The 288,358-nt window shown below is 47.0% G+C and overlaps 1 protein-coding gene across 2 annotated transcripts; it reads left to right on the top strand.

Moving 5' to 3' along the window:
• Positions 1-54,371: 54,371 nt before the first annotated feature.
• On the top strand, positions 54,372-193,780 carry LOC146802311 (E3 ubiquitin-protein ligase TRIM39-like). 2 transcript variants are annotated; one of them, XM_085621881.1, is made up of 7 exons: positions 54,372-54,863; positions 79,439-79,534; positions 105,239-105,469; positions 108,048-108,070; positions 110,382-110,497; positions 156,032-156,058; positions 192,128-193,780. In XM_085621881.1, exons 1-7 carry the CDS (start codon positions 54,462-54,464, stop codon positions 192,673-192,675), a joined length of 1,443 nt encoding a protein of 480 aa, XP_085478007.1. In that variant the 5' UTR covers positions 54,372-54,461; the 3' UTR covers positions 192,676-193,780. The 2 variants fall into 2 exon arrangements, with proteins under 2 accessions (XP_085478007.1, XP_085478008.1); XM_085621882.1 differs by lacking the exon at positions 156,032-156,058 and having other exon boundaries at positions 54,397-54,863.
• Positions 193,781-288,358: the final 94,578 nt, after the last annotated feature.

Consider the following 288,358-nt stretch of genomic DNA (forward strand, 5'->3'; position numbering starts at 1 on the left):
GTATACTGAAAAAGTTAAAATTACATTTAACTAAGAAATAGTTTTTTTGGTTTGCTTCGTTGAATGTCTAAAAAAGTGATATGTTAGACTGTATACCAGCAAATAATTCTTCCCTTTTTTCCCCCGCACCCCGCATCTTATTTATTATTGAACGCTAACTAATTGGATTTAACCCAACAGAACCAACTGTAGATTGTATTTCTAATACCCAGGTTCTGAGGGATACAGGGTTACCCCATTACCACTAATTATTTAAAAAGCAATCACAGACATGGCGGGCTGCTGTCCCTAGCAGGCCACCATCCCTGTGAGTGCCAGTCATTCCCAATGGGCAACAAATTGTGACCTGGCTCATGAATATTAATGAGGCAGGTCCCTCATGACACATTTGGGGATTACTGAGATACTGTTGTACATTTCATTTTGTGACTCGCAAATTGCGAGTCACTAAAAATCGAAATTTGCGAGTCACAAAATGAAATGGTCGTACATTTGGCCCTTAAAGTTTTAAGTAAGAATAGATCAAACAAGCACAAAGCACCAATGGTAGTCAATGGTCGCGGGAGACTGGGACCCAGGCTCAATTTCATGCTAACCACGATAGAGAACAGGTCAGATACAACAGCCAGGCTCCATCCTGTCGGAGGTTTTAGGCCTCGATTATGTGTCGCCAAGTTTGCACAACGGGTAAATACCCACACCTCAGTGTCAGTAAATACCACACGTGCTAAATAAAACTGTTTATGAATTTTTATTGTGCAACACAGAATTGTTATTTAGCGCATGTGTTAAGTACCGAATGTGTGTTATTTAGAGCCTGTGGTAAATACAGAGGGGGATACTTACTAAGATCTAGAACCGTGTTTGCGCCACAAATCAAAGCAAAATCTTTTTTTATTTATTTACTTTCCAGTGCAAAACTTGTTTTGCACTTGAAAATCACATAGCGCTGCTTTGCATTACTTACTGCCAAGGGGGCATTGCTTGGGTGTTCCCATGCAACCACCAAATGTTTCTGACTTCAAACCCTATCTACTTAAAAAAGTGGACAAGAGTTTTGCATATAAAAATAGTGCCTACTTCAACCAGGCACTATCACTGAGAAATGCTTTTATTTCTCCCTTCTTTTCTGACTTTGTATGTGTGCTGCACTTTACAGCACACACAACGTGGGAAAAGTTTTAAAGTTAATCTAGGCATAGTATTTTGTACTGGAAGGATATCCTTCCAGTACAAAACCTATTCTAGACTCACTCAGACACCCTTGCAGTACTGTACAAAGGTGTGTGGTGGCACAGCGCAGCACATTTCTGCGCTGGTGCTAGGAAGAGGGGAGGAGAGTGTCTTATTTCTGGAACTATGGCACTCTAATGCTATCTCCTTCTCAAGCAGCGCAGCATTTGTGGCTGCTGCACTGTGCTGCGTGATAATTTAGTAAATCTGGGCCTGAATGTGTTATTTAGGGCATATGCTATAGGCCTCACCTGATGAGTAGCACATACGGAAAACAACAGTAAGTGGCCATTTTCAGAAATTGGAATTTTCTGGAGTGTGGAAATTAATCCCTAGAGTACAGGAACAGCCAGAGCAGCACACAGAAGGGCCTTAGGACACTCTGAATGTACACGACCAACTTTTTCCTGTGTAGGAGTTTACAGACATTCATTTTGTGTGGACAAAACACCTTGAAACAATACAGAGTCCACTACCATCTTCAGATATCACTGAGTCATCACAAGTAGAAACCTGTCAAAACCTTTCCATTGTCGACCCAGGCAGGGAAAGGAAGTACAAGTTTACGGATCCTGAGCTGCAGGTCCTGGTCAATGTGTGGTAAGACACCATGACCGTATAAAGTACTATCTCATGCTGAATATACTACCAAAAACAAAGAAAAACATGCTTATGAAAGGAGATAATGGCCAACGTCAATGCTAGATTAACTTATCCACATGAAGTTGACACCATTAAAAATAGAATCTAAACTTTGAAATTCTAGGTACTTAAGTGAGGTGCCAAGCACAAGTACTAATGCATGGAAAGTGGTGGGAGTTTCCCACCTCAATTCTACCTCAAGCTGTGGGAAGAAACATTTATTGTCAGGCCTCGAGGGTGAAGGAAACCAAAGTAACAGTCATGGGAAGTGTAATGGAAGTAGATATAGTTGTTAAAAACTTAGCTTAGCGGAGAATCATCATCATTGTGAGGAGAGGCTGATGTTTTTGTGACACATTTTCACATTGATCCACGTATATGTCATAGTGGCTCTCTAATTGTACTGCTGACCTATTGAATTTGGACTACAACAATCATAATGCGCTCATGAATGTTTGATTTGTATGCCCAGTATCATAAGGATGATGTGATACCACAGTATGACTAATGTTGCTTCTCGTTAGGATCATAACATTGTGGTTTCGTTCAGAGCACCTAACACACCAGTTCAGTATACACAGATCCACATCACACAGCATTTGCACATAAATAGTGTGTTTTTTTAATGGTTTCAGCACGAGTGTTCCTGTCTACCTGGGTCACGACGGGTACATGGGTGCAGTCAATTAACCCTAGGATATCAGGATATCCTCATGTAGCACAGATGTTTGCTTGTCTGACATTAGCTGAGTGGGTGTCCGTGGGGAACTGGTAATGCTTCTCACTCACTCTCTGCAAAGCATCCATCACTGAGCAGTGTACTTTGCTGAAGGTTGACTGAGAAATGCCATGCACCAATTCTACTGTCTCCGGTGTGGTACCTGTTTCAAAGTATTCTAACGCTTCTGGAATTTTTCATGAAGGGGGATAGCACTGGGCTCCTGGGCTCCAGGGTATCCTGATTTCCGTCTGGTGCCCATATTGACCCTGTGTGTAGTCTGGATCTCAAACTGATTTATGTTTATGGGCTTCAGCCTTAATCTGTCAATCCATTGCTCTTATCCTTGTTGCTGAGCCATTGGAGGTCATAGATTGGTGTCCTTATTTCCATCCTCATGCTGCATGGTTTGCTGTAGCAGAACATGGATCTGGCATAGTAATATATAGGTGCCTAACAGTGCTGCATCCATGGTGGTTTACTGCAGAATGGAAATGTGAGCTTCTGCAATCAACCTGTGAGAAATGTACTTGTCCATGGCTGTTAATGTAGGCCTGGTCCTGTGCAAGTGTGCGTGGGATTTTATTATGTTCAGCTCAAGCATTGCATCTACTATGTTTTTTTGTTGCAATTATTGTGTTTGTCCTTGAATCGATCTATTGTTTTACAGCTTTTCTTTCATTCCCTAAACTTTCATTAGTTTTTACCGCAGGCTTTTCACTGGATTTATTTTGGTGGTATTTTCCACTGGTTTTAATTACCTCTCATACTTCTAATTGGGCGTTATTTTCCACATTTTTTTTTTTGGAAGGTGGTAAAAATCACATGTAGTAAATAGCACATGCATTAAATAGCATCCGTGGCCTACATACATGCAATATATCACATGCAGCTCTTAACTCATAATCAGATCATTCAGACTTAATATCATATTTTAGAGTTTGGATCCTTGCACTTGCACTAGCCAAAGAGGGCTCTACAAGGCAGGTGTCATAGAATGCCATATGTAAGCCTGGAGCTAGTTTGTGGGTAGGGGTGGCTCCTGGCCCCTCCCTAACCACTAGGAAAACAGCTCCGTGGGGTCCCTTCTTCCTTTGTCACTCCAAACCAGTTCTGTGGGTTTGGTGCCTGCCTGACTCAGGGGACAAAAAAAGGGTAGGTGCAGATGTGAGCTATATCTGTATGTGACGGGGGTGTACCCTGTAAAGTAAATAAAGTTCATAGTCCCACACCAAATGGACTTCCTTCCAGAGGAATGAAACACCTCCCCACATCCATGCCTTTGTCTCTGCTCTGGGAGCAGTTTTCACACCTCATCAGGGCTATACACCAGCTCTTGCAAACTGTGCTGTGACTCATTTTGTCAATTTGTCATTTGCTAATTGGGATGTACAGTGGAAAGGCACTGTCTTCCTAAAATCACCAAATGTGGAGAAAGTTCAGAGGAAAAGGGGAAGAGGATCGATAAAAATAATTGTGCTAACTTCATCATGACTTAATCATCCTTGCCACAACATAGTGCCACAAGAAAACGAGATTCAACAAAAGTGACAATAATATTGAAACATTTAGTGATTCAATGAACTAGAAGACCAATGAAGGACTGTGTCTGTGGAGCAGCCTAATTTTGATGTCATCATGAGATTCTGTGTGACTAACATTACCAAAAGAAGATGGAGCACCGCATACTTAAAGTTCTTCATGTATAACAGATCAAATTTATATAACGTGTGTTTAAAATGTGACAAATAGAAAAGTTTAACGTGCTAGTTAATTAATACTGTAGAGAAAACCTACATATACAAAATGGTTTATTGTGAGACTGATGAAATGATATGTGCAAATTAATGTTTAGAGAGTCATGTGTAACATGAAAGCATATTCCACTGAAGGTATTTTAATAATATTTCTCAGTAGTCTTTCGTATTATTCATATGCTAAGAAGTTTCAATTGTTAAACAATGATATCGGTGCACGTATTTGTAACCCCGTGCAATGTAAGTTAGCTCTAAATTTGAGGCCTTACGTTTACTTTCAGTGCAAGTTTAACATTTGATTTGTGCTTAACCTTCAATGTGGAATGTTCCCGCTGTATTCTGTTTCCACTGCAGATGCGGACAAAGGCCTCATTAGTCAACATCGAAGAGTTTTTTTGTCCATTAGATAGCAAGGTATGAGAAGACAAAGTTGGCAGAGAAATATCCGGTAACGAGCTGTGAGATGAGTTCTCATGGAGGAGGAGAAGAAAAGCCAAGGACGAATGAAGTTGCAACTTGATGTGGAAAAGGTGGTGCAAGTATCCAGTTGCGCTGGAACTATGGAAAAGTATTGAAAAAGGAAAAATCACGTGGGATGGTCTACATCAGATGCAACTGGTATTATATGCTGCAACATCATGAGGGAAAGGAGACATGTTAGGACATTGTAGGGTGCAGACTTATGCTTTTGCTTTGAGCAGCTTCGTGCTCTGTGACCAATTGTTGGAGTGCTTCTACTGAAGATTCTAACAGCTGACACCTTTTTATTTCTAATCCTAAAATTCTAGATTCTTCCTAGAGTTGGTGGTCCTGTTAAGGTAGAGTAGGGAAAGGTAGGGCAAATGTTCACCACTGAACATCATCTAATGCATTTTAATTCTCAATTCTTTTTCCTCATCGCTTATGTAGATTGGTCTATGTAAATCTATTTTTGAATTTATCATTAAAAACCCACTAACCTCTCATTCAGTTGTGGACTGGTTTATTGTGTGGTCACTATTTGGTTACACTGTATTGAAATTTTAAAAGGTGATGCTGTTGCCCCTCTTAACTCTCTCGCAACAATCAACGATCATCGGGTTGAGAGTAAATTTGTAAATGGGCCCGAGTTCTCTCAGCTGGTAGCAACGGCAATTAGTTTGCTTGCGAAGTAGAGGGAATCAGAGCTTAACCTAGAATTCTCTAGAACAAATCTTAGTGGCCCAAATCCAGAGTCCCTGATTGAGACAAGGAGGATAGACGGAGTTCCAGTGGCATACGGTGAAGCGGCAGAGGACTGAGTATTAATGAGATGTATAAGGATTAGGAACTGGGCACTAATTAGATTACAATATATTGTTACTGTCACTATAGCACTCTAGCATATTCACAGGATCTGCTTCAGAGAGCTAAGCTGCTCTTGGTATAATAGCTCAGCTGTAGACCAATCTTAGAAACATCTATGCAGATATCTGTGCCACACCTGCATGCTATGCTGTTACCAAATTCATTGCCACCAGGGAGAGGCATGATTTGGAGATACCAAGGCCGATGAGGCAGGGGACAGTGATGTAGACGAGGCACCTACCAACAGAACGACCATGGAGAACGACAGACCAGGAGGCAGCGGTACCAATGGTAGAGGATACATCACTTGACACTACCCAAGATATAGCACCTGTCTTCAATCTATCCCAGCACATCTTGTCCACAGGTGAGACTGCTGTTCTCAAAAGAGAATTGGGGGTTGTTCCCACCAACAGCCCTGATCCTTTCCTGGTTAAAATCTTACTACAAAAACAAAATACTGAAAATTCAATTTGGTTCCCGCTGAATTGCTCACATATGAGATGGTCTTAAGTAAGGAAGTGGATAAGCTATAAAACACCAGGAGATACATTCACCACAACATTACCTCCGTAAGAACAAAGCACTGACTACACTTGCACCTAATCATGAGATTGTGATCAAACCAGCTGACAAAGGAGGTGGCATATTCTTGCAAGATAAAGAGGCCTATTCTGCAGAGATATTGAGACAGCTGTCAGCAGAGAAAAAACTAAAACAAAATTTGGAGATCTCTCATTAGAAACATCACCGATGCAGGCCTTGAGTCTGGTTTTCTCTTAAAACAGGAACACCTTTTTAGGTCTCGCCTAGCGCAGCATGCATGCGCTACCCTAGGAGAGGGCTCTTGGAATCACTTCAGACTTCCGAGAGCCTTCTCCGTGTGGGTGTGCCTCCTCCCACACATCCCACTGGCCTTTGCGTGTGGCTTTCAATAATTGAAAGCACACAAATGGCCAAAGACGGGTGCATGTGCCACCTTCCCTCAAAACTTCCACTCCCATGGCCTAGGAGTCTCGGGAGCGAGCAGCGGCGCTCATTGTGCCATCTGCATTCCTCCCTGGATCAGGTTTCTAATTAACTCAGCGTGATTGCTTTCACTTTCGCGACCGCGCTTGTCTGCGCTTGTTTCAATAGCCGAGGAGCGGTAATCCAGACTTGCTGATCTCTCTTGATCACAGCCTGACGGTGCTGGGCTGCGTGAGCCTTTAATTCCCTCTTAGAGGCTGCGTAACGGAGTGCAAAGTAAACAAACATGCATTTGCAACCTTCAACCTGCTAATTTCCTCTGAAGTCTGAATTTTCCAACTAACAGTCGAGGTCTGGGCAATAATTCGATCAAGATCACCTTTAATCGAAGGCTTGTGGGAGAGGCCAGGGCGTGAGGAAGGTTCCACCACGCGACCGGCATTTCAGGGGACACACGCTGTCGGTTTCTCTTTTCAACACCAATGCTTCATTACTCCAACGTGTCCATTTGTGATGACAATGCCTCTTGTGAACGACGGCGCTGCCCCCATTCCAGCCACGCTCCTGATGAGCTCACAGCCTGGACGTTTTCCTTCTTTTGTTGATACGCATTGTAGAAACTGTGGACCACACACACACAAAATATGCACTACTTCTCGTAGCTCCACAGTCGTTTTCCTGTTTTATTTTCAAAACGTCTTTTCCAATCTCCTGCCACCCTATTCAGTGAAACGTTGCTGTTTTCGTCAAACGCACCAACATTATTAATAATGAGGTATTTCCATGTTGACTGGGGTTTCTTTTCTGGCTGTCTTTTATATAAAAACCCCATACCACCTATTTCCAAGCACCGGGCAGAGTCCAACTACGAGTTTACCAGACCAATGGCAAGCTTTTGCAGCTGAATATTTTTTCCTCGCGTGCTGTGTTTGAGGTTAGAGAATTACTAACGGAGGCTTAAAGCCCCCCTGCAGCTTGTCATTTTGTGGCTCGTTTCACCTTTGTTCATTCTCTTGTATACAATGTCTGGCTATAGGATTCTTTTTGTACATTGCAGACAAACATTTTTTTAGGAGACTTGAGGTTTACAACATCCTCATTTGCAACAGAAGAAGTTTATCCGAATATGTTGATTCTTTAAGATGCAATATCTGTCTAGTTGCTAAAATCCAGCATTTACATGCACCCTGGCACTTAATTATAAATGTAGGTTTTAACGCCTGTTTGTATTGTATTAGCAAATATATAATTTACACGTTTATGTATATATTGGCTTATTTCTTTTTTCAAGGACGTCTCTGATGATATTTCCTTTCGCCGTGTAATCAGTGTGCCTTTGAGGTAATATTGCTGTAATAATTAAACTACACATCCCGACTGCCCTGGGTTTGCATAATTTAGTAAAGGCTGTCCCTGTCCTCGCTCCGGTCTCTCTCTCCCGGTCTCTCCATCTGGTGTAGATCACCGCAGCTCCCTCCCGGAGCAGGCAAACCTGCTCAGTCAACTGTAGCCTCCTGCGGACAGCTGTCTCACTGAGCTGATAGGAGGCTGCCCTCCTGCGCTGGATAGATGGGAGAGGAGCCCGGCCAGCAGTGAGGACCAGAGCGCAACAGCAGAGGCAGGAGCAGCAGGAAAGGGATCTATTGTTCCTCGGTGTTAGGCACAGCCTCCTCCCTGGCTGTTATGCACAATAGCAGGAAAAGCGCTTTGCCCCTCTGCCCCTTCAGAAGACGCCCTGCTTGACTGAGGTGTATTTTTGTTTTCTGTCGCGTTGCTGGTGGGCCCTGGAGTTGCCTGCGGAAGGTCCAGGGATGGCTCAGAAACGCACCGCTTTATCCCATCGCTCGTGGGGGGTTGGCATTCCTACCCTGTGCACCGGCGTCGCAGAGAGTTGTAAAAAGGGACATGGCCTCGGACCACCTCTCTGCAACGCAGCCCTGTGGCGCTTACTGGAGGTGCCTGGTGGGCTAGTTAGCTCCCAGTGACCCACAGGATTGAAGAGGATTTAATCCCCCAACTTAAAACGTGCCACGGGGCGTGTTTGCACAGTGGTGAAGGGAGGGGGCAGGGCCTGATGTGACATTTGTGCAAACACGTCCTGTGGCGTGTTTTAAGTTGGGAGATTATGTCCCCTTGACTCCTGAGGGTCTCTGGGGGCCAACTAGCCCACCAGGTACCTCCAGTAAGAGCCACAGAATTGCGCTGCAGAGAGGTGTAAAAAGGGGCATGGCCTCAGACCACCTGTCTGCAACACAGCCCTGTGGTGCTTACTGGAGGTTCCTGGTGGGCTAGTTGGCCCCCAGGAACCCTCAGGGATCAAGTGGACTTAATCCCCTAACTTAATACGAGCCACAGGGTGCATTTGCCCGATTGTCACATCAGGACCCGCACCCTCCCTGCACCACTGTGCAACCGTGCCCTGTGGCGCATTTTAAGTTGGGAAATAATTCCCCTTCAATCCTGAGGGTCCCTGGGAGCCAACTAGCCCACCAGCTACCTTCAGTAACAGAGTTGCGTTGCAGAGTGGTGTAAAAAGGGGCATGGCTTAGGACCACCTCTCTGCAACACAGCTCTGTGGCGCTTACTGGAGGTACCTGGTGGGCTAGTTGGGCCCCAGGGACCCTTAGGATTCAGGGGGACTTCATCCCCCAACTTAAAACATGCCACGGGAAGCGTTTGCACACTTGTAACATCAGGCCCCACCCATTCCCTTCACCACTGTGCAAACGGACCCTCTGGCGTGTTGTAAGTTGGGGGATTAAGTCCCCTGGAATCCTGAGGGTCCCTTGGGTCCAACTAGCCCACCAGGTACCTCCAGTAAGCGCCACAGAGCTGCATTGCAGAGAGGTGTAAAAAGGGGCATGGCCTTGGACCACTTATCTGCAACGCAGCTCTGTGGCGCTTACTGGAGGTACCTGGTGGGCTAGTTGGCCCCCAGGGACCCTCAGGATTCAAGGGGAATTAATCCTCCAACTTAAAACTGCCATGGGGCGCGTTTGCACAGTGGTGAAGGGAGGGGGCGGGGCCTGATGTGACATGTGTGTACTTATCCAATCACTCCGCCAAAACCCAAGCACTTATAAATTCACCATGCACTCTCCTTGCAGCACTCTAATCATCCAGTCACTACCCATGCACTCATGGAATAATCAATGCACTAACTCATGCACTGCTACAATACCCTATGCACTACCCATGCAGTCCAGCCATCGCCCTGTCACTACCCATGCACTCCTCTAATCACCCAGTGAGCACCATGTACTTATCCAATCACTCCTCCAAAACCCAAGCACTTATAAAATCGATCATGCACTCTGCTTGCAGTACTCTAATCTTCCAGTCAGTATCCATGTACTCAAGAATGACCCAGGCACTAACACATGCACTGCTACAATCCCCTGAGCACTACTCATGAAGTCCAGGAATCTCCTTGTCACTACTCATGCACTCCTCCAATCACCCAGCCAGCACCATGTACTTATCCAATCACTCCACAAAAACCCAAGCACTTATTAATTCACCATGCACTCTCCTGACAGTACTCTAATCATCCAGTCAGTACCCATGTACTCATGCAATGACCCGGGCATGAACACATGCACTGCTACAATACCCTGAGCACTACCCATGCAGTCCAGCCATCTCCCCGTCACTGCTCATGCACTCCTCCAATCACCCAGTCAGCACCATGTACTTATCCAATCACTCTGCCAAAATCCAAGCACTTATAAATTCACCATGCCCTCTCCTTGCAGTATTCTCATCATCCAGTCAGTACCCATGTACTTATCCAATCATTCCGCCAAAATCCAAGCACTTATAAATTCACCATACACTCTCTTTGCAGCACTCTAATCATCCTGTCACTACCCATGCACCCATGCAATGACCCAGGCACTAACTCATGCACTGCTACAATCCCCTGAGCACTATCCATGCAGTCCAGCTTTCGCCCTGTCACTAACCATGCACTCCTCCAATCACCCAGCCAGCACCATGTACTTATGCAATGGCCCAGGCACTAACACATGCACTGCTACAATCCCATGAGCACTTCCCAAGCAGACCTCTAACCTCCTACACAATACTGATTCACTCCTCCAATTAACCAGGTAGTTCCTATGCACTCCAGAAATCCCATTGTCACTACCCATGCAGTCCTCCAATCACCCATCCAGCATCATGTACGTATCCAATCACTCAGCCAAGACCCAAGCAGTTACAAAATCTCCATGTACTGTTCTTGCAGCACTCTAATCATCCAGTCACCACCCATTTACTCATGCAATGTCCCAGGCATTAACACATGCACTGATACAATCCCCTGAGCACTACTGATGCAGTCCAGCCATCTCCTTGTCACTACCAGGGGCGGCTCTAGGCTCATGGTGGCCCTGTGTAGGGAGCGCAGGTAGGGGGCCCCGGAAGAGGGGGTCCGGGCGGGGCAGAGCTCAGGAAGGTGTTTTAATAAAACGTCCAGAAAAGGCGTTAGATGACAAGTAACATGGTAACAGAAAAACGACGTTTACTTTTTGAGTGCTCATCACTTGGATACTTTGTTTTAGAATCTGGGTCTCTGGAGGGACCCCTTTCAACAAGAAAAACACGTTGCGTGTCCGTAAGAGAGTTCGGCCACAAAGCAGGATCCCTCCAATCACATAAATCATATTCAGAACACGGGTCTGTAACATGGTCTTGCTCTTTGGCTTCCTTTTCAATACCAGCATCATCCGTCTGTAAACTCTGAACCTCCTTCAGAATGCCAGATGTTGATGGACCGATGAATGATGTTTCAGTTTCTCTGTCTGAGGGTCTTTTGTAATAATCCTCATCCTGAGTTGGTAATTGCTGCATGTTTGTATCAATTTCAGAGTCACCTTGTTCATTTTCATTGGTCTGCTCATGAGTATCATTCTGCTCATGGATATCATCATTGTTTTGTTCTTCTTTATGGTCGTCAGCGCCTGTTTTACCGAGTGCATCAGCAGTACTCTGGCCAGAGGATTCTCCATCTTTAGGTTTCCCTTGGGTGATAAAGTTCAGGATTGCTCCTTCCTGTGACACTACGAAAGCCTGCTGAGACACCTTTCTCTTTCGTTTCAAATAACCAGATTTGTGTACTCTAATTCTCTTCATTTTGCTTGCAATGCAGCGGGCGAGGCTAGCAGTGGGTAAGGAAAAAAAGAAGACAATCAGCAGTGGCGGCTGCTGAAAGATTTTGATGTGTCATTTTTATTTTCTTGCAAAAACAACAGTTGATGGACAGAATGCAGAACAATGTCATACATTCACCCCAGTACAGAGATCTGGGCCTAAATCCATTGTTTTTTTGCTCACCACACCACCCCAGTTCAGACATGGCCATATGCAAATCAGCCTTGACCCTGTGCCTCATGGGATCAGTCCAGTCCAAACTGCCAAGCCATGTCTTCCCTGGACTACACAATGAAGGACCAGCATACCTTAATGAACGAGTGAATTTCCACCAACCTACCAGGAAAATATGTTCCAGAACCATCTCCCTAGCAGCCACCCAATGTAGCCGCTGATAAAACAGTGGAGGCCGCTACTTCTCCCACCTGGCAGTGAAGACCTGAAAACCCTCCCCCTGCACCTTAGAGCCTCACCATCGCTCCAGCAGTTCAGGAAGGGCCACAAGACCTCGCTGTTCAACCAACAAGCAGCATGATCCAGCATCATGAATCCCACACCGCCTCGAGACCCTTATGTGTGAAGCAGCTGGGCTTTACAAACCCTGACTGATTGATAGTAATTACCCTTCCCACTACATGTATGACACATTATGAAGACTAGCCACATATGGAAGGTTTATTTGAAGAGTGTTATAAAACTATAGGGTAGATCAAGTGACTTGGCATACAAGGTCTGTTTTCTCAGTCCACTGAGAACAGTAGAGCCTGGAGAATAGTTCATGTTCTATTTGGGAAGTGACCTTAGCAGGAAGAGAGTAAGCTACCTTGAAATCATGGCACACAGAGACCTGTCTCAGTACGTCACTAACTGATCCTGAAGACAGCCTACAGGTAACCAAAGACTTGTCCACTTTACCACATTGTCAAAAGACAAAATACAATATATTTAATTAAGGTTTCTTGTATAGTGCCATATTCCAGCAACCAGTTCTGCTCGCTTTCAGAGCACCTATTAAACAAGGATTAATTACAGTGAGTCCTAAGGCTATGAAAAGGCACTAGAGGTTCACTGAAGCAAAATTAATGTGCAAGGAACATCCAGTCAGGAGACAACTTTCAAGCAGACGTACGAATCACTAGCACAGCGTACCAACGACCCCATGGGCCGTGGCATAAGCAAGGAAAACGGCCCCTTTGGCTGCTGCTCAGGAAGTAAAATATAGCAATTATCAGGGTTCAATGGGCCCCTGAGGGTTTTGGGTCTCAGTACCACTGTACTTGCTGAACCAATGGTAACTATGCCCCTAGTATGGACAGAGAAGGCTGCTTCACCAATTGCAAACTGAGGACTAGTTAAACTAGTTTTCTCTGCTAGTCACATGACAAGCACTAGAATGTAATTAAAGAAATGATCAAGAAGCCAGTCTCCTACCAAGGTCTCTGCAAAAGGGCATTAGATTGAGTTAACATGGGTAGGCACTGCCATCCTATTCCAGGCGTCCATCCATAGGTGCTTGCATTTCATGTCTGCCTCAACACCATATAAACAGACATAACCAAATGCCAAGTACATTCGAACACTCGATGTTTTAAAAGATTTGTGCAGGCAGATCCACTCATTAGATCACAAGTATCAGCTTCATACTCTGTTTTCATGATTGTTGATAAGTAATTGTAATCATTTGAATGAATCCTTAACATTACGTCCAACACCTCGTACCCTGCTCTCCTCTTCCCCCCAATACGACCGTGCCTCCCAAGTTACACCTCCAAAAGTCACCATGCCTCCCCTCAGCCACAAGTAAACACCGCCCCTGCACTCCTGACTCACTCTTCCCTCAACATACAGCGCCGATCTGTACCACTCCCTACCCCTGGCGCACGGTGACCACCTCTCCGACCCGCGCCCTCTCAGAGATGAATCGTGAGAGAGAGGCTCTCTCTCACGATTCATCATGCCCTCCCTTCCCATGACCACCAGAATACCTCCAGCTTGCCACCTCACATGTCTTACCTCCACCCAGACCCAAAGCACACACCATCTACAATAACATCCTCACGCAACCTTCCCCATGCCCCCGGCTCCTCACCCCCACGGGCTGTGATACATTCCTATGCCTGATCTGCCCTCCTCCCCAGGGCTCCCCACACCCTCGTACAATGGCTCACCTTCCCTCGGGTTCACTCTGCAGTGGCACACGCTGACCTCCTCACTCCCCCTCCCCATGCCCTGACCCTCGGGCTGCTCACCTCGCAGCTGGCACCAAAGGTTGCACACTGGCATGCTATCCTCTGCAAGGCGGCCTTTCTTGCCCAGGGTCTCTAGGCGTGCCGGTGCATGGCCTCGGCCGGTCTCGGTGCTGCTCGCTGCACGCCGGGCATGGGTGCTGCCACCCCTCCTGCCGCCAGTGATGCGTGGTGCTTCTGTAACCCCTTCGCTGCAGGACTCGCGGGCACTGCGCATGCGCGCGCATGCGAGCCTCCAGAGGTGCCAGATCTGGACTATTAAAACAAGCTCAATTCTCCTGGAAAAAAAGTTCTAAACAAGCACAAGACCTACCAGAAGAGCCTGAAACAAGGCCGACCCCACACAAAGACGAGACTGGGTTAGAAAGGAAAAGAGTATAAGAACAACCATTCAGCGTGCATCACATTGGATTTAGCACGCCTCAGTCGTTCATGCGCCAAATCCCTGCCAGGGGCCGCCACGAATATGTATTGTATCTGATTCCTCGTGGTGGCCCCTGGGGTTTGGTGGCCCTGTGCAGGTGCACAGCTCGCACATGCCTAAGGCCGCCCCTGTCACTACCCATGCACTCCTCCAATCACCCAGCCAGCAACATGTACTTATCCAATCACTCTGCCAAAACCCAAGCACTTATAATTTCATCATGCACCCTCCTTGCAGTACTCTAATCATCCAGTCACTACCCATGTACTTATGCTATGGCCCAGGCACTAACAAATGCACTGCTACAATCCCCTGAGCACTACCCATGCAGACTTCTAACCACCTACATACTACTGATTCACTCCTCCAATTACCCAGGTAGTACCCAAGCACTTCAGTAATCCCTCTGTCACTACCCACACACTCCTCCAATCAAACATCCAGCATCGTGTACTTATCCAATCACTCCGTCAAAACCCAAGCAGTTATAAAATCACCATGCACTCTCCTTGCAGTACTCTAATCATGCAGTCAGTGCCCATGTACTCATGCAATGACCCAGGCACTGCTACAATCCCCTGTGCACTACCCATACAGACCGCTAACTACCTACACAGTACTGATTCACTCCTGCAATTACCCAGGTAGTACCCAGGCACTCCAGCAATCCCCGTCACTACCCATGCACTCCTCCAATCACCCATCCAGCATCATGTACTTATCCAATCACTCCACCAAAACCCAAGCACTTATAAAATCACCATGCACTCTCCTTGTAGCATTCTAATCATCCAGTCACTACTTATGTACTCATGCAATGACCCAAGCACTAACTCATGCACTGCTACAATCCCCTGTGCACTACCCATCGCCCTGTCAGTACCCATGCACTCCTTCAATCACCCAGCCAGTACAATGTACTTATCCAATCACTCCGCTAAAATCAAAGCACTTATAAATTCACCATGCTCTCTCCTTGCAGTACTCTAATCATCCAGTCAGTACCCATGTACTCATGAAATGACCCAGGCACTGACATATGCACTGCTACAATCCCCTGTGCACTACCCATGCAGACCTTTAAACTCCTACACACTACTGATTCACTCCTCCAATCACCCAGATAGTACCCATGCACTCCAGCAATTCCTCGGTCACTACCCATGCACTCCTCCAATCACCCATCCAGCATCATACTTATCCAATCACTCCGCCAAAACCCAAGCACTTATAAATTCTTCATGCATTCTCCTTGCAATACTCTAATCATCCAGTCAGTACCCATGTACTGATGCAATGTCCCAGGCACTAACACATGCACTGCTACAATTCCCTGAGCACTACCCATGCAGACGTCTAACCACCTACACACTACTGATTCACTCCTCCAAATACCCAGGTAGTACCCATGCACTCCAGCAATCCTTCTGTCACTACCCATGCACTCCTCCAATCACCCATCAAGCATCATGTACTTATCCAATCACTCCGTCAGAATCCAAGCAGTTATAAAATCACCATACACTGTCCTTGCAGCACTCTAATCATCCAGTCATTACCCATGTACTCATGCAATCACCCAGGCACTAACACATGCACTGCTACAAATACCTGAGCACTACTCATGCAGACTAGCCATCTCCTTGTCACTACCCATGCACTCCTCCAATCACCCATCCAGCATCATGTACTTATCCAATCACTCCACCAAAAATCCAAGCACTTATAAATTCTCCTCGCAGTACTCTAATCATCCAGTCACTACCCATGTACTCATGCAATGACCCAGGCACTAACACATGCACTGCTACAATCCCCTGAGCACTACTGATGCAGTCCAGGCATCTCTTTGTACCTACTTATGCACTCCTCCAATCACCCAGCCAGCACCATGTACTTATTCAATCACTCGGCCAAAACCCAAGCAGTTATAAATTCACCATGCACTCTCCTTGTAGTACTCTCTGCATCCGGTCAGTACCCATGTACTTATGCAATGACCCAGGCACTAACACATGCACTGCTACAATCCCCTGTGCACTACCCTTGCAGACCTCTAACCACCTACACAGTACTGATTCACTCCTGCAATTACCCAGGTAGTACCCATGAAGTCCAGCCATCGCCCTGTCACCAACCATGCACTCCTCCAATCACCCAGCCAGCACCATGTACTTATCCAATCACTCTGCCAAAATCCAAGCACTTATAAAATCACCATGCGCTCTCCTTGTAGCACTCTAATCATCCAGTCACTACTCATGTACTCATGCAATGACCCAGGCACTAATTCATGACAAATACAGAGGAGGTCATGCTAATCACAGGGGTACCCCAAAGCATAGTGTTCCCTAGTGTATGTAGGTGTTTTCACTGTATTCTAAGTGTCTTTTAGCATAGCACTGACTCTAGGCCTGGTTAGTCAGAGTCAGTTACCATCCGTACCCGTCAGCAAAAAGTTGGGTGCACAGGAGGACTTTCTGCTCCTCTGTTGAATCTTTCTGCACATCTCTTGCTTCTTCCTGCACTTTTCTTCGTCTTTCGGGACTTCTGATGCCTCTTTGTGCATTTATCTTGCTTCTTTCTGCGCTTTTGTTCCTCTTTCTTCACATGTCCTACCTTTGTAGGCATAGTTAGAAATTAGCATTTAAAAAACCTTTGAAATTCACTGAAAAAACCATAGGTTTCAGGAACGTTATGGTTAGAAATTAGATTTTTTTTAAACCTTTGAAATTCACTGAAAAAAAACACAGGTTTCAGAGACGTTATAGGTAGTTGGGCATTCCACTCGTACAAAACCAGAGAAATTCGTCCGTTATAGTTAGTTCAGCTAACTATAACTCGCCCCCCGGCAATGCATTGCTGATGACGTCACATATGACATTATTCATGACATGGTCAGTGACATCACTGATGACATCACTAATGACATCTCAAATGACATCACTGATGACATCACTGATGACATCATCCACGTGATAGTATGATGCACCTCCTCATACCCTAATATATCCTCTAATACACCCACTCTAAAATACAGACAACCATTTTCGAAACCATAGACTCACCAATACCAGTTAGCACATACCCCCTCACTAATTCCTAGGTCTACACACACATCTACTCATTCACCCATACAGACACACATATCTATACAGACACTCACACACGCCACTCATCCATAGAGTTACTCACACACCTAGTCAGTCATGCAAAGAATCAATCACACTCCCATTTACTCACCTATACAGTTATACACACACCACCTCACTTATTCAAACATATACTAACACATACTTACACTCGAACAATAATACAAGCACACACTGATCCATACAGCCACTCTCACAATCACTCACTCTCACATATAGTCATTTATACACTCCAACACTCACATATATTGCCTTTCACATATGCAGTTACTCACACATGTACCACTGAGGCATCCATTCACTCACCAACACACCCATACACACACTCACCCACCCATACAGCCCTTCACAGATACACTCTTGAACCCATACACCCAGTGAATCATCCACTCACACATCTATGCACAGTCACACTCCCCCACCCACCTACACAGACACTCAGGCACCCATACAGATACTCAGACAACCAATCAATAACCCATATAGATCCTCATTTAGCTAGTCACCAACTCATGCAACCGCTTACACACCAACTGACAAACTAAACTTTGTGAATGTCTGTATCAGTCACTAACCCGTGCATTCAGTAAGACACATTTAATCACTCACTTATACAGTCAGTCAAGCACCTACTAAATCATCCATACACCCACTCATTCTTCAATACACCTTTGTTTATATATAAAACATATTTAAACTTTATAGAAACACACAGTCACTGGATGAAGTCATCAGTAATGTCATCAGTGATGTCGTTTGAGATGTCATCAGTGATATCATCAGTGATGTCACGGAAAATGCCATGAATGATGTAATATGTGACGTCATCAGCAGTGCATTGCAGGGGCGCGAGTTATAGTTACCTGAACTAACTTTAACGGCTGAATTTCTCTGGTTTTGTACGTGTGAAATGTCCAACTAACTATAACTTTCCTGAAACCTGTGTTTTTTTCAGTGAATATACATATATATATGTATATATGTGTGTGTTTGTAACCAAGTTCTAGTGAAATGAATCACTGAGTAAATGCCTGGTGCTGCTTAGGACCACAAGGGTGGGTCATGAGGTTGATTTGTCCAGCACTGAGATCTGTGTGTGTCCTATGGGTCTTAGTTTGCGCTCACAGGGAGATAGCTCAGTGGGTGTGGCTAAAGGTTTGAGGTAACTATAGTATGCGTCATTGGGGTGCTCCAGTGTTCTGACCATTTTAACATTGTAAAGTGCCCTAATAAAATCTTATTAATAGTTGGCACTAAAGAGGTTGCTGTGCCTTCTATTTTGTGGGTCGCCTTGGGTTCATTCATCTGAGTCCAATCATGACAGACTCATAGCAGGTGGTATTAAGGGGTTAGTTTACGGCCACATTTGTTTTTTAAAACGCATTTGAGCTGCTAAAGTAACACAGCCCCTATTTAAAACCAAATCTTTGTTATTATTAATTATTCCGATATTGGGATGGTCGATGCAATTAAATATTGCATCAATGGGCATGCCAGGCACCCCTCTATAGCGCTTTGCTAGAAGCGTTGGCACTTACATCGAACTGTTCTGCTCAATGGTTCCTAGCTGATAGGCATAAGGTCTCTCGTTGTGAAGACAGTGAACGTTAAACTATATGTCCTTAAATGAACACATACAGTGGATTTTTCCCTGTCCTTATTTTTTTTTTTACTAGTAATAATACTCCTTTATTAGCAGCAACTCAATTAAGAAATTGATAAATCTGGAAATTGAAACCTATTTCTGCCAGCGGGTTTCCTCCTCCTGATAGACAAAGCATTACTGTAAGCTATAACAAACTCCAAACAAACAACTACTGTCCGCTTTTAATATGAATGTGGCATAGGAAATCATGTTCCAGCTGGCTGATACCTTGAAAGCACACAGGCGTACTCCTTTTCTCTTCTCCATGTTTGTTTTCTCTTGTGCCCACTGCCTGGGCATCGCCAGCTCCCATGCTGGGGTGCTTTGCTACGCACGCACAGGTAGTCATGTTCAGATTTAGTCCAGCTGCTAATTATTTTTTCCCTCTCAAGCAGCTGTTGACTACCATGGATATGGCCTTGTTGGTGAGGAGACATCATACCAAGATGAGAGAGAATGTTATTTAAGAATGGGCTATACATAATGTCAAAATATATATAGTCGAACACACACAGCAAATCCGGTGTGTAGCAATAAAGTAGTTTGTAGCGTGCTTCAGAAGTATCACTCACTGATCAAAGAGTGTGAAAACTGAAAAACTGGAGGCGTCACCCAACTTGGGGGGCATCCTTCTGAGCACAGCGAGGATCCACAACCAACACAGTGTGGGATCTAGCTTCTTGTTTTCTTTGTATAATAGCACGTGTGAAGAACATTTGTAGGCATATCCAAGTACTTGTTTATTCAGATTTCGATATTGTATGTTTCATATCAATCTTGAATATATCAGGATAAATCCATAAATGTAAATCAATATCAACGTGTCTCCCGATGCATTTCGGGCATCACAGTGCCCTTCGTCAGGGAAGAGTGTCTAAAGGATAACTGAGCAAGGATAACATGAGTATAACCACTCATAAATTAAAGAAATCATCACCACATTTTAAAACGTGCACCTAAACGTGCTACAAAGCATGTAAAAGTGCGGTGGCACGAGAGGCAATAGATGTCATGCTGGTGTGGTGAATGGCTAAAGTCAAATAAAGTCAATAAAGAACACAATGGTGCAATATGCAACCTGAACAAGATATACGAAAAATAAAAAATGAAGCAACACTTGTAAATGGTGACAAAATCAAACAAAAACCCATGAATATTAAAATATATAAGTTGCATGCATGCTTTAACTTCTGAAGATCGTGAGCCGCAGTGAAATTGACACAGGCCGTCAAAGCGCGTATTACAATGGTTAGAAAGAAAATGTTATTTGCCATCATTGAAAGCCGCCGGTAAAAAAGACCGCACGGCACACCAGTAACGTGAACAAAATTTAATACAGCGTGCAAAGGTAAAAACGAAGTATTAGTGAGCGCAAGTTGTTAACAGCATGAAGTCTCAACGATACAGAGTAAAGTGGACGTGTACTTACTTCTACGTGGATGTGGACGAGACCACGTCTCGACAGAAGTGTATGGAGAGTGTAGAAAGAACCGTGGATTTGAAACAGTGGTGAATGTGACATAGAAAAGAGACTGAACCCAAGTGCACGAAATATAGTGCCATGTTGTGATGTGCTTTAAAATGTAAAAACGATGGGATAATAGGGAGATGAAATGAAAATCATATGAATAAACGACTAAACCAGAAAAGATAATAACGGTTGACAAGAAATGAAAGAAACATCAGGGATATGAGTGAAGCAACCTAACAGAGGAACAAGGTCTTATGGAAAGTGAGTTGCACTGCAGTGACAGACAATCAAAAAGGAATGTAAGATAAACAGAAAAAGCTATGAAAAAGACTATAAAACAACAGGGTAGAACATTAGACAAAAGATAAGTAGTCACGAAGAGAGAACACAGCAAATCCATCCAGTTACAAATCATGAGAAATTTAAAGATAACATGCAAATTCCATCCGATCATTAAGACCCTGTGGTTTCTTTTTTTTTTTTTTTATTTTATTTAAGACTTTTTTCCCCATATAATTTGCACAGGGCACGACACATTGCATAAACAACAGTAATTTATACACACTGTTCATTACTGTTTCCTTGAATCTTTAAACAGTTCATACACCATCATAAATTATATACAGAACATAATATCTGTTAATTATAATCTAACAAAATATACTAACTTGCGTCACATTCTTTCCACTTAGTTATGGGCTCCCAAATTTGTCTGCCTAATCTTCTTCCCTTTTTTCCCTTCCTTGCATAAATTGCCATCTCCAAATTATAAATCTGTGTTAATCTAGCTAACCAACGGTGAAAGGTCGGGGGTAGGGGTGTAAGCCATTCCGCAGCGATACACAGTCTCAGAGTTGCCATGGCGATAAATATAAAACAATCATATTCAGGTTGCCTGACACTATCGTTGACTCCTAACAATATAGTCACTGGTGTTAAACTGCACTCAAATCCTAGTGATCTAGAGAAGAAGACCTCAATGTCTCTCTGTATTTTTTGCATATGCGGGTACGCAGCAAAGATGTGGACAATATCAGCCTCTAAAATTCCGCATCTTGGGCAGTTAATGCCTGTTGTCCCTCCCTTTTGCGCTATTCTAGCAGGGGTATAATATAGTCTATACAAAGTTTTGTAATGTTGTGCCTGGAGGGCCGCAGAACATAATATATTCTGCCCCATTTCTGAGACAAAAAAAGTTTCTTTCCCTACATCCAACTTATGTGCCCAGTTTTCCGCTCCTTTTTCTAAATCATCCTGCTTAGATTCTATCAGTTCCGAATAGATTCTTTTAATTGTACAGTCAGTTCCTCCCTGAATAATCTCCATAATTGAGTTTTTCTTAAATCCTGCCTGCCCTCCCTTCTTTGTTACCATATAGCTTCTGACCTGTAAATATTTAAAAAAGTGTCTTGAGTCCAATCCGAATTTACGTTGTATCTCCAAAAACTGCATTATCCCCTGCCCATCCTAAATATCACCAATCTTATTTATTCCCTTCCTTCCCCATTCTTTAAACACAAGGTCAGAGAAGATATCTTGAGGCAAGAAGGGATTCTGTCCCATTCTTGTATATCGATTATATCTCCCAAGGCCGAATTTCTTTGTAAACGCTTTCCAGATGCAGAATGCTGCCGTGACGGTCTTAAATCTGGTCCTTTTAAAATAACTCTAATCCATCTGCTTCAAAAATACATTTTCTGTTGCTGCTCCTAGTGCTAACCCGTATATAGCAATTGTACTAAGACCCTGTGGTTTCAGTGAATTGAAAAATGTTATCCAATAATTCTCTCTTTGCAAGAGTTGTTTGTGATTGTCTCTGCCATCGATTCTTCTGACAGTTTCCAAAATGAGAAATTGTAGTTGGCTGATGTGATGATGACTGTCCATGAAATGGGCTGCAATTACTGATTTGGAATGCCTGGTACGAATGTTGCTTTTGTGCTCGTGTATCCTTGTTTTTATCTTTCTTTCAGTCTTTCCAACATACACCAAGCCGCATGGGCATTTTAACATATATATGACATTAGTTGTGTCACAAGTACCGTTCACTTTGAGTTTTATGTTGGTGCCTTTCATGGGATGATTGATTGTGGCCCCTTTGATAACATTGTTACAATTGCTGGAATTGTGGCAAGGTACAGTACCCTTGAAGTTGGTGTCCATGTTGTCTATGGATCTTTTCGTTATGATGTCTTTCAAGTTCCTGCCCCTTGTATATGCAAAAATTGGTGTGTCTTTGAAGATGCCTTTGAAGTCAGGTTCTAGAGCGAGTATAGCCCAATGATTCTTGATCGACATTTTGTATTGTTGACTCAGTGTGGAGAATTTAGACACAACCACATTCCTTTTTTCTCTAGTTTTCTTGGAAATGTGAAATAATTCCGAACGAGTTCTTTTGGAGCAACGATTTTTGGCTTGTTCCAAAACATTGTCAGGATAACCTCTCTGTTTAAAACGGTCAAGCATAAGCTGGACTTGTTCTTGGAACACAACAGGGTTAGACACAATCCTTTTAACTCTTAAGAGTTGAGAGTATGGGAGATGATTTTTGAGAGCGTTGTTGTGGAAACTGTGGTAGTGAAGTGTGCTGTTCTTGTCTGTGCTTTTTCTGTATATGTTGGTTTCTAGATGGTTATTAACCTTGCTTATGGATACGTCCAAAAAGGTTATGACCGTGGCATTGATCTCATACGTGAATTGAAATCTATCATGGATTGTTTTCAGAGAAATCAGAGCGTTGTTGAGCATGTCGTATGAGCCCTTCCATATGAGAACAATATCATTGATATACCTGTAAAATTTCACAGCATGATTTTTCCAAACATCGGAGTTGAGTATGTTTTTCTCTTCAAAGTTGTTCATAAAGATATTCGCATACGAAGCGGCGGCAAAATTGCCCATTGAAGTGCTAGTTAATTGTAGGTAACATTGGTCATTCAACTTAAAATACCTCTGGTATAGAGTGAATGGTAAAAGTTCCATGAGAAATAGTTGAAAATTGGGATCCAGTTCTGAATAGAGTAGAATTTCCTCTATAGCTTCAATTCCCAGATTGTGTGGGATAGAGGTGTAAAGGGAATTGACATCCGCTGTGCATAACCATATTTCATCGTCATTATCAAATTTGATGTCTTGAATTTTAAGTAAAAAGTCTGTAGTGTCCCTGATGTACGTGTTCACGTTCATGACAAAAGGTTGTAGGTACTTGTCAAGGAGTTTTCCGACAGCTTCATGTATGCTCCCTCTAGTCGATACTATGGGTCGAAACGGAGGATGTTGTAAGTTCTTGTGAACTTTGGGAAGCATGTAAAGATAAGATGCTCTCGGATGATTCGGTAAAAGGAATTTGTAGGTTTTTTCATTGATAACTCCCTCATGCAACGTTTTTTTGAGTAAGCAAGTAAGCAAATTGTTCAGTTGGGTCATATTCCAAGACGCAATAAGTTTCAATGTCGGAGACATGTCTTTGTACCTGTTCCATATAGAAAGCAGTGTCCATAATCACAAGGGCAGCGCCTTTTTCAGTATTTTGGCAAGTAATATCTGGATTGTCTGCCAGGCGTTTGAGCATATTGAACTCTTTGTGTGTGAGATTGTGGTGTCTAGAATGACGTTTGAAATTGAATTTTTAAATGTCTAATCTGACCAAGTTTTCAAAAGTGTCCACATTTTTGTGGCTTGCAGGAGCCATATAGGTGCTACTGCTATGTAACCCTTTGAGTTGATCAGGTTGATCCGGGGTATGTTCAGTCAAAACGTTGTCAAAACAGTTTCGAAGACGTAAATTGCGCATCAGTTTGAAAAGGCTGATTTCCAGTTCCAAGCTATTGGTGTGGCAGGTGGTTACGAAAGAAGTGCCTTTTTGGAGGATCTTAATCTCCAAGGTATTCAAGTGTATTGATGAAATATTGATGACTAGGTTGTTGGTGACTTCTTCCCCTTGAGACATTTTCTCGTGGTTGGCACGTTCCGTGTTTCTTTCTCTCCTTTTTCCTTTGCCCCTCCTGAGTCGATCTTTTCGGTAGTACCTTCCTCTAAAAAAGGAACATTGGAGATTTGTATGATATCTGTACTACTTGTTGATGGTTGGTTCACATTTGGTGCTGGTTTGCGTCTTGTGTCACTCTCAGATGACGATGTATCAGTTTCACTCTGTTGACTGTAAGGTTTGTTTTGTCTGCGTCTTGCATAGACTTCTGCCCATGAATAAACCTCACCTAATTTGTAATCGATGGCATCGCGTTTGTATTTGCGATTTTTTCTCTCCTTAATTTCCTGACTGTGTTTGTCCAGTTAGACATTGATGTCTTCTAGGGTCTTAGTCAGATTTTCTGGCGTCATCAGGTTTGTCAATTCTGTTTGAGTATGGGCAATCTCTTTAATTAAATCCTCCAGGATTTTAGAAAGTTCTTCAATGATAAGAAGTAGGAGGTCCAGCGAACATTTATTTAAAATCGCGTACCATTTCTCAACAAATCTTGGACTATTTTTACATAGCAAAGGTTTCAAGGGGATATGCAGACCCCTAGGAATTCTTTGTGCACGATGATATTTTATTAATGTGCTTGCGTGCAAGCGTTGATTAATCTCTCTCTTCGTGAGATAAAGAAGTTGTCTAATGCTGCTCTCTTTGTTATGTGAAGTAGAGGAAGGAGTGGTGTCCTCATGTATCAGCGCATAACTCTTATCGGCATCCTCATCTGTGAATGCAAAGGTATCTGCTTTGAGTTCTGTGAGGTTGGATATCTCATCGTAAGCCATGTTGCAATTGAAGATGCAGGCGTGCTGTGTTACAGGATCCCGAGGCAATACTCCATGGGAGTTAACTTTTAAAACAAGCATTAGAAATGCAGTAGGTCTTGCATTTTTTTGAGTTAGAGCTATTGGCATAGCTCAACAGCTACCAGACAGAAATTGCCACTTTGCAGGTGCCGAACAGAGCATTGCTCCTTGAAATGGCCTGAAAGCCTAAAACGATGTTGATAGCCTACAAAATAAAAAAGCAGATCAGGATGACCAGGAGGAACCCACACGTATTGGGATGGCCAAAGCACCAATAAAACCCCCGTATTTCTAAATGGCACAACAACAAACAAATGGCAATTTATGGGCATTCCAAAAACCGATAGAGGAGATAACAACAGGTCTGCCAGACAGTGCATGCGCGCTGCCTAGGCTCGACCTAAAATGTGTTCCCAAAGCAGCACATGACAGTCAAGTGGGCGAGCTGCGATCAGTAGACCCAAATTCTCTTGATCTTACAGTCACTTTTAGTGACTGGTATCTTACCTAGTTGTAGAGCTTGACCAGTGCTATTTTACCACTTAAGACACTGCAAATGGCTGTTTGTTAAAGGAAATTTAAAGGCATGTACTGCTTATGCCTTAAAATGGATCAGCGGTTGTTGACAACAATAATGCAAAAAACATAGCATACCACAACAACATACACAAACACAACACAAAAAAAACATAACAGGGCACAACGCAGCACAAGTCAAAACAGAATGCAAGATAACCACAGTACATAACATCGTATTGCAAAAATGTAGCACAGAATACTACAATACAAAAAAAGCAGAACACTTCATCACAGCAACAAAATGACACACAACTAATATATGCAAATATTTTTGTCAAACATTAGTATCTTTAGAATCCTACTTCCATAATTTGGTGATAAAAGATGCTTCACACTCTGCCTTCACTTTACATAAAATAGGGCCAGCCAAAAATGTTTTCAGCTCCTGCCCTCTGACACGGGACACGGCATGGTTCACTGACACAACATCGATGTAATAAATATCGATGTAAAACATATCGAGTGAAAAATATAGACAACAAAAATATCGACTCCTATACTTAAACAGATAAGTAAAAAAAATTGAATAAAAGATATCAATGTAAAAAATGTAGATGTATAAAATATCGACTTTTATATAAATATAAAATATAATAATATATATCAAATATATTACATTTTATTTTAACAAGATAAAATACATTTTATATACATTTCAATAAAATATAAAAAGAAACTTAATAAAAAATTATAAACACACAAACCTAATTATTTATACATATATGTTTACTTCAAAACAATTAATAAACTATTATTTTTAATTTATGTTAAACGTTTAAAATTATATAAAAAATAAAAATATATATCAATGATTCAAAATATAAAAAAACAAAACTCTATAATAAATTAAACATTAAACTATTAAAAAATATTTAAACCCTCAAATTCACAATACAGTGAGTGCAACAGTAGGGAACGTGTTAGATTGCAGAGGGGTAAAAATATCTATTCCCACTCCAGTGAGTGCAACAGTAGGGTATGTGTTGGATAGCGGAGGGGCAAAAATGACTATTTCCACTCCAAAGAGTGCAACAGTAGGGAAAGTGTTGGATAGCGAAGGTGTACAAATTACTATTCCCACTCCAAAGAGTGCAACAGTAGGGAAAGTGTTGGATAGCGGAGGGGTAAAAATATCTATTCCCACCCCACTGACTGCAACAGTAGGAGCAGTGTTGGATAACAAACGGGTATAGTGTACTATTCCCACTCCATTGAGTGCAACAGTAGGGAAAGTGATGGATAGCGGATGGGTAAAAATGACTATTCCCACTCCAGTGAGTGCAACAGTAAGGAAAGTGTTGGATAGCGGAGGGATAAAAATTACTATTCCAACTCCAGTGAGTGCAACAGTAGGGAAAGTCTTGGATAGCGAAGAGGCAAAAATTACTATTCCTACTCCAGTGAGTGCAACAGTAGGGAAAGTGTTGGATAGTGGAGGGGCAAAAATTATTATTCCCACTACAAAGAGTTCCATAATTAATAATCAATCAAAAACATTATTAATAAAAAAACGAATAAACGTTATTACCTACACACACTTCAACACTACAATGTCCACAACACACACCTAAATTAAACTATAAAATAATACAACACAATTAAAACTTATTTTTAAATTAAAAACTATTACTATTAACACCTAATTATAAAGTAATTAAAATGTATTTAATATCCATACTTTACCCCTTCAGAAGTAAAAATAACACACACAAAAATAAACAATTAACCAAAATAAATATCACAAAATTAACATTAATTAACAACTACATATTAATTAAACACAAATTACTTCCTGTTCATTACCCCTATAAACACCACCTAAAATTAATTACACAATTGCCATATTTTTTTTTACTTTATTTAATTAATATCAATTAACAAATTTAATAAAATCACTACTTAACACTCTTAATCCCTATAATTACACAATTACCATAATGAATTACCAATTAATTAAAATTAATTAACTACCAACTATGAATTCATCAATTAAAAATAAATTACTTCCCACCCTTTACACTTATAAACACCAAAACACACACCTAACATTAATTACAGTTACTAAAATAAATTACCAATGAATTAATTACAATTATTTAAAAAATAATGATTAATTAATCAATTAAAAGTAAATTACTTCCCACCCTTTACACCTATAAACACCAAAACACACACCTAAAATTAATTACACAATTACCATAATTAATTACAAATTAAATAATTATTATTAATTAGCAACAATGTATTATTTAATTAATAATAAATTACACATTTAACACTATAACATCTCAATTAAACAAAAATAATAAATAAAAAAATAATCAATTAATGTAATATAATTAAATTACTTCCCACCCTATTCCCCTATAAACACACAACCCACTATGGAACTAAAAACGCACAATTCAAATAAATGGGTCGATTCCGATCCGTTAAAAAAATTCCCCGTACGAATCGTATCTGGATTTTTTTCCGTACGAATCGTACAAGTCCCGTACAAACTGGCAAGTACGATTTGTATGTGAAAAAGTCCATACGAATCGCATTGGGTAAATTCCCCGACACGTCCTCGGGTCGGGAAAAGCGTCCGACACATCCCCGGACATTTTTACGTACGATTCGGAAAACTGAAGTCCGAGCGCGCAAGTACGATCCGTAACGTCCGTCCGATTGTACAACCGTATGGTAAAAAGACCGTCCGGAGCGAACACCCATAGCAACCATGGAGACGTCCAAACAGGTGCCCGGTACGCGCCGAACACCCCCCCAGCCCCCCGTATGTACGCGCCGTCCCCCCCAGCCCCCCGTATATACGCGCCGTCCCCCTCAGCCCCCCGTATGTACGCGCCGTCCCCCCCCAGCCCCCCGTATGTACGTGCCATCCCCCCCAGCCCCCCCGCGGATGAATGGACGCGCCGTACCCCCACCCCACCCGTGTATGTACGGCGCGTACCCCCACCCGTGTATGTACGGCGCGTACCCCATCCCCATATGTACCGCGCATACCCCCACCCCCGTATGTACGGCGCGTACCCCCACCCCCATATGTACAGCGCATACCCCCACCCCCATATGTACAGCGCGTACCCCCACCCATGTATGTACGGCGCGTACCCCCACCCGTGTATGTACGGTACGTACCCCCACCCCCGTATGTACACCCGTGTATGTACGGTGTGTACCCCCACCCGTGTATGTACGGCACGTACCCCCACCCCCGTATGTACGGCACGTTCCCCCGCCCCCGTATGTATGGCGCGTACCCCCACCCCCGTAAGTACGGCGTGTACCCCCACCCGTGTATGTACGGTGCGTACCCCCACCCGTGTATGTACGGCGCGTACCCCCACCCGTGTATGTACGGTGCGTACCCCCACTCCGATATGTACGGCGCGTACCCCCACTCCGATATGTACGGCGCGTACCCCCACCCCCGCATGTACGGCACATAACCCCACCCGTGTATGTACGGCGCGTACCCCCACCCATGTATGTACATACACGGGTGGGGGTACGCGCCGTACATACACGGGTGGGGTGGGGGTACGGCACGTACATCTGTGGGGGGGCTGGGGGTACGGCGCGTCCATCCGCGTGGGGCTGGGGGGACGGCGCGTACATCCGCGGGGGGCTGGGGGGACGGCGCGTACATCCGCAGGGGGGCTGGGGGGACGGCGCGTACATACGGGGGCTGGGGGGGACGGCGCGTACATACGGGGGGCTGGGGGGGACGGCGCGTACATACGGGGGCCTGGGGGGGGGGGCGGCACGTACCGGGCCCCCTATTCCGCTCGCATCGCGGCGTACTTCGCTTTTCCGGCACTTTTTGGGTGCCGTAAAAATATTGCCATCCGGACTGCTGTCGTAACGGATCGTACTTGCTGGTACGTAAACACATGCCTAACTCCGTCCGGACGTCACGTCCGCGGTGTCCCGGATCACATTCGTATGTATTTTGCAGTCGGTCGGTGTTTTTTCCGACTCGTACGGAAATGGTGTTTCCGTACGAATCGTACTTGCAAGTTTGTATGGTATTTTTACCGGGTACGAGTCGGACGGAGAAAACGCTACGACCGACGGTTCGCACCCGGTTTTTGCAGGATCGGAATCGGCCCCAAAATGTTAACACATATATCAAAAATACAAACAATTCTCATACAAAAAAAACCATACATCTCATACATTTAAAACATATACTAAAATACATAACATTAATTAAAAGATTGATATTTTCAACAATTATATTTTTGCAAACGATATTAAACACTTTGATATTTTTTAAATCAATATTACTTACCTTATGTTGTATTCTTGACCATGATATTTGTGCTGTCGATATTTCTTTTCCCACGATATTTCTGACTCGATATTTGTGCAACTCGATATCTTAACCTCAATATTCTGTCTGCACACCTCCCAGCACCATTATTGGCGATGCAGCTTACATTTTTACTTTTATAATACAGAAGCTAATATAATTGTCGGACATGAAACTTTAGTAAATATCACCTGCCTTAAGACCAGAAAATCAAACTCAAGGAAAGAAGTAAATTATAACTTACTTCACTAGCTCTACAGGCACTAGAGCAAATTCAGTAGCAGATGCCAGGGCCTGCAGGAAATGTCCAGCAAGCTGTATTTTGCACATGTTCCTAAATAAATGAATACTTTGGGCTCCATTAGGATGTTACACCACCGCCCGCATGGCGGTGGCGATCCGCCCTACATCCTTCCCCGCCCGCCACCCATTTCCCCCCGCCATATTAGTATGGTGGGGGGTACCGCGGCGGACAGGAAGACCGTCTGCCGCTTTTCTTCCCGGTCGACGAGTCGACTGGGCGGAAAAGGGTTCAATATGGTGGCGGTGTCTGCTAGACACCGCCATCCATATCAGGATGCAGACGGAAGGCAGCCTTTTGCCACTGAAAGGCATGCGGAGTTTGAAGTTGGGGGCCAGTTGCGGGCCCCCAGGATGTTGGGGGGGCACATGGGGGGTACCTATGGTACCCCCCTGCATTTGCATGCACAAGGTGGCAGGCGACGCGCGGTGCCTGCCACGTTGTGCATGCAAATGCACCAAAAGCATTTCTGACATTGCGGAGGGTGCTGCTGAAAGCACCGCCTGCCGCAATGTCAGGAATGCGGGATGCGCCCTCTAGTATGGCGGGGGCATCCTAATGCCTAATGTGGGACCGCCGCATACATAGCGGGCGGTCCCATTTCCCGGGCCTATTGCGGGCGTTAATGAGCCCCTTTGTGTTAAAATTTACAAGCAAATCTGTATTAATAAATCACGACCCAGTAAGCAGTCATGTTTATTATATTCTTGGCGGTTAATATGCATGGTAGTAATTTATCTTATAGTGCAGTTTTACCACTGTATTCTTCTTCAGTGTTGTAACTTTGTGTCAAGCAAGCTGTATACATGTAATGTCAGGTAGCGCTTCGGAGACAAAAACTGGCGGCTTGCTCAATGAACTAGCAATAGCATAAGCAATAAAAAAAAATGCACGAACAGGGAAAAAGGTGCAGTACTAGAGTTAGTGTGTGCTCTTTGAAGTGTTCACAATTACTTTGCTGACACACTCACATGTTGGTTGCTGTTTTACGGTTTTCTTGTGTAGGATGTGCTTGCTTGATGAGCAGACAACAAAGAGGTCGCGCAGCCTGTCCTCACCTTGGATAGAAACTCTGCACACCGCCTTCAGACTGCTTTCCCCAGATAATCCCTAAACGAGGTGGCCTCAATCACTGTGAGATTTATGTTACAACAAATCTGCTGAGTGGTTTCCTTAAATCAGATGTGATATGTTCGCCCAACAATGAGTGAGCAGAGAGAAAGGGGGGGAGGGGGGAAGGAGTTTTCCACGCGATCGGCAAGTTTTTTCGTTATGAAGCTGGCGATCTGTTGTGCGCTAATCTTTCAAACGTGCACAATGTTAGACTGACTAAATAACCTTTGATGGAATGATGACGGGACACTGTACACTGTCTTTTCTCTCAAAAGGGTACTTTTTATTTGATGGCTAGAAACTGGATTTAACAAACCGCCAAGCTTGCATAACTATTTTATTTACAGAAGCTGCACCTGGCTCTTACAGGAATTTGCAAGCATTTCAACTTTAGCAGTATGCAAACTGACTGGGGTAGGGGAGAGGGGAGGCGGGACGAACGTGGGGGCGATGGGTGAAGCAGAAACACGTCACCGGCCAAAAGAAACCAAAAGAGATTGCTGCCATGAAGAAAGATTAAACGCAAGCGCAAAAGTTGCTTTTTTATAGACTGCACCAAGTAAACAAAACATAAACACATCACTACAATGCACAAGCAGAGGCAAAAAAATAATGGTCTCATAGTAACAGACTTCACAAACAAAAAGTACCTAAATCACAGCGCTTGCAGGGGTGCTCCACATAAGCCACAGGAAGTGATGTATCGCCACTTCTGCCAAATTAGAAGGCAGAGAAAAGGAGAGTGATTACGCTATTGACCAATGGTGAGTGTGGGAGGGGTAAAAGCCCCTTCTGACTCTTTTTTAAAACACAACAAATCGTTGCGCGCTGCCTACAGGCTCAACCTAAAAACAAGCATTTACAATGCAATGGTCTCGGCATTGGTATAGTACCCCCAGGGGCACCCCGCTTTCCCCCCTCCCCCAAATTAGGTTACCCAATGACACACAAGAAACAGTTATAAGTGGGTAACAAATGCTGCAGGTTTATTACATAATTCCAAGATATGTAATGGGTGGGTTATCTTACGGGCGATCCAAGGGCAGGCAACCATCTGGGTCGCCTGCCCGCCTGATGAGCCGGGCAGCGCGGGAGCGATGCCCGCAAGTGCTGCCCTCCAGGTGATTCTTTCTATGATCACGTGCCGTTGGTAATTCTACTCACGCCCCCCCTCTCGGGGCGGAGCGTCGCATAGCAAGCCCCCGGTTGTTCAGGCCCACAACCGCCCGCAGGACTAGCGGGGCGCCGACACGGCTTCCGGGACCTCCCATGAGGCTCCTCGTTTTGGCTCAGGCACCCCCTTGGTGCCGCGCAGAGGTACTCTTTGTACCGGCCTGCTTCCAGATCGCCCTGTAACTCCGCCTGCAACGAAAAAGGAAAACATTACAACGCTCAGAAAACCCCCCCCCCAACCACGCCTACGCCGGGTAAGCGGTAGGGAGGGAAAAGGCGAGGTGGGCGACAAAAGAGGTCGCCAGTGAGGGTGGGGGATGGCTAAATAGCCTTCCTGAAGTAATGAGGCAGGCCAGGTATGATTGGAAAGCGATGTTTATTGGGATAAACAGAGAGCCGTCCCAAGCACCGTCAAGACACTCAGAGCAACTGTCACCCAACAGACTCCAAGCTGGTCAGAAATCACATTCTGAATGACCTCACATAACACGAACATTCCAGAGGCTAGAACACATCACCACACCTCCCCCTTTTTAACAAAATAAGAGAAACATGAGAAGAGAAAAGAAGAAGAACGAAAGAAAGAAGAAAGAGCATAGAATTCAATATAAGCACAAGTTGAATAAACTTTAAACATAATCTTGCAACCTTCGTGGTTTTGCACAAATCCTAGAACTTTTCCTAACACCATCTTTTCCCACATTATCCAGATTGATTTTGATAACCTCGCTAGAAATACAAGGATCTTTTGCAACACGTGAAGTGCTCCACCAATTCCCATTAGACAATTTAACTGCATTTCTACGTATATCAACAATTTGTGATGAATCCAGATATTTAGAATAACCTTTTCTCACTGGGACTGGCTTTTTGATTCTAACCCAGTCTCCTATATTGAGCCTAAGAGAACTTTTAGTGGAGGGTAACTTACAAAACTTTGAAGAAACTTCATCCGAAGTTTTCTTTGCAGAATTCCACATACACCTCATGCCACAACCAAGATGAAATGACTTTACCATCCAAAAAGGATAAACTTGAGAAGGAGCCTTTCTACCTCTCATCATTTCAAAGGGTGAGAAATTAGTAGCCACATGAGGTGAAGTGCGGTAAGACCATACCAGATCCTTAACAGCTTGAAAAACACATGACTTGGCTCTAAAAGCTGCTTGTACACATTCTACTACCACCCTGTTGAACCTTTCAGTCTTCCCATTGCTTTGCGGATGGTAAAGTGGAGTCCTTGTGTGTTTGATGTTACAAGCATCCAGAAATTAAGTCATTTGGGGAGAAACAAATTGGACACCATTATCTGTTAGAATCTCTTCTGGATAACCTTCCCTACGAAAAATAGTATCCAGACAATTGATAACACTTTTAGAGTCCGGTACTGAGATAGATTCAACCTCTACCCACCTGGACAAGTGGTCAATGAGAACCAAAAAATATTTCGAACTGGTAGGAAGAACATGAAAAGGTCCAAGAAAATCCATGCCCAGTTTTTGCCAGGCCCTGCTAGGGGAAGATACAGGAGAGTCAACTGTACCTTCAAGCACTAAAACTTTGTCACTGGAGCTGCATCGGGAACATTGCTTCACAATTTCATCAATTTGTGTGTCCATTCTGGGCCACCAAAAATCATTTCTGATTTTCCTCTTAGTAATAGTTGCACCAAGATGACCTGAGTGTGCAGCTAGAATGATTTTTTCTCGGTAGCAAGAAGGAGGAATGAGTCTATCACCTCTGACAATTTTTCCGTCCTCCACTGAGAGTTCATCATGAACCTTCCAGTACATCTGAAGATCGTAAGAGAGACACTTCTCCTTTGGCCAACCTTTCTCAATCAAAGAGATAACTTCCTTGAGAATAGGGTCTTTGCTAATCTGTGAAGTCCAGTCAACTTCAGCAAAAGATAAATTGTCTTGATTAATTACAGCAATGAAGCACTCTTCTACTTCAGTTTCCCATTCTTGCTCATCTGTGTCCTGAACCGGAAGTCTCGACAGACAATCCGCTCTGCAGTTCTTTCCTCCAGGAATATATTCTACAGTGAAACTAAACTCCAACAGCTTTGTAGACAGGCGTGCCAGACGAGCTGTGGTGCGTTTTATTTTCTTCCCTGAAAGAATGTCAACCAAAGGACGATGATCCGTTCTGAGAATAAAGGATCTACCCCACACATATTGCTTGAACTTTTCAATACTCCATACACAAGCCAGAAGTTCCTTTTCGATTACCGAATATTTTCTCTCAACAGGACGGAGCGTCCTGGATGCAAATCCAACGGTATCCTCTCTTCCATTAGAACGTTGGGAAAGTACAGCCCCCAAACCATACTCAGAAGCATCCACCGTGACAACCGTTGGTTTTCCTTCAACAAAGGCTTGTAAAGCAGGAGCTTGCACAATGTGATTCTTGATGGTTTGGAAACCTTTTTCACATTCATCAGACCACACAAAAGTCGATCCTTTCTTTAGCAACGCCCTAAAACACTCTGTAGTCTTTGCAAAATCCTTCATAAATTTAGAGTAAAACTCACATAGTCCCAGAAAGGACATGAGTTGTTCTTTATTCTGAGGAGGTGGTGCATCGATTATACTTTTTATGAGACCGGGTCTGGGTTTAATGCCATGCTCAGAAATGATATGACCAAGATACTCAATTTCCTTAACTTTTAAAGTACATTTGTTTTTTTGTAAAGTGACTCCTCTATTCTCTAGAACACTGAATACTCGGTCAAGGGCAGAGTCATGCTCAGCTTCGTTTTTGCTGAAAATTAAAATGTCGTCCTGAAACACCACAACATTAGGATTATTTTGGAACATTTCAGTCATCAACCTTTGGAATATAGCAGCAGCTGAAGCAAGTCCAAAAGGAAGCCGACAAAATTGAAAAACTCCGTCTGGAGTAACAAAAGCTGTGAAGTGTCGGGACTGAGGATGTAGTTCGACTTGATGGTAGGCCGCCTTAAGATCAAGTTTGGAGTACCAAGAGGAAGAACCCACTTTACAGATAAGATCTTCAATGCGTGGTAGGGGAAACCCATCAACCCAAATGGCTTCATTAAGGCTCCTCAAGTCCACACACATCCTCAAATCTCCAGACCTCTTCTTAGCTAAAACAATAGGCGAAAGCCAAAGAGTAGATTCAACTTTTTCAATTATGCCTTGGTCGCACAGTGATTCTAGATGTTTTGATAGATCACCTCTAATCGACAAAGGGACATTCCTGAGTTTATGTTTGATGGGAGTAACATTCTCTTTTATTTTGATAAAATGCTGAAAATTTGTGATTTTCCCTAAACGATCTTCAAAAATGTTACTGTATTTTTGTTCCCAGTGAGTAACAGATCGTGAGACAGATAGAGAACTTACACCCTTATCAGAATCAGACTGATTAGAATGAACCTGAGGATCAATGAAAACCGGATTAGCCAAACCTGGTTTAATGGTGAGACCAAACTCAGCTTGGTGAATAAGACCAAGAACATTTATCCCACGTTTGGCTACATATACCTTTCCATTGATTGCTTTTCCAAAAACACTTATATCAGCCCAAAAGTACCCAATTAGATCGATTTTGCTACCTTCAAAGGCTACTGTGAGAATGTCAGGGGGAAGTAGACTCTTAGTAGACCTAAATTTCGAGTACTTTTCCTGAGAAATGATTGTGATACGTGCTCCGGTGTCCACCAAAAGTTGTATGTGGTTGCTATCAATTGTTACATCAACATCCGGATCAGGGATATGTTGCGTGGTACTTTTCTCAGAACAACTTCTGACAACAACCACATATTCTTGGTTAGTGACTTCATCAGAACATTCTTCTACTATTTGTTCACTATAATCATCAAGAACACAACCTACACCTCTTCTGTTTCTACTCATGCAAACTTTTGCGTAATGGCCCATTTTACCACATTGACTACATTGTTGATTCAAGGCAGGACAGTTTCTAAAGGATGAAACATGCATATTGGACCCACATCTATAGCAATTTACACTGTAGTTGTATTGCCTATTAGGCATAAAAGTTCTCCCCCCTCTAAACGGTCTAAAATTCCTCCCCCCCCCTAGACATGACAACCCCTCTTGAAGAATTAGAAGGAAAAGAGGTAGAAGGAGAAAGAGAAGGAGAAGGAGAGGGTTTAGCAGCAGACACAGCACCAGAAACAGAAACATTAGATAAAGCAGATTCAAGTTGTTTAGCATCGTCCATTGATCTTTCGATGCTCTTCGCGATGTCAACAGCTTCATCTAAGGTGGGGTCTTTGCAGGTAAGTAATCTTTGTTGTATCTTTTTGCAATAACATTGTGCAACCAGTTGATCTCGGACAAGTTGAGATGTGAAATTTTCAAATTCACACTTTGCAGCTAGAACTCTTAGCGCAGTGATGAAAGTGTTTATACTCTCATTGGGTTTTTGTGTTCTAGTAAAGAAATTATATCTGTGTACAACAATGTTTTTGGTTTTAGTGAAATACTTGTCTAACTGTAGAACTGCTGTTTCAAATTCGTCCGGATCTTGACCTTCAGGTGGTTCCAAAGGAGGAAGATGATCAAAAACATTCTGTCCTTCAACACCCAAATGATAGTACATCAAATTCTTTTTTCTTTCTGGTCTGTATCTTTGAGCATCGATGGCACCTAAATATGCTTTAAAAGACCTAATCCACAACTTCCATTCGAGTAGTGGTTCTCCAGGATCTTGCAAGAAAGGAGATGGCGGTGTTACACTTTGCATACCTGCGACAAAAGAAGAATCTCGTTGAAAAGAAGAATGAAGCAAAAAAAAAAAAATATGCAGGAAGGTGCAGCACATAAAAGACCAGAATAAATTAAACCACTAGATGGCAGTGTTGGTTTGATTTCCTTCAATCTCATGAAAGTACCAACAAAAAGAAAGAATAAGTAACCAAAACAAACTTCTTGTAACTTATATTTCGAGGACTTGCAAGAATAACACTTAAATTGTTCCCTTTAAATCTTTCCTCCTATTTTTAATTGAGCATACTAATTGTGCAGGCTTACGAATTCTTAATATTCCTTTTTTAAATGTTGATTGACACCCAACAGCTGTGCGTGTCAGCGCAAGACGACTTTCTAAACTGAACACGAAAAAATATGCGGAGCGCTTCTTCTTCGTTGAATTTCGTAGTCATGGAAACTGTAAACACGCCGTCAGCGTAGGACGTGCGAAAGCTGTGCGCGTCAGCGTCATGAACATCGCGCAGGCGTTCCAGCCAGATCCAGAAGATGGATTCCACTCGGCCTCGAGAACAAGTAAGAAGTTCTCTCGCGCTACGTCGCGCGCTTCAAAAGCTGTTGGATTTGTGCTGGTTACTCCCAAGTCCGTCCGTTTTACGTTTTCTTATGAAGAGTGAGTCTCTTTCTTTTTTTTTAAGATACCGGACTCGGGGTAAAATTAATTAATTTAACAATGGGTACGGCTCTCTGTATGTTTGTTCCCTGTACGTTTTGTATGCTGTATTGAATCGCCGAAAGTAGGACATTCCAAAGATGAGGAAAAGAAAAATTACTCACAGTAGGCTGAAGGCAATGGAACAGGACACCTTAACTCACGAAGCATAGCTGGATGTAAAACGATCTCACGAGTTCACAGTTTCATTAGAAGTTCAGCTTCGTGGTAAACTCCAGGTATCCCATCTTCTGTCGCCAGTGAAGTAATGAGGCAGGCCAGGTATGATTGGAAAGCGATGTTTATTGGGATAAACAGAGAGCCGTCCCAAGCACCGTCAAGACACTCAGAGCAACTGTCACCCAACAGACTCCAAGCTGGTCAGAAATCACATTCTGAATGACCTCACATAACACGAACATTCCAGAGGCTAGAACACATCACCACACTTCCCCTCACCCCTGGGCCAGGAAGTGACACGCATTGCGCGTCACTTCCGGCCCTGACAACGGAGGGGGGGCTCCAGTCTGTGTCCCCGCCCCCCCCCGTAGGGAGGGGGTGGGGAGGGGTGACCGGGGCCCCGGGGCCACTAAGGCGCTGACCGCCGAGTGGCCCCCTGCGGGGGCCGCGGTCAGCGACATAGTACCCCCAGGGGCACCCCGCTTTCCCCCCTCCCCCAAATTAGGTTACCCAATGACACACAAGAAACAGTTGTAAGTGGGTAACAAATGCTGCAGGTTTATTACATAATTCCAAGATATGTAATGGGTGGGTTATCTTACGGGCGATCCAAGGGCAGGCAACCATCTGGGTCGCCTGCCCGCCTGATGAGCCGGGCAGCGCGGGAGCGATGCCCGCAAGTGCTGCCCTCCAGGTGATTCTTTCTATGATCATGTGCCGTTGGTAATTCTACTCACGCCCCCCCTCTCGGGGCGGAGCGTCGCATAGCAAGCCCCCGGTTGTTCAGGCCCACAACCGCCCGCAGGACTAGCGGGGCGCCGACACGGCTTCCGGGACCTCCCATGAGGCTCCTCGTTTTGGCTCAGGCACCCCCTTGGTGCCGCGCAGAGGTACTCTTTGTACCGGCCTGCTTCCTGATCGCCCTGTAACTCCGCCTGCAACGAAAAAGGAAAACATTACAACGCTCAGAAACCCCCCCCCCCCCCAACCACGCCTACGCCGGGTAAGCGGTAGGGAGGGAAAAGGCGAGGTGGGCGACAAAAGAGGTCGCCAGTGAGGGTGGGGGATGGCTAAATAGCCTTCCCCTCACCCCTGGGCCAGGAAGTGACACGCATTGCGCGTCACTTCCGGCCCTGACAACGGAGGGGGGGCTCCAGTCTGTGTCCCCGCCCCCCCCGTAGGGAGGGGGTGGGGAGGGGTGACCGGGGCCACTAAGGCGCCGACCGCCGAGTGGCCCCCTGCAGGGGCCGCGGTCAGCGACATAGTACCCCCAGGGGCACCCCGCTTTCCCCCCTCCCCCAAATTAGGTTACCCAATGACACACAAGAAACAGTTGTAAGTGGGTAACAAATGCTGCAGGTTTATTACATAATTCCAAGATATGTAATGGGTGGGTTATCTTACGGGCGATCCAAGGGCAGGCAACCATCTGGGTCGCCTGCCCGCCTGATGAGCCAGGCAGCGCGGGAGCGATGCCCGCAAGTGCTGCCCTCCAGGTGATTCTTTCTATGATCACGTGCCGTTGGTAATTCTACTCACGCTCCCCCTCTCGGGGCAGAGCGTCGCATAGCAAGCCCCCGGTTGTTCAGGCCCACAACCGCCCGCAGGACTAGCGGGGCGCCGACACGGCTTCCGGGACCTCCCATGAGGCTCCTCGTTTTGGCTCAGGCACCCCCTTGGTGCCGCGCAGAGGTACTCTTTGTACCGGCCTGCTTCCAGATCGCCCTGTAACTCCGCCACAGCCCTGGAGGCGGCTCACCGTCGCAGCCAGGGCCCCCCACCAACCCGCTATAGTCTTACCCGCCACCTCTCCTATCTAGGGCTTCCTGCGACTAGCTGGAAGGGAACCATCCTAGCAGAAGGAAGAGTTTGAAATTCTGCCACTTCATGACAGTGTGACAGCGCTAGCGGGACTCAAACCTTGTGGAATTTTGCCAACTTCTGACACTTTGACAGCGTTTGCGGGACTCGAACCCAAGACTTACCAGTGAGCTATAGCTCCTGGTGTTGTAGATGGCCCCATCTAAGCCCCCAAGTCCCGAGACGCTATCCTAATCGGAATAGGGTCTGCTGAAATAAAGGACCCATTGGGCCTGGGGAGATGTGCCAAGAACTATTCGCCCCCCATGCGGGCAGGTTACCCTCTTCACAATTCTGGGCCTGCCCTCTTAGGCTATGAAGGCGAGAAGGGGTTTACTTAACCTTTGGCCAGCCCCTCTGATTGCTAAACCCGGAGCACAGGAGTGCTCCTCGCTGCCAGCGCGTGACCATGGGCAAGGGGCGACTCCTGCCCCTGCCCACCATCCCCTATTCCTTATGGGAATTATGCCCCTACCGATCCCTCAGTGATGTAACCCCCTAGGCATACCAGCTTCGGGAATCTGTCCGGCTTAAACATTGCGCGCTGACAGTAAAGTTCACGCATTGAGGATTGACTAAGTCCTGCTACGCCCTTCCCATCATGCTCCTCAGAAGGAGGGTGGCGGGGGGTGCCCCCCACCACAACCCAGAGCATCCCCAGCGGTGCCAAATTCCTGCTCCGTTGAAGTAGAGATTCAGTGCACCCTGGGCGTGACCAATGTTCTATTACCATAATGTCCCCTTGTGTTTGCCCCGCTGACACCCCAGTTATTGGGACAGCAGCCCCCATATGCTGGCAGGCGGCGCCCCCTGAGAACGGTAAAAGTGTCCGTAACCAGGATCCCAGTCTCCTGCAGCTGCAGTACGCGACCAGTGATTCCGGTGGAGAGTGCCACCCGCCGCAATGGTCCTCTAGGCATTACGAAAAGCACTATTTTACCTGGGCCTATCTCCAAATGATGGTGATTTCACCCAGCTGAAGGCCGGAGGCCCGCCTCTGGAGCCTATTCACTTGTTTTGCTACTCGGGCCCCCTTCTGGGTGGGCCTCAGAGTTAGGGCAACGCGCGTGCTCCCAGGGCACGGTGCTGCTGGAAAGCAGATATCTGATACCCACACGCTGGTACCTTATCTGTTGCTAAATGCCCTACCGCTGGAAGCTTCCCAGGAAACGTAGACTTCGAGGTCCCACCTAAATTGATCCCATCGCCTGGGGGGAACCCAGTGGTGGCAGGACCTGCATGGTAACTCCATCCCGGCGTAGCTATCGCTTATTTGTGCCGCCGAAGCAGGCAATGCCCCCTTAGTCTCAAGTTCTACCCCTAGAGGATAACCTTGGGGGCAGACAAGTCTGTGGGAACCAACCGGAAACTTTGGTGCAAATACCGGCCCTATTCTGAACGTTGCGAATGCTGCACGGTCAAAATGCCCTGACGCCCTGGGGCTCTACGTGGTCTTTACCAAACTTTGAACGACCGCACACTTGCTATATAACAACTATACCACCCACAAGCCGGGTGGAAGGTCTTCATTGAAGCAACCCGAAATCTGTCTTTGTTGCAGGGGAATGCCCCCCAAAGTACATCTGGACCTATTCCTATATGGTTCCTTCAGCTACTCCTCCTGCAGGCCTAACTCTTGGTTATGGTGCCCCGCTCAGTGTTCTGCAGGCTAATCGGCTTAACCATGAACTATCGGTCGATTTGAGACAGAGGTAAACCACGGGTTGCCATCCGCTCGCGAGCGGCGCACCCGCAACCACTTGGACAATCACGCCGGTAACCTTGTGCCGTGATTTAGGCCCTAGTGATGCGCTATGTGGTGACTACTTATTCTTTGCCGCTATGTCAGTGCGTCCCCGTATTCAATGCGATTGGGGCACTGAGCTGCACCCATATCTAACCCATCTAGTGGCTCAAACCAGACTTCCTTTAGCATTAGATAATAACTACCATTCTATCTCGGTTGCGTAGCCCTGCCCGACTAGGCACCCACCCGGGTGTCTAGGTTACAGTTAGATATGTGTGAGTTCCCCACATCAGTGACCGTTGAAGGCGGCCCACATAAGCATGTTGGCGGGGCCGAGTTGCAGGCTTAAGCATACCTCTTTTAGACTGTCGGCAGCGACCCGTGTTTAACTGTCACTAACATGGCAATGACCGTTCTACGTTAGGACTATCTCCCCATGGTCCGCCCTGCCCAAGGACTGATGCACCTGGGAGGGCGAGGCCGTAAGGAATGGGGGGTGGGTGTTGAGACAAAACAACAATGACAAACGACCCAAGCCCCCTTTCAGCAAAAGGTTGGAGACGAGCGACACGTGGTCACGTGTGGTCGGGATCGGACTGCGCGACCCTTGCTGTATGTAGCACTTTTATGACGCGCGAACTCGACCCGAAGGTATGGCAACACTGTGCATGAGCAACATATTTACACACATATTCGGGCACGGGAGTGAGATCATGAGCCGCCAGGTCCACGACCCTCGGGAACCCAGGCATACCAGGTCCAGCAGCTCGCATACATATTCGGGCACGGCGATATTCATTGATTTACCCAGCATCGCAACCCAGCGTGAACTCGATCCGAAGGTAATGGCGCGCCGTTCATGAGCACTGTATATACATGCATCATCGGGCACGTGGATATTAAATTATCTGCCCAGAGTCCCAGCGTGACCCGCCCGAAGGTGTTGGAGTGCAGTACATGAGCCATAGGTATTAACATACCTATTCGGGCACGGTCGATTAGTGATTAGCTCAAACCGTAATGTGCGCGAAATTAATCGAGCGCCGGACACAAGCACCGACTGAATAACCCATTCGGGTGCAGGGGGTGTCGTAATGCCCGTAATCATCTAATGCGCGCGAATGTGGGCACAAGCAATTCTTGTGAATAATACGTGCACTTGTATCATGTGTCTGCATTATAGGAAGCCAGCAATACATGCTGCATATTTATCTAGCGTGAACTCGACCCGAAGGTATCGGAGCAAAACTTGCGAACTATGCCTGCACTTGTATCAAGTATCTGCCTTATAGCAAGCCAGCACATACATGTTGCATATTGTATAGCGCGAACTCGACGCCAAAGGTATTGCACCGCTTCACATGAGTAATGTCTTTACGTTACACATACAGGCACGGGGGGCGTGAGAGATTCGTACCATAGAACACGATCCCCATTCCAGGTCACGCGAGCACCGCACCAGATTAACCCTTGAGGTGCGTGAGGGGATTAGTAATACCCGTAATCGCCTGATGTGAACAGTGCATGTACTGGTATCATGTATCTGCCTCATCGGAAGCCTGGAATTACATGATGCATATTTATATAGTGCGAACTCGACAATAAGGCATTTGGAGCACTTTACATGAGCACCGTATTTACATTACATCCTCACGCAGGGGGTGCTTAAGAAATTCGTATCATATTACCCGATCCCCAAAACCGGATCACGCGAGCACCGCACCAGATTTTCCATTGAGGTGCGGGGGTTTATTAATGCCCATGATCGCAAATGTGAACAGTGCACGCACTTGTGTCATTTATCTGCCATATAGGAAGTCAGCAATACATGTTGCAGAATTATATAGCGCGAACTGACCTGAAGGTGTTGGAGCGCTTTACCTGAGCACCTTATTTACATTACACATTCAAGCACGGGGAGCTTACAAGATTCGTATCATACTAAACGATCCCCGTGCCAGGTCCATTGCGCCAGCCGCACGCAGCCCACTGCATGCCCCCCCACCCTCAACGGCAGCGTAGCCGACGGGGGGCGATAACCTTAACCAGGGAGCGCCACAGGTGTTGCACCTCCCGCGATCAGCGGGGACCCAGGCAGCTCCCAGCCGTGCAGTGCTGGTGTATTGGGGCCGTGAACCCACGCTAATCTCCAACCGGCTCCCACGGCACAGGGTATGCGGCTTCTTAGCCGGCCGCCCCCCCCTTAATTTACTCTGCTCGCGAAGCCGGACCGAATACGAACTATTCCCCCCTTATGGGTCTCAAGGCGCCGGGGGCCACTGTGGAATTGGAGGCCTTGTCCAAAGTCACATGGGGCTGAGGGTGTCACCGGGGATCGAACCGTGAGCTTTGTGCTCCAAAGTCGGGTGCCAAGGCCACCGCACCACACCGCTCCACATTAGGCCACAGTGACTGTTGGCATCACGCTGCTGCGACGCTTGGGCAGGGGATAGTCTAATCGATGCCGAAAATAGATTTTCCACAGCTTGCCTCTTTATAGACGGGGCCTCAACAACGCTGACTCATGGTCAAACGGGCTCCCGATACAGGAATCAGGACATCATGACCCACACCTCGCCCATGGCCAGAACCGAAAGATATGGTGCTTTGCTGGACATCCCCACAGTAACTGAAAGACGCAGCGAATTAATTTAACTGGAAATGGTGCCTGGCAGCTGCCGCCTGCATCGCGCCAGAGGCCCAGCCAGGTAGAACATATCGCGAGGGAGAGGGTTGTCTCGCGCAGCACTGGAATCGAGCTGCAGAGAACCGCGGTGCGGGCCGCCACCGCGACCCTGGAATCAACCCTGGCGCAGATCCCTATCCCAAAGAGGCCTGCAGCCAGCAAATCCTGCCCTTTTCTTTGACAAGGTGACAGGAGGGTTCTTATTGTACATGCTTAAAAAGCGCGAAATGGACCCGAAGATATTGGAGCGCTCTACTGAGGACCTCTCTCCGCAAAGTAGGGGTTATCCTGTTACCTTGGAGTGGAGTGGGGTCGGGGGCAGTGGCGCACCGGAGACGGATTAGGAGCAGCGCGGGAGCCGCTGTGCACCTCACTGCTTCCCGCCACGGGGGGTCTGGTCTGGGCGCTGTGGGGGCAGTGGACGCGGCCCCGAGACTCTAAAACACCAACCAGATTGAGATCGAGGACCTCAGCCTCGGTCCTTGACTACATGTAGCTCTTTATGCATATCTTCTTTATCTAGCACGAACTCGACCCGAAGGTATTGGAGCGCGTAGCACCGTATTTACATACATATTTAGGCACGGGGAGATTAAGTGATTTGGCCCGAATCACAGAATGCGGCCGCGGCCCCGAGAAGCGAAACACCAACCAGATTGAGGACCTGAGCCTCGGTCCTTGTATACGTTTCGCTCTTTATGCATATATTCTTTATCCAGCGTGAACTCGACCCGATGGTATTGGAGCCCGTATCACCGTATTTACATACACATTTAGGCACGGGGAGATTAAGTGATTTGCCCCGAATCACAGAATGTGGACGCGACCTCGCGGCACGCCCCCTGTATTCCTGCACCAGAGAACGGGGCAGCCAGAACCCATGCGCGACTGTACACTAGGGGGGGGGGGGGGAGAGCACAGAGACGGGAGCCCAACGGGCGGTCATACATATCACTTCTTACAATATACCGCCTCGCCCGCCTCTACCCCCACGACCCCCCAGCCGCGGCACCTGGTACGGCACTGCGGCCTTGGAGGATGCTAATTTAGCCGGCGCCACCCGCCTAGATGTAGCGGCGCCAATTCTCGACCATGCAGCCCCTGCACTAGAAGCGCCTCCCTATGTAGCATTGGACCAACCCGAAGGTAATGGGAGTGCTTAACGTGAGCGCTGGTTAAAGCGCTGTTGTAATTGTGAGGAGGGGGGGGAGCAGGAGTGCCTATCCCCCCCCAATATTATTTATTTCATGTACGTTTGAATAGCGCGAAGGTATGACGGCGCTTTACATGAGCATCAGTTACAAGCTTACATGAGCAGCCATCAAAATATTTATTTCATGTAGGTTTGTACTGCGCGAAGGTATGACGGAGCTTTACATGAGCATCGGTTATCATATTCATTCAATGCAGGTTTGTACAGCGCGAAGTAAATGAGCACCGGTTACATTATCAGACCACAATCGCTCTCCTACAAGGCACGATGCGGCCGCGGGCCCGAGCTCGAAAAACCCCGCCCCCCGGATTGAGGACATAAGCCAGGCCCTTGTGAAGGTTTGCTCTCTAAGTCTGTATTCGTTATCGAGCAACCGCGCGACCCGAAGACATTGTAGCGCGCAGCACCGTCATTAAATTAATATTTAGGCACGGGATTAATCCCCGTATCACAGACTGCGGACGCGGGCCCAGGATTCAAACGCACCACGCCGCTTGAGATCGCTAACCTGGGCATGCCTGTATTCGTTATGTAGCGGGAAAACAGGCCGCAGTTATGGGCGCGAAGTAGCGGCGTAACGTATATTACATACATCTTTAAACATGGGGAGATTAAGTGATTTACCCCGAAATCCAAGATTGCGGACACGGCCCCGCGACTCGAAAACCCCGACCGGATTGTGTTTGAGGACCTGCGCCTCAGTCCTTGCAATCAGATTCCTTATCATTGTTCCTTATCCAGCGGGCACTCGACCCGAAGGAATTGTCGCAGCGCCCAGGAGCAGGCAGGCCGCAGGGCCCAACCATCGACACCAGGGGCCGGGGCCGCAACTCAATGGCATCAGCCATGCTTGGCCCGCACTCCCCAACCTCCGCAACGGTCCGGGCGAAATCAAAACAGCGTGCTCTTTAGCCCAACCCCGCCTCCCCAACCCCCCATGCCCCCATCTTGCGTCCCCTCCGCCCGTGGCGATCCTCGCCACAGGGCCCCGTCGACCTGGTACTGCCCAGGGACAGGGCCGGGGCGGAGGGGGTACAGCAAGACTCACCAGAACAAGAAGCGTGGAGGCGACGACAATCAGCAGTGCCACGGGGGCCGGAGGCGCACGAGGACGGAGCGGACGACGGACCGATGCAGCGAGGTAAGGCGAGGTGGGCGACAAAAGAGGTCGCCAGTGAGGGTGGGGGATGGTTAAATAGCCTTCCCCTCACCCCTGGGCCAGGAAGTGACACGCATTGCGCGTCACTTCCGGCCCTGACAACGGAGGGGGGGCTCCAGTCTGTGTCCCCGCCCCCCCCCCGTAGGGAGGGGGTGGGGAGGGGTGACCGGGGCCCCGGGGCCACTAAGGCGCTGACCCCCGAGTGGCCCCCTGCGGGGGCCGCGGTCAGCGACAAAGTTAGAGCTATTGGCATTGCTCATGACATTATTTTAGTTTATGTGTTTGTTTTTAAAACATTTAAAGAAACGGCATTGTCATGAGCAATGCCAATAGCTCTAACTTTAACAATGCCGAGACCGTTGCATTGTAAATGTTTGTTCTGTGAATTCTGGGACTTGCAGCCCTGGTTGTATAATGGCATAATAAACAAGACTACACATCGCGGAACGTAAACAAAACACCTGGACTTGAGAAGTAAGTTACACATGAAGATGGTGCACATTTACATGAGAAACTTGGCAGGGCTGTGTACTGGGCCAGACCCCTCTTTTCCGAGTGCGGCTGCTGCAGAAGGCTTCAGTGCTCTCCAGTCTCTCTCATTTTCAGGCGCAGTATCTGGTTATATAATTTTTGATATCTTTATCCTAACCTGGCTTTTTAGCCAACACGGTGTATTCTGGGAAATGTAGTTATACAGGTCTCTCTCTTGTGTGAGGCTACATATTAACCGAAGCGAAGTGTTGTTTACTGAAAAGTCATGAATGGCTGCCATTGTCGGTTGTCATAGGACCACTGGGTAGCTCTGCTTGCATAAGTCGCCGAGAGCTGAACGACAAATACCAGAGTTCACAGGAGAAATTAACAACGGGATATACATGCACACGTGACGCAGGTCAACCCGAGAGTTTCAGAAATCAGACAGGTGGAGGTGGTTCCAGATTAAGGCGGGGGTACCCAAAGGTGTCGCAGCACAGGGCAGTTCATACCATGAATAATGTTTGTGCCAGGTCTTCAAACGTCCTGTTCCGTGAAATATTAAATTTAGTGAAGAAAACATGGCCGATTTTACATTGTGCAGCGAGAAACGGACATTGTTTAATAAGCGCGTACGTGGGATTTGAGAAAAGCGTCCATTTCTGCGAGGTTACTACAGACTGTGTACGGGTAATCTCTGGTCGGTTGCTGAATACAAGCACACGCACAGCTAGCGCCTGAAAGGTGCGGCGGGGGGGTGGTTCATTTTATTGGTATGAACGTGCACAGAGGCGCAACTAGAGCCAAATTTCGGGGGCGGGGCTAAGACAAAATTTGGAGGGGGGGGCTGGATCTTTAAGCAATAGGCAGAGTGGATCTGCAGGGGCTCTTATGTGGAAATTTAGTTCGTAACTGAACATTATCTGCGCCATCTTGTCTCTCCCCAAACGCCACACGCAGAAAACGCGCGACGGCCATTTTTAGGCACCATGACCTCATTGCCGATCGCCAGCGCGTCCCTCTGGCGCTGCGAACACCCCCCTGCACGCTGACTACCCCCGCTCTCTCATACATGGGCCATAAACCCTCTCCTTCTGCGCGACCCTGCCATGGAACCACATCCCACGCCTGACCGACACCTTCTTTCATCCCATACATGGCCATACATCCCTTTGATAACCCCCTTCCTCTGCGCCCGATTGTCCGAACCGATCCCAGGCCATCACCTAGCCCTGCGGATGCAGTTTATTGCCCCTACTGTAAGGGAAACACCCCACATCAAAGGGATTACAGTAGATCAAGGCCCCCCACCCCCTGAGACCCAACCAGTCGCACACACCCCCGGGAATCGGCGGAATGTCCAGCTGTGTGATAGCCATCTCCTACTGTGGGTGGGGTGGGGACTTCCACTGTAGATATGTGTGGGAACGAGCCTGAAGTGGGGATTTCAAGGATGTCTTTCCATACATCAAAGTCTCAACAAGAATGTGTAACATGTAATAAAGCAATAAACCTGTGTATAAGAGGCCAGGCCTCAGAGATGTGGTTAGAGCACCTCGTGACGATACCTTGCTGTCTGATCTGATGTGTTCTGCTCCGACGGAATAAAACTTTGTTTCCTGCCTTCCAGTCTCCGGCGCCTGCCTCTTTTGTTGGTTAATTATCGAATGGTATAAGAGGCGATTACCGCCGGGCAATACTTGAAGGTTATCGACTGCAACTGCCACTACCATTTAACACTTAGAAGGGGTGAAACAACAGCAAGGCCTCATTAACATGCAAACAGTCTTTTAAAGACCCGTGAAGTGCTCCGGTGCAGCTGTGTGGATGCCCGGGAAGCTGTCTCATCCCGGCTGCCACACACGACGGGGTGGCTGAAGCCCTTTGAGTCCAATGGGTGTTGCGCGCCTGAACGTGCATATTAGCACTCAGTATATTGAATGTGACAATAAGTCGTCCTGTCGCTTCTTGAAAATATCTACCTGCTTAATTCTTTTATTTTAGAACGTAGATACATCAGTGGACGTTGGAGGGCTAATTGTGTGGTGTATGCCCGCTGCAGACATTTTCTAATGCCAGAAAGTCTTATGTTTGATTCAGTATTTTAAGAGGTAGGTGCCACGAGATTCCCTGGGCTGGATAAAACTTACGTCCGTTAATTACAAACCTATATAATCAGAGATTTGTTGCAAACTTTGTAGGAAAAAAATATAATTAAGAAAACAATGTGATTTGGGGCTGGGGTTTGTGATATATATTTAAAGCCCCCCTCTAATGTAATGAATCTATTTTTGTAGTAGCACCTGCTGATCGAGAGTAGCTGCATATATTGGTATTGTTAATTTGATTTTTCCATCCGTAACGTATTTTAATAAACATGAATAATGTCAGTGCCTAACGCATGAAAACCTAGCCCTTCGCCCTCAAAATGTAACATGCGGACCCGGTTTGCCGTCATCTGCGAGCGCGCGGCGTTTCTCCGCTGCCGCTCCTGCCCTCTGGGTCTGCGGCTCTCCGCGCGCGCAGGGCTTGTTCCGAATGTCATACCCTTTAAAGCTCTGGCTGTTTCCTTCCCCTCCAGCCAGAGGCAGTTGCAATGTCAACGGGGAAGCGGTAGTGCAAAGAAACTAGGGGATAATCAGATTTAGGACTGGCTCCCCGTACAGCAGCCTCCCCCCAATTCAAGAAGCTAGTTTTAGTAAAATTGCGTGCACTGCTCTGACAAAGAGCTAACCAGGTCTTTTCTCTCTCTCTTTAAAAAAAAGATCAGATAATCTTTCGATGGCTTTTCTCCCAGACACCCTTCAGCTTAAATAAATTGTGACGTAAAACAAGCTTTTAGTGAATTATTGCTACTCCCGCCTTCTCTCCATCTTTTCCAAGAGGCAGGAGGAGGTTGATATCTGACAGAAAACGAACAATAGCTCGAACAGAAGGGAGGCGCCTGGGAGCGCGGTGCTGCATGCCATGTCCACATTACAGCCTCTGCAGGGAGAGAGGTGGGACAAACAGTTAGACCCTCCTGTGGCACGAGCACATCTGCTCACTGCAGCAGGCTGCCCCCCTTGACAACAGTTTCTAGGAAAGCAGCATGGGGGAGGGGCGGGGGAGTGCATAGAGGCAACGTTAAACACCTCCACCACTAAAGCCTGATCCCAATAAACACCACATGGCGCCCTTGACAGCCAGGGCTCCTAATGCAACAGCACTCTGCAAAATTACAAAATTATCATTCTGCAGGGAAGGCTAAGGAGACAGATTTCGCCATCGGTGTGAGGGAGCCAGGCTGTGTCTGAGAACAGGAAGCTCGACGCTCACCCTGCTATTAGAGAGCCATATATAGAACTGTGGATTTAACATGCACGGGCAGAGCGTAGACGCGATGTCACCCTGTCGACCTCTGAACGGGAAGCTAGCCAGCATCAGTCACATTCATAAAATGCAGTCAAGGAGACAATAAAATTTCATCCTACCAGAATGAATAAAAAACCATTTCTCTCACGACCTGGCTTTACTACTCCCCTCTCTGCAGCCCCCTTCTCTCAATGCGCCTGTGTCCCTCGCCATTTTTGTCCTTGCACTGTCCCACACGTGCCCGCCCTCTTTGAGCCGAGACGCTGCAGGAGCTGCCTCGTGCCGACACAGCCCGCAATACGGGGTTTAGCGACTAGCCTGTCTATTCTAGCTTGTGTCCCGGATTTAATGATTTATTCGTAATTATGTTCTGCATTTTTTCGTTAGAAAAAGTGCTTGCTGATAAAAGAAGGGCTTATGGTGAGTAAATACGTAATTGTTGCGCTTTATCTCAACTGCTAACTCTGTGGAAGGCTGAAGGTGATGAAACGCCACAAACAGATGAAACATGTAATGAAAGTGTAAATGTACTTTCTAGGTAGACCGAGATAGACGGTCGACCGTCGGAAGCGTGGGGTGTTTTAGTCATATATAACGCACGAGTGGGAAATACACACATAACCAAGTGTAAGAGGTGTGGCGCAGCGGCCAGGACAGGGTGAGGAGAGGTGAGGAGACCAGAGCAGCAGCCGGACGCAGGGGGAGCAGACGAGCACACCACTGCCTTTCTCCGAGGCAGAGCAGAAATGCCTCGGAGAAAGGCAGCGTCGTTTTCGGAATCGGGGGCGTGTTTTGCTGTTGTCTCCTCCCTGAGACTTCTCGCAAAAAACACGCCCCCCGATCCGAAAAGGACGGGGCCTAATCGGAGTGACTGACCTCTTCTCCAGTGGCTGGCCAGCATTTACGAGGCCAGCCAATGGAGAACAGGGGAGAAGAGGGCGGGTTCAAGCCCCTTTTCTCCAAGTCATTAAATCTCGGAGCGAGACTGCGCAAGCGCAGCCTTCGTAGCCGAGACCTAAAGAGCGATCTTCAAGCTCTTTTGCTTGACTCTTTAGGCCCTTTATCTGTCTCAGCCCGATTATCTCTGTTCAAAACTGAGTTATTACTCGTCTTCCGAACAGTTAAGATCTTCTGATCAAGCCTTTCTGCAGGTTCCACATATTCGTCCTGCCAGATTTAGCGGTAGAGCTTTCTCATATCTGGCTCCGCATCACTGAAACAACCTTCCTCTCCATATCCGCACCTGCCGCAATTGAATGAATTTCAGGAAGATGCTCCAAACACGGTGGTTGTAGACAGTTTTTACCTGTCCGCTCAGCCCAAGTGCAGAGATACGGGATTGAGTTGTGCGCGATACTAAGTACATATAACAATAACAATAGAAATACTGAAGTCGTGGCACAATCAGTGCTGTGGGCCTGCTAGTAGCATTTCATACACAAGCCCTGGGCACATGTAGTGCACTTTACTAGGGACTTGTAAATTAAATATGCCAATTGTGGATAAGTCAATGTTACCAGAAGCCACGGATTGGCATGTCGGGGGCAATCGGCCATCTGCGGATTTGCCTGCGGCTGAGGCCAGTTGGTGGGCTGCTTTCTCGATCTATTCAGGAGTCCAACCTGCTTGGATTGTCTCAGACGCCATCACAAGTGCACAAAGTGAAAGGCTGTTGTTACAGCCTTGGCACACATATGCTGAGCCTGGCCCACTGAATGTGAAGACAGGCCAGCCTGCTGATTGTCAGAGGCAGAATGACAATGGGATCCTCCAGCTGTTACAGCATGAGGTGTGCCTGCCCCCTCTGGCTCCCACCAGGTACAACGGAGGCCTCAAGGAGCTTCTGATGGGAATCCATTAGCAGTAGCTTAGCAAAGGACTGGGGCAGGGAAAAGGACTGGAGGGTCAGAGTGCTGGGGGGTTGGGAAGAGACAGGGGGGGGGGGAACTCCTCAGTTTATTCTTGGCCCGGTTTCCTCCATGGAACAGGGGGATGAAAGTCTCCGCTTTTCTCCTCTGCCTGCCAGATATCAATTCATGCATCCAACAGGGAGACTTTGAAACAGCGAAACCATGTTCGAGTCCTAGCATCAGCTCAACATCCTGTGACTCTGGCAAATCACTTAATGCACCTGAGCCTAGAAAGAAATGAGTCCGACCTACTGGGATGTTATCTGGTGCTCATGGAAAGTGCTCCCACACCCTAGGCCACGTATGTGCTGTATACAACTGTATGTATGTAGGGAAAGTGACACCATTTTTGTTTTCTTTTTGTATTTACCCACTAGCATCATTCCATTTGTCAGAACTTACCTGTTATGCTAGCAGCAAGTAAAACAAAAATAGCAATCACCTTTCACCAGTCTCATAAGTACTGTAAAAAATACTGTGAGTATCTAAAAATCCCACGGGGGGGGGGTGTAAAAGGCCAAAGAAGGAAGAGGGCTATCACGGGACCTTAGGGTGAGAAATGTACCCCAAACTGGTCCCTGAGGGTGTAGAGGAGTCTCAGACCCAAGAGTGTGGATGGTCCTCTGGGGACCTGCGGGTCTATGGGATGTAAGTACCTCTTAAGGATGGACAGAAGCCTGAGGGGCTGGTGGCAGACAGGACATTCAGGGAGCTAAGACTGCGCTTGGGCAGCGTGGTCTAAGGTTGAGAAGCAAATTCGTGGCCCTCAGGGTGAGAACGAGATTTACAGCCTTGAAGCTGCACGCCAGAAATATCTGTGGGTGTGTTGCAGTGGAATCTTTTTGTTTACAGTCTTGACAAAGGTTACTCTGCCTATAAACTTTAAAATACTTTTATTATTGCAAATGTTTACCAACATTAGCGCTATGATTATACACAACGTTTTGCGTACGGTTGCAAACTACGAATGTGGCCCACTTTTTGGGGGGCTGCCTGGGCCGAATTGTGGCCCCACTCCAACCCTGGTTAACGTGTTTTAGGGAAAGAGCACAGGTACTTCAGCACGGGTCTGTAAAGTGAACAGAATCCTAAACCCAGCAAAAACAGGAGGGTGGGAGGGAAAAAGTCTGAGGAAACCGCGCCAAGGATGCCAGGTGTAACAGCTATAAACATAGAAAATTTGAAAAATTGAATGGTTGAGCATTCTTCTGAGCTAAGTTCTTGAGCAAATGTAGCTGATCCTTTGAGCGAACATGGAATTAACATTGATGCCATGCAAATTCTCCACCATTTTAAACTGCACTGCTATCTAGCTGAATCAGTCTGAATAATGCGCAGGTTAAAGTACCATCCGAGATAAGACATCGTTTGTATAGCAGTGCCACTCCCGCACCCTTGGCAGGCTCAGCAAACAGAGGAGGTGAGCTCACCCTCTCACAGGGCTGCTCCTGGTCTGCACCATGGCGGCCGCCCACCTCCATGAAGGTGCCACCTGCTCCATCTGCCTGGATTTCTTCACGGAGCCGGTGACCACGGGCTGCGGCCACAACTTCTGCCATCCACGTATCTCCAAACACGTGGCGGACCCGTCCGCGAACTTCTCGTGCCCGCAGTGCCAGCGGACCTCCGCCCAGGCGACGCTGCGGACCAACGTGCAGCTGGGCACCATGGCGGAGCGGCTGAAGCGCCTCAGCCTGCAGCGGGGCCCGGAGGGTGGCCACTTCCGGTGCCCCAAGCACGACGAGCGGCTGAAGGTGTTCTGCAGGGACGACCAGCGGGCGATCTGCGTGGTGTGCAGCCTGTCTCGCGAGCACAGCTCCCACGCGGCGGTGCCCGTGGAGGAGGCGGCGCAGGAGTTCAAGGTACACCGCGGTGCACTCGTATAGTGTCCGCAAGCGGAAAATGAGCCCCGGGCGTGCCCTGGACACTTCCTTCACACGTTTACATTAAAACAAGTAGTCATTTATAATTTGGTTGGGATGCAGGGCATATCTGCTGTATTACTTACTGAACCTAGCATGTGTTAGGCTCTTGCACTCCTAACTTAAATTTTTAAATTATCCATCCATTCATCCATCCATCTACATTTTTTATACATTTTTACTGCAAGTCACAGACTAACATGCAACCTGCAGGCAGAGTAAAACGTCTCTTTCTCGGTCTCAGTCTTTGTGTAGCGCTGTTCTTATCACCATGTTTACCGGCGAACACACCTTCCGGTAAGTGCACTTTCACATGAGTCATCTGCTGCACTGCATTCCTGTAGTGTCGCTTGAAGTAATAGCTTCCCACTGTACACTGTAACATCGCTGGTAGCTGACACTTCCAGGCGCAGGTGTCGGAACCGTTCCAAGAGGCTTTGAGGGGCAGGGTGGCGCAGGGCCGCTGACTTTATGATAGGGGCAAGGCCCAAGTAGTCGGTAGGGCTTGTGCTATCCCTAGCTATTTCTGTCTGAAAGCAAACACTAGCAAGCGCTAGGAAGCACTAGCAAACACTAGCAAGCACTGGCTTTATGTCCATAATCTCAATAGAAAGCGGCACTGACCAATAAACCTATGTGAGACCGCTGCCTAGGAAATGAGGATCTGAGCAAATGTTCCAGCCAAAAATTGAGATTGCAGCCACTGAACCCATGTTTTAAGTAGGCCTGGGCGGTAAATCCCGTTCCACTCGCGGAATTTGGGTAATTTTGCGTTCCTCGGAGAACGCGGAATTGCCAAAAATTCCGCGAGCTGCGGCTTCGTGGAACTTTTTTCTTGTTCGCGCTTTCAAAATGCGTGTTCGCGAGATATTTCTCCCGAGCCTGCAAACAGCGTTCGCGAACAGGAAAAAAGCATTGCGAACGGGCGGAACAAGCAATTCCACGTGTTCGCAGAACTTTTGCATGCTCGTGGATATTTCTTACAGTTTTGCGGAGCTTTGCGTAGCGTGACTACGCAAAATGCCCACCCCTAGTTTGAACCCTTTCGCTGCTAGGCCTTTTCCCCCCCGTGCTAAGCCTTTTTTTTGGCTATTTGGGGTAGTTCTTGCTTAGGCCCCTATAACTTTTTGACCATATAAGGTATCCACGCCAAATTTGCGTCCTTTTTTTCCAACATCATGGGGATTCTAAAGGTACCCAGGGTTTGTGGATTCCCCTGGAGCGGACCCAGAAATTAGCCAAAATACAGCTAAATTTTGTTTTTTTGGGGGAAAAATGCGAAAATACAGCTACAGATGAAAGCGACTGTTTTTTTCCCTGCAAATAGTATCAAAAAATGGGTTGTGGTGCTGAAATCACCATCTTCCCAGCTTTCAGGGACAAGCAGACTATGTCAGAAAACCAACATTTTTTACACAGTTTTGGCATTTTTCTGGGACATTGTCTATTTTTGCTATTTTTTGTGCTTTCAACCTCCTTCCAGTTAATGGTAGAAATGGGTATGAAAGCAATAATGGATCCAGGAAAGCTATACATTTTGGGAAAGTAGACAAAATTCTGAATTCAGCAAGTGGTCATTTGTGTAGATCCTTCAAGGTTTCTTTATAGAAACTAACAGTTAAATATAGGAAAACTTGAAAATTTGTTGAAAAAACAGCCTTTTCTGTCAATGTTTTCACATGTAACTCCTTCTAATTATGACAACTCTTTGAAAGCAATATACCGTTACATCCACTGGACCTTACTGGTTGTGGGATACATAGGACTTGTAGGTTCACCAGGAACCCGACGAACCCAGAGCCAAAAACTGAGCAGCGACTTGCAATTGTTTTTTATTATGTATATAGCAATTATTCTGGGAAAATGTATACATGGAAAAATCGGTATGAAAGACACCTATGTATTTCTGAAATGGTAACAAAATATAGAGTTTAGAAACAGTAGATATTTGCACATTTCCAAAATTGGGAATACTCATGCTAGCATGAGAATTATCGATCATTTTTCAAAATTACTTTTTTTTTTACACATTGTCTTTCATTTGGAAGGCAGAAATGCATCGAAAGTCAATAGGTAATAACAGTTGCTTTACAGATCTGAATTACCCTTAGTCTCCCGATAAAAATGGCACCTCACTTGTGTGGGTAGGCTTAGTGCCCACCACAGGAAACAGCTCACAACGCAACGTGAACACACCACATTTTCACAATGAAAAATCACCCTTTTTTTGCAAACTGCCTAGCTGTCGTTTTTTAACCCTAGCTCTGCTGGCACCTAGGGAAACCTAGCAAACCTATACATTTTTGAAAACTAGACACACAGGGGATGACTTGACTGGGTCACAACAGGTTCTGTCATCCAGAATTCCTTGCAAACTTAAACAATTGTAAAAAAATAAATAAATTTTCCTCACATTTCTGTGGTGGAAAGTTCTGGAATCTGCATGGATACACAAATTTCCACCCACCCCGCGTTCCCCAAAGTCTTCTGAGAAAAATGGTACCTCACTTGTGTGGGTAGGCCTAGTGGCCGTGACAGGAAACGGCGCAAAACGCAACGTGGACACACCACAATTTCACAGTGAAAAATGACCCTTTTTTGGCAAAGTGCCTAGCTGTAGTTTTTGAACCCTAGCTCTGCCGGCATCTAGGGAAACCTAGCAAACCTATACATTTTGGAAAACTAGACACCCAGGGGAATACAGGATGGGGTGACTTGTACAGGTTTGCTAGGTTTTTCTATGTGCCCGCTGCGCTAGGGCCCAAAATCCACAGGAAGGCATATTGCTAAAAACAACTCCGTGCTTAGTCGGCTTTCTGCCGCATTGGGGGTATATCGGGGGGGGGTTGCCCCGATATGCCCCCAAGGGGGGCAGAAACACTGTGGCTATTTTTTTGGGGGGTAGGGCACTGGTATGCCCATTCTGGGCAGCCCCCACCCCAATGCATAAAAAAAACCAGCGTATTCGTTGGCGTCTAGTGGGCTCTTTGCCCCCCTGGGGGGGGGCAGATTGGGGGCTACTGCCCCATCTTCCCCCCAGGGGGGCAGGAAGACTGTAATTTTTGCAGGGGAGGGGGTGGGGGCATGGGCATGACGGTTTTGGGAGCCCCCACCCTAATTCAAATTTGCCCAAAAAAACTCCCTGGCATTTAGTGGGCTTTTTGCCCCCCGGTGGGGCAGATTGGGGGCTAATGCCCCCATCTGCCCCACAGGGGGGGCAGAAATCCCACTATACGTCAGGGAGTTTTGGGGGCAAATTTTAATTAGGGTGGGGCTGCCCAAAACAGGCATGCCAATGCCCCCACCCTAATTAAAATTTGCCCCAAAAATCCTGGGCGTCTACTGGGCTTTTTGCCCCCCCAGGGGGCAGATTTGGGACTAATGCCCCCATCTGCGCAGAAAGGCTGTCATTTTTGTGGGTGGGCGGGGGCATGGGCATGCCCATATTGGGCAGCCCCCACCACAAATTATAATAAAAAAAAAAATCCCTGGCGTATAGTGGGGGGGCAGATTGGGGGTAAAGTTTGCGGGGGTGGGGGCATGGATATGCCCTTTATGGGCAGCCCCCACCCTAATAAATTATGCGCCAAAAAAAAGAAATCCCTGGCGTCTAGTGGGCTTTTGCCCCCCCCGGGGAGGCAGAGGGGGGGCAAAAAGACTAAATCACACAAAATGTATTTGGGGGGAGCAAAAGCCCTTGCCCAAGGGGCCGCTCTTCTCTCCCTGGTGTCTAGTGGGTGGATCCCTGCTTGGGGATCGCCCTCCTGGGGCAATCCCCAAGCAGGGATCCACTGGGCAGGGATACCATTGGAAAGGGGAGATTCTCCCCTTTCCAATGATACCTCTCCCATCTTTCTACGTGCCCAGGGGGCTGAGATAGTCCCCTGAGCACATAGAAAGTGAAACTGAAATGAGCCTAAAGGCTCATTTCAGTTTCGGTTTCTGTGCAATGACGTCAGCGTGACCAAGGTAGGGGGCATGGGGAGCTGGGGAAGCTCTTCCCCAGCTCCCGAAGTTTTGGAGGAGAGAAGGAAAACCCTCTGCTGTCTGCAGCAGAGGGATTTCCTGCCCCTGTCCTCATAACGGAATGGTTCTGTCATGAGCATCGAAGGGGTTAAGCCATTTTGATGCACGAATTTGTTTAAACGCTTCCAATTTCATTCACTGAAGTCCTGCTAAAGGATATCTGTTGTCATGTGCAGGGGTAAACCCAACTACTATACTCCAATTAGTAGGTTTGAGGGTACATTTTTGTGTCAGCAATGAGCCATGATTGCAGCACCCCTTTTTATTTATTTCCATATTTATAAAGCTAATAGCAGTTATCACAACAGCCAAAAAGGAAACGAGACAGCACTAAGCAAAAAGCCAGGTTTTCTGATGTTTTGTTAAAATTCAGATGATTTGAGTAGAGGGGCAGAGAAAGGGGCAGAGCATTCCACCATTTGGGACCCACGGGTCTTCCACACACACATGTGTTTAATTCGCAGAGCAATCTTCAAGGGGACCTCTGATAATCTTGAGGGCTCTGCCAGGAATATTCCTGTCTAACTTTGCTTCCATCAGTCGAGGCCCCTACTTGCGTAAAACTTTATATACAATACACAGCGTCTTAAATTTGATGCAGGGTAGAATTACTCATGTTTTTCATGACTTCAGAATCAACAGCAACATGCTTATGTGGAGTTATTTGCCCGCATAGCCCCTATTACTGAGTGGGTGAAAGTGCCAGCTGTCACCATGGCCGTACTCGAAATCACAAACAGCCGAGGCACACAGTTTCAAACCAGCCCCATGCAGAAAGAGGCTGCTACTGCAATGGGACCATCGGGCATGGTTGGGTCATAGCGGCCCATTCAGGTCTGAAAGTAGTCTCCAGAGCCAGGATCCTACCATTTAAAAACCAACATACCAACATGGCCTGTATGTCCAGTTCAGACATAGCTGTCCCATTCCTCCTTTTGGCTCCTTCAGAGGGAACTAGGTGTTGTCAACAGTCTCTTGGAACCAATCAATCAGAATTTGTAGAGTATACACTGCCACCCCTAGGAATATCTGGGCGCTGAGGTGCCGCCTCTGTCGCAAAATCAGTTCCTGAGCTTCTTTCTGAACTTCGCCATGGACAGGACTGCACGGAGGTGGAGGGGTAGGGTATTCCAGATCTTGGTGGCGATGTAGGAGAAGGAGCGGCCCCCGATGCTGCTGCGATGGATGTGGAGTTTGTGTGCGAGTGCGGCAGAGTGTAGGTGACTTGCAGGCAGGTGGACGTTCAGTTGATGGTTCATGCAGGCTGGTCCTTTGCAGGCATGCTTGAGGTTCTTGAACTGGCATCTCTTCTGGATGGGGAGCCAGTGGAGGTCTCTGAGGTGGGGGTGATCTGGGACCATTTGGGGAGGTCCAGAATGAGTCTGGCTGCGGCTTCTGTATGGTCTGGAGTCTTGAGGAGTTGGGTAGAGATTCCACTGTAGAGAGAGTTGCCATAGTCTAAGCGGCTGGTGACAAGGGCCTGCTTGACGGTCTTTCTGGAGTTGATGGTGATCCATCTGAAGATTGTGCGGAGCATGCAGAGGGCGAGGAAACATGAGGAGGTGACTCCAACGACTTATCGATCCACTGTTAGCTGGCATGCGTGGTCTGTTGGTGTCATCTATATGAAACCGGAGATAGAGCCGAGAGACTCCTGGTGGGGTTAGGCAGGAAAGAGAGGGAAACGAGATTGGAGGCATAAAAAAGGTAGACATCACACTGACCAAAGACCAGGCGATAACCGATATCTTACGAATTACCATGCAGACTTGTACAAGGCCAGGAATTTGGCAAACAACTCACAGATTCAAAGCTACCTCAACGCTCTTGATCATCACACCCTGTCACCAGAGGATAGGGACGCACTCGAAACAGAGTTAACACTAGAGGAAGCCACAATGGCAATTGGTAGACAGGCGGTAGGGAAGACCCTGGAACCAACAGAATACCGGCAGAGTTCTACAAAGATAACTCCGGCCTGCTGAGTCCACACCTAATGAGGATGTACCAGGAAGCCCAAACGGAGGGCACACTCTTCCCTGATCTCCGCACTGCCACAGTGGCAGTCATTCACAAAGATGGGAAGCCCACAACAGAGTGTGGATCATACCGACCAATTTCACTGTTAAATGTAGAAACCAAAGTCTTGGCCACTATCCTAGCGATGAGATTGATACCAGTTATTACTTCCCTTATCTATGCAGACCAGTCAGGCTTCATGCCTAAAAGATTGCCAAGGTTTAACCTTCGCCAATTATCTATCTGCTTTGATAGGATCAAAGACAGAACCGACCCACATATACTCCTAGCCCTGAGGCAGAGAAGGCGTTTGATGCCATATATTTGCCCTTCATGAAACAGGCGCCAAAGAGGTGTGGGTTTGACCCCGTATTTCTGACATGGATTGACCTGCTACACACCTCACCGAGGGCAAGAGTGCGGGTTAATGGAGTGGTGTCTGCTGAGTTCCCAGTGGAAAGGGGGACTAGACAGGGTTGCCTATGGACCCACTGATATTTGCACACATACTGGAACCACTAGCATGCCTGGTCAGGGCCCAACCAGACATAAGAGAGTTTGCAGCCGATGGAGAGACGAGTCGAGATCAAAGGTTCTCGTTATACGCAGATGACATCCTTTTATATATAACCAATCCCATAACGACTCTCACAACCCTCTTACATTTATTTGAAGAATGACACGCAGGATATAACATTAATTGTTTATGGCGTGAAAGGGGTGTGCAATCGGTGTTATTGTGAGTGTTCCACCGCAACACCTATTGCTTTTTGACGCTCCCCAGATTTACAAGGATCTGTAAATCTGAGATAGCGCCATCAACGAACGCAACTGAATAGCAGGCATTAAATCGGTTAGTTTCTCCTCATTGTTTACTCTTTCAATGTGTGCTGCTGCAGCACCCGCAGAAGGAGCAAATTACCATTAATGATTGTTTATGTGCAGGAGGAAGTGTCCCTTCCTGCACTTAAACAATCATCCCTGCAATACAGGCACCCTTGGTACGCCATATTCCTGTAAATACGGCGCACCAAGCATTTTTTAAATGCTGCAGCACAGCACTGCTAAATTGCTCGCAGCGCTGCTGCATTTCCTTGTACATTTGCCCCTTTGTATCAGATGCTATTAAGCAAAACACCTACAAAGTAGCAGAAATTCGAACAGAGTCATGAAAGCACAAGTTAAAGACAGAAGAGGTGTGCGACATGGACCAAAGTATCGCTACTCTCTTCTCACTCTCTATTCTCAGAGGAGAGGCCTTAGGTCCTCAGATGCACTTCTCATTCAGGTGACCAGAATTAAGAAAGCTCGCGCTGGTGGAAGATCCTTATGCTAGCTTGCCACTAAACTCTGGCATTCCCTTCCACTGCAGCTGACGCAATCTCCATCTGAGCCTCAGTTTCACAAGAATCTCAAGACTTGTCACTTTTAAAAATGTCTCTATTCCTTCTGCCGTTCAGTCTGCTTCTGATCCCCAGTGCTGGGACACTCCTATGGAGAGTTGCTACGCACTTTATAAATGGCGTATTCATTTATTCATTCATAAATTTTGTCCCCTAAATAAAATGTGCAAAATTTCATCCCAACAGGTGTGAATTTGCTATTATTAGCTTCAATGAGGTGAAACCAAAACTCTAATTCTAGTCAATGCTAATATGCAATTATATCGATTACAATAATTTAAAATTTCTTATAGTCGCTAACCATGATACTATCGATTACGGGTCATTTAAATTAAATGTATTTGATTTATGCACTCTTTTCCTATCCTTGTACCCAACTTTAGCCCTAACCCTAACCGTAAATTCAATTACCTAATTAAGTTTAGTAGTAGTAACATTAGATGTTACTGCTGTAACCCTAATTCCAGTCCTGACCCTAATATTAGCCACTGCTTCTTGTTTAAATATGGATCACTGACAGGATATCGGAATCAAAAATATTGTGTGGACAGAATATTGTGCCCAAAATATCAAGGAACAAAATATAGAGAAAGTAAGTGCAAATAGGTAAGTATAGATTTACTATTCTTCACCCCATATCTGCCTACTTGAAGATATATATATATATATCGTCAAGGTACATATATGTGGAGTCAGTGTGGCTCAATGATTAGAGCGGCAGACCCTGATGCAGAGGTCTAGCCCGGTACCAGGGTTCAATTCCCTGCCTCGCGGGTCTTGGGCTAAATAATTCCACAGACCTGATAATTCTTGCCTCAGTGCCATTCCAATCATGGAGTTCCACTCTGCAACTCTGGGCAATAGCTTGCTTAATCTCCACAATGGCCCCCACAACACTAAGGATGCCTGGCCTTCACCTTGGGGGTGCCCAGGAGTGGACCCCTCACAGGGAAAGCCAGGATGGGTCCCACAGCGGTATTCGTACAAGCGCCTTAAGACCCTTACGGGTGAGTAGTGCGCTATACAAGTATCAATTTACAATTTACATTTACTGTAATGGGCCTTCAAGGACTGACGCGAGACGAGATCGATGTAGTTTAGGTTATATTGATATGTATTTCCGTTTAGCCCGGCTTGTCAGTCTCTCTAGCAAAGGCGGCGGGATCCGTGGTGCTCCTGAACCCCCGCTCGTAAGTTCCACCCGGCTCTTGTAGGTCCACCGCCCTTCCGGTCACGTTGTCAGCTCGTAGGTGGCCCACAAATGCAAAGAAAAGACAAGGGATGCTATTAGCCACACAGAATAGGCGAGAATATCCTATTACCAGGGCCCGGGAGTGAGGAAACACCTTAACAGTGCAGAACAGTACTCTCGTGTGTTGGCTTTAAAAATGGTGAGGGGTCGGGACGCAACAACAAAAAAAAAGATGAACGAACAAAATGTGGGACTGGTTTCTTAACGCGGTCACTCCCGCCGTCCTACCCAACCCGCTACCCGGTCCCGTACCTGTCAAAGCCACGCTCCTCCCCTGGGAGCGTGGCAGGGCGCTTCGCCGGATCCGGAGCCTCCTGGCCTCTCCGCTCTCTGACTTCTTTTCTCTCCTCGAGCTCTCTCCCGTGCGTCTCTCTCGTCCTCGTCTAACCCGCCACGCCACTCGCCTCCTTCTCCTCCCCAGGGATCGCCGTCCATCTTCTTCCTGTTTCCGACCTCCTTTGACGCTCCCAACGCTGTGACGTCCTGTAGGGGCAGGGTCTGTTTCCCCAGGTCTTGCCAGTTAAAGGGCACTACTTCTGTTATTGTATCCCGGAGGATTCCTTCTGTCTCGGACGCCCATTCATCCTGTTGAGAGGGGACAACATTAGGTAAACGCGATATCGGTTCCCACCAGTCCGTACTTCCTTCCTCTTCCTGGTCTGCATGTTCTGTCCCGTCACATACCATCCCCCTGGCTGCTCCCGCTCGGGGAGAGGCATGGACCTAGATAGAAAGTCAGCATTACTGTTGTTCTTTCCTCGGCGATGGAGAACTGTGAACGTGAATGGCTGCAACGACAAAAACCATCTCAACACCCTGGGATTATTGCTCTTATTTTGATACATCCACTTTAATGGGGCATGGTCCGTGTACAGGATGAATGGCTTCCCCTCTAGGTAATATCGAAGCTTTTTGACCGCCCACTTGATAGCTAAACATTCCCGTTCTATCGTAGGATATTTACCTTCTCTGGGGAACAATTTACGACTGATGTATAGGACAGGATGTTCGTGCCCATCTCCTCTTATTTGGGACAGCACCGCCCCTATCCCTGTGTCTGAAGCGTCTGTGGCTAGTATAAACTGTTTCTGGAAATTGGGGGAAATGAGTACTGGAGCAGACGTGATGGCTCTTTTTAGGTCCCTGAAGGCCCTCAACATCTCATTAGTGGGATGTCTTAGCGTATATGTAGAACAGTCCTTTCTTAAGAGATCAGTTAAGGGGGTGGCTATCTCGGCGAAGGTAGGGATGAAGCGCCTGTAATATCCTATTAAGCCTAAAAAGCCCCTAAGCTCCCTTTTAGAGGAAGGAAAAGGGGAGTCGGCTATAGCTGTAACTTTTTTTTCTTGTGGTGAGATAACCCCGTCCCCTAGGACATACCCCAGATATTGTACTCGATGGAAAGCTGCTCTTGATTTTCTTGCATTAATATGTAAACCGGCTTGGCGGAGGGCGTTGAGGATTATCCGGAGGTGTCGGAGATGTTCTCCCCAGGACCGGCTGAACACCACGATGTCGTCCAAATAGGCGGAGCTGAAGGTGTTGTAGGGTAACAACACAGTGTTCATTAGCCGCTGAAATGTTGCTGGGGTGCCGTGGAGCCCAAAAGGCAGGACCGTAAACTCAAACAGCCCTAGGTCCGTAGAAAAGGCGGTTTTCTTCCGGTCCTCTTCCCTGAGGGGCACCTGCTAGTACCCCTTCGTGAGGTCGAACGTCGTTATGTAAGCTGCCTCTCCGATCTTCTCTATCAGTTCATCCACTCGTGGTATCGGGTAGGCATCGAAGGTGGAGATGTTGTTCAAAGCCCTGAAATCCATACAGAAACGGGATGACCCGTCGGGCTTTGGTATCATTACGATAGGGGATGCCCACGGACTCGTGGAGGGTCGGATGACCCCCAACCAGAGCATGTCTTCCACCTCCTTCCTAATCGCTTCTCTTTTCGCGGTGGGAATCCGGTAAGACTTCTGTCTCATGATTTTTCCAGGTAAGGTCTCGATGGCGTGCTCGGCCAGGTGTGTTTTCCCTGGTGAATCTGAAAAGATGTCTTCAAAGGGACTGAGCGCCTCCCGTAGGTGGTCTTTCTGTGCTTCGGGTAGGTCGGCGTTCACCACCAAGGAGCCTATTGTGGAGGCCATAGGGGTATTTGTTGGAATCATTAAATGAGCCGACCTCGGAGGGGGTCCCAGCTACTACTTGAGGAGGTTTATGTGGTAACTGAGTTCTGGAGGGGGACATTTGTATCTTATACGTCGTGTTTCCTATGGCTTCCCTCACCTGGTATGGCCCTTGCCATTCACTCTTGAACTTACTGGTAGTGGACGGCAGTAGTACCAGCGCCCACTCACCGACTTGTAGTTTCCTGAGTCTCTTTCCGTGGTCGTAATACTTCTTTTGCTTGGCTTGACTTCTTTCCATGTTCGTGTACGCAAGGTCCCTCAATTTTCTGATCTTGGACTTCAGTTGGGAGGTGTAGTCCAGTAAGGTACAGTGGTCTTGTCTGTCTTCGCTTTCCCAAGCATCCCTAGTCATCTCCAATAGGGATCTGGGTTGTCGTTCATACAGTAATTCGAAAGCTGAGCACCCCGTACTGCTTTGCACTTGTGACCGTAATACATATAGGGCAAGGGGAAGGATCCTGTCCCATTCTGGTCCTTCTACCGTAAGCATTTTCTTCAGGCTGGTCTTTAAGGTGCGGTTGTATCTTTCTACTAGTCCATCCGTCTGGGGATGGTAAACGGACATACGTAAATGACGGATGTCTAGTGTTTTGCAAACCTCTCTCATCAGGCATGATGTAAAAGGGGTGCCTTGGTCCGTCACCACCTCTTTCGGATATCCTACTCTGGAAAACAGCTCAACTAATTTTTCTGCCAAATTCTTGGTGGTGGGGGACGTGAGAGGAAAAGCCTCTACAAATCGGGTGGCGTAGTCCACAATAACGAGGGCATGGAGGTGTCCTTTCTTAGTTCGGTGAAGGGGACCTATCAAATCCATACCCACCCTCTCGAATGGAACTCCTATGATGGGCATTGGTTGTAAGGGGGCAGCTATGGGTTTGTAGGAGGACTTCCTTTGGCAGGTTTCGCACGTTTTGCAATAGGAGTCTATATCCCTATATATACCCGGCCAATAAAAAAAACGCAGTACACTACTCGTAGTCTTCTCTTTTCCTGAATGTCCAGCTGTGAGGTGTGCGTGTGAGAAGAACAGGACCTGTTCTCTGAAGGGCTGTGGTACTAAAAGTTGTGGGTCCTCTCCTTTCTTTCCTTCTCTATACAATAGCTCGTTCCTTATCACAAAGCGAGGGTATACGTCTTTAGTACTCGTCTGGTTTAAGTGAGCGTTTTCCCATGCATGAAACAAGGTTCTGTCATTGATCTGCGCAAAGCGGAAACTCCGATCTATGATCCAAGGTTCAGCAGTGACGAGACCCGGGGTGGATGTGTCTAATCCCCGGTTTTCTACCCCCAATTTTTTTTTAAACAGGGATAGAAACTCTGGGTTGTCCACCCCTAAGATGACTTCCTCAGGCAACGTATCCACCACCCCCACCCTCACTGTACAGGCGGTGCTATTTAAGGGTGTCATGGGGATGAGGGCCAACGGATAGGGTCTAACATCCCCGTGTATGCATCTTATGTGTACTAGTTTTTGTGGTAGATACTGGTGTGGCAGCACTAATGTTTTCCTTACTACCGACTGTCGGCACCCTGAATCTAAGAGAGCTTTAACTATGATGCCATTCATCCCCACATGTACATAAAAAGAGGCACCCATCTCAGCGGAGTTCAGGACGCTTCTCGGAAGGTACCCCACTTCCATGGGCTCCTCGGTCCGTTTCCTGGGGCAAAGTCTGGCGATGTGTCCCCACTCGCCACACTCAAAACACTATGGGCCCCTAGGGAGGGGGTGCTCGGTGCGTTGGTTCTTGGGTCGCGGTACCGCTGGCTGGAGGACCATCTTTCTTTCGCTCTTGCCCCCTATAGGGTTTTTATTGTTTTTCTCCGTGTCCGAGGGGAACGAGCGGGGTTGTGCCCTCGCGAAATTCGTGGCCATGTCCACCGCTTGTTCGGGCGTTAATTTGGGATGTTGCTTCAACCACCTTTGGGTCCCATACGGTAATGCGTCCAGAAATTGCTCCATATAGATTTTCGACATTATCTCCTCTTTGGTGCTGTTCTCTGACTTGATCCATTTGTCGGCAGCCATTTTCAAACGAAAATACAGGGTTTTGGGATTCTCCCCCGGCAGTCCCCTTTCCTTTCGAAATCTTACTCGATATGCTTCGGCATCCAACCCAAGGTGTTCTAGGATGACCTCCTTAATTATCGGATAACCAGTGGTGCCGCTGGGGTTTGCCACCTGATACGCGAACTGGGCTTCTCCTGAGAGGAGCGGAGCCAGAAAAAAAGGCCATTTTTCTTCTGGCCATCCACATGCTCGAGCCGCTCGCTCGAAGTTGGTCAGGAATGCATCTGGGTCATTTCCACTGACATATTTCTGTAGGGCCACGCCCGCAGTACTGGAATATGGTAGACGTCGTTCTAGGGGCACCGGGACTCCCGGCGTGGCCTTTTGTAGGGTCTCTAATTGGGCTTTCATGGTGTCCTGGAAGAGCTCCCTATCCGCTTGCGCGGACGTCATTTGCCTTTCCACGGCCCAGCCGAGCTTTTCCTGGCCTTGGATCAGGTGTTGAATGAGGGCCTCCATCTTTTGACTACAGACGGAGTGAGATGGTAATCCCACTTCTGACACCAGTTGTAATGGGCCTTCAAGGAATGACGCGAGACGAGATCGATGTAGTTTAGGTTTTATTGATATGTATTTCCGTTTAGCCCGGCTTGTCAGTCTTTCTCTAGCAAAGACGGCGGGATCCGTGGTGCTCCTGAACCCCCGCTCGTAAGTTCCACCCGGCTCTTGTAGGTCCACCGCCCTTCCGGTCACGTTGTCAGCTCGTAGGTGGCCCACAAATGCAAAGAAAAGACAAGGGATGCTATTAGCCACACAGAATAGGCGAGAATATCCTATTACCAGGGCCCGGGAGTGAGGAAACACCTTAACAGTGCAGAACAATACTCTCGTGTGTTGGCTTTAAAAATGGTGAGGGGTCGGGGATGCAACAACTAAAAAAAAAGATGAATGAACAAAACGTGGGACTGGTTTCTTAACGCGGGCGCTCCCGCCGTCCTACCCAACCCGCTACCTGGTCCCGTACCTGTCCAAGCCACGGTCCTTCCCTGGGAGCGTGGCAGGGTGCTTCGCCGGATCCGGAGCCTCCTGGCCTCTCCGCTCTCTGACTTCTTTTCTCTCCTCGAGCTCTCTCCCGTGCGTCTCTCTCGTCCTCGTCTAACCCGCCACACCACTCGTCTCCTTCTCCTCTCCAGGGATCGCCGTCCATCTTCTTCCTGTTTCCGACCTCCTTTGACGCTCCCAACGCTGCGACGTCCTGTAGGGGCGGGGTCTGTTTCCCCAGGTCTTCCCAGTTAAAGGGCACCACTCCTGTTATTGTATCCCGGAGGATTCCTTCTGTCTCGGACGCCCATTCATCCTGTTGAGAGGGGACAACATTAGGTAAACGCGATATCGGTTCCCACCAGTCCGTACTTCCTTCCTCTTCCTGGTCTGCATGTTCTGTCCCGTCACACTTACCAATAGAAACTTACCTTCACAATATTTTTGTCCTCGATATTTCTGTTTCTGATATTCTGTCTAACTACCTCTAAATAGATTATTTAAATTAAATATGCACCAAAAAGTACCTTTAACTGCATTCCAATGTGAACTGTGTTTTAAATACCTACTGTAGCCCTATACAAAACCAACAATGAAAAATAATATACTAATTTTAATACAATGAATTAATTTCAATGCTTAAAAAATATGAAGATGGAGAATGAAGCCCATTGTAATGGAAAATGTGGCATGTTGGATGAGATGCTGCTCTGAAAGTGGAGATAATATAGACGGGGTACTTGCATGTGTCACGTAAAGATTAGTAGGAGGCATCTGAGAAGAAATTGCAGCCCTAAAAAGCCAATGGCACTCCTGGGAGTGTTCATGCTGTATATCACAAGTTGTCCATTATGGCATTAGGGATTTTGATGAGAAAGCCTTCAGATAATGCAGAGTGTGATGATTTTTATAGTTAAATCAGTGTGAAGCTTTGTTTATGGTCTGTCCACTGGTATGTTGAATGTAGCATGATAGTCTACTATGCCATGTGGACCATGACAAAGCGTCATTGGTTAGTGTTGCCCTGCAGATGCATCGCAGTGAAGGGCATAGCTTATGTGCTCTGTTGGTATGCTTGCTTTGTAAAAATGAGTATTTTGTTGACAGTACTACCTGTTTCTTGTGAGAAAGTGTATTGTTAGTTGGGGTGGATGGTTATAGGATCTCTGTTCTTGTTAGGTCCAGTAAAAGTTGCAATAATTTAATCCAGAGCTCAATAAATGGTTTCAATGTCACAGAGCAGACAGGCTAAGGCAAAGCATTTAGAAGTACTAAAGCAGATAAAAAGTAAAAAATGTGACATAATCAAAAATGCCACTCCAATATAGAAAATGGAGAATTATTTAATTAACAAAATGATACTAAAATAACGAACATCCAACAAGAGGAACCAGAGATAATTTTTGTTTACATTTAATTGTAAAAATAGAACCAAAAAGCATTAAACACCAACTGCAGTCACCTGGTTGCACTTGACTAAAATCTAGTTGAGATTTAAGGCCAATGGAGCGCAGGTCAGATACAGAAACCAGGTTTGTCATGGTCAGAATTTTTAATTTCTAACTTAGGGGTCGATTCGGATGTCGTTCGGAAGGGCTCCAAATCAGATTTGTTGTTTGCCGTATCCGTTCCGGAACCCCCGTTTCCGACCGAATCAGCTGGACACCGTTAGGGCTGTCTGAATCAGTCCCAAAATCCATTCGGACAGGTCGCGTCATTTGGAGCGGAATTGTACAGCTCAATTGGACTCAGTTTCCGAGGGAGCGAGCACGGTGACGATTTGGACAGCCATTGTGATTTGGTTTCTCCATAAGAAATTGGCTGGCAGAATCGGTCTTTGGGGGGCACTATAGCAGGCCCCCCTTCACCTGGGGCTCTCCGAATCAGGCCTGTGGGTGTACCGCCACAGGGTGCCTGCTTTTCCTCAGCCACCTCTTTCTTCAGTGGGAGCCTGTGTTCTCGTTCGGAACACAGGCCCCTATAGAAGTTAATGGGAGTCCGACCGACTTGTATCCAGAAGCATCACTCGTTCGGACTCCCCCGATCGGAGTTGTTCGGAAAGTATTCCGGGAACCGATTCGGTCAGAATGCTTTCCGAACATCATCGGAATTGGCTACTTAGTCTCTGAAATGGAAGTGAAGAATCCTTAGTGTGTCAAAGCAGCAGTCTGTGGCCAAGAAGGGCTCCATGAGGCCGGGTAGCCATCAGATGAGGACTCTGTATTGCTGTTGACTTTTGACAGGAAGCTCTGAGAAGGAGAAATTCCAGATTTGCACCTAAGGATGGTCCCTCAACGGCTAGATTCTTTTGGCGTCTTCACCCAGTAAAGATACCTTTGTTCTGACTTTCGTCAAGTATAATGGGGTAACCTAGTGCCCTCAGAACCTGGGTGAGAAGTTTAGAAATAATGTTGGTTCTGTCGGGAAAGGAATTGCTTTCTTTCTTTGAATAAAGAGCAACATGTATATATAAAAACAGAACAACTTATTTCAACATTTATAACGTTCACAGTTAGTGGAAAGAAGAAACAAAAGGCACACACAAATCATGAGTAAATCATGGATTGTATTGAAAGAGAAAAACACTTTTTTGTTTTTACATTTTGCAGTGTATAGGTGACACTGTTAGGCGGTCACAGGCAAAAATGACAAAACGGCGCAAGTGCTGAGGTGACAAGGTGCAAAAAAGTGCTGGGTGTGAAACAATTATATACAGTGATGCATTGCTGGTTAAAAGCAATCATTTAAATGACATCCATCCCTGGGTACATAAATCTCAGGGGATTTGATTTTCCTTTTTCAGTAGAGCTGAGAATAGGGGTGAGATTGTCACAGGTTCATTGATGTTTCGATCCTGATGTAAGTGCAGATTGTGCGTAACGGCAGGTATTCTTCAGGAATGGGAAAGCGAATATGGACAGCCTATAAAATAATTGGATACATTTAGGTGTGTTACAAAGGTGGCGGGTGATCTTAGAGAACACCGCTGAGTGAAGGGATTAGCTTGCCGCTGGGCGCACAAATGCGTCAGCCGCAGATTCTCAAAACCATGCAAGAAAAGAGACCAGCCCAACAGTCAAAAAGGATGGTAAGGGTCTAAGGGGCATATCAACAAGCAGGCGATAACAAATTATCGCCGCTTTTGCAGCCTTTTTCGGCCGAAAAGCGGTGATAATTTTATCGCCTAATCAGCAAGGCCTCGCTAATGCGTGAAAACTTGCTTTAGCGTCAGGATTCCTAACGCCCAGCTTTGCATCTCTAATGAGATGCAAAGTGGGCGTTCCTGACCTGGCATGACAGGAGAAATGTCGCTAAGTGACATTTCTCCTATCAGCAAGCCTAACGCTATGAAGCATAGCGTCAGGAAAAGTAGCGATAACCCCTGTTATCGCTACTTTCCTTACGCCTGCTTCAGGACTGACTTAGCCATGATATCCTATGGAAGGTGGATATCATGGCTGAGTTTGAGACCCTATCAGCAAGCTAACGTGAGATTATCGCTGGGTTTCCAGTGATAATCTCACGTTAGCCAGTTAGCGCTAGGATTTTTATCGCTGATGAGATAAGCGTTGCTAATAGCACACAATCTCAGCGATAAAATTCGGCGCTAGCCGGCGATAATTATCCGAGCGCTAAGTGCGCTCAGCGATAATTATCGCCGGTTGTTGTTGATATGCCCCCAGGTGTGTGAGAAATAGGAAACAACCCATCCAATGATTTTTACAAAAAGGACGAATAAGTGTCTGTGGACCCAGGATAGAAAGGCTTAATGAAAAAAGGCGGTAAAATCATGCGATTGTAGCCCAAAAGAAATGAAATGATAGGGCACAAAGTGCGATTTAAACAGTGTGGAGGCCCGTCGGAGGGAATTCCTCAGATGGGCCTACCTGGTATAACAGCAATAGTATGAGGGCAAAGATCCACCATCCGGTTCGGATCTAAAATTGAAAAAAATATATATCTGGCCCTAATTGGTATATGAAAAATCGTGTCCCTCTTACCTTGCATAACAGTAATTATCTGAATGATTCGATACCTTTGTAGAGGGAGTCTAAAAAGGAAAGGAAAGCAAACCTCTAGTTACAGTGATTCTACATAGTATGAACGTTGACAGGAGTAAAGTTGTGTGCCGCAGCGCCTCCACCTCAATTAATGAAGCAAAGATCCCCCATCCGGTAGTAATCTTGTACGAAAATAAATTCCAATGATTTATAGTTTGTCACAAGGGGAAAGGAAAAATCAATGTAAAATTGGGTTCTATTCAATAGTATTTGGTAAACACGAGCGCAGCAGCGTAGAGCTGCCTCTCACCTTAACTGGGGCCGCGAGTGTGCTGTCAATTACGAGCGCGGTGAAAAAATGCCGCTGTAATAAAGGAACTGACGTGGCAGGAATCCTGACTCACCAGGCGCCTACGTGCAAGCTGGTGTGCAGCCGCTAGGTGATGTCGGGGCTGACGTGCGGGTTAAAACCATTGGAGCCCTTGAAAGATAATGTGACACAGAACTCTATGGGTTCGTAATGATTAGAGCGCTAAACATGATGTGCACTGTAAGGTGTGTCAGCAGATATTTTCACAGTTTAAACAATGTAGAACTTATTGAATTAAACAGCGAAATAAAAATAAAAACTATAGGTACAGTTTAGAGCGTCAAGTCAATGGTGGAAACAAAATATTTTAAGCAGTATCTAGTGACCAGCAGAATAGCAAGCTGTAACATTTTTGATTAGGGTTTAAAACATCAGGTCAGGAGTGAATAACAATGAGCATATTACTTGGATTAGTCAAACAATTGCATGAGATCTTATTTTTTAAAAAAACCAAAATTATTAAACTTAGGAACACAATAGATATTTGTGACCACAATGATAAAATATTTAAACTGTGGTAAAGGAGAGGACATGTTATTTGATGGATGGAACAAAAACCGCTGTGGTTAATTGTAAAGATACTCCACGCCGGTGTGTAGAATATGTAGGTTTATTGGGAGCAAGCAGAATGCATCTACTCAACAGCAAGCATACTCTCTCACTGCCGCAGCATCACTCTAGAACACGCAGAGAGGCATTCAGCGTCAGTCACCATAGCAATAGTTACTAAGATGCAGTGGTGCCACATCTCCTCTCTTTAATCAAACCAAAATAACTAGAACAAATACTTATATAGAAAAATACTTTTCTAAAGATATACAGCAGAAATTAAGAATGATGCTATGAAAGTGCCAAGACTTAAAATGCGAGGAAAACAATTAGAAAAAGATACATTGGATACTAAGTGGAGGCCTATCCCCTTCATTTGCAAAAAAAAAAAGAAAGAAATAGTTACATAGCATAACTTCTGTATCTCGTCGGTAATTTTATCTCTCTACCAGCACGTGTCATCTTCCCTGAATTACATGAAGGTTGTACAGCATCACTGGGAACAACTCTGACAGATTGAGAATGGGAACTTTTTTGATTAGCAACAGTAGGGTCAGTGACTTCATCCCACATCCAACTCATTGAGGAAGAAGGTTTTTCTGCTCTTTTATTGTGGCTAAAATCATCACACTTAGATAGTCTGTTGTAATGCCAAATTTTCCAATCACTCAACTTGGCGGATTTGGAATATGACTTGACTACTTGCAATGGTGACGAGTATTTACTTTAGAAGGGAGTTTCACTTTGACCCAATCACCTTCCTTCAGGTGCAAGTTTCATGCTTTTTTCTTAAATTAGATCTGACCACAGCTGGTGACCATTTTCCACATGTCTTCATGGTGTTCCAAGCAACATTGTCTTTGGTAAAAGGTTCTCTGCCACTTAATATTCTGAAAGGGCTATACCCAGTACCTGTAGGTGTGATCCTGTAAGCCCAAAGTGTGCTTAAAAGTTCCCTTTCCCAATAATTGGCTGCATTCAATGATGCTTGTACACTACCCATTATGACTCTGTTAAATCTTTCCACAATACCATTTCCTGCTGGATGATATACAGGTGTTTTCTTTCTACAAATACCATTTCTTTCCCAAAATTGTATATATTTTTCAGATGAGAATTGTGGACCGTTATCGCTTAGGATGTTCTTGGGAATCCCTTCATGCAGAAACACACTCTCCAAAAATGTTATGACTTGTTTTATGTCAAAGTTTTCAGTGATCTCAATCACTGGCCACTTTGAGTAATCATCAATGACTACCAGAATGTGCTTGTGTTGACCTTCCTCGTCATCAATGGGACCTAACCAATCACTACTGACATTTTCCCAAGGTCGATCCGGAAGGAGTTTAGAACCAAGAGTGGGTCTGAGTACCCGTTGGGTTTTATCAGCATCTTGACAAATAGAACACTGTTTAACACATTTTTCTGTATCTCTGTCCATACCTGGCCACCAATATGACATTTTGATCCTGGCTTTTAACTTAAGGATGCCAAGATGACCTTCATGATTTAATTCTAAGACTTTGGATCGTAATTTTGCGGGAACAACAATTCTCTCTCCTCTGCAAATATAACCAGAATTGTCAATACATAGTTCATTTTGTATTCCCCACATAGCTCTTAATTCTCTTTGACTTTCGATTTTGCTGGGCCATCCTTGGTGATGAAGGATCCTGCTTTACACATTACCTCATCTTGAGAATATTCAATGTTCCATTCTTCCTTAGTAATAGCATTAGTATTGTCATATACTACAGCTACGTTGAAGTCATCCCACTCAGTTTGTTTAGAAATGTCATACGGTAAGGGAGACCTACTGAGGTAGTCCACTACCTGATTTCTTTTCCCAGTTAGGTATTCAATATCGTAAATGAAATCCAAGAGTTTCAAATTTATGTTTGCTATTCTTGGAGTGGCCTTGAATATACCTTCTTAAGTTTATACTTTAAGTAATGGTTTATGGTCGGTACGGAGAATGAATTTAGTGCCCCACACAAACTGCCTAAATTTTTCCATTGACCATACTGTGGCTAGCATTTCTTTCTCTATCACTGAGTATTTTTCTTCTGTTGGAGATAGTGATCGAGAAGCAAAAGCGATAGTCACTTGTTCACCTCTGTCATTGATTTGTGATAGTACTGCTCCTAAGCCTTTGCCACTTGTATCAGTGGTGATAATGCTTTGTGCAAAATTGTCAAAAGCTTGTAGAGGGAAGGCAGAAATAAGATCACTTTTTATTTTTATAAAGTCATCTTCAAGTTCCTTATTCCAGACAAACTCATGTTTTACCTGAAGTAATTGTCTTTAATTGTAAGTTTTGGATGCAAAATTCTGTACAAATTCGGAGTAGAATTCAGCCATGCCAAGAAATGACCTTATTTCATCTTACGCCTTTGGTGCAGGAGCCTATCTGATTGCTTCAATTAACGCCTTTTTAGGAGAGGTTCCATCACCACTTACTTCATGGCCCAGGTATTAACTGACTTCATCCTAAATTTACATTTCATTATTTCAGCAGTTAATCCTTTTTCAGATAAAATGTGGAGAACAGTTTTTAATCTTTCATCATGTTCATTCTTGTCGCGACCCATGATTAATATATCATCCTTGAAGTAGGTTATGCCATTTAACCCTTTAAATAATTTGTGCATTAACCTATGGAACACGGCAGCAGCAGTAGCAAGGCCGAAAGGCATTCACACAAAGCGGTAACATCCAAATTAAGTTATAAAGGCTGTTAGGCCTCTGCTGCTGTCGTGTAACTGGATTTGATGATATGTAGATGTTAAATCTATGGTCGAAACCCACTTAATTCCATTAGTCTGTGCTAGTAACTCATCAATTCTGGGTAAGAGGAATTTATCTATTATGATGTTTTTGTTAAGATCTCTCAAATCAATGCATAGGCGCAAACGGCCATCAGGTTTGCATGCTATGACTAAGCGAGCGAGCCATTCTGCGCTTTCTACGGGCTCTATTATCCCTTTTTTTCTAAAATGTCTAATTCAGCCATGACACCTTCTCTTATACTAATGGGTATGTTTCTGGCTTTATGACAGACTGGTACAGCATTGTCTTTGAGTATGATCTTGTGTACAAAACCACACAGTTTTCCTACCTTTCCAGAAAAGACATTAGGAAATTGTTTAACAATGTCAGGCTTCCACAAAATCAACTAGATTTTTGTCTGTTTCTTCTAAAAGCATAACTTGGTCCTCCATTTTGGGATTGAGAAAGATCCCTAGTTCTCCCTGATCGATCCATCCTAGTACAGATGGTCCTTTTTCTGCAACATATAATTTGCACATAGTTCTTCTGTCTTTGAACACAAAGAGAACCCCCACATAACCAACCATGGGAATCTATTCACCAGTGAAGGTTACAGGCTGGATGTCAGGAGGTTCCAATTTTTGCTCAAGAACATTTGCAAATTTACTCTCCCATACATCACGTTGAATGATGGTGTTCGGTGAGCCTGAGTCAGGTACTATTTTAATTTACACATCCTATATTCACTTCATAAATCGTTTTCTTTTTTCCTGAGGAACATACATTCAATACAACATTATCAGCATCATTTATGTAGTTTATGCATAGTATACTATCATCACTAGAGGAATTTCCATCTTCAATATGTTCTTCATTTTTGACTTCAATGCATCCTACTACCTTCTTGTTGCTTTTCTTAATTTTTCTTCTACAAACTTTTGTGAAATGGCCCATAATACCACAAAAACTACATCTGGATTTTAATGCAGGACACCATTTTTCACTCGCATTATGGTCTTTGTACCTACATCTGTAACATGTCAGTTGTTTCTCGTCCTGATTTTTTTTTTAAAGTTAATACTTTTCTTGTTGACTTCTTTATTAGTGCGTTTGTCAAATTCCTTTCCCTCATTTGTGTTACTGGATACTTTGCTAACTACATTACCTTCTTCATTGTTTTTATTTGCAACTTGTGCACACCTTTTTGACATTTCTCCTTTTTTAACTATAGCTATAATTTCATTCAAAGGAGCATCTCCACAGACCCACAATTTTTCCTGAATAGCAGCATTATTGGAGTGCACGACAAGTTGGTCTCTAATGAAACTATGATTGAGATTGCCAAAATCACAATTAATAGACAATTTTTTCAAAGATGACACATAATCTTCAACAGATTCTGATTTATGTTGTTCCCTTTGAAAAAACTAATATCTTTCTGGTGGCAGGTTTAATATAGTGATGTCTACCCAATTTCCCACACACCTGGGTTTACTGCTGGCACCTCCACCCGAGCCTGTTAGATCATGCTGCCTAGTTGTTGGTGGCCCCCAGGTTAGAATTTGTGATTAGTTGATCCACGGGCTTTTGGTGTGGGCATTCCGTATGCCCCATATGGCAGTTGTCACTTCACTCACCGGCTGCAATGGGCCATGCTCTTGAGCTTATTTTTCTTTTGCACCCACTATCACCTTTAGGTGGGTTTGTTTCATCTGGGCTTGTATTATCATTTGCCTTAACATTGAAATTAGACTTTGGTGACATTTTTATGTGGCATTCAATGTAGTGAGGGGCTTCTTGATAGGTTTTAATTGTGTCTCCAAAATCATTGTGAATCTACTATAGATCTCCTCAATGTTGACATCATCTGTAATTAATTGATTACAAGCACTTTCAATGGATCCCTGGTCCGGTCCCACTTTGGCTCCAGAAGGTCTGATGCTTATCCGCTTATGCTTTGTGGCAGGTTCAGCTGGAGAATTAGAACTAATTTGCTTCGATAGGGTGCAAAGCATACTGGCGTTGGTTGTGTTGGCTTCAACCATCGGAGGACTATCAGTGGTATTAGGGCTGGGAACAATCGCTGATTCCCCCACAGTTATAATGATTTCTACCTCAACTACGCTATCATTTAAGGTGGTAAAAGTGTCACTCTCAGTAGTGTTAGCATTCATCAGGCCACCAAGATTGCAACTGCGATCCAGAGACATCCTAGTCTCTGTTTGGGAGAATTCATTTGACACAACCCCTATCAATGAAGAAGTTTAACATATGTGTTTCTGTTTGATGTTACATTCTTCATTTCCACTCTGCTATTGTATTTCCATGTCTTAACATTCCTATTGAAAGGCAGACTCCTCATGCAAGCTTCCAATGAGTCTCAGTTTGAATAGTATCTCTCTGTAATGAGTGAAATAGTGTTTGGTGGCATTATTGGTAGAGATGGTGAAGAATACTTGCTGGTACAAACTAGCTGAATGGGATGAAGTTAATTAAAAAGGGTTACATGAGGTCTGACTGGGTAGTGTGGAAGTGGGGAGATTGCTGGAAGAACATAGACCCTTGTCCACATCATGCATCATACGGTCACCTATCCTTAGGATTAGAACAATGAGATGTTTCCATTGTTGCTCCGTACAATGGTCCATATCTGCTCAGTGAGATCACTGTGTACTCACACCTCCAGCACACAGACCTCTATGGATAATGATGCCCACTCTTGCTGCCAGTAAGCAGACTAGGTCCTATAACTATCATCACTCATCTCAATTTGCAAACTCCTTTATATTCACTGAGTCTTTAAAGTGTTGTGTTACTCAATGGCAAATATGTCTTCTGAGCGAGAGCCCTATAAAGCGTTACCCTTAAGTGCTATCTTTTTTTTCTAACAGAGAACCCTCCAGAGCTGGCAAACATTTTTGGACAAAGAGTTGGACGAACTCAAACTGTTTACATCAAATCAACGAAAGAAAGCAGCTAGGATGGAGGCAAGTGGCTGCTGTTTTGGCAAGAGTGGCTGTCATTCATTTTGCTCTTTATATGGTTTTTGAAAAGCAAGAGACAAAACAGTAATGACGTTGATAAGGTTAATCGAAATTGAATAGCTGATTCAAAAGGGTAGTCACAAAAAAGGTAGCAACGGTTTGCAGAATTATTTTACTATGACAGCAGTATGAGTGTTGTTAAACTTTATGTGTGCTTCAAACCCTCTACTTTGATCCTCCTATACTTTCAAATTTTACTTCCTAATTCTTGTGGCAACTCATCATTCATGTCTCTCATTTTGATTCAAATCCACTAACACGCTTATATAAACTTCCTAACGATCAAAGGCAGCTCCTCCGCTAAGCAGGCACGCCTCACTGCCTTCAAGCAGGAAAAGAAAGGAAAAAAATATATAATAACATAATGTTATTATTTTTTTTTTTCCCTCCTGCTTTAGCAGTTTGAGGGGGCGGGGCTGGAAAGCAGGGGAGGAGAGTACAACCCTCCTATGTGCGCAATGACTAATTGGTCAGCCCTCTCGGGGCCCCCAAAAACAGTCATGCGAACATCCCTGTTCTCCATGCAGGTTACATTGCAGCCTGCATGGATAACATGCCCACCACTCCGGTGCTCAGACCAATCACAACGATGCATTGCAGCATTATGATTGGTTTAGGGGTGGGAGCCTGGCGGCCTGCTTCCTGTTCCGACCTGGAATCGGACACAGGAGAGCAGGAGCAGAGAAACTGGACCTGGCGGCGGCAAGGTAAGTGTCCTTATTATTTATTGCCGACCGCCCCTGCTAACAATGTTTGTATGTATGTGGTATTTATATAACACAAACCTACCCAAATGCAGAATGATGTACATGATGAAAGGAAAGGATACAGTTGACCAGTGATTTGAGAGGTAGGTGGTTTGTTGTCTGTTACTGCATCAAGATGCAGTGTTCTTTAAAGCGGTGCGTCTTCAACTCTTCATAGATTGGACTGGCTTAGGAAGGTCCTGTTCGATACTGGGATATTCCAGTCCTGGGGACCTAGATTGAAATGGCCTGCTGCCTTGTCTGATGGTGTCCTGACTGCGGGAGTGCTGCGAGCCACTAAAGATGGTGAGCGTATGTCATGTTTGAATGGACCCGAGAAACCACACTTGCCAGGCAGATTGGTGGGGGTTCAGGTTGTGGTAGGTGTAAATGATTTAGCTGATTCTGAAGATGGCTCTGACTGGCAAGGGGAGCCACTGGAGTAAAATCAGAATGGCAGTGAAGTGATCATAATTCTTTACGCTCTGTGATGGGACATGCTGCAGCATGCAGGAAGCCCCTGCGGAGGGCAAGAGTGTCATCTAGGAGCCTATGGTGCGGGATGTTTTCACCACCCAGATGCGAAGGTACAAGGGCTTAGACGCCGTTCGAAACTCCCTTTTTGAGAGAAACAGCTTAACTTTTTTATTAGTAGAGTGTTGATATGAGGCCGTCTTTTTTTTATGGCAATGTGTTCCTTGAGTGTGAAGGTGGTGACAGGGTGAATCCAAGTGACAAGGTGATGCTGAAATTTAGAAGTTTATGGCTTGAAGATGAGCTACAATATCATAGGGTTCCACTGTCTGCTAGAAAACTAAAGGTCCAGGGAGATAGGAGAGTCATTGCATATTGTCCCATCACACATAAAGGTACAAAGGCTTTATTTGAGATGCTTCGATTATCAAGAGAACAGTGGCTGACCGTGAGGAGTTCTATCACTGCAACAATACTTAATTTGAGCTGGTGGTTTTCGGTACTCGGCACTGGCACTTAACCTTCAACACCAGTGCTTAAAGTGCAAAATCAACCCAAAGGTTTCATGAGTACCTGTAAAGGACACATTCATTTTTGGTAGGCAGGGGGAGATTAAGTGATATGCCCAGAATCACAGAATGTTGAGTCTACGCCGAGACTCAAACCTGGTTCCCCAACTCCAAAGTCAGCAGCTCTGGACGTTACGCCACATCCTTTCCCCACTTGTAGGGTTTCAAGGTGTAGTTGGTTCTGATATGGGCGGCGCAAATTGGAGCAATGGACTGGTGTAAGCTGCCTCCTGACGAGAGCCCCTGCACTTATTTTTTCACAAATTAACCACTGGCCAGCAGTGAGTCCATGTTTATTCTGGCTGCCACCACCAACAACCCCAATTCTCCTAACTAAAAAGCAATCTTTGCCATGTTGCACGGCAGATGGGGGGAAAACTAGTGGCTCAAAATAAGGACCCTTAAGATTAGTACATATCATGGGACGATTCCATGAAGGGAAAGGTGTAGGAACAAACCCTTTCACTTTCAATATATAATAGCGACCAGAGGATTGAGGCAGGAACAGTCTGCACCTGTCAATACAATATATGGGAAGTAAATACTGGTGCAAGAATGCAAGGAGTACACCCCTCTCTACTCCAAAATTGGAAAAAGCTCCAAACCAACATAAAGCACAAAATGGTTCCGCACTCAACGATAAAGTATGTAGAATTCAAATGGAGGACATTCTTTGTATGCACATCGAAGAACTTCCAATTCAATATTGTTTATTTTTTCAAAAAGTTCTTTATTAAACTTTCTTTCATATAAAGACAAGTCGGTCAGATAAAATCCAGTAGCCGACGCGTTTCATCCCAGAGGGAGGGCTCCACATTGTAAAAACGTTCATCCAATCCCAAGCTTTCTTTTGATATGGCTTAAGTCCTGGGGTCACACATTTAATATATTGTGTGTGTCTATTCACGCGGCTGGGTCCGTCAGTGCGTCTACTTCAACTAACTTCGAAGTGAAAACAATTCTTTTTATTCCAGGTGATCAAGGAGACACACCAAGAACCCTAAATGGACTGCAGTATCTCTGGAACATCACCACCTTTATAATCCGACTCCAAGTTGGGAGGAGGAATGGGGCACCAAACACCGGTTAGAGGAGCACATAGGACCAGCAGCGGTGAGGTCAAAAAAAGCCATGACAATCAATATCTCTACCTCAGCCTAAATATTCTCCAGTGGCATTCAGAAGAGGAGAATGTGAGGGGAGATATGGAGAAAGCAGGGAAGCCAATGAAAAGACAGGGCATCCACCCATGAGTTTTCAGACATAACCTCCCTTACCGCTCTATGAAAAACTGGGGAAGAAGGACACTGTCTGTAGATGACAAAAGATCCATCTATGGAAGGCCAAAATAGGTTGAATGCTCCTGAAGCACCACCGGGGAGTGGGTGTACGTGTGGGGACTGAAACCTCCTCCCGAGAGTTGATCTGCCCCAGGACATACGAGGTCCATCAGGAAAACAAACAGATTGTCACTGTGAAAATCACTCGGCGCCTGCAAGTGAATTGCAAATGCTCAAAAGTCTTAGAGAATGACTAAAAGATCCCACAAGTAAAAGAATTGATTAGCTGCTACATTTGACCAATGGCCCTGCAACTGACCATCAATGAGACACCCCCACCCTAGATGTTGATGGCCATAGTCACCCAGTAGAGGAGGCGACAGAAGAACTCTGACTATGTGCAAGACGTTCAGAGACAAACATTGAAATGGGATCCCGCAAACGCCTTGATCTTTTAATCCAGGCTTTCTGGTTTCCAGTAACGAGAAGTGTAGCACAAATAGCCTGAGGTGAAACCAAGCCCAGGTGCCCATTAACATGGTAGCTTCCTTGAAGCCCTGAATCCAGAGCCACTTCCTGGCTGAGGCAGAAGTAGCCCTGAACATCAACATTAGACTCTCTTGCAGACTGCACCTCCACTCTGCCGATAGAAAGAAGATAGTCCCAAGTCTGTTTGGAAAAAGCAGTGGTGGCTGGCATTGGCTCGCGGTTGGCAGGGAGGATGCGGGTGCACGGGGGACGTGATGTGGTTAGGGGAGGGAAACAGTGCATGGTGTAAAAAATAAATAAATAAACCCTTATCGGGTCCCGCGTCTCTGCTAATGCTCTCCCCGTCAGACTTGAGGCACAGGAAGCACAGCCAGGCTCCCCTGACTAATCATAATACTGTAATGCAGCATTGTGATTGGTCTGAGCGTCCTGGTTCGACGCTCAGCCAGGGAATGGGGACCTGAGCATGTTCTCCACGTAAGCTGTATTACAGCCTGCATGGAGAACAGGTAAAGTGCGCGTGACTGTTTTGGGCGGCCCGAGAGGGCCGGCCAAATAGTCATGTGCACTTAGGAGTGGGCAAACCACTCCTCCTCTGCCCTGCTCCAAGAGGAGAGCAGCCCCGTTCATCCGCCCGCGCGCAAAGCAGCAGGAAACTCAAAGCTATTATCATTTTATGTTTCCTTTACTTTGCACTGCTTAAAAGCAGTGGGACGACGCTCCTCTGCAGAGGAGCCGGCCTGGGGAACAAAGCCTCTCTTGAACAAAGATTATATTGAATTTCTACAGCTTCAACAAGAACATTGCCCCTCCAAGTAAGTGCAGACTTCTTGGTGTCAGTCTGTTTAAAAAAAATAAAAAATAAAATGACTGACTGTTCAGGTGGTCTGGGACATGAATGGAAGCATCTTGCAGGCCGGGCATCCACCAAGTGGAAGGTGATCATGTTGAAGGGTAATGCGCTGGAGGAAGGTATTTTCTTTATTCAGGTCAATGAAGGGGCGAAAGTCCCCAGAAGGTTTCAAAGCCAGGGACGAAAGAGAGTCACTTCCTGGCCCTTGCAGAAGCAGAGGCGCAGGAACATTGACACCTCAGGACAGAAGCGACCGGATCCCAGCCCCGCACGGCGCTTGGTGGTGGCACCAACATCCTGGGCATTGGGGTCAGGAAACTCAATAGAATATCAATATCAAAAATAGAAGAAACAACATAGTCCTGCCGATGCCTGAGGGGCACGCAAATCCAATCTTGCATGCTTAATAAAGACATATGTATGGAAAAGACCTGCATGGTAAAGGCACTGTGTGGTAAATGCATTGCGTGGTAAACCCACTGTGTGGTAAAGGATGCGTGTTAAAGGCATTGCGTGGTAATTGCCGCCTTGTTAAGCAAATCAGCAGTATCACTGCTTTGTGGGAGGCAGTCCAAGAGAGTGCTGCGTCAGTAGCGCGAGCGCTGCGTATGTGCCGTAAGTCCCACAAAAGATGGCACCACAACTCACTTCCAGTTGCTTCCTGATCAAGTTGACCTTTGGTCCCCACCTGCGTCACCCTTTCCATGGGCCATTAAATGAGTGCAGATTAGGAATTCAAATGAGGGGACATTTCACCACAAATGCGCCTCATAAAACACTTAGCCGCCGGGCTATTCTTGGTCCCCAATGACGTGTATCCTACATTACTTTATGGCAGGCACTCGAGAGATATAATCTCTTGCAAAATAAGAAGAATGCTTTCTGGTTGTGTTGCTGGGTTTTGAAGCATTTAAAATTGTTTGCTGTGAATACAGGACCGTGAATGATGGAAATCTCTGCCTCAGTAGGAGTCAAAGGTCAATAGCTGAACTGAGCAGCTCCATTCCATTGTCTCAGTTCATTTGTAAATTCACAGAGGCCAGTCACGTGCAAATCGGTGTTATCGACGACCTCTTCAGCTCAAAGTCAGTACTGCAGGGAACAAGTAGTTCTCTTTCTTCGAAATGTATCATCGGCTACGAATAAGCAAAGAACAAGCATTTGCAATGCAATAGGTCTCGCATTATTAAACTTTGAGCTATTGGCATTGCTAAATAATGCAATACCAATAGCTCAAACTTTAATAATGTGAGACCTATTGCATGTACAGTAAATATTAAAGGTTGATCTCACTGATTCTCACTGGTGCTTTAGGAGGCCAGGTAAGCAGTGTCTAATAAGTGAGATACAAGTCTCTTTGGCGTAGGTTTGGGCTCCCGTCACCATCGCTCCCACAGGAACTGCCATTGGTCGCAGTATGCAGTAGTTAGACTGAACTTTGATCTAAGGTTCTGTGATCTGCAGTTCACATCCTTAGGGAAGCCAATCCTAGTCAAACAGCTGTCCTCAGCTGGACAGGTGGAGCTGGGGATGGGCCTTGGGGAGTGAGTGTGCTGGCATACCACTCCTGTGCGAATAGGACTCTCTGCAGTACATAGGTTGTTTGGGACGGTGCCTCTCCCCAGAAGATCACTACACACATTTTATTACTTATATCTCTCTCCACAGTATATGGGTTATCAGGATCGGCGCATCCCCCTCCCTAGACAAACCACACAGGAGTGGGTAGAATAAAAATCACAAGTTACAGAGTGGAACCAACCACCCGCATAGGCCTCATCATGTTGTCAAAGGGTAAAATATTTGTTTCACGTGGTCACACCTCCCAAGAAAGTTTCCAAAACGTACCAATGTGGCCGTTTGGGAGCAGATTTCCATTTCTCACAGCCTAAGTGATGGCAAGTTTAGATCTGCAGAATGCTGAACTTGAAATCTGAGGAAATCTGTGGTTGCTACGTGCGACACCTTCAGCCAATCCTGTTATGTTGGCCACAGGCCTTGTGCATTTTTGGAAACGTACGGCCTGACCTAGTACAGGAAAAGTGAGATTAGAAGTCAGAATGTAATATGTTGCTGGCTAAAAGTCCAGGACAGGCTTAAAGTGTCACCTTTGCTACAGATGCAAGTGTCAGCCAGCGCTGTATCGAGGATGCCAGGGCACTTCATGACAACTTCAAAAAGATCTCCCCTGCCCACCCCTCGTCCCCTGATTGTGTAATAAAAGGTCGTAATCACTGATTTTAAGTGCGCCTGTGCACAGCTCGCCCGACACCTGTTGCACCAATTACAGCCACACCTTCGGGGCAGTTTTGCTTACGTATTGAACTGCTAACATTTCATCCGCTCCCATTGGTGATTCGGCCAATCATTGGCACATTTTTCAAGAGAAGTTGATTCAAAGTTCCTGGCTGAAAAGCCAGCTTGCAACAGCATGCACGCGACGTGACTATTCCTGTAGGAAGGGGGCCCTCGAGAGGTGTGTATGTGGTCGTGTGATGTAGATGGATGCACTTGTACAGCACTGCACAGCACTCTTTTTATGGTTCATAGAAATTACGTTCCGCTCGCCCTGCCTTCCAGCCTTGCCTTGTTATAATCATCCCTCTGCACCCAGCCAGCGCTCCGCAATCAGCGCACTCAATCAACGTTATGAAACTTTTACATGTGCTCGCGCTTACCTGTTGTTTTGAGAGGACGACGTCCTTCGCCTCGTATAAGATCACCGTGCTCGTCTAATTAAGGCTTGGGAGGGAGGGGTGGGGGGGGAAGCAGGCCACTGACAACCGGCTTTGTGTGAAAAAGGCCGCTTTATTGGAACAGGTGCACATTACAATTTTAAAACCTTGGCAAACGCCTTCCAAAACTAAACCTCACTAAATACAACATATACCTAACCCCACACCCCTCCCCTAAATTTTCTTCAAACCCGCCCCCGCCCGTACATTACATCAATATCAACATTACATTCCTGTATAACCCATCAACAATCTCTAAATCCAAACCTTCCGATAACCAAACTCCCCTGCCTGCCCCTTTACAGCTATCGATCAACCAAACTGTGGAACCGAGCTAAACTTACCCAACCTATCCTTTCCCTGCCGATAACCCAACTCAACAAATAAATCAACCAACCTCCGGCAAAAATGTCAAAATTCGCATAACCCCCGCCACCCAGAAAGACGGGGTGGTATATCCCCTAACCACCCCATCTTTCTGCCCCCCAACAAAGAAAACTTTTAGACCCCTAAAACCATGACTCTGCACCTGCACGCACCAAGACAGAACCTCCCTAATTGCAAGCAAATAAAGGACCATGCCCAACCTAGACAAATGTACACCATCACCCCCAAAAAACTCCACCGCCTGAAAACGAATATCCCTGTGAGTCACTCTCCCACCACCCAGATTGCGGCAAAATCTGGAAATCTCTGCCTACAACTTCTTCCGAGACCTGTCAATGGCTCCGGGGTTCAACGCCCCACTCCAAACCCTCCGCGGGACCAATTCCGTCCAAAGTACAAGACAACCCGACCAATGCTCCTACAGCAGAACCAAATCCCTCTGCATTGCCCGCAACAAGACCACCCCTTAACGCCACAAATATCATTCTCGCCCTAGTGTATCCACAGAATATCCGAACATTGACCTCTCACCATGGCATTGTTCAAACACGGGATAAACTCCCTCCAAAGCATTCCCCCTTTACCTTTCCCCATCATCCTGAAAAAGGCGCTCATTAAATCCCAACATTCCCCCAAAATAACTTTTGCACGCTTGTACATGTGCCCATTTGATGAAGGAATGCCCCACTGTCCACACCGTCAATTCCCTCGCGTGGGGCCCAGCCACAGAACCTGAAAAGAGAAACAAGAATGAGACTCACAAAAAAGGGGGTTGACGCATGCTCTTCCGCTGCCTTAGCTCTCACATATTTATGGAAACAGTCTGATGACCAACGCCCTAGCCGCATGGCGTCACCCTGGGACCCACCCCGGATATGCGCTGCAGATGCCGCCCTGATCCTAAAAGAATGAAACCCAAACCGAGCCCCATCCAAACCAATCCTCAGCAATCCTTTGCGAAAAACCATACGCAGCTGATAATCCGTGACACGAGCCATTCATATGCTTGAAAACCCGATCCCTCCCATCCCCCCCCACCGCTAGGAACTTCCATTGCTTTGCCAAACGCAGCGGACAAGTACAACTGGGGGTTCCTGCCTCTAACCACACCCCCTTACCAACACCCCACTGATCCGTTTTCGCACCGGACAACCAAAAGTTCAAACCTGTGTCCATAAAGAACACCTCCTGCCAACAAAGCCCCGCTTTACTTGGGTCCCGAGGAGCTCTAAAACCCGGAAAGGCCCAAAAACATGAAAACCATAAAGGTAGCAAACACGATGCCTCAAAATCATCCCTGCAGACTACAGGCAAAACTTCCAACAACATGTTAACGTCTGCCAAGAACTAGGTGAACGAGACATACGAGCCCCTCCCCGCTCCCTAGCCCCGCCCTCAAGCATCTTCCTTCCTAATTCCCCAGCAGAAAAGGAATATCCCCAAAACAACTTACCCATAAAGGAAATACCCGCCAACTTCCCAGCAATAGTAAATCTAGACCAACCTCTCTAAATGAGGTCCAAGATAAACTGCACAACATCTTCTGAACTGCACCAAAAATCACCCCTCTTATAAGCTCCCGACGCCAAAAATTCCCTCCACGCCAAAGAATAACCAACACGAGTGGAAACAGACAGAGAACCTACCACCAGTTGAAATACCCTGCGTTGCTGACATGCCAAAGGTGCTCCTGCGTCGTGGTCGGTGACTTGTCCGCCCCCTCGGCCAGCCCATGGAATTTCCCCCACTGTAAACGCGACAAAGTATCCACACTGTCATTGTCCACACCTGGTACGTGCAAAGCCCCGTAAGAAATGTCGTAGCACAAACGGCCCAGCACAAACACTCTCAGCAATTTCAAAATCTGCTCATCCCTTGCTGACTGCCTGTTGACTATATGCACCACTGCCATATTGTCTACACGGAAAAGCACCTTCTCGTGCTCCAGCTCTGTGCCCCCAAATGGTCAATGCCACCAAGAGCGGAAAAAGCTCCAAAAAAGTAATGCTCCGCCCTCCATTCTTCCAATTCTGCGGCCGCTTCTCTGCACACCACCGCCCTAGCCAATAAATACCAAAACCAAACCTGCCTGCCGCATCCGAAAACTTTTGCACATCCCACCGTACACCCTCGTCCCTAGCCAGTGATACTCCGTTAAGGGAGTGCAAGAAAACAGACCACCTGCGCAGGTCCTACTTCACCCCTGCTGACAAACGCACGTGATGGTGAGGCAAATGCTGACCCACCAAAGCCCGGCCCAGGAGCCTGCAGAACATCCTACCTGCCCCGACCACCCTACAGGCAAAATTCAGATGACCTAACCACACTTGAATGTCTTGCACTGTCACTTTCCGCTTAGATAACATCCCGACCAATAAAACCAACATTCTGCATTTTCCATCCTCAGGCAGACTGGCCTGCATTGCCACTGAGTCAAGCTCAATACCCAAAAAAGGATATAACAGTATCGAGCCCTCTTGTCTTTTCCGGTGCTAGCGGCACCCCAGGCTCTTCCATAAGCTCATGAAAAGTGTCCAGCGCATGCTGGCACTCCGAGGAGCCCGGGAAACCCACAAAAAGAAATCATCCAAGTAGTGCCCATTGGTAAAGCCTTGTCCACATACCATTTGCCTTCAAAATGCATCCCCAGCAAATGCCCATCATCCAGATGAACCGGGAGCAGCTTAAAAGCCGACTTGATATCACACTTTTGCCATGCCTGCAGCTGCGCCCGCGGTCACTACAAGTGACATGGGTACATCAACTAAGGAATATGACACCGATGCAGCACCGTCATCAATAAAATCGTTGACTGATGACCCTTCAGGCCATGACAAATGTATCAGCCGAAAATGCCCTTCCTCCTTTTTAGGCACCACACCAATATGTGAAAAGATTAAATTGCGAACTGGCCACACATCAAAAGGGGGCCTGCCATCCTCCCCTCCCGCACTTCCTTATTCGATTTCTCACGCACAACCAATTTATGCTCTGATGCAGATTTCAAATTATCCGCCAACTTCCAGAGCGGAGGCCCGTGGTACCCCAAATGAAAACCCCCACCGAGAACATCCAAAGCGTCTGTCTTGCCTCCACATTCCCGTAACTGCTGCCCTTGCTGTCCGCCGGACGGTCTGATGCCCCAACAGTTAACGAGAGGATATCTTTCGTGCCCTAGAGCACTCGTGTCGGTATTTGCAAAACTCCTGTGTGCATAAACCCTTATAAAAATCCCAAATTGCCCCAAATCCAGTTTGTGACGCGGCTGAGCCTCCCCCCCCACCCTGGGTGGGCTTTCCCTGAAAGGGCCGATAAACTAGAGGTAGCCCACTAGCTGTAAAGAAGGTCTTACCCCCTGGCGCCGCCCCCATGGTATGTTGCCACAAATCCTTATCCAACTCACCCCATTTTGCCTCTGAGTCCCAAGCCATCTGAGCCCTGAACTCTCCGGCATACTGTGCCCATGCAAGACACTACCTGTAATTTGGGCCTTCCATATAACATCCATATACTTAAATATAGCCACGCAGCGCCCAGGGAACTTCTCGCAGTAAACACTGGCAGAAAATAAAATTGCCGCTGTCCAATTCTCAATTGCCAACGGTACTTTAGGGCGCTCGGCCAATTCATATTCCTCCTCTTTAGGGCCCTCTTAAATCTCACCTCCCTGTGCAGACGCTTCAAAATCTCAACATATTCCCCTTACCATATGCGCTCCTTTGTTGCGAGCCTTAGGTGTGCGCCTAAGGGCTTAGTCACCCCCATATAAAGGAGCTTTTTTAATTGTCAATTCTTTACTTACCAACGGCTCCTTGCCACCCACAGCCACTGTGTTAGACCCACTCTCCACTTTAGCGTCCCAAAACCACTCCCCCATCCTCTGTGCCTACTCCCGTGTCCCTTACGTACCTACCCTTATATAATCCCCCTTCCGTCCCGCCCCCACTCCCCCCCCCGACCCCACAGACACCATAATAGGTTTGGCCCGTGTTAATACGCTCTCACCTGGCTCTAAAGAGGACGCTCGGACCGACTCCGATCTCCGCGCCGGTCTCTCATAAGATTCCCTTCCAGGAAGAGCCCTCGCCGATGGGCCGCGCCTTCCTTTGCCTGTCACCACCACCGGCTGCTTTAGGGGTTCCGCTCCCTTGGAATCCTGCAAACAAACTACAAGAAACATGAGAGGGCCCCCCCTCCTCATAATCCCGCACTTCCCCTTCCACAGGGGTATCCTCATCATCATCAAGCAAGAGTGGCTCTTCCACCTGCAACACCTCATCAAAATCCACCGTGCGGGCCTTACCAGACCCCACATGACCCGTATGACCACTTTGCGGGGGAGCCGACTGTACACGCCGGTCCTCCCCCCTCCGATGACTGGCATCACAAACCATTATATCTCAAAAAGCTGTCCACTTTGACTGTCGTGACGTTGGGGCCAGCGAGGTCGCGCCGGACCTTCGTGCGCTAGCCGCGACGGGATCCACCGTGCGGGCCTTACCAGACCCCACATGACCTGTATGACCACTTTACGGGGGAGCCGACTGTACACGCCGGTCCTCCCCCCTCCGATGACTGGCATCACAAACCATTATATCTCAAAAAGCTGTCCACCTTGACTGTAGTGACGTTGGGGCCAGCGAGGTCGCGCCGGACCTTCGTGCGCTAGCCGCGACGGGATCCACCGCTGGTACGGATGTGCCGCGCCAGGCCTCACCCTCCCTTCTCCTCGGCGCAAATGGGCCGCACCTCGCCCTACCGAGTCTGCTGCGCTGCTACGCTTTTTGTCCTGTAAAGAAAATAGTGGACTGGTGTGCTGGGGCCCTGCGAGCTAACCAAACCACTTGCCCTACGACCACTCGGAAAAAACCTCCCTATTCTGCCAACTTCCAGAACCCCCTGCGTAAAACACACCGCCCAAACACGGCGAAGCCCCACCTTCCTCATCCCCACTCCAAACTAAACATCGCCCGAACCACCGCCGACGCAGAGCCCATGTCCTTCGGAACCCCACGAACCCGCGAGCCTCCTACCCCAACGCGATCCTGACCTCTAACACCAACCCCTGCCCGCACCCCTATATCCAAACCCTCGCCGCGCCCCTGAACGTGAGAAAAGCCCAATGCCACCTCCCCGCCAAGGCCCCGAACACCTACAGACCAAAAAGGAAAATATGTCCCACCTTCCCAAGCCCTGTCCCCCCCAGCCGGCTCCAACTCGCCAAAACCAAACCCTCATCCCCACTACCGCCCCCACCTGCCCCTGCCCGACCCTCCCCAAATACCGTAGAATGCAAACCCCTCCCCACCCAAAGACACCGAAACCTTAGAACCCCCGAGTTCCCTGGAAGAGAGTAAAACCTGCTGAGAACCCAACCCCCCTACCTGAGCCCACTCCCCCCCGCCCAAAGAGCTCGCTCCCACAGGCCCCAACCCTCCCCTCATAGATAGAGGGGAAGAAAACAATAAAGGACTCTCACAGCCCACCACCCCCTCCTCACCAGCTCTGTCAGCCATGCCTAAAACCCCAAAATCCTGCTCCTCTCCCAAGTGCCCTGATAAAATCCCCTGCACCAAACCAATACTGGACAGCTGGCGTCTTACACCCCCCACGCGGCCGGTCCTGCCACCTGCCTCACTAAAAACAAACGCGCGAGGGGAAACTTCCCCCCGCTCCACAAAACTGCCGTCAATAACACGCTCCACTGGCACCCTGCATCGTGACACCTCCCGCCTCCTTTTTAACGCGCAGAGGAGCCTCCGGCAAAGCAACGAAACGCCTCTTTGACACACGCCCTCCCCCGCGCCTGCCTCTCGCCGCGGGGGAGGAATACAATCGCACCGCTGAAGCCGGCTCAGACGCCACCACTCCTCACCGCGCCAGACCTCCCGACCCTCCCCTCTCACTCCTCCCACCTCAACCACCGTCGCCCGCAACCGTGGCTGTATTACAAAAGCTGGAGCCGCCTTTTTAAAACGCTGGCGGCCCCTCTCACTCACCGGGACAAAAAACACCCAGCTAAATCCCAGCCACCAGGTCACCACTAACAAAATGGTGGCTGGGAAAAGGCGCCAAACTCCCTTATAAATTGGGCTATATTTGGGCTATATTTAGGCTACCAAAAAGTAGCCCAAACGCAAAATGGCCGGCGCAAGGCCAGCCACGCCCCCCCACACACCCCCTCCCAAACCGCCCGGGGGGGGAACTCCCTGCGGTCGTCTACCCCCCCCAAGCCCCCCTTGGAGCGCATTATCACTCCATAAAGCCTTTGTTTGCAGTCTGAACTTTCAGAGACGAGCATTGAGCGGGGGCGGAAAACGAAACCAGTGGTGCACACGCACCACAGAGGAGCGGGGGCGAGGGAGCGCGGCAGCGAGGCGAATGCGCGCTGCTGCGCGTGCTAGACAGGGAATGGGCGGAACATGCGCCTGCCTTTGCCTAATTGAGCACCTTTTTTTTTTTACGCTAAAACCAATGGCTGCCGGCAAAAGCAAAACCACACGCACGAGCGTGTGGTCAGCTTTCAAAACCCCGTTTTTCACCTACTAAATGTCTTGCGCTGCACTAGCAATGCTGCACACTGCAACGCTAGGCACGAGACCTAAAAAGGCAAGAGGCGGAATCAAGGCCACCCAGACATGTAATAGCACCGGCCGTGGGCCACTGAGCTGCTTTGGACACTGCCACTCATTCTTTTACAAATTTAGCACCGTCTAGGTTCTAAGCCCAGCTGCACTAAAAAACAAATACAGTGTATGTCTAGTTTAACAAGAATTTCCACGTCCAGAAAAAAGGAAATATACATGCATGACTGAGTAAATGTAAAGTTTAAATAACTGCATAATGTTTTCTTACATTCCCACTTGCATGCTTCCCCATTTCCCCTATCTACATCAAATCCTGATTTCTGTAGTCTGGTAGCACCTGACCCCCAAACATCACTATTAAAATACGGCCACCTCGTCCTTCAGATGTTCCTGCAGTAGCAAAAAGTTCTCCCAGCAAGTGCATCACTGTCCATTTGCACTTGGCTTATGCTATATCAAACGCTTAATATAACAGATAAATCAGGCCCTGGCAAAGCAAATAGGCCTATCCTTGGTAATGCATGTAAAATTGGTAATGCAGATAATGTTTTGCTTATGTAAGGAGTGCCCGCAAACCAGGTCCAAGAGCTCTGGCACAGAAGTGCATTCATGTCCAGGAGGCTGCGTACATATCAAGCAAAATGCTGTCACTCCTGCGCACAACTGCCAGTGAGTAAGCCAACTTCCCTACATTTCATGCTGGGGTGCTCCACATCATTAATAAAGCTGTCTCAAACCCAGAACTTAATACAAATAATCATACTAATTAGAACAATCCCAAGTAAACTACTCAGATTTATTGACCCAAAACAAAGAAATCTCTAAAATTTGCTAGGTGGTGGATGTAAACAATTAAATGCGCTTTTAATAATCACCACAACACAAAAAAATGGCACTTCAAGCTACCAAGTGTCAAACAGCCCAAAAGGACTCCACATATATGCCAGTGCTGGTTGATATGTATATGACTCAGTCACAAAGGTAAACAGGAATTACGCACTTTAACTATCAAATAAGTGCTAGCGCGCGGGTGCACAAACTCCACTTAAACGTAGCTTAATTTCCATTATATGTCTTTTTGAAGCAGAAAAGTTCACAAACGTGTTATCCCGCAGTGCTGTCAGTGAGAACATAGGCTTACCACACACAGGTATAGTTTGCCATTTTATCTGACAACATATGTGTTAAGCTGAATCTCTTACGGGTGATCCCATTAAAATGAAAACAGAATGAACAATTTTTGGATGGTGATCTAGGTTTGAAAAGAGGGTGACCCCACTGAAGTATATGAAGGCATTTTATTTGTGACAAGAGTGTGAGTTAAAACAAGAATGACAGTGGCTAAACACGGACTAGTTATCAGGTATTTGACAATGTTCTGCTTCCTGTGAGACATTCATGTCCTCATCCTGCATTCAGGTTCTGTTATCTCCGAATTAAACTAAAATGTTTACTTCTAATCTTCTGAGCTTAAGATTCAGAAATGTAGTCAATCATTTATAACCACAACTTTGTGGACAGGGTGGATCACCACAACTTTGTGGACAGGGTGGCTTACCATGTCTAAACTTTAATATGCTACAGAGCTCCTGCATAGACACCATAATCTCCCTCAAAGAAAGAGCAAAAAATGCAAGCACTGGCAAAGCTAATAGGTTTTGTCTTTCCCGTGCGAGTACTGAGATGTTGGCTTTTCTTATGTTTGTAAGTAAAGTATTGTTTTAAAAGTAAAAGTGAAAAAATGTCAAAGTACCGGAGGAAAGCAAGCACATATTATATTGTATCTCAAAGCTATCACTGAATTCAAGTTTTCAACCTTTATAAATGTCATGGTTTCTGCTTCAAATACTTTAAGCTCAGGAAACAGAAGTACAAAAGAATAAGAAAATGTCAGAATGTAATGCAAAATGTCCGCCAAGATCTAATTTACTTTTCACTTGTTCAGCATTTTGGTATTTTGCAGTAGCCCAGGAAGCAGATTTATGGGCCTCCAGGAGAAGAGTCATGCGAAGTTCACCTGCTGCTTCGGATGCCATCTCAGCGAATGCATCCAATGGCCATTAACCTGTGCCATAAAAGAGCCTTAGTGTGCTAAAGCTGGAGTTAGGAGGTGTGGGGAGCAACAAGCAACACTGTGCAGGGGACTCATATTTGAGGGGGTGAAGCAGCACACTAGGGACCGACCCAAAAACGTACAGGCACTCTCCAGGAGTGCTGAACGAAGAAAAAAAGGGTTTCCCCAAAATGTAAGCAGTGAAAGGATTCAAGCCAGGCAATCAAAAGGACAGTAAAGGGGCTGTGCTCCAGGGAGGGGAGAAACACAAGAAGAGGAAGGCAACCCATTGAATAAGAAGCAAGCAAACGAGAGAGACAATATAGCCAATCAATGGGAAGCAATGGGCAGGATGCAAGCCCACTTCAAGTTCCCAATGTCTCATTCACAACCAAACAGCCTGTGCTGTCTTGTAGGCAAGACCTAAAAAGCCACATTTTACTGTTCAGAGCAAGAATTACATGAGGGCAAATCTGGTATTGAGTTTCTGAGAATGATCCCCCTCCTTCCCTCACACATTTTCCTTCTGTTGATAAGGTCTTGTTCGAAGATTGCTGTAGGTTTGAAAAGCTGAAGATAAAGTTGATCTGCAGGATTAACTGCATTAAAATTATTTTTATTCCTTGCCTACAATACCTAATTAGGGCACTCCCAATATTCCCCCCCCCCCACAACATTAGAATTCATTTAAAGAAAACTTTGACTGTTTTTATTGGACTAATAAAACGCCAAGATGGTCAAAGCAATGTTCTTGAAGACACTCTACTAGGGAGGTCTTTGACAGACAGACCTGTTGGAGAATGTCAAAAAATCTATATCATAAAATGAGCAATATGTGAATGCATAGCTGGATGATAAACGAAATCAGAAGCAAAAGAAAAGACTACATACGGCTGAATGCGGATGATTGTGAACTTTTGTCTGTACTTTATATATGAAAATAAGTAATTTCGAGAACCTGTTTCAGTTCAGCAATTAAATGGATGCCAAAATATAAAATGTTCTTTGTTTTTGTTTCCCTGTGTTGTGACATCTGGGATGTGTTGTGGGAGGGCTACAGTTTTATCTTCAGCTTGAGAACAAACACTGCTTTGGAAAATAAAGGTGACAGAAAGATGGACTTACTATAAATATTTATAAATATGGGTTTTGGTCAGGATTAAAATCATGGTTCATTATAAAAATGAAGTTTCAGTCACGTGACTGACCAACATTTGAGGTGAACTAGGAAAAAATCTGTTTGTAGAGCAGCTATATGAAGAATAACGCATTCCATTTTGTCTTTGGCCTGAGAAACCAACCTCCTAGGTTATTCTAGAACACTCTCTCTGGCTGGCTATCCAGTGTCGGAATAACTAAGGCTCAGGCTGAAATAAAATATTTCATTCGATCAGGCTCAACCTAACCTGTGTGTCAAGTGACAAAAACAGTCCAGAGGGGCCAGGCACACCTGTGTATCCTGCTAATTTTCACTTTCCAACTGTTCCTTCTTTTGCAGATATTGCAGAAGTGGTCGGGTAAGAGAAATACAAAATAAGCAAATTGTTGTTCAGAACTCAGCTATTCCATACTCTTGCTGGCATTGGATTGCCAACTCATTAAGGGCCATATGTAGGTAAATTACATTTACCGATTCTTAAATACCGAATTTTACCGATTCGGTATTTATGAATCGGTAAATGTAATGTAGGTAGAAAAATACCGAATCGGTAAGTGTCGGTATTTTAGAATCGGTATTTACCGATTCGGTAATGGCAACTGGCTTCCTATTCATTCCTATGGGCCTGGAGGCCCATAGGAATGAATGGGAAGCCAGTTGCCATTACCGAATCGGTAAATACCGATTCGGTAATGGGGGAGGCATCATCATGGGTGGCAGGGTGTCACATTGACACCCTGTTGCACCCCTGTTTCGTCCATGTGTGCACATGTGGCGCACATACATGCCCTAAGGGCATGTATGTCTGCCACATTGCACACTGCAAAGTGCACAAAAATGCTTTTTCACACCTATTCGTCATTTACCACCAACTTTTAGTTGGTGGTAAATAACGAATCCACACAACACCCACACACTCCCCCTACATCTCATTTCATTATTCGGTATTTACCGAATCGGTAAAATTACCGATTCGGTAATTTTACCGATTCGGTAAATTACCGAATCATGAAATGATCCCCCTACATAGCAAAAGCCTAAATACCGGTCGGTAACGGTATATTTACCGAAAATCGGCCATTACCGACCGGTATTAGGCTTCCTACATATGGCCCTATATGTTTAGAAAAGCTCTGAAATCCTTCCCCTTGTGCTCTTGTGGTGCCCACGTGCATTGATGTTCCAACTACTTTATCACATGTAGCTGCAATGAGGATTAAGGAATGCATAATAGAAATCTAATCAAAATCCAAAATGAGACCAAACCAGTACACTTCATGGGAGACTGGTGGCGGTGCATTAATATAATAATCTGCTATAAAGCATGCACTGCACTAGTTACCCAAACTAGTGAGAAATTGTCGAAGTCTGATGAAGTAGAGGTTCTGTGGCAAACCTGCCACAGCTGAAACACTAGTCTCCAATCTCCATCTGGTATTGGCTAAGTAGCAGTATGAATGTGCACTTGAACCTAATGTCATAACAAACTGTAAAGCAGGGGGTTGGGTCTTTCTGACTGCATGGACACCGGGCTGAGTGACTGAGACCACTTATATACCAGTACAACTCAAACTAAAGTGCTTCCTGGATGAGTAAGTGGAGGGCAGACTGAAAGGTTTTCTTAAGGTCAGGTGTTTGCCTTCATGAGTTGCTTTCCTACAGGACCACTTTACATAACTAAAGGCACTGCAGTAAAAGCACACCCAATACTTTCTGAAACTGGCTACCTTGATCTGGCCATCCATTCTTCTCCAGATACAAATGCTTGCCCTAAGAAAAACATTCTTAAACACTGGGTAGACTGGTAAATTTTAGGAGCAGAGAACTATTCCCAAAATATGCACTCAGAGTACACAAATCCCATTCCCCAGATATCCGAGGTAGAAAATACGTAATGGAATTGAGAGAAAAGGCTATTAAGATAACGAAAGGATGAGAAATATCACACATGAAGCGTAAGGTGAAAAAAATGAAACTCATTGCAAATGTGTCCTCCTCTCTTGAAGGACAATTTTTACAAGGAATTTTGCTATGATGTACAACACAAGTCGTAACATGTTAGCACCACTATTATTTCATCAAACTGGAACTCTGCAAAAAGTGCCAGTGGGGGGGTGTGGTGTTTCTAGATGTTGAGTGTATGCAATTCTTTGAGTTGTAGGCCCTCAGATTTAAATGTTACAAGGAACTTTGACTCTGTGAAAACATCAATGCAGCGGCAAAAGAAGCAGGAGCAGCTATCCCCATGACAGGCCTTGTATGCAAATGGAGAATGTGGGCATGGTGAAAGGCCAGTATCAAGACCTCATGTAAGAAAACCCCTTTAAGACTGGTGAACTGCAAGCAGTGTTGGACATGTGGGTGTGAAGACATATCTTGTGCAAACGTGTCCTAAACAATAAAAGAGAAAGCGAATCCTTACAGTCAATTGAGCTAAAGATAAAGTTATAAACTGGCGCTCATTCATTTCAGGGAAACACTACCTTTATGTAATGACTAAGTGGAATGGACAGAAGGAGGTGCTCATGTCTGAATCTTACTAAATACATTCCAACGGAAAGAGGAGGATCTGGTCAACAGAAGGGTTAATTAAGTCAAAGAGGGTGCAAAGAACCACCACACATAAGAGGCTTGCTCTGGTGTGCTGTGATCATGCCAAGAGTGGACAAGAAGAATACACTGAGTGTTTATTGTTGGGCCGTAGGCGCAGAAGCTGAAAAGCCCTTCCCATACTCTAAACACATTCGCAGACTGCCATCTGTTGAGCACCTAAATCGTTTCCAAGGGAGAAAACCAGGTCACATCTACCTCGTACCGCTTAAGAAACATTTGTGTAGGGAGAGAGGTGAGTTGACAGGGAACTCCAAAGAGTTGTTTTTTGGTGGAATCTTCACAATCTTTGGTATCATGGCATTACTAATGATGACGTAGACAAGGGCAATGAGAGGGTCCCTGTCAAGACCCTTCATACACATAGGTATGGAGAAAAAGATCAAAACATAGTGATCTGTTGACCCACCAAGTAGTAAGTAAAAGCCCAGAAGTAAATGTAGGTACATCTTTTGAACCGGGAATAGGTGAGGTGGCAAACACCAAAAGCTAGGAGTTGCAACTCACAGGGCAAACAAATGTGATGGGAGGCAGGTTTGCTATTTATTTAGATAGTCCAGGAAGAGTGCACAATTACTTTAGAAATACGTTACTTTACCGTAGTTAACACCACGCGGACTGGGATGTAAAATTCGCACGTCTATAGTTGACACAGAATAAAATGTTTGCCCACCTAATTAGTCTACTGACACTTCTTCCAAAACTCTTCTCCAAAATCTGTCTCTCGCCACAGATGGCGACCTCGCAACGGTGAATGCAAAAGGAAGCAGATCTGTCTGATTACATAAATGCGGAACTGGGAGGGGGTGGGGGGGCTGTAATCAGGATCTAACCCCTCCCATCGAAGGGGTACACATACGCTTTGCCCTCGCGGGCACAGGGTGAAAAGGAGCTTAGCTCACGAAAGGCAGAGCTGTCACATCTTACAAGCGAGACAGAAACAGCGCGCAGCTTGGCACTCTGGCATCGCTGCCAACAGCTAGAAGCTAGGCTGGTTTTAAAAATGAGCAAATGATCTCGTATGTAAGGAAGGAATAATGGCTCGGATGCGAACCATCCACGCAGCCTTTTCAACATGCAATATGGGAAAAATATTTTTTAGTAACTCGTTTGTACGATGGCAATTAGCACGTCTTGAAACAGCTGTTACTACATTTGATCAACATAAATTATTAGTTAAAACCAACTGCTGTCTTTAAAAGTATCATCTCTGAGCTAATTTGTTTTCTATTTACAACGAATGCCTTCTCCGAGTCAGGCTTTGCTAGCACCACGCCAGCCCCTCTCTGTGTCTCGAATTCTGAACTCATTAACAACTAGAACAAACAAGGCCGGCGGAGCGTGGCGCGCGCGCTTGGGGGCGGGGGAGCGCATTCCAGGCGGGGGAGCGGACCCTTTAAAGTGCTCCCAAAAGCGGAGTGCATGGCGGCACGATGCGTGTGATTGTGCGCGTGCTACCCATGCAATCCGCTTTTGGGAGCACTTTGAAAAGCCCCTTTACAATAGTCTCGCCTTGCGATCGCTTACGCGATAGCAAGGCGAGACCTAAAAAGGTAATGGAGGCTTCGAAAGGGCTCAATCTTCTCAATTTTTTGTCTCTTATTGATTTTAGAAAATACTTAGTTAGTGTTATAGAATAGAAATTACCATCTGTTAGCCATTTTTAAGAGTTTCCGATATTCTCTCATGTCCCTACATTGCACAATGTTTGGGACTAAAGCATAATTTTTTGGTCAGTTCATTTTTTAAATGCTTTTTTAGATTCAGTACCATATTCCATCCATCTTTCCGATCTAGTCTTCTTCTGGGCTCTACATTTTTGGTTGAAGCTTTATTTTGGTTTCGGAATGCTGCAACAAGCTGGGGCCACAGTACACCTGAATGGTTTTCCAAAATCCATAAAAATCTGGGCTGCTTTTTCTGTGAAACCTCAACACACAAACTATGCATTCACAGTTATGGCCATGTACAAATCATAAAAACCATACTCTCAACAAAGAGGAGTCCATGAATCAAAAACCATTGACTAATCACTGAAACAAAACAATCCGTATTGATAACCGTTATTCAGTACTGAAACAGTATATCCAGTACTAAAACCATACACTGCATTGAAAACTGTTGCACCTGGGTTACGCCGTTCACTACACCTTGATTCTTTTGTGTTGCTTTCTGGATCACCCAGTTGTTGACATTTTACTGTGGGTGGGTCTCACTACGTGTCTCACCCACGGTAATCACATGGCCAATGGACTGAGTATGTTTACCACCAGTACCCACCTTTTAAGATGAGGCCTCTGTGATGGAACAAGAGTAATGTGCACTTGGCTGGTTACATGTGAACATGTGTATACACACCTGAGCACACATATATCGGCTACATGTGGGATACTACTGTTAGTGTACACTAAAAAGGAAATTCATTGTGATTTACTATTTTTCTGTGGTGACACTTTGCTATACACATAGGGCGAAAACTTCCATAGAGTGCAGTTCCACTTCCCTTTGGCCTACAAAGACCTGTGACGTATCGTATTGGGGTGTGACCTGTGCGGGAAAATTAATCCTGCAAGCTCCAACTAGATATCTGTACCATTTATGGGTCATCTGGGAATTGTCATATTTCTCTGTCTCAGCTCAGGATCAGAGCCCTAATACCCTGCTGTGCCAGGTAATTTCATTTCTCTCCAGCCCAAGAACACATGCCTGCTCACACAAAGGGTGCAATTAACAGTGCTTCATCCAGCTCCTGAGGAGGAAAGGGGTGGAGCTGAATGATCTGCATCAATCAATCAATCAGCTGTCACACTGCTGTCACGCTATACCAGATATGGACCTGCCCTAGCCCTCCCCAAGCTCACTAAACAAAGGATGGATCCCAAACCTCTGCAGCCAATACAGGAAGGGTCTCCCCTTTGAAGATTTAGAAAGAAAGGCCCTGCCTGCGATGTCAGTGATGGGCAGAGTTGAAGCCCCCAGAGGAGATATGACTAGTGACTCTTGGGTGACGCTATTTTGAACTGTGCAAGACGGATGGTACATGGGTGGAGAGGTGACATGGCATCCTAGAATTGGTCAGGTGTACCTGATATATGGAGCCTTCCATTCCCATTTACAAACTTTTGCATAAGGGAGAGACTCTCTCTTGCCTGGTGATTTCTCTATGCTTTGCTGTTGGATCCTGGGGCCACCATGGACAACTGGAAGTAAGAACCCTTATGCTCACTAAGGACTCACCTCATTTGACCACCCAGGACCAGTGGGTCTCCCCAAGGGCCAGTAAGGCTGGTCCCCCAACTCTTCCTGAGGACCAGTTGGAGGAAAGACCTGCACTTCTAATTCCAGAGACAGAGGAGGAAGGCTGGCATAAGGAGCCAGGAAAGCCAGCTCTTTGTGAGGATTACACTGCTTTGGAGGTGAGGAGGTCTGCTGCAAATGCCCCAGGTGGCTAGAGCGTGCCATCATAGGTAAAAGGGGCCCAAGATCATAAAAATCGACCCAACGGGCCCACGTGATGGTATTTTTAAGTTTGGTGACCTTTGACCCTTTGTTTTCAACGAAGCACATGGGGCTCTGCCGCCATCCCTTACCTTACCCTCATGGTGGGTCAAGGCTCCGAGGCTCAGCGCAGGATTTATTTAATGATTTCCTCAGGAAGGGGGCATGCATGGTTCCCACTCCTCGGATAAAGGGAGGATGGGAGAGTGTCATTGCGGCCCTCCCAATGGCGGTAGCCTTGCCCTGCTCTCCATGTCCATGTCTGGGCGGAACGGGGCGGCCACAGCAGAAGACTTTACCCTTCCCTCAAGAACAGGCAGGGAGATGAATGTTGACGGATCCCATGGGCGCACTCCAAGCTACGGCCCACATGGGAGCCAGCAGGGTAGCAAGGTGTGGTCTCCCTCGACTGCCCCAACGAATGCAGGCATGGCAGTTACCCAAATGGGACTACCCCCCTCAAATAAAAAGAGAAGAAAAAACATGAAAAGTAAGCTTTGTCGCTCTCCCAGCTTAGTGGGAGAGCTGCTGTTGAAAACTATACACTGCTCCTGGAGGAGCACCCCTTAATGCCAGGCCTTAAACTCCCCGTTTAGTGCATAGAAGTCACCTCTGAGTTAGGCCCTAAGTAACCTTAAGGGCAGGGTGCCATGTAAGTAAAATGTAGGGCATGTACTTTTAGGTTTTGCATGTCCTGGTAGTGACAAACAGCCTATTTTATGTTTCACTACAGCTCACTTTTGTGCATTCGCTTTAGACAACCACAAACACAGGACGGTCTCACTGGCCAGGGAGGAATGGAATACGCTGATGCTTACACTTTAATAGGTAGTGTCCTGTCCAAACACAAAGGACTGATTCACCCCCCACAGACAGCCTGGCAGACAAGACTGGCTTGAAAGGCATCCTTGTACACTTCAGAGAGCTGCTTTGAAGTCACACCCTACATCAAAGGCATTTTGTTGTTTAAGTACTGGGTCTCTGACCCCTTAAAATCAGACACTTCTGGATTTTGAATTGAATCTTTGGCAGAAGGACTGCTGTACTGCTTAAAGGACTCATCTAGACCTCTTTTCTGGAAGGACTGCTTTTCTGCTTGTCGCCCTGCTGCTGCTGCTTCCTGACTCTGCCTTCCCTCCGAGGGATCTCTAAGGGGTTGCTGGATTGCCTCCTGTTTTGTGAAGTCACAGAGGGACTACAGACTTCCTGCAATTCTGCTGGTGCTGCTGGACTCTGCGTTCTGTGAGTCCAAACCTTTCCTGAGGTGCCCTCTCCAAGTTCTGGGCCTCAGAAGTGGGTTCTGCAACTATTTTATACAAAACCGACACCTCATCACCGCTGCACCGGTCAGAACCCACGCATTGCCCTTTGATGCCAATGCAGAGGCTTTCTGACAACTGCAGTTCCACAGCCTGCACAGCCCGACAGCGGTGCTCTGCGCGGCTCAACGATGACACATTGCCTTCACTTTACGGAAGCTCGATGACAATGCAGCACCCCGACTGCAAGGAAAAGATCAACGCATCGTGTCCTCAGCGTCAATGCTTTGCTCCATCCAAGGTGTTTTCTCAGTGGGCCCTGCGTGGGTCCTGTACCTGTCCTGTCCTTCATTATGGTCGGCCTGAACTTTGATTTCACAGGTCCCTTGTGACCTCACGTAACCTTTTGACCGCTATTGCCTTTTAAGTACTGTTTTTGCATTTGATCTTTAAAAATGTACATCTCGATTTCTACTGATTGGATTTTTGGCGTTTGGGTCTTATTTTCACAGATAGATATTTTCTAGTTTTCTAAACATGTTTGGAGTCTTTTGTGGTGTATTCATTGTGTTACTGTGTATGTGTGTGTGTTGCTCAAATACTTTACACATGCCTCTTTAGATAAGCCTGGCTGCTCTACTCCAAGCCACCAGAGGGTGAGCACAGGTGATCTTTTAGTGTGTACCTGGTTACCCTGCCTAGAGGGGTGGTTCCTGCTTGGCCTGGGTGCATACCTCAGCCAACCGGGAATTCCATTTCTAACAGTGACATAATCTGAAACTGAGAGGTACATTGTGATTTAGGGCACTGGCAAGTGAGGTCAGACCTTGATATGACCTTGTGGAAGTTTAGTGGAACCATACATATTATGTGGGTTATGTCTTCTCAAAGATCATATACACTATTTAAGTTTTTCTAACCTTCATTATATGTTTAAACCTTGTCCAGGATACCTTCAAGAGCCAAAGGCAGAAGATTGTGGGTGTGTTCGAGGAACTGCAAAAGTTCCTGAAAGAAGAACAACGTCTCCATCTGAACAGACTAGAAAAGGAGCATAATGAAATACTGAAGAGAATCAGGGGGAGTGTGACTCAGCAGGAAGGACAGATGTCCTACCTGAGAAACCTCATTACAGATCTAGAAGGGACCATCCAGCAGCGGGACCTGGAGTTGATACAGGTGAGTTATGGCTTGGTGCGATAATTACAACGCACACCTGCCCTTTCCCTGTAACGCAGCGCAGCAAGTTGACTTGCTGTTCTGTATCACTTTTTGATAAATATGGCCTTTAGTTTCTGTCTTGCATGTGCTTTTCCCTCCCGCTACTGCCTTCGCTCTACTGCCCACCAGTGACCTAGGGACAAAGGTGACAATAGTACCAACAATAGAGGGGAACTACAGGCCTGTGCCCTGAAACACAATTGATGGTGAAGATGAGGGGAGTTCAGTTCTCCTCAGGTGATGTGGCTTTGTCTACAAGAAGATTAAAAGACTCATAGCCGATGGGGGATTCTTTCGCTCGAGATCTCACAAATATTTAGGGCACTTGGGCTACAGCGAGCTGCTGAAGGTGACTACGCTTAGCTTTTCTAAGAGTAAAAATGACACCAACAGCATCACTGGATAGTCTTCGAAATTAGATTGATCACATGATGATTAAACTGACTGCTGTCAGGAGCAAAATGGGGACAATGTCTACAAGGTTTGTTTGGGGGGGCCAAGAAGGTAACTTAGGTTCTGGCAAAAATGATATGGACACATTTGCAACTGCTTCGAATAACACGCTCCTGATTTCCAATGCTGCACCACCATTTCCACCTTTAATGGAAAGGGTTGGGAACCTTAATCTGATGGGCAGGAATTTGACAATGGAACTCTTCTCACACTGTCCCTGTGTACAGCCATAGCAATGGCCTGTGAGGAGCAGGCATAGCAGTGTGATCAGGCAGGGAACAGTGCTACTAATTCTGCACCAAAAGGCACAGGCAAAGGCTCTGTGACAGGACACAAGGATGGTTCAGGTGCCATTTTGTTTTCTTTTGATCAGCGCAATTCTCGTATATATCTAAAACAATAGCTGTTGGCCATCGAACCAGAAGATCTTTGCTTGACCACCTACCACATCTTCCATTCACCACTGACGGGGACCTCTCCTCCCCACAAGTACTGTTTTAGATATAGATGAAAATGAGCTTTGTCTTCCTCCTTTTGTTTGCACTATGCACATCATTTATTAAGTAATGGAATTTGGACCTACTGATTTGTTTCTTGTATCTGATGATCGAAAGAGATCATTTTTAGCGCATGAGGGTTCAGAGTGAAATTTTCTATTTAGTAACTTTTCCAACTCCCGGAAGCACTAAGGGGAGGATCTTCTATAGCTAGTGGCTTTGTTGTTATTAATTTACATGGCAACTACCCTTCTTACTCCCCTCCGAGCCATAAGTGTTCAGTTGTGATCGTTTCATACATTACTTGCATATTGGCGGCTAATTTATTTCAGGTTTGCCCCGCAGGAGCATCACTTTTTTTGACGCTCCAGTGGCGCCTCTCAATCATATCTATGCGGCGACACAAAGTCACCCAGCGTGGCTTTGCACGGCCTCATGGATATGGAGCATGACAAAGCAGCGCACACTGCTGCCTTGCCTCACTCTGCATCAAGGAGGCGTTCCATGAGCGGTGCGTTGAGTTTTCCCACGCAGCACCCATGAATTTTGACGCTGCCACAAATTTACTCAATTACTTGAACCTGGGGCAGTGCCAAAACCTTACGCCTCCTCAGAGCAGGCGTAATGAGGAGAAATATTTTTATTTTTCCTCATTTTTTCCTCTTTCCATGTGTCCTGCATTCTGCAGCAGGCATAGAAAGAGGAAACACCTCTTGTGTCCCTTCTGCACAAGAATAATCCTGTCTGCAACATAGGGACCCTTGCACCAGGATGCAAGGGTGTCTACGTTGGCACTAGGCAGCAAATTGTGCGCCCGCACAGAGAGAAAGGACAGAAATGCACAATTCTTCAGAAATACGGTGTATTCCAGACTTTTCACATTGGGATAGGGCAGCACAACAAGAAGACTTGCGGTGCTGCCCTATGCCAATTCCCCATAAACGAGGCCCACAATGCATACAATGGAGAGGTGTGGCTCACTAGTTAGAGGCGGCAGACCCGTAAGCAGAGAATCGGCCAGGGACCAGGGTTCAATTCCCGACGCGGCAGGGTTGTGGACCAGGGTCAAAACAGATTCGATAATTCTCGCCTCAGTACCTACTCTAACCAGGAACACACTCGGCAACTCTGGGCATTAAACTTGCCTCATCTCTACAACGGCCCCTCACAGATGCCGGGGATGCCTGGTTTCACCTTGGAGATACCCAGAAAGGGACCATCTCACAGGGATAGCCAGGACGGGTTCCCCAGCGGTCTACAGCGCCGGGACACCCCGTTGCTGGGGTAGCTGTGCGCTTTACAAGTCTACAACATTTACATTTACATACAGTCTGTTTGTTGCATAGGGCTTTGTTTCTCTCCCACTTTAGTTTTTGTTTTGCCTCAACATTGTGACCCAATGACGATAACTGTGTATAAAAATAAAATAAGTAACCTCCATTTGACCATATGAGATTTTGAATTGGCATATACATTAATACTGCTTTACTCGCAATCACAGCGGTAGATCAAATTTAAATAAAAATGACAACCAATAAAACATGAATGGGACTTTAATACATTACTTATATTTTTCTTCATAACAGGATGTAAAAAGCGTCTTGACAAGGTATGAATTTCATCTGATTTTGTGGTATCTCATGTACTATGTATGCTGTGTCAACAAGTGCCTATGATCCCTGATGATGGAAGTGTACATACCTAAAGAAGGTGTGCACTGCTACTATACGGATAGGGTGGTGGGGGTTCCACTAATGCAGTTAGATTTTGTCAAAGTGTGAAACACGATTAAAGACATAAGATGTACAAAGAACGTGTGTGTAAGAATGTTTAATGCCTGTGAAAGATGTTAAATGGGCGCAGGGATTATCTGGCTGACACTTTATATTGCGGTTTTGTCTCCATCCTCCCCATTTCTGTATCCATTGGCTTAAAACTGTAACCACTCTTTGTTTCCCCTTTCCTCTTTTTATCTTATGCCTTATTTCCTTTTTTCTGTGTGTCCTTTCCCTGCTGTCTCCAGTTTGTCTATTTGTATTTGTCTCCTCTTTCTTTCCTTAGGTGTATACCTAGGACCGCTATCACTTTGTCTCTTCCATGGCTTTTCCTGATTTTGACTATTTTTTCTATCTCCTACTCCCTTCTCTGCTTCCTACAGTCTCTTTTAGCCTCTTCTTTGCCTACGGTTGGGTTATCTATTTTTTATATTTGCCTCTAGCTGCCCACTCTGTCCTATATTTGTTTCTTCTGTGTCTACCTTGGCTTCCTTTAACTTCCTACATCTTCTCTCTATGCCTTCCCACTTCCTGGCTCTTATTCCTCTTTGCCTCCTCTCTCCTTCCTCAGGCTTACTTTTATCTCCCCTCTCTCTCCATGTCCTTATTCTCTTTCCATTGGATCATGCCCATTACCTCTAGCTTGCCTGCTCGGACTCAGTTTAGAGATCTTATTATTCTGGCTTTAGCTTCACTGCTTAAATTAAAATGGAAAGATCATTTTTCAAAATGTCATTTGTCTTTTGTAACATTTTCTAACAATCTGAATCAGGGCGCACCTGCTACCCCCAAAGGGTTTCCTAACAGTGATGTAGAAGTGCGAAATAAGCCCCTGCAACAACAATGTGAAGAAACATGATGATCTTTCTAAATGTCAGATAATCACCTTTTAAAACGCAAGGAGCTCCATAATTTAGTATCACACTAGAAAAGTCACGTCCTCTAATCAAGAACCAATAGTCGTAATAGCTGTTTTAAGTGACCAGCTAGGAATGGAAGGCAAGGCCCTGGATAATCTGGATCTCAACAAGGAATGCAAGGAGCACAAGAATGAATATGGTGCCTTTCTTTGATCCTCTTGCGTAAAGCCATTAGTTTCACTGATATTCCCCATGACATGGTACTTTTGAGGTGGGTGAAGCGGGGAAGAAAGAGTGTACTATAACTGTAATGGACATTTCACACTAAGGGCCTTATCACGATGAGGCTCGGTTGTATGCATTCCGAGCTGCGGTCAGAGGCTTTCCAAGCCTCATCACGGTATCAGTTTCGACCGCCACAATACAATGCGTGCGGTCGAAACTGAAACCGGTCGGCCATTCTGGCTGGCTTCCGACAGGCTCCAGGAGCCCGTTGGCCAGTCGGAGACCAGCACGTAATCCCAATGGACGGCATTTCTGCCGTTGGGATTATGATGCTCGGTTTCTGACAGGCTTTCCATTCCGGGCTTTCTGAAAAGGAAAGCCTGTCGGAAAGCGAGTTTAAGGGCTAGCAGGACCCCTTTCTCCCTGTGGCCTCCGGTTGGGGGCTGAGGGAACACCTATGGTCCCCCCCTGTTAATCCCTGCACCACATGGCAGGCACCTTGAGGTGTCTGCCACACGGTGCAGGGATTAACTGAATCTCCCATTTCTCAATGGGAGCTTGTGCTACGGCCGCAGCACAAGCACCTATCGAGATACGGGAGTATGCGACCACACCATATGGTCGATTGGTCCGTAGACCATGACTGTGTCGGTCGGAGGCAACTCCAGCCGACATCGTAATGATGCACTTACTGTGCACTGAGCTGTGCAGATGCCTTTAAAATCCTTATACATATCCATCTCATGTGAAAAGTCTGGCACAAACTGGTGCAGAGCAAGGTGAAAAGACCACAGTGACTTTTCCACATGAAAGCATGACTGGAAAAGGGGCCCACAGTTTGCTCAGCTGTGTGTGAATACCATATATTTCCCCTTTTGATGAACACCTCACAATGATTTCCAGATGCTGTCAATACTTGGGCTTAAATTACTCTGTGCAAGATTAGCTAGAAAAATACAGTGCAATAAAAATGCTCTTTACTAAACGTTTTCTATTCATGCAAATAATAAATGTTAACTCTATTGTAATATGAAAGACCCATCAGTGATTATCTTCTTAGGTGTGAAAATGTTAATGTTCAGAAACCAGAGGCAGACACTTCTCAGCAAGAAGCCAGAATGTACCAGCTTCTGGAGCAGCGCGTCGACTTGAAGAAACTGGTGATGGACTATATGGGTAAATCAAGTGAATTTCATGCATTTATAAAAATCTGCGTCAGTCAGTCATAATCACTTTATTAGGTTACTGAAAACCATAAAAGCACACTAGAAAAATCTTGTAGGAACAACATTAAAACAAATACAAAGTTCATTTACGATAAATTTATACACCATAAAAATTCAACATGGAAAAAAAACACCCTTTTGATCTTTTAAGTTAAGCATGTGCAAAATTCTTTAAAAAAGTACTCTTATGCACAAATGACATCCAATAAAAAAAAAATTCATTGCATTTATAGAGGAGCTAAAATATTTCATAACAAAGAGGTCCTTCTTTTCCGTTCCCTAACCGCCGCAACTAAAACACTAGCAGTATTAAAACTTTCCCATGTATTGTTCAACATCTGTAAATACACTAACGCAGGCCTTACCTGCATAAAACTTTTATCCTTTAAAATAGGTACCAAAAACCGTCTGCGAATATAATGAAAGTGGTCACAAAACATGGTAAAGTGCAAATGTCTTTTTGTGGAGAAATGATCACACGAGCAAGGGCCCAAATCTTTCACCTTTCTCCATCCCTGAGGTACAGCCAATTCATAGTGCAGGAGGTTGAATCTAAATCTGTTTAAAAGGAAGCGGTGAAAAGGCTTTGTTATGACATTTAAATATGGTTCTATTGTTGGAGCTGTTTTCAAAGAAAGATGTTCTCGTACCGCGGGTTTCATTAACTCTCTAGCCTCTCTTTCAGTCTGCATCATATTCAGAAAAAGTTATTTAACCCACGGTAAGTTCTCTTTCATAAGTTTGTTTGGAGAATCAAAAAGTTTGGGGCGTTAAATTCTTAACATAACCTATCCAGGGGATGCTACTTGCTCTATCCAAGGATAAGCAATCCCGGGCGATCTCATCACCATCTGGATTAGTCCAGATCATTATCCAACTCAGGAGCGGGGCCAGTCCCCTCAGGTCTGCAACAAAGTCTATACCTAATTCTTGATGGATAATGTAAGAGGGTATGGATTGCGAGACTAAGAGCAAATTTCTGAGAAACTTGTTTCCCACTGTTTGTAATTCCTCAGCCTAGAGATGGCGATACATTTAGCTCTGTATATGTTGAGCATGGCTTGGATTGGCTGGGCCCCTAGCCTTCACGCAAAACTAAGATCCAATACTGTTGATCTTACCATAGCGTTTCTTTTCGCTTTCTTTTGCGGTACGCATGAGCCCCTATCATCAAACAGTATCCCTAAGTAGGAGAATGTTGTCACCCTTGATATTTCAGTTCCTTCTCAGAGATACTTTTTTACTTTTTTGGTCTCAGGCCCATGGTCATAGTATGAGATTTGGAGAAATTAACACTTAGATCCAAAGATCTCATATAATCCGCAAAGGAATTTAGGAGACTCTGGAGCCCAACTGCTGTACGCTCTCATGAGACCACATCATCTGCATATAAAAGAGCAGGGATTGACCGGCCCCCTGCTCGAGGGATATCTTTACAGGCTGTGCACAAAGAGGAGTCAAGATTATTTGTATGTAAAGTAAACAACAAGGGAGCTGGAATACAGCCCTTTCTGACTCCTCTGGTGAGACGGATGTGCTGGGTATCGTTTCCCCTTTGGTCATATCTCACCGTGGCAAAGAGATCCCTATGCAGGTCTGACAGAAAAATTACTACAAATCGGTCCAGTCCCATTTCAATTAATAATCATTTGAATCTGTTTACTCGGTCGGAGGCCGAGGGCAGGTCCATAAAGGCCAGATGTAGTGTCCCAGTCTTAGCAGCTGTGTATTTCCCAACTAGCAGCTGTAGATTTAAGCACTGGTCCTTAGTACTCCCACCGTTCCTGAAACCATACGCAGATTTGATAGTACATTGCTCTCTTCTAGCCATGCTGTTGATTTACTAAGGATCACTCTCCCCAGTACCTTGACTGCTGAATGGATCCGCGATATGGGCCTGTGACATTGCAGGTCTCCTCTCAGTCCCTTCTTAAAAACAGGTATGACAATAGATTGGGACCAAGACCTCAGCAAACCATGCAAAGAGGCCACATTAAATACATGGGTCAAGATTGTGGACCAAAGTGCCACGTTCAGCTTGTAAAGGTCATCCGGAACACCGTCCGGACCGGTAGCTTTATTACTAGTCATCTGCATTATTGCCTCCCCTACTTCCTCATCAATAAATAACCAGGCTGTATGTACTCGCGTCCGATGTAAGGGGACGTAAGGTTCCCTCATCGCCCTGATCACCATATATATGTTTAAAATGAGTGAACCATTGGTCCTCAGGTATGTAACATTCAAGTGGGCAGTTACTGACCCCAGAGAAAAGAGGTTTATTAACAATCTCCCAAAATCTAGCACTGTTCCTGAGGACATCCACAGAGAGTAAATCATTCCAGGCTTCTTGTTTGATTTCAGCTTTACGATTTTCTACAGCATGCTTGTATGTTTTTCTAAAAACAGCTATTTGGGCTTTATCTTGGGGTGCTTGCTTTAAGACTTTAAAAAGCGTTTGGTGGGCTTCAGTGCATTTATGATCAAACCACCTCACACCTCCTTCCTCAAATTCCCTCCTTGGGTATGTGAGAGCTCTAGTCACCTGTTGACAGATCCTTTTGAAGGCGGTAAGGGTTTCTACCCCCTTCTTCATGATATCTAGTCAAAGTCCAATATCATCCCTTGAGATTTCGTACAGATTGTTAAGAAAATGATCCAGGACTACCTTGCTCCATTACAGCTGGGGCTCTGATCTTTTAGCTTTACAGAATTACCAGTGATGACCTCCCCAGTTTTTGCGACTACTCCAGTACCCCACCCAACATAAGGTGTCTAAGATTGTGATTGCTAAAATGTGACCATTGTGCAGAGTAGGATACAATCTGGGGTAACAGGCCTGAGGTAATAAAAATATAGCCAATTGTGGAGTTCAAACCTCTTCCCTTAAAAGTGGGGATTCTAATCTTCCCTGGGCTAACACTTGGACGTGAAAGATAAAACTCAGCCAAGATGTCCTCAATAAACCCTCCTTGCAATTTTCGGGCCCAGAATCACAATGACATGACAATTCATTGTGCACAGGTGCATATTAAAAGCCCCTAAGATTATTACACTCTTAAGCAGACGAGTATAAAAGTGGAGGTCAAGACAGGAGAGAGTACTATCTGATGGATCTTGAAGGTAGTTTTAAGTCTATCAGGATCCCTGCTGCTGGTCATGGACAGCATGTTCTACCAGGTCATCAAATATGTTCGTTTAGGTTTCCTCCACTGGATGGACACTTGTTTGAGAAAAGGAGGATAACAAGTAACAGGATTTCAGGTCTGAGCACAATGGAGAGATGTTAGAAATCATAGCAGAACCTTGTTATGATCCATATTATGGAATATATGGAAATCAGAGTCAGTTACTATTGTGCACAATGTTCACCTGTCATTTAAGTGCACAAAAGGCTGATCTGCTTCTGGTGTGAGCCATCTAAATGGTCAGTGTTATTACAGTAATGGTACTGGTGTCCATGGGCAGAGTCTCGCCAAATGAAACCTTTCTGGAGCCCAAACCATTGTGGGATGAGTACAGAAAAGGGGTGATAAGGAAAGAGATAGATTTCAGATACACAGGTGAGTGTGTAGTGTGATAGATAAAACTACTCTGCGTGTTGATAGTGTTGTCATCTCTGTTGCCCGACTCTTTAAGGTGTCCTCCAGTTATTCCTGCTGCGCCTACACTGACCTGGACTGATTCTGTTGCTTTGCTCCAAATTGTATTTGGCTCACTGACGAGTCTCTAGATATTCAGTGGACATGTGGGTAGCAATTGATGCAGCAATAGTTCACTCCACTCTTTACTCAAGTCTTAAGGACAGAATGATGTTGAGGGGAACAGCTCTCAGGTGGATCTGTTCATGTGTTGAAACCAGTTTTCAACACATGAATCCAGCTAACTCACTCTCGAACCAGCCAGATATTTTCTGATGACATTGAGGGGCATATTTGCAATATTTTGGCGTAGGGCATCTACAAGATACAGCGCATTCCTGTCCTATCTGCAAGCGCCAGCGCACAAACTGCAGCTGAGCGCCAACGCAGGCACCAGGGTGCAAGGGTGACTGTGTTGTCAGCATGATTTGTTGTGTGGAGGACGGACCCCGTCCTGCACAAAAACAATCAAAGGAGGTGTTTTCCTCGTATGTGTGCTGCAGAAATGTAAACATTTCTCCTCATTACGCCTGCTTTGGGAAGGGGTTAGTTTTGGCACTGGCCCACATTTACACTATGTTGTAAATATGGGGTACTGTCAAAAACCATGGATGTTGCGTGGGAACACCCACAGCAACACCCATGAAACGCCCCTTCCAACCAAAGTAAGGCATTGACGTACTCTATATTTACAAGGCCATGGAAAGCCATGTAGGGTGCCTTTGCGTGGCCTTGCATATATAGGCCTTCACACTGCACCTCTGGAGCATCAATAAAGTGACTATCCGGCGGCGTAAAAGTGCCACAGGGGCATTGTAAATATGCCCCTCACTTTTGAAAGAGTAGCTTAAGATCTAGTTGACATCTAATCCTGGATGATGAAACACCACCTAAAACTCAATAGTCTTAACATTGAATTCCTTCTAATCTCACAAAAACTGCACAGTCCCCGAAACAGACATAACTGTGCTCTTGCCCAGTGTTGAACGGCATGCCCATAACAGTGGAGTGTGCCAAATCATTTGACTTCTATCTGGACAAGAAATTGAACTTACAAGAACATGTCAGCTCTTTAGATAAAGAGACACAAAATCAGCATAGGCTTACAAAGTATTAAACCATTCACACCAAAATGTGGTTTTAAACAAGCGCTACACGTTTTTGTGTTATCAAGGAATGATTTTGGAAACTCACTAGATACTGCAATGCAGAAACTACTCCTGAGGCCATATTACTGAAGTGCCCCGTGGGCGCAAGAGGTATTTGCGCCCGGGGCACTTTGGTATTACAGATGGGGCAGCAGACGTTTGCTCGTCCCCTTCTGTAATACCAATAACGCTGGTGCACATAAAGCACCAGAACTATCATCAGAGGGTGTTCCCTTATTGGCATGGGGACGAGGCAAATGAGGGAATCCCTTTGCCTCTGTGCCTTATTATTATGCAAAGAAGCTGTCATGATGCGCATTGGCAATTCCAAAAGCAACTTTATGTGCAACAGCTAGTCTGGACACAAGCTTGGCCCAATCTCACCAACCCTAATTACTCTGAACTGGCTTCCTATTGAAACAAGATATCTCCAGAAATGAGCCAGCATTACCCACAAGATACTTCACACAGCAGCCCAGACTCACGGCTTCTCGAAATCCCTTCATTCAAAATGAAAATATATTAAACATATCCTTTACCTGAGTGTCCTCACTGTTTGGAACTCCACCTCTCTGGTTATAAAGATATTATCCTCTCCTGAGACAATTAAAACAGAATTTAAATGTCTGTTTCAACCCTACACCACAACCTGAATGCTCTGTATCGGTCCCAACGAATTTTGATCCTGGAAAATCTGCAATCTGTATTTGAAGGCGCATATATCAGGGGCGGTTTTCTTATGAGGGCAGCAGGGCTCCCCCGCTTAAATTTCTGCCTCAATTACTGTTTCCTATTTATTTTGAAAAATTCTTAATTCATTACACCCGCGACCCTCGCTCTGCGCAAGGATCAGGCAAAACCGGGCACATGTGGTGTTAGAGCGCATGTGCCGGCCGTCGCAGGTTTTGGAGGGCTTACCTGATTTCAGCCCTGGACCCCGGTGGCTTACAACACTGTAAGGGGCATATTCTCAAGGACCTGTCTCCGAGCTATTGGCACTTTAGCGCAGCCAAAGTCGTGATAAATATACTGCATCATTTACAAGCTGGTGCTAACAGCCAATAACGCCAGTTTACCAGCGATAGCAGCCACAAAAGACATCGCCACGGATTACCCCAGCACCTAACGCTAATGAGATGCAGAGTAGGCGTTCCCAAGCAAAAAGCCACGACAACACCACTCCGCAACATTTTCAACGACCAGCCAGATCTGCGAAAAGATCACAAAACAGGCAATAAGGCGCGTTAGCAGCAGGAAACTAACACCTGCTCCGACCTGGTGCAAAGTCGGACGACAACCGGCAGCAGCCAAGGGAGCACAGACCATAGCCAAACATGAAGAACAACAGATGCCGAGAGCAACTGAACATGCAGCCCGGAGCCCTAATAGGGCAACAACACCCACCACCACCACCCCCAGGACCCCCACCCCTTTGTACAAAGATGATGCACATCAACTCCACGAAACCATGAACCAAAGAAAACGCCTGAAGTCACACAATCACAACACCTAACTTACAGGTGTGGCCAGAAAAAGGGAAATCATACATTCATATTATATGATCTAAATAAAACGTTTTTTACAGATTAAACAAAAAACAATTCTGAAGAAGCATGGCGGGTCTTCTCTGGGCATTCTGTAAGTCACAGCCTGCAAGACAGAAATACAGATAAGAAGGTGTGTCATGCGCCCATCAAAGAACAGAGGGAGAGAGCGAAAGAGAGAGAGAGGGAGAGAAAGAGAGGGAGAGAGAGAAAGAGAGGGCGAGAGAGAGAGAAAGAAAGAGAAAGAGAGGGAGAGAGAGAAAGGGAAAGAGGGAGAGAGGAAGAGAGGGTGAGAGAAAGAGAGGGAGAGAGAGAGCCTACACTGCAGACCCACGCCACACTGCTAACCTGCTGCCACCGGTGTGTCTCCAACCACGTGCCGGTACACACTGCAGTCCCCCAGGTGCCTCATCTGCAACAGTTCACAGAGACATGAATGGCAGAGTCCACACAGTTGCACACGCCACCATCGCTTGCCAGCCCCTGCGCACACATGCTGCCGCACCCCAGCCCCTCCCGCCGCCCAGCGGTGATTGCCCGCCCCAGCTCAACCAGGCCTCACTGCTCACCTTCCGACACCGTCATGTCTCCAAGAGGGCACACCACGTGCCGGTGGGAGCACCAAGCCCGGAGCCCGGGACCATGGCACCCTCAACATCATTCAGCCCCGCACCGTGGGCCAACAGGTCACACATTTGATTCTGGGTCTTGATCGCGCAATGGCAGAGACCATATCAGTGCACATGGCATCATCGCAGGCTGCACACCTGCTCAGCCCTATAGGTGCCACTAATTCTGTGAACCCCCTAGGCAAGACCACGTGGCGAGAGGCCCGCTGGCTCACGCCTACACTGCGGTCCAGCAGGGCGCACACTAATCCTCACCAGTCTGGACCGCCAGGACGGAGCATCATTGCAGGCTGCACACCCGCTCAGCACTTAAGGTGCCCCTAGCTCAGTGTGCCGAAAGACACCGTCCCGTGGCGGTGTTCCTGTGCCTGCCGCAGTGTATCCGGTGCCACCAACTCTGTGCACCGTAAACCATGGACCCTTTATGATTGAGTCTCGTGGTGCGGACGCCATCATGTCACCCCTGGCACTCTGCAATGTGCTATGGCAGGGCCCTTGGGCCTCATGCAGAAATGAGAACCACACGGAGACACTCAGTTACAGAGTGGAAATGGCGTCCAGCACGTGCGCCAGGCCCTTTATATTGGCAGGGTCACATGTCCTGTGACAGCTGTGCTGGATGGGTGTGGTGTGGGTGTAAACCAGCCGTGAGGGAGTGGCTGTGGCATGCTCACAAATAGACCTGTGAGCAGCAGATCGCAACAAGGAAGAGCTAGGACATGTAGCTTTGTCGTCCCCCCCCTGTGAGCGTAAGCCGAGTGGGCTGCCCTGGCGTATGCCAGTCCAGCGTAAGGGTGTGAACAATGACCCGGGGGCGCTGGGCATGGTTCCGTCCTCGGCTGGACAAGGAAGTTACTAATGCGTGTATCCCCGTTGTGGTGTCGGCGCCACCTGTGCCACAATCGGCAATGTGTCACCCGTGACCCAAGTCCCACAACAGGAGCAACATGGACATAAGGGGGAATCACTGAGCCTACATTCATCTACACTTCCACACTTGAAAGGTCATAGGCATGACACATCGGTGTGACCACGAATGTTTATTGCACAATCAGTGGAGTTGAGAAGCCGGAGCAGTACAGGGACATGCAAACCCCACTTCACATTGTGTCCTTCAGGGAATGACAGGTGCATCAGAAGAGGAGGAGTTCAGTCTGCAATATGGTAGCTGTGTCATTGGTGACCAAATAGAATATGGCAGTCCATGTTGAGGTCCAAGGTGAGTGTCGCCGAGTGCATCGGGGGATAGTGGGAGGTGATGATGCAGAGGGTAGAACCAAGCAGAAACAGCACATATGTTGGAGATGAATGCTGCTGCGTCCTTCTGACCACGGAGTCAGATTCATCTGCATCTTAGTCCTCTGTTGTTGCATGTGCCTCACATGTGGGTGGTTGTGTTCTGTCTCCAGCACTGTGTGGCATTGACACATCAGGGGCCGGAGATGTGGGCGTAGTGGTACCAGCAGCATGCATCAGCGCCAGGACTTATGGCAGCAATGCCACGAGGAAGGTCTTTATGGCATTGAGGGACCGCTCCGTGTTCTCCATGAGCCTCCGCATGAGTCCCAACTTCTGGGCGAGCTCGCTGGAGGCACTCTGACTGGACAGTCGTTCTTGTTGCAGAGTCAGGACTCTGGCGATTTCAGCCATGGTTCGTTGGAGAGCATCGAGTGGACTGTTGGTGTCCGTTAGGGACTGTGAATGGTCTCTGATAGGACTTGGACACCCACGTATGGCGTCTAGTTTGGCTGCCATGCGGTCGAACCCCACCTGCACCTGTTCAGCCAGCTTCTTCTGGCACACCAACACACGGCATTGGAAGGCCATGTGTTAGTCGTGTGGGTTGGGAGGCAGCCGTGGTGGTGGGTGCTGCCTGCTGTGTGTTCTGTGCAGGGGGTGGGTTCTCCTCGTAGCAGCTGGGCTGCCCTTATCCTGGAGGTGGGGTGCGGAGGCACTCCACGAGCTGTTGGAGGGCATCGGAGTCGAAGAAGTGGTGGTCCTCTTTGTCATCAGAGAAGAGAGGTTGGGACTGCTCTGCAGGAGGTGTTTGATTTCTACCTGCAATGTGAAGGGGAGTTGCAGTTTAACATTGTGTTCACATGTATGTTGACGCATTGTACATGTTTACATTCAGACTGAATGACAGTGTACATTGTGACTGTTTGTGGGGAGCTGCCTATATGATGCGGGACAGTGGACATTTTGACAATATGACAGATGTGTGTTTGTACTTGTACATTGTCAGGTCACATTTCCCTGCGATGTCATATGTGATTGGCCAGTTTCTGCACACAAGCGGCACCAGGTGTGTCCTGTTGTGGACGTGTTGCGGATTGTGCCACATCGTTGTCAATGTTGATGGGCTCTGCATGTGATGTGTGTGTGCCGCATTTTGGGGGAGTCGCCCCTGCAGCTCTGATTTGGCTGACTCTTGGCCCTTACATGAGGTTTGCCTCTGGCTTCTGTGCTTCTGCAGTGCTGGAATGTTGTATGATTGGGTGCATTGGCCTCTTGGTGGGATTTGGGAGTCTGGGGCATGGTTTGTCTGCAGATGTGCTATGCTTATTTGTGCATGTGTGCCATTGTGCCCATCTCCCCCTTCCCCCAGTCCCTGGTCGTTACTCACCCTGTTGCTGTTGTGTCCGGTCATGTTGAGCAGTGTCCGGTCCCCCGACTCCAGCCACCGTCTCCCCACTGATGATCGTGGACACCATTTCCTCCATCTCGTCCAGCTCCTCCTGTGGCGCTGGGCTCCCACCTCCAGTCTGCATTGCTGCCTTCTGGTTGTTTGCGAGTTTCTGCTTGGTTTTGCGCTTGACATCATTCCATCGCCTCTTGACCTCTTCCATTGTCCTCTTCAGCAGTCCGACTGCATTCACCTTGTCCACGATGGTCTACCATATTCCATGTTTGGTTGCCAGTGACACAGTGGAGGTGACGAACGGTAGTTGATGGTGTTCTACCACCTCCATTATCAGGATCCTGTTTTCCTGCGGACTGAACCGTTTCTTCCTACTCTTCTTGTCCTTGCCCTTCCCTGACCCCGAGGTCCCAGGCTGGTCCTCCGGGGGGCTTGTGGGGTTCTGGTTGTCCTCTGCACTTGCCCTGGCTACCTCCATTGTGCTTCGCTGTTGTTTGGCTTTTGTCTGTGTTTTTTTCTACTTTTCTGGTGCATTTTCCTGTAAGTCGCGCGGGAATTACAGGCCTGTGGCTGGTTTTCGCTTATTTTTGTATCGCGATTGACCTCATCGCAGCTTTTTTTTGTGTTCGTGTTTTGCATTTTTGCGGCTTCGTGTTATCTTTATTGCGGTCATTTGGAGCGTTATTGTGGGGCTATCGCATGGTGCCGCAGGGTTGAGAATGCCACGTTAACACAGAGTTATTTTCCTGTGATGGACTGCGATGTGAAGAGTTGCGTTATGCCCTCTGATGACGTACTGCAGCCTCGCTGATTGCAAGCAGACTGGGTGCTTTAAGCAGAAGCCCTGGGTTTCCAAGTCTGCTTGTCAATCAGTGAGGGTGCACTATGTATGACTGCACCCCACCCATTTCCTAACTCGTCAGCATGGGGCGGGAGCAAGCCTCCATGGCCCCACCCCTTCCTGGGAAGAGCTGGGAAAGGCCTGTGGTGCTCGCGAGGCTGTCTGTGACCTGCTCTGCAGCACACGTGCTCTTCTTAAAAGCAAGCAGCAGACTTGCTCGGACCGGAGTCCGAGAGGCCAGCAGTTAGAATCCCAGGCAAGTGCAGGTGGGGCTTAGAGAGGGTTTTAATGGGCTGTATGGGTTCTAAGAACCGAAGGAAAAAGCGAGCCTTGAAATGTGTCCTTACCAGGCTCCTATTTATAAAATCCACAGGGGCCCAACCAATCATATCACGCCAGGTTTTGCTGCTGGGCAGTGTGTGAATCATCCGTTCTTTGACCGAAAGTTATTTCTTGAAGTCTGTGAACTGCAATACGTCACATTGTGCTCATTTGGGTAATAACTGGTCATTGGCTACTCATGGACGAGGAATATGGAAATGTAACGTAAACGTGAAACTGTCAGTATTCCGTGAATAATTGGGCGTCATTCATGAAAAGGCCTAAGCATCTGATGGTTTATTCAACTCTTGCAGTGAGTACCTTGATCCTTGATGAGCAAAGACGGACGTCCGTCATAAACTAGCAGCTCGTGCTGATGGGGCGGGTTTGCAGGAACTTGATTAGTCTTGTGGAGGGTTTGCGAGGATTCTTTCCTTATCCTGGGGGTCTAGATTGAGGGGTGCAGTTGGAAGATAGGAACATTTCCTTGTTTAGTGGTGGTGACCTTCGTTTCCTGCGATTCCACTTTAGATGATGTTTTTTCCTGTAAAGATGGACACATTTTAGCAGGTGAAAAGGGGACTTAATGCACCTTTCCGAATTCAACAAACTCGGTAAGTGCATCACTGTGAAAAATGTTTTTTGCGTCATTCAACTGCAGCAAAAGTATGAGCATAAATGTAAGTTGGGGGGAAGAATTGCCTTTATCTTAAGTGAATCCCACCCATTCATGAACGTGCAGTGGTTTGGCTGCAGTCTTCAACAGTTCATCAATTTACAAACTGTTGAAGGCTGCAGCGACACCACTACAGATGATGCCATCAAGCTGTCTTTTCAGTTTTCCTCTGTGCTCTTCATAGATCCCTGAGGTGAAGGTCTGAGCTCTAGATTTTAGTAATACAAATGAATCTGCAAGTCCTTTTTCTGTGACTAGACCTTTGGTTGCTATCATTTTAAATCATTCACTGGTCACTGGTTTCTTCTCTTAGCTAAACATCATCTTGACTTGGGGTTCACTGTTTCTCTCAAATTCACTACAATGTCCATTTCAAAGAATCAAAGCGAAAGGTTCCATCTTCCTAGTGTGGGGTAGACGCGAGCCTAATGCCAGCAGGGCTGCACAGAAGGGCCTTGCGGCTCACCTTTAGGCATGCTTTGTAGCTTGAGATCCCATACTAGTTTGCACACTTTATGGTAAACATTGACAGACCTCATTCACTTACTTATTTATAGTACTTAATTTAAGCCAGTGGTTGTAAGTGGGGCTCGCCATTCAGTAGCGCCAGTCGCTAGGTTCTGAGCAAAACTTTGTGCCTGCCATGTATTCTTTTGCAAATGAATCACTGCTTGTTAGCCAAGAGTTTAGCACAAGACATTCATAGACTAGGTGCGTTGATGCGAAAAATCCTCATTCTGAGGTGCTGTGCGTTCGACCTCTGACCATTTTGTGTTCACGCCCTGAAAATAGTCTCTTTGCCAGAAATGGTTAATAAGATCTTTTTTAATTGAAGCAAACCCTTGAATGATAATCTAATAGTATTTCTGCTAAGCTTTGATGACACAAGAATGACTCTCTTTGTCAGCAGTTAACAGTGGAGGTTGGTAGCTGATGTTGCTTCTGTTGGTGCCGGGCTTAGGCTGTAGACCATATGAACCCCAGAGAGGAGGACGTTGGATCATATTAACTATATGAGCTCTATCCATAGGATACATTTCTTCCTTTAATGTTTGATTTCACTTCTTGCTGATCCGATCCACCATTATCTGGCTCAGTGTGTGCTGCCTCGAGATGGCATGAACAGTGACCGATGTCTGCAATGACATGTTCAGTCTTCTTCTGTGGTACTGGGTAGTGACTTGCTACTCACCAAAAAAGTGCTTCAACACCCCATCAGGGGTAACAAGCGCTATATAAATGCAAACCTTTTTCACTCTTCCATACCTTTGCTATCCTTCCGATTCCAAATAACTGACTAACCTATCCACCACTCAAATTCCTTTCATATTGCACTATACTAATTCACCACTAATCCTTTATGGGTTCTGGACTAGCATGCTACTTGCCGAAAAAGCGCTTTAACGCCCATCAGGAGTAGTAAGCGCTATATAAATGCAATTACAAATACAATTACAATACAATACATGCACTTAAAGGAATCATTTCCTTAGTTATGTGGCCGAACTTACAAGCTCCCCTGCTTTTGTCTACCAAGGGTTGATGGGCATTGATGTGGTCAGTATACTTATAATAAGCATCTAGTTCCAGGACTAGGACCTCTCCTCTCAAGTCCAGTGAAAACAGATGCCAAAATAACTGGGTTTATTGTGCTGACCCTATTGAGTCACTCTCTAGCAATCCATCCGTTTATCAGAAAAAAGCCTGTTCTGGTTTGTGAAAATGAGGGGCGGGCGGTGGATGGAGGTGTCCACTGGACCGATGTTGACATGTACAGTACCAGTCTCTCTGACTTACATCCATCGCCTTGCTTAGTGGCTTGGTAGTGTGGAGCAGAGTCAACTGGCATCCAGCCCAATCTCAAGTCTGGTGCCAATGGGATTGGTCATTCGGTTGTGCTCGAGCCGGCAAATCCAACGCTATCCATCAGCTGCAGCTTTATTGACGAGAGCAGATGAATATACTAGAGTGCAGGGTGGTGTTGTCTGTAGACTGGTATTTGCTACCATACCCCTGCATTCCATGCACCCAGACAGTGTAAATGATGAGCTTTGCAGGCGCCAACGGTCAGCAGGTACGCTGAAGAAAATGCAGCTTTTAACATTGCATGAACAAGTTTATTGTCTGTGTATTTCATTTTCATAAACTATTCGAAATGGGGTTCATTTTATGGTGTTGTTTACTTGTACTGAATAAAATGTATTTCTTTCTGTGCTTTATGAGGAAGACATGTTGAGATTTTTTTATATGTTGTAATATTCGAGGCTGCTGTTGACCAAGCCACACCGTATTTGTATTCATTCTCAAATGGCATATTGCTTAGTGTGCTTTAAGAGGGCATACGTGCAATGGCATTTCCAGTGCTTAATTTGTAAAATATTAAGTGCGAAGGATCTAAGTTTTGCTCAGAAGTCTGTAGCAAGTGCTTGGAATATCAGGGGTGCCGAATACCATTGCTGCATATTCCTGATTCTACGTCATCCCTCTTTAATCCACCACGAGACACCCACTGCCTTTTTATCTAACTCTTTCTGATTCCTTTTCATCCCTGCTTTAACCTTTATTACTGTTTTCTCTTCCTCCTCCCCCCACCACCCCAGGTGTTTTTCTTTGTGTTGCTCTGGGTATAAGTCTAATTTGGAAAAGTAACTGCTGGCTACTAAAATTAAGTGTTGGTGGGCCCCACCTACAACCACTGGCTCAAATTAAGAACTGTTGGACTTGGCCCTTCTGGCAGGTTCACCCCTGGACTTTTTGCTTTTATTGGTGACCTGGTGGTAGTGATTTTTGGTTTCTGCGCACTTTCCCTGTGTCCCAGAGTAAAGTGCGTGCGCACACTGAGTGCATGTGGTGAGATAGGCCTGCCCTCCCATAGGAATGCATGGGGAATGTATGTGTCCCTGGTAGTTCCTGATGCGTGGGGTGTGCAGGCTCGAGTTTGATATGTGCGGACTCGTGTGATCGAATGCTTCGCAATGATGTATGATGCGTGATTATGTCATGTGCGGAAGTGACACTTCTAGGAGTTGGCATATTAGTGTGAAAGGTGTCTGGCGTGAGATTGGCTGGAGCTGGCTGGTGAGCCTGGCTCCAGGAGTCTGGGTGGGTCTGCCCCAGTGGTGAGTGTGAGATTAGCATGCGGATGGCTGGGGAGGAGTGCACCTTGGACCTGAATAGGGCAGGGCTTTCCCCACACAATGCTGGCTCCGCCCCCTGTGGTGCGACTGATGACCCTAGCCCTGCCAGTGAATAGAGTGAGGGGCTGAGCACATCAAGGGTGCTCCCCAACCAGCTGCGACTGGTTTTCCCCCTCACCCTGAACCCAGAACAAAGGGAAAAGATGTATAAAAATGGGGCTGCGTCCCCACAGAGTTGTTCTCTTCCAGGATCCTACCTTAGGGGGGCTGCTGCTGGACCAGAGGACCGCCACTTGGACTACCTCCCTGCCTGGAGGCCCAATGAGCTGGCTCTGGGTCCAGCCTTGCCCCCTCCCACCCCTGCCTTGCTGCATGCAGGGGAGAACTTTGCTGGACTTTGATTATTTTGCCCTAAAGCGCTTGGAGCGCTTTATTTGTGTCCCTAAGCACCTGGAAGCGCTTTGATTTGCCTTTAGCGCTCAGGAGCGCTTTATTGCTGCCAGCCGGTGCCCACCCGGCGTTTACCCCGCTTTAATTAATTATTTGATCGAGCGGGAGCCCGCCCCGCATGGTGGTGTGCTTGCGGGTGCCCACCCCGCTTATTTGATTATTCTTACGGCGGGTGCCCACCCCGCCGTATATCGCATCATTGAGGGAGCCCACCCCCCTTTGCCACCGTGAAGAAAGTCACCGCCGCGGCCCCTGCGGAACAAGGAAGTCAGGCAGGCCGGGGGTGGGACGCCGGGACAACCGGAAGTAGAAGGGCGGGAGCCTAGCCCGCCTTCGCCGGTGCCGGAGAACGCCGTGACTGAGGGAGGCCGCGGTACTGAAGGAAGGAGCTGACGGGAGCCTACCCCGCGCTCCAGTGCCAAGGCCGAGCCAGAAGCTCAAGAAGCGTTGCTGGTCCTAGCGGGGCTCCCCGGTGACGGTGGGAGCCTCGCGTACGGCCCCGAAGCAAGGAGACGCGGAGCAGGAGGTTCAGCGGGAGCCTACCCCGCCTACCAGCGAAGAAGAGAGCACCGTGCGTGCTGCTGCCTCAATGAGTGAGACGCCCCTGCAGGAGTCCCGGTGAGTGGGGCTCCAATCCAATTGTTGGGGGCATTGTGTGCCGGTGGAGAGCGCTAGTGCGCTCCAACAACAGGGCACAGTTGGTGCAGAGCCCACGAGGCTCCCACGCTTTCGGGGGCATTAATTGTTAACGAGTCCCCTGTGCGGGACTCCAACGACGGGGCATTAGTCTAAGTGATTGCTCAGAGTCCAGGAGAGGCTCCAACCCCTGCTATATTGATTTGAGAAGGCACAGTGGTGCCCCAGCATTTCTCCAGTTGCCCAGCACTTAGTGGGCAACTGCCACGTGTAGGTTGTGCTTTGTGCTCCTGGCTTGCGCAGCCTGCGCCGCCTGGCCCTGACTCTGCTGGACACAGGGCGTCCTAGCCCCCTACAAGGCCAGTTGGCCTAGGGACTGCCACAGGTGGTGGCTTATGTGAGTTTTGCGCAATTGTGTTAACCTGCACCTCTGAATGTGGTTCTATGCGTCATGTGCCTTGTTCTTACACCGCTGAATGTATTTTGTGCATCATGTGTTTTCCTTCCCTACACCTCTGAATGTGATGCATCATGTGTAATGTGCGTTTACCCCTACAGGTATTGTGATACTTAGGTGGTTGTTTTCTCCTAGTACAGGTGGTGCTAGTGAGGTCCTGGTTCCCTGCGCAATATTTTCCTAAGGTGGTTAGGGTTGCGTAGGTGGTACTTACCTGTTACCAGTAGTTACTGGTTGTGTGCTACATTTGCTATGTTCTAAAGCATTATTCCTATGTTCTAAGTGCTAATTTCTACCAAGTGCTAATTCCTGACAGTGGTCCATGTGGCCCTGTCCCCTGTACATATAATCCCTTGTAAACTCTGCCCGTGCCTGTTGGCACATTGTAAAGTGTGTGGTTTTATCTAATGTGTTTTGGTAATACAAAGGCTATTTTTATATAATACCTTGTGTGGAGTTTCCTTTGTGGTGGGCCTTGGGTGTTGTTGCTTGGTGCGCGCGCAAACGCTTTACACATCGCCTCCGGGATAAGCCTGACTGCTCGTGCCAAGCTACCAAGGGGGTGAGCAGGGGTTATCTTTGGCGTGTAACTCCCCAGCCCTGACTAGAGTGGTGGTTTCTGCCTGGCTTTGGCGCAAGCCCTAGCCAACCAGAAATCCCATTTCTAACATTGGTGATCAGCGGTGGGATTTGGACTTGCGTTTGCGCTGTACCGCAGCGGCAACTGGCCGCACTATAAAACTCTGCCTTTAGATAATCACATGGTATAGGGATTATTGTGCTAAGTTTGTTTTTGTCATTTCTGTGGAAATATGTTTTTTGTGTACTGTGAGTTAGGTGTCCCTAGCTCGGGAGGGTAGATCATCCCCCTAAGTGCATTCTGTTTTCTGGATTCACCAGAGGGTGGGATCCAGTGGTGGCAGCTTAATAGTGTCCAGTACATTTGTTCCCCGCCCTGCGCCCAGAGTTGGTACCTGTGCCACTTGTGGTCAGGTTGAGGAATCAGGGGTGGTAGAAATTGCCTTACCAGTCCGAGGGGAGGGTTGTGTGTGGATGAATGTGTGTGGCACTAGGCAAGTGAGTGTGAGTTCTCTGGGATAGAGAGCTTGCTGAACCCTTTTTGTGAATTGTGTACTTCCGTGTTAAGCTCAGACCCCTAGGTTCCCTGTGTAATCTTTTCACCAGAAAGTCCGCCAGAATGGAGCCTGCTTTTGATCTCAGTGATCTAGTTTGGTACAGTATGCAGGAGTTGGAAAGGTTCTGTAGAGAGAGAGGCATAGGGGTGAGAGAGTCAGACACTCTGTATGAACTTAGGGACCACATGATCCAGTGGGTTAAAGATCAAAGGGAAATTGAGCTCAGTAGAGAAAGGGCCCGGGCCTCACACCTGGAGGGTGGTGGGTCTGTGGGGAGCCCTGAAGATTCAGAAGAAGATGACAGTACCTGGGCGCCAGTAGAGAGTGAGGACCCCGTAGGTAGGGAGTCCCTTGCTGGGCCCAGCGTAGGAGGCAGCGCCTCATCCCTTTCCCTGTCCCCTGAGCGCAGGGGTAGTTTTCTGGATTCCCCAGTGAGGGTGGAGTCCAGTGGTGGCAGCGATATAGAGTGCAGTACAGAGTCTCCCATTCCCAGTTCCCCGAGTGTGGTACCTTGTTCCCGAGAGGAGGAGTATAGGTTGAAGTTCAGGGGCAGTAGGAAGCTGTCTCACCATTCTTGGGAGGAGTTTTTGGGGGAATGTGATGATGCACTGTTCGATTGGGTGGCGCTTAGCCCGGAACGCAGTTATACCGCCCTGTATAGTCTGGTTATCAAAGAGCCGATGCTCTGTAGTTGTTCGCCAGGGTTGCGCCAACACCTGTTGAGGTATGGCTCTTTTTGTCCATGGGAACTTGCAGAGGAAGCAGAGCGCTGGGAAGGTGCTAGAGGTTCTCTAGAGTCATTAGTGAGTGATTCCAACAATAGTGGGTCAGAGATCCTCCAGCCCAGCGTGGTGGAGGAGGCTCAGTGTAGCCCAGCTAGGTCCCAGGATAGCGAGGAGGGTGTAGGGGCTCACTGCCTGGCTCAGTGGAGCAGGAGTGAGGGGGTGACCAAGGGTCCCCAGACGCCCGAAACCCTGCCTCAGGACTTGGATGGTTTCATGAGGGAACACCAAGTTGGGGACCTAGGCTGTCCTGTTAGTCCATTTGAGGAAGATCTCCTAGTGAGTAGAGGACCTGGAGCGCCTATAAACAGGGCTCCTGTGGTTCTAGAGTCTGGCAGTACAGCTCCGGTAGGGAGGGTACAGGAGTCCAGCGTGAGGAGTGATTGGGGGATGAGTTCCCCAGTGGAAGAGCCAGTGGGTCAGGGACTACCCAGTTGGGCTAGGATCCCGTGTAGTGACCAGGGTGACACCACTTCTGTTCTGGGGGATCTCTGCGCACTGTCAGGTGGACAGGGGACGGGAGATCAGCGCCAGACAGACAGTCACTCGACATATGTGTCGTTTGTGAGCCTCAGGGGGATGGATTGTAAATCCCCAGAAGTCCTGGAGTGCCAGGCGATTATTCTACCAAAGGTTTTAGGGCGGAGGTTGGGAGGCCAGGTTCAGGATCAGCCTGACCTGAATGGTGGAACGTCTGTAACCAGCGTCCCGACCGGTTCTTCTTCCAGAGGTACCGCCCCAGTTGGTAGGGAGCAGGGCTCTGGAAGGGGGTGCAGAGGGTGGGAGAGCCCACCTCTGACCCCGGTGCAACCTAAGGGGTTAAACCCTGGGTTGGAATGGCGTTCTAGGTGTACCCCTCGCCAGAGGAGGAGGAACCCTAGGAGAAGAGGTAGGGGGAGGAGAGCCTTCCCTGAGACTCCTGGTCCGCCTGAGGGTGTAGACACTAGGCTGGAGAACCAGTGGCAGTCTAGTCCTGTCTTGCAGACAGGAAGAGTGGAGAATGGCCGCTATGTGCCAGGGGTTACTACCCCCCACTCTGTGATTAGGCAAGGACCGATGACACCTGGGTGGCCTAGGGCCTGGTCTTGGCCGCGGACAGCTTGGGAGTACCAGTGGGGTAGCCCAGTTGGTCCGGACAGTGGTTTTAGAAGGAATTCCATGGGTTCACCGTGGCGTAGAACCGGAGAGTGTCCCTGCAGTTGCGGGCCCGCGTCCGTGTCCTATCGCCCCAAGCAGGGAAGTCCATCATGGTGGTGATTGGTCTGCCCTGCGTTTTGGCTGGAAGGGGGTTGTGTTGGACTTGGCCCTTCTGGCAGGTTCACCCCTGGACTTTTTGCTTTTATTGGTGACCTGGTGGTAGTGATTTTTGGTTTCTGCGCACTTTCCCTGTGTCCCAGAGTAAAGTGCGTGCGCACACTGAGTGCATGTGGTGAGATAGGCCTGCCCTCCCATAGGAATGCATGGGGAATGTATGTGTCCCTGGTAGTTCCTGATGCGTGGGGTGTGCAGGCTCGAGTTTGATATGTGCGGACTCGTGTGATCGAATGCTTCGCAATGATGTATGATGCGTGATTATGTCATGTGCGGAAGTGCCACTTCTAGGAGTTGGCATATTAGTGTAAAAGGTGTCCGGCGTATGATTGGCTGGAGCTGGCTGGTGAGCCTGGCTCCAGGAGTCTGGGTGGGTCTGCCCCAGTGGTGAGTGTGAGATTAGCATGCGGATGGCTGGGGAGGAGTGCACCTTGGACCTGAATAGGGCAGGGCTTTCCCCACACAATGCTGGCTCCGCCCCCTGTGGTCCGACTGATGACCCTAGCCCTGCCAGTGAATAGAGTGAGGGGCTGAGCACATCAAGGGTGCTCCCCAACCAGCTGCGACTGGTTTTCCCCCTCACCCTGAACCCAGAACAAAGGGAAAAGAGGTATAAAAATGGGTCTGCGTCCCCACAGAGTTGTTCTCTTCCAGGATCCTACCTGAGGGGGGCTGCTGCTGGACCAGAGGACCGCCACTTGGACTACCTCCCTGCCTGGAGGCCCAGTGAGCTGGCTCTGGGTCCAGCCTTGCCCCCCCCACCCCTGCCTTGCTGCATGCAGGGGAGAACTTTGCTGGACTTTGATTATTTTGCCCTAAAGCGCTGGGAGCGCTTTATTTGTGTCCCTAAGCGCCTGGAAGCGCTTTGATTTGCCTTTAGCGCTCAGGAGCGCTTTATTGCTGCCAGCCGGTGCCCACCCGGCATTTACCCCGCTTATTTAATTATTTGATCGAGCGGGAGCCCACCCCGCATGGTGGTGTGCTTGCGGGTGCCCACCCCGCTTATTTGATTATTCTTACGGCGGGTGCCCACCCCGCCGTATATCGCATCATTGAGGGAGCCCACCCCCCTTTGCCACCGTGAAGAAAGTCACCGCCGCGGCCCCTGCGGAACAAGGAAGTCAGGCAGGCCGGGGGTGGGACGCCGGGACAACCGGAAGTAGAAGGGCGGGAGCCTACCCCGCCTTTGCCGATGCCGGAGAACGCCGTGACTGAGGGAGGCCGCGGTACTGAAGGAAGGAGCTGACGGGAGCCTACCCCGCGCTCCAGTGCCAAGGCCGAGCCAGAAGCTCAAGAAGCGTTGCTGGTCCTAGCGGGGCTCCCCGGTGACGGTGGGAGCCTCGCGCACGGCCCCGAAGCAAGGAGACGCGGAGCAGGAGGTTCAGCGGGAGCCTACCCCGCCTACCAGCGAAGAAGAGAGCCCCGTGCATGCTGCTGCCTCAATGAGTGAGACGCCCCTGCAGGAGTCCCGGTGAGTGGGGCTCCAATCCAATTGTTGGGGGCATTGTGTGCCGGCGGAGAGCGCTAGTGCGCTCCAACAACAGGGCACAGTTGGTGCAGAGCCCACGAGGCTCCCACGCTTTCGGGGGCATTAATTGTTAACAAGTCCCCTGTGCGGGACTCCAACGACGGGGCATTAGTCTAAGTGATTGCTCAGAGTCCAGGAGAGGCTCAACCCCTGCTATATTGATTTGAGAAGGCACAGTGGTGCCCCAGCATTTCTCCAGTTGCCCAGCACTTAGTGGGCAACTGCCACGTGTAGGTTGTGCTTTGTGCTCCTGGCTTGCGCAGCCTGCGCCGCCTGGCCCTGACTCTGCTGGACACAGGGCGTCCTAGCCCCCTACAAGGCCAGTTGGCCTAGGGACTGCCACAGGTGGTGGCTTATGTGAGTTTTGCGCAATTGTGTTAACCTGCACCTCTGAATGTGGTTCTATGCGTCATGTGCCTTGTTCTTACACCGCTGAATGTATTTTGTGCATCATGTGTTTTCCTTCCCTACACCTCTGAATGTGATGCATCATGTGTAATGTGCGTTTACCCCTACAGGTATTGTGATACTTAGGTGGTTGTTTTCTCCTAGTACAGGTGGTGCTAGTGAGGTCCTGGTTCCCTGCGCGATATTTTCCTAAGGTGGTTAGGGTTGCGTAGGTGGTACTTACCTGTTACCAGTAGTTACTGGTTGTGTGCTACATTTGCTATGTTCTAAAGCATTATTCCTATGTTCTAAGTGCTAATTTCTACCAAGTGCTAATTCCTGACAGTGGTCCATGTGGCCCTGTCCCCTGTACATATAATCCCTTGTAAACTCTGCCCGTGCCTGTTGGCACATTGTAAAGTGTGTGGTTTTATCTAATGTGTTTTGGTAATACAAAGGCTATTTTTATATAATACCTTGTGTGGAGTTTCCTTTGTGGTGGGCCTTGGGTGTTGTTGCTGGGTGCGCGCGCAAACGCTTTACACATCGCCTCCGGGATAAGCCTGACTGCTCGTGCCAAGCTACCAAGGGGGTGAGCAGGGGTTATCTTTGGCGTGTAACTCCCCAGCCCTGACTAGAGTGGTGGTTTCTGCCTGGCTGTGGCGCAAGCCCTAGCCAACCAGAAATCCCATTTCTAACAAGAACTGACTAATTTCCCATGTTTGGGAGGGAGGGGTGGGGGGTGGGGTGAGCAGACCACAGCCAACTTTTGTGTGTAAAAGGCCGCTTTATTGAAACAGGTGCACATAACAATTATAAAACCTCGGCAAAAGCCTTACAAAACTAAACCTCACTAATCGAACCACTTACATAACCCCGTACCCCGCCCCTAAAATTTTCTTGAATCCGCCCCCACCCGTACATTCCAACATTGCAAAATTACAAACAATACAAATCAATGCATCAACGTATAAACCTATAAATACAACCCACCGTTAAACAACCTCCCCTGCCTGCCCCTTTACAACTGTCAATCACCCAACCTGTGTAACCATCCCAACAATTAACCTGCCTACCCTTTCCCTGTCGATGACCCGACTTCCAAAATGAACAAGAAACCTCTGCCAACCCTGGCAAACTTCCAATAACGAAATTGAATATACATGCAAGAAGAGAAGTCTCTTCGTGCTGGTGGGGGCACTAATCTCTATACCATGGGGTATTAATCTTAATGTTTTGTTGCATGATTCAAGCTTGTAGCCAGAAGTTCATTCTGTTATGAATAGTCTTTATTCATGAAGTGCATTTATCGTCATGCGCGATTCAATATAATACTTTCACAAATGGTTGACATTCAGCAAGAAACCAACTTCCAATAACCCCCGCCACCCAGAAAGAAGGGGGGGAGAAGACTACCCCCCCTTTCTGCCCCCCCCCGGTAGGCCAGCAGATTTTAGACCTCAACTGAATGCTCCTGTACATTCAAACATCTAGACAACACTTCTCTGATCTCTAGTAAATAGAGGTCCATACCCAACCTGGATAAGTGGACCCCGTCATCCCTAAAAAACTCCACTGCCTCAAAACGAATCTCCTTGTGTGTCACTCTCCCGAAACCTAAACTTCGACAAAATCTGGAAATCTCCAAATCCACCTTCTTTCGCGCCCTGTCAATGGCCCTAGGTTTCAGAGTGCCCCTCCAAATTCTGCGCGGCACCAACTCTGTCCACAACACGTGGCATCCAGCCCGCTGCTCCTTCAAAAGTGACAAGTCCCTGTTCATCGCCCTCAACAACACCACTCCCTTTACTCCACACTGATCATTCTCACCCAAATGAATTAACAACACATCCGGGCACTGGCCCCCAACCATCCACCTATCAATTCCTTCCAAAGCATCCCTCCTTTACCCCTCCAAACAATTTTAAACAAACGCTCATTGAAACCCAACATAGCCCAAAAATAACATCGGCATGCCTTGACCTGCGCCCATTTGATGAATGAATGCCCCACTATCCAGATGGTTAATTCCTTCGAGTGGGGCCCAGCTACCGAACCTGTAACGATAAAGATAGTATGAGACTCATAACAAGGAGGATGACGCATGCGCCTCCTCCGCATTCCTTCTCACATAGCGTTGGAAACAGTCTGATGACCAGCGCCCCAGCAGCATAATATCCTCCCTAGACCAGCCCCTGTTGTATGCTTCTGTTGTCGTCCCGATCCTGAAGGAATGCGTCCCATACCGTGCCCCATCCAACTTAATACTCTGCAAAGCCTTATGAAGCACCATGCGCAACTGGTACCCCGCAACCCGGGAGCCATTGGTGTGCCGGAAAACCAACTCGCCCACACCACCTCCAGACAAAGTCCTCCAGCAAAGGGCCCAATGTAGCGGGCATGTAGAAACGGGGGAAGCTGCCTCTAACCAGACTCCTTTCCCTAGGCTTCTTTGGTCCGCTTTGGAGCTGGCCAGCCATATATGAATCCTCCTCTCCGGGCAAAATACATCTTGCTAACTGACGCCCTTTTTCACCTTGGTACCTAAGAGTTCTGAGACTCTAAAAGCCCCAAAAAACATACGCACCATAAGGGTCGAAAACAAACATGCCTCAAATCCATCCCTACAAACTACCGGTAAAGCTTCCAGCAACCGGGCCAAAGACTGCCATGACAGGGGACTACGTGAAAAGCGCTCCCCTCCCCGCTCCCTAGCCAAACCCTCTAACATCCTCATCCCCACTTCCCCCACGGAAGGGGAGTAACCCCACAGGAGTTTCCCCATAAAAGAAATGCCCGCCAGTTTCCCGGCGATGCTAACCCTAGAAAGGCTCTTCTTGATAAGGTCTAGAATAAACTGGATCACATCCTCTGACCGCCTCCATTCTTCCTCCCGCCTACAGGCACCTGACGCTAAGAAATCCCACCAGGCCTGCGCATATGCCGCCCGAGTAGCCGCTGACAAAGAACCTACCACCAGTTGTATAACCCTACGTTACCTACATACCAAAGATGCTCCGGCATTGGGGTCGGTGTCCTGTCCGCCTCCTTGGCCAGCCCATGGAATCTACCCCACTGCGAACGAGACAAAGCATCGGCAATGTCATTGTACACACCAGGGATGTACAATGCCCTGAAAGCAATGTCATGTCTAAGGCAGCCTAGCACAAAAACCTGAAGCAACTTCAGAATCTGCTCATCTCTAGCCGACTGCCTATTGATGATCTCTACCACTGCCATGTTGTCCACTCAGAACAAAACTTTCTTATGTGCCAGGTCCTCACCCCACAGTGTCAGTGCCTCCAGTACCGGAAAAAGCTCTAAAGAGGCTATGCCCCTCCCCCCATCCTTCCATTGTGGAGGCCACTACTCAGCACACCACCTGCCCTGCCAGTATAAGCCAAAACCATCACTGCCTGCTGCATCCGAAAAAATCTGAACGTCCCACTGAACGTCCTCCGCCCTGGCCAATGGCACACCATTAAAAGAGTGTAGAAAAACTGACCACATACGCAAATCCTCTTTCACCCCAGCTGACAATCGGACATGGTGGTGAGGCAAATGATGTCCTGCAAATGCTCGCCCCAACCGCCTACAAAGGTCCTCCCCGCCCTAACCACCCTGCAGACAAAGTTGAGATGACCCAGCAAGACCTGAATGTCTTTTACTGTCACTTTCTGTTTTGACAGCATTCTATCCAATAATTCCAACATTTTCACTTTCTTATCAGCTGGCAAGCGAGCCTGCATTGCCACAGAATCAATTTCGATCCCCAGAAAAGACAGGGCCGTACACGGTCCCATTGTCTGCTCATGTGCTAACGGCACCCCCAATTGCTTCATGAGCTCATGGAACGTGTCCAAGGCTACCTGGCACTCCGTGGAGCCCGCGGAACCGGCAAAAAAGAAATCGTCCAAGTAGTGTGTCACCAACGTATGACCTGTGCCTGTGTGCTGCGTAAAGTACCACTGCAGGAAGGTGCTAAAACATTCAAATAAAGCACAAGACATTGAGCAACCCATCCATTTACCTTCAAAATGGATACCCAGAAGATCCCAATCATCTGGATGGACTGGAAGCAACCGAAATGCAGATTTTATATCGCATTTTGCCATCTCTGCAGTTGCGCCCGCGGTCACGACTAGTGACATGTCTACTTCAATAAAATCATTAACTAAAGACACCTCTGGCCACGATAGGTACTGAATCAACCAGTACTGTCCTACTTCTTTTTTGGGCACCACCCGATCGGTGAAATAATCAAGTTCTCCAGTGGCCAATCATCAAATGGGCCCGCCATTCTCCCTTCAGGTACCTCCTTGTTCAGTTTATCCTGCACTACCGACCTGTGTTCCGCCGCTGACTTCAAATTCTCCACCCACCGCCTCTGCCGTGGCCCCCTGTAGCCCAAATGAAACCCCCATTGAAACCCTTCCAAAAGCACCTGTTTTGCCCCCCGATCCCCATACCACCGCAAACCTTCCACCAGCTTCACTAGCCTAACTGGTGTAGGAGCCTTTGGGCCCAGTACCTTGCGGTCCCTTACCTCCCCTAACGCTCTAGAATTGCTGAGGGGGGCCAGGGGTGTTGGCACCTGCCTGCTGCCATTGCTGGCTTCCCTGTGGTTTAACTCCCCAACAGTTGACCAGGGGATGTCTCTTTCCGCACTTAGAACACTCGTTTCGGAACTTGCAGTACTCCCTCATGCACAGGCCTTTAATAAAGTCCCAGCACACCCGGTCCCGGTTTGAGTAGCGGCTGTGCTCCCCACCCCTCCCTGGGTGGGTTTTCCCTGAAAGGGCCGGTATACCAAAGGTGACCCGCGAGCTGTGAATATGGTCTTACCTCCAGCCGATGCTCCCATCATATGCTGCCATAAATCAGTGTCCAACTCACCCCACTTCGCCTCCGGGTCCCAAGCCATACGGGCCCTGAACTCCTCATCATATTGAGCCCATGTGTAACCACCCCCCATGATCTGAGCCTTTCAAATTACATACATATATTTAAAAATGGCAACTCAGCGCTCTGTAAACTTTTTGCAATAAACGCTGGCATAGATCAAAAATACTGCTGTCCAGTTTTCGATGGTTAACGGCACCTTCATGCCGCTTAGCTAACTCATACTCCTCCTCCTTAGAGCCCTCTTTTGACCGTACCTCCCTGTGAAGTAGCTTCAGCATTTCCACATACTCACCTTTCCAAATACGTTCCTTGGTCGCTAGCAATAAATGAGCACCCAAGGGCTTTGTCACACCCATATAGGGCAGCTTTTTAATTTTTAACTCCTTACTCTCTAAAGGCTCCTTACCCGCCCCGGTTGCCTCAGTATTCGTCCCGCTCTCCACCTTAGTACCCCCTGTTCCCCCCACGTCTCCTGTTCCCACCCCCCTATCTGTAACATATTTACCTCTATGTAGTCAACCGTCCAACAATCCCCCCCTCTCCCCGTCCCCACAGACACCATTTTTGGTTTGGCCCGTGTTCCACCAATCTCACCTGGCTCTAATAAGGCTGCCCATCCGGGCGTCGGCCGCCATGCCACTCTCTCTGCGCGATCCACCGTCCGAGGGGCCGTGCTCTCTTCCGGTTCCCACCGCCACTGCCATTCTATGCTGCACCGTCTCCGGTGCCTGCAAAATACTAGGAGACACATGTGAAGGCCACCCCCGTCCTCATTATTCCGCAATTCCCCTTCCTCGGGGCTATCCTCATCATAGTCAAGCACAATAGGCTCCTCCATCTGCATTGCATCCAAAGCAACATCTACACCACGGGCCTTATATGACCAATATGACCTGTACCGGACCAACATAACCTGTACCGGCCCTAACGGCCCCAGTATATACTCCTGGCGGGGGAGCCGACTGTACACGCTGATACTCCCCCGGGCGTTGACCACTCTGAAAATCGCTCTCCACGGGCCATGCTGACCACCGCGTCCTACTTGTCGTTGGGGCCAGCAAGGTCGTGCTGGACCTTCGTGCGCTGGCCATGTCGGGATCCCCCATCGGTACGGAATGTGCCGCGCCAGGCTCCACCCTCCCTTCTCCTCGGCGTAATTGGGCCGCACCCCGCCCTACCGAGTCTGCAGTACTGAAACGCTTCCTGCCCTGTGAAGAAAAAGTTTGGACTGATGTGCTGGGTCCCTCACTTCTACTAAACACCGTGCTCCCCTGCAGACCCAAAGAAAAATCCCCAGCCCGCCTACCTCTGTCCTGCCCTGCATGCCCTGATCTGCCCCTACTTACCAAGGGGGGGAATCCCCCCTCCTCTTCCCCACTCCACTCCAACATTGCCTGCACCACCGCCGCAGAATGACCCTAAACCCGGCTCCCACTCCCCCCCCACTGTACTCCTGAAACCCCTTGGAGCCCTTCCCCTAGCCCACTCTTCCACCAACGTCCGCGCCCGCCCCATGCCTCAGGGGCCCATGAAAATCAACTTGTTCTCCGCCGCCAAGGCCCCGCACCCCTTCCGCCCAAGAAGGAAACATATCCAAGCCCTCCCAGGCCATGCCCCCCCACAGCCAGATCCAGATCGGCCAAAGGCACGCCCTCCAACCCCATACTACTTCCCCTGTCCCCTGCCCCCCAAACCACGTTCCCACCGCCCCCCCCGGGGGCCCCCAACCCCTCCCCGCTTAGCTGAGGGCCCGCCTTAAGAGCCAACGAATCCTGCCTGGGACCAAAACTTTGGAGGCCTCCCCACCCTCCTACCTGGGTCCATTCCCCACCCCCCACCGAGCTTCCACCTACAGAGACCGGCTCGCCTCCCAAAGAATAGGGCGGTGAGAAAAGCAGGGGACTGGAGGTATCCCTATAATCAACTTCCTCCACCCCTGCCATACATCGCTCCTCCTCGCCCCTGCGCTCTGTGGTATAAACCCCCGCAGAGGAAAATGCTGCCAAAAGAGTGCCGATAGACATCCCACCTCCCACACCGCTGGCACCACATTCCCGCTCCACAGTTACAGGCGGGCGTGCGGACGGAACCTGACACTCCCCGCCCACTACCAGACCGCTCATTTGTGACGCTCTCTCGATAAAAGAAACACCTGGGCCCCACCCCCCGCCCTCCCCCGCCGCCTCAGAAACAGGGGTAATGGACAAAGAGGCAGAACGCCCCTTGCCGCCCCGCCCTCCCCTGCGCTTACCTCTCACCGTGGGGGCAGAAAAACCTCGCTCCATGAACTCCTGCGCCGAAAACGGCTCCACAGATGCCGGGGACACAAAACTCTTCCCCGCAGAGGCCTTCCCGCCCCCCGCGCTCCAAACCGCTCGCCTCCCCTGACATTCTCCCCCCCCCCCGGGCTGCAAATTAACCACCGGGGCTGCCTTCTTGAAACGCGGGCGGCCCCGCTCACTCACCAGAGACATCCGGGGGCGTTTGGGAGACGTGCAGGCAGCCACCACCGCTGCTACGCCCGCTGAGGCCTGCCGCACCGGGCGTGCCGGCCCAGTCACATCCCCAATCACTAAGTCCATCCGGCCCGCCTCGCTCAGGAGCCGGAGGGCTTCTTAAACACGATAATCCTCTCCCGCCATCAGAAATCGCATACCAAAACTGCTCCAACAACTTCCAAAAACTACCAAAAAACTAATTAAGCCAAAGCTCCCAGCCACCAGGTCACCAATCCTAAAATGGTGGCTGGGAGCAGTACCTCAAAGCATATATGCTTGGGCTCCATTTGGGCTACAAATAAACAAGCCGAACACAAAATGGCTGGCATGAGGCCCGCACACCCACCCCCCTCCCCCCCTCCCAAAAGGTATGAAATAGGGATGGGTGGCTGAGAGCATCAGTGCAGGAAGGAGGCTGGGGTACTGAGAGAAGTGGAAGGGGAGGCAGGAGTTGTGTTCTTGATTGGGTGGAACTGGGTGCAGTGCTCTGGTTTATTTTCTTGATCCGTCTGACATGAGCTGTGCCTTGCTTGGCTGAGCAAGCTGAGCTGGCTTTAGATGTGATGTGTTACTTACTGTGCCGGGCTCTCTATTTCCAAACAGCACTCATTAAGCGATTCCTGAGAGTTTAGCAGGCCTGCCCAGCACAGCCCTGCTTCTCACTTCCCTTCCACAGAGTTCTCTGTCCTTCGCAGACTAGTTCAGCTTCCCAAAAGAGTTCATCATTTTCCATGGCCAGTCCTGCCTTTCTACTCTCTTTTTCCAGAGAAGATCCTTGTTTTGCCAAGGCCAATGTTTGCTCTCATGTTCTATCCTAGCCAGGGAGTTTATGAATTCTTACCAGGACAATTCAGATTTTTGCTTGTTATTTCCATCCTTGTGTACATTTTCACTCACACTTTTTCATGCATATACCATTTGCATATGTGTGTTTCCCATTACATTATGTGCCTGAACATACATGTGAGACACAGATTTGAGAAAGGAAAATGGCTTGTGGCCCTTTATTAGACCATATATATGTCTTTGTGCGAACATTCAAAAGACTCAATAACTTTCATAAACCTTTCAGACCTCAAACTAGGTGATCTCCATCAATCTACTTTCTGTCAGGATATATTTATTTAGTGTTGCCTTATTTTGTCTCGACTTGATTACTGTAGATGCCTTTATCTTAACATCCAAAAAAGACATCTTAACCGACTACAGGTCGTGCAAAATGCAGCAAACAGTGTCCTTTTGGGCACCCCAAGGTTTGTTTCGGTGAAGAAAGGACTTCGGAACCTCCACTGGCTTCCGGTGAAACAACGCGTGGAATTTAAGGCCCTTTGTACGGTCTTTAAGGCCCTTAAAGGATCTGGCCCTGCTTACATGAGACAACACCTTCAATGGTATGTTCCCGGCAGAGCACTGCGCTCGGCCGAGGCAAAACAAATAAAAATTCCACAGGTCAAAACAGCCAGTTGGGGGGCAGGAGTTTCTTCTGTTGTGCCGCAAAGGCCTGCAACGGCCTTACCCTCCACCTCAGAAGTGCAACTGAGCTCCTTTCGTTTTGAAGGGGGCTGAAAACCTGGCTTTTTTCCTAAATCAGTCATTCCTTTCAGTAACCAAGTAGGCAGCTCCCAGTGCCAGGACACCTTAGGGTAACAGTGTGCTTTATAAGCTTTATTAACATTAACATATTAACATTAACAGTGTGATGGAATGGGATGGCAGAGACATACAACAACAACAACAACAACAATACCATTTGTAAAGCGCGCTACATACCCGTGAAGGTCTCAAGGAGCTGGGAGGGGAGGCTACTGATCGAATAGCCAGGTCTTGAGGAGTCCTCTGAAAGCTGGTAGGTCTCGGGTCTGTCGTAGGATGGTGGGGAGAGTGTTCCAGGTTTTGGCGGTGAGGTAGGAGAAGGATCTGCCGCCGGCGGTGGTTTTCCGGGTGCGGGGAACTGTGGCGAGGGCTTGGATGGCGGAGCGGAGGTTGCGGGTGGGGATGTGGAAGTTGAGTCGGTGGTTGAGGTATTCCGGTCCGGTGTTGTGGAGGGCTTTGTGAGCATGGATGAGGAGTTTGAAGGTGATCCTCTTGTTGACGGGGAGCCAGTGCAGGTCTTTCAGGTGGGGGTGATGTGGCTGCGTCTGGGGACGTCCAGGATCAGGCGTGCTGCGGCGTTCTGGATTCGTTTCTGGAGCTTGATGGTGGTTCCTGCGTTGAGGGCGTTTCCGTAGTCCAGTTTGCTGGTGACGAGGGCGTGGGTGACGGTCTTTCTGGTGTCTGTGGGGATACATTTGAAGATTCTGCGGAGCATACGGAGGGTATTGAAGCAGGATGAGGAGACAGCGTTGACTTGCTTGGTCATGTTGAGGGCGGAGTCTAGGAGGATCCCCAGGTTGCGTGCGTGGTTGGTGGGCTCGGGGGCTGTTCCTAGCGATGTTGGCCACCAGGTGTCATCCCAGGCGGAGGGGGAGGAGCCGAGGATGAGGACCTCCGTCTTGTCGGAGTTCAGCTTCAGTCTGCTCTCCTTCATCCACTCGGCGACGGCCTTCATTCCCCTGTGGAGGTTGATTTTGGCGGTGCATGGGTCCCCTGTGAGGGAGATGATTAGCTGTGTGTCGTCTGCGTAAGAGATGATGTTGAGGCTGTGTTGTCGTGCGACACGGGCGAGGGGAGCCATGTAGACGTTGAACAGCGTCGGGCTGAGGGAGGATCCCTGAGGGACGCCGCAGGTGATATCGGAGGCTTTGGAGCAGAATGGTGGGAGGTGGACGCTCTGGGTTCGTCCGGTGAGGAAGGATGTGGTCCAGTCCAGGGCCTTTTCTTGGATTCCGGCGTCATGGAGGCGGGCTGTTAGGGTGCGATGGCAGACTGTGTCGAACGCTGCCGAGAGGTCCAGGAGGATGAGGGCGGCAGTTTCTCCTTTGTCCAGCAGGATCCTGATGTCATCGGTGGCGGCGATGAGGGCAGTTTCTGTGCTGTGGTTGCTGCGGAATCCTGACTGTGATGGGTCCAGGATGTTGTTGTCTTCGAGGTAGCGGGACAGTTGGCTGTTGACAATCTTTTCTGTGACTTTCGCCGGGAAGGGGAGCAGGGAGATGGGTCGGAAGTTCTTGAGGTCGTTGGGGTCCGCCTTAGGTTTCTTCAGTAGAGCTTTGATCTCGGCGTGCTTCCAGCTCTCTGGGTATGTCGCTGTCTCGAAGGAGGAGTTGATAGTTTTCCGTAGGTGGGGTGCGATGGTTGTGCGTATAATCACCAAGTGATCTTGTGTTGTTTATCTGAAACCTTTGACCAGCCCTGGCCTTTTAACTAAAACGGCTTAGCAATCCGGAACATGTAGTTGCACGAGGAGCAGACTTACCATTAGGCATGCAGGGCTCAATCTCATTTATTCATTTTGCTTTTATGGGGCTAAATCTTGGTGCATTACATGCGCTGGAGTGTAGCAGGTCACCTGCTGCTTTGGTGCTGTTTCACAGCATGTGATCCCCTTCCTCTTCATTGGGCAAACAAGGTTCAGAAACTTTGATGCATATTGTATCTTTTGTACCACCGCTCTCCCCTCCTAGTCATCGTGTTCATGGTGCGCAGAGGACACATGCAGGGGCGTAACACAGGCTCCGGGGCGAAAATGTGAGCTCACGTTTCAGGGAGTCCCTATTCACTGTAGGGCCAATACATTTCTTGGAGATATAGGAGTCTCAGGGCCCAACAGCACCTTTGCAAGGGGCCACATCATGTTGTATTACATCTCTGACTGCACACATGCAACACACTGCCCCAGTCTCTTGCAGCATCCCACTCCACATCTCATAACAGTTCCCATTCTAAAATTAAACAGGCATAACAGAATATGCACTCAAGCCTAAATCACTATTGTTTCCAGGATGATCCACTTAGAAATGGGAAGCAGGTTACTGAACTTCCACACGTGCTTAAGGAGCACTGCAGCTGGTTTAAGGTTGTCTCTGGCAAATTATATTGTGTAAAGCAGGATCATTTGTGAAATCTATCTCATGCGTTGACATTACCGCTCAGATCTATTACCAGTAAGCTGTCACTCAAAGTGTTGCACACAAAAGTTGACATGTTACACGTAAACACACCGGAAATGTCCCACATAAGCAAATTGAAAACTTTTCAGCTATGGAAGCAATAGCTGATGAGCTTTTAATAAATGCACTGAGAAATATCTGTGCCCAGAAGTACGATTTTAACACTGTGCAGTGCACTGCAAAGAGTTGTTGTAAATCACCCGAATATGGAATAAAATAACATCCAGTGAAGATCTGCTTCGCGTACAAATCTTAGAGAGAGAGAGAAACAACACACACGCGCCGAGAAACATACGCTCTTCAGCAGTGTCGCTCAGTTCCCCGCCTCCTGCTGCGAGTCTCATGCAGATGCTGCACTCTCTCCTTCCAGATATTTCCGAGAGTGTCATGCAGATGGCGCTGTCAGGCTCCTGCTAGCAGCCTGCTGCAGATGGTTATGACGGTCTCTTCTATCTTGTTTCCTGCTGAGAGACTCAGTCAGATGCTGCAGCTGCTAGCAGTCTCTTGTCTCCAGTGGATGTGGCTGAGTGTCCTGTACTCTGCTGACAGTCCCAGCATGCACTACTGTGAGTCCCATTAAGATTCTGCTGCCAGCCTATTATGTCCAGCCGATGTGACTCAGTTCCTTGCACCCAGTTGGGAGCCTCGGCAGACACTGTCTCGTGAAGACCCTGCGACAGCCTCTTGCCTTTTGGTGGGCCTGAGACACTTGCTGTGTACTGAAACCGAAACACCTATGCAGAGTGTCCCTCACATGGACCTGTGAATGAACCTTGCCCTCTGCACACACACACACACACACACACTGGTGCAATTCCCTCCTCTGCCAGGGCTGGGCAGATATCTCCTCCTAGCACAGTTCTTCACAATGCAGGGCCTGACATTGAACTGACACTGCCCCAGGAAAAACAACCTTTACAACGCAGTCATTACATCGCACTACCTTTACATAGCAGTAATTACATCGCAACATCCTTTACATCGCATGTCATTACAACGCAGCCATTATATTGCAAGTCACTACAACGCATGTCATTACAACGCATGTCACTACAACGCAGGCATTACATTGCAAGTCATTACAATGTATACCATTACAACGCATAGTACCCTTACACTATCCAACACATACCCTACTGTTGCACTCACTGGAGTTAAAATAGTAATTTTTACCCCTACACTATCCAACACTTACCCTAATTTTGCACTCACTGGAGTTACAATAGTAATCTTTACCCCTACACCATCCAACACTTACCCTACTATTGCACTCACTGGAGTTAGAATTGTAATTATTACCCCATACTATCCAACACTTGCCTTAAATGCGATGTAATGGTATGCATTGTAATGGTATGCGTTGTAAAGGTAGTTTCTGAAAATGCGATGTAATGGCATGCAATATAAAATAATACATTGTAAAGGATGTTGCGATGTAAAAACTGCGTTGTAAAGGCATGCATTGTAAATGTATGTGTTGTAACGTCATACATTCCTGCCCCAGCCCTGCTGACCATTGAAAAGCACCGGTCTGACGTGAGTGACACCACCCCAGTCCAGCTGCTCATTAAGGCACAAGTCAAACACCTGACTGACACTGTCACACCCTGCTAACCTTTCAGATGATCAACCTGACAAGTGACGAACACTGACCCAGCCTTGCTGACCTTTTAAAGGCACTAAGCGGCTGACACACCCAGTCCAGCTGGTCTGTTGGAGGCACCAGTCAGACATGTGACTGACACTCTGTCGCCCCCTGCCCAGCCTTTCAGGGTCAATCAACCTGACAAGTGACTGCCACTGTCACAGCCATGCTGGCCATTCAGGGACACAAGCCTGACATGTGATTGCCTTTCCTCCAGCCCTACTAGCCTTCAGATGTTCTAGCTTAGCCTTTGCCTCGGTATCACAGCCCTACCTTCCTCAATGTGCAGGTACCGACAAGAACATGGGGCCTTTGGAATGAACGTCCAAAGCACCACAGTGTCTGCTGTTCAAGTAATGCCACCCAGATTCTCTTTATTGATGTCATAGCCACAGTTTCACAATGGCTTTATTAATCTTCTTGCTTTCTCAGATTTGCTTGAAAATGCACCATTTTACCACTCTTTTTTCAAACATTTTCCTGGGGCAAAACCCCTCCAAATCCCCTTATAGATGTCGGGCTCGCTCGCTTACCTCTCTAAGCTCGCTCGCCATACATTCCATTGGCCCACACTGTTACGCCACACCAATTTCAGATGTTACCAGCCGCCACTGGCATATATTTTGGATTACTGTGTTTATTGTATGTAGACCAATCAGACTTCTGCTGTAATAGTCACTGGGCCAGATTTTCAAAAAAGGCACGCAACACAGTGCAGCCCCCAAAGAGCCTGCGCTACGTTCCATTGCGTGACAAAGAGGGAGAAGGAGAGTGTCATATTCACAGAGATATGGCTCTGTCCTCCTCTCTCCCTAGTGCCGGCACTGATTTTAGTGCTGTGCGCCAGGCACACACCTTGGTGCCATAGTGGTAGGGAGCGTGCCTGAGTCTATCATAGGTTTTGTACAGGAACGGTACCCTTCCTGTACAAAATACTTTGCCTAGACAAGTTTCAACACTTTTCTCACGTTGTATGTGTGCTGCACAGAGCAGCACACATGCTAAGTCGGAAAAGAAAGTAGAAATCAAAACTTTTCTCCTGTTAACGCCTCCTTTGAAGTGGCATTAACTTTTGGCGCTAAAACCTGTCTACAATTGTCTATAGGTAGGGTTTTGCATCAAAATGAATGGGTGGTAGGATGTGAACGCTCATGTACCACCCATGTAAAACCCCCTTGGCTCTAAGTAACGCAAAGCAGTGCTCGCGCTGCTTTGCGTTACTTTCAGGGTACTTTCCAGCGCAAAACAAGTTTTGCAGTATATTAGGAAAAAAATATTTTGTGCTGGTTTACGTCACTTTTGTGACGCTAACTCTGCGCAAAAGGATTGTAAATCTACTCCTCAGTTTGTGAGATTATAATTTTGGATGAGGGATGCATCCCGAGTTTGGTGGGTGCTGTGCGTTCCCTGCTCACGTGCAGAGGTGGGAGAACCACTGAATTTCCTCCAGTGGAAACTAATGCCTGTGGCCCGACTGACATTGGACTGATGAGTCACAGGGATGGTCGCCCTACCCATGTTAGCTCGCAAAAACAATGCTGATTGGCCCTGTCTAGCATCTACATCATCGCCTGGATACACTCACGGGTGACAAGCAGGACAATACGGCCATGGCAGCGAAATAAAGCGATGGCCCCAACATGCAGTAGGAAATCCCTTGCGTTGCCCTCTGTCAGGGAAATTAAGGTGAGGGCCTTTGATGACCTCGAGGGCCGCCTGTAGGGCTAGAAATGAGAACTCAAGTCTAGCAAAACAAGCATTGGCATAGCCAATAGGTCTCGCTTTTGGGACCTTCTAAGTATTTAGTTATGCAGCACAATATCCTTGGTGCAACCACATCAACTGTTGCATGGCTAAACGCTTATAAGGTCCCAAAGGTGAGACCTATTGGCTACGCCAAAGCTTGGTGTGGTTGTGTGTTGTTGTGTGTGTTTGTGTGGTTGTGTGTGTGTATGTGGTTGTGTGTGTATGTGGTTGAGTGTGTGTGGTTGTGTGTGTGTTTGTGGTTGTGTTTGTTTGTGTGGTTGTTGGTTGTTTGTGTGGTTGTGTGTGTGTGGTTGTGGGTGTGGTTGTGGGTGTGGTTGTGGGTGTGGGTGGGTGGTTGTGTGTGTGGTTGTGTGTGTGTGGTTGTGTGTGTGGTTGTGTTTGTGTGTGTGGTTGTGTGTGTTGTGTGTGTGGTTGTGTGTGTTGAGTGTGTGGTTGTGTGTGTGTGTGGTTGTGGGTGGTTGTGGTTGTGTGTGCGTGGTTGTGTGTGTGGTTGTGTGTGTGGTTGTGTGTGTGGTTGTGGGTGTGGTTGTGTGTGTGGTTGTGTGTGTGGTTGTATGTGGTTGTGTGTGTGGTTGGGGTTGTGTGTGTGTGGTTGTGTGTGTGTGGTTGTATGTGTGATTGTGTGTGTGTGGTTGTGTTTGTGTGTGTATGTGTGGTTGTGTGGTTGTGTGTGTGGTTGTGCGTGTGGTTGTAGTTGTGTGTGTGGTTGTGGCTGTGTGTGTGGTTGTGTGTGTGACAGTAATACTAAAAGCATCTCAAAATAAAGGAACACAAACATCGAGTTTGTGGAAAGAGAAAGCACGTTGTATGTCAAGTCAAGTCAAGTCAAAAGTGCTTTATTCGAGTATTACTCATAAAAGCAAACATACAAACATATAATAAAAAAGAATTAAATCTAAATAGTCATTATTGACATAAGCACATATCTTTAGAAGAACCAATTAATTTTCAAAAAGAAATATACATAGTCACGGGTATAAAGATCATTGGTGTTAAAAATACAGTTAAGTACAAATTATAATATCTTTATACTAAAAAAGAACCATTAAGATTTCATTTCCAGATGACACGATAAATTACACTAAAACAGAGAATAGACAATAATCTAGCAGTCTCTGGACGTCTAGGCAGAGAGTAGTCACCGTACTAGCAATCTCTGCCTTATTATCCACGCCCACCCCAAATACTTTGCGGTGGCGATTATGATCCAAGTTAAGGTAGTCGATCTGACAATGCGCAAAGCTACCATACTACTTTTAGTACCCAGATTCCTACACATAGGTGCCAGCCAAACTCGCCTTGGTGTAGAGTATAGTTTACAGGAGAACAAAAAATGACCAAGAGTTTCATTACCTTCCCCACAAACTGGGCAGGTAGCTGGGCCTCCTTCCCTCCACTTAGATGTTAAATTACGAAGAGGAAGAGAGCCCGCCCTTAGTTGAAAAAACAGTTTCCTGTCCAAAGGTTTGGATATATAATCCCAGTACAGTTCATATATGGGGTACAATTTAACCTCAAGAAAACTAGCAGTCATGGACCCACAGTTGATGCTGAGCAAACTCCTATTAGCAACATTTTCCCCAAAAATATTTTTTAGGGTTGTCTTATTGGGAAATAATGCCCCAGCTGGGTCGGACCATAATCCATTTAGACCCAGTTCAGATAGTGCGAATTTTAATGATTTGAACCATCTAATTCTATTAAAGCAATCTGCTTTAATAACGTCAATGAACCCAGCCGCATAATGAGAGAGCTCGGGTGTGGTCCATAACCTACGCCAATATAAAATCGGTCGTAGTTTGCCCATTTCCGAGATTTATTTCCTGCCGAGCTCATATCTCAAAGGCAATAACGGACTACTCTGTGGAGTACCCGTTAGTTTCCTAAAAAAATTGTTCTCAGAGGTTTGTAGCTCCTGCAAATTTTCGTGCCCCCATAGCTCAGCCCCATATAATGCTGACCCAATTGCTTTTGCCTCATATATGATCAGGGGTGGTTTGATCAGTTTGGTCAGTGATTTCCTATGCTCCTTAATAATGGTGCCAGCTAATTGCTTGTGCCTTAATGTTGCAATATTTAGATGCTGGTTCCACCTATTATCGTTAGAGATGAGGATCCCCAGGTATGTGAATGATTTTACAACCTCGAGAGTGCGTCCACTCATGGTAATATTAGGTTTAAAATTTCTATGCGCGTTAAAAACCATGAGTTTTGTTTTAGACGCATTCACCTCTAGACCGTGGTCCCCACAAAACTTATCGAATATGGCCAATGCTTTTTGCAGACCACTTGGAGTTTTGGATAAAATTAACGTGTCATCGGCGAACATTAAAATCGGAACTTTTACACCTGCAAGAGAGGGAGCATCGACTGCCTGTGATTGAATGCGGGGGACAATGCCGTTAATAAAAAGGGTGAACAAAGTTGGTGCCATTGAGCACCCTTGCCGAACCCCACGCTCAACAGGAAATTCGGCTGTATCATTACCGTATCCACCCCATTGGATTTTAGCGTAGGTACCTTCGTGTAATCTCATGATCAAAGTCAGCAAGACTCCTGGGACCCCTAGGGCCACAAGTACTTCCCACAGTTTCGCCCTTGGTACCAGGTCGAAGGCAGCCCGCAAATCGACAAAAGCCGCATAAAGGCTGCCCCCACCTAGCACCACGGTCCTCCACTGAATCAGCTGGAACCAAAAAACTTGATCCACAGTACTAGTAGCCCTGCGAAACCCAGCCTGGAAGGGAGATAGAATGTTATATTCTTCCGCCCAGTCGAGCAATCTGTTAACAATCACTCGCCCAACAATTTTTTGCACTGTATCAATTAAACTAATTGGGCGGTAGTTGCAAGGCTGGGCACGATCTCCCTTTTTATACACAGGAATAATTACAGCACCCCGCCATGATACCGGGATTGCTGCACCCTTAGCAATGTGGTTTATTAACAAGTATATATATTTACACCACCTTCCAGTGTCATTTAAAAAGACGTCCGCTGGGACCCCGTCTATGCCAGGAGCTCGTCCACTGTGTACGGTTTTAAGGGCCGACAGAATTTCACCCTGCGTGAAGACAGTGTCTTCAGAAAATGTATAAATAGGGCAGGTACTATTTACAATCTGGTCCCTAATAGCATACTGATCACTAAAGAAATTTATCCAGGCGTTCTGTGGGACATTGTTATTACTTGCCTCTTCAGACCTTTCTTGACCCCATTTGACAATATGCCAAAATAATCTAGAATCTTTTCGATCACTAGCACACTTCAACTTATCCCAATGGGCTTCGTCCCAGTCTCTTTTCGCCTTGGCAATACAAATTTTGTAAAACTTTCTGGCAGATCGAATAGCCCCCAGGTTTTTACTCTTAATTGCCACTCCCAGAGAAATTCGTGCCACCTTGCAATCATGATTATACCATTTAGCTACTCTATAAACACGTGTCGTCTTTGGATTTACTGGTTTCAAGAAGTAACTTTTAATTTCTTGGAAGAGGAACTCATGTACTTTGGTAGTATTGACTTGACCCGTAATGTTCCCTGACACACATTCTAGGGCCATAATAGCCTTATCGGTCGCAACTCCCATTTTTTCTATGGCTTGCTGGTCTGTCCTAACACTTGTCCATCTTAGCCTACGCATATCATTTGTTGGTACAATTAGCGGGGGTAGGAGATCATCCAGAGGATTAAAAGCATTGGATTCGGACGACCACCATTTGTGAGTAACACATAGTGGATTATGGTCACTCTCTAACATTTCTGTTACAACCATATCACTAACAGTTGACCAAAGGGAAAAGCTACAAATGATATAGTCAATACGACTTTTGCTTCTCCCATTGTTAAAGGTCATAGCTGGTATTCTATCTGACTTTGTCCTTCCATTCAGAGCTCTTAACCCTTGTTCGAGGCACATTGCATTCAGACCCAAAATATCCTCTGTCCAACGAGTTACTGGGATAGTATCTAGTAAGGGGATATCCCATTGTTTGTCTTCCTCTACACCTAGGAAAGCTTCACCAGTGTCTAGAGGTTCAAACGTGCGGTTTAGATCCCCTGCAATTATTATATTTTTCCTACTAGAATGTGTCTCAAGGAGATTATACAGGGTAAGAAGAACCACAGATTTTCCTGCATTTCCACCTCTGGCATATATATTATAAATATCGATGGATAAGGATAAGTTACTCATGAGTCTAATGAGCTGAATATCTTTTTGACCAATCTCCACGCATTTTACTACAACCTTTAGGGATTGTTTGACCCATATAGTAAGGCCCCCCATCGGGCGCCCTTTAGGGCCCTTAGCAGCTGGTACATGGAAATTTAGGTACCCCAAAGCAAAAACGGGGTCACAGGCCCATGTCTCCTGAAAGATACAAACGTCGAACTTGCTAACGAACCCAAACCAATCACCACAATCCAGCTTGGAACATAGCCCAGCCACATTCCAAGATAATAAATTCCCAAGATCATGTGCCATTACAGGTTTAGGGCTAGAGACGAGCCCATTCGACACAATATCGTCTATACCATTGTAATTAGCATTTTCAATGATTAAACCAGCTATGGCCTCAAGATTAACAATCTCAGGTCGAGTGCCTACGAGATGACCTAGCTCCCCAGTAGAGCGTGAATCAAACGAATGGTGAAATGGTTGTCAATCACAAGCATCCAAGTTTGAAAGGGCAGAAAATCTATTTTCCACACCTAGACCCCACTCACGAAATCCAACATCATTACTACCCCTATTGGACACAACGTTCCATTTGGTTCTTAGAATACTAGGATTCGGACCTCTTCCTTTCCGAGGATAAAAGAAGTCCAGGGTCAGTGGAACAATTGAGGTTGACCTTCGCTGTGGAGGCAAGATGTTAGGCAGGATGTTTGATAGTACCTCGGGGTCAGTGAAGTTGAGAACAACACAATCCCCCCTGAGCCTCTTAACTCTATTACCAATCCACTCAACCCTCCTGGCATTAACAAGTTCTTCAGATAGTTGCTGCTTCCCCCAGGGGGATATTACCATGTTGTTTGTAAGCCACGATAAAGATTTATTTAATAAAGATGGAACTGATTCAACCTCCCCAGATGCCAAAGGGGGAACATTTGCAAGGACAAGAACTAATGGAGAGGCTTCAACTACAAGCTCGAAAGACCCTTTCCCCGTATTAGAATTATTAGTGGTGGAAATAGGGGGTACAACTCCAGAGGCACCACTAGATACATTAGACAGTGGTACAGGAATAGAATCAGATCCACTATTTTCGCCAAATAGTGTTTTACTCGTTACTGGCTCTACCCTAGACACAGCGACTTCAGTAATGTTTCCTGCCTTCACCAGAGTTTTCTCTAGTAAACCTCCTAATCTATTAACCTCAGCGGTTAATTTATCAATTTTACTAACCAGAGGTTTAACTATTCCTTTAATTTTTGTGTCCATCATGCTCCATAGTTTAGTAAATTGAGCATTGGAGAGGGTTACATAAGCTTCACTGAACAGATCATCCTCCTCATCCTCAGATGTTTTCCTTGGAGGGGTTGCAATTTTATTTCTACCAGATCTTAAACCCCCCCGTTTTGGGATAACCTTACTTTTGCCCCTAGTAACCCTCAGAGCTGGAACAGGGGTTACAATAGGGATAGGGGACTCAATATTGGTGGATATCACTGACACCCCTTCACTATCACTAATGGCTTCAGTAAGAGCAACTACGCCACTAGGCAAGGTGGTATTTATATCGTGAAGAGAATCATGAGCCACACAAGAGGTACTGCTGTTATGTAAAACCGAAGAATCCCCTAACTCTTTATCGGCCATAAGAAATTGGTTAGATGAATCTAATCCCAGTGAGGATCTCCTGTCGTTGTTGATTTTTGCCACAACTTGTATAAGATAATTATCTATGGTGTTATTAGCTGGGATTTGTTTTTTCCCAGGCATGAATAAGGAGAACAATACAGCTGGAACACAAGAATCAGTAATTGTTATGATTACCCTGAATAGTCCGAGCTGCTCATATGTCCGAGAATAGTTAAAAGAATTTTTCAGGCAGGGTCCCTGGCCCAACCCAACCGAGTCCCGCGATGCTCCCGCGACGCTCCCGCGACGCGGATGGCAAACACTCTATTTAAAGAAAAGGTGATGGACAGGGGGTGTGGCAGTCAATCAGGGAGAGCGGACCAGGTGTGTTAGTGGTCAGGCAGGGACTTCTGGTCAATGAAGTCCCTGGACGCTCGCAGCCCAGATACACACAGTCCTTCAGGGAAGCACTACGGCGCTAAACAAACAATCCAGGAAGGTCAAAACGGACGAAGCGGGACCCGCGAAGCGGGTCCGGCAAGGCGTAACTGAAGCAGGTAGCAAGTAGCAGGCGTTAACAGAGTTCTCCAGTTGTTCAGCACAGCAGAATGTTCCCGGGGCACACGATGGTACAAGCGCCTAAATCCCCCTCGTGAACAGGGGGCGTGGCAGTCAATCAGGGAGAGCGGACCAGGTGTGTTAGTGGTCAGGCAGGGACTTCTGGTCAATGAAGTCCCTGGATGCTCGCAGCCCAGATACACACAGTCCTTCAGGGAAGCACTACGGCGCTAAACAAACAATCCAGGAAGGTCAAAACAGACGAAGCGGGACCCGCGAAGCGGGTCCGGCAAGGCGTAACTGAAGCAGGTAGCAAGTAGCAGGCGTTAACAGAGTTCTCCAGTTGTTCAGCACAGCAGAATGTTCCCGGGGCACACGATGGTACAAGCGCCTAAATCCCCCTCGTGAACAGGGGGCGTGGCAGTCAATCAGGGAGAGCGGACCAGGTGTGTTAGTGGTCAGGCAGGGACTTCTGGTCAATGAAGTCCCTGGACGCTCGCAGCCCAGATACACACAGTCCTTCAGGGAAGCACTACGGCGCTAAACAAACAATCCAGGAAGGTCAAAACGGACGAAGCGGGACCCGCGAAGCGGGTCCGGCAAGGCGTAACTGAAGCAGGTAGCAAGTAGCAGGCGTTAACAGAGTTCTCCAGTTGTTCAGCACAGCAGAATGTTCCCCCGTATGTATGTCAAACGGGCGCAGCTAAGCATTAACACAACAACAAAACAAACAAGATCACTTAGCGAAGACTGAGTGCTGATAATGGATACACACAGCCCATCATCTTAAGAGTTCGATTGCAGCCAATGTGCACTCAAACCTGCCCCCTCCTTGTGAGTTGCACCCCATATTTCATGAGTTGTAACTGCTGCACTAACCGTAGCGCTTTGAGATCTAAAGCGCTACATAGGTCTAATCGATTAAACAGTCGCCAACATGCTGTGCTTGTAAAGAGAATGTGCTAAAAGTGTCCAGCTTCCTCATCATGTCCTCATGAAAGCGCCAACTAAAGGACTCCCTGAATGGTGCAACGGACATGAAGCAGCCTCTGCGATCAGAAATAAACACTTTGAACGTTGTCCAGTTTCACAGCAACATTTCCTTAATGTTCTTTAAGTCACAAAACAGTAATACTAAAAGCATCTCAAAATAAAGGCACACAAACATCAAGTTTGTGGAAAGAGAAAGCACATTGTAAGTCAAACGAGCGCAGCATAGGATTAACACATGTTCTTCGATGTTCTTTGAACGAGAACATCAAAGGGGCGCCGCGAAAGTGATTGCGGGCGAAAGTGAAAGTGATCGCGGGCACTTAATGAGCATGACAAGGTTTGCCAGCCTCTGCTTCTAAGCGTGCGCCCGCGCACATGCACTGTAGCTCTAGGCTGGCCATGGTAGCATTTTTTTGAGCCCTCACAAAAAGTCTCGCCAGACCAGCGCATGCGCTGGGTCAGGCGAGACCTAAAAAACTATTATGGGTTGAGGCTTAAACATCCCATGTCATTGTAAATAGAAAGCACACATCTAGAGTGGATTCCTTGTACTTGTCACAATATGTGCTCACTCTTCAGATAGGTTCTTTTTAACAATTCCAGTTTCATCAATTGTTGTCTTTTTCTATGATTTCTTCAATTTGCCATAAGCTTGTATAAATATCACAACCAGTTACGCCTTAGTTTTCATACCGTGATCTTCTGCACAGTCTTAGAAACGTTGATGTAGGCAAATGATGATGGATAAGCAGGTGTAGTTGTTTTTAATGAGGCCTGTGTGCCCTGTGCTTGCAAAGTATAGTCTGGAAATGCATTTCATTTTGCAAATTAACCATTGAGAATTTTGTAATTTCCTGGTCTTCACATTTTTTTGTTGGTTTCAATTTGTGACTTGTCTCGATTTCAAACGTATGTGCTAGAAACAGTATTGTGTGAGGATAGTGTGTACATTCCCCTAAGGAGTTATACTCCTCTTCAGTATTTGTTGCTGATACTTGCTGTCACAGCTGTACCTTCACCTATGGTTGAAAGAAATGTTCTTTAATGCTGCACTCTTCATCCTGATGGATTGTTGTGTGTTTTCAGTCTTCCCTTGTGTTTTCTAAATTTCAGGGCCATACTCAACCATAATATCCTACTTGCATCACAAGGATAGTCTTTTTTAAAAACTAAAGTTTCCCTCACTTCCCAAGTAACATCACTCTGGCGAAAGTGAAACCAAAAGTGAAACCAATCAGCACCATTCTCCCAAGTGAATCCCTGGTTGGGGATCGCACCAGGGTCATGATTTCAAAGCAGGATTCGGCCCACTAGGCACCAGGGAAGGCAACTGTGGAGGGAGTGCCCCCCTCCCGCTCGTCAGCCTACCTAAACAATATTTTTGCCCTGTGGGAGGGATTTGAGGGTTACCGCAAAACGGCCCTGAGGGCGACAAGACAACCCCTTGAAATATAATTTAAAAAAAAGAAGGGGTGGGGGCAGAAAGATGTAGCTTTCGGGTTTACGATTGATATTTCACACCTGTTTCCACCACCAACTGAAAATTGGTAGAAAGCAACAAAAAACAAACAAAAATAGAGTGCCACTTAGAAGAATGCAAAAACTGTGGGATTTTATTTTTTTTACAACCCTGCTCACTCCTGAAAGCTGGGAAGGTGGTGAACTTAGCATACCAAGCTTTTTGTTGATGTGCGTCAAACATCACAAAAGGGCTCAGTGCTGAGGCTGGAAAAGCCTCAGTACTCACAAAACACAGAATTTATGAAATCTTGTATCTAATTTTGATCTCTGTCTTTTCCTCCTATTTCTTTTCTGTTTTTATTACGATTTTCAAAAATGTTATTTTATGTCCCAAAACATTTTTAACATTGTTTTGCCTTTTCAAGGATAGACAACATGAAAAAGTAAAGCACTTCGAGAAACATGATTAAATAACTGTGAGCACTTCATTTATGATTACTTTAGGCTAATTATCACAATTTTCCCAATTTTTTCCAGAATGGAAAGATGCGCAGAGATTTGCAGGTAACTACGTTGTCACAGAGGTACCTTGCTTTGCTCGAAATGTTGAACAGAGTTTATGAACATTCACTGGATGTAATGTAATGCATTGACGTTTATGTCGTGCACCTTACCCGTTGTGAGGCAATAAGCGCTTAAGAGGTGTTTTATAGAGGGATAATTAACTAAATGATCAAAGGCCAGAGATGCAGCTCTGTCTGGGATGGAAGCAAACTATCTAAAAGAAAAAGTTACCTATCTTCGCTAAGGTTTTTCTGGTGGATACTCTATCTACCTGCAGATTACTCACCTTTTGCATATCCCATGTGTCTGAACCAGGAAGAACCTTGGAAGAACCAGGAATTCTTCCAAGACTCTCCACGCCGGCAGGGGATACCTGTTCCACTTCGGCACCGAAAGCGGTCCATTGTGATGTCACTGGACCTATAAAGCACCCCCACTGGCACACTGATGATGTCAGTTTCCCATCCATATTTTAAGTATCTTAGGAGGATGAGTCGTTGAGGAACGTGCAAGTAGACAGAGTTTCCACAAGAAAGATAGTTAGCGAAGGTACATAACTTTCTTCTGATTGATACTTCTATATGCAGATTCTTAAACCTTTTAAAATAAATTCCACAAGCCGTAGAACAACCTGGAACTGGGCTCATGGTGGCTATACCAAGAAATCCTTTTGCACTTACAAGTCCAAGTAATGCTTTGCAAAAGTGTGGTGAAAGGCCCAGGTTGCCACCTTGCAGATTTCGGCAACCAAGACTTCCCTTGCACAGGCTGAGATGGAAGATGTCATTCTGGTGGAGTGAGCCCTAGTGCCGTCCAGTGGTTCCTTATGAGCCAAGGCGTAGCAAATAAAATGGTCCCTTGTGATAAAGGTCTCTTCTAGACTTCCTTACCCTTATCCATGCCCACATACCAGATAAACAGTTGGTCATCACTTCTGAACTCCTTGGTTCTGTCAATGTAGAAGCTGACCTCTCTCTTGGGTCTAGTCTGCGAAGCCTATCTGTGTCTTTTGTAGGATGTGAGGGAGGAAATAAGGTTGGCGGGGTGATGGAAAGACTAGTGGTGTAACATTAGCCCACGCAGCCCCTGCAGTGTGGGGTGCTCCTGGGGGCCCCCCTGGCTATGGCCTGAGAGATCCTGACTGGATCCTGGGCTTGGGGGGCCCCCTCCATGTACATTGCAGGGGGGGGCTCAAGTTTCGTTTCGCCACTAGGATTGGACTAGGTGAAAAGACATAACCACCTTAGGCAGGACGCAGCCCTGGTTCTGAGAACCAGCTTGTCAGGAAATAAAGTAATGGATTGAGGCTTAACACTTAATGCCTGCAACTCATTCACGCTCACACATTTTGTAGATGTGATGGCAATACGAAACTGTGTTTTGAAAGTAAGCAGTCACAAGTGGCAACTGTGCAAACACTCTAACATGGTACACATTAAAAATGTAAGAATGAGATTCAGGTCCCATAGTGGCATTATGAACGGTATTGGAAAAAACCTGTTGGTAAGACCCTTCAAAACCACATAACTATAGGAGCTTTGAAGAGGAATGGTTGTTCAGGGAGTCAGAGAAAGGCCAACAAGTGGCTCTTGACTGCGCCTACTGAACACCCCTGTTATGCTAGTGACAGAGCGAAACGTAAGATGTCAGATAAGTGGGTATGCAGAGGGTCTGCTGAGTAATCTGTGCACCTTTAAACAACCCTACACCATCTCCTAGAGTATACCGCTTTGGTGGAATATCCGCAGGCACATAAGATAACATGCACCACTTCAGGAGAAGGCATCCAAGCATGAAGGTGGAGGCTCTGCAACAGCGAGAGGAGGTCTACCCTGTAAGGGATGGGGAGACGGGGTGGTGCACACAGCGAGAAGTGCATCAGGTCCACATACCAAACCATTTGTAGCCAGTCAAGGGCTATCACAATAGCCTGAGCCCGGCAGAGGTGGATCTTCCTCAGGGCTTGAAGAATCAAGGTTGTGGGAGGTAATGCGTAGTGAAGCTAAAGTTCCACTTTAAGTGAAATGATATCCCCTGTGTTCTCTGCAATGTATAATGGAGGGATCAGAATTTTGCGCAGTGTGCACTGTTCAGAGTGGCAAAGGTATTCATCAGAGGAGTGGCCCATAGGCTGAAGACATATTGGACTTCCACTGGGTGAAGACACCACTCATGGTCGGCATGATGACGCCCACCAAGACTGTCCACTTGAACATTCAGTACACCGACAATGTGATTGGCTACAAACAAAATGTGATGATCCTGCTCCCATGGCCAGAGCCGCAGATCTTCCCAGGAGAGAAGATGTGACACTACACCCCCCTGCTTGTTTATGTGCCACATCATGGTGGTATTGCCCATCAAGATCTGGACATACTGACCGCTATGGGAAGGTCTCCTCTGAAGACGAGAGACGTCTGATCTCTGGATTTTCCAGGTGAGTTCCCCACCCTAGAGTGGCAGGAACTGTGGTGACTGCTGTCACTGCCTGCGAAGGTGTGAGTGGCTTCCCTTGAATCAGATTGTCTTCCACACTCCATCACCTCTCATCCACAGCTGTGTCCCTTGAGATCCGAATGGAACTCTAAAGATCACCACCATGTTGGAACCGCTGCCTGCAGAGACACTACTGGAAGGCCCTCATGTGCCAGCGTGCATGAGTAACCAACAGAAAGCAGTAAGCAACTAGATTTAGGAGGGTTAAGACCATCAAGACTAGGGTGCTTGAGATCTGCTCTGAACAGTGGCGGCTGGTGACATTTGAAAATGGTGATGCGCAAAAATGGGTATGACTTTTATGAGCAAAGAGCATCAGCAAGCTTGATGGACAAACGTGGGGTCCAAGTTGGGTCCTACTGCTGATAAAAAAATGAAAAAAGATGGGCAAATGGTGCATTTGAAAACAAATGAATTTCGTGATGAAGCAAGGCTTATTAAGCCTATAGTCTCAAAATATTAAACACATTAAAAACTGCCCCATATCTTACTGCAATAATATGTTAAACAGTTACTGTAATGTGCAAATTGGATAGCGCGACAACTTCAGCCCTTTAAAGTGTCTGCTTGCCCAGTGTCTTGCACTGTATGCGGCATCAACTTTGTAAGAAAATGCTCTAACCAGGCTTCAGGAGCACCCATAGCTGCTGGTTGCAATCAGTCTTGTACAAATATGTGCAGACAGGTCTTTAAGTGGGAATGGATGAAAAAAACAGGAGGCTCTCCAAAAGGGAATATGTCAAATACATTTCTGATTCCCATGGTGTGCCATCCATTCTGTATTTTTGTTTCTCTTTGAGATGTAATTCCATGCATATATATAACACAACATCTGACATACACCTAAAGTCTGTCAGTGCAATTGCCTTTGTAAATGGTTGTTAGCTGTTTAAGATAAATGAGTCACAACAATGATAGTGTCACGTGTCATGGAAGCCACACACTTCTTCCCTCAGCTCTGTGTCAATGTACAAAAGGCACACAGAGCAACTACGGTTTTTGAAACACAGGCCAACAGATATAATATTCTTAACAACATTCTGTGACAAGAAATGTAGGATTTTTTAAGTTTCAAAACCACAAGTAATTATACAGTTTCATCAGAAAATGTTGCACGACCTCTGAACCGGTAATGATGTCACAGGGAATCACAACACATCACAAGACATGAGATCTAGACATATGTTGAGAAAATGACTGTGTGGCTTCGAACCCAAATTACATCATGAGAAATAAAGAACATTAAACAAATAAGTGACCTTTGAATACTGAGCCCCTTCTTAAAGTCACCAAACACATCTCTCCATCAACAAACACACCAATGCATTGGTAGCAGTCAGTAACCTCAGCAGCCACTTAAGGTTAAGAGACAACTCTGTGCCACTAAGGACGCAATGCTGCAATCCTGGACTTTTATTTTACAATTGAAAAAAACTTACCTTGCCGGGTCCCGCGCTGGCTCTGCTTCTGGCCAGGTCCTGTGTTCAGCAGTTACAGGAAGCAGGCATCCTCCCTCCCCTCCCCGAAGCCAATCACAATGCTGCAATGGCAGCGTTGTGATTGGTGTCGACAGCGCTGACCAAACAGTTAGGGCCCACAACGTGGGCAAGCCAATCCCCCTGCCCTCAAGCAGGACCACCCATCCGTCCTCCCCCAACCAGACCCAACCAACGCGAGAAGCAGAAACATACAATGTTATTTAAAATACCATTTTATGTTTCTGCTTCTCGACTGCTTGAAGGCAGTGGGGCGACGCTCCTCCGCCCTAATGGAGGAGCCGCCCTTAGGAGCAACCCAGTCCATTATGGTCTGGATTTTGCTCTGTATGGTTGAACCTGGCCTCCACCCACAAGGTGGCCCAGGTACAAAACCTTGCTCTGCCCTATCTGGCACTTAGTAGCCTTGATAATGAGGCCTGCTTTCTGCAGAGCCTCCAAAACATTCTTCAGGTGGACCAGGTGATTTTCCCAGGTGGAGCTAAAGACAGCTATATCATCAAGATATGCTGCAATATAGGCTTCCAGAACTGTGAGAACTTAATTCACCAGCTTTGGAATGTGGCAGGTGCATTCTTCAAACCAAAGGGCATCACCACAAATTGATAATGCCCACTAGGGGTTGGAAATGCTGTTTTTGGTTTGGCACCCTCAGCTAGTCTGATTTGCCAATAGCCAGCAGTCAGGTCAAATGTGCTCAAGAACTTGGCTGAGGCCAAAGTGTCAATGAGCTCATCTGCCTTGGGAATCGGATGAGCATCAGTCCTAGTGACTGCATTGAGCCCGCTGTAGTCCACACAGAACCTCATCTCTCTCTTACCACCCTGGGTGTGAGGTTTTTCCTCCTGTCCCTCATCAGTTGCCATGAGAAAGCCCATGTCAGCCTTATCCACAAAAGGTTTGAGCCTGTTCACATGGAGCACCCTATGAGGGCTCGTAGGAGTGCCAAGGTCCACCAAGTAGGTGACCTCACCTTTTTGCTCAATTATGGTATGGGGTTCACACCATTTATCTTGGAGTGTTGCTGGGGCCACAGGCTCCATCACCCACACCTGCCCTGGCTAGTAAACAGTCAGGACAGCCTTTTGGTCATGCCAAGCGTTTTGCAATTCTTGACTTGCGTCAAGGTTTTTGCTGGCCTTCTTCATGTACTCAGCCATCCTGGAGTGGAGACCAAGTACATAGTCCACTATGTCTTGTTTGGGAGGTTTGAGAGGTAATTCTCATCCCTCCTTCACCAAACACGAGGGACCCCTAAAAAGATGCACAAATAGAAGTTCAAATTGGGTTGGAGCCAACCCCCTCCTGAAGGACCTCTCTGTAGGCAAAGAGAAGGCAGGGCAACAGAACATCCCATTTTCACCTAAGCTTTTCTGGGAGGCCCATGATTATGCCCTTGAGGGTCTTGTTGTACATTTCAACTAACCCATTCCATTATGGGTGATAGGGTGTGGTGAACTTGTAGTTCACTCCATACTCCTTCCACATTGCAGTTATGTAACTTGACATGAAGTTTGTACCTCTGACAGTTAAATCCTCCTTAGGGAAACCCACTCTGGAAAACATTCCCAGGAGGGACCTCGCCACCACATGGGCTGTGGTGGTTCCAAGGGGAATTGCTTCTGGGTATCTAGTGGCATGGTCCACCACCACTAGAATATAACTGTGCCCAGATGCTGTTGGAGGGTTCATGGGACCAATGATGTCAATACCAACCCTTAAAGAGGGAACCCCCACCACTGGTAGTGGTATGAGGGGGCCTTAGTGGTAACAACTGACTTGCCACTGGCTTCGCAGGTGGTACAGAAGTGACAAAACTCCTTGGTTTCCTTAGACATGTGAGGCTAGTGAAAGTGAGGGACACGTCAGTCCCAAGTCTTACTTTGGCCCAAGTGTCCTGCTAAGGGGATGTCATGTGCCAAGGTGAGTAGGAAGCCCCTAAACTTCGAAGGTATGACCAACCTCTTGGTTGCACCAGGCTTGGGGTCTCCACCCTCTGAGTAAAAGAGCCCCACATCCCAATAGATCCTGTGGGATCCACTAACACTTCCAGCAGCCTCAGCAGTAGCTTGCTGTCTGAGGGGTTCAAGAGAGGGGCATGTTTGCTGCTCCAAGCTCAAGTCTGCAGTGGAAGGCCCCCCTTTCTCCAATAACTCAACCTGATCAGGTTCAAGCTCATCTGGGACAGTTCCTTCACAAGGACTTAGATCATCACCCTCAGGAGACTGATCCACACTCTGAGTCAGGGGGGAATACACAGCCTTCCCCCCTCCAGCCCAGGCTGAAGTCTCCTAATCATTGCCCAACAAAAACTGTATTGGTAGGTCTGAACTTACCACAGCCTTTTTAGGGCCAGTTACCCCTCCCTAGCAGAATTTAACAACTGCCAAGGAATGGTCAGTCCTGACATTGTTTGCATTGGCCACTTGGTACATTTTCCCAAGTATGATTTGGTCAGGGGACGCAAGATTCTGTCACCATAGTGACACTTGCACCTGCGTCCCTGTATGCCATGCCCACCTTACCATTTAACAAAGGCTGTTGCCTGTACTTGCCCAGATTACTGAGACTGACAAGTAAGATCTTGCCACCATCACAGACAAGCACAGCCTAAGTTGGAGTTCTAACTAGGCCAAAACCCATCTCAGAGCCCAAGGTTAACTCTACTAATCCCTTGTTCCCTGTACCACCACTTGTATGTACTTGTGCTAGGGGGCACAGTGGCCTTAGAGGCACTGGTGGTAGGAGGATTTTCCTTGGCTTTTGGACATCCAGCATCTCTTGTCCAATGTGTCTTCTATTTACAGAGATAGCACCAAGGTTTCTTTTTGCCTTTACCTTTGTTGGATTGTGACTCCCCTCCAGATGCAGGTTTTTGGGGCCATTATGTAGAGTCTTTGTCTTTATCCTTGTCCCCACCCTTAGCTTGAGTTTTAGAATAATCTTGCTACTTCTGGTCACCACCATGGTTCTGATTTTTCTGCTTCATCCTGGTTCTGACCTATTTATCTGCCTTCTTTCCCAATTCTTGGGGAGAAGGCAGGTCTGAGTCCACCAGGTACTGATGCAATAGCTGATTCTGGCAATTATTAAAGATCTGCTCCCTCATAATCAAATTGTACAATCCATCAAAATCATGCCCTTTCCACAAAGACTACCCAATCTTGATTCTGTGTCTTCTGGGTGTCTCTGAACGTAATCCTATACTGTTAAGTGGTTAGGCCAAACCCATCAATGAGAGCACTCTTCAAAACTGAGTAATTGTCAGCATCCTCTTCTCTAACAGTGAGGAGCTTATCTCTACATTTGTCAGCAAAGGAGAGCCACAAGATAGCTGCCCACTGCTCTTGAGGGACCCTCTGAACTTTACAGGCCCTCTCTAAAGCAGTTATCCATTTATGGATGTCATCCCCAACATGGTAGGGTGGGCCAATCTTGCTCAGGTTCCTATGATCAAAGGAATGTTCCTTAACTCTAGGGACACTGTTGCTACCACCATGGGACTCTAGTCCCACATTCTTTCTAGCTCTCTGGACTTCTAGGGACTCTATGTCAAGGGCCAACTGCTCTTTCCTGAGCCTAAGCCTAGCTTTCTCAAGTTCAAGAAATTGTTACTCCCTATCAAAAAGAGTGGTCCCTCTTGCTAGGTACAGAGGTCCCTACAGACTGTCCTGAGTGATTAGACTCTTCAGAGGGAGATCTCAATCTCCTTAGTAAACTCTGCACCCTTCCAGGAGGAATGAAGAGGGGTCCTCAAGGCCTTTTTCATCCTCCTCCTTAAGATCTGATTTGTCCAGGTGGGAGCCATCAGGTCCCCCTGGTCAGGGTTAGATTCTAGGTCAAAGAGGTGTTCCCCTCTAGCCCTATCTTCATACCCTGGCCCAACCACTCTGTGCTGTTCATCTGACCCAGGAGTCTTCCTTAGATCATCTAACAGTAACACCTCTACCAGGCATTGAGTGTTGGCACTCGTCCCTGTCTTCAGCTTCCTACAGGCACACAGTGCTTTCAGTTCTTGGAACAAAAGTTCACTGTATCTAGAAGGCAGAGAGCCACTGGCATCTCCTTTAGTAGACTTACTAAGTGTGGTGTGGTGTTGCACCTAACTAACCTAGTGGGAGCTAAACTCTCTTAGGTTGCAGAAAGGGTGTGCTAGACCCTTAACTTACCCTACCACAAGTTCAGTAGAACTTACTATTCTAAGCTTGTATTATATGTGCCTAGTACAAGTGGTTTTTCAGTTAATCAATACAAAGATTTATCTGGTAAAACAATGCAGACTTCAATCTCAACCGCTGTACACCAATGTGAGAGGCTGGCCAGGTATATGTTGTTGACTAATGTAAGTGGACAGACTATCCTTATGGTGATTTAAGAGGTCTCAGACAACCTTAGAAAGCTATCCAAGTGGTAGCTGTGGAGAGCAGCCTTTAGGCTTAGTCTTGAAGGAGTGTAAAGTAGCTTGTTTTACCTGAATGCAATTATATAGCATAGATTCAATGAAAGAGAACCACTCAAAGGTATATATAAAAATATGTGATTAAACAAAGAGGACTAGCTTAATTTGACCAAAGTGTTACAGTACTCAAATTAGTTCTGTCACGGGCACCTTGTTGGTGTATTCATGAAGCCCTCACCCACCAACCTAGTTGGTGGCATGCTTCATCATCGGGCCCACCCAGTGACACCTAGTATGTCCCGGGTGTGCTACGACGCCTGATTACAGCGGAGCTGGTATATTGCTGAGAGTGCAGTGAGGTTGGGTGAGTTGTGATTTAAAACGGCTTGCTGGTGGTCCCAGTACCCGAGGGTAAATTAAATTTTAATAACTGGGCCGTCACCAGCGGTTAAAAGTAAGGCTACAGGACGCATGAGGGTGGCGAGTTACTGCCCCCTGCGTCCTTCAGATGGTCGACATGTTTCAGCCAGTGCCATAGAGTATTCTGGCTTTCCTCAGGACCGTTTTTTTAAAAAGGTGTGGTGAAATAAAACAGACTTAGTGTTGTGGTACAGACTATGTGATACACTCACTAAGGCGTTTTTCTATATGTGAGAGGGGGATTCCCTTCTCATGCATACGCTTTGGGTTATTAGCCAAGGCTTCCTGGAGGGAAGCGGTAAGGGGATGACCAGTCTTTCTGGTCAGTGCCTGCCTTGTACCTGTTGTCCCGCCGTCGTCCTCCTTTTTATATAAAAATATACCTTTATTATATGATACTCTCTACTATGTTCCATTATCTCCTGCACAGGGATATACACAAAGCACACAATACTATAGCAAAGAAATAACAGTAAATACCACTATTACACAGTAGGCCCCGGGGGAGGACCAAACCATATACTAAGAAAGTGGTATAAGTACCACGACTCGAGTCACGATGATGTCGAGATGACGTAAAATTGCTGGGACCCCAAGGAACCACCCAAGGTGAGATGATAGGGACCCCACAGAGTGCATGTGCAGTGTGGGGACACGACCGCGTGCTCTGCACAAGCCTATGTTCAAGTCGCGGTTGGAGTTTTAAAGATTGAAGACCCTTCCCAGTGGACCTTGAAGAAACCCCGTGGAAGACAGAGGATTGGAGAGCCATCCCACCCGTGGAGACCGAAGTGCCTAAGTTACCTATCCCAGGGAAGCCAGGTGCATAGGTGGGAAGTGGCGTCGGAAATTGCTGTCGAACTCAATAGATGACTTTGAGAAAGTGCCACTGCTGGAAGAGAGAAGAATGTCTGTTGGAATCCAAATGTGGATTCTTGTCGAGGAGTACCTGAAAGCAGAGGGGGTCTGGGTCACTTGAGAGTGACCAGGGGCTCGGTAGAGGAATGCCCACCGATGTTGGGTGCTTCAAGATAGTTGACGGCGACCTTGACTCTGCAGCTGTGGGGACCAGGCGACGTTGAGGACAACCAGGAGCTGGATGTGAGCTGTCCCACAAAGAATGTCGAGTGCTGAGGGGTCTGTGTCCAGCGTGAGCACCAACAAGCCTTGGCAAAAGCAACCCATGCAGGAGGTCAAGGAAGTGTACGGCTCAGACCAGCAAGGTCCAGGAGACTCACCACAACCAGGGCAGTCAGGGCAAGCCTAGAGCAACCAGGGGAGCCCATGAAAAGCAAAGTTTTCCCTCAATTGGACCCACAGGCCGGAGGCACATGAGTCGCGAGAGAACCTCGGGCAGTTTAAAAAAACAACAGGCCATGGAGCACACGGTGCGAGGTGGTAGAAGATAGGAAAAGTTGCCAGAGGTTGGAGCTACTTGGAGCCCAATGCACCCGTCAAGAAATTACCAACAAGCATATGCACTTGCAAATATACGTGGTGCACAGGGGTTCGGGTATTGCAGCCCCAATGAGGGATACTGGCCTCAATCTCGTGAGAGGGCAGCTTGGACCTCGAGAGACATAGGAACCCACCTCCTGTGTAGCTGGACCCTTCAGAGTCCGTAGGAGCTTGAGATCAGCAGACCGGTCAGCAGTGTTTTGGTGCCTGCGAATGCAGGTAAGTGACTCCTTCCCTCCAAGGGAGATTATCTTCAGTTGTCTTTGTTGCTCCACAGGTCCTGCATGGATCCTGTATGGTGCACAGGCACAGACGATGCAGCAGACTGAGAGGGAGATGAAGTTAGGCCCAAGAGAAGTCCGGCGAAATCCAAAGTGCAGAGACAGTCAATTCTGAATCTTGTCTGTGACGAATCTAAGGTCCTACAACCAGGTAGGCCCTTAAGTAACCACGGGAGAGGGTTGGAAAGATTCAGGGGACCCTCCTAGGGGATGGTCTGGACAGGGGGGAGGTTACTTCCATGTCCTTAGTCCAGTTTCACGCCAGAGCAGGAGCCAACGGCTCCCAGGACTGGTTTGAACTGGACTATGCACAGGGACACCAAATGTGCCCTGCAAGCGCACCCACCCAGCCCTAATACACTAAATTCTGTCTGGGAGGTGGTCACACCTCCCCGTGACAGGATGCCTATTGTTCTGCCTTCCCCTGTTCGAGCTTGGCTCAGCAGCAGGAGGGCAGAAATGTGTCTCTGGTTGGCAGCAACCATTTTGTCCAGAGCTAGAAGCCTGGTACCGGGAACAACGAGGGCCCCAAGAAGGGCTTTCCTGGTGGGTGTGGGGGTATGATTCCAACATGTTTGACACCAAACATGATAGGGTAGGTTAGGGTAGGTTACAGGCGTTTTAGAGATGGTCATCATGCGGTCGTGTAATGCCCCTCTATATATAGTATATGGCTGCTTTACTGACAACCCGGGAGAATAGACTCCTTAGGCTGCAGGGGTGTCCTGCTCATGCAGGGGCACCCTCTCACTTAGAACCAAGCACCCTGCCCTCAGGATTGTAAAGGCCTGCCATAGGGGTGACCTATAGGTTTTAAGTGCAGTGACCCTTAGATGTAGTAAACCTATATCTTAAGTAAGTGATGCATGCACTAACTTAACACAGGCTGTTTTGAATGGTCTCTCATGAGTGGCATAATACATGCTGCAGCCCATGGGAGACCTCTGGGGTACCTATGCCGTGGGTACATACGTACCATATACTAGGGACTGACAAGGGTACCCTAGTGTCCAATATGGGGTGTACCTAAGTACATGCATTACAGTTTAGAGAGAAGGCAGATAGACTGGGGTCCTGATTAGCAGGATCCCAGTCAGACTAGTCAAAAACAGCATTACATCCAACAAAAAGTGGGGGTAACCATAATAAGCAGATCCTACTTTCCTACAGCCAGGATTTGGGAGGCTGAGCCAAACTGCTCTGTAGAGGTGTGAATTGGCCTTCATAGAGACAAAGAACATCTGGTGGGAAGAGATCTGCAAGATGCAGAATAAAAGGCAGAAAGAGGGCTGGGTCATCAAACTGGTTTTCAAAGAGGGAATGGCAGCTAGGACAGGGCACAGGCTCACTCCCACTCCCTGCACCCCCAGGCAGACAGGGGCCCCAGTAATTGAATTAGTAGAAGGGCTGGAAGGGGAGTGTTGGGAAAACTCAGCCACACCAGTGGGTGGTTGGCTTAGTCAAATTTGAACCTTCAGGTAAGAGTTTCTTCATTTTGGATTTTTAAAGACATAGTTTTTTCTGGGACAAGAATATGTCTCACTTTGGTGGAATCTGTCAGAACTGAGGGTGGCACCCTGTACCCATTGGTCAGGGCTGTCCCCCTGCTTGTCGCCCAGAAACACTGGATACATTTGGGACAGCTGCACAGCAACTCAGATCCCTGCCTGAAACTAGAAGAACGACTGCTCTGCTGGAACCCTGGCCTGCACCCCAAATGATTGCACTCTGAATGACTGCACCTGCTGCACACTTTGGGGCTACAGTCCCAGAGATTTTGCCTTGCTTCAAGAAAAGAAGGAGTGAACTCCCTGAAAACAACAGGTTAAAAGACCTCCACCTGCATCACTGCACTAAGAAGAACCCAGCTGGTCAGCGCCCAGGGGACTGTTAAAGATTTGGCCAGGTGCATTCTGAGAGACCTAGTCCCAATATCTGAAGGACCATTTCAGAGCTTCTAGACTATTGAATTGGTGTTGTGGGCACTATGGAATCCCAAAATTGCCTACTGGATGAAGATGCAGAAGTTTGGAAAAGATAGGAGAACTTTTGGTAAATACCTCCATAAGTTGACCGACCCGTTGTCAAGAGTCAAGCTGCCAACATCGAACTGCAATCAGATCTGGATTTCAGGTTCTTCCTGTTGAAAGCTCTGGATCTCAAGACTTCCAGGATTTCATTGAGGTCTTGTGCAGCGCCAAGTGGCTAATGTAGGCTCGAAACCCAGCATGAAGAGGAGCTTCGCTCGACAACCAGAGAAAAATCTCGAAAAAGTGACTAAGTCAGAAGGTAAAAACTTGACTGGGGCCTACCGCTCATTGTATCTGACCTGCTTTCTGTTTTTAGGCACTAGAAAGTGATTATTCTTTAAATATTCAGAACTCCGCTTCCTGAATTGGATTTTTGTCATTTTAATCATAAAAATTCCCTAGTTTTATTAAATGGTTTTGAATTTATATTGGGTTTTGTGTTTTACTTATTAAATATATTGGTGTTCTTAAATGCTTTACACACCTGTAGTCTGCATGCTCGCAGCCAGCTGCCAAGAGTTGAGCAAGGGAATAATTTATTTAGACTTTGAATGGTCCTTTTATTGTGATTGTGGCCTTATTACTAATGGTAGGTACCTATTTACCCCTACTAATAAACCACCTTCCAATAGGATGCCTCATTCGATTGTAGTCACAGGTCTTGACATTGTGATTAGAAACCTAGGACGAAAGACAGATCTTGTGAGGGTCAGTAGCAGACATTTGACCATCACAGTTCCCACACGGTTTGAAACCTGATCTTTTTGGGTGGTGACACTTTGAAAATCTGCACCTGAATAAACTATTCACGGAGAAAAAGCATCAACAATGTCAACAAACTCCTGAGGAGATACTTACTCTGGATTTGCGTTGATGAGTCGGAAACAAGGAAACTGACGTCAGAACTCTGGCAATGGCAACACAGTGATGGTGCGTGCGACACCGAAGTGGACTGATTGCCAGCAACGAGCTGGCAATCAGTGCTGAACCGCCAGGCCACATACACCGCCTCCCTGTTAGTGCTATCTTTTAAATGGAGGGAGCTCTCTTAGTAAGTTTCTATAGCGCTATTTATATAGCTTGAACCTAGCTGGGGCACAATGCATTGTGTGTGATGTTAGCATTCCATTCAAGAATGAGTACTTTCAGTGGGTGTTTGTCTTTGTGAACTACACAATTCCATTCCATTTCACAATGTTATCCTTTCACATTTTAGTGACAGGGAGCGCAAGTGATTTTCTCAGAATTGCTTGTGTTTTTTGGTCAAGTGCCGAGTGGTGATTCTAGCCCCGGTCTCCAGGCTCCATCTGCAAGCAAGCTGAACCGCCAGGCCACATATACCACCTCCCTGTTAGTGCTATCTTTTAATTGGAGGGAGTCTTGGCACTGCTTCAACGAGCTGGCAATCAGTGCTGAACCGCCAGGCCACATACACCACCTCCCTGTTAGTGCTATCTTTTAATTGGAGAGACTCTTGGCACAGCTTCCGCGAGCTGGCAATCAGTGCTGAACCGCCAGGCCACATACACCACCTCCCTGTTAGTGCTATCTTTTAATTGGAGGGACTCTTGGCACAGCTTCCGCGAGCTGGCAATCAGTGCTGAACCGCCAGGCCACATACACCACCTCCCTGTTAGTGCTATCTTTTAATTGGAGAGACTCTTGGCACTGCTTCAACGAGCTGGCAATCAGTGCTGAACCGCCAGGCCACATACACCACCGCCCTGTTAGTGCTATCTTTTAATTGGAGGGACTCTTGGCACAGCTTCCGCGAGCTGGCAATCAGTGCTGAACCGCCAGGCCACATACACCGCCTCCCTGTTAGTGCTATCTTTTAATTGGAGGGACTCTTGGCACAGCTACCGCGAGCTGGCAATCAGTGCTGAACCGGCTGGCCACATACACCACCATCCTGTTAGTGCCATCTTTTAATTGGAGGGACTCTTGGCACAGCTTCCGCGAGCTGGCAATCAGTGCTGAACCGCCAGGCCACATACACCACCTCCCTGTTAGTGCTATCTTTTAATTGGAGGGACTCTTGGCACAGCTTCCGCGAGCTGGCAATCAGTGCTGAACCGCCAGGCCACATACACCGCCTCCCTGTTAGTGCTATCTTTTAATTGGAGGGACTCTTGGCACAGCTTCCGCGAGCTGGCAATCAGTGCTGAACCGCCAGGCCACATACACCGCCTCCCTGTTAGTGCTATCTTTTAATTGGAGGGACTCTTGGCACAGCTTCCGCGAGCTGGCAATCAGTGCTGAACCGCCAGGCCACATACACCGCCTCCCTGTTAGTGCTATCTTTTAATTGGAGGGACTCTTGGCACAGCTTCCGCGAGCTGGCAATCAGTGCTGAACCGCCAGGCCACAAACAGCACCTCCCTGTTAGTGCTATCTTTTCATTGGAGGGAGTCTTGGCACTGCTTCAACGAGCTGGCAATCAGTGCTGAACTGCCAGGCCACATACACCGCCTCCCTGTTAGTGCTATCTTTTAATTGGAGGGACTCTTGGCACAGCTTCCGCGAGCTGGCAATCAGTGCTGAACCGCCAGGCCACATACACCGCCTCCCTGTTAGTGCTATCTTTTAATTGGAGGGACTCTTGGCACAGCTTCCGCGAATTGGCAATCAGTGCTGAACCGCCAGGCCACATACACCGCCTCCCTGTTAGTGCTATCTTTTAATTGGAGGGACTCTTGGCACAGCTTCCGCGAGCTGGCAATCAGTGCTGAACCGCCAGGCCACATACAGCACCTCCCTGTTAGTGCTATCTTTTAATTGGATGAACTCTTGGCACAGCTTCCGCGAGCTGGCAATCAGTGCTGAACCGCCAGGCCACATACACCGCCTCCCTGTTAGTGCTATCTTTTAATTGGAGGGACTCTTGGCACAGCTTCCGCGAGCTGGCAATCAGTGTTGAGCCGCCAGGCCATATACACCACCGCCCTGTTAGTGCTATCTTTTAATTGGAGGGACTCTTGGCACAGCTTCCACGAGCTGGCAATCAGTGCTAAACCGCCAGGCCACATACACCACTTCCCTGTTAGTGCTATCTTTTAACTGGAGGGACTCTTGGCACAGCTTCCGTGAGCTGGCAATCAGTGCTGAACCGCCAGGCCACATACACCACCTCCCTGTTAGTGCTATCTTTTAATTGGAGGGACTCTTGGCACTGCTTCAACGAGCTGGCAATCAGTGCTGAACCGCCAGGCCACATACACCACCTCCCTGTTAGTGCTATCTTTTAATTGGAGGGACTCTTGGCACAGCTTCCGCGAGCTGGCAATCAGTGCTGAGCCGCCAGGCCATATACACCACCGCCCTGTTAGTGCTATCTTTTAATTGGAGGGACTCTTGGCACTGCTTCAACGAGCTGGCAATCAGTGCTGAACCGCCAGGCCACATACACCGCCTCCCTGTTAGTGCTATCTTTTAATTGGAGGGACTCTTGGCACTGCTTCAACAAGCTGGCAATCAGTGCTGAACCGCCAGGCCACATACACCGCCTCCCTGTTAGTGCTATCTTTTAATTGGAGGGACTCTTGGCACAGCTTCCGCGAGCTGGCAATCAGTGCTGAACCGCCAGGCCACATACACCACCTCCCTGTTAGTGCTATCTTTTAATTGGAGGGACTCTTGGCACAGCTTCCACAAGCTGGCAATCAGTGCTGAACCGCCAGGCCACATTCACCACCTCCCTGTTAGTGCTACCTTTTAATTAGAGGGACTCTTGGCACAGCTTCCACGAGCTGGCAATCAGTGCTGAACCGCCAGGCCACATACACCGCCTCCCTGTTAGTGCTATCTTTTAATTGGAGGGACTCTTGGCACAGCTTCCGCGAGCTGGCAATCAGTGCTGAACCGGCTGGCCACATACACCACCATCCTGTTAGTGCCATCTTTTAATTGGAGGGACTCTTGGCACAGCTTCCGCGAGCTGGCAATCAGTGCTGAACCGCCAGGCCACATACACCACCTCCCTGTTAGTGCTATCTTTTAATTGGAGGGACTCTTGGCACAGCTTCCGCGAGCTGGCAATCAGTGCTGAACCGCCAGGCCACATACACCGCCTCCCTGTTAGTGCTATCTTTTAATTGGAGGGACTCTTGGCACAGCTTCCGCGAGCTGGCAATCAGTGCTGAACCGCCAGGCCACATACATCGCCTCCCTGTTAGTGCTATCTTTTAATTGGAGGGACTCTTGGCACAGCTTCCGCGAGCTGGCAATCAGTGCTGAACCGCCAGGCCACATACACCGCCTCCCTGTTAGTGCTATCTTTTAATTGGAGGGACTCTTGGCACAGCTTCCGCGAGCTGGCAATCAGTGCTGAACCGCCAGGCCACAAACAGCACCTCCCTGTTAGTGCTATCTTTTCATTGGAGGGAGTCTTGGCACTGCTTCAACGAGCTGGCAATCAGTGCTGAACTGCCAGGCCACATACACCGCCTCCCAGTTAGTGCTATCTTTTAATTGGAGGGACTCTTGGCACAGCTTCCGCGAGCTGGCAATCAGTGCTGAACCGCCAGGCCACATACACCGCCTCCCTGTTAGTGCTATCTTTTAATTGGAGGGACTCTTGGCACAGCTTCCGCGAACTGGCAATCAGTGCTGAACCGCCAGGCCACATACACCGCCTCCCTGTTAGTGCTATCTTTTAATTGGAGGGACTCTTGGCACAGCTTCCGCGAGCTGGCAATCAGTGCTGAACCGCCAGGCCACATACAGCACCTCCCTGTTAGTGCTATCTTTTAATTGGATGAACTCTTGGCACAGCTTCCGCGAGCTGGCAATCAGTGCTGAACCGCCAGGCCACATACACCGCCTCCCTGTTAGTGCTATCTTTTAATTGGAGGGACTCTTGGCACAGCTTCCGCGAGCTGGCAATCAGTGTTGAGCCGCCAGGCCATATACACCACCGCCCTGTTAGTGCTATCTTTTAATTGGAGGGACTCTTGGCACAGCTTCCACGAGCTGGCAATCAGTGCTAAACCGCCAGGCCACATACACCACTTCCCTGTTAGTGCTATCTTTTAACTGGAGGGACTCTTGGCACAGCTTCCGTGAGCTGGCAATCAGTGCTGAACCGCCAGGCCACATACACCACCTCCCTGTTAGTGCTATCTTTTAATTGGAGGGACTCTTGGCACTGCTTCAACGAGCTGGCAATCAGTGCTGAACCGCCAGGCCACATACACCACCTCCCTGTTAGTGCTATCTTTTAATTGGAGGGACTCTTGGCACAGCTTCCGCGAGCTGGCAATCAGTGCTGAGCCGCCAGGCCATATACACCACCGCCCTGTTAGTGCTATCTTTTAATTGGAGGGACTCTTGGCACTGCTTCAACGAGCTGGCAATCAGTGCTGAACCGCCAGGCCACATACACCGCCTCCCTGTTAGTGCTATCTTTTAATTGGAGGGACTCTTGGCACTGCTTCAACAAGCTGGCAATCAGTGCTGAACCGCCAGGCCACATACACCGCCTCCCTGTTAGTGCTATCTTTTAATTGGAGGGACTCTTGGCACAGCTTCCACAAGCTGGCAATCAGTGCTGAACCGCCAGGCCACATTCACCACCTCCCTGTTAGTGCTACCTTTTAATTAGAGGGACTCTTGGCACAGCTTCCACGAGCTGGCAATCAGCGCTGAACCGCCAGGCCACATACACCGCCTCCCTGTTAGTGCTATCTTTTAATTGGAGGGACTCTTGGCACAGCTTCCACGAGCTGGCAATCAGTGCTGAACCGCCAGGCCACATTCACCACCTCCCTGTTAGTGCTATCTTTTAATTGGAGGGACTCTTGGCACAGCTTCCACGAGCTGGCAATCAGTGCTGAACTGCCAGGCCACATTCACCACCTCCCTGTTAGTGCTATTTTTTAATTGGAGGGACTCTTGGCACAGCTTCCACGAGCTGGCAATCAGTGCTGAACCGCCAGGCCACATACACCGCCTCCCTGTTAGTGCTATGTTTTAATTGGAGGGACTCTTGGCACAGCTTCCACGAGCTGGCAATCAGTGCTGAACCGCCAGGCCACATTCACCACCTCCCTGTTAGTGCTATCTTTTAATTGGAGGGACTCTTGGCACAGCTTCCACGAGCTGGCAATCAGTGCTGAACCGCCAGGCCACATACACCACCTCCCTGTTGGTGCTATCTTTTAATTGGAGAGACTCTTGGCACAGCTTCCGCGAGCTGGCAATCAGTGCTGAACCGCCAGGCCACATTCACCACCTCCCTGTTAGTGCTATCTTTTAATTGGAGGGACTCTTGGCACAGCTTCCACGAGCTGGCAATCAGTGCTGAACCGCCAGGCCACATACACCACCTCCCTGTTGGTGCTATCTTTTAATTGGAGGGACTCTTGGCACAGCTTCCGCGAGCTGGCAATCAGTGCTAAACCGCCAGGCCACATACACCACCTCCCTGTTGGTGCTATCTTTTAATTGGAGGGACTCTTGGCACAGCTTCCACGAGCTGGCAATCAGTGCTGAACCGCCAGGCCACATTCACCACCTCCCTGTTAGTGCTATCTTTTAATTGGAGGGACTCTTGGCACAGCTTCCACGAGCTGGCAATCAGTGCTGAACCGCCAGGCCACATACACCACCTCCCTGTTGGTGCTATCTTTTAATTGGAGGGACTCTTGGCACAGCTTCCGCGAGCTGGCAATCAGTGCTGAGCCGCCAGGCCACATACACCGCCTCCCTGTTAGTGCTATGTTTTAATTGGAGGGACTCTTGGCACAGCTTCCACGAGCTGGCAATCAGTGCTGAACTGCCAGGCCACATTCACCACCTCCCTGTTAGTGCTATCTTTTAATTGGAGGGACTCTTGGCACAGCTTCCGCGAGCTGGCAATCAGTGCTGAGCCGCCAGGCCATATACACCACCTCCCTGTTAGTGCTATCTTTTAATTGGAGAGACTCTTGGCACAGCTTCCGCGAGCTGGCAATCAGTGCTGAACCGCCAGGCCACATTCACCACCTCCCTGTTAGTGCTATCTTTTAATTGGAGGGACTCTTGGCACAGCTTCCACGAGCTGGCAATCAGTGCTGAACCGCCAGGCCACATACACCGCCTCCCTGTTAGTGCTATCTTTTAATTGGAGGGACTCTTGGCACAGCTTCCGCGAGCTGGCAATCAGTGCTGAACCGCCAGGCCACATACACCGCCTCCCTGTTAGTGCTATCTTTTAATTGGAGGGACTCTTGGCACAGCTTCCGCGAGCTGGCAATCAGTGCTGAACCGGCTGGCCACATACACCACCATCCTGTTAGTGCCATCTTTTAATTGGAGGGACTCTTGGCACAGCTTCCGCGAGCTGGCAATCAGTGCTGAACCGCCAGGCCACATACACCACCTCCCTGTTAGTGCTATCTTTTAATTGGAGGGACTCTTGACACAGCTTCCGCGAGCTGGCAATCAGTGCTGAACCGCCAGGCCACATACACCGCCTCCCTGTTAGTGCTATCTTTTAATTGGAGGGACTCTTGGCACAGCTTCCGCGAGCTGGCAATCAGTGCTGAACCGCCAGGCCACATACACCGCCTCCCTGTTAGTGCTAACTTTTAATTGGAGGGACTCTTGGCACAGCTTCCGCGAGCTGGCAATCAGTGCTGAACCGCCAGGCCACATTCACCACCTCCCTGTTAGTGCTATCTTTTAATTGGAGGGACTCTTGGCACAGCTTCCACGAGCTGGCAATCAGTGCTGAACCGCCAGGCCACATACACCACCTCCCTGTTGGTGCTATCTTTTAATTGGAGGGACTCTTGGCACAGCTTCCGCGAGCTGGCAATCAGTGCTGAACCGCCAGGCCACATTCACCACCTCCCTGTTAGTGCTACCTTTTAATTGGAGGGACTCTTGGCACAGCTTCCACGAGCTGGCAATCAGTGCTGAACCGCCAGGCCACATTCACCACCTCCCTGTTGGTGCTATCTTTTAATTGGAGGGACTCTTGGCACAGCTTCCGCGAGCTGGCAATCAGTGCTGAACCGCCAGGCCACATACACCACCTCCCTGTTAGTGCTATCTTTTAATTGGAGGGACTCTTGGCACAGCTTCCGCGAGCTGGCAATCAGTGCTGAACCGCCAGGCCACATTCACCACCTCCCTGTTGGTGCTATCTTTTAATTGGAGGGACTCTTGGCACAGCTTCCGCGAGCTGGCAATCAGTGCTGAACCGCCAGGCCACATACACCACCTCCCTGTTAGTGCTATCTTTTAATTGGAGGGACTCTTGGCACAGCTTCCGCGAGCTGGCAATCAGTGCTGAACCGCCAGGCCACATACACCACCTCCCTGTTGGTGCTATCTTTTAATTGGAGGGACTCTTGGCACAGCTTTCACGAGCTGGCAATCAGTGCTTATGTCCTGCACTACTATCTCTCTCACTGATAGGTAATTTACCCAGATTCAGACTTTCTAGCAAGTGCCAGAAGCAGAGAGCTGAAAATAAATGTAGGACACTCTGCTCTCCAGAGAAAGGGGCTAAACTAATGGGGTTAAACTAATGCAAATTAATGATTGTCCTCGCATTACTGCATTGACACCTTGATGTCACTCTATTTCACGGTCTTTGGGGTCAGCAGCACATTTACTATGAAGTGCCAGACAATATATGTTAAAACTATTGCAAAATGACAGTGAGCAGAAGCAGTTAGCATTTAGCTGCTGTCAGCCTGCTCTGCACCCATGGTCGAGGAGTGGTGGTTGTCCCTGTAACAACTGACAGTGTCCAATCATATGGCAGCTTGGCCACTCAGCCTCTTGTGCGGCATAACTAGGATCCTCAGCTGCAGAGTCCTACCGGAGGTTGTGATCGGGTTGTGGCTTGGACTGGCGCCTGAGACAAAGCTTGACACAGTGAAAGGACAGCTCTACTGATGCTTACATTCAGCAAGTCCTTGTTTGACAACCCACTGTGACAGGCAGCAAGTCACCTCAAAAGCTGTTACACTTCTCTTGAGATGCCTGCAGGTTAGGGACACGCTGGAGGCCAGTCTCACACTGCAGGTATGGAATAGGGCTGTGTGTTAGAGAGCGTCAGTGCAGAGAAGAGGCTGGGGTGCTGGAAGAAGAAGTAGGGGCGGCAGGAGTTGTGTTCTTGATCGGGTGAAACTGGGTGTAGTGCTCGGTTTATTTTCTTGATCTGCGTGACATGGGCCATGTCTTGCTTTGCTAAGCAAGGTCAGCTGGGTTTAGATGTGATGTATTACCGTGCTGGGCTCTTTATTTCCAAACAGCACTCATTAAGCAGTGCTGCATAGCCCAGTCCTGCTTCTGTCTTCTCTTCCTGAGAGTTTAGCAGGCCTGCCCAGCACAGCCCTACTCCGCCTCCACTACCACAGAGTTTTCTCAGTTTTTCGAAGGCTAGTCCAGCTTCCCAATAGAGTTTATCATTTTTTCCCAGGACTGTCCTGCATTTCTCCTCTCCTCTTCCAGAGAAGTTCATTGTCTTGACTACGCCAATGTTGTTTGCTCTCATTTTCTCTCCTAGCCAGAGAGTTTATGAATTCTTCCCAGGACAATTCAGATTTTTTCTTTTTAATTTCGGCCAAACATTTAATCAGCCTTGTGTATATGTTCACTGATGCATGTTCATGCATATGCCATTTCCATATGCATGTTTCCAATTAGATTATGTACCTGCACATACACGTTTGGGAAAGGAAGATGGTTTGTGGCCCTTTATTATATGTCTTCGTGCAAGCTTTCAAAGTACTCATTAATTTTCATAAACCATTCAGACCTCAAACTAGGTGATCTCCATCCATCTACTTTCCGCCAGGATATATTTATTTAGTGTTCCAGTGTGATGAATGGGATGGCAGAGACATATTGCGTACAATAGCCAAGTGATCTTGCGTTGTTTATCTGAAACCTTTGACTAGCTCTGACCTTTTAACTAAACCGGCTTAGCAATCGGGAACATGTAGTTGCACGAGGAGCGGACTGACCATTAGGCATGCAGGGCTCAATCCCATTCATTCATTTTGCTTTTATGGGGCTAAATCTTGGTGCATTACATGCTCTGGTGCATGGCAGGTCACCTGCTGCTTTGGTGCTGTTTCACAGCATGTGATCCCCTTCCTCTTCATTGGGCAAACAAGGTTCAGACACTTTGATGCATATTGTACCTTTTGTACGACCGCTCTCCCCTCCTAGTCATCGTGTTCATGGTGTGCAGAGAACACCTGCAGGGGCGCAACGCAGGCTCCGGGGCGTAAGTGTGAGCTCACGTATCAGGGAGTCCCTATTCACTGTAGGGCCAATGAATTTCTTTGAGCTAAAGGAGTCTCGGGAGCCATCCCCACCTTTTCAAGGGGCCACATCAGGTGGCATTGCATCACTGCACACATGCAACACACTGCCCCAGCTTCTTGCAACTTCCCCCTCCACTTCTCCTGGCAGGCCCCATTGTAATGTTGATCAGGCATAACATATTATGTTCTCAAGCATAAATTATTTATTATGATGCCACTATTGTTTCCAGGATGATCCACTTAGAAATGGGAAGCAGGTTACTAAACTTCCAAACACGTTTAAGGAGCTCTGCAGCTGTTTTAAGGTTGTCTCTGTCAAACTCTATTGCATAAAGCAGGATCATTTGTTAACTATATCTCATGCATTGACATTACATATAAAATTGACATGCCACACAAACATACTGAAAACACGAACATTTCACACATAAGCAAATGGAAATCTTAGCAGCTATGGAAGCAATAGCTGATGAGCTCTTAATAAATGCACTGCTGGAGATGGACCTCTGGGAAATATCTGTGCAGAGAAGTTCAATTTTGAAACGCAGTGCGCAGAGCACTGCAAAGCATGGCTGTAAATTGCCGAAAGATGGAACAAAATAACATCCAGTGAAGACCTGCTGGGTGAACTAATCTTAGAGAGGAGAAACAACACACACGCAGAGAAACACACAGCAGTGTTGCTCAGTTCACTGTCTCCTGCTGCTATTCTCATGCAGATGCTGCACTCTCTCCTTCCAGATGCTGTGGAGTGTCATGCAGATGGCGCTGGTAGGCTCCTGCCAGCAGCCTGCTGCTGATGGTGATGACAGTCACTTCTACCTTGTTTTCTGCTGAGAGTCTCATTCAGATGCTGCAGCTGCTAGCAGTCTCTTGTCTCCGGTGAATGTAGCTAACAGTCCCAGCATGCACTACTGTGAATCCCATTAAGATGCTGCTGACTGCCTCTGATGTCAAGCCGATGAGGCTCAGTTCCTCGTACTCATCTGGGAGGCACTGCTGTAAGTCTTGTGAAGAACCTGCAGACAGCCTTTTGCCTTTTGGTGGCCCTCAGACACTTCATGTGTACTGAGACAGACACGCCTATGAAGAGTGCCCCTCACATGGAACTGTGAATGACCCCTGTCCACAGCACATACACACACACACACACACACACACACACACACACACACCACACCACACACACACACACACACCCTGGTGCGATTCCCTTCTCTGCCAGGGCTGGGCAAACATCTCCTAGCACAGCTGTTCACGAAGCAGGGCCTGACATGGTATCGACACTGCCCCAGCCCTGCTGACCTTTGAAAGGCGCCAGCCTGACAAGCCACTAAGCGACTGACACCAGCCCAGTGCAGTTGGTCTGCTGGAGGCACCAGCCAGACATGTGACTGACACACACTGGCGACCGCCGCCCATTCTTTCAGTCAATCAACCTGACAATTGACTGTGACTGCCACAGCCATGCTGGCCTTTCAGAGGCCCTGGCCTGACATATGATTGACTTTTCTCCAGGCTTGATAGCTTTCATTTGCCTCTGTACCACAGCCCTGCCTTCCCCAATGTACAGGCACCTACTAGAACCTGGGGTCTTTGCAATTAACGTCCAGAACACCCCAGCTTGCCATAGTGTCTGCAGTTCAAGTAATGCTACCCAGAAGCTCTTTATTGATGTCATAACTACACTTTCACAATTGCTTTATTTACCTTCTTGATTTACTTAGATTTGCTTGAAAAGGCATATTTTTCCCACTCTTTTTTCAAAATTTTCACAGGTGGAGAACCCCCCGAACTGCCCTTATAAAGGTCTGGCTTGCTCGCTACGCTCGCTCGCCACACAACACTTATCCAGAACTTTTACACCTCACCAATTTCAAATGTCACCAGCCGCCACTGACTGGGATCATACAACATAGTCATGATGTGTTTTATACCATGGGCACAACTGGATGACAATTAGTGGGCATCTTTAATAAGCCTTATGCGCGTGCCATGCCTCATCATAAACCACCAGCAATTACATCATTACCTTCATTATTTACTTTTCTCTAGCTAGCAGCCATGTCTCCTGTTCCCAATGATTTCTCTTCCTTAGTAGAGCCAGAGGCCTGGCCAGAGACATGGATGCAAACAAGGAGAGTAGAGGGACAAAGCAGAGAAAGGAAACAAGGCAGAACATGTCACAGTGAAAATCCTTGAAACAGTGAGTTGTATTTCTCTGCTGCAATGAGGAACCAGTTGTGAAAAGGGATTTTTTGTGGTGATTATGAATAGCTGGAAATTAAAGCTACAATTTTTAAGCGCTAAGCACATACGTCTTATTTTATTACTACGCACTAGTCCACACCAAGTCAACAATGTAAGGAACAGGCAGCTTAGACATATTGTTATTGCAAGACAAATAAATCCAGATCCAAGCAGAAAAGGAGATGGTTTCATCAATGCTTGTTTATGCTTCCTGTTGGTTTGATTTAGCTGCCAAATGCTGGGTGTTTAAGTGCTTCTCTTCCTGACAGTTTAACATACTTTCAATATTGTTTCGCATGAAGAGCATTGGAAAAAAGGTTAACACATTTAAAATTCTTCCCACTAGTGGATCCTCAAAATAGGTCTTTCCTTCCACCCCGAAATATTCTTAGGATAGCACCGATATCTACTGCAGAAGTTGATCTATCATGACCTACTATACTACTGGTAGTTGACTGGTATGACCCTACCAGCATTACAAAGTACACCACAAAAAAGCACATTAACATACCTTCAGGTATGAAGAAAGTCTGCAGAGAAGATCCTGCAAACAAAAGCCACATTCCAAGAATGCTAAGTGCTTTTGGCTAAAAAAAAAGACAAAAGTCAAACAGAACAGGCTGACTGTGTCACGCATGAATGTGCCACACCCAAACCAAGCGTCCGATCTTCTCTATTCAAGTCAAGCTCTCGAACATGCTGCCACCGAGGAAAACATTAGAGGGACTGAGAAATGGGGAAATCTAATTTCTCCATTAACCTGCTTTAATGTTGAAGTTTATAGAGCTTGAAAGCCAACATGGCGTTGTTTAGCTTACAGAATGGGTGGCCCCCTCTCTACATTGGGAGTGTTTGTATGTATAATGAGCCATATCAAAGTGAGCAACTGAAAATCAATAGAAAATGGGAAGACAAGTAATCAGATTAGGAAAATCATGAATGTACTGGAAATGTTGTAAATTGCACACGAAAAATCCAAATCAAAACGTTCTTTTACTAAAAAATTTAATGACATTATTTAGCTTAGGAACTGCACATTGATGGTGAATCAAAAGCATCCTTCAGAGGAGATGCTGGAGAGCTTCAAGACAACAGGTTAGGCATCCATCGAGCTGGTGGAAAGTGACACTAAAAGTGACCTAGGCCTAGGAAGAGCCCAGCTCAGAGATACATTTTCAGCAACACGTGTTCCTTTATGACATATTGCTTGTCACCACAGTCTCGGGTGTGGTGAAAGACAACTCTTTCTGTACTTCTGAATCTGGAAATTAATCACAGAAATTGGACTATCAGAGGTGCTGTGCATGCAAGAAAATGACGGTGTTGCGCTCCTTGTAAAAGCCCAGTTTCAGACACCGGCTTGTCCTTAAACATTGTCAGCATCCCCTCAGATGTTAAAAAACCCATATGTGTCCTCTATCACCCAACACTGTTTTTACTCTCCCCTAGCTGGCCTTTAGAGATCCTAATTTAGTTTGTAAAGACCCTTTGAGACCCTCAGAAAGTGTCAGAGACACTTGGCTGGCAATCAGATTCCCCCTACCAACTATCAGTGATCCTTACCTCACATTCAGATGCAACTAACTGGCCCTTGTAGGCTTTTAGCCAACTTCCAGACAGCTAAAGCCGCCTACAGAGAGGCTACAAAGAGGGCCAGTGAACTTCACATCACCTTTGGTTACCTGCAGATAAGCCTACAAGAGTGTTTTTTTCATTCTTGTTAGCTCTGATATTTCTGTCAGATACACCTAGTTGGTCCTTCAACACTCAAATTCCCATTGCACGAGCATCACTAGCAAGACTTCACCAACCCTAACCAAGCAGGGGAAATATTAAGTCTGCCTTGAAACACTCCTGCCTTCCCCTCACAAATACTCTAAATCATTTCTCAATGAGAGCATTCCCTTAGAGACCTTAAGGTTCTGACACCCATACTTTGTCAAGCCATTGAACTACCTTTAGACAGCTACAGCTGATTTTTAGATTCCACCCTATTTCCCTCAGCCTACTTTTAGTCATTGCTAGCATGCCTGCGGATGCACTCGGCCAGCCATTAGACATCCTCACTCGCTCTTAAAGACTTCCATACCAATCATCAGAGATCCCAGCAGAGGTCTGTCAGCCTGTACTCTAGACACCTCTGTTTGACCCTTAGATATGTCCAGCTGTCCCTCAGCCTTCTCTGAGACATCAATATGGGTATTTAAACAACCTAGCTGTTATCTCTAAGACTTGGTATGATCCTGAGACTCCTCCAGCGTGCCCTTAGAATACATAGGCCCTCAGAGACCATTAGACTGTCCCTACATTCAGCTATACTTAAAATGCTCTGAATTAGCCCTGCAAGATTGTTGGTGATCTCTAAAATCCCTCCACATTTCCTTGAGAGACCCTCAGCTAGTCTTCATTCACCCCCATCACATCCTAACACTACCTAGCCAATCCTTAGAAACCCTGAGTGTGTCCTTATACACAGCTCCAGCAGGCCCTCAGATGTTCCTTGTTTCACCCTCGGAGACATTCAGCCAGACCTCAGAGCTCACCTCCAGGCTCAACCAGATGTCCTTCAAAAAGCATTCTCTAGTGTCCAAGCATAGCCATTTGCTTCTTAATCCATTCAGGTGGCCCTCACACACCCTGGGAGATCTGTTCATCTTGGCAAAAATGACCTGAACTTCAGTGACTGGGGCAATTAGCCCCCTGCCCCCACCTCCTACTTCCTGTGAAAGGCATCAGATGTTCCCATAAATCAATAGCCATAGTACATGCAAAGTTCTCTGGAAAGGCAAAAGGAAGTGTAAAGTTTAAACATGTTTTAATCACCAAAAACAACGATTTCAGTATTTATAGGTTTGAAGCACACGCCATTCAAATCAGTTACAGTTTTGCACAAAAACAATCAGAATTCATAATAAGCAGATGGTCTGTTGTCTTGTCTTCAGGTGTTGTATTTTATTTCATCTTCTTCTTTAAGCATTGGCGAACACGTCATTCATTGTTACTGGGAGATATCCCTACGACTTCCTCAGGGAGCAACGCAGATACCAGTGTTGTACTAGAGTATTATGATAGTTTTCATAATGGCATTACTGTACATGCTCTTACACGAATTAAGGTACTAAAAGCACCCTCATACTTGGTGTGTATCCCGTTTATCATTGTACTGTGGAAACCCATGCCAAATTTATTTTGAGAGTTCAAATGGCTAAAAAACAAGACTGAAAACGATATTTTTACCTTCGATATTTCTGTTGACGATATTTTTGATATCCTGATATTCTTGAGATAATATTTTTGAATCAATATTTTTTTATCCTGATATTTTGTCCAAAAACCAGTAATTCTCTCTCTACTACAGAGTGCCGTGTCTGCTTCACTTAGGGGTTTTGATGTACAGGCAACAGTCCATTTGCTATGGGAAAGTACTCCCACCCTAACCGTAGGCGTGACAGAATGTTTACCACTGGTCTTTGGTTCTAGTGCTAGGCCAGGTCTCTTGCTGTTCAACAGCCCATAAAAATCCGCAGTCTTTTCTTAAATTCTCCTTAACAGCTCTATGAGAGTAGCACATATCTTTACGTATCTGCTGTAGGTTTTGCAAAGTCCTTCAAAAGATATTAGTTTGTCTTTATCATCTGGTGCAGAAACATACGAATAGCACAAGGAATCCTTTGGGGTCTCCACTCTGGCTGAGACAGTGTGTCTCAGATAACCCACTTGTGGTCTGAAGAGCTTGCACTTGTCTGCTCTCAAAACAAGACCTTTTTTGGACAGTTTGGTGCAGTTTTCTTGTAAAATTTTGAAATGTTCATTTGTACTCCTTGTGAAGACTAACACATCATCTTGAAAGCATTTCACGTTTGAAACATCACGAGTTGAAACATGGATGCAAGACCAAACCGAATATGTTTATACTTGAAGACCCCAAATTAAGTCACAAATGCAGGAAAAGTTTCTACTAGTTCAATCCAATAGTAGGCCCTACGAAGATCAGGAGTTGAAAATACAGTGGCTCCATTCAGCATAGATAACCGTACTTTTCTTTTGAGTAGAGGATGACTGTCCACTATGATGATGGTGTTTAGGGCCCTGAGATTCAAACGCAGTCCATCTGATTGCATTAGCTTCCTTTATCAATACTACTGGTTCTATCCAATCTGAGAACTCCGTTTCCTCCATAATGTCTCATTTTTGTATCTTCTTTAACAAGTTTTATAAGTTCTTCCAACACTTAAAGGGAAATTCCCTAATTTCTGCTTCATCAGGGTGGCATCCCCCCTGAGTTTTATACGTTGGCAAATCCCTTTAATTTGCAAGTCTTTGCGTTGAAGACTGCAGTAAACAAGTGAATAATCTGAGAACCCAACTCCTCTTCTGTGACATCCGTCAAGGGATACAAAGCACATAGAACCAGGGAAATTTTGAGGTGTCTTTGATCTCTCAATTGCAGATGCCTCTTTTTGCCACATAAAAATTTATTTTTGCTATCATCACTTTGAATTTAGCTGTGGTTACAAAGTATCCAAGAAAGTTAGTCCTATATCCATCTTAAGTCAAAGCTCTGACGTTGGGCTCCAGGTGCTCTGGTACTTTTGTGGAGAATAAGGAATCAAACGTTTCTCTTGATATAATATTAAATGGTGAGCCAGTGTGCACCGTTAAATGTCAGGTCAAATCTTAAAAGAGTAATTGTGGCTATGGGAGGTATGGAGGGCCTCTCCTAGTTGGTGTCATCAGAGTCCTTCCCCATCAGTACCATCCCTTAATAGACTGTGTGTGCTTCATCACCTCTTTCTGAGGTCACATCCTGTAACAATTTTGCATTTTTGCTTTCGTACTTCTGCCGCCTTCACAGCATACTCTTGGAAATGTTCTTGCCGTTTACATAAGCTACATTCTTTAATGAAGGATTGTAATTAGCCGCATCAGTGTTGCTGCCACATCTGTAGCAGCTCAACTTTGAATCATTTCTGTAAGACTTGCAGAAGATCATTTTGTTGGGTGCGGCACTAGTGTAGCAAACTTCATACTCCTTTTCAAGCTGTTATCATTGACCTCCTCAATCCAAGAAATGGATTATTCCATTGGATTTGGGGATTTAATTACATCTTTCGATGAGGGATACCCTAATTCCCAAGGTTTTTTTTAATGCGCCTATTGTTACTACTGACCATCTCTGATCAGTTAATCAGTTGTAGTTCCAAAGCTGCTTTTTTAAAATAAACTTTTCAAAGAAGTGAGGAAGTCATTGAAGCTCTAATTTTCTCTCTGTTGACATGTAAAAAAAAATTATGCTCCAGGTCTTACTAATAGTAATCTTGAAATGTTCCTCCAACCACATCATAGCCTCCTCAAAGTCATCTTCCCCTTCTGGTGCTTTGACTTTGGGAAATTATCTAAACATTCCTTTCCCTTCTGGTCCCAGTAAATGTAAAAGCATGTTCTTTCTTCTTCCCACTGGCATTTTATCATCATCAATAGACTTTAAAAAAAATCGTCTTTCCCTGTTTCCATTCTAATGGAGGTTCACCTTTATTTTACAGGAACTTCTGAGGTGGTTCAAACTGCATGTCGAAGGGTAAGAGTGGGGCAACTTATGAGTATATGAAAAAAACTTCACTCTATTTAACATACAAGAGAAAGCTTGCAGGACCACATAATGGCAAATATAAAATGAAAGATTAATTTACATATGCAAGGCAATGACAAGGAGGCAGAGGTGCAGCCAGGGATACAGGTGCTAAGGCTTAATATGCACCCACTGCAATGTCTCTTCAAATATATATGTGTATGCGTGAAAAAGATCTGAAACATCCGCTGTATACCTGGAACACATGAATTACATAATATTTTAAATTCTTTGTAGCCTTCTCAGTAAAGAAAATGAAACTGTGAAAGAGTCTGTTTGCAAAGTAATAATTGATCAGCCAAGGCATGTTGCCACCTTAAGTGTCTTTTGCAATCGTAGATGAGAGAGATTGGTTGTAGGTTCTGAATCATGTAAAAGGCACTTTTTATGACTTAGTTGAATTGAGGACCCAGACAAAGACTAGAATACAACATCACGCCCATGTTTCTTTTTTGTTGGAGATACCCCAAATTACTGGAAACAAACTATTGGATAACAGTTCTTTCAATCTGTGGATGTGGGTATCTCTGGTTTAAATGAACAAGTTACTTATCTTCTGTAATGCTATTTATGGTTGATAATGTAGCTAACTGCAGCTTCTATACCTTTAGAGTATCCACAGGCATCAGACTAGACCTGGAAGATTTCAACACAATAGCGCCCACACACTGTCAGTCGGCGCTGTGTGGGTCCACATCTACTTGGTTCTTCCCCTGAACTGACAATAGATCTGCATATAAGTGCACCCCTGCGTGACGTAAATTTATTTCTTGACCCTTTCCACACCCTTGGAGGTGGAGTCCAAGATTAATTTAGTAGAGGATGTGGTTTAACAACTAGGGCAGTCGACCTCAAATCTGGGGAACTGGGTTCGAGTCTCGGCAATGACGCTCAACATCCTGTGATTCTGGGCAAATCACTTAATCTCTCTATGCCTAACAAAAATGAATGTATCCTTGTGTAATGCAACTGGTGCTCATGTAAAGAGCTCTGATACCTGATACCTTTGGGTCAGGTTTGCGCTATATAAAACTCAGGGAAAAGAAAACAGAGGTACCAGTGTTCAGATTTCCAGTTTGAGACCTTTTAACGCTCAGGTAATGTCAAAGTAAAGTGCAGAAGTGATTAGTTGTTAAGATGTGTGTGCCATGATGCTGAAAGGTGTGGATGTCAATGGTATAAATGAGATAATGCATGGTATGTCGGAAAGGTAGAATGAGTGGAACTCTCCTTCATGGAACTCCTACCCATGGCTGCTGGGCTTTAAAGATGGCGGATGGCACATAGAGCAGTATAAACAGAGTCTGCTGTCTATGCTCGTGTGGTTAGCATATATACAGAAATCACACTTTATGTACAATGCTTATGGCCAAGTTCTTCCCCATGAGGGTCAAGTAAATGTACACAAACCTTTGTTAGGCTGGCTTGACCTTGAGCTCAACTTGCTTACTGGAATTCTCCATCTTCCAATACCCATATGCATCCACACAAATGCTCTTCCATCTTGTGACCGCGGTTGTCCAGAGCTTACAGGAACACTTCCAATATTTTAATAATCTATCACAGTCATGAAGGGACTTTGCAGATCAGCTCCGGGCAACCTTGGAAACCCTACCCCACAGATCCGAGCAGACAGAAAAGCTGTGTTTGGAGGATAGACATTCACAGATGCAGGCTTTGCAGAGTGTTGGGAGAGTTTGTCATATGCGGTGGCTTGAGAAGTTAAACAGATTGTAAGACATGTGAACATAATTTTAGTAGGAGAAGAAAATTATTTTCTGCAAATCTAGGATCTCTGTCCATCAAATTAACACTGTTGCTGTGTTTCCAGATATGTTTTAGCAGTTTTTCCTACCGTTTTGCTAATACGAGAATCTGGAAGTTGCACACTTTGGCAAATGGTGCATTGTGCTACATATATTTTCAGAACCTCCTTCCTATCTGTTTGTGCCCACCAGTTCTATAACGACTAAGGGCCAGATTTATAATCTGGCAGACAGTATGTTTCTCTGCCAGGAGAATGGAGTAAATTACTCTGACACGCTGATGTAGGAACAGTCCACCAAATTTAGAAGTGATGGCAGAGCAGGCGGTCATTTCTTAAAGCATTGCGAGGAACCAGCAACATAACGCAGCCCTGCACCGATAAGAAAATTTAAAGTTTACCTTTGACGGCCCTTAATCCACAGGGCCATCAGAGCGAATTAATCACTGTAGAGATGAAGTAGTCTCCGCCGTGGTCCATCCACAGCTACATCAGGTGGGTGGACCAATGATTTTGCAGTATGTATACTCCATTTTCGTTGAAATGGAGTATACATGCTGCCAAGATATATATTAGGCCCTAAGTCTTGCTTGAGTTTTGGAGGTAAGTATACACAAGACCTTGATCAACTATTAAGTTAATCCTTAGTTCAGTCACTCCCTAGACAAAAGAATAACTCTGGGGGCGAAAGGGAGGGGTTTGTTTATGTCACAAATCACTGTGGGAATGCTAATGTTTATTTTTTAAATGGGCATAAGACACTTGTACCTTGAAAAATATGCTTTCCTTTCAAATTTCTTCTCTATAGTTTCACATGAAAATTAAATCACCCAAGTTGATTTACAGCTCTTGGTAGGGAATGGCAAGGCGTTGCTGTGATTTAGTGTGACCATGTAACATGTACCTCATTAATTAAAATGTATTATTTCTAAGTAAAATTGCAATTAATTATTTACTTTTCACCTTTTTTTACTACTGTTTACATCACTTTTTTTAATAACTTCAACTTGAGCTCTTTATATATACTCTTCTGTTGTCTTAATCCTGTTTATTTGTCTCACTTTTGTTTAATCTCTTCTTTTTCCTTACCCATTATTTTTCTTTACCTTTCTTCTTTCTTGCCCTGTTTGTTCTGGCTTCCTTCTTTTTTGGTCAAGCCTAGGCAGCGCACATGCGCTGTCTGCAAGACCTGTTGTATTCAACAAAACCACTTTATTCCCACCTGCTACTTACCATTGGTTCACCCATATGCATCCTGCAGCGCACATAGAAACAGCAAATTGCCACAAGTTATTGTTCATGTGCAGGAAGGTGCCCCTTCCTGCACAAAAACAATCAATAAAAAATGCTGAGTTACAAAGTTTATTCGCAGGAAGGCACACCTTCCTGCATATGAACAATCATTCCCTCAAGGCAGGCACCCTTGCATCATAGTGCAAGGGTATCTGTGTTGGTGCTAGGCAGCTAAATTTAGCACCAAAAGTAGGGGTGCGCCACATTCTTGTAAATACAGCGCATCCCCGCATTTTCAGAATGACGAAGAGCGGCATTAGCTATATTGCCTTATTGTTGCGCTACACCATTTTCTTGTAAATATGCCCCTAAATTAGAGTTCCAACAGCTGCAGCACTTCCTTTATTGTTGGATGTTGGTTACAACCTTGTGCATCTCTTTTTTTAAAAGATGTTGTACAAAGTATAGAGGCATGCGCGAGGAGAAACTGAATTCAAGGGTGGAGTTCTACCCTGTAGGATGGCTCCATATTCAGCCAGAAAGGTAATAGACCAGATGGAACTCCTACTTTTCAAGTCATATATTGAACATACTGTTTGTCATAGAAGTGCTTTTAAAGAGAATAAACTAGTTGTTTTTTTGGGACTGGAAGTGCCAAGACCAGCAGCTAAGAAACTGCCAGTTCCTGAATAGCATAGGGCTGTGATCCTTTCTGAATTTGAGATGGGCGTGCTCTTAATGTAATTTTGACCCTCCTGTGTATTTCAAGCATTGATGTCTTAGAATGCATTGCAAACCTGTCTCATCCATCCCATCTGAAAAATATGGACCAGCTAGCTTATCAATTGACCTTCACACCAGTCTTAGAAACTGGAAGGGCAACTCCTTCAATGAGCCTTTCTGTCTATCAGTCACTGGAATGCTCATTTATCACCATTTCTGGGCACGTTTCTCAGAAACTGAGAAAACAAGATCTTTAAATAGATTCTCCAATCTTTTTCACAATCTCTTAGTCGGTCCTATGCTCTGTTCACATACTGTAGATGGCTGCCTGCCCTGCTATAGGTCTGAAACGTTTGGAGGCATATTCTTGAAATGGATCTTCCTTCAAGACTCCAATATTGGGAAGGTTAACTCTATCAATATGCCCTCCTATGTCTCACATGTTGAAAAGGTCTACCCGGGCATAAGTTGAAACTAGTGCAACTCCTGGTATTTGTAAATGATGCTGTACTTCTCAGCCTTACTGAGATATCAGTGCACTGTCTGCTAGGCACATTTTCCTAATACCGCCAAACAAAAAGGTTTCGGAATAAATGTTTGATCTAAGAAACACAACTGTAGCTGGATTTCTAGGCCTCTTAAAATATGTTTTGAGATAAGAATGTGGAGAAGGCAGCAACTTCTTGTTTAGGAGTCAGCTAGTTGAAGAACCTGGGCTGGAAGAAAATACTGGAAAAAACATAGCAGACTGTAAAAGTTTACAGTGACAAATCTGTATCCACTGCTGTGTACTACAAGGAAATATGCTGTTGCGTGGAAAATAAAAAATAGAGTAATTAGAGAGAATAGATTTCTTGTTGAATCTAAGAACAAATACTCTGATTTTCCAAATGGTATTATTAGAATTCTCCTTTGTGAAAATGTTCAAATTCATTCCTGCTTGGCTCTGGATAATAATATGTTCAAATACCCTTGGAATGGTTTATAGGGACACAATGACATAACTATTAATGCAGCCTGGATACTTTGGTATTTTACGAGTATCCTATGCATGGATAAACTCTATGTAACTTTTTACAAGATACAAATTGTGCGATCAAATGTGTCTATGATGCTAATACCTGTTTGAAATTGCCTGGCCTGATAAATAATGCACATTACTTTGTACTTTACATTTCTTCATAATGTAAACCAGTATTATTCTAATGGTTCAAACTGTTCTCTGTATTGTGCAAAGAAAGTAGCAATGTACAACTTGTTCTGCACGAATGAGCCTGACATCGCAGAGGTAGGGGTTGACAAACTGGAACATATTCTATACCCAAACAAATACATTATTTTAATATGCCTACAGAAGACTAAGGCCAGCTTCTAAACTTCTAAATGAGTGCTGGCTGCATATATCTACACATATACTATATTCTGTGCCAATGTTAAATCTCTCGGGGAGAATTAAGAACACATTCATCATAAACATAACAGCATTCCCACTTTTTAGGTTTTCTTTCCATCAAATTGTTTACTCAATATGACCAGTTTGATTTCAATTGATAATGGTAATAAAAAGAAATACCTCCTCACTCATCATCTTGACAAATTATAATTTTTTGTTTTCTTCCAGTGGATGTTCATCTTGATCCAGACACGGCTCATCCTAATCTCGTCATTGCCACAGACCAGAAGAGCGTGAGGATTGGAGACAAGAGAAGGAACCTGGACAACAGTCTGAAACGATTCATCTATTATCCCCTAATCCTGGGGTGTGAAGGGTTCAACACTGGGAAACACTACTGGGAGGTGGATGTTGGAGAAATGCCAGCTTGGGATGTTGGGGTCTGTGAAAAGTCCATCAGCAGGAAAGCCAAAGATATTAACCTCTCACCTGAGGAAGGCTGCTGGAGGGTTTACCTGAGAGATGATGATCAGTACTGGGCCGGCTGTGCCCCAGATATCCAGATTACTCCCAAAGAAAAGCCTAGGGTTATTGGTGTCTTTCTGGAGTATGAGGAGGGGAAAGTATCATTTTATAGTGTGAATGGAAAGTCATTGTTGTTCAGATTTAGATGCAATTTCAGTCAAATTCTTCTACCATATTTCTATCCTGGTTCCTTTGAAAAAGGAAGAAATGCTGGCATCTTGAGAATCAATCCAGTGACCGGATGGGAGTGAACACTACCGAAAACCTGAACAATTGTACCGCTCAAAAATTTCTACTCATCTTCCCTTGCAATCAAGCATGAAAATGTCTTTTTAAACAAATCGCATGTTTGTATAAGCAAGTTTCTTTCAGAAGGTCATTAAAACCGAGGTCAGAGGAGTGCAAATGATGGTAACTCATGATTCTCACAATTCTTACTTGTTGCACTTTGAAGCATCTGCGTGGTTGATTATGTAGCACATCTAGGGTGTATATATGCTCAAGTCAAATAGTAATAGTTCTTCTCCTTTTCCTCTGTCAAAGGCTGTGAGATATTAGTAAAAATCAAGTCGTTTATAGAAAATACCGGTGCAAAAAAGGTGTCAGAATAAAAATAAATCCTAAATTACAGACAGCTACTGATAATCGGGATTCCAGAATGTCTTGTTGTCTGATGAAATCTATTTCTATTTGCTCATCCTATGCCACCAAGAATGAAGATTCAAGAATGTTCTTTGTTTGAAAATGTCTGTTGCTCTTTATCCAATTCTTGATCACTTTTGAAAAATGAGTCATTAGTTGTGTTGCCTGCACAACTAATCGGTCTAAATTTGTCCTCCAGTGGGAACCAAACACCCCACTGCAGCGCTTGACTCTCATAGGATAGCGATGCAGAGCAGTCCAAGGCTTACTCAAGTGTGTGATGTGGGCTAGTAGTAATCACCATTCAAAGATGCTCAATAATAACACTCAATAATTGTGTATCCAATCTGTGCTTTTTCTTTTGAAAAAGTAAAAGTATATTTATTACACACACATACACTACTCAATACTATGCAGCAATTTACCAATATACAATGAGCTGATGGAAATACTTACATTGCGTAAACATTCTTGTCCCTCCCAAAGGGAGATTTAAATCCAGAAATAATATGTCAAAAACATTATCTTGTCCCTAAATGTGCGAATTGAACATAACTTGGAGAAAGAGCACTTAATACTGGCACCAATGCATGCGGCTGTCAATCTCATTATCTCAAAAAAGGATTTAATCATAGGAACAAGTGCAATAACTTCAAATAACCATGGCTTAGGGCACTTAATTCTGGCATTAAAGCAGGGAAACTTTGATCATGAGTGGCTGTCAGTCTCATTATTTAGATAAAGCATTTGCAAGAATAATGTATAGGCATGTTGGAGTAATTTGTGTATTCAGCATGAATAACAATTCAAACATAGCCCCTGAAGGGCATCAGATGCAATTACAGACTTTCACCCCTAGAGGGTGTTTGCAACATATTCTATGAATCACATTCAGAATAAAATACTGCACTTTTAAAATAGCCCCTAAAGGACATTACTTTTGCAAGCACACACATGTGCAATTACCACCTTTCATCTCTAGAGGATGCCAGTATGAAAACTCTTATTGTACCACTTTAGACCACAAAATCTGCAGCCATAGTCTTTCCCCCTAGAGGGAGCAGCACTCCAAGCTGTAGACCAAATGTTCCAGCTTGGATAATGCTTAAACACATGAGAAAACCCTTTGATGAATATCATTACAGAGTACCATCCAACGTAAGGTGGGAACCATGGTACTTCTTTTGGGGGCGAGGCAACACAGCTCCTGAAGCTCCCCCCTTCACTTTAGAAATAATTTGGTAGTGGCCCCATCTTCCTGGGGTAACCACAGGACAAAAACAAGTGATTTTTGTGATGGATTGCAGCCTGGCCCTGCAGGGCATTATGGGGTGCACTTTCATTGCATACAATAGCAGCGGCTCTCCAGTTGCGCTTGGAAGAGCCCATCTTACTTTCTTCCTGTGTTTTCTTAAGTGGCTGCAAATTGGGCTCTTTCATTTTGGGGTGCCCCGTCCCACCCGGGCACCCAGCTGCACTCCACAGTAGCAGGAGAGGCTCTGGAGCCCACCCCATGCTGCCCTGAACTGGTTACCCGTCAAAAAACTGGTGATCAAAAAGCAGAAAATCTAGATGGATTAGCTGGTGAGAGCCACCTTTTCCATGTCTCCAAGAAGAATGAAGTCTCCAGAATGTCAACTTATTTGATGGTGGCCATTTCTCACCAGCAGTCTCCAAGATATCTGATTAAAGAGTTACTTTTTATTTGATGATGTATAGTTAGATTTTGAGACCTACTGTGACATCATTTACTTTTATGTTGTTTCTTGGGCATGAGACTGTCTAATTATTCTCTGAAAAAGCACTATCAGAGGCACCCTCACATACAAACCACTAGGACCATGACACCGCTTCTGCAACACCATTTCTGACCTCATCACCCCGATCCCCATCGAGCAGTACACCTTCCTGTGAGACCTTAACTTCCACCTCGACGACACCAACACAACCAACCTCCTGGAAAGCATGAGCAAGATTGGCCTCCAACAACTTGTCACCGATCCTACCCACATCAAAGGACGACCTCAATTTTATGTCCAGCATCGGAGTCAAGTACAACCACCTATCACAGCTCACCTGGACAGACCACTTCAGTGTCCAGTTCACCATCTCAGGATCTACCTACACTGGCACCTTGCCCCCCAGCTTCACACGAAGAAACTGGAAAAATGTATCTGAAGAACAGTGGAACAATGCTCTCAACTCCCGCCTCCCAGACACTTCACCTGACCCAGAACAGGCTGCTAAGAACTTCTCTCACAGGATCACAGAGTGCCCTGACACAATTGCCCCCGTCAAGCCAGCCAAACCCAAAGTATAAGCCAGAAGAGTCAGCTGGTTCTTTGCAGAGCTGGAATACTCCAAACGCGACTTCTGGCAACTAGAAAGGAAGTGGCATCCCACCTTCAAAACAGCACTTCACCAGTACCACCGCCTCCTGAGAGAAACAAAGAAGAACGCTCTAACAGACCGCATAGAAGCCAGCACAAACCACAGCAAGGAGCTCTTCAATAAAGTGAAGGAGTTCTCCAACCCCCGCAGCCACCAGGTATGGCATCAACCCCTCCCAAGTACTGTGTGACACCCTAGCAGACTTCTTCCACAACAGGATCTCAGCCGTCTATGAGAACTTTAAACCTCAAACCCCACCACCGACAGCATCAGCCTACTCACACCCACAAACACAAACCCTGAACATCTGCTCACCCATTGGGACCCCTCACAACTCAAGCCACAATCTTCATCATGATCTCCTTACACTGGGAGCACCAACAGACCTATGTCCCCAACACATCTTCAAACTCGGTAGCAAGAAGATAGGCAAAGAGCTCAAGAAAGTCCTAAACACCTCCATCACCCGACCTCCTTCCTTGGGGATGGGAAACACGCTGAAGTGAGGCCCCTCCTGAAGAAACCACCCACTGACCCAGCAGGCACCGACGAACTCAAGGACTCCAAGAAGGCCTGCCGCACACTCGAGAAGGCCTGGCTCCTCGACAAGACCGCCGACAACATGACCACCCTCAAACACGCCCCCCGCAGACATCACCAGCTCATCCGTTCCACCAAGAAGAAATCTCTGAAGGAACGACTGGACAACAACACCCAGGACAGCAAGGAACTCTTCAACATCGTCAAGGAGTTCTCCAACCCCAGCACCGGCAACCACGACATCACTCCTTCGCAGAACCTCTGCGACTCCCTCGGCTCGTACTTCCACCGCAAGATTGCCGACATCCACAGCAGTTTCGGCGCACCACCCCCGCACCCATCGGTCGAACCAACGCACCTCGCCGCCGCCCTCCAGACATGGACCAAAGTGACCACCGAAGACACGGCCCGCATGATGAACACCATCCACTCCGGATCTCTGACCGACCCTTGCCCACACCATGTCTTCAACAAGGCAGACTCCACCATCGCACCCCACCTCCGAGACATCATCAACACCTCCTTCGACACAGCCACCTTCCCAGAGAGCTGGAAGCATGCCGAGCTCAGCGCCCTGCTGAAGAAATCTACAGCGGACCCGACCGACCTCAAGAACTTCCGCCCCATCTCGCTCCTTCCTTTCCTGGCCAAAGTCATCGAGAAGGTCGTCAACAAGCAACTGGCCGCCTTCCTCGAGACGAACGGATCCCTCGACCCATCGCAGTCCGGATTCAGAGCCAACCACAGCACCGAGACCGCCCTCATCGCAGCCACTGACGACATCCGAGCCCTGCTCGACAACGGAGAAACAGCGGCACTCATCCTCCTAGACCTCTCCGCAGCATTTGACACTGTCTGCCACCGCACCCTAGTCCAACGCCTCAACGACACCGGCATCCAAGGGAAGGCTCTGGAATGGATCACCTCATACCTCGCCGGCAGAACACAGAGAGTACGCCTCCCCCCCTTCTGTTCTGAGGCCACCGAAGTCATCTGCGGCGTTCCGCAGGGATCGTCACTCAGCCCCACCCTCTTCAACGTCTACATGAAACCCCTTGCTGCCATCGCACGCCAACACAACCTCAACATCATCTCCTACGCCGATGACACCCAGCTTATCCTCTCCCTCACCAGAGACCCCGACACCGCCAGAGCCAGCCTACACGAAGGGATGAAAGACGTCGCCGATTGGATGAACATCAGCCGCCTGAAACTGAACACAGACAAGACAGAAGTCCTCATCCTTGGACCATCACCCTCCGCATGAGACGACTCCTGGTGGCCCCCAGCCCTAGGCACCGCTCCCTATCGATGACCAGACAAGTCAACGCCGTCTCCTCATCATGCTTCCACACCCTCCGCATGCTCCGCAAAATCTTTCGGTGGATCCCGACCAAAACCAGGAAGACGGTCACCCAGGCCCTCGTCACCAGCCGACTAGACTACGGAAACACCCTCTACGCCGGAACCACAGCCAAGCTTCAGAAAAGACTCCAACGTATCCAGAACGCCTCCGCCCGACTCATCCTGGACGTCCCCCGACGCAGCCACATCTCGAGCCACCTGAGAGACCTGCACTGGCTCCCCGTCAACAAGAGGATCACGTTCAGACTCCTCACCCACGCACACAAATCCCTCCACGACCTGGGCCCCAAGTACCTCAACGACCGCCTGACCTTCTACACGCCCACCCGCCAGCTACGATCCGCGCACCTCGCCCTCGCCGCCGTACCTCACATCCAGAGAGCCACCACCGGAGGAAGATCCTTCTCCTACCTGGCGGCCAAGACATGGAACTCCCTGCCCATCCACCTGCGGCTGACCCAGGACCACCTCGCCTTCAGGAAACAGCTCAAGACCTGGCTGTTCGAGCAGTAGCAGACCCCTTCCCCCAAGCGCCTTGAGACCCTTCCGGGTGAGTAGCGCGCGGTATAAATTCCTTGATTGATTGATTGAACTACTGGCCCATCTCCCTGCTCCTCTTTCCGGGTAAGGTTCTCAAAGAGGCAATCAACCGCAACTAACCAAACACTTGGAACACCACAACCTCCTGGACCCCACAACTTCGGGATTCCGAGCCACCCACAGCACCAAGACATCCCTGATAGCAGTCACGGACGACATCAGGGACCTCCTAGAATGCAGCAAAACAGTGCTGCCTTCATTGCCTGGGAGTGAGAAGGACTGGACCTGTATCTCTGCATCCCAGAACCAAAGTGACTCGAAGAGCTTGCTGAAATCTCAGGGAAGTCTCAGGACATCAAAGACTTCCGACAATCCTTCTACAGGCTCTAGACTTTCTCTGCCAACTGTGAGTCCTATCCTGCTAAGTGATGCCAATCCAATCCTGGGCCCTTAAAAGCATTTTTGGCTATTTTCCAGCAGAATTCACGCATCACTGGCGTTAACCACTACATTGTCTTTTTTATCACTTGCAACAATATTTTTCTTTTTAAGAAAAAAAAGTACGGCAAAGTTTTAAATATCATTATTACATTTCTTTAAAATTTCTTATAAAAATGAGTATTGCCATATCATCTTAAAAGCTGTCACTAAGGAAATGGATTATAAAATTGCCAAAAAAAACAATTTTTTTTAGCATCCAACAGCTTAAATGCTTATTTGTAAGGAGAGCTACTAGATGTTGCAGCATAACCAAGCAAACGCTGCACTGACACCAAAAGTAAGACAGCAACTTTGAATCTTTACACTATTGCTGGCATTAATGCGGTCTGATCATTTGGTGGTAGCGCCTTAAGACAGATTTGCAAATTCTCTTGTCTGCATTGTCCTGGTTCATTTTCCATTTGTGCTTCAGTTATTTGAAGTGGTGTTTCATCAGTCTGAGTTCTTCAGTGTACCAACTGGCCTGGATCTGGATCTGGCTGTATTGCTGTGTTTGAGGGGGAAGGGGGAAGGGGGAGGAGGGCACGAAGTTGGCACAAGAGTTGATCCAATTCCTGAAATTCCTGACGGATTTGGGGAGGGTGTTGCTGTGTTTGTTTGGACCAGTGTATGTTGAAAGAGGTGTTCCAATCCTTGGAAGCATTCGTGGGTTGGTCTGGCTTTGGTGGGTGTGCATTGGATCGGGGTAGCAATACTGACCACTGTCAAGGGGACTGGTGTGGGCTCGTCAACTTCGATGTTGTCAAATTTGGTGAAAATTCGGAAGGTGTCTAGCAACATAGATGGGTCACTTTAGCCGTTGGGTGAGGCCCAGGATTCCAAGGTCTTCAATGAGTGTGTTGGCATGGTGCTCCAGGTGGAAGTTCAGGTCTCCGAGTTGGATGCAATTGCTAGCATTGACGGCGAGTGGCACAACAAAGTCTGTGATGATGGCGTGAAAGCTGGTGCGCGATCCCAGTGGTCTGCAAATGAGAGTGCTGCTTAGGGTGAACTTGGATATAACGTGAAGTTTGACGACAGTGTCCCATGTTGGAGGATGACTAGTCTGTGGATGTGGTACAGCTGATGGTAGTCGAGTGGATGATGGTGATTGCGCCTCTGGCCTTACACAGTCTGTTTTCCTGGCAATTTTGTAGATGTGGGGGATGGCAGTGTCAGGTGCCAATGCAGGTTGCAGCCAGGTTTCTGTGAGTAAAAGTAGGTCCAGGGCATTGCCATGCAACCAGTCCCAGATCTCTGTTGCGTGTTTGGTGAGTGAAAAGGTGTTGAGGAGCATGCATGCAAGTCTAGAGCATTGTTTTAGTGGTTGTAGGACTATGTGAGTGTGAGAGAGGGATGCTAGGCGATGTCAGTGCAGTGAGTGTTGAGCGTGGGTAAGTGCATGAAAAATTGCACAAAGTGCAAGAGAATGTGCCCTCGGTGTTGTGTGATGTGGTGAGGCAGCAGTGTGTGGAGCAGCGGCCTGGGTGGAGGGCCCAGAGGGTTGCAGCGTGACAGCAGCAGGAGGCGGGAGAACCAGGGTTCCTGGCACTGGGCATGGTCCAGGCACAGACAGGCACTGACGGGCTTGCCTTTGGCACATCCGCTGCACATTCACAATGTGGCAGCCATTAAGTAGGTCCTGGGTTGGGGGGAAGAGTGATGTCACTTACTGGGTAGATGGATAATGTGAAATCCAGGGATGTCACCTGCTGTACAGATGAATGATGGAAATACACCCTCTAGCTTAGCTTCATCATTTTATGCAGGAAGTCAGTGATGTCATTTTAACCCCTTCGCTGCTAGGCCTCCCCACCCATGCTAAGACTTTTTTTGGTAATTTGGGATAGTTTGCTCTTAGAACCCTGTAACTTATTGTCAACATTAGGTATCAATGCCAAATTTGCGTCCTTTTCCCCCAACATACTGAGGATTTTAAAGATATCCAGGGTTTGTGAATCCCCTTGGAGGTGACCGAGAAATTAGCCAAAATGCAGAAATATTTTGTTTTTTGTGGAGGGGGGGAATGGGAATAAAGTGCTGCAGAAGAAGCACCTGTTTTTTTCCCTGCAACTGGTATCAATGAAGGGTTTGTGGTGCTAAAATCATCATATTCCCCGCTTTCAGGATCAGACAGACTTTTGCCAGAAAACCACACTTTTCTACACTGTTTTGGCATTTTACACAGACATAGCCTATTTTCCTATTGTTTGTGCTTTCAACCTCCTTCCAGTTAGTGGTAGAAATGGGTGTGAACCCAATAATGGACCCTGGAAACCTATACATTTCTAAAAAGCTAATAATTCTGAATTCAGCAAGGGGTCATTTGTAAAGATTCTTCAAGGTTTTCCTATAGAAAGTAACATTTAAAATAAACAAATATTGAAATTGAGTTGGAAAAAACACAAAAGCCACACCTCCTGGACTCCGCCGGGTATCTACTTTTCAGAAATGTCTGAGTTTGGTTGGCTTCCCTAGATGGCAGCTGAGCCCAGGACAAAAAACACAGGTGCCCCCCTTGCTAAACCAGGCTGTTTTGTGATAGATAATCTTGATGTCTCCACATTATGTTTTGGGCCCTTCCCTGTCGCAGGCAAGTGGCACACCCACACAACTGAGATACCAATTTTATCGGGAGCCCTAGGGGAACATTGGGTGGTAGGATATTTGTGTCTGCCCGGTGATCCCACAATTTTCCCACACAGAAATGTGAGGAAAATATGATATTTGTAGCAAAATTTGAGGTTTGCAGGAGATTCTGGGTAAGAAGACTTTGGGGGATCCACACAGGCCACACCTCCCTGGACTCCCCTGGGTGTCTAGTTTTCAGAAATGTCTGGGTTTGGTAGATTTCCCTAGATGGCCGCAGGGTAAAGACTATATATGGCCATTATATATGAGGGGGGGGGGAGCAAAAGCCATTACCCAAGGAGTCGTTCCACCCTCCATGATCCTGGGTGGATCCTTGTTTGGGGGATCACCTTTCTTTAGCGATTCCCAAGAAGCTATCCACTAGGGAATGGTACCATTAAAAAGAGGAGAGTCTCCACTTTCCAATGATACCTCTCCCGTCTGCCTGCATGCTCGGGTGGGCTGAGATAGCCCCGTGTGCACGTAGGCAATGAATGTGAAATGAGCCGATCGTCATTACACTAGAAAAAAATGCCTCAGAGTTTGAGGAAGCTCTTCCTCAGCTCCTGGGATTGAAAAAAATAAAAAGGAATTTGGTGCTTGTTTTTCAGAGGAGGAATGGTACCGTCCTTGGCACACGAGCACCATGGCATATGACGGAACCACGCCACAATATTGGGCTACCACGAGATCTTGTAGCAGGCACTGTCATGTGTTTTGAATTTATTTAACACCACAAAGTGGAAATACTGGCTGAGTGCTATACAAAATCTTTGACAAAGTTAGAAAGGTACAAATTATATTTAAATATTTTAGTAAAAAACTATTTATTTAGCCAATCTAGTCGTCTTATTAATTGAATTACAGGTCTCTAATCCCACGTGCATGGTACTATTTTAATACATGAATTAGTTCTATAATCGTACACCCAAAATTCTTATAATATACAATTCAGTTCTCTTATAATACATGACGGTATTAAAGTACATGATTTAGTTCTTTAATCATACACATAATTGTCTTTGAATACCCAATTCATTTCTCTAATTACACAAAATAACAGTCTTAAAATACATGATTCTGATTACCAATTGGCCAGCAATTATTTCAAATTCTATATTTTATTAGAACATTATTTAATTTTGCTTCTGCATAATCAAGGCCTACATGTATTAACACATTTTCCCATTGACAGAGAATGGGAAAACCCTTTGATATATCAGGCCCTAAGTTCATAAACCTTAATACCCGTGGGGCTAGAGCTGGTATCCTACGCAGACAACACGCAACTCGTGCTCTCTTTTTCTAACGACCCCACTTTGGACCCGGTTAATGTCCAGAGAGGCATGTTGGCTGCCACAAAATGGATGGCTGCCAACTGCCTGCAACTGAACACAAGTAAAATTGAAATTCTTCTTCTTGGTAAAGATACCCACTTGTGGGGCAACCACTGGTGGACTTCTTCCCTTGGGCTCCTGGCCCCGAGTCGGTGGTTAAGAACCTAGGTGTCTGGTTGGACAGAGCATTAACTTTTGAAGCACAGGCAAAATCTGTGGTAGGCATTTGTTCAGAGCTGAAACTCATTCTGGATTTATTTGATCCCCACATTCGACAAGTCATCACTCAGGCAGCAATCCTCTCCAGGTTGGACTATTGTAACATTTTATACCTGGGAACTAACAAGGCTGTGATTAGAAGACTACAGCTGCGTCAAAATGTTGCGACTAAGCTGTTGTTTTCTCTCCTGAAGCACTGGCTGGTCTCAGGCCTTATTCGCAGATTGAATTGGCTCCCTGTGGATAAGCGTGTTCACTTTAAGGCCTTGTGCGCAGCTCATAAAATCTTCTTCTCAACTTGGCTTCAGTTCCTCGTGTTAAGAGCGTAAGAGCAGGAGGTTGCTCTTTTTGCGCTGAAGATCCTGCCCTTTGGAACGCACTCCCTTTATCACTGAGGAGTATTCCGAACCATTGGTCCTTTAGGAAAGGTTTGAAGACCTAGATGATTTCCGCTTAAGGGCTCTGTGCTGCATTTTTTGCCAGGTCGTTCTATAAAGCTTGTTCTTTCTGAGACCAGCGGTTGGACGCCCTGTTGCTGTAGCAACCATGCACTCTACAAATTTGTTAGAGCGCATGGCTCAGTTGTGGCCATTTCTCACTATAAAAGTTTCAACAAGGGGCTAATGTTCCTATGAAGGAAGGCACAATCTCTCAAAGGGTGGAGAGTGCCTTGGGTCAGAGTACTAGATAGGGAAAGTCAGCTGGACTGTTCATAGTGCCCTCACACATCCCCTAGAGGATGTCATGCTTCATCATAGGGCCGGCGCTACAATGCCTTACAAATCCCCCAAAGGGTCACTTTGGCGGAGATCTTTTAAAAGGATGCCGCTTGATGAATGCAGGTGAGGTTGTTCGTGAAGTGGTGGGGTGTGAGATAAAGGATTAAAACTGGTAAGGGAGATCCTGCACTATACTTTAATGGGGGGTACGCCCTTCCAGGGATGAAAACCTGTTGGCAGTTGAATGCTACCTTGGGGTTTCAAAGCAACCCTGGTAGTCTGAATGCTGAGACTGTGTAGGAGGGATCTCCTGTTGTCTCGGGGGAGGGACCTGACTCTGGTCACTCCTTCACACAAAGGAAAGTCGACATGTTTCATGCTTAAACTGTGTGTGTATGTTGTACGTAGCACCTAGGAGCACCAATCTTAGTGTGGGGTAATTTGTCCACTACACATGTTTTGTTCGTCCTGATGAAGTGCAGCGGATCCTTATGACCAATTTAGACATCGCTTTGATGTTGTGTATAAAAACGTAATAAGCTTCCTATGGTTATTGCTGGTGAGAAGAGCCTGTAAGGACTTACATGTTGGAGGTACTGCAGGGAATTGTGCATATAGTTTTTTATGGCGGATCGTAATCTATATTAAGTGAAGACTAAGAGGGGACCACAACCGTGGGACCGTGCCAACTCCTCTTGCTCAACAAACGTTTCCCCTGAATAGAGGACTCCGAATGTTTCCTGTCAATATTCCTGTCAATATTTTTTCAGTAATACTAATGTCCCATGGTCATGGGTAACACATAATTGTGGATGATATGCCAGTCGAAGCATCGGGGCATACAATGGAAGCTCTTCGGCTAGGGCTCCCAGTCTCCTCCAGCACTCTGTGGTACAGGCAATGGTATTTGTTTCTTCCCAGGATCTCACTTGTCTCCTGTAGGAGATGACACTAGGTAAAGGGGTTGGGGTGAGCATCGTCGCTCTCTATTGTTAAGTGGGGAATATAAGGTGGAGGGTGAAGCACATAGATAATAAATATACATATCAAACCCACATAGTTCATAAGTAAGGGTGAGAGTAATTCACTGAATTCCATTTTTGCTCCACAAACCAAGGTAATCATGTGTGGTCGGAGGATTTTAAAGAACTGTTGGGTCAATAGAACGGGTATATTGATAAAGAGGTACAAAAATCTCGAGTGAACAACCATTTTTAGAAGGGCCACCTCGCCACCTGGTCTTGAAGTTTCAAGATAGCAGTTCCATAGTTACATCAGAGTGCCTATGTACCCAAATCCCTAAATATTCCACTCTAATGGGATATTCAATCAATATGGTACTTTTGCCCAGTTAATACTTAGTCCGGAATACTGCTCATATCTTAGGTATTCTCATATGATCTACGCTAGGTGGATCTGTGGGTCACAAACATAGAGCACCATGTCGTCCGCGTAAAGCAAGATAGCTAGTGGACGCTGTCGGAAACGCAGTGATGCAGCTGTATGTTGCTGCCTAATCACATACACCAATGGTTCCAATGCAAGAGCAATTGAAATAGGAGAAACTCTGCACCCTTGCATTATGCCTGTTGATATATTTAACGGGTCAGATGCCACACCATTAATTCTCATACAAGCATCGGGTGCAGTGTACAATAGTTGTATCCAGCTGAGGAACATTTTTGGGATCCCCATGTGCTGCAGCACTGTAAACATATAAGACCATTCTTTAGAGTCAAATGCCTTGGCAGCATCTAACAGCACTGCAGCGGCATGCTTGGAGGGATCTAGCTGGTGGAGCAATTCAAAGAGGGTTTGTAAATTGAGAGCTGTGGACCTAGTGGGAGTAAAACCTGCTTGGTCCGGGAGGACCATGGTAGTTAGTTGGGGCAGTATTCTAGTGGCCAAAATGTTTGCCAGGATTTTGCCATCTATGTTGATTAATGAAAGGGGTCTATTAGACTTACAGTTCTCCGGAGGTTTATGTGGCTTAAGTAGGGTGATGAAGAGGGCCTCTCGAAGAAAGAGGAGCAGTATCTGTTTAGTGAATGCTTGTTCATGTACATAAATTAGGTGTGGAATCAATATATCTACAAATTCTTTATAAAAATTCACCGGGTGATTTGCCATGTGGTGTGGTACATATAGTATCTTTCACTTCATCTAGTGTTAATGGTTGTGCCAAGTACTCTTGCTGCCCAGGCGAGAGCCATACCAAAGCTATGTCCTCTAAATATGCGGTGGCCCCCGCCTCAGAGGCCGTGCTGTTATACAGTGCAGTGAAAAAGTTGTTGATAGTTGTAAGGATTGCCTGCGTGTCGTATATCCATTTCCCTTACATCGTGTTTAAATGCGTTATGTGCAACAGCGTCCTGGAATCTTTTATTTTATTCCCAGGTGCCTACCAGGTCTACCTCCCTCACCATACGATTTTGCCACACATCGCCTGGAGAGATGGCATACCTCTTGCGCTGCGATATCATTATAGGCCGTGATCTGATCTCGTATTGTACCTAGGACGTGGGACGAGGTGTAATCTGATATAAAGTTTGCAGGGTCTGAATAGTGTGTTCTATTGGTTGCAATCGAGTATTCAAGGCCTGTAGCACTCCTCCTTGTTTACTGATGCAGATACCTCTATTGGAAACCTTGAATGCCTCCCAAAGATCAGCATCCTCTACTGTACCCTCATTGTTCAAAAAAAAGTCAAGGATAGCTGCACGCAGTCTGTCCTTGAACCTAAAGGGATGTGGGTCAAAATCACCAAGTAAATGGAGCAGGAATATGGATAGGTAGCTCCACCACTAGCCTTACTGGCGCATGATCAAACTGCGTTCGAGGCATATGTTGTTCTATTGTCACCAACGTGCTAACCGTCCTCATTGCCAGCCAATAATCTAGTTGGGACCAAGTCCCATGAACAGAGAAAATAAATGTGTCCTCTCTTCCCTCTGGATTTCGCAATAGCCAGAGATCCACCAGCCCCCCATCTTTCATGTCCTCCCATAATACCTGAGTCGATTGCCTAGCCTGCCGCTCTCCGGTAGTGGTGGGCTGAAGTTTATGCAGCCATTGCTATATGTGTCTGTAGAAATCGGGATCGTCTATATTCAGGCGATAGGTAGCCATCAAAGTGTCCATGATGCCATATAATCTGCCCTGCAACAACTCAAAGAGACTCAAATCATCTGTTTCACAGTGGGTAGGTATAAAATTAACTCCTTTCTTGATTAGTATCAGTCCCCTTGAAAATATGCAGGATGGGAGGAAGCCACTCTAACACATGCCCATTGGGTCCCTATATTATTTTTCAATCTGCACTTGGTGGCTATCAAGATAGGCCATTAGCTGCTTAGGTGCCGATCACGATCCGGTAAAAACCGTGTACGAACCGTCGGACGGAGCATATTCTCCGTCCGACGCGTACCAGGTCTACAAAATATACAAACATGGAATTACGATTCGCACGGAAACACCATTTCCGTACGAATCGTACAAAACCCCGACCGACGAAAATAAACATACAAATGCGAACCGGGAAAGCGCCGACGTGACGTCGGGACGCACGCAGCCTGCCATTCACGAACCAGGAATCACGATTCGCACCGACGTCATCCCGCACGGTGAATATTTTCCGGCTGCCAAAAACTGCCGGGAAATCAGGACGACGCGAACAAGGAGGACCTGTACGCGACGGACAGACAGGACGACGCGAACAAGGAGTACCTGTACGCGACGGACAGACATGGACCCGAACCTACGTGTCATCCCGGCCCTCATAGCAGTCGACCTCCTCTACAGGTTCGGACGCAGACGCCGCAGAAGGTCAGAACAACAAAGGGAGGGGGGAAAGGGGGGGGTGGCAGGACCAGGGGCAGGCCACAAAACCCCCACCAAAGTCACACAGCACACATGCCCTGGACATACCTGACCCTCAGGCCCTGGTCACTACGAGGGGGTGGGGGCGTGTCCAGCTAAGCCAGCGACCGCCACAACGGAAGTGCTTGACGACGCGAACCGGCAACACAACAATACAGGTACGTCCCGTACCCACGCCTTAAGAGCGTGGGTACGAGTCGTACCACGCCCACACCTACGTCACCCCAACAATGGCGGGACGGCTCGTACCCACGTGGCAAAGGCCTGGGTACGGCCCGCACAAGCATTCCACAGCATGGGTACGGATATGTACGGACCGTACCCCCACCCGCGTATGCATGGAGCGTACCCCCCACCCCAACAGTGTAAGTACGACCCGTACCCACACCCGCGTATGTATGGAGCATACCCCCACCCCAACAGTGTAAGTACGACCCGTACCCCCACCCGCGTACGTATGGAGCGTACCCCCCACCCCAACAGTGTAAGTACGACCCGTAGCCACACCCGCGTATGTATGGAGCGTACCCCCCATGCCAACAGTGTACGTACGGACCGTAACCCCACCCGCGTATGCATGGAGCGTACCCCCCACCCCAACAGTGTAAGTATGACCCGTACCCTCACCCGCGTATGCATGGAGCGTACCCCCCATGCCAACAGTGCACGTACGGACCGTAACCCCACCCGCGTATGCATGGAGCGTACCCCCCACCCCAACAGTGTAAGTACGACCCGTACCCTCACCCGCGTACGCATGGAGCGTACCCCCCACCCCAACAGTGTAAGTACGACCCGTACCCTCACCCGCGTACGCATGGAGCGTACCCCCCACCCCAACAGTGTAAGTATGACCCGTACCCACACCCGTGTATGTATGGAGCGTACCCCCACCCCAACAGTGTAAGTACAACCCGTACCCCCACCCGCGTACATATGGAGCGTACCCCCCACCCCAACAGTGTAAGTACGGCCCGTACCCTCACCCGCGTATGCATGGAGCGTACCCCTCATGCCAACAGTGTACGTACGGACCGTAACCCCACCCGCGTATGCATGGAGCGTACCCCCCACCCCAACAGTGTAAGTACGACCCGTACCCTCACCCACGTATGCATGGAGCATACCCCCCATGCCAACAGTGCACGTACGGACCGTAACCCCACCCGCGTATGCATGGAGCGTACCCCCCACCCCAACAGTGTAAGTACGACCCGTACCCTCACCCGCGTACGCATGGAGTGTACCCCCACCCCAACAGTGTAAGTACGACCCGTACCCTCACCCGCGTATGCATGGAGCGTACCCCCCACCCCAACAGTGTGAGTACGACCCGTACCCCCACCCGCGTACGTATGGAGCGTACCCCCCACTCCAACAGTGTAAGTACGACCCGTAGCCACACCCGCGTATGTATGGAGCGTACCCCCCATGCCAACAGTGTACGTACAGACCGTAACCCCACCCGCGTATGCATGGAGCGTACCCCCCACCCCAACAGTGTAAGTACGACCCGTACCCTCACCCGCGTATGCATGGAGCATACCCCCCATGCCAACAGTGCACGTACGGACCGTAACCCCACCCGCGTATGCATGGAGCGTACCCCCCACCCCAACAGTGTAAGTACGACCCGCACCCTCACCCGCGTACGCATGGAGCGTACCGCCCACCCCAACAGTGTAAGTACGACCCGTACCCACACCCGCATATGTATGGAGCGTACCCCCACCCCAACAGTGTAAGTACGACCCGTACCCCCACCCGCGTACGTATGGAGCGTACCCCCCACCCCAACAGTGTAAGTACGACCCGTACCCTCACACGCGTATGCATGGAGCGTACCCCCCATGCCAACAGTGCACGTACGGACCGTAACCCCACCCGCGTATGCATGGAGCGTACCCCCCACCCCAACAGTGTAAGTACGACCCGTACCCTCACCCGCGTATGCATGGAGCGTACCCCCCATGCCAACAGTGCACGTACGGACCGTAACCCCACCCGCGTATGCATGGAGCGTACCCCCCACCCCAACAGTGTAAGTACAACCCGTACCCTCACCCGTGTATGCATGGAGCATACCCCCCACCCCAACAGTGTGAGTACGACCCGTACCCTCACCCGCGTACGCATGGAGCGTACCCCCCACCCCAACAGTGTAAGTACAACCCGTACCCTCACCCGTGTATGCATGGAGCATACCCCCCACCCCAACAGTGTGAGTACGACCCGTACCCTCACCCGCGTACATATGGAGCGTACCCCCATGCCAATAGTGTACGTCTGAACCGTAACCCCACCCCGTATGCATGGAGCGTACCCCCACCCCAACCGTGTATGTACGACACGTACCCCCACCTCGTATGCATGGAGTGAACCCACACACGTGTATGTTGTAAGCGTACATATTGTGAAATAGGAGGGGTGTGTGCAGAGTCCTCCCAGCAGTGCCCAGAGACAGGAGGGGTGTGTGCAGAGTCCTCCCAGCAGTGCCCAGAGACAGGAGGGGTGTGTGCAGAGTCCCCCCAGCAGTGCCCAGAGACAGGAGGGGTGTGTGCCTAACACTCCCAGCAGTGCCCAGAGACAGGAGGGTTGTGTGCAGAGTCCTCCCAGCAGTGCCCAGAGACAGGAGGGGTGTGTGCAGAGTCCCCCCAGCAGTGCCCAGAGACAGGAGGGGTGGGTGCCTAACACTCCCAGCAGTGCCCAGAGACAGGAGGGGTGGGTGCCTAACACTCCCAGCAGTGCCCAGAGACAGGAGGGGTGTGTGCAGAATCCTCCCAGCAGCGCCCAGAGACAGGAGGGGTGTGTGCAGAGTCCCCCCAGCAGTGCCCAGAGACAGGAGGGGTGGGTGCAGAGTCCTCCCAGCAGTGCCCAGAGACAGGAGGGGTGTGTGCAGAGTCCCCCCAGCAGTGCCCAGAGACAAGAGGGGTGTGTGCCTAACACTCCCAGCAGTGCCCAGAGACAGGAGGGGTGTGTGCAGAGTCCTCCCAGCAGTGCCCAGAGACAGGAGGGGTGTGTGCAGAGTCCCCCCAGCAGTGCCCAGAGACAGGAGGGGTGGGTGCCTAACACTCCCAGCAGTGCCCAGAGACAGGAGGGGTGGGTGCCTAACACTCCCAGCAGTGCCCAGAGACAGGAGGGGTGTGTGCAGAGTCCTCCCAGCAGTGCCCAGAGACAGGAGGGGTGTGTGCAGAGTCCCCCCAGCAGTGCCCAGAGACAGGAGGGGTGGGTGCAGAGTCCTCCCAGCAGTGCCCAGAGACAGGAGGGGTGTGTGCAGAGTCCCCCCAGCAGTGCCCAGAGACAGGAGGGGTGTGTGCCTAACACTCCCAGCAGTGCCCAGAGACATGAGGGGTGTGTGCAGAGTCCTCCCAGCAGTGCCCAGAGACAGGAGGGGTGTGTGCAGAGTCCCCCCAGCAGTGCCCAGAGACAGGAGGGGTGGGTGCCTAACACTCCCAGCAGTGCCCAGAGACAGGAGGGGTGTGTGCCTAACACTCCCAGCAGTGCCCAGAGACAGGAGGGGTGTGTGCAGAGTCCTCCCAGCAGTGCCCAGAGACAGGAGGGGTGTGTGCAGAGTCCCCCCAGCAGTGCCCAGAGACAGGAGGGGTGGGTGCAGAGTCCTCCCAGCAGTGCCCAGAGACAGGAGGGGTGGGTGCCTAACACTCCCAGCAGTGCCCAGAGACAGGAGGGGTGTGTGCAGAGTCCTCCCAGCAGTGCCCAGAGACAGGAGGGGTGTGTGCAGAGTCCTCCCAGCAGTGCCCAGAGACAGGAGGGGTGTGTGCAGAGTCCCCCCAGCAGTGCCCAGAGACAGGAGGGGTGGGTGCCTAACACTCCCAGCAGTGCCCATGGAACGCAAAGGGTGGAGTAGCCACAGATACCATGCCCACAAATGTCAGTCAGGTGCACAAAAACCCTGCAGTACATGTACCACATGTGTGCGAGGCTGGGAGTATACGCATGCATAGCGCCGAAAAGAAAACATGTCCACATGAAGTCATGTCAATAGTCCACATACACAAGTACAATGACTACCAAGGATGCCACGAATGATGCAGGTGGAGACATCGCTCAGCATGCATGTGCAAAGTTGAAGGAGTCCGTCACACACCCAGCTAATGTACACACAGCTCAGCGCTAAATATTGGGAACACCCTGCAGGGAAGATGTCAGGGTACACAGAGGAAGGAATACACCTTGGGACAATTTCACCATGCAGTAACTGCTTACATGAACAGAGAAACCTAGCTAACACCGTGTGATGGCACACAGATACCAGGGTCCCCCCTATGACCAGCACACTACTACATTTCCCACACACCCAACACATGATCACCACCCAAAATCATGTAGCAGCCCCACCAACAGCAATACCAGCAAAGCAGTAGTGTTCCAAGGGAAAAAAATAAATTGCTTTATTCAGCATGATCCAAAAAATCTTGTTTGTAGGAAGTTCAATATTTACAAAGCCCATAGGGCATTCCAGAAGTCACAGCTGGATGGGGGACACAGTGGGATGCGTGTCCCCTAGCTTGCCTGCACAGTTAGATACCGTCGTCTTCCACAGGGGTGAGGGCATCATGTGGGGGGGAAAGACCAGGCACCGCAGGGACATGAGGGCGAAGGGTAGGCGTCGTGGGTGCAGGGATGGAGGACTCCACCACAGGGGGTGGGGCAGGGCCAAAGGCGGAGGCCAGGATCTCGCTGCACACCTTAGCAAGGTCCTCCAGGGAATCCCCAGCACCCGAACGAACCACAGGCCCCAAGGAGGGGGGGGGGTCAGAGGGAAGGGTCGCAGCGCCACTGGGGGAGGGTGTAGACAGGGGGGGGGTCTCAACCACCCTGACCGGGGACTCCCTTGACCGCTTGCGGGGTGGTGTCACTGTGGGGCTCAGGGACAGAGCGGCCATGAAGGAGTCTTTGTGTGATATGTGGCCAGGAGAGCTGAGGGGAGGGGATTTGGAGGGAGTGGATTTGATGGAATGCGGACTCCCACTCTGGCTGCGTGTCTTATGTTTGCCCCCCGACCCAGTGGGTGTGCCTACTTTACCCTGTGTGTGCGTGCCAGGAGGTGTGCGGGTGACCTTCCCTGCTGGTGTGGTGCCTGTGTCCGTCGTGGTGGGTGCATGCTGACGTCTGGGTGTACGTGGGACAGGCATGGGAGTGGGAAGTGTGGATGGGGCAGGGGTAGAGGGTTGGATGAAGCGCTGCAGGAGACCCACTGCTGCAGTCAGTGTCGAGTCTATCGACCTCAGCAAGCTGCGTTGGTCAGCCTGCGATGAGTGAATGCCCTCCAAGTATGCCTCCATGTTGTTGAGGACCTGGCTGTGGCCATGGAGGACATTAAGGATCGCAGCCTGACGCAGCAGTGGAGACAGGGGCAGGGGGTGCGGTGCCTGGCAGGAAGGAGACATGTGGTGACCGGGCACGTTGGGAAGGGACACGAGCAAGTGGGAGGCGGCTGATGGCAATGGAGGGGGCGGGGTGCGATGTTGTGCCGCTGTCAGCTGGTGGTGCAGCCTCCGCCCACTCGGAGAGATCATCCTTGGACCCGTCCGCTTCATATTTGGTGGTGCCAGTGGACAGGTCCTCTGCCTCACTCTCCTCCGCCTCTGTACCACTCAATGTGCCAGCCACGATGTCAACGCTGGCATTGGTGCTCGGTCCCTCCGCTCCGTCTGTGCTCATGTCTCCCTCCGTGTCCCCCGACGATGCTGTGGGCAAGGTAAAGAGACAGCAATTAATCACACACCTGTATACATATGTCACATGAGTCCAATCTACATAGGTTACAGTGCATAGCCTGAAAAGAAAGATCAGTAACATCTACAAAACAAGGTACAGATGAAGGGCATGCAACACACAGTTGGTTGACCCACCATGCCAATGAAAATCCATGGAGAGCATGACACAATAGCAAATGGCATGAAATGGAGTTTGACATAGAAGCCAGGCCCTGGGGACAATCCAGCACTGCATCTGCACCACACAGCGTTGCCGACAATAGGGATGAGGAGGGACCAAATCCATGAACTTGAGGCACATGCTGCATAGGTAATACTGAAAACATGCCCACCATGACTGGCTCACTGCACCTTGAGTGTATGTCCAGACAAACATCACACACTGGCCAGACCTAGCAAGGAGAATTCTGGTTTTGACATGTAGGCTTGGCCCGCACCAACCACCCCCTACATGAGACAATTTGTTGAGACACAGGTGGCACTTACATCTCTTAGTCTGGGTGAAATACACAGGGGCTGCATGAATGCAAGATTGGACGCCAAATACCCAAGGTGCGCCTGTCCAAATAATCATGTACAAATGGCCATCATCAGATGATTGTAACAAGACACACAGGCACTGGCCACTGTGACTATGAACAAGGAAAATCAGGTCAGGCTGTACAGTGGACACTTGTACTACATTTCACGTCAATATACATGGTGCCAGGGGACAAAGGCACAGAGCACAACCTATGCTGGACTCAGCATCAGTGCCAACTGACATGGAACCCACATGTACTGAACTGGACAGGGCACAGCCAATGTCACCAAACCTGTTACACACCACCCCCACACATGATGCTACAGGCATAGTTCACGTGGAGAAAGCGCCAGCCTACATTACCTTGTGAAGGAGTGACTACACACAGACCAGGTAACACATTGCAAGGAGGGGAAGGGAGGCAGGAGAGCACAGCTATACTGTGGGTAACTGGATCTGCACAGCACCTTTAAACCCTGGCAGTGTATCCATGCAACTGTGCACTTACAAATGCTGGTGAAACACAACAAACACACATGTACCTACCCCCTTCCTGCTGCTGCTTCTCCTGTAAGCGCCTCTCCAAGTCTGGAAATTCCACCGGCAGCACACGCTTGTGGATGTGGGTCAGTCGGCGGCGCCCGCGGTTCTTATGGCTCTCAGGTGAGTCCCCCAGCAGGACCCGTGCGATCCTCCGCGTCCAGCACCGGATATCCTGCCAGCATTTCCTAACCTGGGACAGGCGCCGCTTCCGACCATCCGCACTCCTCACGGCGCTGACGGCGGTCAGCCATATCTGCTCCTTGGCAGAGGCGTCTACCTGTGAGGATGAACAAGTGACACTACATCAATACACCTGGCACATGTCACAGAGACACATATTAGAACACATTTGCTGTTTACAACAAGGCATAGTATGCATCCAACGCATTGCACCTTTGTCATAGGGACATGATCCTCTGGGGAAGGGCAAAAGCAGTACGTGCCATTGAAAGGACACAGGTGGAATGAGGGCAACTACACAATCAATGATCCAGGCTCACACTGTGCATCACAAGATACACCAGGATTATGTGCAGCACCTCTAAGCAGTCACATGCCACAGGCCACTGACGCTACCTCAGCAGAGTACACAGACACACACAGGCACAGGACATTCACCTGCCATTGCCAAATGCAGCGACAAACCTCACTCTGCACATGTGCCACTAGACGGGGGGGCTCACAGGTGTGGGGCTGGCTCTGCACGTCAGACACACAGCACTGCTCCCTGCTCACATCACATGGCCAGGGTATATCCATCCCTCATGCAGCTGGGGTGCTACACTCCACATATGCACCCACCCACGTGACAGGGGACTTACACACACACCGATGTCCAGGGTACGAACACATCATGTGGACACTCTCAGCACAGGTACACAGAACTAACACACATCTGTGGGTACAGTCACCTGTCACACTGGGCTGACCACAGAATCACATGAGGACTGTAGAGGCTACATTCCCAGGAGGACAAGACAGGCAGAATGTGGCATGCACCATGCAGTGATTGTCACAGTAAACACCATGCTAGTGAGGACGGCAGACATGCACCACAGCATGCTCTGGCTGTGAGACATCAGGCATTCCCCCCCCTGGGACCCCCCCTATAGTACATAGCATGTGTGTCACACCTGGACACAATGGCAGAAGTCACAGTCACAAAAAAGGGACACAGTCTGTGCTAGTGGACTCTGCACTCACCTGATAACCTGCTCGCCCATACAGCATGGGGTACTGTGGGAGGATCACATCCAGCAAAGCCAGGTTCTCCTCCAGGGTGAATGGCTGTGACCTCTCCACAGCCCTTGACATGGTTGCAGGGAATCAGTAGCAGCAGCTGGGTCGTGGAATACAAAGATGTGCAGGCAAGTGCTCCCTCATGGGACCTGGCTGCCTTATATCTGCCTTGCTGGCCTGTTTCATGCACAGGAGTACAGAGTTATTGGTCACTCACATTTGCATCCTATGTTTCCTCCAATCCCTTCAAACCTAGCAGTCAGTGGGTTCTTAATGTGTTTTTTTCTTGAGCATGATGTAAACTCCAGAACCACATTGCAACAAAGTAGATTCATTCCAACTGACTTCTGCTGTACACCTTCCGGAAAAAATTCAAATTTTAAACTTGGTCTCCATGACAACCAGCATGCATGTATGCCTTTATACTTGTCCCTCATGTGTCCCCTATGTAATTTGGAGATTCACACACAGGTACGGTGCGTTCAGGGGCCCTAGGGCACCCCAAATGCATAGCAACGGCCCGTACACGCGTGTGTACGCTCCGTCTCACTATGGGTGTTCTCGCGTATGCGTACTCATAGTGATAGTGAGCGTACAGGCGTGTGTACGGTCCGTACCACCATGAGTACGCATACGCGAGAACACCCATAGTGAGACGGGCCGTACACGGTCCATTGGTGGGTGTGGCTGTGTTTGAACTTTGGGTGGGTGTGTTATAAGGAGTGGTTGTGTTTTGGGCCTCTGTTTTGGATTTTGGCAGTTGCAGGTCAGTGAATGTGTTGTTTTTGAGCTTGTTGGACATGTTTAGTGGCTTTGTGCCATTCGAATGGTGTATTCTTGTGTTGTTTTGCTTTGTCCTGGTTGTGTTCGTGCGTTTTTAACGTGTGTACGGTGTGTACTTCGGGCATTTTGTTGTACAGTGCTGTCCTTGTGTCTGGCTTGGTACGACTCGTACATGCGCGATGTTGTGTGAAGGAGCTGGTGTTGGGGCCTGGGGTACGCTCCATACGTCCGCGGGTGAGGGTACGGTTCGTACATATACGGGGGTACGACACGTACACGGGTGGGGGTACGACTCAAACGTATACGGGTGTACATACACGGGTGGGGGTACGACTCGAACGTACATGGGTGTACATACACGGGGGGTGCAACACGTACACGCGTGTACATACACGGTGGGGGTACGACTCGAACGTACACGGGTGTACATACACGGGTGGGGGTACGACTCGAACATACACGGGTGTACATACACGGGGGGTACGACACGTACACGGGTGTACATACACGGGGGGTGCGACACGGGTGTACATACACGGGTGGGGGTACGACTCGAACGTACACGGGTGTACATGCACGGGTGGGGGTACGACTCGAACGTACACGGGTGTACATACACGGGGGGTGCGACACGTACACGGGTGTACATACACGGGTGGGGGTACGACTCGAACGTACACGGGTGTACATACACGGGTGGGGGTACGACTCGAACGTACACGGGTGTACATACACGGGGGGTACGACATGTATACGGGTGTACATACACGGGGGGTGCGACACGTACACGGGTGTACATACACGGGGGTACGACACGTACACGGGTGTACATACACGGGGGTACGACACGTACACGGGTGTACATACAGGGGGTATGACACGTACACGGGTGTACATACACGGGTGGGGGTACGACTCGAACGTACACGGGTGTGGTACGACTCGTACGTACACGGGTGTACATACACGGGTGGGGGTACGACTCGAACGTACACGGGTGTACATACACGGGGGGGTACGACACGTACACGGGTGTACATACACGGGTGGGGGTACGACTCGAACGTACACGGGTGTACATACACGGGGGGTACGACACGTACACGGGTGTACATACACGGGGGGTACGACACGTACACGGGTGTACATACACGGGTGGGGGTATGACTCGAACGTTTACGGGTGTACATACACGGGGGGTACGACACGTACCCGGGTGTACATACACGGGTGGGGGTACGACTCGAACGTACACGGGTGTGGTACGACTCGAACGTACACGGGTGTACATACACGGGTGGGGGTACGACTCGAACGCACGGGGGCTGGGGGGGTGTTGGGCGCGTATGCGGGCACATGTCGCCATGGTTGCTACGGGAGTTCGTTGCGGACGGTGTTTTTTACATACGGTTGTAAGATCGGACGCACGGGATGGATCGTGATTCCGCGGTCGGACTTCACTTTTCACATTTGTACGGTAAATCGTCCGGGGACGTGTCGGACACGTTTTCCGACCCGAGGACGTGTGGGGAATTATTCCCAATGCGATTCATATGGTCTTTTTCCCATGCGAATCGTAATTGGCAGTTTGTACGGCACTTGTACGATTCGTACGGTAAAAAGACCGGATACGAGTCGTACGGGGAAGTTTTTTACCGGATCGTAATTGGCACCTTAGTCTCTAGGATTATTCACCCGCCTAGCATTCCAGGTTAACAGTACTAGTTAACAGTACTATTTGCCCTTAGTCGCAAGTCATTCTTAGACCAACAGAGTCTGATCAGCCTTCTTGTTCTTGCCATAGGTCCATTACATGATATATACCGGAATGTATCATCTGCACTGTGGTGACAAAACACACACCAGTGTGACCATCCCCCGCCCACTTTAGCATCCCAGATCTGTTAAAGGCATCAATGTACCTAAACAAAACAAAAAAAACATAGATCAATAGTGACAGTTTTACAAAACAATCCTGTCAACCTCTTACTATGACAAATTACTATTTGGGGTACACCAGCTTGGGGGGCTCTAGGTGCTCCAGCAACCTCCCGATATCCGGAAGTGGCTAGGGTTGAGGTGTCTTGGCAAAGTAAAGCTATGCATAAAGGAAGCAGGAAAATGTTGCAGCTTAGCGTCCGGATCCTATACGGGTCTTTGGCAGTGGACAAGCATCCCCTTGCTGCCCATATGGTATGTCCATCCATAATATTAGCCTGCTGAGTTCAACCTCTGACATCTGCTGCCATGTTGTGATCAGTCACGGTGTACAAGAAGTACTAGATCTTCAAGAAAACATAGTAACAATGTAATCTGAGAGCTTTATTCAACTAGATATGTGTGGATGTTACATGAATCACTCAGCCCAAGCCTGGGAACCCTGGGAATGATAATAGCAAAGCGAGATATAGCTAGAGGCTGAGGGGCAGCAGGTGCTCCACTTCTCACGGATCGGTGTAAAAATATGGATGTAGCCATGGTGGCAGAAAAATCCACGTATGTCCACAGAGGGTGCCCTAAAAATTGAAATGGGAAAGGATGTGGGGTAAATGGAACAACTTCAGAGGGGTTATATGCGCCCCTCCGGTAATGGGTCCAGTCTCAGAGGATGAGGATTAACAGAAGAATTGTTGATACACTATGCTTTCTAAATTGTAACCCAAATGGGCGATGTTCTTATGTTCACAACACCATATGACCTAAACCACTCTACTTTGGCTACGTTATGCTATAATTGTATACACTGCAAGTCTTCTTACTAATAAAAGTGTTTTAAAAAATAAAATTTAAAAAAAGATATGTGTGGATGCCTTTGAGAGGTTATTCGTCTTGTTCGTCAAGATCTGATGCAGTCTTGTCACTGCAAGGCGGCTTCGGGTAATATCAGTGCCTTTTGCGCCCCCCCCCCATGTGCCACCCGGAGTCTGGCAGGATAAAACATTGAATACTTGATCCCAAGTTGTCGTAGTCTATATTTTGCTGTGGCAAACTCTCTACTCTACTCGCCGCCTGTACTGCCGCGGTGAAATCTAGATAGAATGCCACCATGTTTCTTTGGTATTGTAGTTTTCCCTTCTCTCTCGCCATGCAGAGTACCATTTACCGATCTCGGTATTTGAGAAGCCTGACAATTATAGAGCGAGGTAGCGTGCCTGGGAGAGGCCTGTCCATCAGCGATCTGTGGGCATGCTCCACCACTAGCAAGGCAGATAGGTTCTCTGCACCCAAAAAATCTTTTAGCATGCCCTCCAAAAAGCGTTCCATCTAGCCTTTATGTGCAGATTCCGGTATTCCTGTGATCCTTAAATTGTTACCGCATGACCACGCCTCTAAGTCCTCTTTCCCGGCCTGTATCACCACCAGAACTTTTTTCATGTTGGTACATTTTGAGAATATCACCTGCAGTACGTCCTCCGCCCTGGAAATGCGCTGTTCTGCATCTGTTATACATGTGTTTTGTTTGTCCAGTTTAGCAGCCATGTGGTCCATGCAGATATTGAGCGAGTCGATTTTCCCGGCTATCGATGGGAGACCCTGCTGCATGTTTAGTAGCGTGTTCTCTAAATTCAATTCTCTTGAGGGCTGCCAGTCACCATTCGAGTTTGGTATGGTATCAGACTGGGATTTAGTGATGTGCCCGGTGTCAAAAGTTAAACGCAGCTGAGCTTTGTCTGCTTTCCCCATTTTGCACGCAGCCTTATAGAACACAGTTAGCAGCCAACAACATTTCAAAGGTCTTGTCCCCCAGATCTGAGCGTTGTCATGCCTGTAGAGCTACTATCTTGTACTATCTCTTGCTATGCTTCAATGGTAGACCCTGCTACACTACTATTACTGAGGGCCTTCTTAATTGCTCTTTCCTATGTGGCCCCAACGATATCCATAGGGGTGGCGTGGTCATCACCTAGGAGGCACACACATATCTCCACGGGGAAGCAAGGGTGTCCTCCTGTGGCGCTGTTTCTCCTCACAACTACAGGTAACACCCCCAGACCTAACTCCAACTAGGTCCCAGGAGGTCCCGCAGTGTGCACGCATTGTGGATGCAGGATTAGAGGCGATTCAGCCATGTCTTGGAGAGCCCCGCGATCGTCTTGTTGATTAATAGCAGCCGCCTCAGTAGGTACACAAGAGCAAGCCGCTGGCCCGACCAAAGCCTCCCATGGCCGTCTGCTCCTTAAAGGACACTCGTTGCAGCACGCTCCATTCAGCATGATAGCCTTCCTCCCAGTGCCGCACCTCATGTCCTCGTTTGTGCCCGCTGAGGTATTGCTAGGACAGGGCACCCAAGTTAACTCACAATTTTCATTACTCCGCTCACCTACAGCTCCGGTTAACAGGGCCTGGGTGCCCGTCCCAGCACAGCTGGAGCATCTCGGCCAGCACTCACCCCCCTGCTAGCGGTGGGATCACCCAGCGCAACTGCAGGTCCACACTCAAGGGACTCCACGGCTGCTGATAGACTCACAGTGTGCAGTCGACCTAGTCACCACGGCCTGTCCTCCTTCATCTGACCCGCGGTCTCGGCCTGGCTCGGTTCTCAGCCATTCTGCGGTTCCCACTGCACCAGCTTTGGCCTGTGCCGGCAGATCTCGTCCAGCCAATCCCCGCCCACTGCAGAGCATTGCGCAGTCTGATATCTTGCCATCTGGACACAATCAGAGGCAGCACGTCATCCACAGCACACCTGACGTCTGTATCAAGTACAGATGATCTCCAAAATACAGGATTATGGGTGGACACATGTTCCCGGCCTTCAGAGCTACACTAGAGTGTGACCATCTTGCAGTGGGCTCTCTGGTGCCCCTCCCCACCCCCACCAATTTCAAACGATTTCACTACAATTTCACACAATTTTTAACTTTGCAAACGGAAATTCTGCAGGGTATTGAAAGCCTACTAAGGAACTTTCAAGCCACCCTTTACTATTCTGTGTGTCTTTAAGTGGGTAAACAAACAATAAGTACTTTAAGTTTAAGGCTCTGATGTCCCAACGTAAGAGCTTTTAGTAGTAGTAGTAGCTGTGGTTGTGTGTGTTTCTAAAGCGCAGTCATTTCAGCCTCAGGCTTCTAAGCGCTATCGATAATGGTTGATTGGTCACAATGTCAGCCAAAGAACTGCACGTCTCGCACTAAAGGAATCACCATGTTTTTCTTTCCTTTTCCTAATATTCATGAGATTGGCCTCACGTTGTGTAAGCAGTGCCAGAATGTCCCAAACAGACACTGCCACAGCTGGAAATGTTCTTCCTCCCAAGCATCTGCCTAATGTGGGAACCCAAACCAGGCCCTGGTTTGAAGATCTAACCACAGGACACATTTTTAGCACCCAATAGAAATGAACAGTGGGGAACGTATGTGGGAATACAGAGCTCAATGGAGAAGGCAAACTGCCTTTAAGAAAATTCATTTTTCGATGGACAGCCGGTGTTGCGCGCTTAGTGAAGGGTGATTCCATCTTGACAGATGATGGGCTATAACAGTCTGGCAGCTGCATTTTGTGTTAGCTGAAGTCTATGCGAGGTTGTCTTTGGAAGACTAAAGTAAATTGCACCACAGTCTGCAGTGCCTCAGTTTAGTCTCCATTTCATTTTCGATGCTTCATAAACAGCCATAAATTAATGGGGTCTAGACAGTTCTGAAATGTAACTAGGCTGGTGTTTAAATATTTGTTCACAGTCAGGACTGTCAGAAATTGGGTTTATGGTTGGCAGTCCAAGCACAAACCACAATCCTAGACAGGGTAAGCCACAAACACACTCTTTATTAACCTGTGATCACCCCCCTGGTAACTTGGCAGAGAGCAGTCAGGCTTAATGCAAAAAGATATCACAACTGGCTAAAAAATGGAGCGTAATTATTAAAAGAAAATGAGGCAAATCAAATCAGTAGAACCAGAAATACTGATATTGAAAAGAATAAGTGGAAATAGCGTTAAAAAGCACTAAGCGCCAACAAAGGACATCTGGTCGCGCTAGACCAGGACAAAGTCAAAAGTTAAGGACGTCAGCAATGGAGCACATGCTGGCTGCAGGGACCAGATTGGGCCTGCTGAGAAAAAGACCCTCGTCCAGCCTGCGTTGATGTCGAAGATCCTGTCGACAGAGGAACTGCAGAGGTTGATCCACGCATTCGGCAGCGAAGCACTGCTTCCGGTGGTGCAACAGTGATAATGCGTCGGCTCCAATGCAATACGTAGTTTCGGCTTCAATGTCGATGCTGCTGTCAAGGAAGATGTAAGAACTCTGCTGGAAGAGAAACGTGCAGTGGTGGTTCCGAAGGTGGAGCGGAGGCTCCGAGCCATGCAGATAAAGCAATGCATCGGTTCTGGCCCACACAAACAGAGGCGATGCACCGGTTCCGATTCGCGCAGTGAAGAAGATGCGTTGGTGCTGATCACGCAAAATTGATGATGCATCGGTTCCATCTCCACAGCTGTGATGTGTGGAATAAGCACCTTAGACTCACGTCAAAGGGTCTAGGACTGGGGTGCCACTACTTGGCAGAGCAGACTCACAGATGGCAGAGTCAAGGTGCAGAAGTAGGATGTTTGGAAGTATTTTATGTCCCAGAGACTTCAGATCAGGAGGGAAGCCAGCATGCCCTGGAGTCACTCCGGGATCAAGTGATATAGGTCCAGTCCCTCTCAAACAGACCAGAAGGACAGCAGACCAGCACAGCAAGAAAGCAGTTCTTAAAGAGCAGCAGTTCAGCAGAGTGGCAGTCCTTCAGCAGCACAGCAGTCCTTCATCCTGGGAGAGTCTTCACAGGTTCAAAATTATACTCACGTGGCAGGGTCTGAGGTTCAATTCTTATACCTAATGGTGGCTTTGAAGTTAGGGAGACTTCAAAGGAGGGTCTTTGAATTTCACAGAGGTTCCCCCTTCCTTCCCTGGCTTCATATTCACTACAGATGCAGTTATGCTGCCCTTTGTGTGGGGACAGGGCACAGCCGATTCAGGTGTAATTGTGAGGCTGTTCCCAGCTCCTCCCTCCCATCCTGCCAGGATGGCCCATAAAGTCACACCTAGGCTCCCATTAACTGCGGTTGACTAGAGGGAATGCACAAAGTCCAGCTGTCACCCTCCCCAGACATGTATTAGAGGCACGCTTCAGGCACACATGGCTAAGGGCAGGAAAATGCCAACTTTCTAAATCAAATTATTAACCTTTTGCCACTGTATCTTGTCAATATTTGTTTGTCTAGTGTAACATTGTGAGCACAAATTGCTGGTTTGTATACTGTATTGTGTAGTTATTTTTGTGCAATGAATAACTTCTTTTGTGGGTACTTTCATATTGGTTAATATTTGTTGTCAATGAAATCATTTTTCCCTGAACCATTGCGGTTTTCATATTATCCAATGGCCCCAGGATCTGGGCATTAGGGCTGTTCCTGTTGGGAGTTATACAATTTTCTAAAAGTGCCATTTTCAAAATTGTAATGATAAATTTGACGTAACCATTAAAGAGGATTTATCATTACAATTCAGTAAGTACTTAACATGGTAGATCTACCTCCTTCCAATTTGGAATTACAGCTCATTATATGTAATAAGGAATCCCCAGAGTTAACCTATGGAAAGGGTAGACCTCACAGTAATAAAAAATGAATGTGGGAGTTTTTCACTACCAGGACACGTAAAACTTAAAAGTACATGTCCTACCTTTTAATTACACAGCACCCTGACCTATGGGCTAACTAGAGCCTACCTTAGGAGCGACATATGTACTAAAAAGCAGTCTAATGTTTAGCATAAGGTTTTAAATGGTCAGCATGGTAGTTTAAGGGGCTACTTAAGAGGGTGGCACAATCAGTACTGAAGGTCCATGTTAGCAATCAATTTACATGCCCTCGGCACATGTAGTGCACATTACTAGGGACTTTTAAGTAAATTAAATATGTAAATTGTTGATAATCCAAGCAGCCATGTTTTAAGGGGAGGGCACAGGCACTTTAGCACTAGTTAACAGTTGAAAAGTGCACAGAGTCCTAAAGCCAACAAAACAAATTCAGCAAAAAGGGGAGGAGGAAGACAAAAAGTTAGGGTGTGACCCTGCAGAAAGGGCCATTTCCAACAAGGACTATTTAGGTGTCATCAGCATACATAAAGAAAACGTAACCAAATGGCTCAATTATATGGTCAAGAAAAAGGACATAGAAGCCTTCAGGCTCTAAGTAATCTGAGGTTGATAGACCATTAGTCAAGGCCAACGTTTACGTTGGTTTGGCTTTGGAAATATTTAAGCCATGCTAGCATCAACCCTTGGACAACAAGATCATCTATGCAAGTTAACAAAGTCCTGCGTATATAGTGGCAAAGGCACCAAAATGATTTTATAGAATGAGTGTTTTTGCATGGCCACTGTCTGCCAGCCTTCTTTGTTTAGCTAAGGGCAACTATTTTTACTGTAGCTTTACCACAGCCTGCCTAGAATATTGCTCATGAAATAGATATGTCAACCTTGGCACTCTAGTACAGTTATATTATTAATTCATATAGTTTTTAGCACAAACAGATTCAAAATATCAGCAGGACAATGATTCAGTTCTTTCTGTATCAATTTAATATAAATGTCAAATTTCTTGCATGATAAATTTCGGAGAGACGCCGCTGCAAGAATTTCGCAATATTTAAAAAACAGTTAATACGATCCATATTGACTTATAGGGAACTAACAAGCAAACTCCCTCTTTTGGGTATAATTCCCACTGAAAGTCAGTGAGCGATGAGATGGAGGAATAACAGTCTAGTTCAAAACACAACAGTGCTGGTGCGTGTTGTATGTGTAAAAAGCCGGTCTTTCCCACTGGATGCCCTGGATGGGCAGTGGCCCTACTGCCACAGACTCCACGCGGGGCGGATCATTTGGCTATCCTCTGATTTGTTAATAGAAGCAAGATGTCCCTGGTTGGTTAACAGGACAATCAATGTGAGAAGCGTTTAAAACGAGCAATGTAGTGGGTTAGTTTTAACTCTGTAAAGTGCGAAATAACCCTCGCTGCAGCTGAGCCATCGCAAGTATTCCATCACTGTTCCAGCTGCTTGGATGCATGAATAAGGAACCTAAGTCCCTTGCAGAACAATTAGACTGAGTTCCAGTTGAGGAGAGCAATCACAGCCAGGCGGCAGGATCTAACTTGCAGAGCCCTTAAAGCTGTCCCTAAGAGTGTGTACCGAAGAGTTAAAAGGGCTGGGTGCACATCAATTAGATGCAACAAACTTTCTTGATGGTATCCGTATAAGTGGCAATGATTGTTGGACCAGCACTGCTTCCAAGTAGGTACCAAGTCCTTTGATGGAAAGTGCCAAGGCAGGTGAGCAGCAAAGCATGTTTCCTGGGTGCGATGAAATAGGGAGTTAGATATGGCTATGGGCCCCAAGCAGCATATGATGGAAAAACTGCCCATGCATGACGCTTTTGGGCAAGCTCTGCCTTGTCTAAAGTTCTCAATAAGAGCTTGGTGGCTTTGTTGGTAACTCGCATAACGGCAGCATATTCCATTGTTGTCGTCCAAGCTTCTGCTAGTTTCAGAGCATGAATGGGTTGTTGTAAAATAGAATGCCATGAGACCTTGCCATGGGGCTGACTTTCAATTTCCAGACAGCGCAGATGAGCCACTGTGTCAGTAGGTGCGGTTGGTCTAAGCCTCCAGTACAGTTTGACAAGGGCCCGCTCCTTACTTGACCCTGGTGGCAAAGGTCAATCTCTAGGCTGATTTGGAATTGCGAGACATACTGTGATAGGAGAACAAGTTTTTGAAGAGGGGCGACTAAAGTGTGTTTAAAGGCGGGACGGTCCTCTTAAAAAATTCTGAGCAATGATTGATCGATGCCACAAACTTTGTGATGATAACCTGAAGTAGGTGGTACAGGTGTTGAGTGTCTTTCTTTATAATGTTTTTAATGCAAACAAGAGTTTGTTCGCCATGGCTCTTCTAGATAAGAGGTGCTCTTTGAAAGTTATATGAGAGTCGATGCAGACACTAAGATATTTGTAGGATTAAGACAGTTCTAGTGCTTGGTCATTTGTCCGCCAGGTGAACAGGGGCTTTGTTTTGGAGAAGGACCTCGAAAAGCAGAGCACTTTTGTCCTTTTGTCTTGTGGTTGACTTTCAAGCGCAGATTATGGCTATAACCCCCTCAAATGATCGATTAAGCGCTATAGGAAAATAGATGTTTAGCTAAACAAGGCTAGATCATCAGCATATTGGAGGCATTGGATCAGCTTGTGGGGATCACTCACCACTTGGGTTAGATGACCGTTGAGGTTGGCCATGTAGATGTTAAATAGGCAGGGAACCAGAACGCACCCCTGTTTCAGCCCTATGTTGGTGCTGATCTTACGCGTGGTTCTCTGGCCATCTCCATCCTTGATTTGTACCCAGTTATGAGTGTATAAGTTGATGATATCATCCAATAGTTTGGGCTTCACTCCCCAATAGGCCTTTTTTTACCAGAGACGTCCCCTCGGGACCTTATCGAAGGCTAAATTCATATAGATGAAAAGGGAGAATAGTTTTGTCAGGTTTTGCCCTTGCCTTTTCTACAAGAAGGGTAACTTCCAGAAAGTTTTTTGTTGTGCTCATGCCTGCTCTCAAGCTAGTCTGTGTTTTTGGGATGATATATCCCTTACTGACCCATGCCTCCAGGTCTGATAGCAGTTTTGGAGCATAAAGCTTTCCACAACGATTAGGGCAATTAGTCTGCAATTTGCAGGATATGAGTTTGCACCTAATTTGTAGATTGAGTGGAGTATACTCAATGGGATGGAATTTGTAAGAAATACTTAGTTGCACAACGGTGTTAAATGGGTGTCCCAAAATGAAATCTTTCCTAAATAAAGTGTTCGGAAGGCCATTGGGCTCTGGTGCCCTTGCGGACCTCAGCCTTCTCAAGATTGTAATGATACATTTATCATTGACCTTATTTCCATCTGAAAGATAGGGAGAAAATCTTAAAAAATGGCTACCAGGAATAAGACCTAGCTGAGTCCCAAAGTTTACAAATAGCTACAATGGTCTCAATCTCCTCTTCTGTATGGGAGGCTTGAAAGTATTTAGGTGATGCTGATGGGCAGCAGAATATTGGATGGTCACACTAAGATCCGTGTTAGTCAAGTCTGTGTGTTTCTATTTCAATGTAAAAAACAACTCTTCGAAAACCCACCTAGCAGCACCTGTCGATCATCTAAGCCCCTTAAGGTATTTTGTATATAATTCTAACACATTATGATTGAGGGTCTTCCTTTATACAATATTCAAATTAGAGATAATAATTATTTTGAAAGGCACGTTAAAACCCACTGGAGGGAAACAAGTTTAGACTACATATCCTAGCATGCAACACATGTTGTACTCACCTGTGAGGCCCAACAAACAATCCTGAATAAAGAATGCCGGTTTCCCTTAACTAATCAATTAAACTGTTTTAGAGTGCGTCTTCAAACAGAAGATAAATTGCAAGTATATATATATTCACTGAAAAAACCATGGGTTTCACTCACGTTATAGTTAGGAATTAGCATTTAAAAAACCTTGCAAATTCAATGAAAAAACCAAAGGTTTCACACATGTTATAGTTAGCTAGAAATTTCACTCGTAAAAAACCAATGAAATTCCCCCGTTATAGTTAGTTCAGCTAACTATAACTCGCGCGCCCGCAATGCACTACTGATGACGTCACATATTACATCACTCATGACATGGTCAGTGACATCACTCATGACATCACTGATGACATCTCAAATGACATCACTGATGACATCATCCAGTGAATGTGTGTTTTTCTGAAAATTAAATAGGTTTTATATATGTATATCTCAAGGTTGATGGAAGAATAAATGGGTATATAAGTGTCTAAATGGATGTTTTGTTTTTGAAAAATTGATTGTATAACTGACTGATTAAGTGTATCATAGTGAATACATGGCTTATTGAGTAATGTTTAAATATGTAAATATCTGTATCAGTCTCTCACTTTGTGTATAAGTGGCTGCATGGGTTGGTGAGTAGCTACATGGGTGTGTATATAGGTTATTAGTTGGTTTTTTGAGTATCAGTCTGAGTGTCTGCATGGTTCGGTGGGGGGTATTACGTAGTGCATAGGTGCATGAATGAGTGACTCACTGTTTGTATGTGTTGAAGTCAGCATGTGTGCAGGACTGTATGGGTGGATGAGTGTGTGTATGGGTGTGTTAGTGAGTGAATGACTGTCTCAATAGTGTCTTTATGAGTAACTACATATGTTTTAAACTAGTATATGTGACTATTGGTGTATATAAGTGAGTATATTTGAGAGTGAGAGATTGAAAGAGTGCCTGTATGAATAAGTATGTGTTTCTATAAGTGATTATTTAAAAGACTAAGTATGTGTAAGTTTCTGTAAAAGTAAGTGTGGTGGTGTGTGTATATCTGTATATGCAGGTAAATGGATGTTTGATTCTTTATTAGCATGAGTGACTATGTGTGAGTAACTGTATGGATGAGTGGCATTGTTTTACAGGATGTTTAGGTGTATGAGTACATATGATGTGTGAGTACATGTATGAGTGACTGTATAGGACTGTTGGTGAATGAGTGGATGTTTATGTGGATCTTAGAAATATTGAAGAGGATGTTGTAATTGGTATTGGTATGTCCATCTTTTTGAAAATTTCAGTCTCTTTTTTTGAATGTTTTTATCAAAGGTTATATTAAGGTGAGAGGAGGTCTACCACTCTGTCACAAGGATGATGTCATCAGTGATGTCATTTGAGATGTCATGAGTGATGTCACTGACCATGTCATGAGTGATGTAATATGTGACGTCATCAGTAGTGCATTGCGGGCGCGCGAGTTATAGTTAGCTGAACTAACTATAACGGGGGAATTTCATTGGTTTTTTACGAGTGAAATTTCTAGCTAACTATAACGTGTGTGAAACCTTTGGTTTTTTCATTGAATTTGCAAGGTTTTTTAAATGCTAATTCCTAACTATAACGTGAGTGAAACCCATGGTTTTTTCAGTGAATTTGCAAGGTTTTTTAAATGCTAATTCCTAACTATAACATGTGTGAAACCTATGGTTTTTTCAGTGAATTTGCAAGGTTTTTAAAATGCTAATTTCTAACTATAACGTGTGTGAAACCCATGGTTTTTTCAGTGAATTTGTACGGTTTTTTAAATGCAAATTTTTTTTTGTTATTTTTTGTAAGCCTTTGTATAAAATAATATATGTACTATATCCTGCATTATGGAAAGGTTTTTTTTTTTTAATGCATTTTTTTCCGTGCGCGTACGGTAAGCGCTCCGTACGTCATAAGTACGGTGCGCGTACGGTAAGCTGACGCTACGCGCTCTGGACGTCATTAGTACAGCGCGCCTACGTGATACGTGCGTGACGTACGCGTACACCCGGAAGCAACGTCGCGGGTACGCAGGGGCGTGTAATGCGCATGCGCGAATGTACCGTACGCGCTTCGTAAGCGTACCGTAAGCGTCACGTGCGCGCACGGTAGGTCATGTGACTTACAAAGAACACTTTTTATTGGTTGAAATTACTTTCACTTCCAGAAACTTCCCACACCACACCCATTCCCCTCATTACTGCTTGAAAGAACACTTTTCATTGGTTGAAACTACTTTCAGTTCCAGATTCTTCCCACACCACACCCATTCCCCTCATTTCTGCTTGTGATTCTCTAGGAGCAGGAGCTGGATTGACATTGGGATACAATGGCAGAACAGCAGACCTCTTCTGAGAGTGAGGCCAGCAGCACCACCATGATCCAGAGAAGGAGGAAACAAAAGACTTCTTTTATATGGGAGTATTTTACTTTTCCAGAGGGGGAAAAAAAGGTGAATGCTCAATTGGTCACTTGCAAACTTTGTGGTCGTGTTTTATCAAGAGGAAATCCAAGGAAAAAATATTCCTTTGGAAATCACTCTATGAAGAGACACCTCCAGGACAGACACCCAAGGACCTTTGCTCGACATGCTGGAGAACACTCTTCAGCAAGTCACCAGAGCCCAGCCTCAGATGCTCAGCCGAGTACATCATCGGCAGCTCAGCTGAGCCCTTCCTCTGATGTGGGAGCATCACCTTCTTCTTTTCCTGTGGACATCAACCCTCGATTTGGGAGGGTTGAAATGAGGTGTACAAGATGTGGTGGTCTTATTGTTTTTGGGGAGATCAGTCTTCCCCTTATTAACAATAAGATAGACCAGCATGTTTGTAGACGCTCATAATACTCCCATTCTTTCTTTCCTCCATCCCTGTATGAACCCAACGGCTCTTATAAGAGCCAACCTTACCTCTCAACTTTTTTTTATTTTTTCTTTGAAACTTTTATTTTTTTATTTTTTACCGTACGCTTACCGTACGCGCACGGTACGCGTATTTTTTTTTTTTTTTTTTAAAACAACACTAAAAATCAATTACCACATCTCAAGATCCTTGAGAAATTAATAACTAATTTTTAAAAATCTTTCTGAGATAAAGTGGAAGAAAGAGACCTTCTAATTTCTCATGTTTTCACATTAGTCACAAAACGAAACTTGTTTGCCATTTTGAAAGCACACTTACTACTCTTTTTTTTGGCAAGTGATAAACACTTTTACAGACTGACACATTTTGAATTCACTTTTCAGATTCTTAAAACAGCACATGTCCAAACTGCTTTTTCAGACTAGCACCATGTGTAACCTGGCTGACTGCCTACACTCCAACAAGGGCAACCAGCCTTACTGATGCTGTATGTATTTGCATTACTGAGTCCAACCTCAAACCCTTAAAGTATTCTTTATTTTTACCAGTACACCTTAATTTATCTTGAAAACATAGTCCATATTATTTTACATGTTCCTCACATTTAAATTTCTCCCAAAACAGAAAATAATAAACACAACTTCAACAAAAGGAATTCCATTTCTATTATTCATTTCTTAATTTACCATATACATCCCCTCTCAAACTCTAAACTCACCTTTAAAATTAGTTAGCTGTGAAAGAAATGTGGCACTCAAACAGCAGATTATCAGAGCCAGGATGTCTGTTTTTTACACCTCTCTCCTCTCAGCAGAACCAGATAATGGCAAAGTTTGAAAACCAACCCTTTTCCAAAAGTACCCTTCCCCCAACTTGACTTCTGCCTAGTACCCTTCCCCCAACTTGACTTCTGCCTGCTACCATAGCAACAGCTCATGGAACACTGCTGTGTGGAGTTCGGTCAGAAGTTCACCAAACAATGTTACAATCCCACAGAGCAAGAGTGCTTGACTGTTCAAACCTAACAGCAAATCCATAGTACTGTTCTTTGGTAACACATTTTTCTGTACCAATACAAAACATGCTTCTATTAATTTACACATACAGCCTAGTTTTTATTCTAGAATGGTATGAAACAGCCAATCAGTTCTTTTTTTTATGAAAAAAATATGTATGCCTCCATTTCCAAACTGTCTTTCATTTCTTTTTACCATTCTACTGAATTACACCTCCTGAGTGCATCCAGTTCTCCTTTTAAGATGTTCACAGTGTGGATTGTAGGGCACAGCTATGTCTTCTGGAGTGAAATGTATGCAGAGAAAACAGGTATGGTGAGAGACCTTGCTTTGCCAAATGTAGACATTAAATGGATTGGTCAGAGAGGGTTAAAGCGGCACCAATTGATGCCATTGGTGAAATCCTTCATGCAAAACCAACACCCTGACCTCATAATAGTGCACTGTGGTGGCAATGACCTAGGCACTTTGACTGGGGTAGGTCTGGAAATGCTTATGAAGGACACCTTTGCACAACTGTTTTCACTTTTCCCTAAAACTGCCTTTGTGTTTTCTAACATATGCCAAAGGCAAAAATGGAACTGGTCCAATCATTTCTGTCCGCAGATTGACAAAGCAAGAAAGCACGTCAACAAATCTGTTTCTGCTTTCCTCCGTGACTATGGTATGGGTTCCATTTACCACAACAACTTGCGTTACGACATGCAAGACATTTATAGAGGAGATGGTGTGCACTTCACTGATGAAGGGAACAGAGTCTTCCTCTTGAACCTTAGACTCTGCATCGGTACTTACTTGTAGGTACCACTAAAAAATCACTTCATAAACACAACGGCTCTTTTTAGAGCCCCCTAATATCTAAACTCTTAAATCTGAATTTTATTTCTGTTTTTATTTTTTTTTTCTACCGTACGCGTACGGTAAGCTTACCGTACGCGTACCCCGCGATTTTTTTTTTAAATCAATAAATGTTTTCTTTGAACTTTTCTGTCCTTCTTTGACCCCCTTACAAATGTTAGGGGGTCTGTAACTCTCCTCCTTGCCCCCTTTTCAAGATATCACTCTTTTTTTTTCTGAGTGAAACACACGAAATGGCGGCCGCCGCTTCCTGGTTTCGACCGATTCGAATGTTTACTAAGATCTAACAGCCAATCAGAATCGCGCTCGCGCACGGCAGGGTGCGCGTACGGTAAGCGCACCGTAAGCGCACGGTAAGCTGCCACAGATATATATATTGATTTAAAGGCTATTTTCTCAGATTCTACTGAACAGATTTACACCAAACCTACAAAAGGCACTTCCTTGATCTGGGGACTACATCTCTGCCAAATTTCATTAAATTCTGTTCAGCCGTTCGGGCTGTAGCCCTGTCTAAAGGTCCTATGGAAAAATGCATGGGAAAAACGCGTTTTGGGACCCCCCTTTTTTCTCAGCCCCCGCTTGACGAATCCCCCTAAGACTTTCAGGGAAGGAGCTGAGCGTAGCGCCCCACCTATTTTGAGAAATTCGCGAGGATTCGTCGACCGGCGCCAAAGTTATTCCAAATAGAATGTTGCGGATTTCCTATGGAAAAGGGGTCCTAACTATAACTACCTACTGGCGACCGCCAGTAGGTAATATATATATATTGTGAAGGATGTCAACATTAATATACAATTATTGAAAATTCCAGCACTATGTGATATTCTGAAAAAACAGGTGGAGGAAGAAAATGTATTCCATACATATGTATCTCATATATTATCTACTGGCGGTCGCCAGTAGATAGTTATAGTTAGGACCGTGTTTCCATAGGAAATCTGAAAATTCTATTTTGAATAACTTTGGCGCCGGTTGACGAATCCTCGCGAAATTTTCAAAACTAATGGGGCGCTCCGCTCAGCTCCTACCCTGAAAGTCTCGGGATGATTCGTCAAGCGGGGGCTGAGAAAAAAGGGGGGTCCCAAAACACATTTTCCCCATGCATTTTCCCAAAGGACCTTTAGTCGAAGGTACAGCCCGAACGGCTGAACAGAATTACTTGAAATTTGGCAAAGAGGTAGTCCTCAGGTCAGGCATGTGCCTTTTGCATATATGGTGTCAATCTGTTCAGTAGTTCCTGAGAAAATTGCAGTTAAAAGCACATAAATATCTATAAGCGCGCACCGTGCGCGCACCTTAACGTGCGCGAGCATAATTCTGATTGGTGGATTCATGTCAGTCAACATTCGAATCGGTCGAAATCAGGAAGTGTCGGCCGCCATTTTGTGTGTTTTGTGTGTGACAGTGAAAAAGAAAGTTGGAGAACGTGAAAAGGGGGCAGGGTAGAGAGTTCCTGACCCCCTAGCCTTTGTCAGGGGGTCCCTGAAGAAGCCCGAAGGGTGAAAAAACCATTTTATGTTTTTTTCAAAAAATCGCGGGGTGCGCGCACCGTGCGCGCACGGTGAAAATCCTTAAAAAAACACAAAACATTTTAAACGAGCCATTCCATATTACAGGATACAGTCAATCTATAACTATATACATAGGTAGCTTATTGTAAAATAAATATATAAAAAATATAATAAAACATATATAACTTAGCATTTAAAAAACCTTACAAATTCACTTAAAAAACCATAGGTTTCACACACGTTATAGTTAGGAAATAGCATTTAAAAAACCTTGCAAATTCACTTAAAAAACCATAGGTTTCACACATGTTATAGTTAGCTGGACATTTCACTCGTAAAAAACCATTGAAATTCCCCCGTTATAGTTAGTTCAGATAACTATAACTCGCGCGACCGCCACTCTATCACAAGGATGATGTCCTCAGTGATGTCATGAGTGATGCCACTGACCATGTCATGAGTGATGTAATATGTGACGTCATCAGCAGTGGATTGCGGGCGCGCGAGTTACAGTTATCTGAACTAACTATAACGGGGGAATTTCAATGGTTTTTTACGAGTGAAATGTCCAGCTAACTATAACATGTGTGAAACCTATGGTTTTTTAAGTGAATATATATATATATATATATATATTACCTACTGGCGGTCGCCAGTAGGTAGTTATAGTTAGGACCCTCTTACCATAGGAAATCCGCAACATTCTATTTTGAATAACTTTGGCGCCGGTCGACGAATCCTCGCCAAATGTTCAAAATAGGTGGGGCGCTGTGTTCCGCTCCTACCCTGAAAGTCTCGGGGGGATTCGTCAAGCGGGGGCTGAGATAAAAGGGGGGTCCCAAAACGCGTTTTTCCCATGCATTTTTCCATAGGACCTTTAGACACAGCTACAGCCCGAACGGCTGAACAGAGTTAAATGAAATTTGGCAGAGAGGTAGTCCTCAGGTCAAGGAAGTGCCTTTTGTAGGTTTGGTGTAAATCTGTTCAGTAGATTCTGAGAAAATAGCCTTTAAATCAATATATATATCTGAGCCAGCTTACGGTGCGCTTACGGTGCGCTTACCGTACGCGTACGGTGACGTGCGCGAGCGCGATTCTGATTGGCTGTTAGATCTTAGTAAACATTCGAATCGGTCGAAACCAGGAAGCGGCGGCCGCCATTTTCTCTCTAGCAGTCTGAGAGGGGGTTAATAAACAAAGTCCAAAACCATGTAAAGGGGCTGTTTAGACAGGTCCTAAGCACCTAGCCATGCAGAGGGAGTCCTCAAAGATCCCCCAAGGTCAAAAACGAAATTTTAATTTTTTCGATAATTTCGCCGATTACGCTTACCGTACGCGTACGGTAAAAATTAATAAAAAATTAAAAAATTATCCATACTCTCTACACCCCAAGTGCAAATGGTGCCCGAAGGGCACCATTTGTGCGTGGCATATAACATCATAAAAAAAAATACAATATTACCTTTCACAACGAAGCGCATCATATGTCCTCCATGTGCGCACGGTGCGCGAAGCGCATCGTGCGTACATGGCCCATCTAGTGTAACGTGGGCACGCGGTGCACGTAGCGCACCGCGTGCCCACCGTGCGTGCACGGCACTAACTGCGTAAAGTGGGCGCGCGGTGCGCGAAGCGCACCGCGTGCTCACTGTGCGCGCACAGTGCGGAACGAACTGTGTTAAGTGGGCGCGCACGCCACGAATGGCGTAAAGTAACTTAGCATTTAAAAAACCGTACAAATTCACTGAAAAAACCATAGGTTTCACACATGTTATAGTTAGGAATTAGCATTTAAAAAACCTTGCAAATTCAGTGAAAAAACCATAGGTTTCACACATGTTATAGTTAGCTGGAAATTTTACTGATAAAAAACCAATGAAATTCCCCGTTATAGTTAGTGCAGGCAACTATAACTCACGCGACCGCAATCCTCTGCTGATGACATATGTGTCTTTATGAAAAAAAAATATTTGTAATATATGTATAGCTAAAATTTAATGGAAGAAGACATGGGCAAATAAGTGTCTAAATACAGTATTAGCATCAGCAGAAGATTGCGGTCGCGTGAGTTATAGTTGCCTGCACTAACTATAACGGGGAATTTCATTGGTTTTTTATCAGTAAAATTTCCAGCTAACTATAACATGTGTGAAACCTATGGTTTTTTCACTGAATATATATATATATATATATATATATATATATATATATATATATATATATATATATATATATATATGATTCCTCAAAGTGCCCAAGCATATATATATATAAACAAACAATCCAGCACCCAAAGAAGAAGGCATGTACTCGAAAGCTGCAGGAATATGGCATCTTTATTTTTCCAAGTCTCCCTCGACCACGGGCTTAAGGAGATGTGTTTCGGCTTTGTCAATCAAATTGGCAACCAAACAATTATAGCCCAACCCCTGCAGGTATGCAATAGACATAAACACAATACTAGCGTTTGAATACATTGCACCAGTATGGAATATCTGAGAGAGTTTAACTGAGTCGATTTAGGTTAAACACATGGAAAGTGTCACTAATGCCATTAAGACAAGTCAGATGTTTTGCCAAGTTTGCCTAATGCAAAAAATAGAAAACAAAAAATCTATAATTTACTATGTCTGTGTAACTGGCAATGTCATATCACTTTCCCCTTCTGTGTGCATATAAACGTATAATAGTTTAACAGCATTCCCGTCTCCTGCATGGACGGTTACAATGAAAGTATGTTGATTGGGCCGCCAATTGCTCAAACATATGTGCCAAAATATCAGACTAAAATCTTGAAATAAAATAAAACACTGTAAATTAACATCACATATATATAGCAAAGTTCCCCCTAATATATATATATATATATTATCTACTGGCGGTCGCCAGTAGATAGTTATAGTTAGGACCGTGTTTCCATAGGAAATCCGCAACATTCTATTTGGAATAACTTTGGCGCCGATTGACGAATCCTCGCGAAATTTTCAAAATAGGTGGGGCGCTCCGCTCCGCTCCTACCCTGAAAGTCTCGGGGGGATTCGTCAAGCGGGGGCTGAGAAAAAATGGGGGTCCCAAAACGCGTTTTTCCCATGCAATTTTCCATATTGACCTTTAGTCCAAGGTACAGCCCAAACGGCTGAACAGAATTACTTTAAATTTGGCAAAGAGGTAGTCCTCAGGTCAGGGATGTGCCTTTTGCATATCTGGAGTCAATCTGTTCATTAGTTCCTGAGAAAATTGCAGTTAAAAGTACATACATATCTATAGCCTCGCACCGTGCGCGCGCGGTGAAAAACCTGAAAAAAAAAATATTAATAAATACATAACTTAGCATTTAAAAAACTGTACAAATTCACTTAAAAAACCATAGGTTTCACACACGTTATAGTTAGGAATTAGCATTTAAAAAAACCTTGCAAATTCACTTAAAAAACCATAGGTTTCACACATGTTATAGTTAGCTGGACATTTCCCTCGTAAAAAACCAATGAAATTCCCCCGTTATAGTTAGTGCAGGCAACTATAACTCACGCAACCGCAATCCTCTGCTGATGACGTCAGATATTACATCACTGATTACATATGCGTCTTTCTGAAAAATAAATATTTGTAATATATGTATAGCTAAAGATTAATGGAAGAAGACATGGGTAAATAGGTGTCTAAATACAGTGATGTAATATCTGACGTCATCTGCAGAGGATTGCGGTCGCGTGAGTTATAGTTGCCTGCACTAACTATAACGGGGGAATTTCATTGGTTTTTTACGAGGGAAATGTCCAGCTAACTATAACATGTGTGAAACCTATGGTTTTTAAGTGAATATATATGTATGTATATATATATATATATATATATATATATATATATATATATATATATATATTACCTACTGGCGGTTGCCAGTAGGTAGTTATAGTTAGGACCTTATTTCTATTCAAAAAGCACTTTTTCTTTTCCCAATAACTTTGACGCCGGTTGATAAATCTTCGCGAAATTTTTAAAACTAGTGGGGCGCTCGGGTCAGCTCCTATCTTGAAAGTTTCGGGGTGATTCGGCAAGCGGGGGCTGAGAAAAAAGGGGGGGTCCCAAAACGTGTTTTCTCCATGTTAATTCCATAGGAAAATTTAGACACGGCTACAGCCCGAACTGCTGAACGGAATTACACCAAATTTGGCAAAAAGGTAGCCCTTGGTTCAGAAAGAGACCCTTTTTTTAAATGGTGTAAATCCGTTCAGTAGTTCCTGAGAAATTCATAAAATAGAGGTTGGAAAATCAATTTCCCATAGGAAACTTTAGACAAGGTTACAGCCGAAACTGCTGAACGGAATTACACCAAATTTGGCCAAATGGTAGCCCTTGGTTCAGAAAGAGACTTTTTTTTTAATGCGGTAAATCCATTCAGTAGTTGCTGAGAAAATCAAAAAATAAAAGTTTCGATATTTAGAGGAACGGTGGATCATCCCACCCTCCCGATCACAAGCTTTATTCTAATTGGCTGTCAACACTCCAAACCAGGAAGTGTTGGCAGCCATCTTGTGATTCGATAGAACCAAGTCACAAGAAAAGAGAAAAAGAAACACAAAAAACAAGAAAAGGGGTCAGGGTAGAAACACCCGGACCCCCTAGGCCTGCTCAGGAGGTCCCACAAGGACCCCCAGGGCCAAAAAAAGCATTTTTATTATTTTTTAATCGGCGAGATTCGCACACCCAGTGCGAATTTTGGCCGAAACTTTTTAAAAAATGAAGCGTGGGCTCCCGCGCTTCGTTATTATTTAGCCCCCAGGTGGGCCAAGTCCCGGGGCATGCAAAATTGAAATTGCGGGGGCCAAGGCAGGACCCCGCAGCCCCAGAGACTGCCACCCCCCCGGGGCTTTCCATAAATATTTGTGGGGGGCGCACGGCCCCCCCGCAGCCCCGGGGAATGCCACCCCCAGGGCTTCTTATTTTTAAAGTGTGGGGGGCCTCTAAGGCCCCCCCAAGTCCCGGGGACCGCCAGCCCCCGGGGCTTTATTAATTATAATCGTGGGGGGCACATGACCCCCCGCTGTCCTGGGGACTGCCACCCCCGGGGCTTCTATTTTTTAAAATATACACTTGTGTAGGCCCCGGGGACTGCCACCTCCCCGGGGCACTAATATTCAAATTAGGGGGTCCGTAACAGACCCCCGAGCCCTGGGGACCACTATCTCCCTGGGGCTGTGCAATAGGTGGGAGGGGGGGCCCTCCTGGAGCCCTTGATGGCCCTGGGGACCGCCACCCCCCCAGGGCCGGCTCCTGCAGTGTCCCGGGGTGCCCACCCCGGGACACTGCTGTTTGCAATGACAGCTCCCGCCCTGTCATTGCAAACTGCTTTGCTTCATTGAAGTGAGAGCAGGGAAACCTGCTCTCGCTTCAATGAAGCAAAGCAGATTGCTTTTCCACATGGGGAGCTGCATGTTAGCAGCTCCCCATGTGTAAAAGCAATGCTGGCTCCCGCAGGACGTGGGGAGCTTGCAGGGACTGTGCGGGCATTGGGGCTCCCCCCACCATCCCCAACGGAGAGGGCCAGCCCCGGGGGATGGGGTCCCCGGGGCTAGAAGTGGCCCGGGAGGGAGGCCACGCAGTCCCCCTCCCCTACAATTATTTTTTTTTAAAACGTCAGGCCGGCCCCGGGGAATGGGGTCCCCGGGGCCATAATGTGCCTGAGGAGGGGGGCCTGGCGGCCCCCCTCCGAAAAACAAATAAAAAACCAATGGCCAGGCCCTGGGGGATGGGGTCAGTGATGTCATGTGAGATGTCATCAGTGATGTCATGAGTGATGTAATATTTGACGTGTTTAGCAGTACATTGCGGGGGCACGAGTTATAGTTAGCTGAACTAACTATAACAGGGGAATTTCTATGGTTTTGTACGAGTGAAATGTCCAACTAACTATAACGCCTCTGAAACCTATGGCTTTTTTCAGTGAATTTCTAAGGTTTCTTAAATGCTAATTTCGAACTATAATGTGCCTGAAACCTATGTTTTTTGTCAGTGAATTTCAAAGGTTTTTTAAATGCTAATTTAAGTATATATATATATATATATATATATATTATCTACTGGCGGTCGCCAGTAGATAGTTATAGTTAGGATCGTGTTTCCATAGGAAATCTGAAAATTCTATTTTAAATAACTTTGGCGCCGATTGACAAATCCTAGCGAATTTTTCAAAATAGGTGGGGCGCTCCGCTCTGCTCCTACCCTGAAAGTCTCGGGGGGATTCGTCAAGCTGGGGCTGAGAAAAAAGGGGGGTCCCAAAACGCTTATTTCCCATGCATTTTCCCATAGGACCTTTAGTCCAAGGTACAGCTCGAACGGCTGAACAGAATTACTTGAAATTTGGCAGATAGGTAGTCCTCAGGTCAGGGATGTGCCTTTTGCAGGTCTGGTGTAAAACTGTTCAGTAGTTCCTGAGAAAATTGCAGTTAAAAGTACATATATATCTATAAGCGCGCACCGTGCACGTACGGTAAACATACCGTACGCGCACGGTGCCGTGCACGAGCGCAATTCTGATTGGTTGTTAGATGCCAGTAAACATTCGAATCGGTCGAAATCAGGAAGTGTCGCCCGCCATTTTGTCTCTCGCAGTCTGAGGCAGTGAAAAAAAAAGGTGGAAAACGTGAAAAGGGGGCAGGATGGACAGTTCCTGACCCCCTAGCCTTTGTCAGGGGGTCACTGGAGGACCCCCAAGGGTAAAAAAAACCAATATTTTATTTTTCGAAAAATCGCGGGGCGCACCAAGCGCCCACAGTGCGTGCACGGTGCGCGAAGCGCACCGTGCGCGTACGGTGCGCGCACGGTGAAAAACCTGAAAAAAAAAATATTAAGAAATACATAACTTAGCATTTAAAAAAACGTACAAATTCACTTAAAGAACCATAGGTTTCACACACGTTATAGTTAGGAATTAGCATTTAAAAAACCTTGCAAATTCACTTAAAAAACCATAGGTTTTACACGTTATAGTTAGCTGGACATTTCCCTCGTAAAAAAACATTGAAATTCCCCCGTTATAGTTAGCGCAGGCAACTATAACTCACGCGACCGCAATCCTCTGCTGATGACGTCAGATATTACATCACTGATAACATATGTGTCTTTCTGAAACATAAATATTTGTAATATATGTATAGCTAAAGATTAATGGAAGAAGACATGGGTAAATAGGTGTCTAAATACAGTGATGTAATATCTGACGTCATCAGCAGAGGATTGCGGTCGCGTGAGTTATAGTTTCCTGCGCTAACTATAACGGGGGAATTTCAATGGTTTTTTACGAGGGAAATGTCCAGCTAACTATAACATGTGTGAAACCTATGGTTTTTTAAGTGAATATATATATATATATATATATATATATATATATATATATATATATATATATATATATATATATATTATATATATATATGGGAGATACATATGGGGGATACATATGTATAGAATACATTTTCCTTCTCCACCTGTTTGTTCAGAAATATCACATAGTACTGGAATTTTCAATAACTGTATATTAATGTTGACATCCTTCAAAAATGTTCTCTATATATACACCAATTTGTAGATACAATCTCCTCTCTACACCTTTTCCATACAGCTATGATAACTGCAATCGAAAGTCCTATAGCCCCATGAGATATTTCCCAAAAAGTGAATGAAACCAGGAAGCAGTTCTACTCACGGCCGCCATCTTTGCTAGGAGGTGGTCTAGTCTTCCTTAGGGAGACGAAAATGGTGCTGCGAGGACGCACCGCTGGAGAAATACAGGCTATTAAGCAAATGCACTGGAATGAGATGGGTAATATCCGGACGCCGGTGCATATCTATCCATAGGTGAATGGCGGAGGAGACGCTTTGATTTTTTGTGAGTACGGCACAGCTGTTGTGAATATGAGGATCACTCTTTTATACAGATTGAGCCAATGGACAATATTTTGAAGTGATGAGCATAATTTCTTTATCCCACGGAGTGTGCCTATAAGCGCCCCTTGACCACTGGCAGATCCATGAAGCAAAATAATTGCCTAACTAGTGTATGTAGTGTGTCTAACATTTATTTCTATGTTTGGTGTGTTATATCTTCTGTGTCAAAGGGTACACTGCTTTTTATTACAAGTGCTCACCACTATCATTGGCATGTATTATCTCACAAGTTATGACACTAAGGTGGTATTCGAAGTATGCAGAATTAATACATACAGCACGTATTTTTAGTAACACAATAAAACATGTTGGCTGAATATGTTTTCTGCCAACCTTTGGACGACTAACCCTCTCATGATTATATATCGCAGATTACAAAGCAGTGAATACCAAGTAGGTATTGTCACTTTACTATATATAGAATGCAGAGTACTTGAGGGCAATTTAGTGCCAACCTAACTGCAGGAGTGAAACCAAGGAGGTAGATCCTTGGTCCTGATGAAAAGCCATAGGGATGGTTTGAAACATGTTGACCCCTAGAAAGGCAGATACACAGTGATCGACTCTTTCTTTTGCCCATTTTTAACGATATGGACTAGAGGCCAGAATAAATAATAATGTTCCTTGTAGGCAGGTATTTTTAATGTTTTCTTTCCACATAAAGATGCCCCCACTCCTAATTTGCCATCATTTGACACTATATAAATACATCTATGAAAGCTCCCACGTAATCTGTAGGTTGCAGCACGCGCCGTTCCGCAGCAGAACTGGATGGGCCACCAAGGGGCACCGCTGGTGTGTCAGCGTTATATAACAAAACACTTTAGTTTTCTTCTCCTTGTGGAGGGTTAGTTCATAGGAAACTGATTGACTTATTTTGTTTTCAATAACTAATGTAAGACATCTCAGGAGTGCTAAAATAAAATGGTTATGAAAACTCTGGAGTGTAACTATCTGATAGGAGATGTTTGTACACTGGTACAATTTAAAAATGAGAGGATGATAATTGCAGGATATTATAACACACAACTACAGTCTCTTCTCAATAAAAGTAGTTCCAAGCAAGACACCAATCACTCAAACAAAAATGCGGTCAAGAACGATAGGAGTGCGCTGGGCCTAAAGGATATCTGGAGATTGCGGAACCCCACTAAAACAGGCTTGACGTATTCTCCTCAAAGCTGCCAATCCAGTTTTGACTCTAAAAGTTTGAAGAAAGACCTGGAGTCCAGGTAACCACAAGTCATACTTCCAGAAATTGAATAACTCTTGCAATGAGACTAAACTCTAGTAAACCAACTTAAGTCTCAAAGGAAGGACTTTATTGCCAGAAATGAATTTTCAGTTGCAGATCTAAATGTTGTCTGGCAATCATTTAATTGTGTTTGTGAGATGTATTAATTGAGTATACCTCAAAACAGAAAACAGCAAAACAATGTGATTTGAAAAACAAAATGCAAAAATACTCAACATTTAAGGAACTAACGAAGAAACTGAAAAAAGAGGTGAAAACACATACTGCAAAAACTACAAAATTCACCGGACTTCTTTTACATGAGAAGTATAGGGATCGAGGGGAGAAATTTGGACAATTACTTGCTTATCAAGTTAAAAAAAATGAAACTGACAAAATCTGTGATGGGAATCAAAGAAAAAGTAGCAATCATGACATTGAAGAACAAGTGTAGATAGAGAATATCTTGAAGCACCAAAAATGAAAATATAAGTGAAAGATTCCATGAAGGGCTTAAAGGAAAGTAAATTGGCTGATAGACATGATTTTACTTGTCCATTTTGTAAAAAACCTTTCATAAAAGAGATGATTTATTTACTTACAAAGGAGTACAGTTCCAATATATTTATTATTAATCTGTGCACTGGGACAATGATAGCCAGGCACCAGTCCATGTGCTCTGAACCATGAAGTATTTTGAAATTGATTAACTCCTAATTGGCATATTTACCTTTCCTATAAGGTCATAGGACATGGTACCCAAAATACACACATGGCATGGAAAGCTATGGACTACAGCACTACTGTGCCATCTACTTGTGTGACCAGGAAAACATGGCTCCAGGCCTACCACTCTAGCCTGGCTTTTGCAGATTAAACCCTGCAGCCCAAACTGGACAAATGACCCATATTGGCAGGAGAAACCCCTCCTTTTAAATATTAATAAGTCACCGCAATGTAGGCCGCTTAACCCTCAAGGCAGGGTGGATAGTATTTAAAAGTAGGACATGAAGAAATGTAAAGTTAACATATCCTCACAGTGACTAGCACCCAAAAGCTGTTTTCACTGTAGCAAGGCTGGCTGACCCATAGAGAAACACAGAGAGGGGATATTAAATATTAATTCTGCTATCTTCAGTTAGACACCAACTAAGACCTACAGTCTGTGAAATGGGAGGGGCCCTGTAAGACTGGGTCTGCTCCCCCTTGCACCCAGGACTAAGACGTAGAATCTAAGAGCCAGTTGGCTGGCCCCTTGTGTAGCTACAGGGCCATCAAGCTGCAAGAGGTCTTTTCCATGAAATGTTCAGCTGGCCAATACCAACTGGACCTGGCCTGGACCCTGCATGTGCACTCTGTTGGTGGCCTCTAATTGCTGTCACTGAGGTCTTGGGAGATTTCGAAGTGACTAAGAGGAGCTGCCACAGTCCCCGCCGAGCCTGGGACCAAAAATGCAGATGTCTCCTCTCTGTCACAAAACAAACTGGTTTTGCAAGGGTGCACCTGCGTTTTAGCTACTGGGTTTGACGGCCATCTAGAGAAACCTACCAATCCCAGACATTTCTGAATACTAAACATGCGTGTGGGAGTCCAGGGATGACCGCTGAACCGGGTACCTAAAACTCAGGTGCCACCTTTCAAAACCAGGTTATTTTGTGATAGATAGGGGGCATCTGCTTTTTTGGTCACGAGCTCGGTGGCCATCTAGGGAAACCTACCAAACCCAGACATTTCTGAAAACTAGACATGCGGCAGAGTCCAGAGAGGATGTGTCTTGTGTGGATCTCCCAACGTTTTCTTACCGAGAATCCCCTACAAACCTCAAATTCAGCTGAAAAGATCAAATTTTTCTCACATTTCTGTGTAGGAAAGTTGTGGGATCACCGGGCTGAAACAAATTTCCTACCACCCAACGTTCCCCCAGGTCTCCTGATAAAAATGGTACCTTATTGTGTGGGTGGGCCAAGTACCCGCGGCAAGGAAGGGCCTAAAACTTATTGTGGGGACATCAAAATTATCTATCACAAAACAACCTGGTTTTGCAAGGGGGCCACCTGAGTTTTTGGTCCTTGGTTCCTACCAAACCCACATTTCTAAAAACTAGACATCCGGGGGAGTCCCGGCATGCATCCCTTAAGGTTTTCTTACCCAGAATCCCCTGCAACCCTCAAATTTAGTTAAAGAATCAAATTTTCCTCACATTTCTGTCTAGGATTACCGTGCCGGCACAAAATACCTATCACCCAGCGTTCCCCTCGGTCTCCTGAGTAAAATGATACTTCACTTGTGTGGGTGGCCTAAGGACCTGTGACTGAGAAGGGCCGAAAACATAGGGATTGAAGGGATAGCACTGCGAGCTCTAAGGGATTTTTATTTTATATGCATTTTTAGGCTGACTCTGCATTAGACGCCCAATGAATGATACCTCTCTCGTGTGTTTCGGTGCTTGGGGGCTGAGATAGCCTCACGAGCACCCAAACAGTGCAACTGAAACTAAGTCTCAGTGTCATTTTTAATGTAATGACGTCAGCACACCATGAGCGCTATCGTCCTTACAGTGAAAACAAAGCTCTTCCCCATCTCCTGAAGCAAAAAAACTAAAATGAAATCCCTCTGCTGCTAACAGCAGAGGGATTTCGTGCTAGTGTGCACATAGCGGAATGGTTCAGTCATGAGCACATGAGCACTGGTGCTCATGATGGAATCCTTCCTTCATGAGCACCGAAGGGGTTAAAAGCAAAAACTACATGTATGTTTAGAGACACATTCAAAAGTATTACTTACCAGTCTCCATTCCACCAGGAATTCTTATCAGGCTCTCTGGATGTAGGATCTGCAAGACCTTCCCCTCCCAGCGACATAGTGGCAAGGGAGGGGTCTGGGAGAACCACCACTAGTCCGCTGGGCCTTCAGGTGATGCTTAGAGATACGCAGGTGACAACAACTAGCACAAACACATCAGGTGTATGATGCTAGCATCCATCCAAAAGTCATAGGAATAGTGCAATGTTGAACGTGTCTCATAAAGGACTCACTCTGTCACAAATCCACTGCTAGGACAACGCCAGCACAACTGTGAAATCTAATTTGGCTTGGCGCAATACCGCCACCCTGACAACGACGGAGTAACGTTAGCCAGCAAAGGAGTCCACTGTGTCAAAGTAGGTGAGCCACTTATGCAGTGCTTAATTTGTAAAATATTAAGTGCAGGTGCTCAAATTTTTTAAGGAGGCCACACCCCCTGGCTCCACCCACTCACTCCACTGGCCCCACCCACTTCCGGTATTGGCTCCACCCACATCCAGAACTAGTATTGCTGAACGTGCCATAACAAGGTTTAGAACCGAAATCTCCAGGTTGAAAGGTTATGAAGTGAGCCATGTGCATTGCCATAAGGATGCACAAGAGGACAGTCTATACCCTGTACTGTGCACCTGTGGCTGAGGGTCAGTTACTAGCCACGTGTGATCGAAGCACAGATGGGCCAAACTGTGACACAGCAAGATCCTGGGTATGTTCCTGTCACCCACAGGGGTGTAAATCTAAAAACACCACACATCCATCCAGAGAGGTGGAAGACTGAGCACCACACACCCAGGACATATCACCTCCATGTCCCTGGCCCACATGAAGCCCATCAAGGCCCCATTAGCTACAGTATGCACAGGCTGCCAGGGTCCGATTTGCAAAACACCTGCAGGTGTCAGACAGTGGATAGAGAGCCATGTGAAGGACGGAGCTCCTGTCTGGAGTCCTGTGTTGGCAGCGAGTGGACCCACTGCACACAGGTTACACAAATCTTACAGGCTTAGGCCCCGGCCAGCAGTATTAATATTATAAAAGTCCCCAAAATTACCAATCTAATACCAGTACATGCGTTACACCAAGGGTGAGCACCATCATGTCAAGTATGCCAATAATGTGTAAAGAATTGTCACATTATTTCAGGCAACTCTTATGCAGGAGTGGACAGAGTTGTGCCAAGAATACTCAATACATGTCAGGAAATACCACTGTTATGCATGTTCTGATTTGCCTCATCAATCACTAATCATTAGTGCATGTTCAGATCTTCACATCCCTCTTTAATCATAACTATATGTTTAGATTTGTCCTATTACACAGTAATCTGCCTCTATCATTAAACCTTGGTGCATTTTCAGATATGTATCACCATCACACATTAATCTTGAACTCATGTTCATAGCAGCAGTCAGAAATACTGAATGCTGACCCATATTTGCATCATCAATTACACATATTGGCTGCACTGCCGCATTTACACTGTCACTCACTAATTTTTAGGGCATGTTCAGATTTTCACACTCTCTCAGTAATCATAGTGTGTGTTCATTCATAACCCATGCATGCAGATATTTGCACTGACACTCAGTAATCTTCAACATGTGCCAGCTTTGCACCATTACGTAGAAATCTTAACTGTATACCACGCTTTTGCCATCACTCATTTATGCTTAGTGTAAGTTCAAACTAGCCCCATTGCTTGATAAACACTAGTACATCTTTATTTTTTTCCCCATCACTATCTAATTCTTAGTTCATATTAGCATTTGAGCCATTTCTCTATACTCCCCACTACTCAGTAATTGTAAGAACATGTTTATTTGTGCTTTAGAGCAAGACCTCTGGACCTAGGTCTCCTTCCGCACAGCAACACGACTAATATAGATTCCAAGTACCTGTTAACAAATTCCCACTGTTATATACTTCTCCATAATCCAAAAACCTTATTCGATTCTGTAATCCATTGAGTAATCTAAAATACTTCAATTGCACACACATGTAAAATGCCCCAATGTATTTCGTGTACGGCCCCTTCATGAGGACCCTCACATTACTTATTGGTTAAAACCAAGTCCTAAAGGCAAGAAAATAGCCAGAAAAAATAGTACCACATATTTACAGTGTACTAATCAAGCAAACATTTTGGATTTTGAGTAATGAATCAAACAAAGTATTTAGATAATTGTATAAACCATATGCACTTAAACTTCTGAAATAAAAATATTATGTATAAACATTGGTATGTGATACATCATCATTTGCATAAACAAAACAAAATCACGATCTCATCTTGGCATTTCCAGTACTGGCTTATTTCATGCTCAGCAGTACAAATGCCATCTTTGTGCAATTATATACCCGAGTATTTGCTTTATTTTTAAATACTCAAACCATACTGTAAATCATAACTAATATTAACTGATATTGCACAATCGAAACAATGATAACCACCTTCACTCCGAAATCTTGAATGTCTTGTGTTGGACCTGTCAGCCCTAGGGTGGTCTCCCCATCTATTTTTGATCGCGCCTCATTTTTTCCACCCTCATTTTGATGTTGGACTTAGGTCTCCGGGCGCCTTTTCATTGCCAATCAGTGTTAAGGTGCAGGTGCTCCCTTCTCCCAAGATGGCTGCCACAGGCCCCTGCTACTGCAGAGTGGTCTTCATTAGTAGCACCCTAGCTGCCAGGAGCTGGCTGGAACGCCACAACAATGTTGCAACACCAGCCCGCCTTTTTTGTCCCATAGGTAGAATGGGGAAGCTCCTGGAATGTGCTGGAACCTTCTAGAAGGGAGGTGTGGTTTTACTTTTGCCGCCTTGGCTAGAGGTCACCTGACCTAGGGCTACTTAAGTGAGGGAGGGAACTTTTTCTAGTTAGTTGGCCAGTGGGGTAAAGCAGAGCTGGAGAATCCACGCAGGAGTCGTAGGCGGTAGGGCCTAGCCAGGGACTTATGCCTCTGAGAGTGACAGGATTTAGGTACTGCCTCTTAAGTGAGTGAGGGATCCTGTAAAGCCCACTGATCTTGCCCAGCAGTAGGAGAACCCAGGGAACCTCTGCCCAGCCTGAGTAGGAAGGACCTAGTCGCCAACTCAATCCCTACCCCCCAGGAACAGAACCCCCAAGGGCGCCAGAGACATCTGCGCCATCAAGACTTCAGATAGCAACTGATTGCAGAAACTGTATGCTGAACCCTCATGACACGAATGCATGCTGAAACTGAATGCTGAGACTTCGTGTCCAAACTGAACACTGAAACCATATGCCAAGCTGAATGCGGAATTGCCGGGGATCGACCAGGTATTAGCGCTGTGACCCCTGCGCTCCCTGACCTGGCCTGGGATCCCCTGCAGCAAGCCCCGCTGAGCGCGGAACTCTCCGCTTAATTTGACCCCCCCCCTGGCGCGGGGGCTAGAGCGCGCTCACCGCCGCGGCCCGGAAGCCTGAAGTGTACCCCCTCATCATGTCGAGGCCCGCGGAGAAGCCGGGGCCCCGTCGCTGCCGTCGCAGCTGCTGGAGGAGGTGCGTGAGGCCGTGGCCCGCCCCCGTCGCGGAAGAATCGACTGCGGAGTCCGGAGCTGGGTTGGACGCCTCAAGACGTCGAGATCAAGGTAAGCCGGGAGGCTTGGGACGGACCCCGGTGCGCCCCCTACAGACCGGGAGCCGCACCGCACCCTGAGACCCTGGTTCCCCTCCGTGGGAGTTCCCCCGTTCACCCAGGACTGTGACACCCCTCCGAGGGATTGCCCTTTTCTACAAGACTGTCGTGTAGCGTTGTGCCCCACGAACTGCACCGGAGTACGGGAGGCTTGCTCATTACGAGTGTCGTGTGCTCCGTGAACTGCCCAGAAGTGCCGGATGCTTGCATATTACGAGTGGCGCTGTGGTTGTAGGCTCTGCTCAGAAGTGCTTCATTCTGGTATATTACGAGTGGCGCTGTGGTTGTAGGCTCTGCTCATAAGTGCTTCATTCTGATAAATTACGAGTCGCGCTATGTTTGCAGGCTTTGCCTTAAAGTGTTCAATGCTCCATTATTACGAGTAACGCTGTGTTGGTAAGCTTTGCTCTAAAGTGTTCAATGCTCCATTATTACGAGTAACGCTGTGTTGGTAAGCTTTGCTCTAAAGTGTTCAATGCTCCATTATTACGAGTAACGCTGTGTTGGTACGCTTTGCTCTAAAGCGGTCAAGGCCCCAGTATTACGAGTAACGTTGTGTTCGCAGGCTCTGCTCACCAGGATTCACGGCGCGATTATCACGAGTAGCGCTGGGTTCTATAGCGCTGTTCCAGATTGTATCAGGTACTCCATACAGCACTGTTATGGTTGATGGGTGAAACCAATGCTAATCGCTAATGAACTGCATTGGCATCTTATGAATTGCATTTACCGCTAATGAACTGCATTGACATCTTATGAATTGCATTTACATATAAGGAACTGCATTTACATATAATGAACTGCATTTACATCTGATGAATTGCATGTACCTATACTGAACTGTTTTTATGCCTATCTGCTTGGATAAACTTGAGTTATTGCATTAACCCTACAGTGTGGCGTCCCTTATTGTGTGCGTTCCCCACTTCAGAGGTTGCGTGTGTTGTATGGTCGCTTTACACAAAAGCCTTTGGGTGCCCAGCCGCTCGAGTCAAGTTACCCCCTTAGGGCTTGGTGACCCCAGGTCTTACATTGTTGGTGAGCGGTGGGATTAGGACCTGTGACCATACAGCACCCTCCCGTGAAGCGGAGGGCGCCACAATTAAACACCTATTGTTTTAAGCTCTGCAACTGTTATTGCTGCATGTATTGATTCCACTGTCCAGACTGAGGGTGTAAAATCCTGGTTAGCTGGTAACTGTCACCCATATCCTAGAGTTTTTCTTCCTTAGTATCTAGGTCCCCACCTGTCACGATGGAGTTCCGGTTAGCTGACCTCGAGGGGTACACTGTAAGGCAATTGAGGGAATTCGGGCAGGGGATGGGGGTGCCTGGGGTGCGGAGGGCCAAAGGACCGGAACTCCGTACCGCCTTAAGGGCATGGGTAGAGGCCCACCCAGATGGGAGAGCGGATGAGGGACAGGAGGCGCCAGATGCACCTCAGGAGGAGAGCGCCCAGGAAGTACTAGACATACTCAATGTAGATATGTCTGAAAATGTGCCCCCAGGGAGACGTTCTGGGGCCAGTAGTAGGACAGGGTCTAGTAGGAGCGCGTCTCCAAAGGAGTATGAGGACAGGAGGGAGGAGAGGCAGTTAAAGTGGGAGCTGGCCAAGTTGGAACGAGAGAGAGAAAGGGAATTGGCCAAGTTGGAACAAGAGAGAGAAAACAAGAGATGGGCAATGGAGGAAAAGAAGCTGGCGCACGAGCTTCAGCTGAAAGAGTTGGAGCTGCGCGCCCTCCAGATAAATGCGTCCAATAAGGACAATGGTGGCAGCGTACCAAGAGAGTCCCATGAGTCAAAATTTTATTTGCCCAAAGAAGTCATTGCCAGCTACACAGTGGGGACGATATTGCCAAATGGTTGGAGGCATACGAGGTGGCCTTGACCGCCCATGGGGTTCCCGAGAGCAATTGGGGAGGGGGCCTGTATCGCTATATACCTCCCAATGTCAGGGACACCCTGTTATACTTAGCCAAGGCGGATCAGGTCAGGTATGCCCCCATGAAAGAGGCCTTACTAAAGAAATTTGGTCTCAACCCCGAGAGGTACAGGCAGAAGTTCCGTGGCAGCCATAAGCTGTCCACACAGACGTGGGTGGATTTTTTTGACTATGCCCGCAAGGCACTAGATGGTTGGGTGCGTGGCAGCGAGGTGCAGGACTACCAAGGGGTGTACAATCTTTTTTTACGGGAGCACCTCTTGGATAAGTGCTTTCCGGAGCTGCGCCAGCATCTGGTGGACCGCAAGTTAACGGATCCCCGTGAGCTTGCGGAGGAGGCAGATATTTGGGTGAGCACCCGGGTGTCTCACAAGGGCCCCGGGGGAGATGGCTCGAAAGGCGGACAGGGTTTCCCCCAGAAGAAAGAGGGGGGAGATAAAAAGGTGGAGTTCTCGAAAGGTCTCCAAAATAAGTTTGGGAAGGGAGTAGGAACCCCACCCCCGTCCAATTCCACAAAACCCACTTACCCTGACAGGAGTCAGCAGCCAAGGATTGTGAGGTGCTACGAATGTGGGGAGATTGGACACTACAAAGGAGATCCCAAGTGTCGCAAGCGACCCCCAGCCCCACCGGGCGGGAAGAGCCCCGGGGTAAGTAGTGCAGCGCTTGGGGTGGAGCTGCCCTTAGATAGGGAAGGGGAGTGGACAGGCCTGACCCTGGTTTCACTCGGGGATAGAGAGGTGGTCCCCGTAGTGTCCCTGCCCCCGAACACTGCTAAATATCAGCAGAGGGTGAAAGTTAACGGGGAGGAGGTGGAGGCTCTGAGGGACACAGGTGCCAGCATGACCACCGTAGTGAGGCGGCTGGTGTCCCCAGACCAAGTAGTCCCCGAGGAGTTCCATCCGGCCGTATTGGCTGACGGCAGTGTGAGTCACTATCCAGTGGCTCGTGTTCCATTTGAGTGGGGAGGAGTCAAAGGCCTACTGAGAGTTGCGGTGAGCCCTGCCTTGCCTGTGGGGTGCTTGCTAGGGAACGACCTGGAGCACACCAAATGGAGAGATGTAGAGTTTCGAGCTCATACCGAGATGCTGGGATTACCAGGGTGGACTTGCGTAGTCACGCGGTCCATGGCTGCCCGGCATGGAACTCACCCCGGGTTGGAGCCTGGAATTATGGCCCAACCCAACGCCAAGTGTGGAGAGAAGAAGGTGGTAGAGGACACGCCCCGTGAAATGGATGGGGAGGCCGCAGAGGTGCCCCCGGAGTCCGCGGAGGTGGGTGTCGTTCTCGTGGGGGACTTGCCGACCCTTGCCGACTCGCACGTGGAAGGAGGACCTACACGGGAGGAATTTTGTCAGGCACAAAGGGCGTGCCCCACGCTTGAAGGCATGTGGCGACAGGCCGAAGCCCAAGTGGCCAGTCAGGAGATGGGAGGATATCATGTGTATTGGGAGGATGGCCTCCTATACAGTGAGCCCAAGGTGCCGGTACATGGATCTTCGAGGGCCATAGTGGTTCCCCAATGTTACTGGGCCTTCCTGCTGGAGTTAGCGCACGAGATACCCTTAACCGGACATCTGGGCCAGGACAAAACCTTTGCGCGGTTGGTCCCACATTTTTATTGGCCCAGGATGAGGATTGCCTCAGACACCTTTTGCAAGACCTGCAAGTCTTGTCAGGCAAGTGGCAAGACTGGGACTAAATTGAAGGTCCTGTTGGAACCGCTCCCGGTGGTCGGGACCCCTTTTGAGAGGGTCGGCATAGACATTGTCGGGCCGTTGGACCCTCCGACCGCAGCGGGACACCGGTTCATTCTGGTCTTGGTGGACCACGCCACTAGGTACCCAGAGGCTATTCCTCTGAGGACCATCACTGCACCGGTGGTGGCGCAGGCACTGTCGGGTATTTTTACCCGAGTGGGATTCCCCAAGGTCGTGGTGTCGGACAGGGGCACGAATTTCATGTCGGCCTATATGCAGGCCATGTGGAAGGAGTGTGGAGTGACCTACCGGTTCTCCACTCCTTACCACCCCCAGACTAACGGGCTCGTAGAGCGTTTCAACAAAACCTTGAAAGGAATGATCCGAAGCCTGCCAGAGGGCTTGAGGCGTAAATGGGACGTCGTCCTCCCCTGCTTGTTGTTCTCCTACCGGGAGGTACCGCAGAAGGGAGTCGGGTTCAGCCCGTTCGAGATGCTCTATGGCCATCCCGTTAGGGGTCCCCTCAATTTAGTGAAGGAGGGGTGGGAGAAGACTTCGCAGAAGCTTCCCTGTGACATTGTCAGCTACATGCTGGCGTTCCGCAGCCAGATGGCCAAGCTGTGGAAGGCGGCCTCAGAGAACCTAGAGGCTAGCCAGACCGTTATGAAGGAGTGGTACGACCGCAACGCTGGGACGGTCGAGTTGGACGTTGGACAGAAGGTGTCGGTCATGGAACCTGGGGAGCTTTGTGCCCTCCAGGACCGGTGGACTGGCCCGTATGACATTGTGGAGCGACGAGGCCAGACCACATACGTAGTGGATCTAAAGACCCCCCGACAGCCCCTGAGGGTATTCCACGTCAACCGCCTGAAGCCGCACCATGAGCGATCAGAGCTTGCTCTCCTTATGGTGACGGATTGGAGCGAAGAGGAAGAGAGTGAAGCTCTTCCTGACCTTCTAGCGGTACAGGAGAAGGATGGTTCGTGGAAGGTGTAGTCCTTTCCCCATCCTTGACCCCAGAGCAACAGAGGGAATGCTGCCATGTCCTGGGACAGTTCGCCTCGTTGTTCTCCCTCACGCCTGGAATCACTCATCTGTGTACCCATGATGTGGACACAGGGGACAGCCCCCCGGTGAAGAACAAATCTTACCGGCTCTCTGACCGAGTGAAGGATAGCATCCAGCGTGAGGTAACCAAGATGTTGGAGCTGGGGGTGATAGAACCTTCCAGCAGCCCGTGGGCTAGTCCGGTGGTGTTGGTGCCGAAAGCGGCCCCACCGGGTACCACACCGGAACTTCGGTTTTGTGTGGACTACAGGGGGTTGAACTCTGTCACGAAGACAGATGCTCACCCCATCCCACGAGCAGACGAGCTGGTGGACCGGCTGGGAGCAGCCCGGTACCTCAGCACCATTGACCTGACATCCGGATATTGGCAGATTGCCATGGCCGATGGAGCAAGGGAGAAGACAGCATTCTCCACCCCCGAGGGCCACTTTCAGTTCCGAGTGATGGCCTTTGGGCTCAAAAATGCTCTGGCCACATTCCAGCGGTTAGTGAATCAGGTACTATCTGGTCTGGAGTCCTTCTCAGCGGCATACCTGGATGACATAGCTGTCTTCATCAGCACCTTGGAGGACCATCTGCAGCACCTCCAGGAGGTATTGCAGGCGCTGCAACGCGCTGGCCTAACAATTAAAGCCAGCAAGTGCCAGATTGTACAGGGATCTGTCGTGTACCTGGGACACCTGGTGGGCGGAGGTAAGGTGCAACCCCTCCAGGCCAAAATAGAGACCATCTTGGCTTGGGAGCCCCCCAAGACCCAAACAGAGGTCCGAGCTTTCCTCGGCCTCACTGGGTATTACCGCCGGTTTGTCAAGGGATATGGTACCATCGTAACCCCCTTGACAGAATTGACCTCAAAGAAGCAACCTCGCAAGGTTATATGGACAGCTGCTTGCCAGGAGGCATTTGACACGCTGAAACATGCGATGTGTACCGCTCCAGTACTAGCAACACCATATTTTAGTAAGAAGTTCATTGTACAGACCGACGCCTCAGAGCACAGCATAGGTGCGGTGCTCTCGTAACTCAACACCGAGGGCCAAGATCAACCGGTGGCCTTCATCTCCAGAAGACTCCTCCCTCGGGAACGGCGATGGAGCACCATTGAGAGAGAAGCCTTCGCGGTGGTCTGGGCGCTGAAGAAGTTGAGGCCATACCTCTTTGGAACTCACTTCCTCATTCAGACCGACCACCGCCCCCTTCGCTGGCTCATGCAGATGAGAGGCGAAAACCCCAAGTTGTTGAGGTGGTCCATTTCCCTACAGGGGATGGATTTTCGGGTGGAACATCGGCCAGGAGTTGACCACGCCAATGCTGACGGTCTCTCCAGGTTTTTCCGCCTTAGCGATGAGAACTCCCTAGAGGTTGGGTAGCTCTCCCCTCTTTCGGCTGGGGGGGACGCGTGTTGGACCTGTCAGCCCTAGGGTGGTCTCCCCATCTATTTTTGATCGCGCCTCATTTTTTCCACCCTCATTTTGATGTTGGACTTAGGTCTCCGGGCACCTTTTCATTGCCAATCAGTGTTAAGGTGCAGGTGCTCCCTTCTCCCAAGATGGCTGCCACAGGCCCCTGCTACTGCAGAGTGGTCTTCATTAGTAGCACCCTAGCTGCCAGGAGCTGGCTGGAACCCCACAACAATGTTGCAACACCAGCCCGCCTTTTTTGTCCCATAGGTAGAATGAGGAAGCTCCTGGAATGTGCTGGAACCTTCTAGAAGGGAGGTGTGGTTTTACTTTTGCCGCCTTGGCTAGAGGTCACCTGACCTAGGGCTACTTAAGTGAGGGAGGGAACTTTTTCTAGTTAGTTGGCCAGTGGGGTAAAGCAGAGCTGGAGAATCCACGCAGGAGTCGTAGGCGGTAGGGCCTAGCCAGGGACTTATGCCTCTGAGAGTGACAGGATTTAGGTACTGCCTCTTAAGTGAGTGAGGGATCCTGTAAAGCCCACTGATCTTGCCCAGCAGTAGGAGTACCCAGGGAACCTCTGCCCAGCCTGACTAGGAAGGACCTAGTCGCCAACTCAATCCCTACCCCCCAGGAACAGAACCCCCAAGGGCGCCAGAGACATCTGCGCCATCAAGACTTCAGATAGCAACTGATTGCAGAAACTGTATGCTGAACCCTCATGACACGAATGCATGCTGAAACTGAATGCTGAGACTTCGTGTCCAAACTGAACACTGAAACCATATGCCAAGCTGATTGCGGAATTGCCGGGGATCGACCAGGTATTAGCGCTGTGACCCCTGCGCTCCCTGACCTGGCCTGGGATCCCCTGCAGCAAGCCCCGTTGAGCGCGGAACTCTCCGCTTAACTTGACCCCCCCCCGGCGCGGGGGCTAGAGCCCGGAAGCCTGAAGTGTACCCCCTCATCGTGTCGAGGCCCGCGGAGAAGCCGGGGCCCCGTCGCTGCCGTCGCAGCTGCTGGAGGAGGTGCGTGAGGCCGTGGCCTGCCCCCGTCGCGGAAGAATCGACTGCGGAGTCCGGAGCTGGGTTGGACGCCTCAAGACGTCGAGATCAAGGTAAGCCGGGAGGCTTGGGACGGACCCCGGTGCGCCCCCTACAGACCGGGAGCCGCACCACACCCTGAGACCCTGGTTCCCCTCCGTGGGAGTTCCCCCGTTCACCCAGGACTGTGACACCCCTCCGAGGGATTGCCCATTTCTACAAGACTGTCGTGTAGCGTTGTGCCCCACGAACTGCACCGGAGTACGGGAGGCTTGCTCATTACGAGTGTCGTGTGCTCCGTGAACTGCCCAGAAGTGCCGGATGCTTGCATATTACGAGTGGCGCTGTGGTTGTAGGCTCTGCTCAGAAGTGCTTCATTCTGGTATATTACGAGTGGCGCTGTGGTTGTAGGCTCTGCTCATAAGTGCTTCATTCTGATAAATTACGAGTCGCCCTATGTTTGCAGGCTTTGCCCTAAAGTGTTCAATGCTCCATTATTACGAGTAACGCTGTGTTGGTAAGCTTTGCTCTAAAGTGTTCAATGCTCCATTATTACGAGTAACGCTGTGTTGGTAGGCTTTGCTCTAAAGCGGTCAAGGCCCCAGTATTACGAGTAATGTTGTGTTCGCAGGGTCTGCTCACCAGGATTCACGGCGCGATTATCACGAGTAGCGCTGGGTTCTAGAGCGCTGTTCCAGATTGTATCAGGTACTCCATACAGCACTGTTATGGTTGATGGGTGAAACCAATGCTAATCGCTAATGAACTGCATTGACATCTTATGAATTGCATTTACCGCTAATGAACTGCATTGACATCTTATGAATTGCATTTACATATAAGGAACTGCATTTACATATAATGAACTGCATTTACATCTGATGAATTGCATGTACCTATACTGAACTGTTTTTATGCCTATCTGCTTGGATAAACTTGAGTTATTGCATAAACCCTACAGTGTGGCGTCCCTTATTGTGTGCGTTCCCCACTTCAGAGGTTGCGTGTGTTGTATGGTCGCTTTACACAAAAGCCTTTGGGTGCCCAGCCGCTCAAGTCACGTTACCCCCTTAGGGCTTGGTGACCCCAGGTCTTACATCTTGAGTGTCTGTCTATCTTTGCAACCTCACAGTGTCATCTTAAGTATTTTGGGAGCCCCGGGCAAGAAGTTATTTGAGGGTTCTGTTCTGAACAATTTTCAATTGTATTACCTATTTTCTGATAATTCAAGCTCCACAACGCAAGATACTACCGATCAATATGTTAAAGATTAAGACGGAGAAATAGACAGAAGCAAAATTGAGAACAAGTTCATTTTCTCTGGGGCCCCTTAGATGGTTGGGCCTTGGCCACTTGCTCTCTTGGCTTACACAGGCTGTGCCCCACACTGCCCGCAACACACTGTCTTCTTGACCAAGTATGGGACCGTCACCCGTACCAGCAGTAAGTAGTTACTGAGCGGGACTCTGGGAGTGGGACGGTGGGTGGACATGACTCACACGGGGGTGGGGGGGGACCACTATTAGGCTTCATAACATTAACTGATTAGGCCGCTGCACAGCTTAATTTTTTTAGCTCAACTCTACCAGGCCCTGCCGCCCTCACCTGGTGCTTAACTCTAGTCTCCGAGTCGGAGTAAAGCTCAACGCGGCCCAACGCCGTCAGGTCGCGGCCCGCGCTACTGGCTACTTTGAACGGCTACGGCCATTGAACCGCGATACTCGCCGGTGCGGTGGTGAGCGAGGTGCGGCCATGCGGGTATGCTGGGGCGTGGCAAAAGCAGGGAATGCGCGCGCATTGCATGCAATCTGAAAAAAATCAGCGCACGCTGCCTGCTGCCGCGCACAGCCCCAACCCCCGCCAGGTGCCCTGCCCAACTCAGTGTCCCGCCCACTGATCCCGGCGCGGCCGCTGGGCCGCCAGTGCCTGATTGAGAAGAAGTATACAGTCTGCACACTGTGTCTCCGGAGTCCGACGGGAAGTTAAACACTTGAGTTTTACACTGCCAAGTGTCCCGTAGTAGCATTAGCGAAGCAAGTAAGTTACTTGTATAAAACTGCGTGCACCTGAGTGTGTAGACCCGACCCTGATAATTAGGTGCCGGTGCTAAGCACCAAAAAGCACCGCCACAAATTAAGCACTGCACTTATGTGACGGAAAACAGTCTGTTAGAGCTGATGGCAAATCAGCCAGCCCACAGCTAAATACGGCAGGCAGGAACCCGTCAGCTCAACGGCATACTCGTAACGGCCACCACAGCCCTAAGTCCAAAGGTAGAAATCTTGACTGGGCGAAGGTGCAAAGAATATATCTGCCCCACGCACGGACCTTGGCGACCAGGAAGTTTCAATTTCTCCCACTCTGACCTTTTCCTGCTGAAACCGATGGATTCCGCGAGACCTCGCCCAACGACTTTCTTGCTTTAAGAGGAGTTTGGATGATACAGCCGGCAACCTTGCCCTGCTTGATGATTTCTAACTTCATTTCACTGCTAATAACTTTTAGCACCTGTTGACAAATTTGGCTGATTCAGCATTACTTGTTTCATGTGGATCCACCAAGCGGGGGGTAAAAAAAACGAGGAGGGTCTAAAAAGTGCAGTTTCCCATTTCAACTCATATAGGATGCTTTAAAATCCACTACATAACAGCGGCAAAACTGAATAAGACCATATATGGTAAGAAGGCAGAGCTTCACTCAAGGAAGTGCCTTTGCTTAGTTTTTTGCAAATCCATCCTCCCCAAATCGCAATTTGGAAGAGTCATTCATTCCAATTTGCTAGTCAGTAACTGACATATCAATGATTTGCAAACAAAATTCTGGCTGCAAACCATTGACCAGATACACACGCACATGTTTAGGTGGTAACTGATAGGGGAAGGGGCCCACTTTAGAAATCAGGGTGGCAGCTTCAGGGACCTGCTCTAATTGACGTTTTCCAAAAGTGCTAGCTCATTTAAGGGCTGCTTTGAATTTTTTATTTCTGATTTAGAATGCAAGGAAGGGTCTGCCGCTCTGCTGTTTTCGCAGGCAACCCTTCCTGTCTTTGCAGAAATTTAGAGTAAGGATGTATGATGCGAGATGTTTTTGCTTTTCTAGCAATTCTGGTTTTTGTAATGACTGCTGAAATGTTCGTAATAATTATCATCATTCTGATACACGTGATTTGGAGGGACACTACGCATGATAACCATATATAGTAAAATACCAGCTAATATATGGGTCTAGTCTACTGCTTACGGGAGCGAGGGTGGGGCTCTGTGTTCACTATACCCCTGCAGATAAGATATCCTCTGATAGGGTTGTCTGACCTCTAACACTCTCTATCTTAAAGAGCGATAGCGTGTTAGAGAGAGGAGGGAGACACACCTGCCAGTTCTCCTTTTCTCCGAATAGGGTGCAAACCATACTTTTCCTCCTAGGCCTTTGAAGTTCTACCAGGTGTTTCCCCCTAAAAATAGAAGAGAACAAAATGCTGTCTCTTTACTCTGAACAATTCTTTTTAAATCTGGTTCAGGTTACATATTGTGATATATTTCAGTGTAGGTGTAACCCACCGCCTCATTAGTCAACTCCTTACTGTGGACTTCTCAAGACATTATAGAATCCATAAAATCCCCGATATGTCTCTTTAAATCTTGAGATAGGAGTTTTAGAATAAAGAAACTGCACCCATCTTGATTTTACACCATTGTTTCCTGATTGCCCACTCTGGGGTGGGAAGCACGACCTTCACCCCTAAAAGTATCTCCCTAACAACCGGGAACCTGTGTAATTTGCCAGTTAAGAGTGGGCTTATTAATAAAGCATGCCACTAAATGTGGGTGCGAGTTCAGGGTCCCTTAAAAAGGGGATTTCAGATTGTTGAGGCGGTGGGTATCTATATGGAAATAGATCATGGTTAATAACCTAGACCAGTTTTTAAAGATTCGAGCAAAGTATAGAGACTAGGGTGTTCTACCTGTAATCATCATCAGGTTCGGGATGACACGCCCTTTGGTCTGTTTTGCTACTGTCCTCTCACTTCTTATTTTTAATGGATGTATGTATCCTTACCTGGACGAGTATCTCCCCAACACTCCATCAACAGAAGTGGCAAGCCAGCATCTTCAACCAATGAGCTTTCACTTGCTTGTGGAAGCGCAGGAGATAAGGATGGAGTTTGCTCTGTGCAAACCTCGTACAAACTCGAAATTACGCTATGTCCACTTTGATGGACCTTTGTCTTGAACTGTGGCTAATATCATAAATTCAACAGAATTTCAATGAGGGAAACAACCTTATCAATGCGGTCATTACATCGTGTTACCTATTTAACGATGGCGTTGTTACATCGCAGTAAATTACAAAACAAGTCGTTACAATGACTTGCTCTAGATGGCGCTCTAAACTAAGGAATAGTATAATGTACTATTCCAACACCTTCCCTACTGTTGCACACACTGGTGTTGTAATAGTAAATTTTACTATTCCTAAGTCCAACGCACCATCTCGAGCAAGTTGTTGTAACGACTTGCGTTGTAATGGTACTGCGATGTAACATCGCGGTCATTGTAACAACCGCATTGTAATCGCATGCGTTGTAAACGCATGCGATGTAATGGTATATATTCATCAATGACAGTGGCACAGATTTTCCCCCATAGAATAGTTTAGGTTAATGGCAGCTGTCATTACTGAGAACACGGTATAAAGAAGAAAAGCGGGCTGGGTCAAAGTCAATTACATGGCATTTTAGATCCAAAACACCCTAACGCCCCACCCCCCCACCCCTCCCCTCAGTCACACGTGGGTTTTTCAGCAGCCATCGCTATATTCTTCATAGGGTCGTCGATAATCAGCATGCCAAATATTGTTCCCTGAGAGGCCAGCTATACAGTGCTACGAGGACCTACTTATGGCTGAATGACACTATATACATAACCCTAACATAAATCACTACATATATTTTGGTGACGCCAAATGCCCACGAATGCCCCCTAGGGGTGGGAAACTGCAAATTAAATTTCGTCCATTTCCTCTGAAAGGCTGATCTGGCTGGGGGGAGCCATGGCGCAGGAAACTAAGAGTAACTCCTGAGGCCCCCTTTATATTGCTGAAACCTGTACTTCTCCGTTTATAATTTGAAACCTAAGACTACAGGTCCCACAATGCAATGAAAAAGCCACGTCTGGATAAGGTCTTCACATCTGACAGCTTGACCTTTTCACAGGAGAGTTGGATACAGGAAATAAATGCCCTCTTACAATTGATGTTAAACTGATGCTTTGTAGCAACGGACCTGGGTGTAGTTAATCGACACTACAACTCCCAGAATCCGCTGAGGTATTAAAGTGTTTCCCAGGACTGTAGAGATGGAGTGAATCACAGGTAATACTTGGTCTCCTTGTTTGTAGAAAGGATTACTGCAGGGCACAGCTGTGGTATTTGAGTGTATGTGTTTGTTGCAGCCCCCAAGGCTCTCTGTAGCTTGATCAGCACCTCGAGGGAGATGGGTGGCCTGGTCACGCCCCCTCAGTTATTACTCGCCCTCCAGCAGCTGCCCCAGTAAACTGGCTCTGGTGGGCGGGGCGCTCCCTCTGCGGACAGGACAGGCCTCGGTGCAGCAGCGCCATGGAGCAGGTGAGGGCCGTCCCAGGAAACTCGGAATATTCCATTCGGAGTGAAAGGGAGGTAAAGTCATAACTGTCCTCCCTCACTGGGTCAATGCATGAGTGTCTGCCTGGGTGGGTATGAAGGGGGCGGGGCTTATAGGTCATAGTAATGTACAGTGCAGAAGAAGGAATAGCCTGTGTGAGTGAGTGTTTATGTATCACGGCCCAGCCAGCCTTCCAAGGCCATTTACAGAGCCGGGGGAGCAGCACTGTTTATGGCTGCTGTATTAATTCGTGGTACTCGTCGAAAAGTGCTTTGATACCTTTTCTTGGTGATGTTCTTCGAGGCGCCATCTAGAGAGCGGAGATAATTGGGGCAGAGCTCTCACGTTATCCAGGCCCATGAGTGATTAGAGCGTCCAGTCCAGGTTTTTGGTCTTGAATTCTGGGACTTGTAGTTCTGTGTTTTTTTTAGTTTATTACAAAATCAAAAGTTCAGGTCCTAGAATGCATATAAAAAACATCTCGCGGACGGATCTGGAAAACTTGAGAGTTCTCTGGGGTGAGGATAGAGTCCCCCCAGAGCTCCACAGGCAATGGGGGGCTTCTGGGGTTTTAAGGGGCTCAGCTGGACGAGCTGATGTCAGTTACAAAAGAGGAGAAGCACCAGTGGAGGCCATCCGCGCGAGTCCCTTTCATCACATCCAGTGTAATTATAGGTTGTGTGAAAGTAATCCAGACTTGGAAACTGTTTCAGGGGAGGTGAGGGGGACAATTCTATTTTCGTGTCCATGCCTTCTGTAAATGTATTTGCAGTCAATGAGGGTGTGATCGTGATAGAAACCAAACCCCATAGGTCTATCACACCGCTCTGGCAGGAGTCCACCCAGGCCTGTTTTCCTGTTGTTTGAAGTCTTCTCTGGACCGTAAAAATCTGCTTGAGGAGGAGGTTGCTGGAGCACCCGGGAACAGCCGACTGCAGAATATTTTATGGATAAACAACAAAGCATTGATAGCACAAACAATCTTGGAATACCTTGAGACCTCGTTGCTGAAGAGAGGCGGCGCCATTGACAGATTCTGTCGCACCTCTGGGCGGTATCGCGATATCTTCCCGCTCAGCAGGCTCCAGGAACTAACCCCCGCACTGCGCCCATTCCGGGAACTGTACCATACTTGTGCCTCTGCATTACGGGCATAGCCAATAGTCATTGCCTTTTTGTGGTGGTTGTTGTCCGCAGTTTTTATTACTCATTACATACATCATATTTGTACATTCCCCTGGACACCTTCTGGGGTCATAAATCATTATCATACATGATCACAAATTAGTTAAAACTCGGCGTTATTGGACATCATAACTCAGGGGTCATAAATCATCGGGTGTCATAAATCATTCTGCCGCAACCGGCCATTATTTCTCTTTCATAAATCACTCTGCCTGAGCATCATAAATCATCAGCCATAAATCACGGTCATAAATCATCCTGTCACAATCTGTCATCATTCTGTTGTTATAAATCACTCTGCATGGGCATCATAAATCATCGTTTGGCCATAAATCACTGGTTTGTCTTTTGCTCATTTGCATCTCCTAGGGTCGTAAATCACCCTGACAGCTCGTAGATTGTTCTTTGTTGTTTTCCACGCCCCTTTGCATGTGGGGGGTAGCCTTTCCCCGGAGTTAGGCCCCAACTCGCTACCTTGCAAGTCTCCTTTTGTGCCCTGCCGTCTGGCGGGGGCTGGGCTGCGAGTGCCGTCTCCGTTTGCTACCACGCTCTTTGTCAGGCATACTCACCCAGCCGTAAGGCATCCCACAGTGAGTGGCCCTCCTACACACCGCCCTGTCGGTGTATTTCCATTAATAAACCAATGCACCTTTTTGTTTCCACATTTTTTGGTTGGAATTGCGCTCCCTCTGCGCTAACTTTGTGTGTGGGCAGCATCTTTCCCCGGAATTAGGCCACAGCTGGCTACCTTGCAGGACCCTCTTGTGCTCTGCCATCCGGCGGGGGCTGGGCTGCGAGTGACGTCTTCGTTTTGCTGCCCCCTCTTATTAGACCACTTCACTTAGCCGTTAGGCATCCCAAAGTGAGTGGCCCCCACTTCACTTAGCCGTGTGAGGCTTCCCAATTGCTATCATGCTCGGCATCCTTGCCCTCTGCCACCCTTCTCCTCCTACTAGGGCATCCCAATCATGACATTGATACAACGGGGACCCAGTTTAGGGTGCTTTTCATCCTGCGACTACCAGCCAGTTGTGTCATGGTCTTACCTGGGATGGTGGTCCCGTGTCATGCTGGTGAGCAGAAGATTCTAAAACAACCCAGAGATTTTGCAAGGAGACTTGCGACCTGAGTCGCCTGCACAAGAAAACAGGGGAGTCTGCTGGAAATGGTGAAATCCCAAGCAGGGTGACTGAGAATTTCTGCACCGTGTTTTTTTTAACTCTCCTTCAAGGCATCGGACTAGCTGCAGCTCGCTTGTGAGTGTCATCTGGCCAGGAGTGTGGAATTTAATATAATATAATATCTACTTGTCCATGGGACAGGTTGCTTCATAAATCTACTTGTCCTGTAAAAAAATCCACGTGTCCCTTTGGTGCCACGTAGTGCAGCCATAGCAATCTTCTTAATAAAGAGTTCTGATTATAGCCTCCTGATTATGCCAGGGCTCATATAATAGTAGGGTTTGAATTCTAGCAATTCCCGCATTTTACCACCTGTCACAGATCTATATATTGGGGCTAGAGGTAGCGGTAAGCAATAGTACCAGGGTAGGAATGCGCTTTGGAGTCTAAGCAAACCTACTAACTTGCAAGTTTTAGGGGTTTTCACCAGCTCTTCTCTAATATTTTCCCATACTGAGAGAGGATGGAAATTTACTCCTGACAAGTGTAGAAAGAAATCTTCCACGGAAAATAAGTGTTTGGAGGGAAAGTGAACTTGTAAACGCTCAACCGATTTTCGCATGAGCGAAATCTACACATACGTGTTTGCTTGTGCTAAAATGCAGTTCAAAAATGTTTTTTTAGGAATGTGATTTTTCTAGCCTACTTCTGTCAATTATTGTGAATTCATGCAAGCTGTAAATCTGCACTAGTGCAAGAGCATATACCATGGGTGCACTTTTGTGACTTTATTTAAGAATTTGGCCCCAAATTAGGTCTTGAGTTTGCCAAGACCATGTTTTAAAATTACAAATATCTCTCTCTCTCTTTCTCTTTCTCTCTCTTTCTCTCTCTTTCTCTCTCTTTCTCTCTCTTTTTCTCTCTTTTTCTCTCTTCCCCCCCCCCCGAGTGACTGCATTCTGCTCTTCCAGAAGGAGCATATCGGTACACAAAGTAGCTTTTTTAGTGACAGAGACTATTGTGGTAATGCGTTCTTTTTGCGACCAAAACATATTATTGTTTTTTTCAATGGTGAGGGCCTGGCAGCTCCCACAACAATACATTTTTACAATACCATGTCAAAACAAGACCAGCATTGACAAAACCAAATGGGTGACCAGAAATATCAGACCTGTTGACTTTGCCAATGATTGTTTATTTTCAGGTTTCCCTTAATCTTGTTGAAACTGGTTGCACTGATTTTCCATTATAAATATTTTTGGGGAATACTAGCATACATCAGAGTATCATTTTTTGTGTGAACATTTAATTTGAAAGCAAAGACATCAATCTTGCATTCAAGTATCTGCAAATAGTTGCATCTAATCAGAGAGGCATCTGGGAACACTATATGTAGCCTCACATTGCTAAACTTTGTAAACATGTGTATGCATTTTTATACTGGGACCACTGTCACAGTGCAGTCCGAGCTTACGTTTCCTTAGAGTGCTTGCCCTAGTAATAAAGACTTTGCATTAATGAGCCATAAATACAAGTTCAAACCGCATTAACACCTGGACACAAGTAGTACCTTAACTGCAGACAATGCCCTTCCCTTATCCATAATGTGGTACTGCAAACTGGCAGCCAAAGGGTTTATGCTGCAGGGGGTTGGACAAAATAGGCATGAAAACTTGCTGTCCTTGACCACAACAATATTTCCTGGGAGTCGGACTATAGGAATTCCACACCCCTGATCTAGTGAATCTTTCGTCCATAGATCTAAATAGGGAGGAGCCACTTATAAACAAACCGCCCGCGGCCCATCTTTTTGTTCTATTATCACTATGAGCATGTGAGTAAAAACAGAAGATCGCCTGGCTCACTGCTCAGGCTCCAGCTCGCCGTCTGGTCCACTTCCATGCGGTGCTGGCCAGCGTGGTGCAGCGATGCGGCACTGCAAAAGTGAGTAGCGTGGAACTGCAGCTGTGCACTGCACCACCAGGATGCTTTGTGTTGACTGAGGTGCCTGGCCAGCGGCAGCCGTGTGAGTGCAGGCCGGCCTGCACTAGGAAGCTGCTACAATGCATGGTCCACCCTCTGCACAGCTTCTTTCACGCTTATTGGAAGGGTCTTAGGGCCAGATGTATCAAAGGGTTTTACCCATTCTGTGTCTATGGGAAAATGTGTTCATACATATGGCCCCTGGATCTGTGACTGACCAGGCCCAAGCCTTTAATATAATGGCATAGGGAGTCCTTTCTAGGAAAAGCTAATCTTACAAGCCTGGCTGCATCCATAGGCATGAATCAGCCTTTGGTGAAGAACGTCATTTCTGCCATTCCTGTAAAACTAAGATGTGGGCGTCTGACAGACCCCTGGGGACAGAGAGGCTGGGAGAGCTTTCCTAATGAAAACAATGGTGACCCCAAGGCCCATTCAGAAGTACCCCCCCCCACGAAGCGATTCATTTCAGCCCCTCCATCTCCTCCTTGTCCTGGCTAGCCTTTCAACCCCTTTCTAGAGCCAGGCGTATACTAGACATATTATTAGAAGCCAGCTAGATACCTTCAGCATAGGACATGCAATTTGTCTCTCTAATTCATTTTTTATTGAATATTTACATTTTTGTATATGAAAAATTAGAATAGATGTCCAAAAGTAATCTTGGAATTTGTGTATACTGGTCACATCTATCTGTATGCTGAAGCCATCTCTTTAATAGCTGCCGCCCTCTAAAGGTGTAATCTAATTTTTAGCATATGGGAGGGCACTGCTAACTCTGGCATGTATCTGGTTTATGTATATTGAGACATATTTCATATCCAACGTCCACTATGTAGCTGTGTTCTTGTTGTTTCATTAGGATAGTTATAATATTTGAAACCCTCCGAGCTTCAGCCTGGTGTCCAGACTCCATGTCAGTCCAGGCCTTTAATATAATTGGACGAACTGCAAGTGATGGGGAAATTCCATTTACATAGACCACAGTGTCTGACTTTTGGCCAACTGGTCTCGGACCAGAGCACGTTTTGAAAAATCTACGGGGAAAAAGAAGTGAAGAAAAAAAAAACTGAGGATACATTGAAGGCAGACAGGATTTCCCACGACGTTAGACCTTTATTTTATACAACATATATATTCTGTTTAAACGATAACAAGTTCTTGTATTTGCTAATGTTTTTTTTTTCCTCTGGTCTCCCATGTACAGGACCCTCTGATTAACACAGAGAGCTGCATATTTTCAAAGTGTAAGACAGCTGTGCCCTTAGAAAATGGGGTAAGTGACCAAATACAGAACTGACAGTGGTTGTGGTTGAAATTCAGAGATGCTTTGATTTCAGTCGAGGCTGGCCCGGGACCTCCCGAAGGGAAGCACATTAAAAACCCTATTGAGTTCATTCATATGAAAAGTATTAAAGGGGATAGAGAACAGAAACACTTTAAGTATTTAAATGACAGCAAGAAACACAAAAGGGTATTTTCCCCCTTTTCTCCATTTAGCAGAAATTGAACTAATCACACAACTGGGAGGCTCAGCCCTAGGACTTGAGTTTTTCTCTCTGAATGAACACCTTCGGTCATGTTTTCAAAAAATATTCACAAATATGATAAAAGCCTCACAAGTTTAGACTTTGCGTCTCTGCCTTCTTGGTTATTTGCTCTATCATTCTCTGCAATTATAAACCATCAGTGGCAAAGCAAATAGGTCTGTCTTTAATGTGAATATGCTTATAAACGCGAAAGTGATGTTTCAATGCAAAAGCATGTCGGAACCAGACCTTTTGAGGTTGGTATTGGTGGTGGTGTTAGTGGAATTGGTCGAGGTGGTGTTGGTCATGGTGTTGATGTTGGCGGTGATGGCATTGACGGGAGCTCAAATGGACTGCCTGTGTGCGTAACTAAAGGAGAGCCAACGTTGTGAGTAGAATTAGCGGAAGCAACATCGACATTTCAGCACAGACGTTCTGATCGCCCTGTCTCGTGAAAAGTCCAGTGCTGATTAATTGATTCCGCCAGCGGAGTGGCGGAATTTATTAGTAATTCTGCGTTACAACAGTAACACTGAATTACTAAATTCTGCAGATTCCGCTGGCGGACTAAAAGATTTCACTCAAACTTAGTATTTAGGTGGCACTCCTGAACTCAACTTTGACAGATCAACCGAAAGAAAAGTCTCTGCCTGGTGAGAACTAGAGCAGAATTTTGGCTCGGAACCCTGCCGTCCTCTGCCATCTCTCGACAGTCACAACAGAGTAACTCGTCCTGCAAGCTGGACAACTACCTTGGGTATCCTGCCAGCACTTCAACAAACACCGAAAGTCTCCATTGAGTAGAGGAGCTACTCCCCTGCACTCCGGAGGAACTGACAAGCAGAGACCAGTCCACTGCCTTGGAGCTCTCTGGCCAGACCAACACCACAGACAACCAGGAGAAGGTACTCATGCTCTGGAAGGCTGGGCCTGTTTCTCACCAAGTGTGAAAACACCAGGACCAACGGGAGCGGTGCCGTATCAACCCTCTGGGTATCGAACACCGACCGCGAGTGTCCAGTCTGGATCCTCACTGCACCAGGACCAAGCAGCCATCAAGGGACATCCGCATCACTGAAACCCACATCGAAAGTGGCCCAGGTGCTTTGATTTTGCCCATACCAGCCGTGTGTCCTTGACCGTGAGGTGCATATTTGTGGATTCAGCCCAATCGACCAAACCACTGCGCTCTCAAGCACCCCTACGTGGGTCCTGATGAACCGACTGTGTCCCCATTCTCCACGATCCCTTGTGACCTGAGCTCCCATTTTGGATCCCTTAAACTTGCCCACAAGTTCCCCTGTGTGGCCTCTTTTCATGTGACCCCCCCCCCCCCCCCTTCTCCATAGCGTGCCAGCTACCAGCCTCACCAGCACCTTGCTCCCAGTAGAACCTGGGCAGTTCCTGGCGAACTGCTGGTAGTACTTTGAAACTTGGCCCACTTCTACTCTGATTCCAGAAGGTGAACCCCTGAAAATGACTGTACCTACCTTTACACATCTTTGACTTTTCCTCCCATAGGATTACATTGGCATAAAAGCCCACAGGTTTGAAACGTTCACTTACCTGTGAATATTTTTATCGAAAACTATACTTACCTTGAAACGAAGTTCTTGAGTTTGAAATATATATAAAAAGAAGTATTATTTTTCAAAATTGGTCTCTATTTATTCTTTGAGTGTTTGTGTCTCATTTATTGCCTCTGTGAGTACAACAAATGCTTAGCACTTCCCTCTGATAAACCTAACTGCTCGTCCGCACTAACACTAAAGAGAGTTAGTATTATCTACTTTAGCCTCCGTAAATCAATTGGAGACTCCCTGGACTCTCTGCACAGTGTACTTTGTTTTAATACACTATATAGAGAGCCAGCTTCCTACAAGGTGGCTGTTATTTCTTGCATATTGTATTGGCACAAAAGGTTAATATCGTTCAGATAGTGTTTTTAACAATTGCACTTTTTAGGTTTCGCCTGCACATTGCCTGCGCTATGCTTGTGAAATCTCTTGTATTTAATATATCTTAAAAGGGGGCTCTTATCAGTTCCCCAAGCCAAATTACTGTGCTCATTCGCCGTTGTGTGGAACTTATTTTTTTTGGTTAACTTCCCCTGACTGCACGCATTTACGATACTTCTACTAAAGCTGTTCACACTGTTTAAGCCCCACTCACTGTCAAGATAAGATCTCTTCCCACAGAAAAGGCAGATAGCTTCTAACAGTATTCTGGAATGCTTGCTTTTTATTACTTAGTAATGTAAATCCGATGCTTTAGACTTGGAACGTTTGTGGTATTTCTTATTCATGCCTCATTACCTTTCTTTGTGCTATGTTGGCATTATCAGATTGTTTTGTTTTTCAAATTAATCTATTCGGTCAATCTGATCAAATTCTAAATGTTGTGGTAAATATTGCAAGTGAAAAATAAAGTTAATATACAAGAACTATGCTATATTTTACTACTAAACAGGCAGCCACAAGTGTAGTTACCTTGCAGGCAACAGGGACATGATTTGAATGTTGCAGCAGGTGCAGTAGCACCAGGCCCACAAGTTGTCACAACTCCTTTAAACGCACAATATTGCTATATATGACTGCTAAACAGGCAGGCACAATTGCAGTTAAAAAAGAACTTGATTTGAATGGTGCAGCAGATGCAATGGTACCGGGCCCCAAAGCTCTAGGCACCCCATTAAACACTGATTATTGCTATCCTTTATTCCTAACCAGGCAACCACAAGTGGGTACTTTGCAGATAACTGGGTCATGATTTGAATGGTGCAGCAGGTGCAGTGGAACTGGGGCCAAAGCTCAAGGGACCCCACTAAACCCAGATTATTACTAAATTTTGCCACTAAACAAGACAGTCACAACTGCATTTATCTAGTAGACAATGGGGTCATGATTTTAATAGTACAGCGGGTGCAGTAGCACCAGGACCAAAAGCTCTAGGCTTCCCACTAAATACCTAGTATTTATATTTTACTACTAAACAGGCAGTTTAGTTTTGCAGACAACAGACCCATGATTGGAATGGTGCAGCAAGTGCACTGGCTTGGGGGCGAAAAGCTCTAGGGACCTCACTAAAAGCAGAATATTGCTAAATTAGACTACTAAACGGGCAGTTACAAGTGCAGTTATCTAGCAGGCACTAGGGCCATGATTTCAATGGTGCTGCGGGTACAGTGGTACCGGGTGCAAAAGTTGTCCGAACTCCTCTAAGCAAACAAGTTACTTACCGTCGGTAATGCGTTATCTGGTAGAGACTCTATCTAGCTGGAGATTCCTTACCTTTGAAATTCTCAGGCTTCAGGCTGGATCCGAAAACTTTTGCTGAGCAATCCCCCTTGTGTGCGACATCCAGTGGCTCCATTCAGCTCCGCGTGACGTCGTTGGTGTTGGTTATGACTTCACGGTGCCTATATAGGCACCACTCAGGCGCAAAGATGTCAGTGTTTTGTTTTTTTCCATCCCAGAAGCGTACAGCTACGAAGTAACTGACGTAGTCGTGTGCAAAACTAGGGCCCTGAAAGGGGAAAACCACCCTAGTCCTACAAAATCAGCTTGCAAAGTGGGGAGGCATGTGTGGGCTGCAAGGAATCTGTAGCTAGATGGAGTTTCTACCAGATAATGCGATACTGAAGGTAAATAATTTGTTAATCTGATAGAGACTTCTAGCTGCTGATTCCTTACCTTTTGAATTCGATACCAGAGCCATACCATCCCGGTGGTGGGTTGCAGACTCACATCCTAAATTAAGAAGTCTTGCAGGACTGAATGGGCAAAATGCCCATTCCTGCGTACTTGACGATCCTGGTAGTAATGTTTTGCAAACGTGTGCAAAGAAGCTCACGTCGCTACCTGACAGATGTCTTGGACTGGGACACACCGAGCCAAGGCCGTAGTCGCAGCCTTTCCCCTGGTGGAATGGGCTGCGTTTTCACAGATTTTGGTGCAGAGAATGACCAAGTGAGAAATAGTCCTTTTCTGCACTGCCCTTCCCTTCTTTGCTCCCACGTACCCCACAAAGAGTTGGTGGTCCACCCAGAACTCTTTTGTGTGGTCAAGGTAGAACGACTATGCTCTTTTTGGGTCCAGCCGGTGGAGACGCTCCTCTTCCTTAGAGGGATGTTGGGGAGCAAAGAAGGTGGGCAGAGTGATGGACTGACCCAGATGGAATGGGGTCACAACCTTTGGAAAAAAGAATGCCGTGGTGCGAAGCACCACCTTGCCTGGAAAGGACATAAGATAGGGAGGTGAGCAAGATAACACCTGCAACTCACTCTCCCCCCGGGCAGATGTAATCTCCAATAAGCAGGCTGTTTTGATGGTCAAGAACTGGAGGGGACAATTTTACAAGGGCTCAAAGGGAGCACACATTAGATAGGTAAGGACCAAATTAAGGTCCCATTGGCGTGGGTGGAAATAAGTGAGCCAGCCCTTTTAGAAATCTATTTACAATAGGAGAATTAAAGCGAGAGGGCTGGTCCGGCAGCTGCAAAAAAGCAGACGGAGCAGAAAGGTAACCCTTGACAGTACCCAAGGCAGAGCGCTGCTGGGCAAGGGTTAGAATGAATAAAAGAAGTGTAGAAGGAGAAGCAAAAAGAGGGTCAATGGACCTTTCTGTACAGTATGATACAAATTTTTGCTAACAGCAGGCATACACCATCATAGTGGAGGCCACCTAGCTGCCAGAACAACGTTACAGATTTCAGGAGGAAGGTCAAAAGCTATCAACTGTCGCCACCCAATCTCCACGCATGGAGGCGCAGAGTTGATGGGTTTGGGCGGATAACCCTTGAAATTGAGCAGCTAAGTAATAAGCCTCAAAGTCCTGTGCTCCCAATCCCCTCTCCCCCTCCGGCGCCCTCTGGGCAGTGGCCAGTGACACTCTATTACATCCCCCATCCCAAATCAAGTCCCTCGGCAATGTATCCAGTTCATTGAACCAGGTCCTCGGGATAACCACCGGCAAATTAGCAAAACAATATAGTAAGCACGGTAACCTGACCATTTTGGAAAGTGCCACCCTTGACATAATGGGGAGTTTAAGAGAGCGCCAGAATGTCACCGATGGTTTAAGGGATCGAAGAGCCGGGTTCAAGTTACCTTTAAAGAGGTCCTGTTCATGGAATATTTGAATCCCTAGATATCCAAACGTCCAGGGGGACCATTTAGTGTCCTTTGAAAGTGACAGGGGGCAGAGGGTCGCAGGGTGAAGGGAGAAGACTTGAGTTTTGGACTGGTTTACTTTCAAACCGGTTAGGGAAGCATAATCATTGCGGTATGAACCCCATGGCCCCCACTCCGCAGATATAGCAGGATATCATCCACTTACAGAGAGCTCATGAATTCTCTCCCATCCGGCATCAGGCCCAGCCTCTCCTCTCTAAACTGCACGGCCAGTGGCTCCATCACCAGACCGAACAGGAGCGGAGACAGGGGGCATCCCTGTCTTGTTCACCTGTATACCTCATATGTGTTTGAAATTATACTGCCTGTCCTAACTCTGGCGGAGGGGGAGGTATATAGGAGCTTGACCCAACTAAGCCATCCTTTTCCCCAGTCCCATAGCGTGCATTACCTCGATCCAATCTTACAGAATCAAAAGCCTTTTCGAGGTCCACCGCCATTGCCACTGCCTCGGGGTAGTTCGAGAGATCGCGGTGAAACAATGCGCTATATAGACGTCTGAGGCTACCTGACATTGACCTCGAAGGGATAAATCCATTCTGATCTGTGTGGACCAGGCTACGCATGTAAGGGAGCAATCTACTAGCAAGGATTCAAATCTTAAAGTCCAGATTTAACATGGACAGCGGTCTAAATTCCGTGACAGTAGGAGTACCCGATTTAGCTTTTGGGAGGGGTAGCACCAGGGCTTCCCTGGTCGTCATTGGTAACTGGCCACATTTCAATGAATCGGCATATAATTTCTCAAGGTGAGGGGCCAACTGGGCGCTAAAAGCCACATACAATTCCACGGGGAGGCTGTCCAGGCCTGGTTCTTTCCCCCTTGACCTGTTTCTAATGGCTGCCCTGATCTCCGGTACTCCTATGCCGCCCCCGAAGTCCTTCTGAGCCGTGGGGTCATCTTTCTGTAGTCTAATTCTGCCCAGGTAGGTGTGGATGACACTCACTGGTATTTCAGGCAGTGGTTCATAAAGGGCCGTATAGTAAATTAAGAAGCAGGTATTAATGTTTCTAGGGGAGAAGGTTGTGGACCCATCCCCAGTCTGAAGCCTGGTTATGGGTGACCCTCTAGGTTTTCGGGTCCCAAGATTTCTCATGGGTCAGTGTAAGGCCTCTGAAAAGTTCTAAGTCGACTTCACTGGACAGCAATCCCAGCTACCTTATTCCTGCCAGTGTTGGCCATGCCCTTTCTCCTATAAGCAGTGCATGGGGTGAAGGGGGCCACCAAATCAACTCCGCTGGTTGAAGCCTCCAAGCTTCCTCATCCCTGTACAGTTTCCCCTGGGTCTCCTCCTTCTGCCACCACGCTGGCAACTGGCCTCAGGTATTGCACATACTTACCTGGCGGTAATCGTGGCCTGCCCCTCGCCGATAAGGCTCAGTCCAAGCCAGGCTTTCACCCAGCACAACGCCCAAGGGGTTTTAAGGGACTACCTGTGATCAGGGTCCTCCCCCCCCCCCCCGCCCCCCCCCTCACCGGGCTGGATGTTGGCAGATCGCGGCAGAGTCTCCAGCACTTTTGTGGGCTGTTTCCCCAGCCCTGCCCACTACCGCAACTACCCCACAGCACTCACTGGATCAGCCGCCCACGTCAATTCAGGGTCGACTCGAGATGATCCACCTGTCTGAAACCCCTGCAGGGCCTCTCGATAACCTCGGCCTTGGAGCGATCTTAACGGGGCCTGCTTCATCACCTCTTCAGGCCGCCCACAGCCTCTCCAACCGCTCTTCAACTTCCGGCTCACAATGGGTCACAGCCGGTCACTCAGCCCTAGTCTAGGCATGCCCGCCAGAGCCCAGCTCAAAAATGCCCGGTTAGGGGTCTGCAGACTTCAGGATTGTCTGGGTATGCAGGGCCTTACTTGTAGGGGCCGCCCCTTCTTTCAGGCCATGTGCCTGCCCTATGCCATCGCAGGCTCCGGTCTCACGCTTCTCCCGCCTTCCGCCTCTAGGCCCTCCGGGCAGTTGGAGTTCACCCGTACCCAGCGTTGCTCTGCCCGTGGATAGGGAAGCAGGGTGGTCAATCCAGCGTCTCGAGGATACTGAATGCTGTCCGTAAACAGGATATGTTTTTGGCCGGGATGGAGCTCTGTGCTCACACATCCGCCATGCTTGGTGACTAAGCCATGCCCCAGACCTTGTGCCACCTTCGACTGGAAATGCCACTCGTGATCCGCTAGGCATCGATGGCTGAGTGTGTCCGTCTTGGCCTTCAGAGAACCTGCCAGGTGTTGAACCACCAGGGTTATGCCCCGCTGTTCCAGCCACGTCCAGAGGCGCAGGGCCTCTTGACAGAGGGTCCAGGATCCCACCCCGCCCTGCTTGTTGCATTACCACATGGCGGTGGTGTTGTCGATGAACACCTGCACTAACTTACCCTTGACAGAGGGAGGAAATGCCTTCAATGCCAATCGAATCGCTCCGAGCGCCGCCCCATTCCAGAAATGACGCATCTGTCACAACTGTGAAATCTGGTTGGGGAAGGGAGAGGGGTCTGCAGTTAACCCAATCGCAGTTCGTTAACCACCACTGCAGATCTTTCACAGTTCCTTTCGAGATCTGAACCACGTCGGTAAGATTTCCCCGATGCTGTGCCCATTGGAACTTCAAGTCCCACTGCAGAGCTCGCATACGCCATCTGGTGTGTCTTGCCAGTAGGATGCAGGAGGTCATGAGGCCCCACAGCCTCAGTCAGTCCCACCGAAATTCAGGATAGAGGCTGAAATATTGGAATCCTAACCTGAATATCCTGGACTCGCTGCTTGAGAAGATAAACCCCCAACTGCACTGTGTCCAGAACAGCTCCGATGAAAGGGAGCATCTGAGAAGGAGTCCGGTGTGACTTTGGCACGTTTATAGAGAACCCCAGCAAATGCAGAAGATTTGCCGTAGTCTGAAGGTGGGAGACGACAGCCTGGGGTGAGGACGCCTTCAACAGCCAGTCCTCTAGGTAGGGGAAGACTGACACCCCTAACCTGTGCAGATGAGCTGCGACCACTGCCATCACTTTGGTGAACACCCGAGGGGCACTGGTAAGGCCGAAGGGGTGCACGGTAAACTAAAAGTGCTCGCGGCTTACCTTCCTGAGCCAGAGCGAGCATTTTGAATTTCTACTTTTTGAGGAAGAGATTGACGGTACGAAGATCTAAAATGGGTCCTAGCCCTTTTTGTTCTTCGAAAATCAGAAAGTATCGGGAATAACAGCCACTGCCTATTTCTGAACTTGGAACCCTTTCTATGGCTCCCTTGGCCTAGAGAGCCGTAACTTCCTCTTGGAGCAACCTTAAATGATACCCGGTCAGCCTTTCTTGATTTGGCAGAATAGGAGGAGAAAAAGATAGAAAAGGTAGGGGATAGCCCTCCTGGACGATCTGCAAGACCCACGTGTCCGATGTTATGGATCAACAGTGGGGAAGATGATGACTAATTATCCCACCAACTGGAGTAGTGTGGTCCTGCAGAATCTGCCTAGGATTGCTTGGAGGCTGCGGCTACTGGGGGCAGTGTGGTCGACTTCTGGCCTCCATCCCAAGATCGGAATGCACTGCTTGTTCTTGCATAGCTTGTGTAGTCTGTGCGGGACAGTGGCTGGGGTATTGCTGATGCGGCTGGAAACCCCTTCCGTTGCCACAAAAGGGGTGAAAGGAAGACTGGCCATGGGGGGGGGTAGAGGATAGGCCTAAGGTTCTGGACGTAGTTCGAGAGTCCTTGAACCTGACCAGGGCCGAGTCTGTCTTTTCCCCAAAAAGACGGGTTCCATCAAAGGGCATGTCCATCAAATTGGCTTGAAAATTGCCTGAGAAGTCAGTTGTAGGAAGCCAGGCACCGCACCTCAAGGCCACATTAGTTGACATCGATCTGCCCAACAAATCGGTCCTATCTAGGCCACACCGTATGGTAAGTTTTGCTGCCTCTCTCTCATCCTTGACAGCTTGGAAGAGCACGGCCCTGTCCTCCTCTGGGACTTGTGGCAGCACTTGCGACTTGTGGCAGCACTTGTGCAACAGTCTCCCAAAGTGAATGGGAGAAACAGCCCAATAAGCATGCAGTATTCAATGACCGCAATGCCAGGCTGGAGGAAGAAAACAACTTCTTTCCAAATGAATCCAGCCTCTTGGATTCCCTCTCCAGAGGGTTGGAAGGGAATGCGCTTTGGGATCTAGAGGACTGCACCACCACACTCTGGGGTGGGGAGTTGGCTGAGGAATTTTGGGTCGCTCAGAGCTGGGCGATGGCGGCAAGAATCCTCGTATTCACAGAAGCCGCTGTGCTAGGCATGGACCATGTTCCTAGAAGGCCATCTTTAGGTGCCTCATTGAAGGGCAACAGGAGTTTGGACGTGGAAGCCCTCAGTCAGGAGATTAGTCCTGACCTGCACCGAGGGCAGCTCCAGTCCAAGGACCTTGGCTGCCCTCGTAACCACCATGGCATAGGATGCCCCCGACTCCGTTGCCACTGTTGGCGGAGGGAGCATGCCAGTATCTGGAGAAGTATCAAGTCCACTGGCCTCCCCAAGTTTCCCCCCTACCAGTCCAAATTCTCAGAGACGACTTGGGTTTCATGAGGGACCTCAGACTCCTCCTCCTCTTGGATCGGGACTGTCAGCACCTCGGAGTCTCGCTTGACGGTGTCTACTGCCGGGTTGCGAGTAACTTCATCGCCCACTCCCTCAAGGTCTTAGGAGCCATCACCTGATCAGTCTGAACATGATTTTGTATCATGGTCACGCTCGAGACACCACAAACATACATATGCAGTTGGGATTGGTGACCGACATCATGCGGAAACAAGTCCCGCTTGGCTTGAAACCTGTCTTCCTCTAAGACATCCCTTGCCCATGAAGTTGGAAATCCAAAAATGTCAACATAAGTCGAAAAAAGCGGCAGAGGGTAGCTCTTCCGGGATCGGCCCTCAACTGGCGTGAAAAGAAAAGAACAGACATCCGCGCACCTTGGTTGCACCTATATAGGCACCGTGATGTCCTAACCAATGCTGAAGACGTCACGTGGAGCCGAATTGAGCCACCTGATGTTGTGCGCAAGGGGATCGCTCAGCAAAAGTTTCCAGACACAGCCTGATGCCTGGGAAATTCAAAGGTAAGGATTCTGCAGCAATTTGAAGTCTCTATCAGATGCATGATCTTGCTATTACATTAACAATTTTATTATTTCCCGCTTTCATTTTTCAAAGTTTTGCTATTACTTACCCGCACTATACCACTAGTAACAACCCAATATATTGCCCTTTTCTACATAAACAAGTAATAATACTTTAACACACTTTCCGTAACTTAGATTGTACGACTACTCCGCAAACTACAACTTACAATAAAAAACAGCTTACCATTAATCACTTGGGCAAATCCTAATGCATTTATCAATGCTTGTTTACCTATGTTGCAACCCTTCATATGCATTATCTGTGCTTATTGAATTGTTTGATGCATCTGTGACTTTGGCTGAGATTATAGTACGTAAAATTATAAGCGTGCACCACGTATGTTTTCCCCCACGATGAGAACAAACAAAATCCCCCAAAATAGTTAAGTAGTAGTTTGTCCACAAAACCACCAGAGTTGTTATGGATTCCCCATTAAACCACATGGAAACCCGGGTCCTCACATAATTAAAGAAACATGATTTTTGCCAAGAATGGAACGCACAGACAGACCTATTTCCCTGTCATAAGGAGGGAACATTTGACACTAACGCGATAGAACACACTAAAAGACAAATAAAAACTAAATATACAGGCCAAAAGAGAGATAAGAGAACACTAAAAGACAAATAAAAACTAAATATACAGGCCAAAAGAGAGATAAGAGAGTCCTTACTAGGACTATCGGTCCTCTTGGAAGAGTCCCAGAGCAGTAGCCCTACAATACCAACAGCAAGTAAGGCGTCAGCACCTTCCCTAACATGTTCAGGAATGGAGGTGCTCACACCAGCTCCTCTTGCCTTAGGATATTCCAATCCGCCAATAGTAGGTGCCGGCGGGCCTCCCACCGAAAGACAGACAGTTAGGCTGAAGAACGAGAAACCAAAAAGCTGTCATGTTTGTAATGTTCCATATGTCAGCCTAATTGTCCACATTATAGGCCGCATTTTCTTTTGCATACGTTACTATATGACCACATTTGCTTTGTACAAAAAAGGATGGGCAGCGCACTCCTGTTAACTAGCTGATCAATAAATTGGTACTAAATGATATAGGTGCTGCAGCGTGATGCTCGCTGTCAATCGAGCATGTAAAAAACGAAATGCATTGTGCTCACCAACACAACATCTTGTGACTACCCAAAAGTATTATGTAGCATATTTCATTTCTGAACTGTTTGTGGTGGATGACCACCATTATGTATAAATTTTGATTCTCATATGATGATGTAATGTGATATTGCTTTTACCTATATGCTGAAAATATATGTCTTTATGAACGCAACATTTTTGTATTCATTGATCGTTTTGCCAATGTGATTAACCATCTGTAACTTAGTTACCCTTAGCACAGTGCGCAGTGTCAACCATCAGTTGGTTGTTCTTTCTTCCACATTTGCTTTGTGCCACATTGCACTTTCACACGGAACCTGTGTATGTTTTTGCGTTCTGTTCTTTTCCTGGGATTTAGTCTGAGCACTTCAAACAACAATACCCTTTGTTGTTCTCTCTGGTCAGATACGAGCACCTAGGCAAAACACAAGAACGCAGAAGCTGTTTGGGAGCACTCACATTTTGTCATATAACTGAGCACAAGAGTTGTTAAAGGACACTAAGCGAGAATGCGGAGACAAGTTCGCTATATCAGCTGAGATGTAGAACATCTATCTGTGTATGCTAAGGTATGGGGTCCACCACTAATCCCAGAGATCTTTGATAGGTAATCATTTAGCTTCAGTAGAAAGGGGGGGCTTAGGCTAATCTGTCTTGTAACATGACAGGGCTTTTTATAGTATATCGTTCAATAGTCATGCAAACAGTATTTTTAATATGCATTTGTCTTCTAATTGTGGCACAAATACTGAATTTTAGGATACAACAGTTTGAATAAATATTCTAAACTTCCTTTGTGTCTTTATTTTATTGTGGAAGAGTATGAGTGAGAGTGAAAGGGTATGTCCTGTTATGGCAATCCCTGAGAGGGTTGAGGGTGTTGTGTTCTAGGGTGCCAATTCACTTGTTTCTCTGGTCTGGTTAGTAGGGCACATGAGGCACTATAGCTAGTCGGACTCGGGCTCATAGGTACAGAGGTGGTATGGTGACTTCGTCCCTATTTCCCGATGTTCTATGGTCCCAAGCATAGTTCTGCTCCTGAGCAGAATCCCTGCAACATGGCAACACCAACATTTTAGTTAAGCACTTACTTGCGGGAACCCTGAGTAGTGCTTGTGCTTGTCCACAATACCTTTGTACCGGAGACATCCGTGGTGTTAGGGAGTTCTCCTCTATAGTTTTAGGAACCACCTGATTCTGAGGGTTTTTCAAACTTGAATATTAAAATATGTACACCCTGTTTGGGCTTCACTTTGAATCCCTTATAAATTAGTTAGGGCCTAGCCCATTGCTGTTGATTGAGTGGGTTTGAATGTTCTGATGTGTAGCGGCGTTAGTATTGCACAATGCACAGTGAGCAAAACGTATCATCAATGATTGGAACCATATACTGAGAAAACTCTATCTCTGCTCAACTCCATGCAGGGGTCAACCCGAATGAGTATACAATGACATACTCCTTGCAAAGTGTGGTCTATCTGGGTCAATGTTGTGTATTCTTTCTGGGGACATGTAAACTCTCCATAGGAATTTAAAATGCAGTAAGCTGTTTCAGCTGTTTAAGGAAATTTCTTTGATTTGTGCACAGCAAAATTCCCAATGTGAGTCTGACATTGGATGCCCCAAATCCCGCTCCCATGCGTCCCGAATCTTCGCATCTTTGTTGGGGATTATGGCCTCCAGGGGTTGTAATCACAGTGGTTAACTGGCCAAAAGCAGCAGGTTAAAGGGGAAACTCAGCAAACGTTTCTCTAAGCGCACATCTGACCCGGTTGAGAATTAAATGGTCCATGAAAGTATCCTCCCTGAATCTACCCTCTCCAGTCCCTGAGAAAACATGGCCTTCGATAAAGAGGTCCCCGATCTTACTTATTGAGAATTTAGTTAACGTGCGCTGCACTAGCTTTTCTTGCATGATAGGGATCCATGGGTTATTTAATATCTGGATGTCCGGAGAGTACAGTGCAGCTGTAGTGGTAACTTGAACCAGCTTCCGCCATGCCCAACTCGTGGTTGATACGGTTTGAATTTCACGGGGGTCTTTTGGGAATCCCTTGGGTAATATTGTGAGAAGCGTCTCCGGCAACATGTGAGAAGTTAGCCTGGTATATGCTGTCCACTAATTAAAGTGGGCACCCTGTACCAGTCCAAACAACCCCTTATGGTGATAGGTTAAAGACAACCTTTATTGAAAGCTATCCTAGTGGTAGCTATGGAGAGCACCCTTCAGGCTAAGTCTTGAACGAATGTAAATTACCAGTCTATAATCTCTTGAATGACCAAATGAAAGGACAACCACACCAGGTATATATTCAAAATATATGTATTTAAGATAAAACACACCCCTCTAGTCTCTTTATGAGGCTGGAGTTCGAAGTACTTAAGTTACAAGTCCGTATTTAAAAATAAAAACACAAATACACGTTTGGGCCCTAGGGGCGTACCAAACCATATACCAAGAAAGTGGTATAAGAACCACGACTGAACTAGACACAAGGCCTAGAGCCTTTAGAAGTGCTTGGGCCCCTAGGAACCACCCAGGTAGTGACGTAGGGGACCCACGGGGGACACGTGCAGTGTTAGAACACAGGCGCGAATCGCCGTTAACTTCTATGGGGAAAGTCGCGGTTGGAAAATTACAAGTTAAGGACACTTAGAGGACGACTACAAACAAACCCTTTTGGACTTAGAGGTGTCTAGGGTCAACACCCACGGGAGCACCAGAGTACTCTTGTTACGTCACCCAGGGATGCCGGGTGCATAGGTGTCTTTTGGTGTCGGGTCGCGGCGTCGTACTGGATCGTGATTAGTCCCTAACATTTCAACCTGTCTAGATTACATGTGTGCAAGCTATGGTCCACTGTATCTGGTGCCCCTTTGAATGGACACTGGACATTTGCCTGGCTTCCCGGACATCCGCTACCTTTTGACATTGGACTGCTGATGAGTCCCTTGGTGACTCATTTTCAGAACTCTTCTTTAACTTTGCTGCTTCTTCATATTACAAAGTGTGAGCCACTAGCCCTATGAGGAAACCTGTGCATCGGCACATGGATCATTGAATATAGACTTTGATAACACGGATACAGGTGGCTCAATAACCGTCTCTGCATCGGCTGAGACCGGAGATCATATCTGTTCTTTGTCGCTTGTGACTTGGGCAGTCGAACAATCATCGTGCAGAATCAGACTCCTTTATCGAGTGTTTAGCATTTGAAATGGCGTGTGATGTAATGGATTCCTGCAAGGCACCATAAATATATTGTTTTTTTAACTTGACATTGTCCTCTATTCATTCTCAGTAACTCTCAATTCTAAACTATACTTTGAGTGTGTTCTGATTATATTTATTAAATTTAGTATTTTAGTACTATTATCCTGGGGAGGGTGTCACGTTTCCTGCATTGCCCGTTGTGGTTGTCCCTATGTTAGCCTAATTGTGCATGTTATAGGCCACATTTTTGCACATGTTACTTTGTGCCACATTATACTTTCGCAAAGAACCTGCATATGTTTTTGCGTTCTGTTCTTTTCCTGAGACTTAGTCTGAAAATGCTAGACTAGGTCAAACATCAATGCTCCTGGTTATTCTCTCTGGTTAGACAATCGTTCCAAGATATAACACAAGAACGCAGCTGCTGTTTGTGAGCACACACCGTTTGTCATATAACTGAGCACAGGAGTTGGAGAAAGGACACTGAGTGAGACTGCTGAGACGAGTTTGCTACATCAGCTGAAATGTAGAAAAGTTTATCTGTATATGCGAAGGTACGCTGTCCGCCCCTAATCCCAGAGATCTTTTATATATAATTATTTAGCTTCAGTAGAAAAGGAGGGGCTTAGGCTAATCTGCCTTATAACATGACAGGTCTGTTTATAGTATATGCTTCAATAGCAATGCTAACAGTATTTTTACATTTTTCTTCTAATTGAGGCACGAATGCTACATTTCAGGGCGCGATAGTTTGAATAAATATTTTATACTTCCTATGTGTCTTTTGCTTATTTTATTGTGGATGAGTGAGAGAGCGAAAGGGTGATTCCCGTTACTGCGATCCCTGAGCGGGTCGACCGTATTGTGTTCTGAGGTACCAATTCACTTGTTTCTCTGGTAAGGTTTGGGGAGCAAGTGAGGCACTATAGTTAGTTAGTCAGACTCTGGCTCATTGTTATTGAGGTGGTATGGTGACTCAGTCCCTACCTGCTGATGTTCTGTGGTCCTAAGCATAGTTCTGTTCCTGAGCAGAATCCTTGCAACAAAGCCACCGAGCCCAGATACTTCCAGGCAGCCCAAGCCCCTTGGGAAAGTCCCAAATAGCTTGCACCCCCCCCACCCCATCTAACATACCCAACACATACGGCCTCAAACCGCTCATGCACCCCTACTGGTTCAGGTGAGCATACACGAGTGACTGGGCGGTTTGTGGCTGTTCTAGATAGGGATTCATTGAGTGTCGGTAATGAAGGAAATTCCATTCCTCTGGCAACTGGTGACGAGGGTGAGGACTACAAGATTTCCCTAGGTAGCCAAGGAGACTACAGAGAGCGACTTTGAAGGTGAAGTCCGGTCACAAAGAACACCGCATAGCTTAGAGAGAATGAGACAAACTAGACTGGGTAAGGAAGACGGGTGTGAGCTAAAATTAGAGAGAGAGCACACACCCATGAAGTGCAGCAAGAACACATAGTTGCGCGCTCTTCATAGGAGGGAAGTAGGGACAGGAACAGGGCATCACTGTGGGAAGAATCGGATGCAGAAATAGATGATGTTTTTAGCAGGGATTAGAGCCTCCACAATTGGTGACAAAGAAAAGGGGGCAACCAGGAAATAAAAGTCCAAGGCAGTCTGGTACTAACCAAAACCGAGATGCATGGAAGAATAAAATGGCGCCCTTGTGTGCACACAAGGGGAGCAGTGACTAGGAGGTGCGCTGCTCCACCTGAGCGCATGACCAAGGCAAGTTATCCCTGAGGGAAATAATAGCAAGAGAGGAAGGTGAGATCTTTATGTGCTGTTCTGACACCTACTGGCCTACTGGACTTGGAGACCAATGTGATAGACCTTGGCCGGAGGAAGCATCATTTGAGCCAGAGGACATTGCTCTAGTGGAATACTGTATCTGAGATGGAGGAGGAGATCCCAAGTGGAACTTTCCCTAGATGCAGGAATGCCTAAAAAGATGGGAACGCCATGGTGGGGGGAAACCTGAAATAAGAATGTACCCTCTACTACAGAGGGGCACAGCCGGGATCATAGATGTGTCAAGGGCTCAGATGGATAAATGGAGGGGTTAAGGACAATGTTACCGTTGTTGCTGAATGGAGCAGGGAAATGGATTTCATGCTTTGAAAATAACAGTGCAGGAGTAAACCTAGCAATCGGTGATATTAAAAGTCTGCTAAGTAGCCAATCGAAGAGCAGCAGACTAGCACGGTGCTCACCCAAGCTTGAATCCCAGCAAAGACGCTAAAAGACACTGAGCATGATGGGGCTGCATTTAATTCATACAGGCACTGAATATGGAATGCCATGAGTGATATGTTCCCTGATCCCTCTGATGTAGGAGGGCTACTGGCAGAGACTATGAAGCCAAGAGAGCGAATAACCGATTTCTTGAATAGAATGGGGGAATGATGGGGACAAGAGACAGGACAGCCGTGGATTGATATGGGCCCACAAGTCTCACTATTTTACAATATTCTTAAACTGGTTATCCACCGAGATTCAGAGCGGACTGGACACTGTGGTAGGGTGCGTCAACAAACTCTCTGGCGGGTGATACAACCCTATATATTGCATTACCATAAAAAGAAGCAAGAAAAGGACAGAGAAATTGGAGTAAGCCCAGAGAGACACTGCTAAATTGGTCCAAAACAAATAGAAAAAGACCGTTTAGGCCGCGAGTGCACAGATGGCACCCATCTCAAACGGAGCTCTGCTGCAAAACCCCAGAGGGTTTTAGCTCAGCTATGGTGGTGGAGGCAGGGAGGTTGGCATTAACCAGGCCCTAGAGAGTGCTATGATTGCCACAGGTTGGGCAACCTGGTAGACTGATGCCAGTTAAAGGTATACCATGAACAGAGACCGATGGGCCAGTCACCACAAAACTCTGTGAATGCTCATCCACGAAACCAAGCACAGGGGAGTCTGAGTGCACCCTACACTCAGCCTCCGGGAGGTCAGCCATCTGCCGCACCCCTGCAGCAGGGATTAGGAGGTTGGACAAACAAACCAACAGGGACTGGGGCCACAACCCCGGCAGGGAGAGGTAACAGTCTGTGGAGGTAGCGCTTTCACACGATCACAAAACTAAAAAGCGCATTGAGTTAAAGCCCCCCCCCCTAGCATAATTAAGAATAATTAGCACCCACTCCCCTCTTCCCCAAAAATGGTACCAAATCAAAAGAAGGACAAATGACAACTATAACATTTCAAACTTTTACTGCGTCCAGGGATTCAGAGTGACTGAGGGCTGCTGTATGTGTTCTGTCGACCAGGCATCCTCACTAAAGTTTGCCATCAGTAACCAACACTACGGGAGTGTGTAATAGACAGGTTACCTACAACGCCTCTGGGAGCCAAGCCCACACTCTGCTGCTGATCCCCCTGATTTCCTTCATGGCATGTAGTCCCAACAGTGCCTCAAAAACGCTAGAAGTCTCCAGCCATTGGAGGCCCCCTTTCAGTTCTAAAATGAAGCTATCCTCCATATTGGGAACCAGAATTCTCATGCATTTGGAATAATAAAAATCCTACAAACTCTACAGTGCATGCACAAGGAACAAATAAGCTGCCAAGCGACCGCATGATTTAGAGTCCAAGTCTTTAATTGGGGGGAGGGGAGATTCACCAAAGTGACCGGGCATCCCAGACTTTCTGAGGCAGTCCCGGTTCATCATCACCCAGCAGACTGTGGCAAAATGTTTTGCGTGAGGCCAAGGGTTTTTCAAGTTTTTGCACTCCCAAACCATGTTTTTTTTTTTTCCTTGAAATTCCAAGATCTGGCTACAATGTATACCCCTTCAAAATAGTGACAAAAGCATACCAGAACATCAGGAGATCCTAGCCACCAGTCAGAGACAGCAGGCCCAAATGCTCTGAAAGGAAGCTGGATGTGGTCCAAGGGAGAGGGGGTGCCTGGGAAGGGGGATCCCCAATGCCCATGGCAGCTTCCGATGAGGGAAGGAAAATGGATGTGCTCACGTCCATATAAGACATAGCGACTAACAAACGCATCAAGTCTTGCAAGCACCATCCAGGAAAAGCAATAGGCCCTAACCTAGGACTCCACAAGATGGCATTGATAGCTGTAAAAGGGGGCCACTGAGTAATATCGGTCTTCCCCCCCCCCCTCCCCAACCTGATAACGAATGAGGTAATAGATCACACAAGACTTAGGGAAAATGACAAAAAATAATGAAAATAGCCCAAAGTTAGTTAAAAAAGAAAAGAAGGTTCAAGAGAAAGGTGGTAAGTCGAGATACCTGGCGCCACAAGGGAGGGTTACGTTGCAAACCACATGCCGGAAACTAAGAGATGCATACACATGTGATGTTGGGGCACATTGCAATCACCAGCAACACTCAATAACGACACACCCCCATCGCACATTCCTGTGCACATATAGGCTGAAAGATGCAAATCGCACCAACTGCTCCTCCGTGCACACACCAGGCGAGACACATTCTTGGAAAGCTAGTGGTGCCCAGGGAGCCCTTGCTAAAACATGATGCCATTCATCCCTATGCTCATGAGACCACCCCATAAATATTTACACTAATCCAAGCATCTAGTTGGGTATGGAGGGGGTGGCTCAATAGATTATAAGAGATGAATCTGCCAATAACCACCCTTAATTTCCCCCAAAACTATCAAAGATACCCCAACAGGGGCCATCTTTCATTGCCTCACTAAAATCGTGAATAGTGGTGTAAACACCCCTAAGGAAAATAGAGGAACCCCCCAAAGACCACTGATTACAAAGCACATGTAAAGTTTGAGTTAACAAATGAACCTGGTTCGTATCCAAACAGGTCAACCACAGAATCTCCGAGTGCACCACCATTCAGCTGCCATATCAAACACCCCAGCACATACAAGAAGTGTACAAGTCAAGACTTTTAACCAAAACTCGAAAATGTTGTTTGAGCTGATACGGGAAATCAGACACCCCCTTGGGGACCCATATAGGAGATCTGCAATGTCAAATGAGTAGTTATGTGTGATTGTATTATGTACCCTCTGTCTACCATGGGTAATACCCCACTTATTCACTGTCAAGGAACTGCCTAGTCAAAAGGAGTCTATTCAAAACGTATCACAGCGCTTGCTTAGGGAACTCTCCATGACTCTTACAATAATGCTAAGCCAAACACTAGCATTCCGCATGCGTTGCACAGCTCCCTTTTGCACAATATATGGTATCAGCACATGACCGCAGTGGGCTCCCAAACATCAGCCAGGTCATGTTATGTCTGTTTGTTGTTTCTGCATGCAGTAGGCTTGGATTGACTTTACCTATCCCAAGATGTAGCCATCGAAAAATCAAAATGCCTTCTTCACTTGTATCCATGCAGAATTAGGGCCAAAATCAACTCAACAAGGTAGAACCCCACAGGGTAGTAGTGAATTTGACCCAGTATGAAACCAACCCGATGGCTCTATACTGCTTTACTGAGCCTAGTGATATCCAAACCGAGCTGGATGGGGAGGATACTATTTGACCCGAGACTTCTCAGAGAAGACATTCTTGTAGGTAGCAGAATCCCTGACTCAATGCAAAAACATGTCAGCTCCTGCATCAATTTGTGGACCGAGGGTGACCCTTAGCGTATCTGGGGCAGTCTTCTTTAACAGCAAGTGGTCCTTCAACATGGAGTTCCTGTGTAGGGAAGTCCAGCTCAAGGTTAAAAAGGGGAATGAGTCACATGGGGGAGGGTTAAATGAGAGCATGACCACTCCATGTCAGAAGATCTGGGATACCGAAGTGGGTGGATACCCTTGGCTACAAGGGTA

This window comes from Triturus cristatus, chromosome 8 (assembly GCF_964204655.1).
Source record: "Triturus cristatus chromosome 8, aTriCri1.1, whole genome shotgun sequence".
In the NCBI taxonomy this organism is placed as follows: Eukaryota; Metazoa; Chordata; class Amphibia; order Caudata; family Salamandridae; genus Triturus; species Triturus cristatus.

Excerpts from the sequence above, each read along its gene's own strand:
- LOC146802311 (XM_085621881.1), top strand. The coding sequence starts at position 54,462 with ATGGCGGCCGCCCACCTCCATGAAGGTGCCACCTGCTCCATCTGCCTG. Across the intron at positions 108,071-110,381 it reads GTAAAAAGCGTCTTGACAAG|GTGTGAAAATGTTAATGTTC; the intron begins GTATGAATTTCA and ends TTATCTTCTTAG. Across the intron at positions 156,059-192,127 it reads AGATGCGCAGAGATTTGCAG|TGGATGTTCATCTTGATCCA; the intron begins GTAACTACGTTG and ends GTTTTCTTCCAG.